The 232201-nt window shown below is 34.2% G+C and overlaps 13 protein-coding genes and 1 long non-coding RNA gene across 26 annotated transcripts; 6 read left to right on the top strand and 8 right to left on the bottom strand.

Moving 5' to 3' along the window:
• Positions 1-13532: 13532 nt before the first annotated feature.
• Positions 13533-17848, bottom strand: LOC128158330 (uncharacterized). The gene is made up of 3 exons (XM_052821110.1): positions 17723-17848; positions 14373-16341; positions 13533-14240 (listed from the first exon to the last, which is right to left on the bottom strand). The coding sequence occupies exons 1-3, from the start codon at positions 17813-17815 to the stop codon at positions 14065-14067; spliced, it is 2238 nt and encodes a 745-aa protein (XP_052677070.1). The 5' UTR covers positions 17816-17848; the 3' UTR covers positions 13533-14064.
• Positions 17849-28595: 10747 nt separating this feature from the next.
• On the bottom strand, positions 28596-62527 carry LOC128161319 (S-adenosylmethionine sensor upstream of mTORC1-like). 3 transcript variants are annotated; one of them, XM_052824574.1, is made up of 6 exons: positions 62440-62527; positions 59839-59950; positions 53979-54186; positions 48895-48969; positions 35269-35383; positions 28596-30567 (listed from the first exon to the last, which is right to left on the bottom strand). In XM_052824574.1, exons 1-6 carry the CDS (start codon positions 62440-62442, stop codon positions 30025-30027), a joined length of 1056 nt encoding a protein of 351 aa, XP_052680534.1. In that variant the 5' UTR covers positions 62443-62527; the 3' UTR covers positions 28596-30024. The 3 variants fall into 3 exon arrangements, with proteins under 3 accessions (XP_052680534.1, XP_052680535.1, XP_052680537.1); XM_052824575.1 differs by lacking the exon at positions 62440-62527 and adding an exon at positions 61997-62404; XM_052824577.1 differs by lacking the exon at positions 62440-62527 and adding an exon at positions 61842-61971.
• Positions 62528-62692: 165 nt separating this feature from the next.
• On the top strand, positions 62693-112471 carry LOC128161317 (forkhead box protein P1-like). Of its 5 annotated transcripts, none has more exons than XM_052824570.1 (17): positions 62693-62827; positions 71169-71264; positions 77664-77739; positions 87092-87190; positions 87407-87700; positions 91598-91832; positions 97480-97650; positions 97900-98038; positions 98968-99055; positions 102021-102110; positions 102223-102565; positions 103024-103100; positions 103589-103690; positions 105156-105277; positions 105486-105570; positions 105752-105891; positions 109519-112471. In XM_052824570.1, the coding sequence occupies exons 4-17, from the start codon at positions 87104-87106 to the stop codon at positions 109865-109867; spliced, it is 2322 nt and encodes a 773-aa protein (XP_052680530.1). In that variant the 5' UTR covers positions 62693-62827; positions 71169-71264; positions 77664-77739; positions 87092-87103; the 3' UTR covers positions 109868-112471. The 5 variants fall into 5 exon arrangements, with proteins under 5 accessions (XP_052680530.1, XP_052680532.1, XP_052680531.1 ...); XM_052824571.1 differs by lacking the exon at positions 62693-62827 and adding an exon at positions 62963-63066; XM_052824572.1 differs by lacking the exon at positions 77664-77739.
• Positions 112472-113745: 1274 nt separating this feature from the next.
• Positions 113746-116964, bottom strand: LOC128157917 (uncharacterized). Its single transcript, XM_052820576.1, has 4 exons — positions 116841-116964; positions 116160-116648; positions 115916-116028; positions 113746-115653 (listed from the first exon to the last, which is right to left on the bottom strand). Exons 2-4 carry the CDS (start codon positions 116625-116627, stop codon positions 113937-113939), a joined length of 2298 nt encoding a protein of 765 aa, XP_052676536.1. The 5' UTR covers positions 116628-116648; positions 116841-116964; the 3' UTR covers positions 113746-113936.
• A 3326-nt stretch (positions 116965-120290) lies between these two features.
• Positions 120291-127140, top strand: LOC128157921 (transmembrane reductase CYB561D2-like). Its single transcript, XM_052820582.1, has 3 exons — positions 120291-120427; positions 121791-121828; positions 125562-127140. Exons 1-3 carry the CDS (start codon positions 120361-120363, stop codon positions 126123-126125), a joined length of 669 nt encoding a protein of 222 aa, XP_052676542.1. The 5' UTR covers positions 120291-120360; the 3' UTR covers positions 126126-127140.
• A 1071-nt stretch (positions 127141-128211) lies between these two features.
• On the bottom strand, positions 128212-137790 carry LOC128157920 (perlucin-like protein). 3 transcript variants are annotated; one of them, XM_052820581.1, is made up of 7 exons: positions 137681-137790; positions 133192-133349; positions 131526-131603; positions 130891-131003; positions 130583-130679; positions 129732-129942; positions 128212-128348 (listed from the first exon to the last, which is right to left on the bottom strand). In XM_052820581.1, the coding sequence occupies exons 2-7, from the start codon at positions 133328-133330 to the stop codon at positions 128339-128341; spliced, it is 648 nt and encodes a 215-aa protein (XP_052676541.1). In that variant the 5' UTR covers positions 133331-133349; positions 137681-137790; the 3' UTR covers positions 128212-128338. The 3 variants fall into 3 exon arrangements, with proteins under 3 accessions (XP_052676541.1, XP_052676539.1, XP_052676540.1); XM_052820579.1 differs by lacking the exon at positions 137681-137790 and having other exon boundaries at positions 133192-133408; XM_052820580.1 differs by lacking the exons at positions 128212-128348; positions 137681-137790 and having other exon boundaries at positions 129728-129942; positions 133192-133408.
• Positions 137791-142485: 4695 nt separating this feature from the next.
• Positions 142486-147305, bottom strand: LOC128157918 (kelch-like protein 24). The gene is made up of 2 exons (XM_052820577.1): positions 147101-147305; positions 142486-144596 (listed from the first exon to the last, which is right to left on the bottom strand). The coding sequence occupies exons 1-2, from the start codon at positions 147263-147265 to the stop codon at positions 143067-143069; spliced, it is 1695 nt and encodes a 564-aa protein (XP_052676537.1). The 5' UTR covers positions 147266-147305; the 3' UTR covers positions 142486-143066.
• A 32-nt stretch (positions 147306-147337) lies between these two features.
• LOC128157916 (ATR-interacting protein-like) lies at positions 147338-168263 on the top strand. Its single transcript, XM_052820574.1, has 16 exons — positions 147338-147570; positions 154179-154348; positions 154817-154943; positions 155215-155542; positions 155875-156044; positions 156994-157447; positions 159429-159509; positions 159788-159974; positions 160211-160745; positions 161590-161757; positions 161942-162024; positions 163166-163308; positions 163539-163630; positions 165287-165367; positions 166882-167107; positions 167801-168263. Exons 2-16 carry the CDS (start codon positions 154251-154253, stop codon positions 167884-167886), a joined length of 2859 nt encoding a protein of 952 aa, XP_052676534.1. The 5' UTR covers positions 147338-147570; positions 154179-154250; the 3' UTR covers positions 167887-168263.
• On the bottom strand, positions 148507-150213 carry LOC128160925 (uncharacterized). The gene has a single exon (XM_052824214.1). It carries the CDS (start codon positions 150211-150213, stop codon positions 148507-148509), a length of 1707 nt encoding a protein of 568 aa, XP_052680174.1.
• A 3437-nt stretch (positions 168264-171700) lies between the features above and the next one.
• On the top strand, positions 171701-173379 carry LOC128157919 (melanocortin receptor 3-like). The gene has a single exon (XM_052820578.1). The coding sequence runs from the start codon at positions 172290-172292 to the stop codon at positions 173298-173300; it is 1011 nt and encodes a 336-aa protein (XP_052676538.1). The 5' UTR covers positions 171701-172289; the 3' UTR covers positions 173301-173379.
• A 9218-nt stretch (positions 173380-182597) lies between these two features.
• LOC128158577 (UDP-galactose translocator-like) lies at positions 182598-206762 on the bottom strand. 4 transcript variants are annotated; one of them, XM_052821475.1, is made up of 3 exons: positions 206427-206762; positions 188317-188693; positions 182598-186634 (listed from the first exon to the last, which is right to left on the bottom strand). In XM_052821475.1, exons 1-3 carry the CDS (start codon positions 206434-206436, stop codon positions 185966-185968), a joined length of 1056 nt encoding a protein of 351 aa, XP_052677435.1. In that variant the 5' UTR covers positions 206437-206762; the 3' UTR covers positions 182598-185965. The 4 variants fall into 4 exon arrangements, with proteins under 4 accessions (XP_052677435.1, XP_052677432.1, XP_052677433.1 ...); XM_052821472.1 differs by lacking the exon at positions 206427-206762 and adding an exon at positions 199656-199835; XM_052821473.1 differs by lacking the exon at positions 206427-206762 and adding an exon at positions 196039-197321.
• On the top strand, positions 200093-208000 carry LOC128158578 (UDP-galactose translocator-like). The gene is made up of 3 exons (XM_052821477.1): positions 200093-200337; positions 203043-203377; positions 206846-208000. The coding sequence occupies exons 1-3, from the start codon at positions 200283-200285 to the stop codon at positions 207491-207493; spliced, it is 1038 nt and encodes a 345-aa protein (XP_052677437.1). The 5' UTR covers positions 200093-200282; the 3' UTR covers positions 207494-208000.
• Positions 208001-211761: 3761 nt separating this feature from the next.
• On the bottom strand, positions 211762-222307 carry LOC128160668 (G2 and S phase-expressed protein 1-like). 2 transcript variants are annotated; one of them, XM_052824034.1, is made up of 12 exons: positions 222202-222307; positions 221868-222023; positions 221341-221472; positions 219558-219621; positions 218773-219274; positions 218205-218336; positions 217419-217845; positions 216855-216975; positions 216103-216204; positions 215480-215579; positions 214666-214693; positions 211762-213253 (listed from the first exon to the last, which is right to left on the bottom strand). In XM_052824034.1, the coding sequence occupies exons 1-12, from the start codon at positions 222206-222208 to the stop codon at positions 213123-213125; spliced, it is 1902 nt and encodes a 633-aa protein (XP_052679994.1). In that variant the 5' UTR covers positions 222209-222307; the 3' UTR covers positions 211762-213122. The 2 variants fall into 2 exon arrangements, with proteins under 2 accessions (XP_052679994.1, XP_052679996.1); XM_052824036.1 differs by lacking the exon at positions 214666-214693.
• A 3704-nt stretch (positions 222308-226011) lies between these two features.
• LOC128159671 (uncharacterized) lies at positions 226012-230309 on the top strand. The gene is made up of 3 exons (XR_008240170.1): positions 226012-226170; positions 229389-229491; positions 229677-230309. It is a non-coding gene; the product is annotated as an uncharacterized LOC128159671 (long non-coding RNA).
• The last annotated feature ends 1892 nt before the right edge of the window (positions 230310-232201 follow it).

Genomic DNA, 232201 nt, shown 5'->3' with positions numbered 1-232201 from the left:
CATTACCATTACTTGAGTAAAGTAATGCATTACCATTACCATTACTTTGTGAAAAGTCAAAAATAAGTTTTCAAACATTTTTTAGAAAATGTTTCAAATATAAAACACAGTTTAACATACGTCATGTATCTACAGGTTTATGGTCACTATCAGGGTCAAATTAACCGATTTATACCAGATTAATTGCAATTTCTGGTCATCAAAGTTTCGCCAAGGTTTCATCTTTTAAATGCATCCTGTCGTGTATGAAAATCTTCCCAGCTATAATAAATAAACTGCTACAGGAGCAGTGAAATTTGTAATCAGGAGATACTGTTCGACAATCTTTGTCTTAAGATTTATTACGTGTTTAGGCAATAAGAGAACAAAATACACGAATCTTGTCAATTCTATCAGTCCAAACTAATGTACTTATTGTAAAACAGAGAGAGAGAGAGAGAGAGAGAGAGAAATTATTTTCAAATGGGTTACAATAATGGAAGTGATTTTTAAGCTTCCAGAAATCATGGTTGGACAGCAAATTTATTTTAGCTTTTAAAGGTGCATATCTTGAGTCACAACCAAGAGAAGGGGATTGAGGTGTTTAGCACTTTTTAAAAACAACAGATTGTTTTGATTTTAAGATTATCCTGAGGGCATTAAAATGAGTGCTGTTGACACATTCTTTATAGTAAATAATGAATTGAATGCACAATAAATTGGGGTAAATTTTTCAAATTATTTTAAACTCTCTATAACAACATTTTTAAAAAACGTTATTAAATTGTGCTGTTATAGCTAATAATATTGACAATTTCAAAATGGGTTGTTTTATATATTTTTTTAATAATAGAACATAAATATTTTTATCTCAAGAATTAGTTTTTTTATTCAAATAGTTTTTGATCAGAAGGAATTTCAGTTGTTCAATTCATCACAATTTTAAAAATATTCTCAAAATAGACTAAAATGCAACAAAAGTTAAAATGTTGAACTTCTTCAATGTAAACGAAAACATCTTATTTGAAACCTTTTCTGACGAAAGTCCTGTTTGGACATTGACTAACTTCGTAGTTGTTACATGTATGAATACCGGGGGTATTTCTTATATTTGTTTTATCTGTTTTCATTTGTTTTAAAATGATTTATTGAGGATGGAAGCTGTTTCGTTAAATAGTTAATGATTTCATCCATGTATTTCAATGCACTCAGATTTTCTGAACAAGCGCTAGTATATGTACCTATTTACTGGCTATGAGGTCAATAGCAATATTGCAGTTGCTGTCGAGGGGGGGCAATAAACTTGCTATTGTGCGAATAGTCACTAATTAGGCGTTTTATTATTTATTATTATTTTTAATCAGTAGGGTGTGAAAATATTAGATATTTCATAAAGAACAAGTCTTGACGGAATGATGAATCTATGTTACCGGTATGTTATACATAGTTTTAAATTCTCTGAATGTTTAAACTTTAATGTCTGCACAAATGGATATTTACGTATTGTTAATGCAGATAATGTGACTCCTTGCTTAATGTCAAAAAACCATCTTTTTCTGCCCATTAAGAAATTGTTTTCAAGAGATTGCTCAAACAGTTGCACTATCATATAGCAACGGATGCTAAAACAGCAATTTAGGAAAACAACATAGTTCTAATTAACGTACAATTATAATAGACAGTAAGTCAAAATTACATACAATGTAAATTAGATAAAGATATTTCATCAATTTGAACTCAGAAAGAAAATATTGAACCCCTGTTTTTGCCGGTGTCGTATAATTTAAGGTCCGCTCTGTAAAATGGTCCGGGCGGACCATAAATGTTTACATTTAAGGTCCGCCTTTGCACTAAAAGGGTCCGGCCCGTATAAGAAAAGGTCCGCCTAACATAAAAGGTCCGGGTATATTTTTAATTTGTATTTTTTTTCTCAATTTCGAGTATTTTGTTATAAAATAAGTGGCATCATTTTGTAACTCTTTAAAAGGAGCACTTACCCGAGGTGAGTTGGTAAACATCCATCACACAGTGTAAATGAAAATACATTATTTTACATGTACATGTAGTTAGGACACACATAAACAGTTTAAAACTGTTGGGTTTTTTTTTATTTCAACATTAATTTTGCCAGTCGATCTTATAAAAACAGGAAATGAAACTGATTGGTGTCATTAATAAAACAATGGCTTCAGTTAGGTGTTATACACACACACACACACACACACACACACACACACACACACACACACACCACCCTGCAGGTGTGAAAGGGTTCACACCTTCGAATTCAGGTATTTGACTTTTTGAAATGATCATGTATTTTAACAATGGATATTTTATACGTCCTATTTTTGCACATCTTTCCACGCTTAAAAACGTGACCCATTACAAAATTTTAAGATATTAAACACAGTCCTGTAAGATTAGTAAAGAGCCACATTCCTTCGGATGTCTTAGCAGTTTGTATCTTAAAAGAATTTAAGGGGATTCTGTTCCTTAAAAAGAAAATAGTTGTGTGTAAAGGGCAAATGTTGACACTCCGTCCGGTAAAATTTTATTTTAAATTCCTGCCTGCTACACGCACATATAGTATTAGGGTTTTTTTCTCATAAGTATCGTATGAACATTATGAAGTGCATTTCTTGGCCCCTCGCCCAAAAAAGAATAAGAAGGCCATTAGATGAAAATCAATACCGTCAGACAAATAGGACAAACCGACCGTAATATTTTAAGATTATTTCAACGAGACACATTGGATTTCAGGCCTTTGTCACATTTTTAAAAAGTCGTCGGATAAACTCAATTATAAATTTGTTTTACTACAGCAACTTCTCTTTCTTAACATTACATTAAGTTTTCGGTCTTTTTAGTGACACAATACATGTATATATACATGTACCGGGTCTCATTCCTTTAATTGGAATATCTTACGATGAAAATCAATTATTTAAATACTATTATAAATAATGTGTAACTTTAATCTGAATAATTTAAAAAAAAAACCTATGCTTAAAAGTGACTTTTATGTCCACTCCAACATTAAGAAGATCAAGTGAAAAATATCACTACAAGAATCAATATTAAAAAGTAGAGAGTGGGGGGTGGCCTTTCCCTGATGCTATGTGCCTAATGGTTAGGTCTAACTTTGCAAAAAATGTGGAGCCCCCCCCCCCGGTTCCTATGTCTATGCCATGCATGTATGACTATGCAGTTCTTTTAACGAGGCGGACCTATTCTTGAACTATAATATTGGGTCCTACCTCTGAAATAAAAGATCATCGGGTCAACATACTGTGAATTTTTTTGCATATAGCATTTCAATGGGGCGGACTTTTTCTTGTACTATGATATTGTGTCCTACCCTCTGAATAAAAAGTAGTTATCGATAAACATCCATACATTATTTACCTACTAGTACTTAATTCCTTGTTTAACTACATGTACTGACCTGTTGATTTTTTTTCAACGAGCGGACCTTTTCTTTAGCGATATTTTATAAGATCATCGGGGTATATCAAACCAAGTATTAATATTAGTATCAAGTATCTGCATCCAGCATTTCAACAGGCAGACCTTTTCTTGAGGCATAATATTGGGTCCTACCCATGTATTGAAAGAACATCGGGGTCATTCAAAGCAAGTATCAAATTGAATAAGAATTTTAATTTTCTGCATTCGGTATTTCAACAGGCGGGCCTTTTCTTGAACCACAGTATAAGGTGCTATCCCTAATATAAAAGATCATCAGGATAAATCAATACAAGCATCAATATGAATATTAATTATCTGCATTCAGTATTTCAACGGGGCGGACCTTTTCTCGAACTATACTATTGGGTTCAACCCACTGAAAAAAAGATCATCATTAAATGAAAGTTAATGCAAGGGTTAACTTGATTAACTACATGCATTTCTTATTTAACAATGATACATGTACCATTGCTGCATCGAGACTGATCTTATCTTGGGATATGAAATTAGGCACTTTTCCAACATGGAAGTCAGAGAGAGAGAGAGAGAGAGAGAGAGAGATTAATCTATACCAATGTAAGACTGCTTCTCTTAGACACTATCCCTTTTGATAAGGACATCAATATTTTACTCCACGGAGATACATATTTTTCTTTAAACCGCAAGGATATTGTTTTTTTAAGGCAGTTTCAAATATATTTCTGCATTAAAGCGCTTTGTAACATAGCAATTTTATCACAAATTATACACTTTGCACCTACATGTTGTTATTTTCTTCCTCAACGCAATTTTTGAAAGTATCAGTTTGTCTTTAATTTTTAATAGATGTGCTTTCAGAGAAATCATAACTTGGACATATCAACAATTTGAATTTTGTAAACGTTATCGATGGAAACGGATTTACTTATTAAGTGTTTACTTGTAACCAAATCCTTGCTTAATTACATGTATATTATATACTATATATTTCATACATATAAAAGAATTGTACGTTTGATTAAAGGATGTGGGAATAAGTCTTTGAGAATAATGAGGTGATCAAATACTGTGGGGAATAAACACTTATACTCTTTTTTAGCAATATTGCATGCACATTCTGAAGAGAGAGAGAGAGAGAGAGAGAGAGAGAGAGAGAGAGAGAGAGAGAGAGAGAGAGAGAGAATATTACTACAACATTATCACTTTCATTACTTTTTTAAACACTTTACCGGTAGTCAGTTAAAACATGCTTTTTAATTATAGGTACAAGTATTATCTAATTAATTTCATTTGTCTTTTCACGTCCTTACAGCTACCACAGTTACGTATGTACGCTATATTGTCAACGTATACCCTCTGTTACGGAAATCCACATATGCGACCTTTTATTATTTATCTTAAACTAGTGATAAATTTACCTAGATATCTATGAATTATTAATATATTATAATAACTTTCTGGTCTACTGAAAATAAAAAGACAATCTTAGTTGCGAAGAACACTATACAGCGGAGACATTTTTTTTTCTTTCTCAGCTCAGTGGTGTATTCTGATTGGCACAGGTGTGAATGCCTGCAGGGCTTCTTTTACCCGTGTTCACCTGTTGTGAAACCCTCTGCTAATACATTATACACACCGGAAGAGATTTAAAAACAAAGGGACTACATGGTGTGTGCAAATTATCGACAAAATACTCCTGGTTTTCTTTTTTCAGATTCTTAAACAATTGGTCAAAATCTAACCCGCTATCAATGTTTGATATTCCACAAAGTAAATCATTAAAATGATACGGTCATACATAAACCATACGCAAATGGCCGACTGGATTATGTAAACAAAGACATCTTTAAGACACAAGTACATTAGCAAAAGAGAATAATTAATTCATTTAACTTTAATAAATGACTACGGGTAGGACCTTTTCTTATAGGGGAAAGCCGGACCTTAAATGTTAACAGTAAGGGTCCGGCCGGACCATTTTACGGGGCGGACCTTAAATTATACGACACCGGAAATATTTAACCCCTCTCTGATTTTCATTTGCTACAAGACATTAACGACCGCGACAGATCTAGATATAATAGGCGCGAAATAATACCCCCTCCCTTTTAATTCCTTTTTTAATTATTGGGGTTCAAAATATTTTTGCCGCGAAAATTGACACCCACCTCTCCCGTCTGATTTCCATCTCTTTTAGAGAGGAGATTCCAGATATTAAGGCCGCGAAATAGTGACCCCCCTCGACCATTTCATTGGAAATATGACTCAACATATTTTGAACCCCCCTCCCACCACTCTGATTTTCATTGTTATTGTAGACGGGCCGGGGTTTAAAATAACACCGGCATTTACCGCAATCCCCATGACACATCACGGCTTTCGAACATTACATACTTAGAATGCACAAACAACTGTATATAGACAAATGTTGTTAAATAACAAAAAAGATATGAATGGCTATATTTACATTCGCTTTCTTTTCCCCTATCAAATTGCATTGATCGATCTTAGTGTTAACGCACAACATAGAAGACGCAGTCACTAAATCTGATGCGTATGAATACAATCTTCCTTCAGTTTTTCTCGAAGACTTTAAACCGGATCACAGTCTGATATAATTATACTTACGCTGATTAACATTTAATTGATGTTAATATTTTTAGACAGTTAAATAAATTTAATTAATTGATTTATTTATTATTATACCAAAGGTTATACTTGTATTCATCGAATAACAGGATGAGGAAAAAAGTTGTGTTATTAGAATTTATAGCGTTGTGCACTATTTTTATCGGCATAATTTGGCTGTTCCAGTGGCTCTTCCGTTTATCGCGCATTACTTGTAGAATAAGGCAGATATTTTGAAGAATGAATTATAATTATAGAAAGTGAATAAATGTTAAAAAATCGTAAATATAAGCATTGAATCATTTTTAATAGGTGTGGTCTCATAGCTTCAAAGCTGTTCACAAACATATTTTTATAATGCGCTAGCGCGCATTACTCAATTTGTATGCACACACCAATGCAGTTATGAGACCAAATAACGATTCAATGCTCCAAGGTGTACGGATAAAACACATTGCTACATAATCTTTGAATGCAAAAAGAGCAAAAAAGAATTTAAGATATGAAAAAAAGCTAGTACAAAAAGTTATGAGTATATGAATTGGAAAACAAACATCTAAATTTATAGTACTTACTTTGTACATCTATGAATTCCAACGCATGTCAGGACCTTAAACCCTTAGTAAAGTAATTGGTTGAACAGTTTATATTAAAAAGTGCTGGGTTACTTTTTTAAAGATATTTGCACATCTAATGAAACTGGTTTAAAAATGCATAATGGTTAAATTGCTTCTTAAGGGTTTTACCTAGTTCACTCTATTGCTCAAACACATTTAAAATAATTACGTAATCCTCGTAATACTGATGCCATGTCCCCATGCATAAATATTTGTTTGACAACTTCCTTTTTAAAAACCTTTCGCTCCAGGATTGTATTGTAAAGAATATTTGCCCCGAACAAGGATTTTGCACACCGATCTATCATCGCTCTTCATTATTACAACACATGTAAAGCAGTTAATGTGGTTTTTATGTAATTATCTTTAAAGTATTACAAAGTAGTAACACATTTGTATTAATTTATACTAGTACTACCCTTTTTTAAAATCTTAGACAGATGCTTGTTTTACATTTCTTTCACTGTTGAAATTGTCAATATAAGTCACAAATATAGGAATTTACAGTAATAAATGTTTTTTTTCATAAAGTTTCCTTTACCTGCGCTCATATCGCACTTGAAGTACACATACATGTATTTACTAGATTTTGAAAATCGGTCTTTTAAACAAGACCACCTCCGAATCTTGATTTCTCGATATCATCAGTGAAATTTTAGACATATGTTTACCGAGTGTGTTACATAATAAGTCAAGATCGTGCAAATATTGCGTCAAAAGTTATCATTAGAGGGGGTTTAAATTTATAATTATCTCTGGGTGAATGCATATATATTTACTCCTATCTTACTTTTCTGTCTTAGGCAATAGCAAGAATCAATATGGAGAGCTCTTTGTATGAAAACAGATCTTAAAAAAGAATGTTGAATTTTCAAACCTGCGATCCTTGAGCCCTACTTTGTCCCAGGCATCAAGGTTTGACAATCTAAACTTTACATGTCACTACATCATATTAGAATGCTTAATCAAAAATCAAAATGTAGCATTGTAGTTTTTGTTGTTTTCTTTTAGATGTTTTCTTATATATTTCAATGTTAAAAAGGCTCGATTGAAATGGTCATATTTAGACTGTTTTGATCTCCTTTAGAAGGAGAGTTCGTAAAAATATAGAAAAATATCCAAATTTAAAATATAGGTAAAATGAATGGACGTTTTTCTTAGTAAATAATAGTTTTGAACCAAACAAATCATATCTTTAAATCTTAGGTAGAACTAATTGATATTTTGTTGACCATCCATCCTCCCTGTACTTTAAATCCCTTTTGGAGCGCTTTGGTATTGGTCAGAGGTTCACTCACTCTTTAAACATTGCAAAATCACTCTACATGCGAAGGCTTATATACTGATATCACAATTTATAGTATCTAGTACTTGAGAAAAAAAATGTAAATACGTTTTCCATTAACATTTCTTTTGATTAACCCCATCTTAAAAAGAAAGAATATCCTTTACATGAGGATGCTTCGTAGCATGTGTTCTTTTTGGCACTGTGGTTCTAGAAAAGAAGCCCAAGTTGTGAACTGTTTATACAGACGGACTGACAGACGTCGGCAAATAGGTGATGAGGAAAGGTTGTAAAATCTAAATTATTAACACTATCTTTAAACAAATACAACGAATTGATTAACACAAGGAATGAATTCTCCAAAATGCAATTACAATGAATTACAATTCATTTGCTAAGATTCGTCAAACCGAGAAAAAAGAGATGCAATCCATCGTCCCAAATGTCATGAATGTTGAGGACACCATCTTTTTCGTAATATGTGTTAAAGGAGAGCGTTCACAGAACAACAGCAGAATTCCCTCTACATCAATACTACTAAAACAAAAAAAAACTTATGGTTCTCATTTGAAAAGTAACAGGAGATTACTTGTCTTATTATCGATGGTGAAGAAATTGAGCCAGTGAATACCAAATTACTGGAGATAAACATTAGCCAGAACCTATAAATGGATGCACATGTAAAACATTTTACCATCGTCAATAAAACCATGCAGGTTTATGTGAAAAAGAACTGGTCCAAGTTCATTGGTGAGACTAGTCTATGAGTACATGTATGCATGCCTGATGTGGTCAAAGCACACGCTGATATAATTATTTAATTGACTGATTTAATTTTGATTTTAACATATTTTTACTGTGCAAAAATACAATTGGGATTGGGCACAAGTTCCATAACTTAGACCACCCTCTCCCAATACAAGGATATAATAAATAAGATGTGTACACAACTTTAATAAAGGTCAGTAAATAAAATGGCAGTTTTCATATATGCATATGACATGTATATAATTAACACAAAAGTAAAATAGTCCAATCGCGGCTCGGTATTGTCACCCACCTTTTAATAAACGTTATCGAAACAAAGAGAGAGCACTGCGATTGAAAAGACAGGATGTACCTAACGACCATGACCTTTGTTGCGTAACATCAAGACAAAATTTGAAGGTAAAAAACAGTAAGCAAATACTTGGAGTGTGTGCAAACAAATAAAGAATGCAAAGTGAAAAACAAGAATGGAACAAATGAACAAAAACAAGAAAATGTAAAAAAAAAAAAAATAAAAAAAAGTATTGGCCTTAAGTACAATATAGGTAAAGAAACCAAATTGATAGCCATTGGGGACAAAAATGGGAAAGTATGAATAGGTTACAAAAGCTATTATACTACTATAAAGCAAACAAAATTGTAGCTATGTAATTTAACCACAACTATTATATGTACATGCAACTTGGTTGTACATAAAAATATAAATTGTTACCAAATAATTTTGCATGTAGGAAAATGAGCTTGCATGTTGGAGATGGTAGGTTTAATAAATTTTTGAAGTCGACGCAAAGACATCGAAGCAATACTATTTTCACCACAATGCACTACGATTACGCCTGGTTGACCAAACTTGCTGACCATGTTATGCAGAAAGGGTTCAAGGTCCTCCCAGATCATGCCTCCTTTGCCGAATCATCCAACAGCAATATTGTGAGGCTTAAGGTTGATGTTACTATAGTTCCCAGTACTATGTTCTGATGCATTACGTATTATGGAACTTCCCACTATCCACACCGACGTATGACCTACAATCTTGGAAACTATTAGTAACGAAACAAAATGAATATCTGAAGAACTTATCATTAGATTTAATCTGCAAATGAGTAAGTAAGTACTAGCGAATGAGCAACCGATGCAGAATGATTGGGTTTAAATGTGGAGGTTCTTGACCCAAGAATTTAATTGCTTTGTGTAAAAACTGACGTAAATTGCGATGATGTGAGGGGTTTTGAATTGAGATGGCAAAAGAGGGTCGAATTTAATTTTAAAATATTGCAAAATTGACATTGACTGAGATAAATTTGTCTAATCAGGGACATAACCCTGTCAAACTTACTTGACTTGGAATTGACAAATTGAATGTGGACTAAGGCCATGTTGTCGGTATTTATTGATAATTATTTGTATTTGGCTGCCAATTGTTCTGACCATAACCATATAGCTACAAGGATAGGTACATGTATGAGTTTTAGGTACATATAGGAAATGTCTCGGCGCAACTCTAGGTCCCATGTACTAGGCCATACTAAAACAGTCCAATGATTGTTTAAAAATGCGCCTCCAGCGCAAGAGCCACAACTGTCAGTGAAAAATTGTAAAGTATCGTTGTTGGACCAAATTAATTCTGGAAATGGAGTTTTTACCATTTAAATTTTCCAGGAAATCTAATCATACACAAACATTCTGTTTCATTGGATGTGTGATTTTTATAAAGCGGTGAGGCTTTATACCTATTGTAGCATTGTAGAATCTGTTGTTGAATGCTCTACTGCCGGGAAGTGCTTTACTAAAAAAAAATTGAGAGAACTTACAAGAGACTGCATTTATCTCCTTTTCAGCATTTAGTACGTAAGTAAGTTCAATAGATTTGTCGAGTATAAATATCGTATAGTAAATTGTGTCGATACCTAGGCCAAGGAACGTCAACTTTGTACAGGGACCTTGAGTTTGGTTGTGGTTTATAGGTACTCCTACTGTGGAATCATTAGAATTCGTGGTGGCTCAATTTTCGTGGTATTCGTTGGTAGCCCCCCCCCCCTCCCCAAATTTAAATCCTCAACGAAAACAATTTTATAAAGAGTTATCTTTGTTACTGAAAAAGTAACCGACGCACCCACGAAATTACATCCCCATGAATAAGCAAAAGAGTCATAATGCATGAAAATTTAAATGATTCCACAATATTTGTTGACCTGTTTGTTTAAAAACTTGTACGGTATTATAACTAGCTTGTGATTTTTTGTTCACATATGAACTAGAAATCGTCAAGAAAATGAATAATGATATTATTGCCCGCTCTTTTAGAAACCAGCCAATGGAGAAAAGTAGAAAACTGTTCAAACGTTGAGCAAGCGATTGCGCAACCAAATGGCATACATTTATCAAAATAGTATTTTTCATCAATAAACATGTCTAACAAACAGAAGTCTGATGGATGGATTGTTATAAGTCGGAAGGAACTGGACAAATTCATTTTGCAAAGTTCAGAGCCCTTTCCCTGAGACATTATTATTTCTATTACTTGATCGACAGAAGAATACGAAACGGAACATGCTAGTAATTCATGCTCAATACTGCTGTTGACATTGTTACCAAAGGGTGCAGATAGATTTATAAGCCTCAAACCACCGTCTTTTTGGTAACACACCTACTGGGTTACACCTTAAATTAGCTACAGGCGGATTTAAAATGGACCAGACAATCGCTGCAGTTGAACAACTTCTCTCTGAATGATGCTTAAAGGGGCATGGTCACGATTTCGGTCAAATTTCATTTCTCGGTTTTTACTATTTACAATGCTTGATGAATGCATTTCAAATGATCAAATGAAATTTGGGTGCCCGTCAATGAGTTTTAAGCAAGATACAGGGATCGTAATTCTTCGTCATGTAAACAAGGCTCGTGCCCTGTTTTTGTTTACATAGGTTCAATATACCAGTAAAAAATCTTTTTCAAGATGATTTGTCTATATTCTTATTCTTTTTACACAAAAATAAACAGTTCCTAACGATCAACACATTCATTTAGGTCTAAAACTGCAATTTTTACTTCAACATTCAAAATGTAAATAAAAGCTTTGTTTACATAGCGAGGAATTGTAAGCTCTGTAACTCGCTTATAACTCAACAAATGACATTCAAATTTTGGTGGCTTATTAAAAATGCCTTACTGAAGCATTTAAAACATTAAAATCGAAAAAATAAGTTTTGACCAAAATCGTGACCAAGCCCCTTTAAGAGAAACTGCTGATTTATTTTTTTGTTAGGATTTTGGAGTCCTTAAACCCGTTAAATGCAGGTAAAAATCCTTTTTGAAACCCATTAAGCAAAGAGGTTGTTATATTTTACAGGTATAATCCACCAGGCATTTTTAAGGTTGTGAATATTAATTGAGGAATAGCCTAGGCCCCATATATCTCTGTCTAGGGAGTTGTGGATGAAATCTAGTCTGACGGGACTTTGATAGGGATTACGTTGATGAACTGAGTTTTGTTGTGTATTATTGGCCTGAGGAGGTCATTCCAGCCTGCAATAGTACGAGTGTGAGTTTTGTGGCAGTACATGCATGAATGTTGGTATAAACATGGGTACTTTGCGCAAGAGCCCCTGAACTTATAATCGTAACATTTCAAAGTGGTAGGAGGCTGAGTGGTCATTGGTACTTGTGATGACATAGCGGTATATACATGTAACAGCCAGAGTTCAGCATCGACTGAGCCCCAGTGGGTGGACGTATACTTAAACATTTTTAATCTGAATTGCCTGTCATACAACTTTCTGAAGGGGGACTGCGATTGGCCCCTAAACCTATAGTTTGCTGGCGAATATTAAGAATGCATCGGTCCATGATTGAATTGAAGTGATTTTGTTTCGATTGGGCTTCGGTTGACGAACCAACTGACCTTGATCTATGGCAATTTTTTGTTGTTCCCCCGGATCAATATCTGTAGTAGGACTTTAATCACGTCGATATACTGTTTTTCACATATTTTGTCCTTGGTTGTTTGCGGAACATGAAGGCCAAGGTTATCGGATACGCTTACAAGGGGGAGTAGGATTACTGGTATTGAAGCCTAAAGGGACCACTGGGACGGATGTGGGAATGCCTAAAGACAAGTGGGGATAGATAGCATTAAACTAATTTGGAAAGCTATTGGCAAGCGTTAGCATGCCTGACGTGCATGGAAATGCTTCGCTTTGATTCCGGGTGGGTAGGATATAGATGACCCAGAAGCAGAACTTGATGGGATAACAAAGGTAGGAACATATGCGGATCCTGAAGCAACACTAGAGGGCGAGCATTGCGGCATTGAAACACTATTTCATTTTTTTAAAAACTGTCCATATTCTTCGGTGACATTTTCTGATTTTGAGCCAAATTTATTCAAACAGATTTTTTCATTTGTCGTAATAAATAAATCTAGAGTACTGCAATTTTTCAGTAACATCGAAAAATATTAAATATCAACAGTATAGGTAAAGGAACAGCAGCTTTTTTACATATTTTATGTAAAATTTGATTTATTAACTGTTTGAAAAAAGTAATATACATGTACCTTGTGATAGAACTTGCGCTTTAAGTCAGTCCTCGAAACTTTCTCCGGCAGCATTTTTTCTTGCGTTTCATTCGACACTTTAATATTTTTTCGGATGAAGTGATGGGTATTCAAAGAGGAGTATATAATGTACAGAACGTGACCGGGTTGAAATTAAAAACAAATGGAAAGTCCTTTTTTTCCAGAGATTTGTAAAGAAGTCGATCGGTCATTGTGAATTATTTCGTAAACTTATGAATATTTTATTTGGCTTGAAAATAAACACTACATGTGGAAATAAAAAATTGTTTTATTAACGTATAAAAGTAAATACAAGTATTACATAAAAAATAAATTAATATATATATGATGACGTTTTGATGAGATTAACTTGGACAAAATACAAGGAGCAAATGTTAAAGCTTGATGTTTGAATGAAATCAAAGTAACTGAAAACACAAACAACTGTGAGTTAAAACATATTTTAAATTTGACCTGATGAAAATTCAGGGCCAAATTCTTTATTGTATTTTGTTAGTTAGTTAGTTTGCATACTTAACCCTTTTCGAGTCATACGATTTACATGTTCTCTGCTTATACTCGGTTGTCGAGATTCAAGTTATGAAGTAATTAATTTTCTAAATGAGGGACAATTACACTTTGCAGTACATATCACAAAAAAATATTGGTTCTTGCTTGTGGGATGGACATATATATTTATCAACTGTATAAAACGACCCTCCTCGCATGTCTAGGTTTTGTCTGCTTTAATTCCTCCATTAAAAAACAATTCTTGAATTCTTTTATGGTTTAAATGCTTGATTTGTTTCTCCATTGGAGGAATGAGTATTATCTATCTTGAATAATGACGACTTCCGGTGTGAATTACGCAAGCTGATGATGATGATCAGAAGCTGAATTAAGATAACAGCTACCATAACCCCGACAGTTATATAAAATTGTTGCATCGGCATGGTATCTAAACAGAAAAAAAGGTGAAGAGAACATTACAGATATATCTATTATCTTTCTAATTTGTATAAATCTCAAATTTTATCAACTAAGATAAATTACATGTCTTGTTTATCCCTAAACCATCAGGAATACTTACCATGAATTTTTACATCAGCAATGACAGAAAGTTTTTCTTCGTCTTCGATTTTAAAGTCTCCACAAGTTGGAAAATGTTTAGGGGTCTTTGGAAGATAAGAAAAGGATTCGTTAAGAAGCATGGCCATTCCATCTGAGGCATGAAGCTCAATGTGGCAGTGCATAATCCACAGGCCAGGATTATCTGCCCTGATTCTTATCACAGCATAACCACCGCTAGGAATTATAAGTGTATCTTTTCGCGGCGGGTTTTGTAGTTCCAAACCAGGCACATTTCCATTCAGCCAGGTCTGGTTTGACCATGATGCATTGTTACAAAAAGATTTCTGAATAGGGACCCCGCCCCTACAATCAATGTCTGAATTTTGAGCTATAAATTTACCGGTGGTTTCGTTGTATTCTGCATATCCCATTTTAAGAACATAGAATGAATGACCATGCATATGTACCGGATGAGCCCATCCACGCCCAACGCCCATATTCAGCAACACCATTTGAACTGTGTCGCCGTGATCAAGAGAAAGGGCGTTCGTACATTTACAGTGCTTCTGATCTTCGCAGTGAACGTGTTTGCAACCTGTCGTTATTTGTTGTGGCTGGGATACTCCAGAAACTGGGGGAAATTCCATTGCTATACCATTGACTGAGCTTGGAAAGCTAGTTACTCCTGGAAATGCGTAATTAAGGAAATATTCTTTAAATTTTCCATCGACCACTGGTGGCGCAGGATCGTTGGATGCTGACGAACGAAGTTGATCAAATCGGATACACTCTGTGAACTCATTCTTTGGGAAATAAGTAAATGGACAATTAATGACAACACATTTATCTTGTTCAGTGCACACTTTTCGAGCAGTTGTTGGTTCCACATCAGGTGCACCCTCGTATCGTAAGATTGCCTCTGCTATCGTATTTCTGGGAGTCACCTCTAATGTTTTCCCGCGAATCCAGTAGTTTCCAATAGATTGATTTGCATTTATAACAAAATCGAACCTCTCTCCTGGATTTATGACGAATGATTCAACAAGAGTTGGTCGAATGGGGTATCCATCCGATTCTATAACACTTAACATGTGATTGTCTACTGAAACTCTAAATGGAAAAAGAGCACCTACATTGATGACACGGAATCGGTAAGAGGTATTTTGTTTTACGTTAAAAACTTCTAAAGGAGCTTCGTTGTGAGTTCCGCTCTCAAGATCGGAGTAAAAGCGGCCCCTCCCGTTAATGAGTCCGGATTGAGCTTTAAAAAGACTGAAGAAGCTACCGTCTAAAGATTGAGAAGGGGTGTATTTTGTTCTATTTTCGATTATTTTGTTGACCATTAGTTGGTATCCCATATCCCCTCCCCAGTCGTGATTCCAGTCTTGGATTTGCATGATGTGTTCTGGAAGAGGATCGGGTTCGTTTTTACGTACGACAAAAGCTCCTAGTAGTCCGTCAACTCGTTGGGAGCCTACGTGGGAATGATACCAAAATGTACCAGGAGGGTACGCCTTAAATTTGTATGTAAACGTTTGTCCCGATTCGATGGGACACTGAGATACAAAGGGGACTCCGTCCATGAAGGGAGTTCCCGACTGGTGAAGACCATGCCAGTGGACCGTCACTGTGTCAGAATGTAAGTGATTTTTCACGTGAATGATCACTGTCTGTCCCTCGTAAACGATGATGTCTGGTCCGGGAAGACTTTGATTGGCGACAACCAGAAGTTTTCTAACCTCCCAACCATCCCCTGAAATAATGTCCTCCTTGGGCACAGGATCTGCATTTGATGTGTTGGTCACGTCGTACTTGTAGAGCTTGCCTTTTTTGGGGTACACTGCAAGTGTGTCGCGGTTAAACATCGTTAAGTAGTGCCCAATACTGAGAGAGGTTTCGCAAATTTTGGCTGTTTTCTCGCAGGTATAGCCGATCACGGGAGACACTAACAGAAAAAGCAGGAAGGTCGACGACAACATAGCGATATTCTGTAAAAAATAAAACACCTTAATCTAACAAAAGTTTCCATCATATGTAAACATTTCTAAAATAAATATGTTACAAATATCTGGGGTTTTCTTTTAAAACAAAGTGCGCTAATTCACTCAAAAGTTCAAGTCGTTTTTCAAACACTAGACAGTAAGTTCTCGGTTGCTTTCTGATCAAGGCATCCATATTGCACAGACTTCAAACACACGTATTACTTGGAACTAGATTACTATTCTACTCCTTTAAACCAAAAATAAAGCAATGAAAATGTGCGTTCTATTTTGTTCTGTTTCTTGTTGTGTTATATTTACTTCAGTGCAGTCCTTTTGAACATTTTTTTTGGCTGTCGGTGTCGCCACTTTAATTCTGTCATTCAAAACACGGATAAGAAATTGGTTATTTTTTTATCAGTATAAAACATGATCTAAATCTGCTGTTTCGCTTTTATCAAACTCATCTTCATACACGACTATCAAAGACTGAATGCAAGCAATCCTTTTATAACATTCCGTATTTGTAATTAAACGTATAGAAAAAGTGGATGATGACACAACATTCCATCTATTTATTACATAGCGCTCTTGCCCTCTCGGCTCTTCTGTGGATTTAAATTGTAACAGTAATTTTTGTACGATAACACCAATGTTTAATCCAGACGTAAAACTTAAATTGTAAACATATATAAATTTCGTAAGTGTACCATAAGCAACAAAGAAATAGAAATAAAGCAATTACCTAGATATTACGTTAAGAAAGTACGATTTTATTTTGATTTGACGTAAAATAAAGAGATGCTTTATAGACTTAACTGATATTGTTAATGCGATGAGCCTGTCATAACTTTGGTTTTTTTTTAAAGGAAACCATGTTCAATTAATTAATGTCCGATATTTTAAACATAATCAAACCATTTCTTCTTGAGAAAAGTCGAAAACATCATTGTTACGCATAAAAATAGTAATTATTTATTTACCGTATTTGTTTTTGAAACTCCAATCGATAAAAATAACGTTTTAGAACATTATTGAAAATTTAAAAATCATAATATAGATAGCTTACTTTATTTAAATATATCAACTTGGATATAATGTTGATAAGTGTTGTTATCACAAGCAAATTATTAGACCGATGAAAACGATTTGTTTTTGCTGAAAAATAACAAAAATACAACGAGTTCTCGTTTAGAATAAGTTTAACTCTTTCCCTTGCCCTTTTCTTCAGTAATCTTCAATGTGAGTTCCTCCTAGATTTCAAGCATCAGAATCTTATCTTCTTTTTAATGTTTTGTTAGTTTTTTCCTTTACACATTTTATTTTACATTTTCATTCGATATACATGTATACTTGATATTTAGAAAATTATTTTCTACAACCTGCTTACCTTTGCTTGTGCCATGTACGAGAATGGTACATTGCAGCAATTACCATCTAATATAAAGGTAGACACCTTCTTAGTAATAGAACTCTTCCTCATTGCAAGACTGTTAGTTTGAGCTATATTTAACTCTTCCTGGTAGACCGGTTGCAGCTTACGTGATGGTATCAAGTGCAGATTACTAATAGTTCGATATCTTGATAAAGTGTGGTTAATGATTTTTATCAAAGTTTGAAAAGTTTCGATCGATTAAACACATGCATTTATTTCAAAAAGTTCAACAAAGATGAAATATGTCTTCAGTACTCCAACTTGCTTATTGTACAATATTTTTGCACAATTCTACATTTCATCGTTCCAGTAATGATGAGGCGATGTGGGATGAGAGATACGATCGTTTACCTCCCTCAAAAGGATACGTCAGGAAAAAAAATGGTTCTGCAAAATTGACAAATCTTTTGGACAAATTGGATGGACATGGACTATACCTGTTGCACACCTTTGTGTTTGATAGATATAGAAACCTTCTATTCAAAACAATTGTAATTACTTAAGTTTTAATGAAATGGATGGAATATTTTGCTTTGTATGTTTTTCTGAAATAGAACTATTCTTACATGTTATGTACTAAGTGGGAGAAATAAACAAAACACTTCTCGGCATAACTTTGTAGAGTTACCTCTGGTTTGGTTACCATAAACATTCTAGAAACTTATATATCAATTTTCTTCTGTTCATTGTAGGGCTAATTTGTCATTCTACTTTTAAAAGATTCATGACAACCATCAAAATTTAATCTCGGAAATATGATACATGAAAAAGTAAAATGGCTCCTGATCTGGTTTTCTTTCCCCTTTGAACTCCACTGAAGTCATTATATATTACATATATGAATCTTCTTTTCATTACATGGGTTACCTCGAAAAATCGCGTTTAGTGACATTTTATACATTGTTCTGGGTGTTTGTCAGTTTAAAAATGGGGATTGTATGGTTTTGGTTTTTCCCCCAAAACAAGGTATTCAACGGAAAAGAAAATCGTTAATTTTAAACTCAGTAACTGGACAGTTTTGATGGAAGGTGGAATGGAGCTTTTTTCAATGTTTAAACATTGAATCTGTTTTTATTTATATTTACAATGCACGTTTTTAAATAGAAAAAATAAATTGATTTATAGTTTTAACGTTTGTTATTTTAAACCTTGAATTCTGCCGTGAATGGATACGCAATAAAGATATCTTATAGAACATGTTAGGATGGGGCAGGTTGACAATTTATCTATTTATAACAAGAGAGAGAGTAACCATAATCTCCTTTTTTTAAGGTTTAATCTCTCCAAGTCCAATTTGGGGGGGGGGGGGGGGGGGGGGTCCTATAAGAAATAAATACCAGTTTGAATCTTTGTTGACACTGTGACTTGAATTTTTATACTTATAATTTTGTACGATAACAACAATTTCTAAATCAATAGGAACTTTTTTTTAACAATATTCCACGGATTGAAATAAGCTTACGTGCAATCACATTTCTTTTATCTTTTGATTTAGATAAAGAAATCAATTAAATTAATATGACTATGGATGTCTGAATATTAAAAATTCAGGCCTCCATTGCATGACTTATTTAAACTTTAACTTGGTTAATTTAACACATCTTATTATTTAATTTTTTGTCTGCTGAATAGAAGGACTTTATGCAAGCTTTTGTTCAGGTAAATAGTAAGCAATACATGTTATTGCCCTTTTGTTCTCTACATTAAAGTGAAATACTTCCTGTTTGAAAGAATTATATTCTCGTGCACAAGCATAAAATATCGGGTATAATTTTAATACTTGATATCTGGCCCCGGGGCCATAAAACTTAGACGAGCTCACTTTTGATCTCAGTCTCATTTTTCCACTATATGTTCCTTTTGTAAAAGTGAGACTTAGATCAAAAGTGAGCTCGTCTAAGTTTTATGGCCCCGGGGCCTGGTGCCCAGTTATTCATCTCGTGAACGTTAAACAATATCTGATTGCAAGAACAATGAGGAACCTCGCACTAAGCCCAGGCATGATATATGTATATGCATATCAACAATTTGATGTTACGTTTCTCAGCAGCGTTATTTCAAAAATAAAGTTGAAGTAATAGAGAATAAAACATGGCAAAATCTGTATCACATCCCATATCAACCCGAGACTCCAATATTAGCCTGAGGGCCGAAAGCCAGAATGCCTATATTGGGCAAGGGTTGATATCATATTTACACATGTAACGTATTCATTGTTTAAATTAGAGATTTTGTTTTTACTTCTCAGTTCCTTAACCAATGTTAAGTAAGAATTCAGTCCTTCTACTTTATTTATTAACCATTAATACAAAATTTTACACATGCCAAGTTAAACCACAGGTAGATAAAACTGAATGCTACCAATACAAATAGATTGGTAGTCCGAATGAAGATTAATACATTCATTATGTAGACCTTTAATTTCCGTCATTTATGATGTAATATTACATGTATATCCTTATAAACTATTTCTCTATTTTACAGAAGCATATGATGAAATATTATAAGGTATAAGGACTATTGTATTTTCTGAATAAAAAAAAAATTGTTGAAAGTTTTTAAAGTATCATAAACTACAGACATAAAACTGCTGTAGTATATACTAGTATCGATGACGTCATTATGTACAGTCTTTAAACTTATAAATATCCAGATTCTGATCGATGTAGTACCGATTTGTAATTTTCATTTAAAAAGATTCAGGAGAAATACTCATATTGCACAAGGTAAGCCATGATTTGAGTAAAATAACTCTTGCTGGTGACCATCATATTTATGATTCATAACAAAAGGTCAAAGACAAACACGACACATTTCTCTAACTTTTCCCAATGGAATATATATTTGAGTATAAAAAGAACAAATTCATCCCTTCGTGTGCCAATTGTTTCTTGTTCTGTTCGAGATTTTGTTCAGAAATACATCTTATCAGAATTCTACTTGTTTAAAGTAGATTGAAAATATTTTGTCTTTGAATTATAAACAGATTTAGTTTGGCTACTTGATGCTCTTTTTGCCTTCATAATCATAAGGATAGCGATAAACCTACCTTTGCATGCAATAAGATTTTGAGACAGGGTTCATGATGTACTTTATTAACTACCTCTATTGTCTGTATATACAAGTATTTGCTTATAAAGACATCATTGAGATAATCATGCTTTTCGTAAAGTTACAAGTCTCTTTAAAATTCATCCGTTACTTTTCCCCATAAGATATTATGCTTTGATATTTAATGTGTTCTTGTGTTATTCGCTAAATCTTTTGTACATGTACATTCTAATTCATAAGTTAAATAAAGAAAAAAATATATTCTTAAATTTTGAGACCATGTGAATTCTGTTTAAGCTTATATTTAAAATCATAGAATCTTGGTCCATTTCAAAAACAACTCAAGAGTAGTAAAAGAGATGATTCACGCTTTTTGCTAGAGAAAACTTTGAGAAGAAAAGACCTGTAAATATTAGGAAGCAAAAAATGGTATCATTAATCAAAATATAATTAAAAAGAAACTTAAACGATGTATGAGGTGTGAGTTGAAGATTTGGCAATAACGAATTGTAATTCATATTTCCTAAGGTGCTTGATAAAATCATTAATATACCTTAAAAACCGTTTAAAAATTATTTTGGATATTGCGTATATAAATTTTAGCAAGATAATAATATGTTTGCAGCCAGAAGAATTTCTCTCGTTTATCTAAAAAAAAATAAAAGAAATAGAAAAAAATCACAAAAATAATTGAAAGGCGAGATAGACCTCTTGTTCATGAATTATATTTCAAAACAGATTCGTTATTGATCTATCAAAAAATATATTTAATGTTTCGAGCCAATGCTAATATCAGCCTGATCAGATACAAAACCTTTCACTTCCCTAAAAGTTAAGAACATAAATGCCCTCGCTTATCTAGAAAGGTATAATATTGTACATTGTCTTCTTATGCTAAGCTATAGATACATGGAAGGACGATATGTATCCATGTAAGAATTGAAGATATGTATCTATGTAAGAATTAAAACCAAAGCTAAGATAAAATCAACGATGAATTAAAAGAAATAATTGGAAATTTTACAAAATTTCAACGTTTTCGAACTCAATCACATGTTTAAGTTACTCATAACATTCATAGGTACTATTATAAAAGTTTGGACGAGGTGTGTTTTGCTAGCTTGTATCATGACCTCAAATGGAGAGTCTCGTACTTTCAGTTTCAGTTCCTGGTTGTCAAAATGCACATAGCGATCAATCGTCAATCGTTCGATGATAAAAGTAAACAAACCAATTGAAGCTTTCAAATTTTCTATCACAATATCAATATTAGTTACTTGATAGCTGGTAACATTTCACATTTTTCAAAGTTGATCACCTGTTTACTTGTTCAAAAGAATGCTACCGACAATTATAATATAAAATGATTCTTGAAAATCTTAGAATTCTTAAACAATCAAAAACGAAAAATGTAAACTGTAAAACATTCCAAAATAAATGTGGGTTGATTAAACGTGTTTGAGATCTAAAATTTGTCAATTTCCACATAACAAAGTCAATATCTTTAAATTCTTGAATATTATAACCTATATCATGGCAATTCTTTCTTGAAATATATGTTGATATGATTTTAAACATGCAGTTTAGCTTAGAACCTTTCACTTAATGTGTTATTGTTATATCATTGCATTATTTGATACAAATATATAAAATTGTAGTCTACCTATAAAGTAAACAAATCGTATTTTGTATTACCATACCATAGTATAGCATTTGATATTGTATTCTACTTACCGATATGAATGAAATGCTACAAAATTCAGTCCTTCAATGCAATGTTATATCACGTTATATCACTTCATATGGGCTGCATCCTAAATTACTATATTAATTCATATATTACTATATTATTAATATGAACTATTTATATAAAGTATGACAATTAATGTGCCATGTTACATTTTCAATATCATATAACATGGAACAATACAATATCGTATATAAAAAAGCACCATATTTATATCATAGTATATGATTTAACTTAATCGATATGATATTTTTTATGTTTATAACAGAAATCAAATTGAATATCAGATTATATGATACGAACAATATTGTATCATTTGTAATTGTATTATGTTACATATGATAAAAGAAGATGGGGGAATAAGAGGGCAAAAATGTCCATTCGATTTAGTAGTGAAATACAATTTTAAATTTATTTTCCCCCAATTAAATCTATTCAAATATATTAAAACTATATAATACAACTTTGCAAAGCAAAATTTCTAACTATAGTCAGTTTTAATATATTTAATAATAAATAAGAAAAAAAATATATTGTCGGAATTTTTGGTGGTATCTAACCCGTAACATAAAAACCCTATATATATAAGGTTAGCTTGTGCCAGGTACTCTAACCACTGAGCCATTTCAGACACAACAAAGTGGGCTTTTTAAATAGTATGTGTGACTAAGGTCAGGAACTACCGGTCCTGTATTATTTTTTCAAAACGTTCAGTTGTTGGGATACAAAATGATATTTTTTTAGTATAGTGGGTCATCTCTCCCCGTTTTTGTTGATTGAAATCGGCCTTAATTCGACTATGACAAAAATATGGAACACAGACCCACTCTATAAAAGAAAATGTCTTGAAGTTATAAAAAAAAATGACAGTATTTGCAGGTTTTGATACGTATACGCCTGTTTGAGTCAACATATTCCAAGTATTGAACATACCTAGAGGTTAAAAATCAATGATTCGTTAAATATATATTGTCTTAAATGATTTTTAAAAAACCCATCAGATTTATTGACACTTTAATTTTTCAGTAGCCTGTCCGACCGCGTATGGGCATTTTACACGCGTTATCCACCCATCTTCTTTGTTATACATCACTTTATTTTAACACATACTATGATGCAATATCATACCATTCTGTATCATATCATATTTCATATATCCACAATCACATCAACCAAGCCAGAATGAGAGAGGAAGTAGTTTATTGACTTGAAAAATAGCATCTGGAAAATCAAGATCACGTTTTGCTTTTAAAGCTAGTGGAATGCCATATATTAAAAGGACAATCAAACAGTTGAGGTCGAGGTTTGGTTTGAATAAATTTTAAAATTTTTAAAAATTTTCTTTTTTATTGACATTTAATATTTCAGAATAAACACGTAGGTATAAGTTGTTACATATTCATTTACCGTATTGATTTGATTCATTCATTAATTTTTGAAATTCAATATGCAAATCACTCCTTAGAAAGCTTAACTGATGGTATGTAGGAAAGTGTTTTATGACATGAAAAAAGAAAAAAAGCGCAGGACGGCACATTCAGGAAGAACAATGGTGATGATCGTGATGAATATTTCAAACATGACAAAAATGGATTTATAAAAGTTGACATTTTTCACAAGCAAAATGTTTTTTAAACATTCCTTTTGTTGTCTCTTTTTAGAAAAAAAAAATTAACATCTTTGGTAATTTACAGCAAGCTTCGTATCTCAATTATGTTTATTATCACAGTTACATGACTCATACAAGTAATAATGGATATAGGACAAGTATTTACTAGATATGTAATAAGTTCCAACACTCAAACCTTCTTTGAACTGTTCCAAAAAATCTTAATTAAGCTATCTGTATCAGAAGCAAGCTACTAAATGTATAGCATAGCATTTGCATAGTTACATTAACCAAGCAAATTAATTTACATGGGTTATGACCAAACGTTTCTTTGATATGAGACCTGCTACAAAAGTTAAAATGTAAATTAATTTGCATAGTCAAATCAGTTGCATAATTCATTCCAGTTTGGTGAAGATAAAACAAATATTTAACAACCTAAATGTGGCCATCAAATGGCACCTGCTCCAAAACTTTAAACATTATCCAAGCACCTTGACTTCCTCCAGTAACTTGAAACCTGTGGCTCAGATTCAGCATCAATACCTGTCACGTGCATCATCATTAAAAGATAAATCATTCATCCAAGTTTGTTAAAGATATGACAAAAAACAATTTCGATACGGCCATCAAAGGAAACAAGCTCCGAAACCTTTAACCAGCACCAAAAAACTTAAATTCCTTACAGCATTTAAATCTTACGGCTAAGATTCAGCATCAGAGTTTGTTAGTTCTTTGTTGTATTCAAGATTCACCATATAAGCAAGTTTGAAGAAGCTAAGATCAGTTATATCTTAAATATGTAACTTGCTCAAAAAATGTAATTGGACGCCAAGGGTATAGCGTTAAAACCGCGCACGTCTTCTATGTGAGCTAAAAAAAACTTCACTTATTTAAAACAATCTGTCGATAAGCTAAGATTTTGGAATATTTTTAAATATTTAATGTAAAATAGAAGCACCATGCCTCCACGTGCACCTCCACTTTATTTTAAACTGTCCAAATGACGTGTTACTTTTGTTATATTTAAACCAGCCTTAAGAGAATTTTCAAAGAAGTAACTAAATTCTTCTAAACATGATAAAACGATGTCAAGTGTGTTGGTTATATCAGATTTATCATTACACACCAGTTAGTAGAGAGCTGCTTATTTTTTGACTGGTTGTGAATGTATGCTTCCCGTGGTTGCAGTGGCGTTATCATTTTGTGTTGAGGGCTTTCAGTTTCAGTATTGTTTTAAGGTCACGTGTTCGATTATACCACGTTAATAAGAATGTCATCACACGCAAATGGAGTGATAAGACCTGTGTTTGAAGACTGTGGCATCTCCATAGTAGTGAAAGATTTTCCAGATAAAGATAACCTGCAAGGAGCTTTACTTTTATGCCTTATCATAAAATGATTTTTTTAAAAAGGTTTAGAAAAAAAGTTTTTGAAATGACTAACTTCCGGTATTATTTTGAAGGTCTAAAATGTATAATTTTAAAAATGATATCTATAATATCTCCCAAAATTTTATGATACGAGGTGAGACGACCTTGCTAGAATTATGAACATGTCATGTTTTATTAACTGAGGTAACATACATGTATATAGAGAGGGTCAATCGTAAAATTACCAAAGAAATCAGGACTACATACTGTTATCATCCGATATAAGCATATATACATGTACAAAATCAACAAATATTTGCTGCATGAAAGGAAAAACTAATCAATATATCAATATATATCATATTAGTTATTATAACGCAAAGTAGTTTTTAAAAACTCTAAATTAAGAAAAAAAAACTCTACAATTTACCAACTCAAAGCTCCATCACTTTCCACAGCGGTATGAGTTATGGCCGCTTTTGAACTTTTTTCATCTTTAAACTGTTTTCTATAATACGATATATGTAGTTTATATGCGTTTATTTACAACTAGGGGCATTTTAGCAACTATCGAAAGTCTCGCATGACGCGATTTCAAAGGTCATTTTATGCATCAAATTTTTAATATCCTTTAAAAAATAATTAGTATGTTATTCTACTTCATTCCCGTGTATGATCATAATTACGATTATAAAAATTCTTGTTCCTTATATCTATTTCGGTTTGAACATGATAATTCAAAATGTATGAAGAAATTTTAAAGCTAGGAATAGCTGAAGAAACAATTTGAGAAACTTGTGTTTCAGTTAAACAAAACAAAGTTGCAAGCAAGAACAGAATTAGACTACATTGTATGTAATTTTGTAAGAAAAAGACCAGTAGCCTTTCGAGTAGAGAGAAATATAGATTGGGGAAAGACGTAATACGGCTAACCAAATCTTCAAACTGATCATACGAAAGGTTGTAAAAAATCTTCGTTGCATAGTTTCATAGTCTTTCTAAAATCAAGCTTCTTAGAGAAACCTAACCTTAGAGAAACCTTGCAATATCATTTCCCACATATATCACTAAGTACTAAGTAAATCAGTCATTTTATTTTGATTGACTTCTGAGGAAACCGTTCTAGGTTTAGTCGTGTCAGTGTTATGCCCAACTCGCAGGTGGTTGTCGCTCAAATGAGAGACACAAGACTTGACCCCCATCTGGAACCAGCACACCTTGCTGTATGAAAATGCTTGCAATAGCTGATCGTGGAATGCTACGCAAACCCTTTGACTCTTTGCGACAAATAATGCACGTCGTTTTAGTTTTTCCAACAGAAATAACAGGAAAAGTGATGATTGTAGATTTTTACGAGGCATTTGAACACTGTCATCATCCACTGTACAATCAACTGCACTATTTTCCGTATTAACAGCTGCATCCTTTGTACAAGGGGACGTACCTCGTGTCGGGATGACAAGAGGACGGAAAACTCTAAATGACCATCCATTTTTTCTAATCTATCTATACTGCATTTTTTGCATAAAATGTCACCAATGCACACTTTCTTAGCAAAGAACAAACTGCATCTACTTTGCAGTACTTCTCCCACAATTCCTATTAATAGATGTTCTGGAAAATCAAACGCAACAGTTTTTGCTCAGATTGATTTTTTTACGTGGCATCTGTCTCGAGTAACACAAAGTGAATGATTCTTGCCCTCAAACATAGTGTACTTACATTAAAGTATTATTACGGTCGATTGCTTTCAGTTCAGTAATACTTTTCATATATGCCTTTAATTTGAAAACCAAACGTGTATTAAGAGGGATGTGCAGCCATCTTGTACATTGAGGATAAGAATGTAATAATTTCTTGAAGTGGCTTGTTTCTGCCCGAAACTGGCCAAAAATGTTGCCAAAAGATATGAGGCCCATGGGCCATATTGCTCACAGTTCTTTGTAAATTCTATTTCATAGCATATGCTATTTCTATTTTAAACTTTCAACTCCTTTCTGGGGCCCCAATATTGGTCAAGGGGTTGGCTTAAACAATTTAGAATTTACACTTTTTGAGAATGTTTGCGTAGTAATCCCACAAATGGTAGCAATGAAGTTCTTAAGAGAAGATTTTAAAACATTTTTCCAATATACTTCATTATACAACTCCCAATATTAAACTTTGAACCTCTTCTGGGGCCCCAGTGTTGGTCCGAGGTCACGGCTTTTACAATTTAGTATTTTCACCATTTGAGGATCCTTGCATAGTAATCTCACAAACTGTACCATTTTAGTTCTCAAGAAGAAGATCTTTAATAATGTTTCCTATATATTTCTTTGGTAAACTTTGAACCACTCTCGGTGCCCATGTATAAAATCAGGGGTGACAGTGTTAACAATTTGGAACCAACAATAGATAAGGATGTATTCAAAGTAATTTAACTGTTGCATTGTAGTTCTCAAGAAGATATTTAAACATTTTTCTATACATGTTAAATATGGTCCGGGGTCATAATTTTCGCAATTTAGAATCTTCACTATATATACAAGCGTTTGTGTAAATACTAGTATTGGCATTTCTGGTGCAGTGGTTCTTCATTTCTATGTTAAACTTTGAACCCCGTCTGGGGCCCCAGTTTTGGTCCGGGGGTCACAATTTTTATAATTTACAATCTTCACTATATATACAAGCTTTTGTGTAAATATTGGCATTTCTGGTACGGTGGTTCTTGAGAAAAAGATTATTAAAGACACACAACATATACTCACTGTTTCGCAATGATCTCCCTTTTAAAAGGGTAACACCCTTTATTTTTAAAAAATTTAGAATCCCCTTTCCATAAGGATGCTTTGTATCAAATTTGGTGAAAATTGATCCAGTGGTTTTTGAAATGAAGTCAAAAATGTGAAAAGTTTACAAACGGACGGACAGACAGGCGGACAGACGGCGCGGACGGACAACGGATATCAGGTGATCAGAAAGGCTCACTTGAACCTTCGGTTCAGGTGAGCTAATAAAAGCAATAAATATGAATTCCTTCATGTCATTTTGTTTGAAAAGTACGCGTACTAGAACAGGACAATGCCTTTTTAATCACAGAACAACTGTCAGACTGCACAACTACAAACATTTTTTTTCAAGATTTAAAAATCTGAAAAAAATGAAGGATGTTCATTGGTGTCCTCTCCTCAAATATGAATATTATAAAATAGATAATATAAAATAAGACAAACTATATACATGAAAATTAACTTTGTTAAAAGTTAAATGCAATTGAAGTATTCCCGATAATGATTTATTTTTTAAATTCTTAGAGCAAGAGTGAGTTGCCTCGCTTGGACTTGCTCGACAAGGTATGACTTAACGTCTTCTGGAAAAAAAAATGTTCGTTTATGAAGTGATACAGCAACAGAAAACTGAAAACGTTGTCCATTTTATTTCAGAATTGATAACACTTTTAATCTTTTATTTTGTTAAAAATCATACGTTTAGTAGTTTTATATGAAATGCAATCATTGACAAATCTTGCTTGGTGCTAAAATGGTGAAAACGCCTCTTCCTAAAAAAAATAAATAAACAAATCACCTTCCCTTTGTCATTTCCATTAACATTTCTTTGACTTTTGTAAAGCATATATGGTTACAACTGTTTGAAAGTCGCGGACACCCTTAACTCATAGAACAGGACTTAAAAATAGCCGACTCGAATTATAATTATACAGTATACAGACTATACAGAGAGACAAAAAGGAACAAAGGGGAGCAATGTCAGTTCAGGACAAGAAAGTCAACTACTCCGGCCACTTCCCTCTGTGCACCGGCCCAAGCGTGTGTTTGTGGACCAGGAACTGTTTGTTCGAGCGCTCATTGAGGCGGCTGTGCCTAACACGAGTCCAACCAACAAGCATTCTCTTATCAGCTAAAAAAAACCCCAAACAACAAAACCCAATAAATACCGAGAAAAAGAGCTAGACCATCTATTGAGTTGAGGTACAGTGTAATCCGTTATACAAACTCTCAGATATGCATTTTAAAAACACGAGGAAAAAATGAAATATTAATGCCATCAAGAGAAATTTGGGCTTTTTGTTTGATTCGCTGAGTGGGAAATGTTAGGTAAACACGGCGGATATTTAGAGTGTTGTTGACATACAATGTATCCAAGAGAAACACTGTGTAAAATGTTTATATACGGCCATCTGCTATCAAGTTTGAATTCGTTTAAATAAATAGTCTGCTAGCGGCACAAAATTCATAAACAAATGTTGATCAAGTCAAAGGGTCATCTAGGGACTAGGTAAACAAAGCCACTGAAAGTAGTCCCGGCTTTTTCAAAGAGCAGACGAACACAAGATGTTGCAATTTGCTTGCAATTGTTCCCAACATATTTCTATCACTGTGTAGATAATTACATACATTGAAATCAATATCAACAGATTTATTAGAAATATATCCAGCCATTTTATTTCTTTAGAATTCAAACATTCCTCGTGACCTTAGTCTTCCGAATCTGAGACAAACCCAGGCAACTCTAACATTGTCTGTCTTATTTGTTCGTCGTTTCGTTCTATAAAAAGCCCATCTTCTGTCGAAGCGTCCTCTTGTGAACTCTCCTCAAGGGCATCCTGGTGAATAAACATCAGGTCGGCCATGTCATCGTTCACACTACATTCATCTTGAATTTTCCGGAACACGATGCAATGTATGTGCTCCAGCTTTTCGTATTTCCATTTTGAGAACCCCAGCGAGGTAATCGCAGAGATCCAGCTGCGGATCATGGCGGAGTTCCGGTGCTGTTTGTGGGAGTCCGGAGTGATGACCAGCAGGAGGCCATTTGGCGCCAAAAGTTTGTGAGCTTGTACACAGCACCGCCATCTTTGATGACAGCTAGGAAAGTACTCCAGGAGTAGGCAAAATATGATGACGTTGAACACACATGACGGCAGACGAGTTATTGGTGACCGTAAATTAGCGAGTGGACACGATGTCTGCACGGGATCTTCTACTTTCAACGACAAAAAGTCGCACTGATACACATCCTGCAAAAAGGAAATTGTGTCGTACATTTTAGAAATATTTCTTTAATCATTTTGTATTTGTACAAAAAAATGCCTCGACCTTTCTCTTTCATAAAGTCATCAATTTGTTAGTAGTAAGATATAAATAAAAAAAGGAAAGTGTTACACTTTAGATTCCACTGCAAATCAACATATAGAACCATAATGCACAATTTAAACTGGTTCAGCTTATATATACATGACTGTTTATTGTATCTTTATGTATGCTAAATTTAAAAAACACTATCACCCTATTTGTCAACATAAGATATTGTTTGACAGACGCTTGACATTGAATTTTGACATGCAGAAACAAAACGTTGGTGAATACCATGAAATCATATCATACGCGTACGCTCTACTTGATTTGTTGAGATGTTTGTACAGTGTATGCCTATAAAAAATAATTTTGCCTACGTCACAATGATTTGCGTCTAAAAAAAAGTATTTGTCCGAATGATGATCCGTTTGAGTTTTGTACAATCTCTCTACATTCCCATGATAAAAAAACACTTTACGAGCATCTTAAATAATATAAGACGGGATCATCCCAGATTCGTCGATGAACAGAAAATCGAATCATGGGCCCCTGGGCCTTATTGGTCGCCTGGATTAGAAGCTTTACCAAACGGCGTAAAGCTATAGAACATAAAGGTACTTAATGACGATTCGAATTAAAAGACATTCAGTAAAAAACAGACATGCTTCAATTAGATTTTACATCACTAAATAAATATAAAAAAACAAGAGCTGATTTCTATTTCTCTTTGCAAAACGCCTTTTAGGATTTTGATGGATGTGTATTAACAGCTTTTGAAGGTTTAACAGAAGTAAACAAATAAGAGAGGAGGGAAAGGGAGTAGTATAAAAGAGTCTAGTTGGTGCTTAATTGTGGATTTTTACCAAAATAGAAGAATTGATTTATATTCATACTAAAAACATATTGAAGCTTGTGTCTCTAACCTTTATAATGGCCACATGTTTCATTTGACATAGGATGTTCGGTTCGTCTCAATTATTAACAGAATGAATTTATATATTTAAAAGATAATCTGTCCACAGACAATATGCCTTACGTTATGGCTCAGATTTAAGACTTGTATAGCCCTGACCACTGGCTAGAAACATTATTTACAGGCATTATTGCTTAGAGTGCATGTGTCTTTGCAAGGACGATCCATATTTGGTCAGATCAAAACCTTTAGCGCCATTAACCCGAAAGTCGTTAAACTTGATAAACGAGTGGATATCCATTGTTTCCTGGCCAAATGCTCACTAATTTTAAAGGGTCACTAATTCTAAAACAATATTCAAGTCAATACTGGGAAAGGTAACACATCTACTTAATGATATAGCGACTGAAATTGTTCGGTCTATTTGTATTAAGTTAAACGCTGTTAATTGAGGGTTACAAAATCATACCCATCAAATACAGTGAGTAGAGTTTAAGTACAACTTGTCACACTCCGAAGTTTAAACACTTTATCTTTTATGTAGCTATGGATAACTTGTGATCCGCATCAAAACAATTCATCGATGAACACAGTTCAGTGAAATTAAATTGAATTGCAAATGAAAATGATTCATTTACTGTATAATGTTAAAAAGTAGAAGCAAACGAACTATTCGCCTCATGACTGCATATCTATAACTAACAGAGATTAAAAAATACATTTCTTATCATGTACCATTCTTTGAAATCTCAAGAAGAAAAACTGAAAAATTTTAGTTTCATTTTTAGCAAAAAGTTCTAAAGTTCTAAATTCTGCACTCAACCGCATTGTGCAATCAATTCCCAGTAAAATTGTAACAGTACTAGTCATTTCTTCTGAAATTAATCAGTCAATTTTATTTCATGTATGTGTACATGTATTCTAAAAAGGTGGGAGTAAATGGTAAATAATTATCATGAATGATAAAATGACAAAAAAAGAAAAACAATTTTTCTTTGATAAACCAGTTCTGTTGAATTATTTAAATCGCCTACACACACTGTAAATGAACGGAGGACGATCTGTTGATTCATCGTGATATGGACGAAAAATTATTTATCATGTGCATACGGAAAAAAAGGCCATAGATCACCCCCCCCCCCAAACCAGTCCTGGCTAAAAGGCTTTAATCTGTTTTAAATTATCAAAATTCGAGAAAGCGATACAATTAACCCATTTCAAATATTTGACACGAATTATCTGAGTAAACATATGATATGGCTTACTACACGGAACATTTAGACGATGGTCTGTGATAAAATGCTAGAGACCAATCACCAAATGAGACGTACCGACACTACATATTGTAGAAGAGAATTGTAGAGGCAAAATGATGGATGGGTTAATTAAATCGAATGAAATATCATTCGGACAGAAAGCATAACCTCACTAAATAAATAACCCATATTTCAAATCAAAATCTTAATTTTCATCTTGCGAAATTCTGAGATGATTAAGTGTACAATCTAATCTTAAATCAACGCCGATATCGAATTGCTGCTTTAATTCTTAAGCGCAACCGCATTGCAAGGTTAGTAAAAACTTGAATCTTATCTTTGAATAAAAAAGAGTAAAAAATTCCAATTACATCAAAAGAAAACCGAACCAAAAAATAGCGAATTTAATTTAGTGCCGTCTCATCAAACGGAAAAGATTCATTGTCATTAGGAATAAAAAAGGGGGTTGTTACATGTCTATTTGGCAATATAAATAATCCCGGCATTGATCGCGGCCACGATATACCAAAGACTCCTGTGTAACCAAATACAAACAATGTTGAGTATGGGAGCACAAACAGTTCTAAAACATAAATCTTTATCAAAAAATAAATAATTGAAGCCTCCAAATAAACAAGAGAGCCACCTCCCCGAAGCTGAACGAGGGTGAATTGAGTCCTTGCAGAATTTGGCCCAGTAGCGGGGGCTATTCTTCTGCCACTTGATATTTATAATAGTAATACTTTTAATTGACAGGCTTCTTTTCTCTCAGTGATATTGTATAATCGTTTGTGTTCCCCTCACGTCACGATGTTCGCCGAAAATAATCGCTCTTCAAGGGGAAAAAAATAAATTGCAATTATTTATTTAGACTGCCGATCAGATAACAGGACCGTCTATCGGCCTTGTAAATACCCGGTTTTTGTTTGCTCGAGAGCTGCATATACTTCTGGCACGAAAACGAGAGGGTGGTTTGTTTCGTTTGTGTTGACAAAGATTTTAGTCCGTCACACAAATAAATAAAGTTCCCCCCTTGCTTTGTTGACACAACTGTCTCAAATTTCGTGCCAATATAAAAGAAGTATTTCAAATATTGATATTTATTGATTACAAGCTAGCTCGAATTTATATTACTCTTAATATCTTTTTTTTTCAATTGTTTGTGGATGTGTTGACATTTCAGAGCAAACAAACGTAGGCTTTTATTTAGATCTCCTATTTTCTATACAGATTAATCCGGTATTATATGAGCGCGAAGCCGTTGCTAACAAAAAAACTAATGACAAAGATATGCTGTCATCCATTTTTAAAGAAAATAATGAAATTGTTGAGGTTTTAAGAGGAAGGGCGAATATAATCAACATACAGCAGAGATCCTTTCAAGGACTTCAAAGACCGCGGTCTGTTAATGACCTCTCGTCTTTGGAACATTTTGCAATCGTTTACTGCAATTCAACAATCTCACTTCAAAGACATACAAATTTTTAATCATCGACCAAAAAATACATAAAAACTGGCGTACACAAACCAACAATGAAAGATAACATTGGAAAAACCTTGGATAAAAATGCTTCGTTCAAATTCCTATTAAACTTAATGGCTGGAGTTTGAAACTGCAAGCTCGTTAAAGTGAATTGAAATTTGATACAAGAAGGCGCACGTTAAAAAAGAAGATCAGTAAATACATTAATGTATATACAGTAAATTATATTACTTGTCCTTATAAGTAAGTTTTTGGATAAAATGTTCTAGAATTTCGATAAGAATATGCGATAAAATGTGTGTCAGCATTAAGGAAACATTAACAGGTACATGGGTATACACAAAAAATACTCGAGTCAAAGTAGGAATGGATAACATAAAATTCATGACCAATTTTCAGTTATAATGTAAGCATCTTTCGAATCGGTAATTTCCTAGATTTGAAACTAATTGTTCATCAATATAAATATACATTATTTATTAATGTACAATATTATATGAACAACATTTTAAACTGAAAACATAATTCATATTAGTGAAAAGGATAGATGCTTGCACTCGGTATTAAGTAATTATAAAATACTGCATAAAATACATATTATTTAATTATGATGCTAAAAATTAAATGTTTGTTTGACTTGTAGAAAATAAACCATCTTTCTTCTCCTTTACAATGTAAATTTATGAGAAAAACTTGGATGCTTTCAAAGCGCGTGGAGAGAAGAAAAGGCCAACTTCATGCAAACAAATCAATTGACTTGCACCGTCAAATTTATTGATAAGATCATTTCTTGATCAAAAGATAAAAACATTATTACGTAATTGAACATTTTGTTTGGAAATTGGATCGAAAAATATTCAAATTCACAAGCAACTTTCAAAAGAACGACCCCTTGCTGCTTTGAATTGGGTAGAAATAAGAAAATGCTGGTTAGTATTGAGAATGACAGAGTTTTGCTGAAGTAGACGTTTTCTGAGTATAACAGACAGACCTCTGTGGCAGGGTGAAGGTCAATACCAATGACCTTGAACTCCTCCATATGCTTGAAGGGATTGTAACAACTTCCAACGTCAAGAACAAGTGGTTTCTCATGTAGAGAGGTGCTTCTGAAAAAAATATTTATATAAATAATTAATATAGTTTAAAAAAAAAACCCAAAACCCAAAAACCTTTTATATATTTGTTTTCGTATGGGGGGAGTGGTGGGGTCGATTAGGGTTTACGTATAGATAGGTCTGTTTCCGGGTTGTTTAAGGTGGATTGACACACCAACATATATGATATGATGGATCCATACAGTATTCTTTCTGAAAATTTGAATACCACAAGAAGTAGACTTTAAGCTCTTAATAATTTTATGCGATTTTTTTATAGGGGAGGGGGGGGGGTGCTGCTGAAAAAGGTGAAATAAAATGCTAGGCAGCAAACAAGATAATCTAGAGTGTCATTTCAGGCATGATGTAATTATCTGGTAATATTATTATGCAAATAAATGTCAGGTAAACTTTTTATTTTTATTTCTTTAAATAAAAGAATATCTATATAAAAAGACAATCGCTTATTGACATCTTTCATCAATAAAATAATATATCGGCGATTCGAGCCACCTTATGAACACAAAGCTTCAGATTTCAAACTACTTCTATTCATTTTTTTAAATTTCATGTTATATAAATTAATAAGACATCAACATATTCAGATGGAAGTGTAAATACAAACAGTAAAATGCATAATAGACATCAAATTCTAGGCATCATTGGATGTTTTTATTTTTATTAAACTCTTCCCCTAAATGCGCTCAACACTTTTAAAAAATAAATTTTTCATGCAATGTTTTAAAACGTTAAAGGACTGCATATATAAGACGACGACACATTAATCAAATTGGTTTGATTACGATTTGTTCTTTTTCGAATAAACTTTTATTATGCAATACAGATATACATGTTAGAACTATATACAACTGATGGACGCTGAACAAGGGAACAGCAGTTTGTACCTGTTTTAATATTCTATGACGTCGGTCTATTGAGGCCGGGCATCGAACTCACACAGGAACGACGCTGTAACCGCATGGGTACTGCGACAGGTAATGTAGGGTACTGCGAAAGGGTATTGACTTCAACCAAGCTACATTCTTACAAATCATAATGCGTCTACATTTACATTTAACCTAACTTACTTTATGTGTACTACATTTTGCGGAGATTTTAACTGCAGCATATCAAACGCACCCTCTCTAGTAGGAGTTTATTGGCTGGGCCCTGATTCCAAGGGTTTTGTTTGGTAGAGATAAACCTTTAATAGCGATAAACAATTACAACGATATAAATTGAAAATGCAATAAACGATTACAATTTAATCCTTATAGCTTTTCAGGGGGTAAAAACTCTTAGTCACTGATATTTTATATACAATATGAGTGTAGGGTACATAATCATATCGTAACTAAAAGACATTCACTAAAACTCAACATCATGGGTGTGGGTTTCCATCGTTAGTTATTCGTTTTCTATAGCATAGCTGATATTCTCTTTTCGTCGTATAATAGAGCTATTCGTATCATATAGCTAATATATTCTTTTATTCGTATCAAATAGCTGATATTTCCTTGCATTTGTATTATATAAGTGTTGTTTTCTTTTATTCGTATCATATATCTAGTAGTAATATATAGCTGATATTCTTTTTTTCATATCATATAGCTGATGTATAATTTTTCGTATAAATGTATAATTGTATAGATGTATGTATAATTTTATTCGTATAAAAAAAACCCTGATACTCTCTTTTATGTGTGTAATACCGCTGATATTCTGTTCATTTTTATTACTAGTATATAGCTGATATTCTCATTGTTCGTATCATATAAATATAGCTGATATTCGCTTTTATTCGTGTTGTTTGGCTTGTATATCTACGACAGAAATCAATGCGATAAAACATGTTTATAACGAAGTGCCAGGGAAGGAATGATTTGGGCTTCACTATAAGCGTAATTCGTTATATCCGTCAAGTTTACAACATGTTACTAAGTCTTAGGGAATAAAAACCATTTCGCTGTAAGCGTCAATTCAATATAAGCGTGTTCGCTATAAATGTGTTTTACTGTATTATGCTACGTTTTACGATGTAAATACAAAAATATGAAACATTTTATTTTAAAAAAAGGTTTTAGCGTTTATTTGGGGTTTTCTCTCTCATATGATCATATCATATCAAATATTTTTAATTTTCGCAAAATGAAATTTTATAATCCACTTTTTTATTATCCAGTTACAACAAACTCGCCTATTCGTGATCATCACATATAGGGTAAAAAAGATATAAAATTTTGTCACGGACAGCGTTTTCTAATTTCAGTAAATTTTCCCTGGATCTGGATGCATCACTACAAATTTCGTTGTTTTATTGACAGAACGCATGCTTGAAAAAGAAGATAAGAGCTAATCAATACAGCCAAGATTTGCTGCCTATACATACAAATACCCAGAGTAAACAGCGACTAAAAACAAACACACAAAAAATCAATACAACACCGCGCGCTCCACAGATGAATGTTTGTTTTCTGCAAATTACGAATTAAGTTTCAAATCCATTTTCCTTCGTCCTTCTTGTCTACAGATAAGTCGCTAGGCAACCGAGAAGAACAACAAACAAATTCTCGTTGACAAGAGTTGTAAAAAAAAAATAACATTCTTCCGGGAAAAATATTCAAAATAAAAATGTTCCTGACAGGAGATTACAGAAAAGCGTGAAAAAGATTAACATTACTTTGCTATGATCAATTACAAGCCGTTAACTAAAGCCTAAAAACGAATTTTCAAAACATTTAGAGGTTTTTTTTTAATAACCCATTGACCTTGGGTGCAGTGTACTACTATTTTAAGTGTCATCATCGTATCCAACTTCTTATACAATATCAGAATACTTTTACCGCAAAATTATTAAATTCTAAAGCCTACAAATGCTTATTATTTTCGGTACAAATCATGGCTGTTTCATTAGAAGTAAATTACTTCAATCATAATCATCAAATGCTCAAATTGTTCCAAATACACCGTTGGTTATAGAAATTTCTGCTGTTCCTTCTCGTAATCTCGTTTTAGCGAGAATTCACCCAACCCATCAACGCCACTCGCTCGGTGAACAGGTTGGGAGGGGTGTGACAAATAAACAGTACTTCCTACTCTAAAGTTCTCGGTGAGACTTTGAACCAAAGGGCACGCGTCACATACATCTTTCAGGATAACGTCTCCACGGTCATTGGGATGGATGATGATAAACAGTCATTGGGATGGATAATAAACAGTTATTGGGATGGATGATAAACAGTCATTGGGATGGATGATAAACAATAAGTTCGTTTCGTCATCTTATTACATGTTCAACACGCCCTGTAGTCAAATTACACATCTTGGCCCCAGTAAATATCAATGGCAATGTATTTAGTTATTGATCATGTTTAAAATGAACAAAGTTTTAACCCTACCTTGTAGAAAGTTAAAAAATACAATAAAAAGGCCAAAGCAATTGTCTCTTTAACACCATAAAGTGAAGCGAAGAGGTGCAAAAACTCATGAAATCAGTTTCGAATGTTTCTAATGTAACCATCTTGTGATGCAGCTCAATCAACTATTTAGTTCTTTGAAAATTTAAATGGTATCAGTATACAATTAAAGTATACCATTGAGGGAGTCGGCAAGTTTCTAGTTCCCCGAAAGCAAGTTTCAAATAAATTTCCGAACCATAACGAAACAAAAGCATGGACAATCAGAACGCTGACAGACAGACGGAAAGGCAGCAATAAAAACAATAGTCCTACCCCCTCCCGCTTTCACCGTTCGGTGACTTATAAATGTGGTTAACAATGACAAATTTTGTTCCATTCCATATATATTTTTGAGAGTTTTATTATCATTTCATGATCGATGGATCGAAGCTACATTGAAGCACAGACTTCACGGACTGACAAAGCAAAGACTGCACGGACTGACGAAGCAAAGACTGCTTGGACTGACGAAGCACAGAACGCACGGACTAACGAAGCACAGAATGCACGGACTGACGTCACACTTACATATAGTTGAAGTATATGATGGATATGTATCGAAAAATTATATGCTTCTTCTATACAAAGTCTATACAACTACACAACGACTGACAATTAAGTCATAAGGAATCCTTCTTTGAGCATTATTAGGTGATAATTTCGATCGGATGCGATAAAATCCAATAAATCCCGAATGGCTTTATGATATATTTCACGCCTCGACGATAATCATCACCTCGTAATATTAAAATTCAAAGAATGATTCCTTATTCCTTATATTTATAAACGTTTTTTAGCAAATGCTTACTTATATTCATAAAATTTTTAATATTTCAAATGAAATGCACGATAAAATATTTGACATTAATACGTTATTTTTATTTCGTATAACTATGAAAATCGCTTCTTGCTACCCACATTACGTTATGTTTTACGTAATGAAATGTATTAAACTATACGTTGCAAATGTGTTTTATAGTTTATCACAGACATAAATACTGGAAAAAAGCAAATGTTTATGAATATTCATGTACTTTTTCTCAAGCTATTTAGAAAACTAAAAAGAGATTCAGAGATGTAAAACAATTGATCTCACTTTCATTTTGGTATTTCATACAGGCTAATATGACTGTGAAACTTGAGGAAAAAAATCAAATTTGCTCTCTCTTGTGCAGGTTTTCTGCAGTTCTCGCTACATTCATACCAATATAAACCACCAAAGACTACAATAACTTTATTTCTTGTTTTGTTTTACATTCCGACCTTTCAATAATCTATATATTTAATCATAATTCCTGTCGTCCGGCGACACACCAACAACTTGTACGTGTATGTCAGACCGTAGCCTGCCCTGTTCTATAACATCAGCCGTCTGTTACATGTAGCTTGACTTAAAATTTGAATTATATAACTGTCATCATAAACATATTATTTAATTTTATTTTCCTTGTGACCTCTATTCCACGATAAAAAAAACTGAGATGTTTGTCTCTGTTATCTGAAATTAAGCGAATGCCCTCGTTAAAAAAGATGATTATCTCGCAAGCGCTGCAGTCATAAAGAATCAATGTTACATGATCGATATAAATACGATGTTTTCATAAATAGGTATTAATTCTTTGTTGTGTTCGTTAAAAACTTTCAACAAAAAGGTTTCAGATTGTATAACCAATCCTAAACGAAACCATTTTAAGGAAGAGCATACGATGAATTAACAAACACATGTACAAAAGATCTTGTACTTTTTTTATTATTGTTATATGTCTTAATTTATCATAAATCTTGTCAAGAACCAATAAAATGCTGTCTTAAACTAAAATATTCATGCACAATTCTGATGAACTCTGTTTTTACTCGGAAAGGGTTAAGTTCAAACTATGACATCGTTGACTGTTCTGGCGGTATGGCAAGCTAGGCCTTTTGGGGTTCGAAACTGCAACAAATCTAAAACTGCATCTGTTTTTTTTTTATACTTCATTCAATTAGCATGACCCAATCCCTCTTCCTTTGATATCAATTGGATTTATCGACCGCCAGGTACGTCACAACAGGAAACAGGGGTTGGGAAGGTATTGTTTAAAAAGAAGATGGGTGTATAAGGCCAGCCAGATCCCCCCGTTCAGAATGTCAGAGCAACAAATATCTTTGAGTGTTCACCGAACATAAAATCCTTATCATTGTTAGCAACAACGATACATTTTGGCTCATGTTTCGCCTTTTTTAAAAGCGCTAAGCATAGCTCAGTGCTCTTCTACTTCCGATGCATCGAATAATGAGCACAAGTATACATCATTTAAACTGGTATTGGAACCAGTTTCAGGGATTTATGCACATAATTGCACGGGCTATTGTGAATCTAATGTACAGGGCTTACATACATCATTGCAGGGACTGCAATGCAGTGATGAGGAAATACAGTGCTTATACAGAAGCTGAACTGGTATATACATATATCTGTTATATGCATAGAGAATCTGGGTTAGCGCTTTTCAGTACTTTCAGTACTTTGATTATCTTAAAGTGGTTTCAACACACCACATTATGCATTAATAATATTGATGATTAAGATTTAAAAACAGAATATTGTGTTGCTTTAGGTAAATCATACAGTATATATTTTATGATTACAAAACAAAGTGACAATATTAATTCAATTTGTCATCATAAAAATATAGAATAAAACCCCAATATATATACGCTCCCGTTAATGTAGCTCCATTTCTATCCAATGAATATAAGTTTGAACCCCTTCGTGCCTCTAACTCCAAGGAACCTAATAACAAACATCTCAATACCGGCTAATAGTCTGAGTCCAAAATAACAAACATCTCAATACCAGCTAATAGTCTGAGTCCAAAATAACAAATATCTCAATGCCGGCTAATAGTCCGAGTCCAAAATAGCAAAAACATCTAAATACCAGCTTATTGTCTGAGTCCAAGATAACAAAAACATCTCAATACCGGCTAATAGTCTGAGTCCAAAATAACAAAAACATCTAAATACCGGCTAATAGTCCGAGTCCAAAATAACAAACACATCTAAATACCGACTAATAGTCTGAGTCCAAAATATACTAGTTGCCTTGAGTTGTAGTATATGTGATCCCCAGCAGTGGATTTACCCCTTTCGACCCAAAATCTTGAATATGCTTCGAACAAATAAAAATTGATTATCATTTATAATACTTGCCTTTCTGTACAATCTTTTTTTTTCATATTTTTCCTCCCTGGGCTCGGGGTAGGGGGTGCGTTTGGTCATTCACTTAAATACTTATCTAGTAATTGTTTGTTTGGCAATTGTGACGTCACAAGATAAGTGATAAATCATTGTAGGAGCAGAAAACAAAAACATCAAGGAAAAAAATAAAACCAAGAAACAATCGCTCCATGCATTTGAAAAAGTACATGTATACATGTGTAACTTTTCACATAGAGGTGTCATTAAAAATTGTCAAACAATAGACACTGAAGGCCTACGAAGAAAATTGTATGATATCCCTGCTATTCTAAACAAAGAGAACAGGGTAGGGAGGTCGTTATAATTACTATAACATTTTACTGTTGTTTTCGAACTATGTCCCTTCGTAAAACACCACTTCTATATTTCTACTAAACACCATGCAGATTCATTGCTTCTTTCTTTTTCCCCTTCCTGGTTTTAAATGTACCGATCACGATATCAAACAACGTGTTTGGTCAACACGATGCCATTATCCCAAGGAAATGTGTGGCAAAGGAACCGAGGAAATAAAAAAATATATATATATATACCGAATATAACAACTTTTAACAACGTGTGTCTAATTTAACAAAAAAATCAGAATACAGATTGGCTTATGAAGTCGGGGTTAATCGGTAAAACAAAAAGTACTATCTATTCATGGAGTTTTAAATACACTCAAAATAATCTATTCTGAGAGCCCCCCCCCCCCCCCAAAAAAAAAAACAACAACAACAAAAACCAACAAAAACAAACAAACAAAATACAACAAATGAACAACAAAAACTCCAACAACACAGATCATTATGATTGCGAATTGCAATATAGTATGTTTTTGTTCACGACAGCTTCGTACACAAATGGACTATTCATTCCGCTTGTATTTTTGGCTTCTATTACAAAACTCATTATTTTCGTACCATTATATAAGTATGTTGCATAAGTGTTTGGCATTTTTATGAACTAATTTCTACTTTGTTCATTTCCATTTAGGTTGACAACATACTTTCTCTACATGATGTCTATTAACGAACACTAGCTATTGGAGCTCGCGCCCATAGACGACACTTTGGACTAGATATCGAAAAGTCACAACTTATCTTATAATATTACTACATGTAGTTTATAATCACAGTATAAATCAATCTTTTATTAATAACTAATTGAAGCAGGTCACCCCCTCAAAATTTTAGCGCCAGGGGATTTCACGCCTCCAGTAAATTTGGTCTTGAAATGTAGACCGGTGTATTGGAAGTTGAATGTTTATCAGTCATATTTGTTAATAACTATTTTATATGTTGTTCCCGTTGATTTTGTGACTGATGCAGCAGCAGATAACGGCGTCTGTGTGTCTGTTAGGACTCTTTATGACATTGCGGACGACCATAGCGTCGCCATCACAGGGGGCGCTAGTCTGCTATGTACACCTCTTCTAAAATGCTATCGTCAGAGTTATGATTTCGATGATATAAAATTAGAATTTGCTCGTTTTTGGGAATCGTTTACTTTGGGGTCTGCATTCTGTTTTGTCTGGTATTCACTACATGGGTTCACGCGAAACGGTCGGGGATACGGCAAAATTAGGTACTGCCACGACTAACCAAAACGGATATTACAAAAGCTTTGTTACAATATATTACTGATCAAGGATAGATTCTTAGGGTATTAATGTTTTCATTTAAGATATAAATAAATCTAATAGGGGCCTGTCTATTATTTGTTTTTGTATCATCGACCAAGACAAAGATAATATACTAATACTGTGCTCATATTTAGCTTGTCACAAAAGAACATAGCATTGAGCAGGTAAAAATTAAACGTCACTTATTCAAAATGGTATTAAATAGCTACTAATATATTTGACACTCCGTTTCAGAACAAGCATTTATTTTTTCATCCCACAAACATATTTCTTTTGTTTTTGAAATTAACATTTTTCCATGTAAAACAAAACTGCACAATAACGAACAGACACTCATGAAGATAAAATTTTTAAGTTATCCGTACAAGAAATATTTCTTAAACTAAAATATCAATCCCACCCCAGGTGACTAGAGGGAGGGACTCTGTCCCAACTCTATGTTTGGGAGTCCTTCCCTGCTGAGTCTGACAGACCGACATATGTCTTTCCGTCGTCCGTAGTGGCCTTGCTGACCCAGATAACACAACTGTTCATCTCGTTAACCGAGTAGTCAGGACTAAAAACTTAAAAATTTACATAGCTTGATCGACATTTGTCCAATTTAATACGTTTTGTGGCAGTTGGGTTACTGTCTTAGAGGCGAGTGGTCGGGGCATATTCTCAAGTTGCATCAAGACTTCCTCTTCCAGCGACGTAATTATAAGCGTGTGTATATTTCATAACGACAGCAAAATACAACAAAATTCAAGAGCAAGCACCGAAGCAAGAAAACAGAGCCAACGGCAACTTGTTATTACAGAATGAGAGTAGAGAAAAAAATGCTTATTCTATTTTGCAGCAGTTTTAATATAGATGCAGGAACATCTGATACAAATCCATCTGGCCACAGGAAGACGATCCACAGACTTTAATAGTGTCTCAGGTGGGAGCGACAGGTGAAAAGGATGTCTTTTCGTAAAGACACCCATTTCCGACTGCTGAAAATCCCAAGATTACCACGAAGCCAGTCTGTGGTGGACTCGGCTGGCGAGTAATCCCCACTCAGAGAGGAGAGCACTGTACCCGCTGGTCCAAACATACTTTTTTTTCTCTCAAATATCCTTGGTCTCCATAGTGATCACCACGCACTAGTTTCTTTGCCGGTTCCGTACATAAACATCTTGAATGGGTCTGTTTATTCAGCAAACACAGCAAACCCCCGCGTCCCTGTTTCTCGGTGCGTTTCAGATAGTTAAGGTTCTAAGGCAGATTGCGCACTCTAGCAATTCACTAGAAACTAGACACTAAAAAAAACATTGTAATGAATTGTTTGTACCAATTGTTACAAGTAATCATTTATTCAAGACTAAACAACTGACCTTCGGTTTCATTTGATTCTTTCTGAGAGAAAAAATTTCGTTAACTTTTGCCATTTCTTAAAAAAAATGTTGCCTCATTTTTTAATTTTGGTCTTAATAGCACTTACAATCTAATACATTTCGCCTCATTGGAATTTTGGTCTTAATATTTGTGTTATGTACATGTACAATAAAATGTCAATGTTCTCGTCGATCGACACAAAACCGCCTACACTGTACATGTGTCGGTCATGTAACCCAATCTACATGCATGTACTTACACGTATGCACTTCTTAAGGTACCTTACTAAATCAAAACATATTTTTTATAGACAATACATAACGACACATGATGGCGTTAAATGTTTTGTTAAATAGTTTGTATCAATTGTTTTGGTTGAATTTCGTCATATATATAGCTCAGTGGTTAACGTATCGGGCTTATAAACCGAAGATAATAAGTTCGAATCCACCCGGGACTCTTGTTCATATTAACTCAACTAATATTTTGAAAATCAAATTTTTCTATAAAGATTGCATATATGTTCGCATTTTCTTTAACCTTTAAGTTAATTCTTCTCATGCATCATGATATCTATCATAATGAAGTAATTTTCTGCTGATTTGCAAAGAAAACATATTTCAATGTGTAGTGAACCATCTTAATACGGTTTTAACTCTAAGTGAGCATCTTAACATTGCATCATATAAGGTATAAGGGTTTATGATATAGAAATCTATTTCTGTTCATTGTTATTTATTCTTGTTAGATCTACCTTATTGTGCGACGCACAAGCAGAGTATTTTGGTGAACGACTACAGATGTAAAGTATTTTTCACTTTTTTCGAGACCTCCAAGAGATCCGCTTATCAATCTATAACGATTTCAGTGAGTAGATTTATGCAATGTATATTACTTTTCTGTCATTACGTATAAGTCTGTTCCTTGCTCACAAGAGACCGAATACTACCATTTTCTATGGGAAAAAAATATATGATATAATATATCAAATCAAAGACAATAACGAATAGTCAGTAGTTCGGAAAGGTACTTTACTGGTTTCTGTCGTATCTCAAGGAATCAGGGTCGAATAATGCTTCATCATTGGGAAGGAAACCCTACTAACTTAGGGAAACTGATAATTTTCAAAAAACAAACAATTCAGATTATTTTTTACTATGATACACAAGCATACAAGAAGGTGCCTTTCGGCAATCAAGCAAACAAACTGACAACGATCGGGAGGCATCCGTTTACATTTTACTGCAGGTCAATGAGAATTGAATTGAAGCATTTAAGTTCAATAACCCATTTTCCCCCAGACAGTGTATATTTACTCGGTCAATTAAGCAAAGAAGATGCAAATAGCTCAACCTTAGACCGATAGAAAACAAACTCTAGAACTCCTACACCATTTTCGTATAAATCGTTTTATATCTGTAGGTTTCTGGTGACAAGGACATGGGTAGCCCTAGTGCATTATTCAAGTATAGTTAAAAAAAAACTTACAACAAACATTGTCACAGTACTTCCATTAAATCATCCTAGTTCGACTGTCCTTCCTACCTATCCTGGAAAGCATTCTCTAACAATGACCGAGAATAAAAACATTTTCAATGATGTGCAAATTGGTCCGACACCTGAATTTCCCAGCTAGAAAAAAATAATGATTCTGTGGGCAACCTGGGCACTCTACCATTTCAAAAATACCGGTAGTTTGTTTTCTTCTTGAACTATAATTTATACATACAAAAAAGCATTGGATCATAAAGTTTAGTCATGATTAGAATAATTTCTTACCAAACTTTCTAATCAGAAAAACCTCTCAAGTTCTCTGCAGTCTTGATTAATGTCAAAGTGAGGAGGTTTCACTTTACATTTACGTTACTTGTAACGGCACGGTAGCATAGAACGTTGCTTATAATCGTTTTACGACATTTTCATCAATAAAGTAAAAATGGAGAGAAAAAAAAAAGTCGAAACCACCGGATTTTTATATCATATATATGATGTAGAATGTAGAGTGTATATCAAATATCAGACGTCTTATCGCCTGTTAATTTACAGGTCTGAGCTGAGATAAACGACAAAAATACTAAGCGGAAGGAAGACCTAAATAACAATGAAAAGAGATGCTTCTTTGAGGTACACTGTACGTGCTTTGTACCACTGACTCAGGATACAAACTCATTAAGCATGCCTATAACATGGTCGCTAAGTCAGTCTGTTGATTAAATAAATAACACATAAAGTAAAAAAAAACAATATTAACATTTCCGCTATTACATAAATCTCACCCAAGCACACGCACGTCCACATGATATCAGACCACTTGGGCCCACCTACGGTATTTCAACAACAAAGACTTCATACACATTCAGGGTTCATCATGACCTGTTTATATATATATATATATATATATATATATATATATATATATATATATATATATATATATATATATATATATATATATATATATATATACGGTTTTTTTAGTAAACGTTAAATAACGGTAAAGTATCACCATTACAGACAGCAGGTGAACCCTGTCATTACCTAATGACACTGGATGATCAACAAATTAACCATCAGACCTAGCTGAGATTTTAAGATACAATTTGTAAATCATTGTTTATTTTTTTTTTTAAATCCATATGTTTTATTTTTTTTTTAATGTGGCCATTTTCCTGTATTTCATATAGAGCTCTTCTTTTTAGGGAGATAAATACAGTCTAAAAATGGCCACGACCATAGAGCCTGTAGATTCTCACCTACGGCTTACCAGGGTATTACACCACTTGGAAAACTTTTTAATTATCCAATGTTGCAATTTTCGATAAAACAACCATCTTCTACAGTTCAAAGGGCGATGGCATTCCGTCCCAAAAGTATGATGCCCTTTTTTAAACACAAGAATCTAGAAGCGTTTCAAACTAGTGTTACATTAAAAGTTTAAAATTCATCAATTTTAACTTAACTATTGTTATTAAATAAACTGTAGTAGTTAAGTTTAAATTGACAAACTGTAATAGATAAGTTTAAATTGATAAAGAACTGGGGTGTACAAGGCGTTCTATATCCCCCCACTCGGAGCAATGTAAGACAAAAAATTCTCAATTAAAGTTAGAATATTAATTTTTGACTTGTATGCATTGCTTTCAGTATAAATTTCACTATGGAAGTCAATATTGTGCTTTCATTCTATAAACACGACAGGTGTATGTTTCCAAATTAAGCTGCACAGCGTTTTATGCCAAAATCTTGGATCATTTACTGTTCTAAATTGCAAAATTTTGGTATGAACGGGTCTTCACTCCATCATTTAAGTAATTGTATTTAAAGAATAAGTTTATATCTATTTTTATTATTGATTTATTACTGATGGATGATAAGAATGGAGTCTAGACCCATAATAGGTCAAATTCGAGGTTTTCACCAAAAACGTTTTACTTAAATTTTTTCAAACAATTAAATTTATTCACCAATACTCTAATGTGTCAACGTAGCTAACTGAGATACATGTAGGTGGAGGCTCGTAGTTCATCCTTCTCGATGGAGAGTGTGTTCGAATCGTATTGACGGCGTTTTACTTTTAATTCATTTGCTTTTGTGTAAAACATTTTTTGGGGTTTTTTTTTATTGGATTATTATAAAAAAAATATCTAATATTATTTATATAATGACAACAATTACGTAATGTTCATGTTCTGTACACACAATGTCGGATGAAAATAGCGCTAGCACAGATATGAGATCGTGTTGTAATGTTTAGGGGGGGGGGCTGGGGGGGGGGGGGCTGGGGGGGGGGGGGCTTGTACGCTCTCGTCCCAATTTTTAATGTAACTTTTCATGCGACTTACATATCTAGATATCTGCCACTGAGGACCTGGTGATGGTGTGTTGTGATGTCTGGTTCCTCGGTCTGTTTACTCAGCCTTCGAAAATATCAGAAAGGAAAACATCTTCAATTTTGGTTTAAAACTCATCTCAAATGAACATTTGTCAATTCTGATTTTGTTTAAATTGTTTGTCTGATTGCCAGTCGGTTTATAATGCAAAAAGCTAGGTCCGTACGTGAAGTGTGTCTTCATAGATATATACCATTATGAATGTATAAGTGTAATATAGATGTACTACTATAGACCATAAAAAGGCTTAAATTAAGAAATTAGATTAAAAATAGAACTGTGTATCATCTGCTGAAGTCCAAGCTTTTGCCGTGCTTTAATTCATGATATACTGAAACAACGAATTTTTGACTTTACTAAATGTTTTGCCTGCATGACCCCCCCCCCCCCCCCCACACACAGTTGTAGCAAATATTGGCTGGACTTAATTTACAAGGTCTTGAATTTTAATATTGGCATTCTCTTTTGTATTGTGTTAAGCATTATTTGTAAGTGTAATAAATAATGATATTTTAATATTCCTCCACACCTTCAGAAAGGTTTTTAAAATGGGGAAAATTTGTATTTTTATTTTATAAAAAATACTATTTTCTAGCATGTGGTACATTTAAAAATGACTGAAAAAGGTACATATATGTAATTCCACGTGCTATGCTGTAAAGGACCCTTAAATGTTTTAACACTAGTAAGGAAAAAAAATCGAGCCTTGTTATCTAATGTAACATTTAAAATAAATGATCATTACCCATGCGCAAAAAGTTCAAGGTTTAAAATTTGATATAGGTGTATTTCTTTTAAATACATCTTCATCATTGATGATGAAAATAAAAAATTGGTAGCTGTGTACCAAGAGAGTCAATTTACAGAACTAATGAAATATGGAATGTGGTTTTAGATTTTGACTCTTTTCCCACACCCACCCTTCCTACAACAGTTGTTAAGGAAGTTTCTCTTCTACACAATAGATATCGCTAAATGAGGACATTGCCACACCTGTTATGTAATCGAACATTGTCTTTAAAGTAGAACTTGAGCGTATCAAATTGTGATCACATTATTGATAAAAATCACTTTGTTTATTACATCGAAACAATTAAAATACCCTGACTATCGACCTTTTAACGCCCAAATATGCACATTTAAAGATATAACCACCCAGGAATAGTTAAACTGTTAACAAACAAAAACCTCAGGAGATCGTAGGTACCTATCCTCAGTCTAAACCTCCCAAGACAAACAGCATTGTTTATGAATCTTTAATGCGATACTAGAATGATTCAGTAAAATTATTTATCAAACATCGTAAATGATGATGACATTAGTTTGCGCGGACCCAGAAAATTTTTCCAAGGAGGGGGTGTCTGTCGGTTATTTGGGTTTGCAGGGGGGCATATTTTTGGTAAATTTATAATGTAGTTACAAGAAGTTTGAATTTTGAAGGAGGGAGGTCCAGACCCCCCCCCCTCCCCCCGAATACCTTCTCCCCTCTAGATCCGCGCATGCATCAGTGGTAGTAATGGCAGTGGGTGCTATAATATCAACCAAGGTCCCCGACATACAACACTGGAGCTCTTCACAGAATTTATCCTCTAGTAGTGAATACTGTTCTCTTGTTTACAGATATATTACCTCATAAAAGAAAACGCCCAATCACTGTGTATAATTAGGGGAGGATGTCGTCGTCATTTTTAGAGTAAGACTACATCTATCTCCAAATTGAGAGAAAAAAAGATCTGCATACATGTAAATTAAAACTTTAAAGCCAAAATATATGATTTTTTTATTTACTGAACAATAGTTTATATCTATTTAAAGCCCTTTTACAATTGGCGACGAGCACTTAAAACACTTTGCGATCGGAATTTTTTGGCTTCACACGAGCTCTCGCATTCGTTGCACGAGCTCTCGCATTCGTTGTATGCGTTTTTGTGGTCGCATCAAGTCTCCTCAAAATAGTGGACATGCACACTATTCAGACGCGATGAATGCGATCTGAATTATTGCAATGCAACGCACGAATATAGTGCGAACGTTTTACAACGTTTTGTGTACTCGCAGAACGATGTACGATTATTAAAGATCGTAAGATAAATCAAAGCTGTTTTGGGGTGTTTTGTGCGATCATGACTCGATGAATGTGATCTGAATTATTGCATTGCAACGCACGAATATAGTGCAAACGTTTTACAACGTTTTGTGTACTCGCAGAACGATGTACGATTTTTAAAGATCGTAAGATAAATCAAAGCTGTTTATGCGTGTTTTGTGCGATCATGACGCGATGCCTGCGATCTGAATTATTGCATTGCAACGCACGAATATAGTGCAAACGTTTTACAACGTTTTGTGTACTCGCAGAACGATGTACGATTATTAAAGATCGTAAGATAAATCAAAGCTGTTTTGGGGTGTTTTGTGCGATCATGACGCGATGAATGCGATCTGAATTATTGCATTGCAACGCACGAATATAGTGCAAACGTTTTACAACGTTTTGTGTACTCGCAGAACGATGTACGATTTTTAAAGATCGTAAGATAAATCAAAGCTGTTTATGCGTGTTTTGTGCGATCATGAGACTGTTGCTCAACGTGTCTCATGTAATCTTGCAACGTTTTACCATTATTTCAAGACTTACCGGTTAAGCCCCTTTCACAATTGGCGCACGACCTTTTTACACCATTTTGCGATCAAAATTGTTTAGATTCGCACCAGCCCTCGCTTATGTTGCGCGAGCTCTCGCATTCGTTGCATACGTTTTACTGGTCGCATCAAGTCTCCTCTGAATAGTGACATGCACAATAATCAGACGCGACCGAACGCGATCCAAATTATCGCAGTGCAACGCACGAACATTAGTACGAACATTTTACAATGTTTTGTGTACTTGCAAGAGTGATACACGATTTATAAAGATCGTAAGATAAATCGCTGGTTTTTATGCGTCTGTTTTGCGACATTGAGACTCACTGCACGACTTATCAGCCTCAATATGCCTTGCTTCTAGTATTTATACCCTATATAAGTATCTCTGTTTCAGAACAAAATTTACAATATACATTTTTTGCATGATGGTGAGGAAAATACATGTATGAAAATTTATTCCCTCAAGAAAAATCATATTTCCCAAGGGCTTCGCCCGAGAGAAATTTGTTTTTTCTGGGGAATAAATCTTCATATACCCTGAACATTAATGCAATAAACGTTTTATTATACCAAGCAACATTTCTTATAATGTTTGACTTTTCAACAGTCGCAACATTAACGTCATGATTGTTTGATTTCCCATGTAACTGTCTCACTTTTCTTTCATAAATCATAGATAGTTAAGTTGGTTCTGAGATATAAAAAGAATCATAATGATTAAATATTTTTTATTTAATCATATTTGTCTACATCGAATGCTCATATCGGCTTTTTCATTCGTATGATATCGCCCTGTCACGTGACTTTCTAGACCAATCAGATATAATAGAATAATCATATTGAGGTATAATAATAAATGCTGCTGCATATCTGTATCTTCTTGGGCGCCATCAACTATGTCGACTGAATATGAGCGGTGTGTATACCCCCTCTGACCCACACGATCATTCGTACCATGGAACGCATAATCGCATGTCCAATCACATTGGCGCACGTTCAATCGTCCGATCACCTAGTCTCTCGTTCCTATCGTATTATCTTTCAACAGTCGCTTTCATTGTACAAGAGTCGCATACAGACGCAAGATATTCGCAAGATTCAATGCGTTTACATCGCACAACGCTCGCTCAGATCGTGCGAAATTCGTACGAATACTTTTTTCATATGCGATTATTTCGGCAACAATTAACGATTCATATCTAATTTTTTCGGTCGCACGAATATTTGGTCGCTTCTGCTCGTGCGCCAATTGTGAAAGGGGCTTTCGGTACCATTATTTCAAGACTTATCGGTTTCAGTTTCCATGCTTTGCCGCTAGATATACCGGATACAGGGTTATTTTCGTCCCGTGATATTTTTGCTTCTTCGTTTTGCCTCGTCTTGAATTCGCCCAAGCAATGTTATGGTAGGAGAGAGATAATGTGAGACATAGGGATTCGCCAAGTCTTAATTTACTTACTGACAATAAGAGCGAAATGAGCGAAAATAAAACGGGGAAATAATTCCCTTATACACTGTATAAGCATATCTGGTTCAGGCCACAATCGACCTTGATTTTGGCTGTTGCTTTTGTCATGTTCTTGGGCGTTATCTTCTCTTTGGCCTTAAATAATACTTCAAAACTTGGCCACATTATGAGAGTATAAACAATGTTTCAGTGCTGAACAAAATAAGGCATCTACAATTCTTTAATACTGGACACCAATGGGTAAGAATAAGCAATTCTTAAATAGTGGACAGCATAAAGTGAGTATTCACAATGCTTCACTATTGGACATATTAGGTGAGCATTAACAATGCTTCACTATTGGACAGATTAGGTGAGCATTAACAATGCTTCACTATTGGACAGATTAGGTGAGCATTAACAATGCTTCACTATTGGACAGATTAGGTGAGCATTAACAATGCTTCACTATTGGACAAATTAAGTATTAACAATGTTTTACTATTGGACAAATTAGGTACTAACAATGCTTAAATACTGGATATTAACATAAGGTGAGTATTAACAATGCTTCAAAATTGGACAAGATGCCTCATTACTGGATGGCATATGATAAGTATCAGGTTTGGAGCTGTGATTGTGTGATACAAATTATAATACTGGGGGAGTATTGAGCAGTTTAAAGTATTTATAATGTTGTTTGTTCGTTTTTACAAATGTAATTGAAAAAATTATTGACATTTTCAATCAATGTCCCCTCTAAAAAAAGGCAAATGACGAACGAACCATTTAAATCAAAACTAAACAATACAGTGCTCTTTTTTCTATGTCTTTCATTCTATTTTGCATTATCAACAACAATGGAGATAACAGATGCTCTCTGTATCCATTTTGTTTCCATGTAATGTCAGATCTTTGAATTTACAAAAACATTGAAGCTTACCTTTGAACTCGTCTTTGGTCTTTCTCAATGCATTTCTTCATCCCTCCCCTGAAGTACTCCAGCAGAGTCTTTCTGCACCAATGGACCCTCTCTTGCTGCTGCTTACCCCAATGAACTGTAGCCAACTTTTTCATGGCCTCTGCATAGTCCTGAAGCTTTCCTGTATTCTGACAGTGCTCCTTCCAAATATCCTTAGCATCTTTCTCCCCTTTAATAAGGATATGTTATATTTTTTTTTATTTTATAAAATCACTTTAAATGAATGTAAGATAAAAATAATGTGATGTTGAAAATCACAGTTTATTGGGATCTTCATCTCCTCAGAACATTCTTTTAAAATTGAGTCTCTGTTTTAATTTACAAAGAATCTTTCTACAGGGAGACGGGGAATTGAATCATTTGATTCATTTTTTACAACATTGATAGGTGAAAGATCTTTTTTAACCACTGGTTTGTAAGGTCATCTATTAGGTAGTTAACAGTTTAATTGTATCACTTTTCAGTTACTGTGAAATGTCTACAATTAATATACACCTTATAAAAGACCATTGTATAGCTGATTGAAGTCTAAGTTGGTACATAAAATAGTGAACTGGTCCATATTATGAAGTCATCTTTTGAAAAGTTAAAAAGAATTAATTAAAATTTTGAATTTTGAATAAATGAATTACAAGAATTACTAATTTTAGTATTGCTAATACATGTAGTTCAAACCAAAATAAACATTCAACCATCAATGCATTTCAGCTTAATCTAAGGTTTATCATTAACTCTTTGTTAGCTCATTACAGATGACATTATCAACAAAATCAGTTTTAACTAGCAGCAAATGCATGCTGCAGTGAAGGTTCATTTAAGTATCTTCAGTACTTTGATTTTTATACTCAGTTGACGTCAGTTCTTAATCTCTTAAATTAAACAATCTTTTTTTAAAGACATACTAACATTCAAATTTTTTTCTTTCCATCAACCCTGATGTTCCCCTATCCCAATCATTAAATATTTCAATGAGCTTTCTATTGCTTTCCTTCAAAAATGTACCTGAATATTTATATGATAATTCATTTTTGCAAGCTATAAAAGGGATTTATATAAAACTATGATGCTTAATGCTCCTAACAGAAGAATGGATATGGGTTCTTAATCAGGACAGCTTATAGCAACACTGGATCTAAGTTATGAACTAATGTTAGAGCTACAAAATAATACATTTATTCCAGATATACCATATTGAAATTTGTTTGCTATACTTTTTCTGAGTATAGATATACCAGCAAAAGGCTAACCCATTTCACATTCTATAAAAATTAAGTCTAGGATGTCAGAAACCTTTCCAATTGTGCCATAGGTAAGAGTCAGGCAAAAGTGGTTGTATGAGTTAGTAGGGTTTTATGCCAATAAATGATAGGTCTGGTCAAATGTGAAGTCGACGGACTGCACAGTCTATGAAAATACAAACACTTTGTCAAACAGTATCTTATCTCTGGTGAAATATTTTACAAATAAGATATAGAAATACAAATATAAAAGAAGCATGAACACTTCTCCTGTTAATATCAAACCACATGACACAATGGCTTTTTCTTCAACATGGAACAATTGGTAGGATTCAGCTAATGAACTTACAGGGTCCACTCCCAATGTCTCACTCACTGTTACTTTTTCCCTGTGTTTTTTTCGCCCCTCTACTAGACGGGCGAAAAAACACAGGCTCTACACTTAAGCAGGATTCGCACCATCTTGAAATTGCTAAAACAAAGACGCTCATTTAAATAATCAAAGTTATTTGAAAATTATTTTGAATTCCCTCATTCTTGAATTCGCCCAAAGACAATGAGGGCGAAAGGGGCAAAAATAAAAATAAAACAAGGGCGAAAATTTTCCTGTATACAGCACTGATATTGATTAAGAAAGTCCTATATGTGCCACTTAATGAGCTCAACCATTTAAAGCTTAGCTTTAAATGATAAATATATATTCTAGCAATACATATACATAAATAAATATAAATGTTTACAAGCTAGTTTTTTTGTCACCACTTCTCAGACATGTGTACCCCCTTGCGAAAATTATTGGCAAAGACGATATTTGCCAGACATATGTTTATCCTAAAAATGATACAGAACCAATTTTGGGGAAATAAGATCTGGATATACAAAATAGAGTATAAACATTTATTTAAACCATAACACATCAATATTTTTGCCCAAATTGTTGTAAGTTTGTGACGCTTTATGCGCCTAATGTATCAAAATAGAATACAAAAAATCCAATGCTTGTATCATGTTTCGTCATTTTCACAATTCTATGGACTCAAACCTAAATTCATGGTGTTAATTCTATAGAATGACATGTCAAAAAGACCTTAAAGAAAAATTCCGTAAAAATCACATTTTGGTGTAGTTTTCGGCTTCGGTCAATCGGTCTGTCAACTATGTACGATATCATTTAAACATTAATTAAATACGAAATAGCTTCTGCCTCAAAATTTAAACCGGTTTTAGTAAACAAAAAAAGAAAAATTCAGGGTGGGGGGTCAACCAATCAAAACAGAAGATATAAGCATACCTGAGATCCTGGTAACTGTAAACAAGGAAATATTGGCACTCGTTTTATTTTCGCTCCTTTCGCCATTTTTGTCAGTGATCGAATTTAAGACTGGGTGAATTCCAATGCTCCACGTTATCTCATAAGTGTGTCTGGGCAAATTTAAGATGGGGTGACTCAGAAATTGTTTGAAGGTGTAGAGGGGTGAAAATAACACGGGCAAAAATAACCCTGTATTCAGTATTCAGATGTATTAATTGTTTTTCATTTAACTAAACAAGTTTCTCAACATAAACCATTTCTATCTCTTACACAATACATACATAACCGTTCTGATTTCTTATTACATGTATTGCCATCGAGAGATGTAGAGCAAAATCAATGCCTTATATCTAAAACACACTGTAAAAGTCAAACCAATATTGTAAAATCCATATTATTGCATGGGCGATACTCGAACTACTTTAAGGAAACCATTTCTATCTCTTATACAATACATACATAACCGTTCTAATTTCTTATTACATGTATTGCCATCGAGAGATGTAGAGCAAAATCAATGCCTGATATCTAAAACACACTAAAATCCATATTATTGCATGGGCGATACTAGAACTACTTTAAGGACATTGGATCTGACATGTAAAACAAATGTTAATTTGTCTGATCCAACATTTTTCAACCACATCCTAACCTATTTATTATGTGTATATTAACAAGACATTTACCAAATCTTCTTGGGGATGCTTAAACATCATTCTATTTCGCATTTATCTTCTCTTTCTTATACCCCATGTATTTAGCAAAAATTGCATTCGTTTCCCGAGGCCAAATAAATTCATCTGTGGTTTGGCACAAATGCCTCTCCAGCTGAGAAAAGTTCTAAAAAAACAAAGTTTTTACAGGTCATCAAAACAACTGAGTTACATGGACAAATCAAAGGTTAGCTCCAATATTCCAATAAAACAACAATTGCTAGAGACCCCAGATATTTTCTTATATTTACAGAGGACAGACTGCTCCAAGTTCTGATGAGATTTGATGAATTTAAGAAGAGATAAAAAAAAATTGACAAAAAGCTCAAACTGAATTAAAAGCCAGGAAGAACTATTTCAAAAAGTGTAAATATTGAGAAAAATTTATACCTCCAAACACATCCATTTTAACAATAAAATGCTTTCTTTGCATGGTGATTACAATGCAAAATTTTGTGAGAAAATGACTATTTTTTTCATCAACTACCAGAAATCAGAATTCAAATATGCACATCTCTGATATATGTACAATCAAATTGCAAAACAGCAACTTCCTATCTTGAAAACTGTAGGAGGAGTTATCCGTACAATGAGGGTACCCTATATGCAATATTTTGCCAAAAATGACTAAGTTTAAAAGCGGGTATTTTTTAAATAAATTATTGGAAATCAAAATCCTATCAATATGCCCACCTCTGATATATGTACAATTGATCTGCAAAAGAACAACTTCCTATCTTGAAAACTGTAGGAGGCATTATCAGTACAATAGGGGTACCCTTTATGCAAAATTCTGCAAGTAAATTACTAAGTTTAACAGCTGGTATTTTTTTCATTAATTACCCCAAATCTGAATCCAAATAATGCTTAAATTTCTGATATATGTACAATTGATCTGCAAAACAACATCCTCCTATCTTGAAAACTGTAGGAGGAGTTATCCGTACAATAGAGGTCCCTTTTGGCAGCCGCACGCCTGCCCGACTACTATTTTCACCATTTCAAAAACTGGATTTTTCCGTTGGAAAACCTGGCTAAAAAAAACCTGTATCCATAGCCAAGTGCCGCTGGACCTCATAACTTACATACAACGTTAAATATCTTAAATATTTTTATACCTTCAATAAAAATATTTAAATTTTTGTTTTCACTCGTTTGAAAATGGTGGCTAGAAGTGATCAACCCATAAAAACCTGCAATTCTTAATTACCACTGAAAATATTCTCTACTGGTCATTTTCTGACCAATACAATGTATATAGCTTATCGGTATATTCTAGCTATTGCTGTCAAAATGCGGGAAAAGATAATGTATATGCACCCGGTTAAAACAGCGTAGATGCAACATTTCTTCCCTAAATATGCAAAACTACATTTTGTGGATACACATATCAATCATGTACACCAGAAATTCACAAGTTCTACTTCCCAAAAATGTGTATGAACTGTATACAGGGTAACTCACAATGTCTATCTCTGCACCTCTTCTCATTACAAGTCAGAGATTACTCATACACTGGTCCATTAGCCCATTTCAATATCAGGGCAGCCATTGAGTAGATGGCTAGAAAGTCATTTTATAAGATAAAATCTCATTATATGTGACTGGTCAGCAGAGGATGCTCATGCACTCCTCCATGGCACCTGATCCTACCTCTTATTTTTTTTAGAGGTCCGTGTTCTGCTCCTGTTTTGTATTTTTCCTTTGAACTCTTGATTTTGAACACTGTTCGTTATCATCACATGTTATAGTACGTATATTAGTGAGAGAGGAGAAAGAAGTCAAATCTCCAGCTTCTACTCATTTAACAAGATTGAAGCACAGGAGACACATTGCTCACTTGAGCAACAATAACAATATATCTGAATCAAAAAACTTTAGAAGTATTAAATACAAAATATTTAGACATGCAACTAAGAAGAATATGGCCTGTTTAAAAAGATTTTCACAAATTTCTCCTCACATTTCTATGTTAAACATTGAACCCATTTGTTGTTTCAGTTTATGAGAAGATTTTTTTTTTTCTATTTACTGTTATGTAAAAATTCGCCCCCCCCTCCAATTATTGCCCCATCCTACCCCTAGAGATCATGATTTTCACAAACATGGATCTACCCTCTCTGAGAATGAGTCTAGACAAGTTTCAGCCTTTCTTGCCGAAAGGTTTTCAAGAATAAGATTTTTCAAACTACTGATGATGTTACAATAATTCTAATCTATCTCCCCTAAAAAGGGCATGGCTCTAAAATTCATTTGAATAAAATTGAACTCCTTTTACCAAAGAATGCTTTGTGCCAAGGTTGGTTAAAATTGTTCCAAATATGGTTCTACAGAAGAAGATGGTTTACAACAACAATGAAGACAACAATGACAACAACAGACAAATTAATTATTAACTTATCAAAATAGCTAACTTCAGCCTTAATTTGTGAGCTTAAAAGTTATATACACACATAAATTTTTGTTTAAAGATACATGTATACACCTTGTGTACATGTGTACAGTCTTATTTGCATGAATTTACTAAGTGTTTGAAGTTTATTCAGATTTTGATTTACCGTTTTTGAATTTCTTCCTGAGATCCTTATGAACAGATTTGACAAAAGTTGCAAGTTTTTTCTTTTCTTCTATGTCCTCACTCATGGTCTGGTTATCGTTGGACTTCTTCACCTGTAACACAAGATCAAACAACACATTAACACTATAATAAAATAAATGTTTTTTAAAAACTGAACTTTATTTATTTCACAACAATTGATAAACAAGTTTTTGAACTTATATTAATATCTTTAATAAGCATAGATATTAGTGCAAGGAGGTCATTGATGAGTACCCAGAGAAATCCAAAGTGTCAAAGCTGGCAACCACCATACTCTGTCACATATACAACCACGGTCGATCACGGGGATCAAACTCGGGTCGCAGCATTATTGTAATGTGTCTGCCTGAATACGGTATTATATATAACAGGTCCCCTCAGATGAGATGTTTGATTATGATAATTGTTTAAGATATATATTAATTTTCCTTGTCACTTTCCTAGCATTTATAGATTCAAAACTCAATTAAATATAAATACATAAATGTATGGGCCCTAGCCGAACTCTGTGCATCGCTCCAAAGCACTCCGTCGCTTCTATGAGTCACTTCAAGCGACCCATCACTTCTATTGGTTGCTTCAAACAACCAGTCATTTCCATCGGTCACTTTAAAGTGACCCCACAAAGCGCCCTTGTGACTGAAAACAAATGCCTACCAGCTGAATCTAACAAGCAACGCTCACGAAGACAAGTTGCTTCTATATACCAGTATTATTGTTCTGCAAATCTCTGAGCAATAGTGACTTACAAACAATAACCTTACCTCAAAGTATTCTCTTTAGCGTCTACACTGCAACTAACTGCAGTCTCTAAATATCTGCGCATTTATACCCTTTGATAACCTGATATGAGATACTCAGAACAATCAGAGATTCCGGTGTTTGTGACTTCATAGTGTCTCTCGGTACTCACCACCCATTTTCATTTATGTTACGCTATGTGACATTATGCACCTACATGTAGATTTGCTATGAAACAAACATTTTTTTCAAGGCTTGTTTGTTTTAAACATGAAACATTGCGATTCATTTGCTCCAGAAATTTTATTCTCCTCCAAAAAGTTAAATTTACTCAGGCTTTTAAAATCATTGCTCAGATTAACCATCCAAATTTTTTAAGTCCCACCCCTGACCCAGGTGCACAATCAGGGCAAGTTTGGTGCAGTTAGGACCTGTTTTCACTTAGCCTGTTTCCCTGGCCTACCCATAATGCTCCGCAACAGTAGTACTGTTGCAGAGCATTATGGGTAGGCCAGGGAAACAGGCTATGTTTTCATTCAGATATAAGACCTTATACAAAACATTTAATTAGACTGATACCAATGCCCAGGTTATAGCATAGACAGTTAGACTACCCCAAACTGTGTCTGGGTAAGCTAAAAAATGCTCATTGAACATAATGTAGCTAACTTTAGTATGAACATTTTATGTATTAAATTCTGGGCAAGAATTGATTTATATAAGACCAGTATGTACAGTACCAAATCCAAGTAATGAACATTACTGTACATTAACGTTTTCTACTATATATTTGCAATTACTTTGTAAATGTATGTCCATGAATTTAATTATTATAAAGTCAATAACTATAAGTAACATGTAATATTACATGTACTATGACAATTGTATATATTGTATGTATTATCATTAGGAGAGGAACTTGTAAGTTGTAAGAACTTGTTTCCGATCCTTTTGTGTTACTTACACAATAAAATATGTTCAAATCAAATCAAGTAATGAAAAATGCAATGACATTAAATTGCTTATACATACACTGTTCCGTATAGATATAAGATCTTTTTATATCATATATATAACTCATTAATATATTATCAAAATGAATGGATTAATTATTTGATAACTTTTAGCATACGTTATTATCACAAAAAGAGCTTTCATGACAGTTGTCATAAATCTGCGAGTTAACGGTATTTCAATAAAAATTATATATAGGCTCCTTACGTTTCAAATATAAGAAATGTTTGACAGAAAGAAGATAATGGCCAAATGGGAAATACAATCTAATCCATGTCAACTTAAACGCAAATAATTTACCCGATGACTTATCAAGAACTAGTTTATAAGTTCCCTTATTATGTGCATTATACGTTACATACCCCAGCTTCATTTTAAAACATGAAACATGTATGATATCAATGTGTCTACTTTCATTTCTTCGATTGAACAAAGTGAAAATGAAAGTGAACTAAGTTAAAAAAGGTCGACGGATTTTAAATATCCGGGTCCTTTTTAAATAACCATGCATGCATATTTATTGCATGCATATTTATCCAACATCAATGTAGCAATTGTAATTTTTCTGAATTTAATAATAATTGCAAGTTATCAAACGTGTTGCGTTCCCTTTGTTTTGTTTCATTTATTTTTAAATGTTTTGCTCATAATTTGTAAAGTAACGTAAACTTGTTTGGATATGACCGTCCAGATTTGGGATTTAAATTTCCCAAACTCAAAGTTTCAAGCCGTTCATATTTTTTTAAGACATAAACCGTCTGCATGGAGAACTTAAACTAAAAAAAGGCAGTATAAAACACCAAACCATCCGTCTGCCATTGTTTGTTTTTTTCACTGTTTACCCAGCAGGTGCTGTGACGTCACTTAGATCGAACCGAGTTGCTACTTTAAATAACAAAGTGACTTTGCGCGAGAAGATGGATTCAGAATTCAATTAAAACGTGAATAATGAGTCGTTTGGTTTCTAAATAACGAGTGAAGAAAGCTAACATAATGTCCAAGGCAACACACATGTAAATTTATCGTTTAGTCAGACAGTAGATAACTAGCTTCCGTCCGACAGATGTTCGGGCGTATGAATATGTTTTTATTTACGATAGTGATTCGCCCCGGCAAAAAAGTCTTCTGTTGCACGCTTGCTAAATTCAACCGCATTATCAGATGTGAAAAAGAACATCACAGAATATCGGAAGGTAAGGGAATGTTTTACTGCATCTGTTTAAGATGTACAACTTTTTATTTCGAGTTGTTAATTCTTTTTTAAGTATGTCATTCATGAAACGAGTCGTGACCCCGTAGCACCAATATGTTGGTCAGTAAATGTAAACATAGCGCACATGTGTTCCCCGCGTTCACATGCAACATACAGAACTGGCAGGTGCGCTTCCGGGGAAGAATACGCCATCGTCTTCAAGAAATATTTTACTGACAAGTAAATTTTGAATTATTTTTCGGACAGCTGATTCAGAAAAAAAAAATATGATGATGTAGCTCTTTGTGAAGTTCATATCTAAAGATAAATCGATAAGCGTTATGAATATTTTATGTGTTTATGACAGAGGCTCAAACAAACAAACAATATCCCATTATTCAATTATACATGGAAACTTGGCAACTAAACGATTATATTATTCCACCAAATCATTGAATACATTTGTTACTGCGTGGTTTTTCTAATATAACAGTCACCAGTCACTGTTACATGAAAGAATCTTTTCATGCTTATAAATAGATTTGTGTATTCTAAAATCTGTATCTTGTCTGAAACTAACTATTATGAATAATCACTCTCTTTTCTTAATAAGGTGTGACAGTGCTAAAATATAACCAAAATTCAGACAGTTTGAATTTACAAATAACCTGAATTTCAAAAAACTGTTGCAATAACTTAATTCAATAATAGTAAGAAATTCATCAAACATCATATAATTATATGTAACCATTTATAAATATGATGTAATAACTTAACTAATGCTTTTTTTTTTTAATAGAAAATGATTTTTTAAAATTTACATTTTATTTCACTCGATCCTTATTCTCCTATGAAAAAATTTATAAAGATCAAAGTTATCACTATGGCTTGTGTGCATTCAATTTCCAAAGTAATTTCCTCCTCCTCACCTCCCCCCCCCCCAAAAAAAAAAGGGGCCATATTTTCAGAAGGTACATGCATTTAAGTTACCTACAAAATTGAAGCTTATGACTGTATACTTCAAGTACTCTTTTACATCTTTTTTTTGTGTTAAATGCAAGAAATAGTGTGATAACAAAATTATATTAATTATCAATGAATAATGGTTTTTCCAATATTTACCAATCTGCACAATTCTGATATCCTAGCTTGTAAGTGAGCAGCCAGTATTGTCTCTAAGACACGGAGGCGGGGAATGGCTAGTATTGCATTTCACACATTATCTAATTATAAGCTAAACCTCCAGATCCCCTTTTTTTATTTCTTTCTTTTACTTCAATTTTTAGAGACAACCCTGGCTGTACTTAAAGTTGTACAAGATCACAGATCATAAAGAAAAGATTATGATTGCAGAAGTAATTTTGATATTAATGGTTTAATTAAACTGACTCTTGAACTTTTAGAAATTGTAATCAACAACACCATAGGGCAATGGGGAGATAGTTTATTCAGAACACTTCCAGAGTTTCATATAATACACGAAAGGTGAATAAATACAAATTTTAAAACTATCAAATTTTCAATCTATAATTTTTTCAAGCGAATCTGAATTCTACTTCTACACTTGAATTCAAAAGTGTAGATTCTTTTAAAAATGTGCATGGTTGTCCATGGAACCTCTGTCATTTGCCCTGTCCTCTAAATGTTAGGTCCACAACTAAATGATCAAGGGGAGTCTTGTATTCAAGCACTGTTGTAAACAAGAAGCTCAAAAGCAAATACTTGGTAAAAATATTGATTACAAGATGTGAAGGCAATCACTGCATTACAGCACATATATTTTCTATGTTTCATTATGTACATAAGTAACTTGAAAAAGCTACTAGTACTGGATAAAAATAAACAGGTCTTCCTTAGTATAATCATGACATACTTACTATATATATATATTTTTTTACTCTCAATTGTACAACCATATCACTTGTTGCAAACTTGCAATTAAAAGAAAAACTTTAAAAGATTTAACTTGGTAATAAATTAATTGAAAATTTTAACCTCGCTGACAGTGTATTCTTTTCATGAATATGAATCTATTGTTTCATCAAATTCGTGACAGATAAAGATAAATCTGAAACATTAGAAAAATTGTTAGTTTGAACCAATTATTTGTTATCACTTCACCATGCCTGTACCAATGATTTTCATCTATTATATTGTAGTTTGTGCATACTTATATTAATAAGTATTTACTCTACACTGTACTTTCAGTTATGAGAATAAAGTTCATTTTCATTGTCATTGAGAATATAAAACTATAATATGGGACCCATAGTTAAAGTCAGAATGTTTAACTTGCTAATAAGGACTAAATGATTAATATTAAATAGTGTACATATAGTGAAAGTTAATTAGAAGCACTGTATGAAATGAGAAATGAATTGCTATAAGTGAAGTATGATTGATTGTTGTGAATGGATTTTAGTACTTTAACGGGCTTGTCTTACAATTTAATGGACTTTTCATTGTGTAAGATCAAAAGTTGTCAAACTTGAATTTTATTTTCTGACAGATTAGGCCTTTTTCATTCATATGGCAGAGATCACTGCCGGATTATGCATTCATCTTATTACAATAAACACCTGATTTACCTACATTTGACAGATGTTAACTTTTAAAGTTATAATATATTTGTAGTTTCATACATAAGGGTCAGTAGGTGTAAGTTTTATTGATTAAAGAATTAATCAATTGGCTATTTATAATTATATACTCCCCCACCTACCATAAAACATATGGCATGTTCTCTCTCTCTCTCTCTCTCTCTCTCTCTCTCTCTCTCTCTCTCTCTCTCTCTCTCTCTCTCTCTCTCTGTGATTCTCTCTGATTCATTCTCTCTCTCTCTCTCTCTCTCTCTCTCTCTCTCTCTCTCTCTCTCTCTCTCTCTCTCTCTCATTAAAACAGTTAACTACAAAGAGAATAGGTTTAAACAAGAGAATATTTGAAATATATTTCAAGGTATCGATCATCAAAATAATATATGGTAATTTTATTAACATGGAAAATAAAACCTTACACATTTTTTATAGCTTACATTTAAAGATTTTCGACCAATTTGTGCAAAAAGCTGACAAAATGAAAGAGAATCAAAAGTAACTATATATCTGAATAGAAGAACTGAAAGGTCACTACAGTGTTGTGAATATCTTTTGAGTTACTGTTTTGGTATCAATATCAAAAGAATTCATTGTGTTCATCTAACTATGTTGTTAAATGTTCCATTTATATTGAGAGGAATATCTTGGTGTACATGTATTCAAAAATACTGTCGTGGTCTATAATTCCTGTCAATGTGGAAGTTTTTAATTATGAGGTTTTTTTTCCGATCTACTGTTATAACAGTGAGGATTTAAATAGAGCCAAGTTTGCCTTGTTTGTGGGCTCTCTTCGTACCACTGAACAGTAAATAAAGCCTTAAATACACCAGTAAATTAATCTTTGTAACCAATGGCTGAAACAAAAATCAAAGTACTGAAAGTACTGAAAGACGGAGGCATCATTGCGGAGGAGATTAATCTAATAATTCCAAGTATTGAAGTACCGACGGGAGTTGATTTCATCGATTGATATTTATCTTAAAATCAACGATATGTAATTTCGCATACCAAGTAGTTTCTTATCCGTAATTGAATAACGCATATTTTCATAATATGAAGTTTTGGGCTTTTCCGACAATTTTTAGAATTCCAAGAAAAAAATCATATGAATCATGTTGTGTAATATTTTCAGATAGAATGAAATTCATCAAACTATGTTTCAGTAATATAAATATTTCTGGAAAATTATATGGATCCAAGCAATATTTAACTATAATAATATTTAATGCTTCAGAATGCATTGCATTGAATCTATCGATTATTTTCGAGAACAAGGTCTTGTCAGCGGCGATGATCTGTGGTTAGGTCCAAACACATTTAAAAATAATTTTACTTCCGGTTTGCCAGAGTAAATGCATAGGAGAGTTGATAAAAATCAACTACCAAAAATAATAATGGTTTTTTCTTCTTCAAATTTTAAGGTATAGAAGGTTTAGAGTATCAATTAAGAGTTTGCAATATTAAATACTACAGTACAGAAACTACTTTGCTAATATATTCATGCTCTTTTATGGAATATGCAAAAACAAATTACAAACAAAAAATATTTTGTTAGTTAGTACTATACCTAATGATTCACAATATATACTAAAATTTATGTTATATAATCAATAAAAACTTCTGAATCGTTCATGCTTAAAAACCCCTAATGTTACATGTAGGTAATACATGCATGATCTCAATCTCGCATAGTTGTTCTTTTTCTTTTGCAGAATGTACGATTCGATTGTAGAGTGATATATTTCTAAGCGTTTCAAAAAGTTATATATAAGACGCTACAGCTCATTTTGCTCAAAATTACCGTTGATTTCATCATTTCAGGCAGTCAAAAAGTAAATATTGTTAGCTCAGCCTTTTGATCAACAGCTAAGCGCATCAACTGTAAACATTTCATCGTGACTTTCTGCAAGGGATGAAAATATTACGAATTTATACAGATTTTACTTGTGGTGTAAATAAAATTTTAGAGATATAAATTCAGAATTTCGGAAAATATTTAACACGCAATTGCGAGCTTTTTTTTGCTGTAAAAAGATTCAATCTTTCAGTATATGCACGACTTCTATTCTTTTATCTAACTATGTTTAAAAAGGGAAATATCCAAGATGAAGAGAATTCGCTGTAATATCTCTTTAAAGCTAAATTTAAAATAATATACCGCGGTAGGTCTTGTAATACCCCGTATTTCACTTTTAAAAGAAAATATGTACATTCTGTAAAATGTTTTTACACTTTTTTCACGCGAAATTCTCTTATCAGCTTGCAAAAACACACTGACTTCCAAACTTCCTTTGAAATCGACAGGGCTGGCCAGACTATGCAGGATTAATCAAGCTTCACAGCACGTGGCCTGGGTACTCTATCTATGCACACACTGAAAGTGTGTGTGTGTGAGGGGGGGGGGTTGCATTAAAGGGTGTAATCTGGATAATTTATGTTTAATTTATTTGTTTCACTATCCTTATAGTAGGTTTAGTATGCATGCCAAGTAAAGCTAAACTAAAATGTGCCATGCTACGATCACGGTTGACTGTACTTAATTGGGGGAATACTCAAGTTCACATAGCAGTGGTTCAACTTGTTGAATATTCATTTTATTGGATCGATGCCGGGGGCGGGAGTGTAGCTATACATAGAAAGATATATCTCCGCAGGAGATTAATTAATAATGCGCAAGTAATATACGATACACACTAAGAACCACGCGGTGTTTATCCATTGAATCTTATAATTATTCAATATTTCAAGATGGTTCTTGAGGAATCCTCATTATTTGACGTCACGGGCAGGAAGCTGTATAAAAAGTATAAATAGCCACTAAACGATTACACACCATTGCTATTCTTAAACTCATGCATATTCATACTTACTTGGAATTTGACATATAAACTAACATTTTCGAGAGAAATTATGTTTATTGATCGCAATATGTATAGTTCTATTTATTGTAATTTCAAATAAGATATTTATTTCAATAATAATACTGAAATATGAATCCCAAACGAATATTGCAATTTTTGCCGCTAGGTGGTGTCCGTCAAATCCACTATCGACGTCACATGTGAGCTGACCGGTAGCAATAGAGGAGGCTCATAGAGCCTCCGTCTAATAACAACAAACTGCCACACTTTGTGACATTCCTGTTGTGAACCTGTTTTTGATTTTTATTGACCTCTACTAAGACTAATATAGTTTGGGGACGTATAGTTTGTTCGTGTCTGACATTGAACCCGATACTTTTCGTGAGGCGTCTCTGAAAAATGTGTTTCCCGCAATTGTATATATAAACTTGGTGCGGTTGAACACAATGACAAAAAAAAACTACTTTAAATTACATGATTGTGCTCAGTTTTTAGCTTCCACAATAGGGAAGTGAATTGTCATTGTCAAATTTGATTATACATGTAATATAATAAAATGATGATATGATAGAAGTTAATTAATTAAGAGCTTTATATCTTCACAAGATTTATGGCTTTCATGAATTGTTCATATGATGCTGATTTACGTATATTATTAGTGAGAAATTCAACATGTACTGTACATGTACATGTTCCATAAACTAAATCGGAGCATATAGCATTGTTTGACAGACCAGAACTACACCTTCAACAGTTGGGCATGCATATGTACACTAAAGTGCTGATATATATACGAGAGTTTGTCATTTTGATTTGACAGATGAATTGATTTGAATTAATTAGATTAAAAATAACCCATAAACATGAGAAATATCAGCTTTATACAGGGAAATGTGAGAACAAAATGCAGATTTAGCAAAGAACACACCTTCGCCTGTGATTTGGAAAATCATATGTAAGATTTTTGAATTATCATTTGTGGAGGCAGTAAATGAATATTCTGAATAAAAGAAGTAATAGATCACTCCTTTTAATCCTCAATGTTCAAAGTTAGTGTCGGAGTAAAGTTTGCAAATTTTGCCCCACCCCCTCTCTCTCTCTCCTTACCCAGGCCAAATATACTGGCACACCTGGCTGACCTACAGGTAATCTAAAAAAAATAATTATCTCTCGTCAATTATCATTGCTTATGAATTAAGGATTATTGTTTATCAAGTGGCTTGCTCATTTCTGGAGCCAACAGGATCAATTTTATAGCTGCTACTGTTAAAGCAATATGAGCTGTATTTATTAGAATTTTATTTTAATTGCTGCAAAAACCTGCTGGAATAATAAGTTTGCATGTAACTTAAACTTCTGTGATAAACAGGATTTAAACAAATCAAAAATTTTTGTTATAAGAAAGATTTCTCTTCTAAGGAATATATAACAGATCAATTTTTTTGCAGGACGACAATAATTCATTTTGCTTCAATTAAGGATAATTTACGACTTTTCCTCACAAAATATGGCTAACAAAAATTTAAAAACATGATATTTTTTGTCATTTAAATAGAAAATAACATTTTTCTAAAAATAAATTTTAACATGAAATTTACAGCTCATATTACTTTAATGCATGTACGTGTGCATGAAATTACATGTATTCTGAGAATCCACGGTAATGTTAGAAATGCAGGTTAAAGAAAACAAAGGCAGCTATATTATGTAATACAATGAGTTGAAATAAGAATTGACCAATTCAAATTGTATCTGTATACTTGTTCATGTAATATCATTTCCTGTCTAATGAAATTTATTAAGCTTAATTTACAATAACTGGTTTTCCCAAATTGGCAAAAATGTTGATAATTTGTCCTAATTCAGAGCTTCGAGATTGATGCAAAAACATGTCATTTCATGATAATCAAATGGAAAAAGTTTTGACTACCAGTAGTGGGTGGGAAGGGGGTGTATGAATTATTAACATAACACAAATAGCATAGTGATTATTTATATAATATTAATCCTTTCTTTAGTGGTTCAGGAAATGGGATAACTAATCAACATTGCATGTTTCTGCTTGATATATTGATACATTGGCTGTTGAGAATTTTATTGCAATAAAAAGATTTGAAACAAGTGTGACTAACCCCTATCTAATTTTCGGCATACTTATGCAACAGTTTTGTTGTCCTTACTATTTGTCATCAATCATTAATTTTGTAAGTGCAGTTTGAATGATATTTACCTTTTTGTGATTGTCGTTTTTGTTCTTTATTGCTTTTGAAAAAAAAAATTCTTGTGAAATTGTTTATCATCTTAGCTAGTACATGTAGTTCAGATTTTAATTATTGTATAGCTACTTGTATTTTCAGAGAGTAGGGGAAATTTTTTTTTGGTAATTTTGTGTTTAAATCTTATGAAATGTGTGCGTCAGTTTACGTTGTAAAACAAAAGTGTCACATAATTTAGTGGGTAAAAATTCATCAAAGATGCCAGTGTCTTAATTTCAGAGTTTTTGCGCAGCCAGATTTTGTTATGTTAAATACATGTATTCCAGGAACATGTCCTGCAATATGTAACAGATCACTAAATGTGTGTCACTAGTTCAAATAAGGAGACTGACCTCGTATGTCTGGTATATAGGTATATATTATGAATTATGGAAACAAAATGACTGATAATGTTGATACATTGTCCGCTAAAGTTTTGTTATTTCCATAAGTAAGAACATGATTTTGAAGACCAACTTTGAAGATAATTATGTATCTCCTAGTTTTCATAAATTCGGAGGGAAAAATTTGTATCACAAATGACCATGACAGAGGACATTTGTGTTACAAGCTTTTTCAAATTTTGAAAAACTGCGATGAAAATTTATAAAGATTTATTATTTTTTTTTTAGATTGAGCAAACAGAATGCATGCAGAAGGAGGTACAAGTTGAATCACATCGTAGAACACCAGTCTGTGTCAAGAGAGGGCTTGTGCCTGTTTGAAAGGTATTTGTTTACTTTTTAGGGAGAAAAAACCCACCCTGAAAAGTTTGTTTTGTGCCAAACTACTAACTCGGCCGAATAAATCCAAACAAGAGATGATAAGCCTCAGACTAAATGTTTTCTCTGAGGTTATTTTTAAGTTAAAGTGTGCTTTAAGGGTTCAGCAAGCATATCAGTTGTTCAAATGATTTGCATTTTTTTTGTGGGTGAAATAATTTTTGTTTTGGTCATGCGCATGCTGCTTAGCTATTTAATCCATCTATAATGCCCCATTGCATATAAAATTTGATGCATCTCAAATGTTTATAGAGATTCTGAAGTAACTTCCTCTTCAAAGTATTTGGCAACAGTTGGCTTACTAAGACCAGCTGTTTTTGTAAAAAAAAAAAAAAAAAAAAAAAAAAAAAAACCAAAAAGAAAAACCAGCAGAACCTTGTACTTGTCATTGAAGGCAAGGAAGTATATATATATTGCTGCAAATCATAGGGACATATTGCAGAAAAAATACATAACCTGTATTAACATCTATGAGACTGCATGATCAACCTGATGTATTAATTTCCATATTTGGTCAGTAACAAACTTAATAAGTAATAATATACCACAGGAATATCAGTCAAGATAAAAAAACTATATTGAAACATCTCTGAGAGAATTTATTGTCCTTGATGACAGTTGTATTTGAATCGAGAAATAAAAAGACCGATTAAAACTTATTTATCCCTAATATATACACTAGTGTAATGACCACAATTAACAGATGTGAAATTTTTTTTCCCAAAATTCAAATTTACTGAAACTTTGATAATTTGCAGTTGTTTTCAATCAAAAATCAATTTTGTCTTGGGTGTAACAGAGATATGAAAGAAATTCACCCACATATCTTTTGCAGGCATATTGGTTAGAAATATAGCATATAAATTTGACTTTGGAATTCAATGTTTGTGCATTAATTGTTTAAAAGTCATCTTGTAGGATATTGCAATTGTTTTTGACATTGTTTATAAAAGTAGCCTTTTTGTCATAAAATATTGATACCCATATGTTTAAAAGAATGTTGTACTGTTAGTTTCATGGTTATATTAAAAAAGAAAACATATCTGCAGTATTGCAAATTGATGTCATTTACATGTCACATTAAAATCTATTAAATGAAAGTATATATAGTGTTTGATTTAAATCACCCCCCCCCCCCCAAAAAAAAAATCAACAATCATTGGTTTTTAATTAATAAAGATTCAAATATGTCAAAATGAGGAAAATTTCCTAAGAATATATTAATGCTTCATATATTGATGCAGAGTCAGAGTTTTAAGCTGTCAGTGTGAGCAGTGATGTAGACTGTTTTCCAGATATTTTATTTATGTCGATCATAAACTCTATCTTGATGATGAGAGTTATTTCCCTTTACCTGTTCGACAAATGTACTTCAATAACTCAGGTATGTGTAATATGCTTTTAATATTCACTATATTTTGGTAAAAATCTGTAGTATGTACATTATTTTCATGTTTATAAGCCCCAGTGCTTTGTTGGCTTTAAAGATTGTTAGATTATACCCTGTAACTGTCATATTTAGATTGTTTAATGGTCTGTATAGAATAAACTCTCTTGTTGATTTTTCAAATTTCAAACTATTACCTATTGTGAAAAAAATAAGATATGCAGATACATATATTTAGCATATATGATAAAATGAAAAAAAATAACTTTAAATTTACTAATATAAATTTGAAAGTAACCATGTCGACTTCAGATTCATTAATATCAGGCAGATACAAAAACAGATAATAGTAATTGTTTTATACTATATATGTAACTTTAAAAAACAAAAGATGTACCATTCATAAGTGGCAAGGGCATTTTATTTTATGAAAAATATAAATAAGGCATCTTCCCACATGCGGATGAGAAATGACAAGTAAACGGGAGAGGTATTGCTGATTTGCAGGAAGTTCTGTTGTTCGAGATTAACATGGCTGTCTCCTTGAGAATATTGCCCCACAACAAATAGTCCTTGCACATTTCATGTTTACCTAGTTTTCTTTGTAAATGACATACAAGTACAATGTTGACTGTTTCAAAGCACTGCGTTGGGTTTTATCTAAATATCACTTATTGATTTTTAACCAGATCGAGATATCATCCCACGGCTGAAAACACAAACATTCAGAGTTTTAACTAATTCTCACCAGGCATAATTTCCCAGTGTTTATCAGGTTAATATTTCAGCAAATTTGGAGGTCTGTCTTGATTTATTTTTAAACTTATTTAGTCAAGAAAAGTAGAATAAATAGGCTGTTTGGTAAAAGAAGAAAATTATTCAGCACTTTGTTCAAATTCAAAATTAATATGTTTGTCAAGTAGTAGATCAACTGAAGATTTTCATTTCCATTTGTCTTCTTATTCTTTTTTTTTTTTAAAAGATATCACATGATCCTAAATAAAGTGAAATAAGAATTGGAACCTCATAGTGACATATTGTATGGCCCTATATATGTACGTGAAATAAATATATCATGGGAAACTCTATGTGACATATAAACTCTATATCACATATTATATGGCCCTATATACAAAGGGAAATAAATATATAATAGGGACCTCAGTGTGACCTCTGTAGCTCTATGGAAAACGTTGAGTTCACTGGTGACAGCACTACAGTTCCTCGATTCTCAAATGCAAAATTACAATTATTAGCCACAAAAATTTATGCACGTTTACATATGTTATAAGTTCAATACATGTATTTGCTTCACTTGCAGATCAAGAGTTACCAATAAACAGACCTCAATCATTACTTCCCCTTACTCATGCAGGGCTTATAATGTGGTTTTCAAAGATTTTCAGTGGCAAGTAAAGTAACAACATTACGGTAGTAGTGAAATGTCTAAAGAAATGTCAAATCAATGGTTTCAGACTTTCTGATAAGAGATTAATAAATCCATATTCATAATTTTTTGCCAATTTATACATGTGTTTTGCTTGTGAGGAACTGTAGATCCACAACCATTGAACCTGAATTTTCCCAAGGAGCTACGGTGCAGTTCTGCAGCTTAAGAACCTTGTTCATCATTATACAATTAATACCCCTTCTGGCTGGGTAAAATCAATCAATGGGTTTGTCATCAAAGTCCTAAAGTCCTGAAACTCTCACAGCAGTACACCACTATATTTTGGAATGGAAACAATTTAGTAAATCCCTAAAAATAAATAGGCAGTTATATAATATTATATTTAAGGTCTTCCATTTCCAAGGGAAGACCTTATTGTTATTGCTTTAATTGTTTCTTTTCCTCTATTTAATGTATTATGATTTATTTTTTGTCACATTTTCTCAAAAATGCCTCAGCCAATTTTGATGAGACTTTCAGATCAAATTTGTAAAAAAAAAAAAATTATTATTCATTTTTTTGTCGTCGTCACTTTCGGTCCTTAGAAATTGAAGATTAAATGTTTTTGCTTGTTCACGATTTTTCTCAAAAAGTATCAAGGTAGACCTTTCAGTGGTAGATAGCCTTTAGGGGGAGTGTCCTTTGCATATACAATTTCAGAAGTCGCTTCCGGTCATCACTGGAAAGAAACAAAAAACATTAAATAAATTTTTCAATGTTTTTACTTTTAAATATTTTTCTATTATTTTTTAAAAGATATGCTTTTATGAATACAGAATAATATTTTGACCTCAGAGTCTTCAATTGAGAGTTCCTGTGTTTTATTAGTTAGAGTGGTGGACTTGTGCCCAGGTGACCCGGGTTCAACCCCAGAGTGATGAACGTTTTTTCTTAATTAATTTTGACGATTTTTTCTTTGAAATCTAATTTCTGTTTTATTTTAATATCAAATATCACAATAATAGCACTTTTTTTCAGTATAAATATATGTCTATTGAAATCCTTAGACAGTGTTTAATTTGAAGAACAACTATCCCAGTAGCTTATTTTAAGGTGCATTCAAACGAAAGACTTCTCGTTGCTCGCAACAATTAAGATTGTGTCTAGTTTTAAACTTTTTTTTTATAGGTATACAATATCAATCAAACCAATATATCACATTCTAAATTTTTCTAAATCTTTGATATAGGATAGCCACATCTTACTAAATGTATTTCACTTAATACCTACCTTAAAATAATTAACAACCAGTTTACATTAAGTGGGTTGATTAGTTTGATAACTCTGCATTGATACCCACATGGATGGTTTTGGTCTTACTAAATGTATTTCACTTAATACCTACCTTAAAATAATTAACAGCCAGTTTACATTAAGTGGGTTGATTAGTTTGATAACTCTGCATTGGTATCCATCTAAGTAATGAGATTCAAAGGTGATATTTGTTCAGCCAATTGAATTGTAAGTTTTGATGAATCTTGTTTACAGGTATTCATTGACATACATTCTAAAGAGATTGGAAATAACTTGCAACATCTTAAATACCTCTGATCATCAGTACTTTTCATAATATATATTAACTACTGTATTTGGGCATGAACTCATTTGACATATTTATAGGATATTGATATTGTATTGTTCAGCTCCATTAAAAAAAGGAGAGGGAAAACAGGCCCTCCTTGATTCATACCTATGATCCTGATCGTTCACTAATGAATTGTTACCAGTCTACAAATAGGTTATGTAATAAATATGATACACATGTCAGCACAAAGGGAGAGAACAACACCTGTTTTGATGATTGTTGTTTGGGCTATAGGTGTACAACGACAAGCCCAGAGGTGACACTCGGACCAAATAAAACACAAGACATACACATGTTTCTGTCTCCATAAACAATGCCAGGCCTATGATGGAACTGTGGGAATTCCCCCCACCATGCAGAGGGACGGGTGTGAAGATTGCAAATTGACTGCACTGCCAGGACATTAAAGTGACAGGGCTGTTGTCTGGCTGAGTATCCCAATGTCTGTGGTCATTGAGCATCATGTGTTACATGACTCAATGTGTTGGCTGCACACTGTTGGGTGATAAGGATAATGTGGTGGTCAATATTTACATGGTTCTTGCATAATAGTTATCACCTCTCTCTCTCTCTCTCTCTCTCTCTCTGCAAAATATGCACTGGTGTTCATATTATATCATTGGTAGATAAAGTATCAAAATCATATTATATTTAATAAAATATCAATGATGTATGTTGAGTAGCATATGTATACTTAAAGGCTGCAGTGAATTTCTAAAGAGAAAAAAATCAGGTTTAACAGTACAAAAATCTATATAAGGTACTTTTTCGTACTTGAATGAGGGCAAACATTGTAAGATTTGGAAGTTCAATCACAGACTGTTTTATTTAGCAATGTGTTTTTAGTTCAAATTGGCAACTTGCACTTTTGTGCAAAATGGAATCAAGTACCTAAAACTAATTGCATCAAGTTAATAAAAAAGAGGGGGGGATTATGGATTGAAGTATAAAGACATCAACGTAAATCTTATGATATATCAGATACTGTACTGCATTTACCTCTCTAATGTTACCAAAATCATTTTAACACACTGACAATATAAAGTTGAAAAGCCATGCAAGTAAATTGCCCTTAATGGCGATATGAATGATCAATTATTACGTGTTACGTTTATTATCATACCGTCATGAACCATGAAGTTTGCGTACTTCAATATTTTAAGATAATTTATAATCTGCTATTCATGTCATGTATAGATACTTAAATTGCACTGTATTTCTGTAAATAATTTGCATAAGTAATGCCCAATTTATAATTGGATGGTAAAATGGGGGTCATGTCTTCTGCAGATGTAATTCCTAGTACTGTCCTGACGTTTTCATATATGCGTAATGTGCGTTATGAATGTTATCATATCATTACATTTTTCACCATTGTTGGAAAGAATTTTTGTTTTTGTAATTAAACCTATTTTTATGTAAGAATTTCTTTTAGCTTTTGCTGTTAATTTGTGGTGTCTTGTACTTTACAAAGTGATGAGTGATTGTTTTATGAATATAGTTTGTAAGTTTAATAGAGGTAAAACAGAAATAAACCTGTAATGTCTCACAAACCAAGAATTCAAAAAAAAAAGGGACACATATGAAATGTCTTGATAGGAAAATGAAGGAACAAAAAAATTCTCAACCACAAAATAATAATATTCAGCAGGTCATCAAATTCAAATTGATAGAAGGATGCACAAATTTTAATGGGAGCTATTTTTACAATTAAGCGGTTAGTAATCATTAAGTAAAAAGACAAATTATGAATATCGATAAATTGTGACATTTAAACTTTGTGGGCTGTGTATCATAATTAATTTTAATTTGATGTAAATTTTGTCAGGAGGGAAGCTTTGAAGAGTCACTGCTACTGTCTTGTGTGTGGAGATAGACTTGACGGCTTTTGTTACACTCTCTGATGGATTGTTGTTTTTTCAGCCCCCGGAAGTTCCCTGGATCCTCTCCCCTATAGTTCCTCACATCTGACCATTCATGAAGACTCTCCTCGGAAAAGGTAATTGATTATCCATAAGTCACCTCTCCTGAAAAAGTTTATTCTAATTGTTTTGGGGCACTTGAAAACACTTCCTTCCTTAAAGAGTAATTTTGAGTTGATTCCCAACACTCAAGCGGCCTTAATTCTGGCACATTTACCCCGACCGAATCCTTATAAGATGTCAGTAGATTTGTAAACCAGTTGTAATTTTGATTTTGCACTCTCCACATAAGTATTTCAAACCTAAACGAACCTTGGATTTGGATTAAATATGATCACAGTCACCTCTTTTAATGACTGCCGGCCCACTGAGATGTAACAATTATATTTAACATAATACATTTACTGGATTCTAAATCAGAGAAGAATTTGGAGCATTGCTTGTTGCTATACAAGTTATCTCCCTTCAAGTATGCTAGCCTAGATCAGGTAAATTAGCAAGAGGAAAGTGAGATGGGGTAGTTAATAGCTATATGTGGATTTGAGAAAGTGTGTCTCCGTGGTTTTAATTATAAAGTTGACCATTTGTTCAGAGAGAAATCTAATTTGTGATGGATGTCAATTTAACTTATTGAAGTTCCTATCATATTTTTATCACATTTTGCTTTTTACTTTGATGTGGGGAATAAAATAGAATTAAGATATATCAAAATCAGAGTTTAATGTTTCTCAAATTGTATGTAGCATTTTGAAGGAAAAAAATATTGAGATTCTAGCTTTGTCAAATACAGCATGATATAATTAAGTTAAGAGATGATGCACGAACTAGTGTATCTTCCAAACATGTGTTTCAACAATTTCCTGAAAAATAAGCTAGTCAGATTAAAATGTTGAAATAATCAAGATTATATTTTTTGTGTGCTTTGGAGATTAAAAAATCCTGGGGGGGTTTTCATTCTATAATATTTGTGGCTTTGGGGATTTTTTTTTTCTTTTTTTTTAATTAAAGATACCAAATGACACACTTTTACAATTTTTGTAGAAGAAATATGATACATATTAAGGTTTTTGTTACTGATTTATGGTACATGTATTTTTGTTTATAACTTGTTGTTATTTTAACTGAGGTCTTTATAAACCGACGTCTTTAAATGCCCCCTGTAAAGAAAGCATTTTTTTAAAAAATCCTTTCATTTCTATTGGTGTGTAGAAATGTGCAACTCAGTGTTGAGAAAATTTATAACTCTGAAAAAAAAAAGAGTAAAAAGAAATAAAGGTGTACAGTTTCAAACGTCTTTCAAATGCACTCTCTGAAGGAAATGTCTGCTGTGGCCTCCGACCTTTGATCTGCGACCTCTGACGGTTGACTAACTTCCAATAACATTGTATGTCAGCCTAACATGGTTTAGTTGTCTGTTGTTACGAGCTGGAGGTGATTGACGGCTGTACTTAGCAAGTCATTTACCGACTGTCAGTCACATGGAGGACTGCTAGTCTTTCGTTCTCAGAATCATCTTCTACACCTGTGAGGAAACATGCAGACCGACTGATTTCTGCTGTCGCTTGTTTCTTACACTTGAGACTTTCTAGAAGGATTTTCTTTTTTTTTTTTTGGATATAGAATTTATTTAGGAGTAATTTATTTTATTTATTAATTTTTTTTTTTTTTGGACTTTAATTGATGTTCTTATAAACTTGGATGTTGCCAATACTTAGTGGAATTCCAAATTGAAAGTGTTGCCGTGCAAACACTATTGATTTCTGAAACAGTTTTATTTTTGCATTGTTTGAAGCAACAACAAAAATTTCGAGTGGGAAAAAAATTGCTCTACTAGCACAGTGCGCTCTGAACTCCGCGGAGAGGAAGATATACTTGATGCCTTAGCGAAGAAGCTTAACTCGGTGGACAAATTGTCAACTCGTGTTCTTGGGTTTTTTACCAGTCATATTGTGTTTTCATCAACATTTCCTGCAATTAGTTACTGGTGGATAATTTTGGAAGAAAAAAAGTGGAAGTCCATATCATTATCTTCCTGCTCCAATTGAGAGAGATAAAAAACACTACTGTCAACAGAACTACCAAGGAAAAAATATTTGTGGACCAACAGAGAGGGAGAGTCAAAGAGGAGTTTGTTTTATAGTATCATGTTACTAGGAGATTCACAGACTGATTTTTCCAAGATGTCCAGTTTGAAATATGACAGTTCCCACTCCCCTGTAGAAACTTCACCATTCTATGCCTCCTTCCCCCCTCATCCTTCCTTCATGCACCCAGCCTTTTCACAGATTTATGGAAGAGGGGTTTCTTTTTTGGAGGAGAAATTCAAGAGGGAGGACCCTCATCTATATTCCCCATCAGACAGGACAAAGTCGGACCTTCCACTACCCCCTCCCCTCTGCCTGCCTAGCTCTGAGCATGCCAAGATGCTGGAATTGGATTTGACCCACGGTCAGTACCGAGTGAGTGAACGACACTCGCCCCTCAGCCCGTCCGAGTACTACCGCCGGCGAGACATTCTGAGTACGGGCAGTAGTTCTCACTCCAGTCCCACATCCTCGCATTCTGGAGAACTCAATCTGTCGCGTCATCATCGGGGACAGAAATCTGTGTCAGAGGGTGGATCGTGTGAGGTAAGAATCTTAATGTCAGGAAAATGCTGCCGATCGAGTACAACGCCTCTTCATTCGCCAGTTTTATACACTGTATCACAAATTCAGGTCACAGGAAAATGTTTATTTGTTATCTTTTGAGAAATGATAATGATTTTAGAGGGTCAGTAACTTTCATAACATTATTGTTTTTAGCTCACCTGAGCTGAAAGCTCAAGTGAGCTATTCTGATCACATTTTGTCCGTCGTCCGTCTGTCCGTCTGTCCGTCTGTCCGTCTGTCCGTCCGTCCGTCTGTCCGTCTGTCCGTCTGTCCGTCTGTAAACTTTTTACATTTTGAACTTCTTCTCTAAAACCGCTTATCCAATTTCAACCAAATTTGGCACAAAGCATCCTTGTGGGAGGGCGAATATAAATTGCAGAAATAAAAGTCCGATCTGTATTCAAAGCGGAGAAAACCTTGAAACTGTAGAAAAAGGGGGGTGCATTTTTAAAAATCTTCTTCTCAAGAACTACCGAGGCAAATTCAACGTAGTTTAGCATAAATTATCCTTATGGGAAGGAAAATATAAATTGCAAAAATTAAGTGGTAATTTTGTTTCAAATCGAAGTTATTACGAAAATAATAATAAAGGAAAGGCGTATTTCAATCGGGCTCGGCATCCGGTAAAATGGGTAGGCAAGACTTGGCCTGGGCAAAACAAAAGATTGGCAGTTATTAATCTGTCAATCTCATTAAAATTTCAGGATATTTGATGGACTAGTATATTTGTATTCGCTGTAGATATTGCTGCAAAATAATGCGTATTTGGAATTGACAATTGCCGATCTGCCCTGGCATTTATTTTGCCACGGCCCGGGTTTGCATACCCATTTTACCAAGACTCGTATTCCATACTTCTAAAACGAGGTTCTTTGTTTAAAGCAGCCATGACATTATACGAAAAAGGGTCGATCTGACTATGATGAATTTGCTTGTTGTGCAACAGTTCGCGTATGAAGGGAAGTTTTGAAACATGAAAAATATATTGGTGCCGATTTTGTGAAGTAAATTGAGGCTAAATATTTCAATGCGTTGACAGTTTTCACACATGACGTTGGTGTTAGCTTGTTCTGATTTTCGTTTCGTTTTCATTATTTATGCGTTGTAACCTGGAAACTATCGTCTGTATTTCGTGATTTTTCGTATCAAATCAATCAGAGACTTCGGTAAATCAAACAGTTACGTTAACTGTTTACCTGCGCATATTAAGCAAAGTCTGATGTAGGGGTACTGAAATACAATTCATTCTATCGGTAATTCGGCATTATCTTTTGCGTAATGGTAGATTAATGCTATAGGTTTTGTTGAGATGCTCGGCATTTTCTCTAGTTTATTCAGTTTAAATAGAGTTTAATATCGCTTACGGAAATATGTAGGTATATCCATGTATATATATATGATTCATTTCGAAAAAATAAATTGTTTTCTTTATTTGTTATACATGTAGTGCATGTTGTTTACAATTTCTATTTACTAACCATATTTGAGTGTTAAGCTTCGAATTATAAGCAAGATACAGAGATTTGCTCACAATTCTATGTTTGTACACAGATCTTAAAAGCTAAAGATTAAAAAAGTATAAAAAAAATTGTCAATATTTATTACGAAAGTTTTAAAATCTGTTCTTCCAGAAATCCACTTATTGAATTGTAAACTTAACCTTTTTAGCTCACCTGAGGATGGGACCACAATGGGGGGTCGAAGTTTAACATGAATATATAGAGTAACTCTTAAGAAATCTTCTTCTCAGAAACTAATCGGCCAGGAAAGCTGAAACTTGTGTGGAAGCATCTTCAGGTAGTGTAGATTCAAAGATGTGAAAATCATGACCCCTGGGGGTAGGGTGGGGCCACAATGGAGGGTCGAAGTTTAACATATGAATATAAAAAGTAAATCTTTAAAAATCTTCTTCTCAGAAACTAATCGGCCAGGAAAGCTGACACTTGTGTGGATGCATCCTTAGGTAGTGAAGATTCAAATTTGTGAAAATCATGACCCCCGAGGGTAGGGAGGGGCCACAATAGGGGATCGACGTTTTACATAGGAATATATACAGTAAATCTTTAAAAATCTTCTTCTCAGAAAATAATCAGACAGGAAAGCTGACACTTGTGTGGATGCATCCTCAGGTAGTGTAAATTTTAAAGTTGTGAAAATCATGACCCCCGGGGGTAGGGTGGGGCCACAATGGGGGATCGAAGTTTAACATAGGAATATATACAGTAAATCTTTAAAAATCTTCTTCTCAGAAACTAATTCGCCGGCAAAGCTGGAACTTGTGTGGAAGCATCCTCAGGTAATGTAGATTCAAAGTTGTGAAAGTCATGACCCCTGGGGGTAGGTTGGGGCCACAATGGGGGATCGAAGTTTAACATATGATTATATACAGTAAATCTTCTTCTCAGAAACTAATTAGCCAGGAAAGCTAAAACTTGTGTGGAAGCATACTCAGGTAATGTAGATTCAAATTTGTGAAAATCATGACCCCTGGGGGTAGGTTTGGGCCACAATGGGAGGTCGATGTTTTACATAGGAATAAACAGAGTTATTCTTTAAAAATCTTCTTCTCAGAAACTAATCAGCCAGGAAAGCTGAAACTTGTGTGAAAGCATCCTCAGGTAATGTAGATTCAAAGTTGTGAAAATAATGATCCCCAGGGGTAGGGTGGGGCCACAATGGGGGGGGGGGTCAAAGTTTAACAAAGGAATATATAGGGTAAATCTTTAAAAATCTTCTCAAAAACTAATCAGCCAGATGATTCTTTATAATTGTTAAGACTTTGGCCCCAGGACAATTCTTTGGCCTCACGAGAAGGTTCAGAGTTTGATGTACGTTTATATCCCATATATAAACTATTGTTAGGGATCTTTTTTAGATCTGCAATACTCAACATATGATATGACTATAAAATCATCCTGTTAGAAAAGGGACTAATGATTATAAACATAAGAATATCCAGGGGAAAATGGATTTTATTTATACAGGATTTACATGAATTATTGTACATTGTCCAGATAGTTTGTATTATGACTCCTTTGAGCTGATTTTATCATACCTCTTGTTCCTCAGGTGAGCGATGTGGCCCATGGGCCTCTTGTTAACTAAAAAGTATTCTTTTGAAATTCAGGTCACAGGAAAATGTTTATTTGTTATCTTTTGAGAAATGATAATGATTTTAGAGGGTCAGTAACTTTCATAACATTATTGTTTTTTAACTAAAAAGTGTTCTTTTGCATTAATTTCAGTCGATTAGATTTTTCATTAGTCATTTTGATGTGGCGTAATTTACTTAAATAGAGAATTTAATTAAAATAACATTTCCTATTATTAGAAAACAGTATTGTGTGATTTTTTTTGAATTGACAATTACGCATATATACTACAAATGATTATCTGTTTATATTTATTGATGTATTCAACAAAGTAAATTCTAAATTCTGATAAAAACAACTGACCTTCTGTTCCTATTCAAGGGACAAGGAGACATTTTGGATATGCACACGCACCATAAAAAATATCATTCATGTTAATTTTTCTATGAATGATTGTTTATTTCTCTCTCTGGGCATTTTATTACAGTAGGAAGGCAGTTTTTGTGAAGTAATAGAGCTTATCCTTTGTGTTTCGATGAGTGTGTGATTTTTTTATGATTGCCTATTACACATCAGTCAGTGTTGAACCGATGATGATGAAGGCCCACACAAAAACTTATTCTGTAAAGGGTATTGATGAATTGAAGATTTGTATGACAATGTATATTACACCAAACTAATGTAGGCTGCACAGTAGTTATGAAAATATGAAAATAAAAAAAGGATTCCGAACCTTTTCTTTTCAAAAGTATAATTTTCACATAGATATATGTAGGAAAGTGGCACAATCTATCACTGCGTCGAATATAACGGATTAACATTGTAATCCTGTGCAGCTCTCGAATTTCCCCCTCTACTGTTTTTCTGAATGTGGCGCGTTTCAATGCGTGTATTTTATGAAGCACTCCGATTGATAAGAATTACAAACATTTGTTTATTGGTGCCTTATCAAGAAAGTTTATAGTATGTACAAATTGCTGTACACTTTGGGCAGCCAGGATGGTGTTTTTCCCACACAACAAAATGTCGTAGGTAAATACAATTATGTATCTCGATCTTTTTGTAAGTATTTTTCTGATCTAGTGTGCTGGAGAATTTTCGAAACGAATGTTTAATTTCTGTGTACACATATCAGGCGAGGCAATTTGATGTGAGGATTGTGTATTGGCCTGAAAGTCAAACGGCTGATCTTTTTTTATACCTGTCTTGAGGGCACACTGTTATAGAACAGGGGGGCTGTCCAGGATTTGCCAAAGTTAAGAACACAAAATCATGAAACAGCATTGTTGTGTTTGAGTTTTTAAATTGATATTTCTGCAAACTCACATTTCTTTGATATAAGATTAATATCTTTTGATTATGTTGTGGGATTTTAATTTGATAAACAGCTTTTTTAAATATGATCGGCTCAAATGGGATCAGATTGCAGGCAAACACACAACAGAACTGTGTTTATGGTTAAGCGGTTATTTTGTTTCTCGGGGTGTTGAGGGTCACGATAAATAAAAACAATCGCTTAATAAAAAGGCCTCCTACGGGCTGGATTATTGTGTCGACTTTTATTCCATAATTAATAATGCCCCAATTAAAACCTATACCCACCTGTAGGCCAATTTCCCAATTAAAATCCTTGTCTGATTTTGGATCATTGTCATGTTGAAATATTTAACCTTTTTTATTGCAGTTTTGTAAAGGAAAAAAAAATAGGTTGTATAAGAATATATGTACTTTTATAATCTGAATTGGCAGAAGTTTAATATTAATCATTATGTTTAACTTAATTAGATTGTTATTGACAGCAAATTGTTGATAGCACGATATTTAAAGAGATAGAGAGAAAATTCCTTGATATATCCTTCTGTACTATACAAGAAAACTTTAATTTTCATGTCAAGAAAAAAAATTTAACATACCTTTGCTTTCAAAATTTGTGTCCTTGCATGCCTTAAAGATTAAAATTTAGATGATTTTGCTTTTTTATTGTTACTTTAATTATTATAGAATAATATGATTAATTGTGGTACATGCATTGTAAATTGTACGTAGTATACATTTAGAATAAAATTAGCAGAGGATTCATGTACCTGGGTATATAACTAGCACTGATTAAAACTGAGGTTATGATATGACTGTTAACAGGAGAATTTAAGTCTTCATTGTAGTCATTCAATTATCTTAAGGTCAAGAAGGAAAAAAATTATTATATAACAGAGGAATAGAAGTCATGATACTCTGTAAGAACGTGTCCATAATTCCTTAAGTTATTTATATTTCAATCTTATTAAGTCAGGATATCGTCACTTAGGCTTTGAGAAAAGACCTGTTATAGTGGTACAAGACATGGGAGGTAGCATGTTGACCTAGTGACACACATTAGAAAGGAGCTATATTTAGAACAGTCAGTGAAGAGTTGGTCATCAATGGGTTATGAATTAGTCATATATTGTTTTAATTAATGGGATCGGGATACGAGTGATGCAACAGCCATCAGTAAAAGAAGGGGGTAATGTACTTGAACATTCTCTTACGAGTAAGTTTGAAGGAAATGAAAAGAATCCTGATGATCGAGATATGTAGGTGGCTGAGTTTGATTGATGAGCACTGTTCATTGGAATATACGGTACTCGAGCTGTGTGTATGTCACAGAATTAGTGACGGGACTGCATGGAGCATTTGTTTTCTGTTTCCATTAATAAAGATTGACCCATTTCTGCACGAAAGTGATAATTGTCTCTTAGGTGAGAGTCTTGAAGATATAATTATCTATATAGTTTAAATGGTTCTATCTCTCTATTTGTCTGCTTAATTTTGAAGTGTTAATTTAAGAGAAACAGTCTTAACCAATCAGATGAATTTCTGGAATTAAAAAGGATTGCACATGTATATCGAAACTTTAACTTTTGCATACCTAGTTATTGATAATGATTAGTAGTTAATTGGAATTTTCTTTTGTGATATAACTTTTTATTTGGAAAAGTCCGTTATTAAAATGATGAAAATGGCAGGCGAGGCGGCGGATGGGCGGAAGGCTGCCAAAAGGGTACCCTCATTGTACGGATAACTCCTCCTACAGTTTTTAATATAGGAAGTTGTTCTTTTGCAGATCAATTGTACTCATATAAGTGGTGTGCATATTGCTAGGATTTTGTTTTCTGATAATTTATGGAAAAAATACCAGCTTTTGAACTTATTCACTTTTTGGCAAAATATTGCATATAGGGTACTCCATTTCACTGGATACTGTATAGGTAGTGTTTATCAATTCAGGGTTGACATAGATTATGGATACAGTTTGCTGTCACATTGACAGCTTTTCACTGGGTTTTTTTATCACATTGCTATTTGGAAAAATGAACAAAAGAAACACATGCTTCATGTTAACAATTTCTTGATCTGCTTTGTACTTCGGTAATATGCCTGTTTGTAGACTATTAAGTGTAGTACAATATATGTGATCATTTTCCTTTTACTAAATACAACAACACAGATGTCTCAAATACTGAGAATGCATAGCTCTGTTTGGTATTTGTTTTTTTTTGTCCTTGACTGGTTTAGATGCATATAGTTAATTGGCAATATATGGATGTCTTGCCACAGTTTTCACTCCACCGCTTTGTTATTCTAACACTTGTTGTCATACATACTGACAAGGGATGTCTCTAAAACTTAGCATTATCTCTTTCTAGGAGAATGGCATAATGGAGAGATGTGATGAAGGCGCTGTAAATCTATCCTCAGGACGGGAGACAACAGAGCGCAGTAGTATGAAGGACGAGGAAGTTAAGGTACCCCCACAGTTCCCTCCCACTTCACCTACCCCCAACACAATATCATTTCAGTCTACACACAAATCACTTGATTTTTTTCTTATCTCCTTCTTTGAACGGAGTGTAACATGCTTTGAATTTTAACTATATGAGCCGTTTTGCTTTCATAAAGCTACATACATTAGGCCAACATGTGTTCAGAATATTCTTTTAACAGTTTTTCATCTTTTACAGGGACACTCCCCCCTTTGTCAAGAGGCTGAGGACAAAAGCCCGGCTCACCGAGTCCTCAGTTCCCTTTCCCCCACCCCCAACTCCCCCACCTCTAGCCAAAGTGCAGCTAAACGCAAGGTCAAGTCCAACAGTGCCATCGAGCTCAATTCCGGCAGCCAGCAGCCTCTGATGATGATGGCTGCTCAACACGGGTTGCTCCCTCAGCATATGCAGCAGTTGCTGCAGCAACAAAATCAGGGTCTATCCGCTCAGCAACAGATGATGCAGCATCAGACAGCAATGTTGCAACACCAGGTATGATAACCCCCCAAAAAGCATACGGCAGTATTCAAATAAAATAGGCTCTACAAATCAAGCATGTTTCATAAAACAAAAATCAAAGAGGTACCGTATTATAAAACAAAGAGGGCTGAATTATAAATTTTTATACCCATCTTTATTTCATGTATCTTTAAGCAAATATAAAACAATAAAGTAAATACTGATTTAGTTTTTATGATGCCCATAAATTTTTTTATGAAAAAAAAAGGCGTATTTAAAAACATTCTTTGTTTTATTTGTATACATATTACATAATGCTAACAAGAAGATTTGAGACATGATGAATGATTATCTGGGGCCTAAAAACATTTCTCATGTCTGGTCTGTTCATCTTGTTACAAATGCACCTTGTCTTTTGTTTCAAATCATTTGCATGTTTTGCTCTTAAATTAGATGTTTTGTAGACAAAGAAAAATTACCTTTTTTATGTGACTATGACCATTCTTTGTGGAAATTAACCTATAAAAATAACACTACATCAAATGATGTTCTCCCACTAGCAGGCCAGCCAAACGTAGAGTTTGACGAGTTGTCTGTGTCCCCAGGCTTTCTAGTTCATTAGGTTAGAATATGGCCAGGCCTTGGACAGGTAGAGCGTATACTTCACACTTTGAATGGTCATCTAGGTGTCTGCTACCTGTCAACTGACTCTAATCAATTCAAGCTTATAATACCTGAAGGAAGAGAAAAAAAAATATGTACTTATTTATAAAAGCATATCTTCTCTTTTTTTTGAATCAAGCATGAAATATTTCAGATATTTTTAGAAATCAGTGACAGAGATAATTAAAGTAGGAAAAAACATGAAGCCAGAATTGCTGTGTTTCCTGTTTGTCATAAAATTAAACAATTTAGGTACTCTAAACTTGAAACCAACAACACAAACACTGGCATTATTTTTTATGAATTCTATTTTGATAGGTTGTATATGTGTCATACAGTTGCCAGTACAGTTATAAACATGCTGATTTTTAACTCTTACAAAGTGCTTGAAATTTTCTGTTGAAGAATATCTAACAGTGTTCATATAATTAACTGGCTGCTTGTTCTAAGGTACGGTCAAGTTAAGATGTCAAGATGACCACCGTTCAACTGAAGCCCCTTTTTTTAATGTCCCATCTCTGAAAGACAGACAAAAAAATGACTTGAAATATACATTTTGTATAAATTTAAATTTCGATATTTTTCAAACAAACAAAAGATAATTACAGAAATTTATGAAAGGAATGTCTGCTGATATGTACGTTCAGAAATAAGCAATTACATATTTTGAAATATGTCGTTGACAGTGCTAAGAATGATGTATATATGTGACCTGTAGCACGAACACAGGGATCAACTGATGTTATCTGTACAGTTTAAACTGGTGCACTTCTCAATGGCACTAAACAAAAGTGTTTCTGAAAGCAGTGCTGTACTAAGAGTGTCCAACGAATTTGTCATTTCCTCTGAAACATATCTACTATAACCTCCGAATCCCTGCAGACTGGCAGTGTATGAGGAAGTCCTCAGCGGAGACACGGCTAATTCATTTCATAACGCCATGAACAGATTAAAGTTATAGTTTTTGTTGTTGCAATCTGTTATGCTTAAAGGGTACCTGCAGTGCCGGTCAATTTTTGATATAATGGAGATCTATGTGTAAAAACATCATCCTGAAAATTTTACAGCGATCGCATAAGTAGTTTTCGAGATATTTGGGGAAAACCCGATTTCACACCTGAACGAGTTTTGAATCAAGCCGATTTGGCGCGAGATGAACTGTGACGTCACGGGGTCAACGCCGCTGTATGAGAAACAGGAATATCGTATGAAAACTGTTCGTTTTCTGGCATTGTTTTATCGATATATGAACATTTTTTTCTGTTGTTTTATTTCCTTATCAACCCTGGAAGACTTATTATACTGTTGTTTGAGTTTAACCCGTATTTTATCGAACAAAAATGCCGAATTCGGACAAGTGTTTGCTTCATGAATTTCGTCAAATGTGTAACACATTTTACATATAAATGCACACCACATGTAGCAAAATGACAATTAATCAAAGCATTATTGTTATAAGAAACATATTCTGTTAATATTGTCATTCTTTCGAATGATTTCTCAGTGACATTATTAACTGATTAATAATATTGATAATACATAATGATATTTCGTAAAAGGTAACTCGGGGTCTATTCCTCGTATAAGGCATAAAATTACAAATGATGTCGCCCGATTATTCAATAATATTGATATCGGACCAATTACAATCATAACAGTATGCATTCTTTAACAAACATACACGGGATTATAAACGGATCAAGGCGAAAGTCCAAGATGGCTGCATGATTAAGTATGTCTCGTATTCTTTTAAAAATACGATAATGGAATTTAATTTTACATTTATTTACATCCTTTGTCAAAATGTTCCAGTTTATTCAGATTTCATAATGATTCGTTGTCAGTATTACAATTTAAGCTATACGGAGTTATAAAGCGTTTTTAAAATTGCTGACCATAGCGCTCGAAAGAACGTTGCACTTTATTAAATAAGAAATTATAAAGAACAACGTAATTACTTCCCAAATAATTACTTGATCACATAAAAAAGGTTTCAATTGCTGAATTATAAATTTAGTCATTATGAAGTGATTAGATAAGTAACAATAAAGGCATTTACTTCGAACATTAGATTTACTATTTAATAGTATCATGCATGATTCTTTGATCACTGATTGACGGACTATACACATGTTTTAGCTGACGAATGCTTGATTTTACACGGTCTAATTTATTTCTCTGTTTTATCTTTTAACAATTGAGTAGCTAATTATACACAAATCAATTTACCCGCCTAGAGGTGTGAAACCCTCTCTTCGTTCACCAGACTCGTGTACCTTGTGTATACATGCCCCAGATACACGTGTGTCTGGAGCAGTGGCTTCGTTAGTTTACCTGTTTACCTATGTCATTGTCTCGGATCACTCGTGTGTGAAAGGATATTATGTAATCAAAAAATGAATAATGAACATGAATTTGCCTATGTAAGCGTTTTAAGATATCGTATTCATCGGTAAAAAGGCGACGAGAATAACAAATTTTAAAATCCTTTTAAAAGAAATCCCATTGTAATAAAATAATAACGGATACAAATTTCTAGATCTACAATACTTAAAATAACAAGATAAGTCAAAACATCAGACCTATATCAATCATTTTGGCTGAAAAATCGAATTTAATTTGTATAGCTTTGAAAGGAAATTTCCCTCCTGTTGACCTCGTGACGTCACTTCCGCTGAAGCCTCGTTATCGCCTAATTCTGTTTTCTCTTGATTAGATTTCCCAAAGCAGGTAAAAATAGCCACTTTGAAGAGGCGTAACTCCGTTATTTTTGCACCGATTTCGATGCGGTTTTTTGCATTATATTTTGGTAAATAAACTCGTTAACATATGTTTCACATCGGCTGGGCTGCAGGTACCCTTTAAGTGAGGATGTCTATTTGTCTGTAATTTATAAGCAGCCCGGGAAACCGCGGCCATTTGTTTCGGGGCCTTAATTGAGACCTTGTTTGTATGTTCATGGGGTGTCATTTGCATAATTACACAAATATGCCTATCTGTGGTCCAAATTTAGAGAGTTGTAAATAATAGCCACTTATTTCCAATTTGTCAGCGTTCTACTGAAAGTCTATATTTCCGCTTCGTTTATGGTATATTTGTAACGGCTGTTTTCCATTGCTATTTTCATCTTTGTTTGTTTTCTTTTAATACCAGGAATAATATATAAACAGGTTTTTATTTATCTTTTTGTATATACTCATAACAAGTCTTTAAAAGTCGAGCAAGACTTTAATAAAAATGTTCATGTTATATTTTATTCATTAATAGCAGCAGAAATTACAAGAACACATCCTCCAAGAACTGAATGAGCAGCTTCAACTGAATGTCATTCAGCAATCCCAGCTGATGCAGGGCACCTCGGACAAGAATAAGAACAGTAAGCAACAACTTCAGCAGCTGGCTGTGCAACAACAGCAGCTCGTGCAACAAATTCAGCAAATACAGCTCCAGCAACGACAGTTCCTTCTAGCATGTCTTGTACAACCATTTGGAGTCCCACAAGGTAAAAGACTTTTTTAGTTGTTATGTTTTTTTTAGCGCATGTTATTTTATGGAATGACTGTTTAGAGAGGGAGTGAACAAGTTCTACAATGCAGAAAAAGTTTATAAATTCAGATAATTAAGAATTTCCTGAGAAGTTGCATTGTAAACCCAAAATAGATGTTGATCAGCTGTGTTTTTTCTTTTATAAACATGAATTTTTATGTTGTTGAACACTTATATTGACATAAAAAAAAGTTACAAATTCAATTTGTGAGGTTTTTGTAGGGTTGTGTTGTAACAAAGTCTGTCCATAAGCGCAGACAACAAATTCAATAGATCATTAAAGTAAATAGTTGAATTGAATCTGCTCGCCAATATGACATAGCTTGTGGAAGGTTTGAGCCTGGTGTTATAATTAAATAGGGGCAGAGCAAATCAAAAACCAGAGGCTTATCTGCGTGTTTTGTTGCATTGTCTTTCATGATGTTAATATTTACATCTGATATGAATCACGTCAAAGCCCTGATGTCGAAATTCTGACGTTTCCTCAAGCCTGATCACCATCTGCTAACAAATAAAATTAGAAAAAAATAAACGATAATGATGTTTTATAATGTTTGGAGGAAGTTGGAATGGACGCACAACATGGTATGATGCATTCGCTTGTTGCCCACGACATGATGCAATATGCTGACTAGTCTTGTTTCAATCAGCAGCGCTTACTTGTTTTATATGGCCCAACTACAAGACACCAGTTTCCATGGCTTTTTTGTGTTGTTTTTTTTTTTTAGTTTTTTTAGCTCAATCTATTTAATTTGTGGGTCGCTGTTTGTCTAACTGTTGATTAAAAGAAATGTCAAACTGGTTTGCATCACTGAAAAGTGCAGATATTTATTTTACAGAATTGATTTTATTTTAGTTTGGTTTTGTATCTAATTCCTCTTTTCGTTTTATTAGTTTATTCACTTTTAGTCGCTATATATGTACTGTACTTGTGAAAACTGTGCCAATAACCAACAATTTGGAGAATAATGGCAACAGATTGAGTCTTTAAGCCTTATCAAGGCCACCTCAGTGTGTTACTTTCCACCATTTCTGTCTGTAAATTTGTAAAAATGTTTTTTATTGCATATTCGATAGATTGGTGCATGTAAGATTTTTTTTAATGTTTCCCAAAAGGCAGCAGCGAAACGCCGAGATTTATTAAATCGGCAATCAAGCTATCATTGCCTTTATTTTTCCAGACATTAATGGACTAATAAATCACAGAGGTGTTTTATTATAGGTATCAGGCTAAAAGTGTTTCTTGATTCCTTCTCTGTAAATACAGCTAGTTTATTGAATATGTATTTATTAGAAATCTGATTTTAGGTTAAACAAGCCTTAGAGGTCGATGAACCTAGAACCAGTGTGACCTTCATATTGATTGAGGCAAAACTATATTGAAAAAGATTTACTCATTCAACAACAGTTTTTCAAGGAAATCAGAACATCTCCCAAGATGCTCGCTTTGATGAATATGCATGTAATTTGAAGTTAAAAAAATATATACCTTAATTATCATTGTAGCTGAGATTTGTATAAGCTAAACTGTAATGGAGAACTTGGTACATGTATGCGATTTTTTTGCAAGATTAGGATAGATAGCATTTCTATACGAATACAGGAAATTTATTTTAATATATAGTGATAGAATCTACCTATCAAGATTTGTTCAGGGATTTTTGGTAGAAATCACTTTCAATTTTATCACGATGGATTAATGGATTATGTACTGAATAGTATTTACACATAATTTTTAGACATAAAGAATAAAATTGTGAAAAATTATTAATCAACCGGCCATTAAACTAGTATATTTGAAAAAAAAAATCAAATGTTATTTAATTCTTTTTCTCTTGCGGAGATTGGATAAAAGTATTAATATTCCTCAGCGAGATGTCATGACAACATGCTTATAGTGAAATATATAACTTCCTCTATTAATCCGAATGCATGCATGCATCTGGGGATTACACTGGTAATTGACTAGAACATTCAGACATGTCAAAGAGAGCCACTTTTTAGGTACATTAAAACTGTACAGGACTGTAGCAGTGTCAATTTCACTGATCCAGCTGTCAATATAACTGACAGCTCTTTCACGTGTGAAGGAGAGGAATTGCTTTACAGCATAAAAATAATTAGGATATAAAGAATAAAAAAGTGTGGAGACAATGCAATTATAAATAAACATTTTGATCATGATTTCAAGGGACTGTGTACTTTTATTTTAGTATACCATTAAAAAAAAAATTACTCGATCTGGTTAGGTGAAATATTTTTTTAACTTGGATTTAAGGAGATCAAAGAAAAAATAACTAAGAGTGCCTGACAATTGAAACAGCTAAAAAAAACATCCATATACAAGGTTTCTCTAAATTAATGCTTTGGTCACTGCGCAAGTTAATGGACGACCTAGCAAGAGAAAATTTGTGTAATCAACAAGCTTCAGACATAAAGATTGCACTTTCTAAAAATACAGACTCCCTTTGTAATTATTTTTTCTCTCTTAGTTCCACAAAGTCATTCCCCAAATTACAGAGCAAAATGGTTAGAATTAGTCATGACTGACTGTGTATGATGATCAAGTGATGTTGGATAATTTTGTGTAGTGCAGGGTTTTTTTTTTTAAAACTTTTTCATTAAACAGTCTGGAAAGTTTTTATTTATTATCTGTGCATGTACTTCTTGTTTTGTTGATCATGCAAGACTAAGCGTGTCTGAATTTCATGCAGAGATGGAGAAAAAAAATTCATCATGTAATGTATATCTACCCTAAATTTTTATACATGTATATATATTTATTATTTTGAAGTTGGTTTTTTTTTTAGGAGAAAAAATAATTGACACTGTATAAAAATTATGTTTCATAATTGTGTTGTGAAGGTGAAATTTTTCACATAAAATAATTGTTAAGTGCATATATTCTAAATATCATTCCCCCATTATTTATTTCCTTAAACTTAAAGTTTTTTTTTCTATAAAAGAACTGTTTTTTCTTTGTCACTTGGTAAAAATGCATGCTCAGCACACTTATAGCCCTGGATTAACATGGTCAGCAATATACATTCATCAGAGGGGGGCGACAAGAGCCCAAAAAATAAAATGTGTGTCAGTAGGAAGACAGTTAGGTGTCAGGGAGTGAATGGCCGGACACATGCCAGTAAATGTGATGTTTAGACCACTCGATAAACATAAAGGACACAAGGTGTCAACTAATTACTCCAGCCCGACACCTGAGTTTTTGGGGGCCCCCTGTCTGTGGCCATGCAGGTAAACAAACAGGTAAACACCAACAAGTCCCACCTGTCACATGACCCACTGAACTCCAGATGTACCTGCGCAATGGTAAGATGGGCTGCCCTAACTAAGCTGGCCCGGTCTTTCAAGATAGATATCAGAGGCATTATCAATTTTATTTTTTCAATGTACCTGCACGTATTTCTTCCCTCATCAAATATTCTGTATTAAGAATTTAAAGATTATGGGGATAAAGATCTTTTATGGTCGTTTATATAAATGGAGATTAGTCTTTGTGCAACATTGTTCACTAGCACTACCAGATGAAATCTGTGTGAAATCTTAAATGTAAGGGGGACTTAATATGTTAGGAAGTTGTATCAATATTTTTTATCTGTATATGTGGAAATAATGTGTTGATTGATTGATTAATTATTAAAGTTAGAGATTTACATGTGCCTGTACCTCATGCTCAGCAGATGGTGTTCAGGCCGGATGCGATAAAGAAATTGACAGAGCAAATGGAAACAAAAAGAGTTGTTGATTTATGTATTAGGGTCAAAAAAATAATTCAATCTTAAACATTTAAGTTTGTTTAAACTCTTAGGAAAAAAATTTCATATAATTTTGTACACTTTATTTTGATTACGAGCAATAGTTAATATTATTATTTTTTAATTGCTTGAGTGCACGTACATAAATTGAAAGTTTAAAAAGAAAAAAACCTAATCCCGAGTTTGAAAGAATTTCTGGTCTGAAACTTGAGATCGCAGAATCGATCTATGTACCTGAGAAACGTGAGGAGAGTGGAGTTAGCTGTTTTGATTTGCTTATTTTTCTGGTGGAGACTGATAAAAAATGTTGCTATTTATACCGTGCATTGTTTACACTGGGGCAAGGGTGGTCCCCATGTTTGTTTACTCAGGTTTGCCTGGAACTAATGCTTTTGTTTACTGTGTTTGTGTTTGCTGCCAGGCCTTATCTTGATAGCTGGGATTCTCACCTGCTGCAGACTAGGGCCCTGGCGCAGGAAACGCTGCATCTGTGGGGCTCTAATACCGGGCTCTGGGATCCATGTAGGCACAGTGTTGAACATAAGATACAAACTATTTACTTTTGGAAACTTGGCTTTTGTAAATAATGTTACGTGTGTTATGTCTTTCAAATTGAGTGTCAATTAAGTCCCAGGAGATTAACTTGAGAATCATGACCGATTTGATTGAATTTATTGCTCTTAGATACTTCATTTTTTACATATTTTTTCATCTCCCCCCTTCTTTCAATGTTATTTCATATCTCCCTTTTTATCTTATCAGCCCCTTTGAGCTGCTACAGAGGCAGTTCAATAATTCAGAGCTTTAAAACCCCTAAGCAGATGCCTGATGAACAATTCAGCTTAAAAAAAATCTGCCTAGAAAATAAAACAAACAAGTACACTGTAGTTCATTGATCTCGGCTGTGCAGAGTGTAAACAAAAATAGCAGCAGCGGAAATTAACGACCCACTTCGTGTTATCAATTAACCTGAAATCCGCTGCTCTGTTCAGCAGTTCTTTTAGATATTGTTTGTCAGTCCCAATCTAGCTGCCATTATCATGTTAAAATTACATATCTTTTTGATATGCTCCACATTTTTTTATCCTTTTATTCAATAAATTCTGTGTTGCACCCCCTAGACCCGTGGGCTTTGCAATTGAGGTAGAGATAATTTTGTTAACTTCTGCAGTAGTTCTTTCAGCTGATGGTTGTTCATAAATAATGGTAGATGACTTTTGAGAAGACCTGTATAGTAGAGTTATTGTTGTACAAACATCAATTCGGGATTCAAGTTAATTTGTTTACAGGGTAAATTGTGTTGTTTGTGACCTTGATGTAGGCCGAACAGACAAGCCAGATATTCATTGTTTATTTTTCAGGCAGTCAGAAATAAAAATTGGCAAAGGCAGCAGTTTTTCGTCTGTTGAAACAGTCTCTCAGTGTGACCATGCAAACAGTGCACGTTCTAGGTCTTGAAATGGAAATGGCCATATCATGTGAAATGTTATTATTTTTGTAAGGGATTTGATTAGTCAGTGTGCAAAATTTTGTGGCAAACGTGAAGCTCAAAGATCAATACTGAAATGTATTGTTTACACTGTTGGTGCTGCCAATGTTTGGCTGTTATTGTTGTGGGCTAAAGACAACACAGGCTTTGTTTATCATACTAGGAAAACAAGAACATTGATTAAATTTTCTGCCTGACACAACCCTGCCAGAGTTCAGAGCACTAACAGCTAGTAGTTTGGGGTCAGAGAAACAGTGGGAGCAAGTACTGTGAGTGGTGGGGGAACCACCAAGAAATGACAGTCATGTTTTTCCTAACCAGACCATTTTTGTATCCCCCAGGAATGATGTCCCCAACAGAAATTCAGCAGCTGTGGAAGGAAGTGGCCGCCCAATCGGGGCTTGAGGGAGGAGACCCGAAGTCGCCATTCAACGGACTGACCACCCCAAACCCCCCAACCCAGGGGCACTGGCCCAACGGGCTGTCACCCGACGGATTCTTACCTGGAACAGGTAAAGTCTGAAAGCTGATAGGTAGAATGTAAAACGGAATGAATGTAATGAAATGGAAAAACATGTCAAAAGTTAAAGGCTGTAGTGAATTATGTATGATATTTTTTTTTTTCATTTTTGTTTAAACAAAGAGATTTAAAATAGATAATGGTAACATTAATGGATTTACTTCAGTGTGATGATCGGTTATGAAATAAATGACAGTAGATGGTGTTTAGATAATTGATATCATTCGTCCATCTTCTTCAGGTCTCATGAATCAGCATCCTATTTCCATTGACACAGAAGAAAAATCAGGGTCATCTAAAACAGGTTGTCTGTTTCGGCATGGACGCTGTAAGTGGCCAAACTGTGACACCCCATGCGAAGATCAGGGAGAATTCCAAAGGTAAATCCAGAAACTGTTTGAGTGTGATTTTTTTTTTTTCAATTTCAGGGGGATAAATTGGGACTGAATCACAATAAATAAATCTATACAACCCACTCATCCAGTATTATAAACTTTCTGAGTCAGCTATTGTAAACAAACACGATTGTTTGGTCACTACAACCACAAGCAAAAACTGTCATGGTTTTTTAGGGGTGGTTTGATATTTTTGTTTGGTTATGTATATAGAGTGTGACATTGGAGAGTTTGTTTCACCTCAGTAAAGAGCAGTTTAGTGTGGTGCCGGAGTGAAATGTCTAAGTCACCCTGAGCAAAGGCGTTCAGTGACACCAGAGCCCTGGTTATGAATACTGCTGTGTGTAATATCACTATTGTATTCTGGGGTTCCGTGTAATACAAGAAGGAAGAGACAAGATTACTATCAGATAAATATTTGTCAAGTTCATCAAAGAGGTTTTCTAGTTTATTTCTGTGCTGTTTTTTGGGGAGGTTCTTTTCATTTACACATTTTGTAGCAAATATTTGTTCTAAATTTAGATCTGATGACTGGGAAAATATTTTAAAGGATAAATTCTCTCTCTCTCAAGGTTGTAATGTTATCAGTTATATTTAAAAACAAAATGACATGATCTTTTAAAACACACAGGTAGCGCACATTAAGCAGCCAAAACGTGCCATATTTTTTACTAGTCTTGAATTTCAATGTCTACAGAATCTGAATTTTTCGTGAAATCAAAAGAGATATGCACTTCATTGTCCTAGATAACAGTCTTCCTCAAGTGCATAATGGTGATACTTACAAAAATGTGTGAATTGTGAAATGATTGTTGCAGTTTGGATTAATAACAAAATAAATTGCTCTCTCTCTGTATACAAAAGATCTACTATATATAGTGGTGATTTACACTTTTTTGTTCTATTTTCTACAGACATTTAGCCACAGAGCATCAGTTGGATGACCGGAGTACCGCCCAGGCCCGTGTCCAGATGCAGGTGGTCAGCCAGCTGGAAATCCAGGTAAAATCCTAGCACTGCAGGGCCTAAACAGATCCAAAATTAATAACTACCCCCCCCCCCCCCCATTTTTCAACTTTTTTTTTCAAGAAGAGTTGGGTGGTTGAAGAGAGATGATGGGGATAAATTTCTAGCCACAGCTAGAACTAGGTTATTTAGGATTCTGAGAATGCCCATGATGTATATAATTATTTTTTTACTATTGATTTTCTTTACCATTGATCCTGCTTTGTAACAGTTTATACGTGAACAAATAAATACATAGATAAATAAAATACTGGCTCAGCAGCAGAGATAAAAGACACAGATTATTAAAGGAATGTTGCCTGTAGAAATAATTAAGACTCCTGCTACGCAGAATCTTCAGCTTTTCATTTGTCATTGGGCACCATCCCTCATGGACTCTTAATTCAACCCAGTGACCGAGTTAAACGACTGATTGCAACGCATGTTATTGACGCTAATTTTAGTAATCAGTGGGTTTATTAAGTAAACCCGGGCAGAGTGAATCAACACTTTTGTCTTTGATGATTGCAAAACAGCTTCATATTATTTTTTTATTTACGGATTGCACCTTAGGATACGGGAAAGATGGAAATTCTGATAAGCACCCACAGCCTCTGTCAACAAGTGGATTAATTTTGCTGCAGTAGATATTTTTTTTTTCATTTCTCAGGCATTTGACACACTTATGAATGAGAAAAGGAAGCTGCAACATTGGGTAATTAGTAGCAGCTGGGAGAGTTTCTTTTGTTTCTCACCCATTAATCAGAATGACTTGTGACCAAAAAAAACATGAGAGGGGAAGTTTGTGATTGAATTTAAAACTAGGTGTCAAAGACATGAAAGGTTGAGACACTGAAGCTCCTCAGATTCTCAGTGTGTCAGTGGGTCAAATGTACAAGTGGGGGTGGCCCCAGGGTCAGCCATTTTGGCATATTCAACTTGCATTGTAAAGGTACTGCTTTCCTGATTTAATCATTAGACAAAAGCAGCATGAAAAAGCTACTTCCGTTTATCAGATTATTTTTTGAAAGCGCATGATTTTTTGGGGGGCATGATTTTAGTGCAAAGATGACTATAAATTTGATACATGCCCAGAACATTAACTTTTTTTTCTTTTTTTTTTTTTTATTCCCCTATGATTAGAACTTGTTGAATGGGAAGCGAATGTGATGTAATTTTCTAAAAATGATCTGCCTGAAATTCCCTGAGTAACTTTATCATGAAATTGTAATGCGCTCAGTTCAACAAATAAATACCTAAAATTCTAATTAACTAAATTGAATTCAGCCAGGGGGGAAAAGGAATGTTTAGAATAATTTTACAGAATGCCATAAGAACATTTACAGATAACCCAGTTGACCTTGAAAATGCACATAAATTTGAATTTATTTCTATTAAATCATTTATTTTTTATTTAAACTTCAATGTTATAATAAGTGTCTTTTTTAATTAAAACATTTTTAATTTAAAATAAACAAAAGCCAAACTTTTCTTATATATTTTAATCTTTAAAAATTAGGCTGCATGTACCAAAATCAGCTAGAACCTCATTGTGAGGAAATTGAATGAAAACAACTAGCTGTCATATCCAGACAACAAAGTCTGACTTCTCAGCTTACAAGGGTATTCAAATTACATGACAGATCCAGTTAATTGATTTAAAACCATGTATGTATTCGTATTCATCATCATGATACACTGCCGGTAGCGATAAACCGTTAGCTATCACTTAGGCTTGTGTAAATGATACTTTGATGTAATTTGCTCGGGGTCCTTTCCCTCCGAAACATTTTTTTTTATTCTGATGCTTAATTCGATAACATTATTCAATATTTGTTTGTTTGTAATATGATCCGATTGCTTCTGCTGTGTTTTCTCAGATGGGGGCCATCAATTTCCCGGAGATAGTATCATTTAGTCTGAAAATGTCACGATCTCTGCAGATTTTATATTTTCAAAAAAATTGTTCTTCAAATTAATTAAAGAAAACGGCATCTTAAATATATGTTTGTTTAATCTCCGTGGGACTTTAATTTTGTTGAAAAGCATTTAATTGTTTTTGGTAATGTGATCATTTTTTTTAAGGAGGATATAAAAAATATAATATAATCTTATCAATGTATACTGAAAGAATTGAAGCACTCAAACTCTATGTATATAATTATTAAATATGATATTAATTGGAGCGTCAAAAAAAGGGGGGGGCATGTAAAATGTTTTTTGCATGCCAAAGATTTTGTTCCACGTTGCCTATAAATCCTGGCAATATTAATGCTAAGAGGGATGTAGAGAGTCTGTCTGTTCCCCTGTCAGTGGATTGTCAAACAGTATCAAAACCAGTCCTAATTAAATTAAGTGCTAAACAACATTGACAAAACCTTGTGATGATTTTGACGGTTATGAGATGTATTCTCACCAATCGTGCCCATCTATCTTTTCCAATTGACAGCTTGATTTTGATGGAATGTCTTTGTATGAATTTACCTGAGTCATCTGTTTCCTCAAACTCTCTATTTAAAATATTTATTGATGGAATTTTAAAAACACAGTTTTTGATTTCACACACCACCTTCCCCCGGAAAATTAATATAATGAATAGCTAAGTTGTTTCCTTAAACTTCATGATTTATTTTGGTTATATTGCATAATTTTTCCCCTATAAGTATTAGTTTTTTACTTCTTCATAGCTGGCTATCATACGATTTTTTTTTCTTTAGGATATTCAATCATTAAGCAATAACAATTGATTTGTTATTTACTAGAATATTTTGTTGTTGGAAACACCAGTTAACTTCTCCATCTTGTTTTAAATGAAATATCAGAAATATGATGGATGGGAAGTTGAGATGGGGGTTATTACAATAACCAAGGATGTTAAATTGATACCAGAAGGGATGCAGGAGGTTATTCGGACAATAAAATTATGAAGCATTAACAAAGGTGTTCTTTTCCTTTTCAACAGTTGGTAAGAGAGAAAGAACTGCTTCAGGGTATGATGCAGCATCTCCACATGAAACAGCCTAAGGCTAAACCAGACCCTCCATCCCCACAGGTAAACAGCCTAACCTCATCCTAATTTGATTTATTAATAAAATTTGAATTTATTTATCATTACTTTAGATTAAAAGGTTCAGTTACTTTACATTTCTGCTTTTTTTTTTCAGAAAGCTTTTCATCCCAAAGTTTCTACGCCTGTTCCCATTTCCATGGCAACAGTGACCTCCCCTGTGGTGGCCGCCCCCAGCCCGCCCAAGCCAGTGGCAGCCTTGTCTTCCCCACTGAAGCAGGCCCCCGTCTCATCTGTCTCAGCCCCACCCACCCCTGTACCCATGGTGACGCACCCTATGTCCCTTTCCCTGGGGATCCCCCCTTCCATGGTGACATCACTCTCCAAGCCCCCCACACCTCAGTCCCACTCACAACCATCAACGCCCACCGGCGGTGGACCAATGAGACGTCGCGTCTCAGACAAGTGTAACCTCCCGATCTCAGCCGGCACCTCAGAGGGTACGACTTAAATAGCCATAATTTCTTCTGATAATCTTTCTAACTCTATTGTATGATGTAGGGTAAGAATGAACTTGTATGTTAAATAAGGACAATCTGACATATAGTTTTGTTGGAGGAAGATTGAAGAATGATAATTTTTGTGTAGTGTATATGATTGAGCTTACTGAAATGCTTCTCTAAAAATGAGGCCTAAAGTTATATTCGTAATTGCCTATCTTTACTGATTATGCTCTATTTGAGGAAAATTGAAAAAATAACATCGCAGAAAAGAATACCAGTAGATTTATTTTCTCCACAATTAATAGTGCATGATATAAATCTTAAATATATCTTTTTGAATTTAAGGTTACAGTAATCAGATGATATTTTAATACATGTCAAATATCTGTCTGTGATGGGAAAATTGCTGACAACATTAATGAATAACATTATGACTCTGTTTTTTCTGTTTATAGAAATCCAAAGAAACCGTGATTTCTACAAGAGCACTGATGTACGACCTCCTTTTACGTACGCTTCATTAATTCGCCAGGTAAGCAGGCCATATTTATTTTTTACATTTTGAAGAATCGGTAATCCATTCATGGAACAAAGTGTATTGTGTTTGCTCTGACTGTTCATAAAGAGGAACAGGTACTAAGTTATCAATCAATTTGTAATAGTGTTGCTAAGTCATGTACACCTTGCAATTTTTTTTTTCATCTTATATTGTTCAAATGTAATTATACAGGTAAATGTAAATAAAGGTAAAAAAAAAAAAATAGAGACACATCTTAGTTAGGATTTAAATTTTTTGATTGATATGAAGTATGATTTTGAAATGGGCAATTTCACATTTTTGGGGGTCTATTGAACTCTTGTCAGGTGCAACTGATTACAATAAAAAGGGAAATATCTTGAGAAACAGAAGATTGTTGATGAGAACCTTGTAACACATTGATATGTTAGATCTGATTAACTAATAAATGTTAAATCACTGATAAATGATTTGATTATCCAATGATACACGTTTGTTGACAGGCTATCATTGAATCGCCTCACAAACAGCTGACACTAAACGAGATCTACCAGTGGTTCCAGAATACCTTTGCTTACTTCCGACGCAATGAGGCGACTTGGAAGGTACAGTCCTATCATCTTATTCTCTGACGTGCCTCGATTATTGAAATTTTTGCAGTCCTAAGTTCAAAGGGGCACAACTAGCTCAAGCAAAATATGACTGAATGTTTAGTACATGTATCAAATGCTACTAGACTTCTGTAGATCAAAAAACAAAAAATGAAAATATGAGAATCAGTAAAATAAATATGAGATTTGCTATCTATTAAAAAAAGAAATTTTAAAAACACCTTTGTAATAAATGCTATTTTAGATCAAAGATTCCCATCTGTATGGTTTTATTTCGATGAATAACTTGCAAATTTTTTCCACAAGGCGTAAAGCGTGATTTAAAAGTACAGCATCAGATGTCAATGTCATTCGACCGTCGTTGTTACATCAGTCAAAATAGAGCATGAATTAAAAGACAGGGTGTATAATTAAAAACAACAAATTGTGTAAATATGTTAGCAGCGTTTCCTGTTCACCTGATACATAATGAATTACCTCAGCGTGATTTACTGATAGAATTAAACCACTGCCAAATTGGAAATGATTAGGCATTTTCACACAGTACATAAAAATATTTGACAACATTTTATCATATTTCATGTATGCTTAGATTAAAAATGTGCTCTAAATAGTTCTTGACATTTAAATAAAAATATTTTGGGGTCTGTATAATAGATGAGTCCTCTTTCAGGTTATGCAATATTTATTTTGCCTCTTCTGCATGCATATTTGTTGTTTCCTTGTTCTATTTTTTAAATTTTTTTGTTTTAAATAATCTTCATGCTTTCAATGCATTAAATGTATTAAACTCTCAGAATAATATCAAATATGTTGTTTTTGATAATATCAATTTGTTCATATAATAATTTTAATTTAATAGAAGAGTGTTTTTTTTTTCCTGTGGACAAAAATTTGAATTTTGATGAAATTTTTGTTTGTTGTTAAAATAACAAGTATAATTAAATTTTCTAAAGATTGATTTATGGCATCTAAATTTACCTGTCAGATGGACTCGTAATTTTTAATTACCTTTTTTTATGATGGGCTGAAAAAATGCATTTCCTGATACAGTGATCAAGTGTACTGTCATCAGGTTTAATTTATTGAAGCACTGGGCAGTAAATTCTACACTAGGACAGCGTCGTTATTGGAGCACGCACAGATAAATCAAACGTTAATATTAAAATTTCAAATAAATCTTATTTTACTTTTTTTTATTGCTCTCAATTTTGATTTAGTCTGTAGATCATTAGAATTGAAAATCAGAAGATCCTCATTTCATGCAATAAATAAAAAAATTGATGAAATTTGCAAATAATTTTTTCAAAAAATTTTTTCACCTGAGATGAATAAAAAAAGTGACAAAATTCGCAACTAATTTTTTTTTTTTCAATTCTTCTTACCTTTAAATGATTCATTTGAAATTTTGGATTTAGATAATTTATTTTCAATTTCCCTTAATATTTGTGGTTTACAGAATGCGGTGCGACACAACCTTAGTCTTCACAAGTGCTTCATGAGAGTTGAGAATGTGAAAGGAGCCGTGTGGACCGTGGATGAGGTGGAGTTCTACAAACGACGACCTCAGAAACTCGGAGGGTACGGCAATACATCCGCATTCATCATCTCCAAAATCTAACTAAGCAAACTCTATTTTCAATGTGATATTCAGGTCACTATTGGAAAGACAAAGAGAAATGCATGTATTATGTTTTGCCCATCTTTGGCCTTGAATAAATTTGGACCTAATTATAAGCAAGTTTTGTTAAGATCATGCACTTATGATAAATAATTTATTGAATTTCAGAAATATGCCTGTCAAAGATGTAAAGAGTCCCTCAATGAATGCTGAACCTGTTATTTTCGGAGAGACTTTCAATGCCACCTTAAGGGTAAATTTTGAGAATAAACAAAAATTTATCAGCACATTTGATTTCTGAATTTAAATGATGTGACACTGTTGCCAACTCCAGTTAAATAGAATTAAAGTCTGAGTGTTTTCCAAGAAGATCTTATTTGTAGTTTTAATTTCTCTAAAAAATCAAATTTGTAGAATTGATGTAATCTTTGCAGGCTGCCATTGAACAGGCCTCCATGTTAAATCACCAGTACAGCAATGGCTCCATGTCTATGGATGGAGTAGAGGATCTGTCGATGAAGTCCAACAGGAACAGTAGCTCAGACAACCTGAGCAAGTACGAGTCCCCCTCACGGTGAGTCAACCAATATCTGTTACTCCATATTACTCCTATTATCTCTGTATTTTAGTTCTTGTAGTAAGGAACATCAGTAAATTTTCAAACAATTTTAATATTTGCTTTGTTAGTTTTTCAACAAGAGTAAAACGTGTCAAAGAAGTATCAATATAAATCAAATAGGCTTTTAGGCACTTTTAATGAAGGACCTGTAGGAACATCATGTTGTTGGGTGGGAAAACCCTGATATGCTGAAGTTCTTCTTAATCTCATTTGGAAATGACATGAACAATTTTCTCAACTTCAATTCTGTGTTACCCAGAACAATTAACTAATGCATTTTGGTTTGTCTTGGTTAAATTACAAAACTTGGATTGGCATAGTTTATTTCATTCTGTTTATTATGGATGGTGTTATAAAACCAGAAAAATGGTAAAATGTTATTATACATGTATAAACAAGCAGCATGTGCATTAATTATTATTGGTAGGTTTTTTGGGGGAAAAAATTTTAAAGGTTGCACTGAAGTTAGTTCTATAATCTGTTATACAAATTGTGACACAATTTGCTATCAGAAAGTAAAATAATAAAATAGAATGTTACATAGGAAAGTAATGCTAATTTTATTTCAATTAATTTTGGATGCATTACTAAATCTTCAAAGTCAATTAGCAGGGGTCTTGATTTTTAGAAATTGAATTATTGCTATTGATGTGAGGAAATACTTTACTTATGAATCCTTGACAAATGATCATTTGTTTTACTTAAGGAAATTCTCTAATGAAATGAAAGGGATAATGGCTATTTTATTATTTATTTTTCAAAGATAGTGGGCAATAGTTTTGCCCAAATAGGTTTTTTAATCAATTTTTATATTGCTGCCAACTCCATATCAAGTTGATGGTCGTGCTATTTCCGTCAGTATACTCTGATATATTGCATAAGAAATTTTCATGAAATATTTAAAAAGGACAGTGTTGCGCTGATCAAAATGTTAATATTTTGTGTGAATTAAGGGCTGAAACCAATAATGATATTCCTTTGTTCTCAATCTATCTCAGTAATTCAACGTATAAAAGATTGTGCTAATAAGTTTTAATATTCATGCTTTTATGTTGACAATTTTTGGAAACAAAGTGACATATATTTGACAAGTTTTCATGATCCATGAACACCTGTTAATAGCTTCACAAACAAAAAATGCTTTGTCTGGGTCACATATACTCTTGTATTAAACATACAATTCGCTTCCTACATAGACATTATGTTTCTTATTGGTTCACCAGAGACAGATGTTTTATATTTCATAAATCATAATATAATAAAACAAGAGTCAAAATAGTCTAGAGATAATTAGCTAATTTGATTCTGTTTACATGAAGTGCGTGAAAGCCTCGCCCTTTGCTGAACCGATTATGACAAGCAATCTATCAGATGTCATTAAAGTCAATTGAAAAACTCTAATTTCAAACGAGAAAACAACCACGCTTTACTCTGCCAAAAATATAAAGCGTGGATAATTTGACGCAACTGACAAGCCTAGGTCACTGGGGCAAACTTAGACAGCTATCGGTGTCGCGAGTGGCGTTTACAGCCCTCGACAGTGCACCGCGGCTCATGTGTGACGAGTTGTTTCCTGAAGTCTGCTCACTTGTTTTCATTGTGTGACAATCCATCTATCGTGATGTTGTTGTATGCATTAAACATGACCAGATTTTGGGGCTTCTGTCGTGCCTCTGTTGCTCTTTTTGTTTGTTAGCGGAGAGGACGAGCGAACTTTTACGGCAGATACAACTTGTTTTACATACATCGTACCAGGCCGCCGAAACCTGAATGAATCACGGGCACTGACCCAGTGCCTTCTGTGCTTTTCAAATGCACTTCAACATGTTTGCTCGAATCTCTTCCTCTTGTTCCCCTTGTTTAAAAGTAATCATTACGTTAGAATAGGTGCTAAAAGCTGTGGATGCTTTGATATTGATAAAACTACATTATGCTAACCATACAATTGCATACAGAAATAAAAGTTCCAAAGAAAAATGCAGGTTGGATACTGATGAAATCCTAATAAATTTCAAAATGATAGAATCAATCTTTTTTGTGCAAGTCATTATATTTTTTGGTGTACCTTTTATAAATATCTTTAAAAATGACATAACAAAAGAAAATATTCATATCTATGATATATTAGCTGTTTTATAACCACATGAACGATTTAGATACATACATCAAATATAGGCGTAAATATGATAAAATCTGTGTCAGTTAAATAGCCCCGGTATGTAAATCATACACCTTTTTTTATTGGTGTACTGCAAATGTGTCTATAAGGAGCGTTGTTTAAAGCCAGGATGATATATCAACTTAGAAGTCATTTTTGTATCATCTTTAATTAATAAGAAAAAAGTAATCAAAATGAAACCTGTTGCTATTTAGTGCATGTCCCAAGGAAATTTATTTGCCTCTCAATACAATTGACATATTAAACCGGGAAATTCATTCATTATGCATACTTGTTGAGAAGCCTCGGTGATGAATTGGGAAAAGGCTATGAACATGCTAATAATGACATTTTAATGGTTGATGTTGTTTGTTTACAACGCTCAGAAATAGCGTGGCTTTTGACGAGATGACAGTCGTGGTTTTGAAGTGATGAATAAGCGATTCAGAGTTCGCCCAAACATGAAGCGCGGAGCTTGTTTGTGGTGACAGAGATCAACTTCCTGTGGTTGTCAGCCCTTCCTGTCCCTGGCAACCCCCACCGCTTAAATCACCACAATCCAGACACTGACAAAAAGAGGATGTTACGATAATCCTTATTTCTCCTACTTCTAAGTAATGCACTAAACAGAAATGTTACTGTGCATTGCCCAAAAATCTAAATACTTCTCCACTCTGAACCACAATTAAACATTTGTCCAGTTTTAAAATATTGGCTTGAAAAAAAAATTAAATATAGCAGTCTCTATATTTCTCCCATGTCTTTTTTTTAAATTTAAATTTAAATCAGTGTTTGATTTCATCTCTTAAATGATGAAAACTGTTAGTATTTACATTATTCTGTTGATTTCAAATACATGTGTATGTTTAGATTGGAAAAAAGTGGTCATTTTGGCTTTTTTTGAATTTGAAGCAAAAATAATGAGAGAATTTACTCATTCTTTAATACCTGTGTATTGCATTAAATTTTTATGAAAATGAATTCATTTTAGATCTGAGTATACAAAATTTTTTGGGACATACCTTTAATATTATTCAATTGCTTTTTTACGTAACATATTTTATTTATGTTTATTAATATTAATGACAGTTGAAGTAGGCAAATAAAAGTGCACACAACACCTTTAGAATTTGTATATTTATGGTTTTCATGATTTTAAGACTGACATCTTTGAGATATATGATGCAAAATTTGCTATAGAAAAAAATTAATGTAGAATTAATTTATTGAAATTAGCATTAATAGACTATTTATTTATACAAAAATTTAAAAGTAAAATTTTCAATGTAATATCCTTACTAACATATTTTTGTTGCATTATGAACATTTGGTTTAAAGTTTTTGGGGGGGTTAGTATTTCTGTGCAGCATTAATGCAATTCAACATGTGAAATAATCTTAGCATTTCTTTACTTGTCATTTCAGAGACAGTTTCATTGATGTCAAAGAAGAAAGCTCAGAACGAGATGACACATTCCTTGAAAATGGTCACTCAACCGTGAACAGTCCCCTCTCTGTGGCAGTCAAGGGTGACGACTCCTCCAAACAAGCCCTGGATCTGTCCCCTAGGAACCAGTTTGACAGCGAGGTATCCCTGGACAGCCGGGGGGACAAGGAAGATGCAGGTTGTGAACAGGGTCTAGATCTGTCCCCCCTCTCGAGGTCACCAAAGTCCAGTTCACCCATTGGACAACATTCATCCAATCAGGACACTCTCTCAGTGCCGACATCACAGGATGTGATGATGACCAATATGTCCGAGCTGGGATCCTGACTGTGACAAGCGGTCAGAATAGCTTCTCTGTGGACAGTGTGTTGGAAACTTTTTTAACGACTTTCATTCTGTATTACAGTTCAGTCAAACTGAACCTGTTCCAATAATTATTTATGATTTCATGTATAATTTTTTTTTTTAGACCTGTCGGAGATCTTTGTCGCCGAGTCATTATTATCTCTGTGGCCAATCAAAAGTTGTCTTGTTTTTAAACATTGTTAGTTTTATTTTATTTTTTTTTCTTTGAGTAGAATATATATTCAAGTGCTACTGTTGCCTGTTATTCTTCCTTGTTTTAGTGTTATAGAATTTGGTTTTTGTTGTGTTTTGCTTCAAGTTACATAATTATTATAGTGTATTGAATTGCATGACAAGTTTTGGATTTTATTTTTCTGTTTGAAATGAACCAGTTTTCTCTCTCTATATTCCTACTTTTCATACAACCTGATTAAGAGAATAAGGCTATTTTTTTTGTACAAAATAAATAATTTTTCAGTATATTTTTTAATGTTCAGAATACAATTTCAATTATTTGATGGTTGGGATTTATTTTTAAACTTTTGCTTTGCTGTATATATTGTGTTTTTTAAAATATTTGTTTTTGTGTGCAATAGGAGAACTTATTCTCTTCTGCAATAGCATATGAAATTTTCTCGAGACAAAAGCAGAGACCTGATATCATTGTTAAGTGAATTTTACTTTAAATAAATTCACTCTCATGTTTTCTTAATTAGGTTATTTTTAAAATATTTTACATATTCAGATAATTTTTTATCATGATTTCACAATATCACATGATAAAAAGTTTTGTTTTTAAAAATTTAAATGCCAAAATATATTAATAGGGGGTATTTTTCACCTCTTTCAAAATATTAGTTATTTTGGAACCATTATCTGGGGGAAAAAAAGAAAATTTAAATTATTCAGACATATGATATGGACATTACTGACTATTTTTGTCCAGTATTATTGAGATATTGCTTTAGTTTTAGACCTTTGATGAAAAATACAATATACAGTGATAAAGGGCATAATATTCATGGTACACAACTAATGTTCAAAACATGATGTATTATTTTTGATCATGTAAGACCTATGGTGACGTATATCATATTTAATGTTTGTATATATGTTGACATACCTGGTATAACATATGAATAGAAATGGCATTGATGATGTTGACAAATCAGCACAGGTCTGTCTTGTCAATATGGAACCAGTATTTGAATCAGATGTACATATAACATGGAACGTGTGTTCACTCTTATCAAAAGGTCAACTGTAGGCTACAGAAATATCATCCAGCTTATTACCCAGTTCTGTATTCATTTTTTTTTCTTTATCTTCCATAGATATTTTTCTGGGTCTTTCTCAAATTATGGCATCCAAGAATTTTTTTATGATTTTAATGATTTTTAAATGGAGCTATCAACTGATAAATTTTTATAACTACCCTTTGATTTCCTTTAAGAAATCTCGCAGGCTTTTCCCCCCTTTTTTTCTGATATCCTGCAATGTACATAGACTCTCTTAGATAAGTATTGTATAGGTGTTGTGTATTTGCTTGCAAGGTCTAATTCTCCATGTTATCAGGGGCCAGAACCCAGACTCATAGTGTAAATGCACACGTAATTGCTCCAGTTTTAATTTGTTTGGTTTTTTCTCCTTAGTTTTTTTGTTTTTCTCAAAATATCACCATTTTCTTACCAGACCAAAAGAATGTATGTTATTCAGGGAGCTGTAAGAACAGCTATATGCCTGTAGAAAATGCATATTACATAATCATCTGCCTTATCTAGACATCATGCAGATAAACTTATTTAAGAATAAGAATGCTGTAAGTGATTTTTCCAGAGGGAAGTTCTCACCACCCTCTGTTCCTGACGCTATATTCTGGCTGTACGACATTGTGTTTGAGAGTTTGCTGCCGAATACGTGATGCTCAGAAAGACTGTATGTCACGGAGGTGAAGGGGAAATAACTCCTCTTGTCATTTTTATAACATCCCTGATTCAGCTTATGCAGGCGTTGTTCAATATTCATCCAAAAATGGCTTCTGTCTTCTTTATCAGACGTTGCTCATATAGAAAACAAAAAGTGTAAAGCACTACGTGCATAGCGCTTACAAATCAGGGTTGTAAAAAAACTGTCCTTTCCCCCATTCCATTGTGTGAATGGCCTTTAGATTTTTATCAGTGCATACTTGGTCATTTTTCCTTAACGAAACATTTTAAAAGTTACAACCATATGGAGGCCGGAGTTTTTTCGAATGTTTAATATTACCTCATTCTTTCACCCTTTTTCATTATGTCTAGTCATTTTCTCTTTGTTATTTATTACAGCTTGTATTTTCCTTCTTTTAGCACACTGTTTAAGACTTTCGCTTTTACGATCATCGTGTTTTTCATCTCAGGAAATGAAATTTTTAAAAGAAATAATCATGGTCAATCAGTTTTCATGATGACGTCACATTGTGACTGGACCAATCACATTGGTTGTTAATAGTAGGTTTCCAAAGACCGGTGCATTTCATCATCACAAAATTGTTGTATATGTTCTGCATCCCCCATGTCAGTCAGAATAAAATTGATAGTATGCTGGAAATCTTCTTTTTGTTTCTTTTTTTATGGGGGAGGGGGTAACGAGATTTGTTGAGTTCTATGTTCCATACGAAAAACGTGACCAATCATGATTATCAAAAGTTACATGTACATTTATAAATTATATAACGACAAACCTGGCATATTCTGAGTTATTCTACTGAAAGCAGTAATAGAATGAAATACTATACTACATGTATGATAAGTATTTGTTATTATACGATTATTTCATAATATTACTCTAAAAGAACGTAGTACTAAACTGATTTTAAAGAATATTGATAATCTATAATATAACACATGTTAATGACTACAATATAGTGACGTTTGTGTCCAGATATTAGGACTATAGTAAGGCACGCCAGTTTTGGGTCCCTCAATTATGCACAACAGATTTAATTTCATAGAGAATTGATTTCTCTATCAAAATATAGCGTATTTAATTCAAATACATTTCTTATTGGTGATGAAAACTTACATTGTTATTTGATCTCATGTTTTAGCTCACATGAGCTGAAAACTCGAGTGATCTTTTCTGATCGCGTTTTGTTCGGTGTCCGTCCGTCTTTAAACTTTTCAAATTTTTCACTGCCGAGTCACAGTGCCCACTGGGCCACTAGTTAACCAAACTTGGCACATGTCACCCTTAAGTAAAAATTATACTAGTTCGTTGCTATGTTTTCTTTCATAGGGATATAATTTAGAATTATTGAAAGGTTTGCATCCATTAAAAGTTTTCTCCAAATCTAATTCGCCAGAAAAGCTAAATCTTGAGTTGAAGCATCTTTACGTAATGTTGATTCAAGCTTGTTCAAATCATGATGCCCGAGGTCAGGCTCGGGCCACGGTAGGGAGTTGAAATTAACATAGGATAAACAGAAAAAAATCTTTGAAATTTTGAAAAAAGAGGTTCGATGTTTAACATAAGAAAATTTATTGGGAAGATTTGAAAAAAAAAAATAAAACAACATAATTATACTTCACTTAAATGTGCATCTTTTTAGCTTAACGCAAATTGATAAAAGGCATGGCTATTGTTAGTCAGGTGAGCGATGTGGATCTGTTTCTTATACGGTTTAATACTAAAATCATTTATTTTTAAAGAATACTAGTATTTTCGTAGTGTTTTTTAAAAGATGTGTTTGGTTCTCTAACTGTCCAAACCCTATATCAAATATTGTACATGTCCTATAGCAAACATAGTCAAATTGAAAGAAACACACACATACCTTCATGTAATCCACGTCAACAGTATTTAAATATTTTGAGAGGATTAAATATTGTTTCTTTTCGCAAGTTTATTTTTCAATTTGTACATGTAAAATAATTTTGGCAAGAGTTCGAAAACAGACAATACAGAATATTCATGGATATCTCTAAATAAAGACAATAAAAATTTGACCACAGTTTATGTATTTCATCAAATGGCACATAGTGACATCTTATTATTCAAGATTTATAATCTGCTATCATGCGTCCCATGGCCACACCTCGCTCTGGTCACAATAGAAGACAAGGAATATTTTCTTACTGGACAGAGTTGGAGGAAGGGTTGAGAAATCGTACGTGTTGAGATGGGCGTCGCCGATGTTGGAACTGTACATCAGAGGCCCCGTTGAGGTGACCCCAATCGTCCCTGAGCACGGTCTGTAACGAGGTGGATTGGAGCCCGCGACCAGACACCGAGCTTTACAACTTCTGCCACATGGATCGTGGGCAGAAATATAGACTTTTGATGGAGTTTTACCAACCGGCTTCTTCACCCCGACTTCGGTCAACCCAAAGGACAGGGGCTGCCTTTCATCGACTAGAGCATAGTCCGTGTAGAACCCATTGTAGTTCATCCCTGTTGCCTTCACATATACCTTGGTGGCCCCGGAACCAATATGGTAACAGTTGGCATTCTTTGCAGGATTGCCCACTTTGTGCGTGATGTATTTGGCATCGTGATACTGGTTGAAGACGTCCTTATTCATGATAGGATGACCATGGCTTATAGGATGAGCATCATAATGGACTTCGTTTGGTCGTCTGTAATAAACTATAATTGGGATATACACCCAGTTGTCAATATCTTCCACGCCGTCGATGGTAAACGTGTTCTGAAGAGAATGGTAGATCGGGGAAGTCTTCTCATCAGAGTACTTGTACTTGATTCCAACCTCTCCTATCTTTTCCCTCCTCTGCTGCCTCGACTTGTTCCTGTAGCGTCTGGTCAGGTAGTAAAGATGGCGCCTTATATAATGATAGGGATAGGGATATCGTGTGTGAACATAACTAACGCTTCTCTTCTTTCTCCACATAAACCAGTTATCCCAGCCAGGAAGGTCGTCTACACCCCGCGTGGGGGCTGGAGTTGTGGTAAAAAAAGCTGCAGTGGTAGGAGCTTTGCCGATGGGTGCCTTATATACAGACGATGAATGTCGTCTCTTAGGTGGTGCTGGTGGCGGCGGTGGTGGCGGTGGTGGCGCTGCCTTTGAGGCCTCGTATTCATGAGCTGTCATCGTCATACACTGCTCCTCTCGACACACCATCACATCTGATTGACAATCGCTATTTCTCTTGCAATCTCTTTTTGGATATACGTATCGTACTAACTGGGACCATTTTAAGGCATACCCATCTTTGTTCTTCAAGTATATTTTCTTACCATTTTTCACTTCTAGATAAAAAGGCTTCATCGGTTTGTTCGCTGCATGTCCTTCGGTGACGTCGGGATAAGATGTTGGATCCATCCCACGTTTGACCTGGTTATCTCTGAACTGCTCCCAGATTGCATCAACAAAGCAATGGTGCATGTAAAAGATCGGATCCGCCGGCGAATAGTCCAAATTATCCATAGCGCCGCCTATCCAAGCATGGACCTGGCCATGCTTTGCCTCAAGGTTAACATCAAACTCGGCATCAGGGTTTGAAATATCCGACATAAACATCTTCATCATGATTTTATCTATTGTCTCTCGCTGGAAGAGCTGCCCACTGTTGGCAGTGTTTCTAATAAGGACACCAACCTTATCGTGCTTCCAGTTTTTGAAGGGTCCGTCCGTGACTGTCCCCGTACCCCCGCCCAGAAAATCTTCTGTGAACAAGACACTGGATGTAGGAGTGCCCAGTAAACTTTCGTACGTGGAGTCCCAAAATGGCAAAAACGTGTCTGGTTCGTATGTCCTCAGCTGTTGCTCAAATCTGAAAAAGTTATATAAATATAATCTAAAGAATAATTACAGCCGTTTACACGTGTTATTTTAAAAGGACAAAATTGTACAGCTTATAACATGTATTTTCTAAATTGTATAGGAAAAAAGAGTTTGAACAATACTTTTATTGTCATTTCAAATTTCTTAAAGTGATACCATTTCGGTATGCACTTTCTTGAACCAAAATCGTTAAGTCGAATACGCAAGCTATTGATCAAGTTATAATTCAAAAGCTTGGTAATAGCACTTGCAGATAGAGGTAAATTCGGTGGAATCCAAAGAACGCCGGCCCATAGTGCGCATTGGGAGCCACCTTGTTGGGGTGCAAGTTACAGAACCAGTCGTATACGTTTGGCTGTCTTTGCTAAAAGAAACAGTTTGAAATATAGTGTTTACTGGAGAAACGATGATAACTTGATAGTATTTCGGAGAGAGAGAGAGAGAGAGAGAGAGAGAGAGAGAGAGAGAGAGAGAGAATTTTAAGTTAGATTATACGGGATCGCTAGTGTCCGCTTTCATTGCCACCAGAGCCTTAAGGAACTTCTGTCTTTCTTCCTCTGACAGCATTCGGATTTCTTTACGGATTATTGGCGTTGCTCGTCTGACCCTGACAAAATGTCTCTTGATACTGGAGTATCTGTAACGTATTTTATGACTCCTGGTTTCTCCAATGTCAAGTTCTTTGAACAAAGATGCAAATTTTCTAAGAGTCTTAGTGTTTATGACTTTATCTAGATCTGGGTGCCATCTTTCCTCGGGGGTTTTGAACAGATATTCCTTCGTACACATGTAGTCGATGGATTCGGCTGTGTCCCGCGTCACGTTGCCCTTTTTATGACTTGTCCGTTCCAAACAATTGCGGAGTAAATGTGGCATCTTCTCTTCATATACGAGGGCGTGACACGGCGCTGTGATGTACAAGTATACCAATAAAGATTGGATCCATCCCCCTCCAGTTCCCATCCTGGTTGATATTTTCTCAACCTTTTTAACAAAAACAAAAAAAAACGAAAAAGAAAAAGATGGTAAGCATGGATATAATGATGGCACCAAAAACTTATTTCCCGCTAAAACCTGGATAAAAAAAGTTACAACACGTTGTCAGATACTTTATGTTTGGAGATTCAGTTCTCTCAAAGAATTCTGTAAAAAAAAAAATACTAGTGTACAACTTGCCCTTAAATTCTGTATTCAGTCCCCAGCGCCTGGTCATAGACTGCAGGATGGAGAGCACATCAACAACTGTTAGCGGGGCTATAACAAAACGCGTATTGGAGCCTGCTTTATTTTTCCAAATGAAAGCCGATGGTGTTTGCCTGATTTCACCAAACATGTTCCTGTGTGATAAATGTACATTGAAACGATATAGTCGTACAACAACATATGGTGCTTGTACTCTGTTCTGCAGTTCGTGGATTACTGGGTGATTCTAGTGTAAATGGTCTTTTACTTTAACTCGTTCTTACAACAAAAGAACAGTTCTTTGTTTTCATAGCAAAAACGCTAGTGTCCTTTACAAAAATTTAGGTAATTGGGAATCAAAACTTGTTCATGACAATTAAATGAGCTGAAAAAAATATAAATGTTGACTTGTCAGGTTAGTGTTTTAAGTTATTATCCCCAGAAATGACTGCAGACCCCTGACGGTCTTCGTTAGTATACATCCTCACTATGTAGTTGTCTTTGGTAAAGGAAACAAACCCTATCATCTTGAAATTTCAATTGTTTACTTAAACTTTATGCATTGCCATATGTAATTACTGGTACATGAGAAAATAGTCAGATGATTTAAGATGACAATTACCCTTCATCCATTTTTTGAATTTTTTTTTTTTTCGTATTATGATCAATGTTACAATGTCTTTGGATAACGACATATTACGATAACGATATATTTCTAACGACATATCTTTGAGGTATTTTGTAAATAGTGTCATTTGAATTTTCAAAACTCCAGAGAGATAACCAGTTGTAACGTGTGCCCTATTGGCGACTGATTGAAAGTTTTGTGTGAAATACCTGTGAATCTTTCTCCAGAATTTGTGGTTCTGGGTTTTTTGTTATTGTTTTGTTTTATTGTTTTCTTTTTGTGGGTTTAAAGTACATGTACATGTATATTGTTACTGCTTTTTTAGGGGGTGGGGTGGGGTGGACAGGTGTCCGTTATTCTGAGCTGTATTGGTTTTTTTCTTTTTGCATTATTTCTTCTTCTTCTTCTTCTTCTTCGGTATATAGCTTTCCGAAAATAATATTTTAACAAAACGTTCACGGACTACAAAGGAAACGTTGTGATATTAAGAAAACAAATTCATGGATTCCAATCGCCGTTTAACTTCAAGATCATTTCGTCATTGAACTATATTCTCGACCATCTGTGTCTATACCATATATATATATATATCGCCGGTATTATAGAAATTTGCATTATATATTGATATGTAAAATCTATAAATAATGACTATTTTACATTAACATATTTTGTCAGGATATAGAATCAGTTAAATTAAGCATTTCTTTTTATCCCTGCAAGATCAATCGTTTCATTCAAACACCAAACGGAGCTACATGCGGTAAAACACACCTTTTCATGATAGAAAGTGTAACGTTAAACGCCCGGAAAATCTCGGACTTAACAATATACAAAATACTAAGTAACTATTTGTTGTCATGATTCCGGAGATCCTATAATATATACTATAGTAAGTCACTGTAGAGAATAAAATGAAAAGCAATCAAAATGAGTTGACTTGGTTCGAATCCCGAAAAAGTTGGAATTTTTTTAAATTTTATTTCTTTTAATCGCATGGAAAGGCAATGTATTGAGATAATTTAAGAATGTCAGAATAAAGTTATTTAAACTCTTGTTTATGTAATATTTTGCATGCCTGCTTATTTTTTTCAACATTACCGTGTGAAGTCCCCGTTATAAACTTGAAAAACATTTTCTTCTGAACAAGACATTTTAAAACAATGTACTCAGTATCCATCAATGTAGAAAGTTGATTTTTCACCCTTTTTATGAAATAAACGGGTACGCTGATTTCAAAGATACATGTACAGGTTGTTAAAAGCAAACAAAATCATTTTAGAAAGTTTGAATCGGTGATGAAGCAATAGGTTACTGAAAATATGTACGGAAAAATTTGTACTTTTTTACTAGATTTAGCGTTTATTTAAATACTATAGAAACATAGAATGATTATAATTACAACTCTGACAGTTTTGAAGAGCCAGAATCAGATTTATTCATGTATCTCAAGAATAATATTTTAAACACGCTGGACAGTAGATATCAAATTGAGATATGTTAACATTCGAATACAGAAAACATGTATATGGTTATCTTTCTAACTGTATTTGGTGGCTGCCGTGTTCGATAGAAATGCGCGTAAAATGTTTGTTTATTTTGCCTCCGTACGGAACATACCCGCTATGTAAATAGTCGTCTACGTAATGTGTCTATATTTAGATATGGCTCTCAAGCGATACGGATATTTAAAGGTCCTTTCCACGTTAGGGAATAGACCCACTGTTTTGCAACACCTTCTTTATTGAACATACATCTATATTAACGGGAGTACCTTTTTGAAGATTTCGTTTAACAGGCACGTAGCATCGGGGGGGGGGGGGGGGCAGGGGGGCCTGCCCCCCCCCCCTTTTTTTTTTCTCGCAGCAACAATTTTTTTTTAAATTTACATATAAAAAATTGAATTAGCATGGAGTTGGCCCCCCAACTTCTTTGGGAGTATGTAAAAAAACGATATGAAAATAAGGAAATGAGGAGTGAAATTGAAGTTATATCCTACGCCAGCCGCCCCCCCCCCCCCTTCCCACGGATTAGGATTTTGAAGATTTTGGGAAACTTTAAATTTTCTTCTTTTTTTTTTGGCTTGTCAAGATTTTTTGGATGAGTCTGCCCCCCCCCCCCCCCCACTTTTTCAAAAACGATGCTACGTGCCTGTTTCAATACTCTTTCTTAAAAAAACTCAAAAGCTTCTGAAGGCTTTACTTCTGGACCCCCTGAACATATCTCGGCCCCCAAATCTCCCTGCCAATGTTCATGACACCAAACTGCTCCTCATTCCCTCCCGTTTTCAGCCACCGTAACCATAGGAACTGGGTTCAAAATGCAGCAATAGGTTTTGCCAATATATGTCATGTTCTCATTTAAAAATAGTGGAGGTGCACAAAGTATTGATTGACACCAAATATCATTTTTTTTTTTTTTGCAGTCAGATTGATGATAGGTTTCGTTTAGATTTAATTTTTTTTTTGAGGGGGTGGGGGTAGGTCATGCGTGAATCAGAGACGTAAATAACAAACATGTATTCATGTCTCTGCGTGGATACAGAAAATTTCTCCAGGGGCTTTGAGACTGCCAGGTGGTCTGAGGCATATTTTCTGGTAATTCTATAATGTAATTTAAAGAAATTTGAATGTTGTCCTTGACCTCCCCCCTTCTTGATCCGCGCATGGGGTGGTATTTCCAGCCACTCGCGCACTACCAAGTCATCAATCCGGAATCACACTGCATTGTGACTTATATATTAGATATTTTTGAATTTGGGTCATTAAAACGCTTATTTAAACATTTTGCTTTTAACTAAGTATAAAGAAATTAATTGAATGCGAGTTGTGATGTTGCTTGTGTCAGAATTTGTTCAGCTTGTTTTGTGCTTATACTCCTTTGCCTAACATGGTTGCTCATTTTGCAGCTCTTGCATTCACGGGTTGCATTATTTATATTGCTTGGCCGGGAAGCAGTAAGTAGTGTTTCCAAGTATTTACACAGCCTGAGCGAGAAGCACGGGTTTGTCACAGTCTACCTTTGACAACGCCTACAAACCGTGTGCGGCCCTTGTTTTAAAAATGTCTTAAAGGTTACAATCAATTTAACCAACTGTTAGCATTCAATTTCCATTGGGTCGCTAATATGTTTTACCGTTTAGGCGAGTGCAGCATTAATATGATTAAATGCACGCAGGAACATGTACATGGTTTACCAATAGATGCATCAACTTGAGAAAAAAAAAGAACACTATAGTCTGTCCCAAGATATCTAAGCAGCGCATTTGGACGATTTTTAATAAAAATACACATACATGTGAAAGAGGAACAATTGAAATGGTTGAAAGGGAAAATTTCCAAGATAATTTCATTAACACATCATATTTCGCTTGGAAAAATTCACAAGAATGAAAACAGATTCCTTATGGAGATTTATAATGGGGAATCTTTTCTCCATTCTGAATACACTCGGAATACATCGCGCTATTTTCAACGTTATTAACCGGGCTTGCTGCAATACAAAATCCCCGTAGACATCACATTTTTTAGCATTGTAAAATTATAAGCGAACAGGGGCGTTTCGACTGAGAAATCTTGGAAATTTTTCATACTTTTGAATAAACATTGTTTGAACCCTGAGGTATTTATAAATATCAAGCAATTAGGCAAAATGTGAATCAAGAATTCTTAGGACAGAGTATAATAAAAATATTTTAGCAGTATACATGTATAAACATTTATATTTTATGATGTGGGCGACTGATGGGCGAAGCCAATAACACAAGCACAATTTCACTGTCAGGTTATTAGAAACTTGTACACTTGGATCAGAAAATTTAGTATGTTAAAGGGAGCAATAGTTTGAGTTTTATCTTTGCCAATGCAGGGACTGTCAAGTGTCAACAGAACTTGCAGTGCAGCACTTCCCACCAGCAAGCTGTGCTCGCTTTTATGTGGTCTAATTTCAGGTTACCCCCTTTTAAACTGAGGCTGTCCAGGAAGTTTTTGGGAGGGCTACAATTCTTTTTATTTTTTAAAAACATCAAAAAAGAGTACAAAATTAATGTATTAGGTTATACAGGTTTATGTCTTTTGCATTTAATTATATTGTTCTAAATAATGTGATTAAAAAATTCTATTTTTTGTTTTTTAATTTTTATTGGCTGTAGAAAAAGAAAATTCTAGTATAATTCTAGATATTTTTACCTCGAGGAACCTTGTACAGTTACAGGTACTATATGGAATGGAAAATGTAAGAAAAAATGAGTTAGTATTCGGGAAAGGGAATAAAACAGGTAATTATTTTAATATTGATTCTATTTTTTCACACTTTTCCAGGTCTATTTTCATGGCATCCAACTTTGATGGCTATAGCAGTAAGTACTACTATTCATACCTCTCGATCAATCAAATATAAAAATACTAGTACATGTACCAATATATATTTATAGACATACCTAGTTCATTATGTAATTAATTGTCATAAAATTACAATGGACAAACTCTGTCACATATATGTACAGAAGTTATCTTCCTTTGTCAGAGAGCACAATTATATTATTTTTTTTAATTTCATGAACTACAGAACAAATATGTTAATTTGTAAAGTTGCTTAGCATTAGAAAAAATAAGCAAAATTACTGAAAAAATAATGCCGGGTATATTTTTTGTAATTGTCAATGAAATTACCATGGCGCCATGATTATACATTGACATGTGCTGCACATGATTAAAATGAAATCCCTTGCATGAAATGAATGAAAAAATGAAAACCCTTACATGTTTGCTTTGACTTTTTGCATTGTGCTATAACATTTTGATTTCTAAAGAAAATGTTTGTGGTACATGCATATTGAATCAGCACTTCATTTTAAGAGACATAATGACTCAGCTTGTGAAAGTAACAAATGTATGGAAAATAGAAGGTTACCAGGAGCTTTATACATTTATCATCGATTGAGAGCCATTAAAATTTCAATATGAGTCACCAAAAAAAGTGCAAAATGGGTTCTTTCAAACAAGAGGCCCAGGGGCCACATCGCTCACCTGAGCAACAATTGCCTTAATTCTGATCAAATTAGCATTACAGTATCAAAATATATTGACAACTGAGTACAGTAGATCTTGCTAAAAAAAATTGAAAATCTGCCAATTTTTATCAACCTCTTATTTTTTGGTAAATACCAAGCCCCTTTTGTTGTACCTGTAAGAAGATTTTTCTCTATTCCTATATACCCCCCCCCCCCCCCCCATTTCATGGCCCCATTTTTCTCTAGGGAATCATGGTTTCATCAGACTTAAATCTGCATAACCTTTGCTTTCACACTAAGTACTGAGTTTTGAACTGAACACTTTCCCAGAATAGTTTTAAAGATTTTCTCTTTATATTCCTATGTAAAAATTCAAACCGCCATCACGGTCCCGCCCTACCACTAATGACTGTGATTTTGCAAACTTGAATTTACACTACCCAAGAATGCCTCTACACATGTTTAAACCCTTTCTGGCCAAAAATTCTTTAAAAAGAAGATTTTTAAAGATTTTCTCTATATATTCCTAAGTAAAAATTCATCCCCCATTATGGCCTCACCCTACCCCTGGACTATTATTTAAACAAACTTGAATCTATATGATCTGGGGATGCTTCCACTCAAATATGGCCTTTCCAGGCCTAATAGTTTTGAGGAGAAGACTTTTAAAGATTTTCTCTATCCATAAAAATTCATCCCCCATTGTGACCCGCCCTACCCCCAGGGACCATGATTTGAACAAACTTGAATCTACACTTCCTAAGGATGGTTACATGCCAATTTGAGATTTCTTGGCCAAATATTTTTGAGAAGAAGATTTTTAACAGATTTCCTCTATATATTCCTATGTAATACTTGATCCCCCAATTGTGGCCCCACCCTACCCCCGGGGACCATGATTTGAACAACCTTGAATCTATACTATCTGAGGATGCTTCCACTCAAATTTGAGCTTTTCTGGCCTAATAGTTTTTGAGAAGAAGATTTTTAAAGATTTTCTCAATATATTCCTATGTAAAACTTGATCCCCCAATTGTGGCCCCACCCTACCCATGGGAACTATGATTTGACAAACTTGAATCTACACTACCTGAGGATGCTTCCATTTTAATTTGAGCTTTCCTGGCCTAATAGTTTTTGAGAAGAAGATTTTTAAAGATTTTCTCTATATATTCCTATGTAGAACTTGATCTCCCAATTGTGGCCCCACCCTACCCCCGGGGATCATGATTTGAACAAACTTGAATCTACACTCCCTGAGGATGCTTCCATTTCAATTTGAGCTTTTCTGGCCTAATAGTTTTTGAGAAGATTTTTAAAGATTTTCTCTCTCTATATTCTTATGTAAAACATGATCCCCCTTTTGTGGCCCCACCCTACCCCCGGTGACCATGATTTGAACAAACTTGAATCTACACTTTCTGAGGATGCTTCCACTCAAATTTGAGCTTTCCTGGCCTAATAGTTTTTGAGAAGAAGGCTGGCTCAGGTGAGCTAAAAAAGGTTAAGTTTACAATACAATTCTGGAAGAAGAGACTTTGAAAATTTTCTTAATAAATATTGACAATTTTTTTACTTTTTTAATCTTTAGTTTTTAAGATCTGTGTACAAACATAGAATTGTGAGCAAATCTCTGTATCTTGCTTATAATTCGAAGCTTAACACTCAAATATGGTTAGTAAATAGAAATTGTACACAATTAAAACACAAGAAACATGCACTATAACAAATAAAGAACACAATTTATTTTTTCGAAATGAATCATATATATACATGTACATGTATATACCTACATATTTCCGACAGCGATATCAAACTCTATTTAAACTGAATAAACTCGAGAAAATGCCGAGCATCTCAACAAAACCTATTGCATTAATCTACCATTACGCAAAATATAATGCCGAATTACCGATAGAATGAATTGTATTTCAGTACTTTTTTGATACATCAGATTTTGCTTAATTTGCGCAGGTAAACAGTTAACTGTTTGATTTACCGAAGTCTCTGTTTGATTTGATACGTAAAAATCACGAAATACAGACGATAGTTCCCAGGTTACAAAGCATAAATAATGAAAACGAAACGAAAATCAGAACAAGCTAACACCAACGTCATGTGTGAAAACTTTCAACGCGTTGAAATATTTAGCCTCAATTTACTACACAAAATCGGCACCAATATATTTTGCATGTTTCAAAAATTTCCCATCATTCGCGAACTGTTGCACAACAAGCAAATTCATCATAGTCAGATCGACCCTTTTTCGTATAATGTCATGGCTGCTTTAAACAAAGAACCTCGTTTTAGATGTATGGAATACGAGACTTGGTAAAATGGGTACGCAAACCCGGGCCGTGGCAAAATAAAAGCCGGGGCAGATCGGCAATCGTCAATTTCAAATACGCATTATTTTGCAGCAATATTTACAGCAAATACAAATATACTGGTCCATCATATATCCTGAAATTTTAATGAGATTGGCAGATTAATAACTGCCAATCTTTTGTTTTGCCCAGGCCAAGTCTTGTCTACCCATTTTACCGGATGCCGAATCCGAAGCTATTAAACTGATTGAAACACGCCTTTCCTTTATTATTATTTTCGTAATAACTCAGATTTGAAACAGAATTAGACCTTAATTTTTGCAATTTATATTTTCCTTCCCATAAGGATAATTTATGCTAAACTACGTGGAATTGGAATCAGTAGTTCTTGAGAAGAAGATTTTTTAAAATGCACCCCCCTTTTTCTACAGTTTCAAGGTTTTCTCAGCTTTGAATACAGATCGGACTTTTATTTCTGCAATTTATATTCGCCCTCCCATAAGGATGCTTTGTGCCAAATTTGGTTGAAATTGGATAAGCGGTTTTAGAGAAGAAGTTCAAAATGTAAAAAGTTTACAGACGGACAGACAGACGGACAGACGGACGGACAGACGGACGGACGGACGGACGGACGACGGACAAAAATTGATCAGAATAGCTCACTTGAGCTTTCAGCTCAGGTGAGCTAAAAAAAGTATTCCTGTTATAGATATATATGTATATGCATACATGTGCATTTTGTATGATTGCAGATGGGACTGCTGATGTTTGAAGCAATCACTGTCTTTTCACCAAGCAGTTCTCTGATACCATCATGGCAAAGATCAACCAAAGCCAATATACACGGATACATGATGGTGGCATCCCTATTTTCTGCCATTGCAGGATTCATGATAATATATTACAATAAGGAAATCAACAACAAAGAGCATTTCACCACCTGGCACGGCACAATGGGGCTAGTGACCGTTCTCTGGGTCTGTGTGCAGTGTTTTGGTGGAGTATTACTGAAGTATAATAGCCTGGTAAGTTCCTGGAAAATTCGACTGGCAGACATGAAACTCTATCACGCCACTTCAGGACTGTGTGCCTTTACGTTAGTCTCAGTGACACTTGTGATGGCCCTGTTCTCTGATTGGTTCAGCAATGCTGCCGCGGGAACCACGTGGTGGGGAGTGTTCGCCACACTTGCGTGTCTGTCGTTGATGGTCATGCAGCAAATCACCACCGCGTACTTACCTCAGTCTCGCATCGTTAAACCTAAGCCCACCACCTCTAAACAGGGTAAACGGAAAGAGAAGAAGAAAGAAAAGTAACTCTTGAAATCTTGCTCAGGCTCTCCGCTCCAATATGTGGCTTTACTCATTCAGAATACAAAATGAACATTTTAACATCTTTTCACAAGCTTTATTTTAGTCCCGATATTTGGCTTTATACCTGTTCATGTTATTTTAATAATAACTTATTTTTTAATCCAAAGACTTTTACATGACTTTTTTTGTACTCCTTTGAATGAGTAATATTTGTTTCATGATTATTCAGTAAATTATTTTAGAGGATGAGAAGGTTTTGACTAGGAAATCATTTGTTTGATTTTTGTTTTGTTATTCTATGTTATTTATGCATAAAACACAGAGCTATTGTTTGTTCCAACACTACACATTTTCTGTAAACAATTTACAATCGTATCTACAGAGTCTGGTTGTCAATTGTTTCTTTACAAAGAGATATATCGTATGTTGGACCTGTCATGTTCATCAAAAAAGAAGGTATGAAGTCCTTTTAAAAATTCCCTATACTTTTGGTACATGTATTTGAAATTTCTTTCTTTCATATTAATTTTGCCATGTTGGTGAAAAATATTGTAAAGGTTTTTATGGAGGATTTCTTGAACCTTGAGCTCTGCTTGCAAATATTTATTGTCTCAAACCGTACAAAAGAACTATAGGTACAGTTTCAGTCATAATTTGCCATTTTAAAGTGATTTTTTAAAAATGTCACAAATTATGAAAATTTAAAATTTTGATATTTACACAAAAATAGCAAAAAATTAATAATCTATTGATAATTACCTGATTAGACTGTTGTTACATTTGTGTTATAATTTTTCAGCTACAGTAGCTTTATTATGAAATCAAAAAAAAATCCAGTTGGGGACTTCAGGTGTCATTGTTCAGTGAAATGTATTGTGTGTGCAGTATTGTATGACGTATTTAATGTCTGATGTTAAATTTTCATGACAGTGTAACCCTCAGTTTCAAATACCAGTACTTACTTGTTATTGAAGATTGGTTTGTATGAAAACATTAAATGTTAAGATTAAGAATATTAGCATCCTGTGTCTTGTTGATTTATCATTTTAAAGGACTATCTGAATCAATGTGTGTGATGTTGAACTGAAATTTGGATCAAGGGTAGGGAAAGTAAACTGAAGAAAAGATTGTTTCAATTTCTGGAATAACTGGGGAAACTTTAAATTATTATTTCATGTGCGTAAGTTGCTAGAAAAATTAATTTATTATTCCTTTAATGAGTATTTTCTGATTTGAAGTTTTTATAAACTTATTCCGGGATTGAATATTTGGAATAACTTAAAGCAATATGAGCTGTATTTTTTAGAATTTAATTTTGCTGCAAAAACCTGCTAGTATGATTAGTGTGCATGTAAATTAAACTCTTATGATAAAAAGGTTTAAAATACTCATTAATTTTCATCAGAAGAAAGATTTCTCTTCCAAGGAATATATAGCAGATCAATTTTTGTACAGGACGACAATAATTCAATTTTGGTTCATTGAAGGCTTCTTTACGGCTTTTCCAATAAAAATATGGCTAACAGAACATTATCAACCATGATTTTTTGTCATTTTATTCGAAAATAATATTTTTCGTAAAAAAAAATTTCAGCATGAAAATTGCAGCTCATATTGCTTTAAAGGATAATCTGATCTGATAAATAAATCCCAATACACTGATATAATAACCAATCAAATATTGATAAAAGGTCATATTCATTTCTTTTAATCTTTCACTTTCAACATACAATGCGATTTAAACTTGAAAAGATCATGTAGCTATGAACAAACAAACGAAACTCTATGATCGAAATTTAAAATATACACGTAGTACCCCCCTTCTTTGTATGAAGTTGTAGTTTCTAGTGATTCATTATACATCTTTGGAGAAAAAGGCCTAAATAGCTTGATCCACCTTAGACGACTTTGGAGAGATATTTATGACAGTAATAAAAAAAAAGAACGTTTTCAGCAATCTGTTGCAACTAGCGACCGCAAAATTTGAAGAAAAAAAATGCGCTGCTACTAGACGAGCCATTTTAACTACCTATACAGTTCTCTATATATTTGTGAAGAAAAAAACCCCCACCAATATTTGAATATTTTTATTTTGTATCAGTATGAAAGTCACAAACTTGAAAAAGAACTAATGTAACAACAGAAATTTGCTAAAATAGTTGATTTTCTTTAAATTCCATGCTTTCCACCAAAGGTAACACGGATACTAAAACCTTTCACGTCGCACTGGAATAAGAAAAATATAATGTTCTTATTTAAAAGTAAAACATTTGGGCAGTATTAAAGGACGTGCTCACGTGTGCTAAAATTCATGATAACTCCACAGGGAAAATGTCCTTCATCTCCAATTTATTAATACCAGCTTCAAATATATGATTTTTATTTATTTTTTTTGGGGGGGGGGGGCTGCATTTTTAAAATTAGTATACACGCGTGTGTATATATATATATATATATATATATATATATATATATATATATATATATATATATATATATATATATATATATATATATATCAATTACAAGTAAATGAATTGTGGGTAATTATCATTCTGAAATTCAGAAATAAAACAGAATAAAGATGGCTGCACTTAACGCTTTTTCGATCACTCTTGTCACTACCGAACTGTCACAGGTAAAAATTTAAGGTAAAATGACATCACAGCAGTGTTCTTACTGTACATGTTAAAACGCTGCTGTGATGTCATTCCATTTTTCCAGCAGTGTAAAACTTTACCTGTGACAGTCAGATATTAGTGAGCTTCTTTATATCAGACCGTTACCAGTGGTTACAGAACTGATATCCTTCAAAATCAGAATGACTCATGTAAATCAACAATGAAATTCAATGGCAGTGTTTTACGTACGATATATGCCTAAAACAGTTCTGTATGGGAAAAAATATACCTGGCAGTTTCTCGGCACTATAACGGGCCTCGAAACTCTCTAATATTTTTTCATACAGAACCGTTTTCGACATATATCCATTATACATATCGGCCAGTAGATGCCCATAAACCAGTAGCTAATGTCTACAATTGACGTGTTCGAAAAGAATTTACAAGTAGATTATTAATAATCAGAAACGCATGAAACCGATAATCTCTGAAAGATATATCAGAGATATGAAGAAACCATCATTCGAAGTTACATGTACCTGGGGTTAGAAATCACGTGATAAATCATAATATTTCACAGGTCAAAGTATACTTTTACAACAGAGAACGCGAACGCAAGAAGAAAGTTTTTTGTCGGTTTAAGCGGTTTATTGATCTCATTTTAACATAAGCTTTATACACACACACACACACACACACACACACACACCATAAGATGGCGTCCTCATTATCCTACGGAGATTCAAGAAAATACAATGACCCCTACTAATGAAAACGACTTTTGTCTTTTGTAAATATGGAGTTTATATTAATGTAATTTCATAGATTAAAGTTGCAGTTAAGATATTCAATTTGGCAATTCTTACAATTAAAAGAAACATGCCAATTTAAAACATTTATTGTGTCGAAATTTTTTAACCTTCTTTTGTGCAGTCATCTTTTACAGGTTCAAATATTTTTAAGAGTTACGGCACATTGTACAACTTACGGTTTTTCGCAGATGTAGAGTGAGTTTGTCGAACATGGCAAATCGTTCCATGTGTAGCCAGTATTAGATAAGAGAAGCATACAGTCCTCGTTTCCCCCCGTGTCATTGGGCTCTCCCGGCCCCCAGTCCGTGAATGTGAAGGGGTTTCCTGACGTCACCCAGCGCCATTGACCCTCAACATCAATGTCGTTCCCACCGGTCCAAAACTGTCCTAAAAGTAAATTTTTTTATGAAAATATCAATTTTTCTAGAAATTACAATAACAAAATCCATGTCATACTTCATTACTATTAAACATGGGATACAAGAAGCATCACTGTATTGAAATGGTGAAAAAACGAGGTAGCGGGTATTTTCTTGGTGTTCACCAGTTTACTCCGCTTTTTGCAGTCCAATGGAAGAGCAAGGGGCAATGTACTTTATTTTATTTATGAAACACACAACACATGACAGAATCATGTATTCGAGTTTTCATGAGTAAATGCGGTGTACTAATTGCAATAACATACACTGGCGTTGAACGCAAATTCAAAGTGGGGAGGGGGGGGGGGGGTGGGGGGGGGGTGGGGGTAGACTAATCCTCAGAAATATTGAGGAAAAAACTAATTTCCAAAATCAAATTCACTTCATTTCTATATAAGAGCAGTAAAATTTTCTTTAAAATTAAAACTTTCAGTATAATAAAATAAATAGTGCCTGTTTGGGAGGGTAACTGTTGTAACTGACACCACTCGAAAACCATTGTCAACCTCCGCTTCGCGTCGGTTGGCAATAGTTTTCTCGGGGTGTCATTTTCAACAGTTACCCTCCCAAACAGGCACTATTTATATGATATAAACCTATCGTCTCACCATTTAAGAAGGTTTTTGCGGCAACATCCTTTAGAAAGTTATTTTCCGCTTCTGTTTCAATTTCGACTAAACCAGAATTTTCCGCGACGCATTTTGCCTAAAAATAATGGTGAATGTATACATAAACATGTACATCTCATAGTCATACTACATAGTCAAAGAACATCGCACTGTGCACTTCATGTATTTGATTTTAACCATTGACTCAAAAATTGTTTTAAACACAAATGGCTCCGAATTGGAATGTTAACACAATTGCAAAAAAGGTGAACGCTTCCACTCTGTAAAACGTAATTAAACTTAAATACCTGTGCTCCAGACCAGGTTTCGAGTTCGTAGGTAACCACCAGGTAACAAGAGGTTTGGTACCGTGTCCACCCATTGGGACATGTAGTGGCGGGGCAGGAGGAGGCTGTAGTCACTAAAACCACAAATATATGTATACAGTCAGGTATCGGTCAAACGGAAAAATACTTTTAAATGCAGGCACGTAGCATCGTTTTTGAAAGTGGGGGGGCCAGACCCATCCAAAAAATCTTGAAAAGCAAAAAAAAAAAAAAAAGGAAATTTAAAGTTTCCAAAAATCTTCAAAATCCTAATCCGTGTGGGGGGGGGGGGGGGGGTATATTCAATTTGACTACTCATTTCCTTATCAATTTTTTAATAACTTCCAAAAAAAGTGGGGGGGGGGGGGGCCAACTCCATTATAACTCATTCTTTTATATGTAAATTTTAAAAAATTTGTTGCTGCAAGAAAAAGTGGGCCCCCCTGATGCTACGTGCCTGAAATGTATATATTTATGGTCTTAGGGGCAAACGATATACTGCTTACCTATATTATATGTCTTGAATGAAGAACACTATAGAAATACATTTCGAACATATTGCCAGAGTTTGCTCTATTTGATAACAGAAAAAGTGTCAAAATAGTATTAACAGTTACCTGGTCTTTGCAGGCTGGCATACAGGGCACAGGTCGCTAGAGCGGCCCTGGAAAGGTCTGGATCCACCTCATTATCGACTGCAAACGACATCAAACAGAGTGTTTAGAACAGTGGGGGTTTTCTGACGACATTTCACAATCAGTACAATGGATCTGTCATAACGTATTTGTAAGAGATGGTTTGTTTAAACAATAAAATGATATTTCTGCTGTTTATGCGGGTACGAAGATAGCAAACAATGCAATGGTCGTAATAATAAAGAATCTTTAACATTTTGTCTTGAAATGAAATGTTCTAAAACATAAATTTTCAAAGTATGTCAATATTTTACAGCATATAGAAAATTGTTAGATTAATCTCAAATAGAGCTCTTTTATATAAATTGTATTTTTGCTAACTGTCTTATTGTATTCGAAAACCGTACTACATGTATCATTGTCAAACTTGTATGAGGCGCTGTTTTATTATTTATTGTCGTTAAGGAAGCTCACCTTTTCGAATAGGTGATACTACTTTTTAAAAAAGGTGGTATCACATTTTCAAATAGGCGACATCACCTTTTCAAATAGGTGATATCACGAATTCAATCAAAAAGGTGGTATCAATTTATTAAAATAAGTGATATCACCTATTTGAAAGGGTGATACCACCTCTTAAATAGGTTATATCACCTATTTGAATTGAATAGATGATATCACTTTTTCCTTATTTGATAGTGATATCATCTATTCGAAAAGGTGATTTCACCTTTATGGTTTGAATTTAATCTGCAATACCGGTATCACCTGTTCATATAAGTGATATCACCTATTTGCATTTATTACTACATTAATAAATAATGAATAATCCCTGAATTTAGACATTCGATTGAAAATAAATATGGCGACCGCCAAGGCAAAGGATGCCATTTAAAATAACATTCAAAGAACAATTCAGTAATCCCTGGTGTTCTTAAATAGTGACGATGATTGTTAAAAAGTTTGCAACATGGATTTGGATCGTTCAATTTGACTGAAGACTCTCCTGACACGGTGAACTGTAGTGCTACGTACATTGCAATTTGAGCACAAGTAGATAAAGTGTGACCTTGCCGCCATCTTTTACTTTGCGCTTCTGACTCGCATAACAGATAAAATGATAAAAACTTAGATAATTTAGTGTGTTCGTGTGCTATTTGTTTTAAACATATTAACCAAACATAATTACTCTCTTTAAAAAATAAAATAACTTAGAGAAAACAATACAGATATACAGTTTTAGTGTTTAAATGATAACGAATAATGGGCAACAACTCATCATTATAGGGGGCATTAATTATTTCAGACTTACTTTAAATACTAGGTGATACTAGTATCATATATTCGAATACGTGATATCACCAATTCAAATTGAATGCTAATGGGTGATGTCACCTATTTGAATAGGAGCTATCACTGAATTTAAACGCTGAATAGGTGATATCACATATTTGAATAAGTGGTATCACTAAATGACAATCAATACTACAACGGCACCTCATTGTAATGAGTTACATACAATTATATGTTTGTGTTCTACCAATATGCAAAACCAAAAACAAACTACCATACCATATACATAAAAAATAACTGTTTTGATTTGACAACAGGAAAGGCTAAGATGAAATTTATATATAAATATATATACAAAGAGACGTGATCAGGGGTACTAGGGACGCTGCCGTAACTAAGGACGCCACAGCGGAAGTGTCGGTCTCCACCAAAAACTGGGTCACCACTAACTGGCACACAACAAGCATCACCAGGACCCTTGGTCGATGGCCCATTTCCTGTTGCTCTGTCTTTCTGTGAACATGAAAAATTCCAGAGATGACGGTCTTGGTAAACAGGTAAAACAAGTTCATTATTTCTGTATTATATATTTTTGATATTACTCAAATCTTCTATTATGATAAAATGTATTCAAATCCTAGTATTCAGTTAGCATTACATACAAAATTTATATTTGCAGCATAATGCATGCCAAATTACGTAATGTATATTTAATTCCAAATCATGAAACGAATGGTGAACTTGGCCGTGAAAGCGTCTGTTGTCAGATGGGTTGATTTTTGCCAATGTAAACGAAAGTTGCTCGTTAATCTGCGAATATTTACATTCCACTTTTTTTTGCATGTAAAGTATGTGGAAAGCTACTGCAGATATAGCTCCATAACACAACACAGACAGGGTACTCATAGGTTAAAATGGCGAGTTTTATTATGACGTCACAAACGTTGAACGCTGTAAAATGCAACGTCACAAGCGAAAATCAAAGTTCACGCCCGAGGCTGTTACAGTGGCTCTTTCATTAATTTGAAATTAACGTTACCCTTTAGATAAAACAGGAAATTTTTCGTAACGTACCGTCATGTGTTTCCGATAGTCATGTGTTTCTAATAGTCTATTTGGTCGCTTGAGTTTTCTCCAAAATGCCGTCATTTTTCTATACTCTGTCCCGAGTTTTTTGCTTCCACCACTTTCTGCTTGATATTTCGATAATCTTGAATACCTTTGTGCTCAAACTACGTTCATCCACTACCTGGTAATATGAAAAATGTCCAGATTATCTATTCTGAAACGTCCCCTCTACCGCTTCAGGTTTCAATACACATCCAAAAATAAAATTTCTACGGGGATTTTGCATTGCATCAGCCATGAAGCCTGGATGATAACGTTGAAAAATTGCACGAGGTATCCCGAGTACTTCCGAATGGGGAAAAGATGTAAACATTTTCCATTATAAATCTCCGTAAGAAATTTGTTTTCGTTCCTGTGAACTTTTATGAGTGAAAAATGATGTTTGTTCAATGAAGATAACTTGGATATATTCCCTTTTATCTATTTCAACTGTATTTCTTTCACAGGTATGTGTATTTTTATTAAAAATCGTCAAAAAGTGATGGAAGCGATAACTTGGGACAAACTTTTAAAATTACTAAGGACATGGAACTCTTTCCGTCATTATACATAATTATTATATACTACATGTGGTTGTGGTTCAAGTTCAAGGTCAAGTTCAGTTTAATCGCTCTAACAAAATAATTGTCAGAGGTACTACAAACAGGCACATTTTCATACCGAAAAAAAAATAGAAATAAAAAAAGGACAGACTATAGAATAACTACTTATTACTATGTAAGACTTTGGTATAAAGGATCAAAATAGGGAAACAACTAAGAGGAGCAGACAGCATCGAAAATATTTGAAATAAATACACACAATTTTTTAAGCGATTTACAACTGCAATATTGGTCTTGAGTTCAGAGAACTTCAAACAGTTTGGTCTTTTCCAATTTTTTGTGTTTAGGTTTTTTTTTCCTTATTTCTTCAAGGACCAAACATTCTAAAGTATAATGAATTCCATCACCAATGAGACCTTTATTACACAAAAGACATAGCCTCTCATTCAAAGGAATGTTATGCCATCTGCCTGTCTCTACAAGTAGACGATGGTTTGATGTACGAAATTTAATTAATTTTTTTCTTTGTTTTACAGGTAAAATATCGAGATACTTCTCAAAGCCAAAATTTGGTTTTAAAATTTTATACACAAGACCTCTGGAACAACAAATTATATCATTGGACCATATTTGCACAAATTGATCTCTTAATCTTTGATTTACAGTAGCAGTACCATTTTATATTGACAAAATTATGGTTCTCCCAGACATATTGTACTCCGCACATGTTTAAAACTCTTTTAATACAATCTACCCATGGGCTTTTACAATCGCTATTAAAATGCTGTGAAAATAAATATATGTACATAATATATATAATTTTGTTCTCATGGCTAAATAGCATTTCTCCAATATGTAATTATTCTTTTTAAACATTAATATACAAAGGGTAGCATCCTGTTTCTCCATATATCATAAAATTTGGTGTCGTATTTCTTATATTAAGTACTGTTTTTAAATTTTAAATGTACATGTTCAATAACATCTAGATTTTCGAAACCCCAAATTTCACAGCGGTACAGTAAAACTGGTAAAACAACCTTATCAAATTAACAATTTACTTGTAAATTAAAATTTCTAATTTTTCTTATAATACAATACATGGTTTTTTGAGCCTGTTCTCACAAATGCTTTTTTGCTTTAGTAAATGAACCAGTCTCAAAGTAATGCTGTGTCAAATGGTAAAAATCACACAATTTCTCAAGGGACTCGTAAGAAACTAATTAATACTATTACTTTAATTAAAGTCAATAAAATTGCTCAAAATCCCAACTATAATATCACAGTATCTAAAATTACTCATTGTCCCGTAAAATAGTCCTCTGATGATGTATTTACATGCTAAATTTATCATATGACTTTGTAAACTTTTCCTTAGTTTGCATTTATATAGGAGCGCTATAAATTGGACGTCTTCTGAAATAAAAACGTTATTAATAATCGTACGGTACTGTAATAATCATCAGTGATAAAATGAAGTTATGTGGGGAATTAAATATTTGTACGATTAACGTTAAAATAAAAGGCTGAGAAAACAATTGAAAATAATAAAGAATATATTCAAAAGGTTATATCTCATTTATGTCAAGTATTATTGAAAAAAAATGTTGATGAATTATACTTTCGGAAACATATGACGCTCATTTTCATTGGCCAAATGCGCCATCCAGTTTATCTAAAGCTACGAATTGCATAAAATGACCACTAACTTTGATTTTTTATCGGCGATGTTCAATGCTATGTCTGAGGTTAAAAATGATATAGTTTCAAAAGACAGTCATTAGAGGCAGCGTTTAGTGTTAAACTATAAGAAACCCATAGCACCAGGATATAAATCACATTTGCAGACAAGAAGTTAAAAAATGTAAATATAAGCATTGAATCATTATTTTTTGAAAGATATAGTCTCGTAACTGCAGCGGTGTGTGCATACAAATTGAGCAACGCGCGTTATTTTAAGAATCAAGAATGGTAAATATGGGTAATTTTAATGATTCGTCAAAGTTTGAAAGTCAAATATTGAGTTACAGAGTTAACAGAGATACAAAGGTACATAGTTTGGAATTCTTTGTTACGTAAACAAAGCTCTTATTATTGTTTACATATGTGTGGTATTGGTATGAGTTTCAATCAATGTTGCTTTTTTGTTGATAATATGATTTATGAACACATAGAATCAGTCAAACATATTTGGCACGGGTCATTCTGTCGAAGAAAGGGTAATTTCTGTACTTAGCATTATTTGTAAACAAATAATAGACTCGACCTTTGTTTATTTAAACAATAAAATGCTTTCTTTGGTGATTCACTCGGGATTTGAAGGTAGCGACATTGCAAAATACACAACCCGCGTTAGCGGGTTATGTAAATTTTTTCTGCAATGATCGCTACCTTCATTACCCGAATGAATCATCAAAGAAAGCATTTTATTGTTTATATTAACATCTTTCTTTTAGCCAGTTGATAAATTGACTATGAAAAGTAAGTAAAATTCACTAAATTACTGTTAATGTACGTACTAAGTACGTTACGTTAACTAAAAGAAACAGCCAAATCGTCTCTTGTATAAGACTTTGAGTCTGACGTCGTCATGATTATTTCGTGCAGTTCGTGATTTTTCCTAGGTAGTTGTAGGTCTCGAGCAATCGATAAACTGGGCGTGTCAAGTTTGGTCCTGTCACTTTCTTGTCAGTGCAGCCGCTGTAGATTTCGACCAATCAATAAACGGGGCGTGTAGATTTCAATTTGGCTGATTCTTTAGGGCTATGAATTAACTATATGTTTCTGTAAGAAATAGAGGGTATAATACTTGGTAGATGTAAATATATAATAATGATTTTCCCGCCTCTGTATCTCGCTTCTAACATTCGAATTGTCAATCATTCAAAATGCACACGTAAACAATAGTAAACGTAAAAGATAAAAAAAATTGATCTCAAATCGTGTCTAGGTTCCTTTAAGCCAACTTGTATCTAGTTGAGACTGTTGGTTTACGATGTGAAGCATCAGCCCACTGCTATTCTCAAAAATCGGGGTTGTCTGTGACATAAACAGACTGAAAGTTGGCTGAGAGCATAACTGCTGCTTGTATAATAACACAATTGATAACGCTGCTTACGATGAAACCAAACTCGGAGTGATTTTTTTCCCCGAATTAAATGAAAACGTACTTACATATTTGAAGGCTCACATCCGTAGTCCGACGTCCACTGTATAGCTATATAACTAAGGTTGAGATTACGATATTATAACATGGTCCTTGGACGATGTATTACTACCGGTATTTTTCATGGTAACACCACTCTCGGACAGATGGCGCCTAGAGGTGACATATCGACGAATACGTTACCCAACCACACTAATGTTTGACCACCATACAGGTCAATATCTTAGGATTGGTTTCAAAATTGCCAAGCATTTTAGAACGTCATACATGTCAAAACTGATTTGAAAAGCACCAAAAATCCTGTTACTTGGTTAATTCTTTTTATATCAAACCTTGATTTACAATATGGTATTGTTTCCTATATTTTTTACAGGGACGTACCGGTACATGTATATACTAACTGTTACATATATCTCTGATTTTTAATGTCAAAAATATTTCTGTTCTTGTTTAGACTAAAAAAACAATTATTAAAGGCATGTTAATCTTTATCTATTGAGTTGATTGTCGGTCTTCGTTATATATGCGTAATTCGTTATATCCGTCAAGTTTACAACATGTAATATAGTCACGGGGAAGGAAAAGCACTTAGCTGTAAGTGTTAATAATTTATTTTATTATACTTTCATGTTAAATACTGAAATCTGATTGGTTTAGACGCAGTTGATAATCCGTTCTATTTCCATCAGCGTTAGCAACATACTTAGCAACGGGTAAAACAACGAATTGTTACATGCGCGAAAATTATGCGCGTACGGTTCGCCGTAGAATTCCCGTCATCTCTATATAAAAGCAATATAAAAATTCTCTAAAATTTAAACATTCAGTATAATAAAATAAATAGTGCCTGTTTGGGAGGATAACAGTTGAAATTGACACCCCTCGAAAACCATTGTCAACCTCCGCTTCGCGTCGGTTGACAATGGTTTCCTCCGGGTGTCAATTTCAACTGTTACCCTCCCAAACAGGCACTATTTATATAATAAGCGTGTTCGATATACATGTAACTGAGTTTTTGAACAGTAGTCGGTGCTACAAGTTCGTCAGGTCTGATTGCTGTTCCGACACAAAACCTTAATGGCCTAACAATTTTGTGAATCAAAATATGTTGCACATTTATGCAAAGATAACGCAAAAAAGACGTCAAAATAACATTGTTTGACATATAAAACGACCCCCGTCAGTTTTACTAAATTTTACCGAAAATCCTCTTTAAAGACTTAATGCTAATGATATTGGCACATATTGGCACATATTCTATAAATATTTACAAAAATTGGTTTCAATATATTCCATTATACAGGAATCGTTATTATGATAAAAATTGACCATGGATTTGTTTTCATCTTATTAAAGTTTAAGCTACACACAGAATTATTATAATACCATGTTTAGCAGCAAAATTAAGTTTTTCAAAACGGAACTCCCATTGCTTTAAGGTATTCGATGTATAACGACCACATTTTGTACCTAATAAATGAATGGTCTGATATTATTAATCATGATATCATTTTGAAGGTGTTATCAAAAAATACTCCACCAAAGGAATTTGCAAAATTTTGAAATATCTTACGGTCCAACAAATAACACCTTGAATTTGGCATTGAAGTCTATGGGCAACGTATGTTTTATCATGATATTGTTAAAAGTAACTTGAAATTCGTAAAACTCTCTTGGTTAATACATGCATAAATTTTCTCTTTATTAAAATATGAAATAAAGTGAATCATTTACCGCAGATAGTTTGACGAAATGAAAATTTTATTTTTTCAGCAAGGGGAGTACAGGTCTCTATTCTTATAGAAAAGATTGAAGTGAGTATATCGAGAAATTACCGTGAACCCCCCCCCCCCCCCCAACCCCACCAAAGTACTTACTCTCGGAGTGATCCCAGGAATGCCATCAACAAAAGCAACCGGAGCAAGTATAAAGTATAATTAAAATACAGTATTAATAATATTAATATTAATTTTCAAATATTTGAAGCATTTAAACTTTTATTGCAGCAACAAAACTCTGTGTCTAATTACAGGTATATTTAACACTGTGACATGTCATCAAGTCCGGGCACGACACAGTCCGGAATTTCAGCCACCCTTTCGGTTAGACATAACTTACTTTTGTTTATATATTTTGGTGGGATTTTTTTTATTTTGATCCTATCATGCCAACCTGAATGTACTCGTTACCCTAGTTTTTTTTTTCTAGAATCCCATGGAAGAATGGTGGATTTTTCACCCCAACAAAAATTTCATCAAAAATTCTATGGGAGAAAAAGTACTGCGGGATAAATTGTCCTATGTTGGAAAAAAATGATTTATGATAAAAAAAAATATTTTGTAATCTTCCATTATCTTTTAAACCCGGTTTCAGAATTTTAAATTTTGTTTTCATTTGTATCCTTTCTATAACCCGAGTTGTATAGGAATTTTATATATTCGACTTTGGTGTAGGTCTTTGCCTGTTGCCTAATCTTATTCAATGTTATTGAATGAAATTTTTTTTGAAATAAAATAACAAAAGCAAAGACCTTCCCTGTCTATGCGAAAATAGCCAGAAGAATCAATCATTACAATCAACCTGTAATTGCATGCGGTCATTCAACTTATCTTTAATAAAGCGCACAATATCTTCAGTTTGCCAAAATACAAAGATTGCATTGCCACACCAGAAAAATAAGTTTCATATTCATAGAAAATGAATTAAATACTTTAAAACAATCCTCTGATAAACAACAGTCAGGAGTACATCCCATGGTGCAATGGTACATTGTACATCTAAATCTAGAAATAAAATGATATTTTTATCTCCTACTTTGCATATTCTGTTTCCCGTTCACAACGTAGTCTATTTCACCGTTCTGATTTACAACACAAGTGTTTTAATTCTGAGCGGAATTTAACGTCAAAATAACCGTAAATAAAAGGATTGATCACGTGATTCAACAGTAAAAAACGCGCGAAAAAAATCCAGACGTTCATCAAACTTCCGGGTAATTGAAGGTAGTAAAAATTATTGAGGGTGTAGGTCAGAATGAGTATCACAATAGAGGGTGTATACGAAAGGATATAAAGCAAAATTATAGTCAGGAACATCACATTCATCTTGGTCCGGACATTATATCCATGTCCGGATTTCTCACTGTCCATCGAATTGCCTCCCACACTTTTCTTTCGACTTTTTTCGTCTTGATCTGCACATTCTTTGTAAATAGTATAAATGCCATCCTTCGTTGTGTTGTAATTTTTATCATTTTTCATGCTTTTGAGAATTTTTTCTCTCGACTGTCTTTCGGAGTACAGAGTTTTATAAATTGTTCGCATTATGAGCGCATATAAGGTAGATGTAGTTACAATGTTTGCTAAAGTCAAAAGCAGAAAGGATCCGAAGTAAACGAGAGTAAGTGCATTAGGATTCACGTCAAATACACATATATTGGTAGAGAACGACTGGTTTTGAAAAGTCTTCTGTGACGTTTTAATTCCACTAATTACTAACAGAGGTGCTCCGTATATGACGCAAACAAACGTTATCCCAATCACCAGCAAGCGCCTTCGGAACAACGTCAGCTGTTTTCCATACGGATGACACAATAAGAGGTATCGTTGAAACGCTATTGCGCCAAGAACATGACCGGAAAATCCCGAGGCGAAAGTGAGACTAAATAACAACACTCGACACAAGATTTCACTGGGAAAGCTGAAGATGTAGAAGTTGTCGATGACGTAAAAAACGCCGTTTGAGACGCTCCCCAGACAGTCCACTAGTGCGAGAATTGGTATGAAGTAGCGGTCCCCTCTCTTGTCGTTGATACGAACCACGTATAGCACTATCACAGTGATATTTCCTATGACACCCACCATTATTCCTACAGACATAAGTACTGTGTTTGGTAAAACAGTAGAGGAATATATCGCATTTAACCTAGAAACATTGTCATCCATTGCCGATTTCGCGCGTTCTACATTGGACGGAAAAATACGTGCTGTCATCTTACAACTGATTGGAAACAATCGTCCGTATCTTCCTGGTATATTAATCCGTCTATCACAACGTGTCAATATTAACAGTCCCTTGTTGTTTGATATTGCACTTTACTAATTAAAACTTCTTGCCTGAAACTGGAAAATATGTTTATGTGTTCTGTGCATCGAAGCAAGTCAACCCGTGAGCCATTGTTTTGAATTGCTGATGTGACTGTTTTGTTATTCCAAATCTGGATATAGAAATGGCAATTACAAAATTACTTAAGGTGTTAATTTGTGGGGTTGCGGTAGAACGATTACAACATTTAAAATTGTTAACCGACTTTTTTTTATAAAGAGAAAACGAGATTGGTGACCTTTTCTAGACTTCTTTTTGTTACCTTCGCTTCACAAGTTCGTGTCTTAGTATAACGCTTTTCGTGAATCTTTTGGTGATATGAATTCATATCAGTCCTTCGGCGCAATGGTAAACTATAGTACATACTAATACCTACACTTAGCAAATATGCATTAGTCTACATGATCAGTAACAAGAATCGAGCTCGCGTGTGGTTATATCTCTCTACTTTTTGTAATGCTAGCTTTGACTTTTGCAACGTCTAAATCATCACAAATTTCTTTCAATTTTTCGTCGTTTATTAATAATTATGAATTGGGCAGAACTTTAAGCATTTTAAAATCATTCCTAAATTTCATGTTATACATGTGTCATTATATATATATATCATATCGATTTCAATCCTGTCCAGATCAATAACCTAACGATCTTTTATCCTGTACAATTTGTGAAAATACCATAGAAGCTAGAATCTCGCTCTGACAAGGCAAAATGATACACATGCATAAATGTACATTTATACGAATGTACTGAACAAAAATGCCTAAGTACATACAAACAATAAATAGTACACGTCTGTCATTGCTTCAAAGGTTAATACAGTTCAGTGACTTAAATTCCGTGAACCTTATCAAAACGAAATAAATTTTCATTTCAATTCAGATTTAGGCTTTTCGAAAGCACTGTGTTCTAAACTGATAATAAGTATTCTTGTGACATTTACTGGACAGTTTTGTAAATTGTAAAGAAAAAAAGAACACGCTAAACAATAGACAATTTGCAAGCAAATAATATTTCTGACATTTCTATAACCACACGATTTCGTGGAACTTCCTTGATTCTTGAACACAAGTTCTTTGTTTTTATTTAAGCACTAATGTTTGATTGAAAGTCTACATATATTTATCAAGTATAACAGGTAAATGCAGATTGTTTTACAGTATGTTTGTACTGATGCGTGGAATATTGACGTAGAACCAAGTTATAAATAGTTTAATGGTTTAAAGCCACACACTTTGAGCATCATCACTTTGCAATGTCTTGACTACGGACTACCTTTCTGACATTTATCTACACGATCTGTACTTGATCTTTACATTCGTAACTTAGATGAGCTCTTTTGACGTACATGTGTCCTACAAAGAAATTACTGGAAGAGAACGGCATCTTTTCCTCCATTTCAAACGTGAAGCCGTCGTCCAACTTGTGTTGTAGCATATCCTTGGTTTTGGCGTAGTTCACCTCGCCCCCAACTATCAGAATCTTCCCGTCAAATGGACATACTCCAAAGCCTTTCCTCGGGAAATATCGCATGCCTTCCTTTTTATCAAAGAAGTAAAAACCTCTGTCGTTTTTTAATTGAAAGAGTTCTCCTTTCTGGGATATAACAATTATCGTACGATCCACTGCAACGGCACGAGCTTGGCTTTGGATTGCTTCCGGAATGGTACACCACTGGTCCTGGACAGAGTATCCTTTCTCGATATCAAAATATTGCAGCTTTTCTACCTTTTTTCCACCCGCACGGAGGCCCCCAAAGAGAAATACCTTGCTTTCCAAAACACAGTACGCGCTAGACCTAACGGCTTGTTGTAAAGTTGTCCTACTTTCACACCAAACATTTGTTGCTGTATCATAAACAACGATTTCGTTGACGAAGTTTGAAGTGTTTCCGGGGTCTGTGCCTCCAAGGAGAACTACTTTCCCATTGGAACATGCCATGCAATGATTCTGCCTTGGAGACAAAAGGTTTGGTAGAGCTCTCCACGCATTCCTTTCTCCGTCGTACTCGTAGAAACCCTGTCCATTACCAAATCCCCCGGACACGTATAATTTACATCTGCTTGTGCAAATTGAAAAATTAACTTTGGGGTCATGAGGGATAGGAGGTAGCGTAAACCACTTTTTGTGACGGAATCCAAAACAGATGAGACTCTGGTTGCTTCCTCTGTCATTCCCTCCCATGACGACAACACATTCCTCCAGATCTAGTCCTGGTGACGTCACATTACCTCTTTCTCTGTATCTCTGCAAAGCGTCCTTGAATTCCGGGCTATTGTGTAAGTTTGGAAAGTTTGCCTCAGATGCCAAGTTTATCAGCAAAGAACGTCTAGTCTGTAGAGCTTCCAGTATATCATAGCAGTAGTCCTTTCTTCCTTCAAAGTCTTCCTCGATCCATCTCAGTCCAGCCTTCGCTATGGTTTCTTCCTGGGCATTTAGATCGTTCTTTTTCAGCAGTTCTACAACAAAATCAAGTGTGTTTATCTCGAGAAACTCATCAGTTGAAGAAACCAGGGCGAATTCTTTAGAAATGATGGTGCTTGTTTTTTCCTCCAGTTCTTTTAATTCCAAAAATTTGGCTGCTTCCCACATGCGCACGCAGTATTCGCTGCTGATATGTTGGTACAGGTACTGCAGGCTCTGCTCCCGTAGAGACCGGATTTGGTACTGCTGTGACAAGTGCAGCATGTCAATAGCATCATCCACGTCTGCCCACTCACTTTTACCAGTGTACATAAAATCCAAGAGAGTCGCGCACTGTACCGGGTCTAACGCCATTCTCTTTCTGCATTCTCCATTCACTTCTGACTCATCTTCTTCCTGTGAAATTTTAAGTTTTTTTTAAATAATCGAAATAAAATTGAATGAAATTAATGATTTCCTAATGTCAAATAAAGAACTCAATTACCGGTATATAAAACTGTTATACGGTATTATCAGAAAAGTTGAAGTTTTTCTCAGTCTAGATATTTGAACATGAACATACAGTACGAACATGTATTGAAATATGGCGCCAGAACTGAGCTTACTTAGTACACTACACGTAACTATTCCTATTTAATAAATACTATTGTTATACTTTCATGTTAAATACTGAAATCTGATTGGTTAAGACGCAGTTAATAATATTTACTATTACCCTCAGCGTTAGCAACGCACTTGGCAACGGGTAACATTAAAAAATGTTACATGCGCGAAAATTATGCGCGTACGGTTCGCTGTAGAATTCACGTTATTCCTATATAAAAGCAGTAAAATTTTCTTAAAAATTTTAAAAAAGACATTCAGTATAACAAAATAAATAGTGCCTGTTTGGGAGGATAACAGTTGAAATTGACACCCCTCGAAAACCATTGTCAACCTCCGCTTCGCGTCGGTTGACAATGGTTTTCTCGGGGTGTCAATTTCAACTGTTACCCTCCCAAACAGGCACTATTTATATGATATTGAGTGCACATTGATACATTACCACAATTGTGATAGTACAGAAGAAAATATCATCACATCAATACATTTTCACTCTGTAGCCATATTAGCCCCGCCCTAGGGCCTGAACCCCTGTCCTACTTATGGTCACGATTTTCACAATTTAGGCAAAGGGCTTCATGATGAACATCATAACTATGCATTAATATTCAGTTTATCTTCCAGACTTGTGGAAGTGGAAAAGACGATTTTCTAAGATTTATGCATTTTCACTACATGGACATCATAGCCTTGCCCTTGTAAACAGATGACTATACGGTGACCTTCATAAGTACTATGAAATGAACATGTAAGTTGTATATGCAAACTGCGCAATTATTAATCTGTCAATAACTATGTTGGAAAGTCCTTGGGAAATTATATTTTGGAAATTAATTGCGCAGCAGCATGATCTCACACGTCCAGGTGTGGAACAGTAATGCTATAGTTGTCATATTTACGGACTTCATGGAGTTCTGATATTGCAGGCTTGTCACAAAGTACATGTTTTCTGTTAACCTTTTAACCTATACTCATGTTTTGTATCGATACGGGAGATTGTAAGCCCGCATCCCCTGACGCTGTGATGGACAGTTTGACAGTTTTGATACTGTATTTAGTGTTAAAATATTGTTTAGGAATTTGATCACTAAATCTACACTCATGACCAGCGCAGGTGGTCATGAGTAACCGAAACTGTCTGTCCCAGCCGAAAGGGTATATATATGCATGTCGATTGTTAGTAAATCAGATTTGATTTGAGAACGGAATTAGACGAGATTTATACCACTATACGATCCAATAAACTTGTGAAGCTTTTTACCGGACTTTTGACTTTGTCAATAACAAGTACAGACTGTTTTGCGGTAAAACGTCTTACACCCTTGGGTCTGAAACCCTGACAATACTTCATAGAGTGATTAGTTAAGGACGACGGACCCAATTCGATTTGCGCAGATATATCGCGCACCTAAAAGGGATGATTGTTACGAACATAGAATTCTCAATATTACCTCAGAAATCAATCACTAAAACTCAATGAAAAATCGCTTACGACGCAATGTATTACTGTTATACGTCATCAATACACACTTTATGTGGCTGATCTTTCTATATTACCTCAAGTTATTTATAACCACCTAACGCTACAAAGGTTAGTTGACAGAGCTTGAGCCAGTGAACAAATCATTTACATTTCGATTTGCTTCAATACTCGCATTGAAAATAGAGTAAAACCGCCCCTGTGCTTTAGTTTTGAAACATTTTATCATACACAAATGTTAAGCACACTCTATAAAATAACAATAATTGTTTTGCCGTTTCATAAATCAACCTCGAAATAATGTACATTAATTTTTTCTTGGAGTTTGCGCAGTACTTCTCATGAAAAATCGAAGAAAAATAACGACACACCACACATTAGCATGTGCCCCTGTACAGTCGATGACATGGCCATTTTTTAATAATATTAATTCAAAATCATCATAAAAGTGTAATATTTCAATTTGGATAGAAAATCTATTGCAGAATTTTTTTTCAAAATTATTTTTTCTGTATCTGTAGTTACTCGAACACATATAAAATGTTCATGAAAATCACTATTGTAGAAGTGAATTGGGTTCGTCGTCCTTGTAGAATGTTCATAAATAATAAAGATTACACGGTGTGGCCAGATGAGCTAAAAACATTAAACATGAAATGGATTTTATGAACATTACTTTTTACACTAAGCAAAGGCGGAGATAACCCGATATATGCAACTTTAATGAGTACATATGAGTATGAATAATGTACCTGCCTTATAGTTATACGTGTATGCATCTATATTAAATATTATATCTATAACAGTGTAAACAAACCTTGAATGGACTGTCAAACATTGTTTCGAAGAACTCGGACAAGGCAGATAGAACAACTTTGTGACAATAAAACTCCGTTTTCTCTGCTATTAACACCACGTCACAAAATTTTTGACTGCCTCTTAGCTTTTGAAGACCATCTGCCAAATCTTCGCTGTATGACATTTTGACTAATTAAAACGAAAGTAAATATATAGATAGAGGTCCACCGTTTTACTGTAACGTTACGCATTCGCGTTCGTTGCCCCTTGGAGTCCAATAAATGAAGTCCAATTAATGAAAATAACATGCTCATATTTATTGTGCTTGGACATTTTTTTATTATTTCAGGATGCTTTTCACAAGATGAATACGGTATTCTAAGCAGATTTATCTCGACATGTTTTGTTCTCCGAGTTAAAAATGAACGACTTAGTGAAAATTAAATGGCGGCAATATCCGAACAACAGAAGTTACACACTTGTGAAACTGTAAGCGATTTATATTGATTTACATGGAGACTAATGATTATTTTATTATTTTATTACCCCCTCTCACAACATAATGAATTAAAGATTATGGTATTTAGGTTATGAGAATGTCATTATTGCCATTTGTCTGTTTGTATCATATAAAGGTACATATAATTTTATTTGTGACAAAAGTTTTACACTATCGAAAACTGGTAACGCCAGGATATTATATATGAATTTGCCCAGTAAGTACACCGCAGCTGCACTACCCTCTTAATTCTTTCTGATGAAGTTGATTCTCAAGTTCACTGTTGATAATTGGTAGAATATAACCATTTCAGTTTCTGAAAGTTAAAGAAATTAGGAAAACAATTTCTGAATACATCAGCTAACGTTTGTCCAAGACCCCAAGTATTTTCACTGTTTATTGCAAATTGCAAATTTTATGCAGATACGGAATTGTAAAGCATCAGTAACAGTTTGAGGGTGGTGTTGATGGAAGGGGGTTGTAAAAATAAGGGATTTGAACCCCTTACCGTACCCCCATATTTACATCTGGATTACTGTCTACTGTGTCTAGGCCTAAAAAAAAAAGTTGTGTGTTTAGGGTAACCCGACCTAACCTACAAAAATGCCCCTATCCTACCATTTTTATAAATGAGAGTCAACATCTTCCTAGGTTTATATCTTTAATAATAAGGATGACTGATACCTGAAATATATATATACATAGTACATTAGTAAATGATTAGTTATCTCCTCCCCCGGGGACAAGTTTTTTTGTATACGAAAAAAAAAACTTAAACAAATAAAGTCAAGTCTATTAGAAAATAAATCTTCAGGAATGTTCTGTTAAAGTCTTCCGGACGCGAACAAGATTAAACGTATGATGTCCTTTCACAATTTTAAACGCAAAGTCTCTAGATTCACTTATCAATGTCTATGCATAATTCATTAATCAGTTCCTGATTCATCAATGTTATGTTCTGTTGTGTTGCGGCGGGGCGGTCTTCGTGGTGTCAATAGTTCCTTTTCTCCAGCTTTATTGTGTGGCTGAAGACGGGATAGAGCACGTGGTATCCTAGACTTAGAAGGTACATCTGGTTCAGGGGTGTTGTGGAATGACTGGTCCAAATCTATTTGTGTAGGCTGTTGAATTGTCTGAGTCTGAGTCGCCTGTTTTTGAGTGGGGACTATAATAGGTGTCTCATTCAATGCAGCTGGTTGACTTAAGATTCTTGTTGGTGATAAAGACACTGGAATCTTGGGCACTTGTGGCTGTGTCGTCTTGGATGTAGTTGGAGAGCTCAAGATCACTTCTTGATGTTGAACTGCAGTTGGTGCCATCAAAGTACCTTGTGTTTGGTTGGTTTGAAAAGGAGTGAACTTTCGTAAGTGTTGGCGGTTGCGGATAGTTACTCGGCCTGTGCCATCTACACGTATAACATACTGGTGGTATTGGCGTACTTCAACAACTGTTCCTGTACGTTCCCATCTCCTGGGATGGTTGCCTACCAAGTTTTGAATGTATACATGATCTCCAACCTGTAGTGTTGGCAGGTGATGAGTGTGTTCATTCCACCGTTCATGTTCCCTTGAATGACGTTTGGCAAGAGCCATCTCTCGATGAGACATTAACTCAGTCCATGTTTCATGTGGAGAATATCTACCCATCAGTATGGGAATGGCATCACGAATGGGTCGTCCAAACAGAATCAATGCTGGTGATGCTTTTGTCTCTGGGTCAATCGAATTTCTGTACATCAGTAAAGCTCTCTGGAATTTGTCAACATCCAGAGATCCAACAGCAGAAATGTTGTCCACCAGCATGCGTTTTACTGTCTTTACCGCAATCTCAGCCCTGCAGTTAGCGTGTGGGTTTGCAACTGATGAAAGTCTATGACGAACTCCCCAGGCTTTTAAAAACTCTTGAGTCTTCCCTGCTGTGAACTGTGGACCTCCATCAGACGTCAACTCCTCTGGGATGCCAAATGTCACGAAAGTCTCACGAAGTCTCTTGACAAGTCCTTCTGCACCTGATTCAGACTTGTATACCATTGGCCAGTTTGAATACCTGTCAACAATAACTACATAGTCATTACTGTTATATGTGAAGTAGTCACTGCAAATCATCTGGAATGGATAATCTGGAGGTGTTATGTCAGATGGTGGCTGCATAGGGTTTGACTTGGCCATCTGATGGCAGTGAACACACTGGTCTCTCACCCTGGCAATATCTACTGTGATCTCAGGCCAATATACAGAGTCCATAGCCCTTGCACGCATAGCGCTGACTCCTTGGTGGGCTGCGTGTAAAGCATCGAGTACTGGTTTGCGAAGAGCTGGAGGTATAACAATTCGTTGGCCCATAAGAACTACACCATCAACGGTGCATAAACTGGATGCAAAGCGGTGGTAAGGACGCAAGTCTGTTGGTAGCTCCTTGTAGTCTTCTGGGAACCCTGCTTCCATCTGCCTGATGAGATTTACAAATGTAGGGTCTGATGCAGTGGCCTCACGAACCATGCTCCAAGTAACAACTGTGATAACAGCATTCAAGGCACAAGTGGCAGCAGCAACTGTGGAGGTGTCATTAGCTGTATCATTATCCTCTGTATGTAGACATAGACTGGTAAGTGTATCATGATAATGAGCAGTCATGTTAACTAAGGAATCAAGTTCAGGTGCTTCACCAGGTAAGTTCAGACGATCTGGTGGTCCAACAGGATACCGTGACGCTGCATCTGGCCCAAGGTTCTTTCTGCCTGGTACATGAATAATCGTGAACCTGTACCCTAAAGTTTTCTCTTTGAGGTTGAGGAGTCGTCTGTTGTCGATGTCCGTGAGCGATCAATCGTTCAGAATCTGGAGTAGTGGCTTGTGGTCAGTTGCAACAAGAAGGTCTTTGCAACCAAGAACATAGTAGCGTGTTTGGTGAAGTGCATACACAACAGCCAAGGCCTCACCTTCAATAGGAGCATATCTGCTTTCTGCTGGATGGGTGAATCTGCTGCCAACTAGACATAGTTTCCAACCGTCATTACAGCAGGTAGGGGTTTTACTTGAGCACTGACAGTACTTCTGCATCAAAAAGAATCCAATTCCATCAACAGACCAGTCGGTAGCTAGGCATGTCATACGAGCAGGGTCAAAAAGACGAACACCGTCCTTCATCTCCTGAATAATGATCTCTTTAGATTTGTGAAATACTTCATCTAATTCATTTGTCCAGCAGAATGTTGTGGATGGTTTCAAAAGAGCACGAAAAGGTTTCATTTGTCTTGCCATGGCAAATGCATATGCTCCTTGGTTTATAAGCCCAAACCAAGCTCTTGCACCAGTAATGTCAGTTGGTGTTGGGAAGTTGCTAATTGCATCTAGGAACTTAGTACTTGGTCGTATGTTTGTTAGAGTGATTGTAAGTCCTGCAAAATTGACAGTGTCTTGAGCAAATTGAAACTTCTTTGGGTTTAATGTAATGCCATTACGAGCACACAGGTCGAGCCATTCACATGCCTGAAAAAATGCTGCTTCAATGGAGTTCGCCCACATACATGTGTCATCCACACATTTAACCTTGTCGTTGAAATTTGATATAATAGCATCAAATCGTTGATTGTAAGCGTCACCGCTGGCCATGAATCCCTGTGGAGCAACTTTGTACCTGTAGCGCCCCCATGGTGTGATGAATGTTGTAAAGTGGCGATCTTCTTCACGAATAGGCACTGAGTGGTACCCATTCCAAGCGTCTGTCACTGTTTTTTTCATACCTTGAGGGACACGGTCAGCCAGATGAAAAGGACTTGGGACATGATGTGTTTGCCGAACAGAATGTCGATTTTGTGGTTGTAGGTCTACTGTCCGCCTTGGAGTGCCATCAGCCTTGCTGGTTACCACCATTCTTGAGCACCAAGTTGTAGGTGTGTTTTGACTTACTTGTTCCAGTACACCAATGCGAACATCCCTCTCAAGATCAGCATAAACTTTATCCTGCCAATGGATAGGAACAAGTGCTGGTTTGTGGACTGCTACCGGTGTGGCATTAGGATCAACATGGAGTTGGAGAGGCTCACAATTCATAAGTGGTAGAGGTTGATGTTCACATACATTAAATGTTGTAGCACCATAGTAATCAAGAAGCCACTCTTTTAGTGACTCTACATGTTCCTCTGTGGCCTTCAGACCGGGTGGTAAAGATGTGGGAACAGGTGGTGGTGAAGGTCGACGTCTAGGACAAGAGCAGGTTGCATCTTCAGAGTTTTCCATAGATGCAGCAATGTTTGGAGATGTGACTGTTGATACATTAGGAAAGTTAGTGTGAATAATTCCCAGAGATATGAGTGCTTCTCTGCAAATGAAAGCTTTTTCCATGGTATCAGAGACATAACACAATAAACGTGTTGACATGGCACTGCTAGTAGCGTCTTTTGTTGTGATGCTTACTGCGACTGCTCCAATTACACCAAGGTCTTCCTTTATAGCTCCACGCATTACAAGTTTGACTGGAAGGAGATCCTTTTCTGTTATTCCAAGATTGTTTGCAGATTGTAAAGGTATGATTGAACTCTGGCATCCTGTATCAGCCACCATGGACATAGTGATTGTCTTTAGCTGAGAGGTGTCTTGAATGGGATGTCCAAACGATGCATGGTCCTTAGGTAGGGGTGTCATGTTCACCAGGAGCATTGGGTGTGGTTTTGAAGGTCTAGCCACCCAGTGTCCATCAAATATGTGATGTTCAAGACGTGATACTTGGTTTGTCTGTTCAGATGTAGTGCACAGCTGCTCATAGATATAACCAACTTGTTCTTGTTCTGGATCTTTGGTTGATTTCCCTTGATTGGGCGGGTTCCTGTGGCCCTTGCCTTGAGCGCAGATTCTAGAAGATGCATCACGGTGGCCCCATACTCCACAGATAGTGCACTTGCTGCATGATTTGGTGTAATGACCTTTGACTGTACATTTAGCACATGTGAATGTCCAAGCTTCACAGTATCTAGACCTGGCCTTGCGATCATTCCTCTGTCCGTGAGCAGGACCACCACAAGCCCAACATTTGGCTCCAGCTGCTTGCGGTCTTTTTTGAGTATTACATGTGGCACTCATGGCACTAGCTGAATCTCCTACTGCACTCCTTGTGACTTTACCCTGCTCTTTCTGAGCAATAAATGATACAGTCTCTTCTAGTGTTCTATCTGTCTTGGAGTCACCTAGCAGGTCAGACATAATTTCTGGGTCTGCAATACCTCTTACTAAATTGTTCTTGATTATCTCATCACTGTAGTCAAATATATGGTTGCAACCTAATTCTTTACACGTTGCTTTATACTGGCACAATGATGCTTGGCCTCTGAGACTGGCCAAAAAAGTTCTGATATTTGAACCAGGTGATTGAGTCATTCTGTTCAATTTTATGCGTTGGACCAGTGTGCTTTCTTCTTTGACGGCCAGCCTTTTGATTGCCTTTAAAAGATCTGTCTCTAGCATACTGGCAACATCACCTTGAAGGTCACGCATAATATCTGTACGCAGATAAGGGTCACAGCAGTAGAAAAGGGCTGTAGGCAAGACATTGTCTGTGATCGCCATCCCTGTTTTGTACATCTTCCACTGTCTGGTGAATGCAGACCATTGATCTGGATCACATCCTGTGGCTATAGAAGGTGGGTCTAATTTTAACTTGTGCGTTGACGGTTGAGCCAGAGGTGGGTGGACGGTTCTGTCATGAATCTGTAGAGCAGTGGTTAGAGCAGCGGCAAATGCTTCATCCAGGTCCTGAGATTTCCAATTACAGCCGTCTATAGGGCACTGTAGAACTGGCATTGTAAATTAACTGTGGTTAAGCTGTTAGTTGAGTATCAGTCATAAATGAGAGTCAACATCTTCCTAGGTTTATATCTTTAATAATAAGGATGACTGATACCTGAAATATATATATACATAGTACATTAGTAAATGATTAGTTATTTTAGATGTCTGTTTTTATCCGATTGTGAATTTTATATTATTTTTATAAAAAAATCCGTTTTTAAATATGACACAAACAAACATTCTTAGGATTCATGCAGAAAATCCCTACCTACCTAACCTAATTTTTTCATCAGTGTTACCCTAAACACACAAATGTTTTTTATAGGCCCTACTATAGTCTGTCCCAAGATATTTTGCCATACATTTTTAAAAATGTTCTATATATATGAATACCTCTGGGTCCATACAATAGTATGAAAAATTCCCAAGATTTATCCTTTGAAACGCCCCCCTCTAGCTTGTCAGGTTTCATTACACATCTAGAAAAGATTTTCCATAATAATCTCCATAAGAAATAGGTTTTTGTTCTTGTGAATTTTTCCAAATGAAAAATGATGTTTCAATGAAGATACATGCATCTTGGATATTTCTCTTTCATCAATTTTAATTGCACTTCTCTCACAGGTATTTGTATTTTTATTAATAATCGTCTAAATGTGCTGCATAAATGATAAAATATATGGGGACAGACTTTTGAAAATGCCTTTCCTCAGAGGCTTTTACATTTTATACTGTTGTTTTAATTGCCTGCAAAGACTGAAAAAAGTTCTGCTAATTCTGTCTAACTAAAGATGAATTAATTTTTGTTGTGACAGAATCCATTTGATCCTGATATCTTCCATCAGACTGAATGATGTGTCCAGGAGGTGCCTCTGTGAAGATATGTGATGGCCAATAACCCACTGTTTTCCTGCATCAAACCAGGCAAGCGCTTTACTTATAACTTGGAAGCAAGTAAAGAAAGTCCTCCGCCTGGCAAATATAGGTAACGCCCACCTCTCTTAACATCTTTTACTTCCACTCCTCTAATTTATGTACATAGCAAAAGTGAGCAACATATTCCTAAATGATTTCATTATTCTTCTTATGAATATTTTTTTCTTCTCTTTTGCATCCTTTATATTTTCCTTTCAAAAAATATTCCTATATGTTTATTTCATTTTGATACTTGTATTGTAGCTAATATGCCAAATAGAAAACGATATAAATGCATAATGCCATATAAATACAAATGTCAATTTAAAATTAGTCATCACGAACCAGTTCATCTTAGCTGAATCACGAAAAAAAAGGTGTCACAAATAATAGTTGGTTTTCAGTAGATAATAACGATTTCACATCAAGACCATTATTTTTTTATTGGTAATAAATTTTGTTTTTATTGTCAAAAAATTCTAAACAGAAAAAGACTTGTTCATAACTTTTGATAATTTTGTGTTTTAAAACATTGCAGACCTCTACAGTCTAGAAATGTAAGCATGCAGGAGGCAAACATCAAGTCTCCAAAAGCAAAGAGGAGAAGAACGGAAGAGGAAGAAGAGCAATGGGATGATGATGATGATGATTTTATGTTGACACAGGTCTGTTTTTGTGGAATCTTTGTAACACAGTTAGAAGTATCTTTTTTTGGTAACTTTTAGTACACATAGCTGCCAACTAGTTGATATCCAGACTTGTACATCAACATGAATATACAGTGTAGAACACAAAAATTTTCTTTTATGCTTATATGTTTTAGTAAGTTTGAAGTTGACGAAGTGAAGAAGAAACTGTAATTTGTATTTTTTAAAACTTTAAATGAATAAAAAATTAAAATTGAATTATATCTTTTAAATTTCACTTTTCTAACAGGAAAATATTGCAGAGTTGGATGAAATGACACAGGCTGCCATCAGAGGACAGAAGAGCCTGGGTGTGTCTGATCCTGGTCCCTCGACCACCCCGCTGTCACGGAGCGAGGGTGTGAAAGCTCAGTCGGCTCCTGCCTACAACACTTCCACCCCCACCAGCAGGGTCACATTTAAGCACCCTGTGGGTCCCGGTGTGTCAGATATCTCTCTGTCTAGACCCTCTGACTCAAGTTCTTCCAAAAACTCCAGCAACACAACCTACCCTAGTTCCTTGTCCATTGGTAGAAGGTCCACCAGTTTATCTTCACATGACAACTCCTCAAAATCAGGTAGATCATGTTAAAACAGAACTAGAGAGAAAATTTTAGACCATTAGATATGTTCTTCCTGCATTTCACATCATACTGTAATCTTCTTATTTTACTTATTCTGTGATCCTCTCATTTTGTATCAAAGCACAAGTAATTAGAATCAACTGCTGAACTTCAGTTACAATTCTTTAACATATTCAATTATAAAGTAAAGATAAAAGCAAGATAATAGAATCCACAAGAGAATATTCTCACAGTTTTTCTTGGATATTTTAAGATACCTTGCATTTACAGTCCAAAAGTTGCTTAAACGTGTGTTATTTCACCCTAATTTTTTTGTATTTGTACAGCTGGGTCTGAGGAGATTCCTTTTCAGCCAATTAAAAGGAAACCCTCCCTGTCCTCAACTAACAGCTCCTCCATGTCCTCAGAGAGTCTTGGGATAAAGAGTCCTATTTCTGAGGGCATGCGGGAGGAGCTAGAGACGTACAGGAAACAGTGCCAGTCACAGAAGGAGGAGGTACAATATCCTTCTTCAGAAATACATTGTATACTTCTGGTCTTGTGTTTTTTTCAATGAAAAATCCAATGAAATGTTTATGTGAATATCACTGAAAGTAAAAAAATATATTCCTTATTTAAGTCATTTTAAATGCAAGGATCAGAGCTATATGAAAATTTATTTTTCTTGAAAACTTAATCAAATAATGTACATGTATATCTAAAAATTTATAGCATTAATTTAAATGCATCAAAGTACTTGTATAAATATTTCTCTATGAAACCAGTTTTCTGAATAAATTTTATTATGATTTATCCCCTCAATACATTTTATTTTGTACTAATAAAATTCTTATGCATATAATTCATCTTTTAAGAATTTTTCTCCCTTTTATACATGGTTTTCCATTCGAAAAAAAAAACGGTTATTGAGATGGTGAAAATTGCCGGGGGGGGGGGGGGGGGGGGGGGGGGGGGGCGCTGCCAAGAGGCCCTATTGTAGGGATAATCCTCCTACTGTTTTAAAGATAGAAAGTTTCTTGTTTTGCAGATTTATTGTACATATATTAGTAGAGATATGCATATTAGCATATTACTTGTATTTGATATGTTAATTTTTATGAAAAATACCAGTTGTTAAACTTTGTGATTTCTCTGCATGATATTGCATATAGGGTACCCCTGTTGTAGGGATATCTCCTCCTACAGTTTTCAAGATGGAATTTTAGAGATGTGCATATTACTTGCATTTTGAATTTTGATGATTTACGCAAAAATTACCAGCTGTTGAATGTAGTACAGTAATTTTTTTTGTAAAATAATGTATATATAGAGTACCCCATTTTCTGGATAGGTAATGTCAGCAATACATGTAATAACTTTAGGATTGACAAATGTATTATGGATACAGTTCACACAAAAGAAAATCCAGTTTGCTGTCACATTGATGGCCTTTCTTTTTTTTTCAGATGGAATCAATAAAACAAGAGCTGTATGTAAAACAAGGCGAGAATAAAATTCTCAGGGAAAAGCTAACAGAGAAGGACTCGGAACTCGGTGCTATCAAGCAGCAGAAAATGAAGCTCACAGAGCAGCAGATGAAGGAGCAGTCACAGAAAGAGAAGCAGCTAAAACAGAGGATTCAGAGTCTAAACGCACAGCTGCAGTTCCAAGAGAGAGACCTTGCTAAGATGCGGGACAAATGTCGAGATTTAGAATTGGCCATGACTGCGGCGGGGGATTCCCAGGTGGCGGGGACATCCTCCTCTCACCAAAGTCCCCGTGTGGTGAAGAAGATTGTGGTGTCACCTAAAGGCAGGCGTGGGGGATTCCCCAGCACCAAGACCTTCTTGGCCGAGGAAGGCTCCCAGCTCGTACCCGCCCAGCAGGGTGAAAAGGGGGAGGTCCAGATGGTAGATGCTGGTAATTAGTTCAGTCTAATATCTCAAACTTACCAAAACTAATTTAATTTCTTTCTTTACTGATGATTTGTGAAATATGATTTATTAGGTCACCTGAGTCACTCAGGTGACCTATTGCAATTGGTCTTCGTCCGTCGTCGTGCGTTGTGCGTCGTGCGTCGTGCGTTGTGCGTCGTGCGTCGTGCGTTAACAATTTTACATTTTTAACTTCTTCTTGAAAACTACCAGGCCAATCGTTACCATTTTTGGTGTGAAGCATCTCTATGGTAAGAAGAATCTAAATTGTGAAATTTATGCCTCTACCACCCCTGGGGTGCCACGGGCGGGGCCAAATATGCAAAAAAAGCCAAATTTTCAAAAATCTTCTTCTCTACTTCCACACAAGTGAGGAAAAAACTGAATGCATGGTTATGATGTCCATGAGGCCCTCTACCAAAATTGTGAAATTTATGGCCCCTGAGTCAGGGGTTCTGGCTCTAGGGTGGGGCCAATATGGCCATATAGTAAAAATGTATTAAATCTTAGAAAATCTTCTTCTCTACTCCCATATATATTTGTTAAAAACTAAATGTATGGTTATGATGTCCATGAAGCCCTCTACCTTAATTGTGAAATTCATGACCCCTGGGTCAGGTGTTCAGGCTCTAGGGTGGGGCCAATATGGCCAAATAGTAAAAATGTATTAAATCTTAGAAAATCTTCTTCTCTACTATCATATATATTTGTTAAAAAGTAAATGCATGATAATGATGTCCATGAAGCCCTCAACCTAAATTGTGAAATTCATGACCCGTCGGTCAGGGGTTCAGGCTTTAGGGTGGGGCCAATATGGCCATGTAGTAAAAATGTATTAAATCTTAGAAAAATTTCTTCTCTACTCTCATATATATTTGTTAAATACTGAATGCATGATTATGATGTCCATTAAGCCCTCTACCTAAATTGTGAAATTCATGACCCCTGGGTCAGGGGTTCAGGCTCTAGGGTGGGGCCAATATGGCCAAATTGTAAAAATGTATTAAATCTTAGAAAATCTTCTTCTCTACTCCCATATATATTTGTTAAAAACTAAATGCATGGTTATGATGTCCATGAAGCCCTCTACTTTAATTGTGAAATTCATGACCCCTCGGTCAGGGGTTCAGGCTCTAGGGTGGGGCCGATATGGCCAAATAGTAAAAATGTATTAAATCTTAGAAAATCTTCTTCTCTACTCCCATATATATTTGTTAAAAACTAAATGCATGATTATGATGTCCATGAGGCTCTCTACTAAAATTGTGAAATTCATGACCCCTTTGTTAGGTGTTCATGCTCTAGGGTGGGGCCAATATGGCCATATAGTAAAAATGATTTAAATCTTAAAAAATCTTCTTCTCTACTCCCACACATGTGGGCAAAAAACTGAATACATGGTTATGATATCCACAATCTCCTTTACCTAAATTGTGAAATTCATGGCCCCTGGGTCAGGGGTTCAGGACATGAGGGGGGGGGGGGGGGGCAATATGGCAATTAAGTGGTAATGCATATAATGTTTAAAAATCTTCTTCTCTATTCTCACACATTTGTATAAAAAAAACCGACTAATAATTATGTTTACCAGGAAGTCCTCTACTGAACTTTTAATTTTCATTTCCCCTGGGGTATGGGTTTTGACTCTAGGGCAGGGCCAAAATGGATGTATAGATGCTAATGCATATAACGTTAAAAAATTATCTTCTTTACTCCCACACACCTGAAAGGAAAACTAAATTCATTATTTTGTAGACCAGATCTTTTAGTTTTTCACCAAAATTATAGGTTTCACAGTTCTTTTTGAATTATATGTGGTTGTCATTACAAATTTATAATTTTTCTACTCCAGTATGAAACCTAATTAATTAGATGCATATATGAGACTCCATGACAAGTTTGTGTATTGGATATATGCTACTCAGGTGACCGTTAAGGCCAATTGGCCTCTTGTTATTTCATTTCAGCAACAAGTGCTAATATCACAGAGGAAGCTAAGAAAATATATAAAAGTAGGAATTTTCGACTGAAAGTTGAGCCTTCTAAAGGTAAGTACCGTAAGCAGAAAATGAACACATTAAATAAAATGGCTTCTTTTTAAAAAAATTAAATACATGTATAGAGTTGTCTATAATTATTTCAAATAGTCTGAAAATAGACTGATTCTGTTGGCGTAGTTTGATAAATGTCGACAATTTTGTGGTAGAATTGGTTTCTAGGAAACGTAATTGACACTTTAATAGCCGAGAAATCTGATAAAACAGATATAAGTGTAATTCTTGTATACTCTTTGTTTACAAGATACAAATGTGACTTTATAATCTAGGCATGATTTGTGGTAACCATTTACTGTCCAAGCTATCGGAGACCAGCGTACACGGATGTGGACCGGGCAGCGGCCCAGACAAGGGGGTGATGGGATTGCTACAGAGTAACCCTGTGTCCATGGACCTCCACACCTTTCTGTTTGACAGGGATAGCTCCAAGATGCTCTCACCCATTCCAACCAAAAGGTTTGTGTCAGAAAAACAATTTTTTAGGGACATTACTAGAAATACATATGTATATCCAATTTTTTTTTCTGAGTTTTGTGCAATGTTATTTTCCTATACACAAAGCATTGACGTCTCTTTCATTCGTATTTTGAAATAAAGACTCTTTAGAGATGGATGTAATGAATGTTGACAGTGAATGGTTAGGTAATTAGTTAATTTTCTCTCCATCTTGAGTATTTTGTCTATGATTGCAGAATGTCAGACAAAAAATTAACAGCAGACAGACCAAGGCCCAGACCCATAGTGTCGACTAGCAGCTACGCCCGAGCCATGGAGGGACTTCACAGTATTCTGAAGGATACTTTAGTGAAAGTATCCCACACCTGCACCTTTAGTGACCAATCAACAAGCTTGTTACAAACTACTCATGAGACCTCGGTGAGCCATAATGGCCTGTTTTTTTTACCCTTAGTAAATGACTACCTATCTCATTACATTGAGATGATGAACAGTTATGTAGAAAGAGGACAGACACTCCTCAGTCCTCAGAGCTCCTCATCCTCCTCATTTGGACCGTCTAGCTCTGGGGATAGTTCCATGGATTCTTTGACCAGTTCCCTGAATGTTCTGTTACGGGATGGAGCAGCATACGCCAACAATCTAGAGTCGTTAGCCCTGTGTGCTCTCCATGTTTTATATAAACTGGTTCTCTTCTGCGAGGCTGTGCAGGACATTCTGCTCGCCTCCGATGACGTGCTCTCAGACTCCAGCGTCTCCAGCTTTGAGAAGGTAATAATGTTACAATATTAACAAAGACCAGTAGAGGGATGTAATATAAATTTGTAAATGCATAGACATTTAGTACCGGTATATTCAATTTCAACATTCAAAGAATACATTTTGTTTTGTCAGTTTACTCTGGGTTACCATTTTTATAGGCCTTATCAGTCCTCATGTTTAAGAGATTCAAATGCATGCATAGATATCATTTTGAGTCATAATTTGTTGGGCAACTTGAACAGGTATAATAGAATTGATCCATAGGGATAAATCAGACATGATGTATGAGATGAGATGGATGTTTGTTGATTTGTTGTTTTCTGTAGATAGATGAGATGGATGTTTTAGAGTTTTTTCTGTAGGTACATGTAGATGAGATAGATGTTTTAAAGGGTTTTTTTCTGTAGGTGGATGAGATGAATGTTTTAGAGTTGTTTTTTCTGTAGGTGGATGAGATGGATGTTTGTCAAGGTGTTGTTTTCTATAAGTGGATGAGATGGATGTTTGTCAAGGTGTTGTTTCCTGTAGGTGGATGAGATGGATGATTGTCAAGTTGTTGTTTTCTATAAGTGGATGAGATGAATGTTTGTCAAGGTGTTTTTTTCTGTATGTGGATGAGATTGATGTTTTTTGAGTTGTCGTTTTCTATAGGTGGATGAGATGGATGTTTTAAAGTTGTTTTTTTCTGTAGGTGGATGAGATGGATGTTTTAGAGTTGTTGTTTTCTGTAGGTGGATTAAATGTATGTTTTTGATTTGTTGTTTTCTATAGGTGTATGAGATGGATATTTTTTGAATTGGTGTTTTCTTTAGATGGATGAGATTGATGTTTTTTGAGTTGTTGTTTTCTGTAGGTGGATGAGATGGATACGGATCATCCCTCGTCCTCCTTGAACTCCACAACCAGTAGCCATGGCAGCATGGACAGTGTGCGACAGAGTCTGATGGACTGTCACCTGCTCAGCAAAATCCTCCGACTGGCCAACCCTGGCAGAGCAAGCAGTGATGGGGAGGGACCAAAAGTTTGTAACCAGTTGTTACAGTTAATGTACTACCTGCAAAAACTTATCATGTGAAATCATATGACAAATAGAAGTGGAAGAGATGATAAAAAGTCATGTCATGATCAGTTATCTATTATACACTTCTATTATACATCTTTTATACATCGTACACATGTAGGTATTTCTGTCATTTTAATTTTAGAAATTCAATGAATGGGTTGTTCACAGAGCATTGAGCATCATCAAAGTACTTGCAGAGAATTGTAAAGAGACTCAGATTACTCAGTAAGGCTTTTTTTCCCTGAAGAATTTCAACAACTCAAATCTTAAAATCTTATCATTTGTTTATCTGATAAATTATCTAGGAGATATAAATATCTGTTTCAAAGTTCTATAATAAATGGAGTTAAATGTTAAAATAGAATCTTTATGCTCCATCTCCCTCATTAAATTTATTATACCCTGCAGTACTAGTAGATAAAGTATTGGTTTTAATTATGTAATTTGATTTTTGACATTTATTGAAAGAGAGTAATGGCTCTTGGACTTCATCATCCTTGCCTTTCTGTGCTAGCTGACATTAAATTGGTTTTTGTTTGTATTTGTGATATTTTGGTAGTAGTCGTTACCGTAGAACACTTAAAGTTTTGCTGACCCTGTTTTTGGCCTTGAAATTTTGTAAAACAAAGAATCAAATGATATTTGATGTCTTATATTTTTAACATGTACAAGAAAAATATGTGAGATCTAATTTTCTTTTTATTGAATACATGTACAGTTGAACTTCGATATCTCGAACACGGATATCTCGAATACAATGGATATGTCGAAGTGATTTGTATTTTTTAAGTATTTTACCCTTGATATCTCTAATACACTAATATCTCGAAGTTTTTAAACAGTCCCATCTAGTTCAAGATAGCGAAGTTTGACTGTATTTGTGTTTAAACGGCAAAACTGATTGGTTTATATTTAAATTAATGTAAAGTACATTTATATATACAAGTACATTTATAAAAAAAAAAAAAAAAGTACATATATATATATATATATATATATATATATATATATATATATATATATATATATATATATATATATATATATATATATATATATATATATATATATATATATATATAAATTGTGTAAATGGTCAAAAGTTTACAACATTATCACCTATAAACAGCAAAAGTAAATTAAAGAATCCATATTTTGTTTGGACAAAGAGTGTGAAAACCATTCTCAAAGAAAATTTAGAAACTCTTTTGTAATAAGAAGCCTTGGTTTTTTGTCACATTGAAAATTTACTGTACTTGATGTAGTGAGGAATGTGTGATGAACCAAGGAAGTTTGTATAAGTAAGATTTCTATTGCCTGTCATGTCATTATTAATGTCTGCCAAATGAGATGTGTGTGGTTTCAGACTCCTCCCGGTCCTGAGTAAGGGGGTGTTGTCCAGCTGTCTGCGGTGTACCTCAACCCCCCGGCTCGTCTTGACCGCTGTACAGGTCATGAGTTCACTGACCAAGCACCACAGAGCTGTGTCCTCAGCCTGTTGCTGCCCAGGTAATCCTCGTCAACCAAACAAATGTCTATATGAAAATAATTAATAAAGCTCATTTTCTATAAAATGAAAAGTTCAATTTTTCAAACCCCTATATATACAAATTTTACAAACCTTACCATACACCACAACTTGAACTGCTGTAAATTTTCATACTTTAAAATAAATATATGTTTGTGATTAAATGACAGTGGGAAACAAGCATGAAACTTGAGTTCTGGTTCTATTACAGATCACTGTGTGTTTCTGTCCCTTTACCAGCTGTGTTCAACATCTTCCACATCTGTGTTTCCAGAGGAGGTCTTTGTAGACTTTGCTGCAAATGTAAATAATACACTCCATTATTCAATACACTTTCTTTATTGACAGTCTGATGAGTAGGTACCTAGTTTTGATAATTTGATTTTTTTTAAAGATTTAACAACCTTGATCTTTAAAAATCTTCTTCTCATGGTTTTACATTCTACAACCTGAGTTAATGCTTCGCAGGCATCTTGATACGGTACACACATTTATGTTTTTATTATAATGGTGGTTTCATTGATATTTAGGCTCATCAAATATTTTTATGGATTTAGGAGGGGGCCTGTTTTTAAAAAAAAAATATGAGTTAGCATTTGTCACAATCATTTTAGGTCTAAACCTGGAACTTTCTTTCACCATTTAAAGTGTAAGCAAAAAAATGACCTGAGATTTGTTTACATAACAAAGAATTTTATGCTCTGTATCTCGTTTATAACGCAAAGACTGATGCTCTAATTTTAGTTGAGGATTAGAATCGCATAGGCGCATACTGATGCAATGTACACATTAAAAATGGAAAAAGAAATTTTGATGAATATCTTGACCATTCCCCTTTAAAACAACAACTGTTAAAAAGAATGAAGAATTATTGGATTTTACATATGAGAGCATAGCGGTACACATCTTTTTTTAGTCCGAAATATCTGACGTTTTTCTGGCTTTTTTAACGATTTTGATATTTACTTGCCAGGAAAACGTCAGAACCGGCGCCATTACGAAAACTGGAAATTTCGCCGCCTCCAACTGGAGGCGGCGTTCTCGGCCCGATTTTAAATACTTGCGAATCGTATCAAATATTTAACTCACAACTTAACAATAAAAAAATGACTTTACTACTCACTCATATCGCTTTAATGGGTTTGTTTACTCTACAAACCGTCTGTTCAACACATTTTTATCGAACTGTCCGGCGAGATTTGAGTCACGTGACTCGTTATCTCAAAAGACAGCAAAAATACGGTTGACTGTAATTGTGTGCTATTATTATCAAAATACGGAGTCATATTTAATTTTGAGCGATATGAGTGAGTAGTACAGTCATTTTTTATTGTTAAGTTGTGAGTTAATTATTTGATACAATTCGCAAGTATTTAAAATCGGGCCAAGAACGCCGCCTCCAGTTGGAGGCGGCGAAATTTCCAGTTTTCGTAATGGCGCCGGTTCTGACGTTTTCCTGGCAAGAAAATATCAAAATCGTTAAAAAAGCCAGAAAAACGTCAGATATTTCGGACTAATCTTTTTTTCACATTAAGATATTTTTTCCTATAAATTCATTGCACATCATCTTTTTCTTTAAAAATAAAATGGTTGATAAATCCCCCTTGAATACACTGTATCTCATCATAAAACCAGCACCATTTCCATTTATTTCTGTGACCCTAGACTATAGCCAGTATTCCAATTAGAAATGGTGTTTTATTTATAGAAATGTATTATTTTATAGAGCAGTCAATTTGTAAACCTTTGTTCTCTATGGGTCATGTAAACCTCAGGGGTGACCATCAAGGCTGATGGGCAAGCACAATTAACATTTTATTTTTTACAAACCAATTTTAATTGATTATAATTATACTTACACCTTGAATGAGTTGTCATGTTGGGTAAAACAGTCAGTGAAAGATTGTGCTAGGAAGATATTGGGAGATGTTTTCCTAATGCTACTGCTTTCCATTGTAGGCTCTGACATGTTTATCCAATGTACCAAGCAATAGTAAACTGGGATCTTCTGTTCTGCTGGACACAGAATGTAACACACAGGTGAGATATCACTGTAACGGAGTGTAATACACAGGTTAGATATCACTGTAACAGACTCTAACACACAGGTGAGATATCACAATAACGGAGTGAAATACACATGTTAGATATCACTGTAAGTGTATTACAAAGGTTAGATATTACTGTATCAAACAGAATCTAACAAAAAAGGGGAAATATTACTGTAACAGTGTAATACAAAGGTTATATATCACTGTAACAATGTTACACACAGGTGAAATATCACTGTAACAGAGTGTAACACACGTGAGATTTCACGAACAGATTGTAAAACTTACGGTAGATATCACTGTAACAGAATGAAACATCCAGATGAGATATCACTAACAGTGTAATACACCAGATAGATATCACTGTAACATAATGTAACACCCATGTTAGATATGGATAGATATATATTACTGTAACAGAATGTAACACGCAGGTAAGATGTGACTGAAACGGAGTGTAATACACAAGTTAGATATCACTAACTGAAAGTAACACAAATGTTACATATCACTGTAACCGAATGTAACATAATGGTTAGATATCAATGTAACAAAATGTGACACATCAAACAGAGTATAACACACAGGTTAAATATTACTTTAAAGAGCATGACATTGGTAGATATACCTTAAAAATATAACACACAATATCAATATCACTGTGACACTGATAAAAAATCAATGTAGCAGAATTTAACGCACAATACAGGTTTTAAACCACTTTTAACATTTTGGCAGGATAGATATGTTTATATAATTCTATAATGTTTAAAAATAATTGTTTAGCATCTACTGTTTTGTAAACCTTTGTCACATGGTTTGATGTTACTGTAACATTGTTAGATATTACTTAGCTGCAGGTCTGTAGCTCCCGGTCTGAAAAAATTCGGACCTGGGAGCTACAGGGCCACCAATTGAAAAAATTGTATATTTATTGCGCAGAAAAACGTGCGCTAGTTTTCGACTAATTTACCTTATTTATATGCAAATTCTGTGAAAACAATTAGTACAATTTATTCAATGGGTGGCCCTGTAGCTCCCAGGTCCTCCATCCGAATTTTTTCAGACCGGGAGCTACAGACCTGCAGCTAGATATTACTGTAACTTAGGAGACAGGTTCTATATCATTGTTACACTGGTAATAAATTAGATACCATGTAACATTTTCAAAAGTTATATGTTATTGTAAAATTGTGGGATGTTAATAACTGTAATGGTAGCATTGTTGACAGGTGAGATATCACTAACATTATCAACAGGTGAGATATCACTGCAACACTTTTGACAGGTGAAAAATCACTGTAACATTGTCAGCAGGTGAGAAATCACTGTAACATTGTCAACAGGTGAAACATCACTGTAACATTGTCAACAGGTGAAAAATCACTGTAACATTTTCAACAGGTGAAAAGTCACTGTAACATTGTCAACAGGTGAAAAATCACTGTAACATTGTCAACAGGTTAGATATTACTGGCACTGAATTTTCTCTTTTCATTTCAGCTGCAGAAATCAGTTGTGCTTCTTCTCCACAAAATATTGTTGTTCTACCAAACAAATCAATCTGCAGAGGCACGAAGGGTTCTCCAGAGAGGGGCCTTGTTTCTTCACAACCTGAGTCAGGTAGACGGTCAGTTTGAGGAGCGGCAGTATATGGTACAGCACCAGTACACAGAGCTCATCTTTGGACTCAATGCACTCTTTAAGCCAGCAGCATACGAAAACGAAAGCAAGTGCCCAGTTCTGTCACCTTTTAATGAATTGTTAAATAAAATGTCTGATGATTTTGATGTAGATTTATTAGTTTGCTTTTTATACCCCCCGCAAACAAAGTTGGGGGGGGGGTATATAGGAATCACCTTGTCCGTCCATCCGTCCGTCTGTCTGTCCGTCTGTCTGTGCAATCGTGTCCGGTCCATATCTTTCTTACGGAGAAACATTGGAAGTTCTTACTTCACACAAAGATTGCTTATGACCTAAGGGTGTGTCATGACCTTGACACAAGGTTATTTGGGCAAGGTAAAGGTCACTGGCAGAAAAAATGCAAAATTCGTGTCCGGTCCATATCTGTCTTATGGGGAAACATTGGAAGTTCTTACTTAACACAAAGATTGCTTATGATTAAAGGGTGTGTCATGACCTTGACCCAAGGTCAATTGAGAAAGTTCAAGGTCATTGTTTCAAAAAAGCTAAATTCTGTCTGTGTCATGTCTTGTATTAATGGAAATATTAGAAGCTAAAAATTAACAGTTTTCAAAAATAAAGCAGTTGTTATTTATAGAAAATGGACAGTGAAATAGATTCATCCAATATTTTCTATAATAGCAAAAATACACGCGTTATGATTTTTTTCTTAGCGGGGGGTATCAATTGTGAGTTTGCTCACAGTACCTCTAGTTTCAATTGGTCTGTTATATTTTAGGAAATGCTGTTACAGAGTTGTGGTACTTGGGAAGAGAAGACTCGGACTCCTCACAAGAAGACGAGGAGGAGATGGAGATCAGCTGATAGTGGCCAGTGTTAGTGTACGCCATCAGTAATTAAAAAGCAGTTGAACAATTAAATTATTGATTACACATTACAGATTCTTGTTAATACTCTATTCTAGTGGGAGATGGACCCATGGACAAAATATACTATTCTGACTAAAAACTACAACACTAATGTTAAATTTTCTCTGAACATTAATTTAATTTCCTCAGAACTTTGATCAAATCAGTCTTCTCTTTATATATGTAGCTGGTGTTTTAATCAAACTTATGTATCTATATCCTGTTTTGTAAAAAAAAAATGAATTGTGTCAGTTATGAATGACAAAGTAGGATTATTTTGTTTTGTTGAAGTATATGAAACTGTTTGTTGAAATAAATACCTGGAATAAGGAGGTTCTAGACTTTGATCAGTTCTCGGCTTGATTGACCTTTATTATAGGTCTTTGTAATAAAGGGTTGTCAGTCATTATTCATTAACAACTTTTTAACATTTTTAATTTTAACATTTTAACATTTTTAATAAAATATATACCTTGGCAATTTTTATTTAGATATGAACACAATTTTTAAAAAAAATTATATGTGAAAAGATACTAAATGTACAATTCTTATTTGGAATATAATCCATAAAAATGAATTTTATTTTAAGTACACCAATTTACATTGATTTTTTTACCAGGTTTGTTTAAATATAATAGAGAGGTTGAGATTTAAAACGTGTACGCGTACGTGTGTTAAAACTACATGTACACGTTTTTGTAATTTATTAGTTGAGATTTCTTAGCTTGTAGGATATAAATGTGTACGTAAATCAACGCAGCTTTGTGACATGAATTTATTTAGTTAATTCCAATTAAATGGGGAATTTCTTATCAATTTTCATGCAAATAAAGTTTAAAAATCTATATAATGTATCACAAGAATACATTAACTCATCAATAAAATTTTATTTGTTGTAAAAAGCTACATGTTTGTACTTACGTGTAGATGACACTCTACAAGTTTAGAGAACGTGTAGAAACCATGTCGTCACAAAAACTGATGACGTAATACGCGAAGAATTTAGGTGATTCCCCTAGTTCACGTTCACGTACCCGTACACGTTTGAAATTTCAACCTCTCTTATGCTGTATTTCAGACTTATTATATGCTGCTGTTTTAGAAAAAGTAGAACACCTGTGGTTAAAATCATATAACTGTTGCTCTTACATAAAAAAATTAGTCTTCTCATTCACATTCCAAAAATCTGTGATAAAAAGAATGAAGGCTCACTTGTACCAAAAAAAATGTTCCTGACTCGAGGATGTGGCTTGATTTTGAAGCGAGGAAGTTTGGCACACATTTGTAATATGAGTGCATCAAATTTTACATTGTGGCAGAAAGTAGAGGGACTACGGTAGTTCTTGTATAAGTTGCCTCTTCTATATATATTGAAATGGGGGAAAAGTGTGATTGGCCAAATAAAACGGATGGGGTGGAGGCTTCGTACCTGTGAAAAAAACGTCCCTTCAGGGGTAGAACGAATAAGAAAGATGGTGATCTTTTAAAAAGTGCACATGCGACATGCTCATTTGTGTTATTCACAGTCGTATTCTTTGGACACGGCGTCTCATGCTTGAAAAGTGTACAAAGACGGGTCGTATCTTATATTTGTTTTATCTTTATCTTCATATTTTATGCTAGAAGTGGTGTGGGTTTTTTTTTTCTATAAGAATACTGAGAAGGTTGCGATTGTGTCTTATTTTTAGCTTACGTAGACGAAGTATACCCCCAGTGTTGGCGTCGGCACCTGGTTAAAGTTTTTGTTGCAGGTCCTGGATCTAAGTTACTACTTGTTCTATCCTCACCAAACTTGCATGAATGATGCACCTGGGCCTATTTATGGACTTAAAAGACTTGGATGCTGAATCTGGGCCGTGAATTTCAGATGCTGGAGGAGGGAAAGGTTTTTGTAGCAGGTTAAAGTTTTTGGTGCGGGTGCCCTTTGATAGCAATTCCTAAGTTACTACTGGTCCTAACTTCACCAAATGTACATGGATAGTGCGTCTTATAATACTGATGTACCTGACAAGAATGAATGCTGAATCTGAGCCATAGGTTTCGGATGCTGGAGGAGGTTAAGGTTTTTGGAGCAGGTTAAAGTTTTTGTTGCAGGTGCCCATTGATAGCAATTCCTAAGTTACTACTGGTCCTAACTTCACCAAATGTACATGGATAGTGCATCTTATAATACTGATGTACCTGACAAGAATGAATGCTGAATCTGAGCCATAGGTTTCGGATGCTGGAGGAGGTTAAGGTTTTTAGAGCTGGTTAAAGTTTTTGGAGCAGAACTTTACCAAACTTGCATGGATGATGTGTCTTATGATACTGATTCACCTGACAGGCTTGAATGCTGAATCTGAGCCATAGGTTATGGATGCTGGATGAGGTTTTGTGTTTTGGAACAGGTCACATGTTTTATAGACAATAGCTTGCATAATTGATTTAACTATAATATAAATGAATTTGAGGTAGCTTCAGATGCAGAGCCTGATTTCCATTTTCAAGGATGCTAAAAAAATCTCTTACCTCACTCAAACCTGCTCCATGGATGTGTTTGTTCTTAAATGATATAACATGATTCCTATGATATAGTTTTCTATGATATGATACACCTTTGTTTTCTATGATACAATATAATATCATACATTATATTGTAAAAAGTTACATGATATGATATTGTATCAATTTATGTGTACATTATGATATGATATTGTATTATGATATTGTTATAGATAGTATTGTATATTGTTATACAACATTGTACAATATGATATTGTATTATTATAATATATTTTTTTATCAAATGATATTGTTTCATATTATATTGAAATATAAGATATTGTAAATTTATTTATTATATGAATGATTTATTCCTAGCTCTCTGATTGGCTCATATCCAACTATCTCGAAAAAAACAGAACATTATATTCACCTGCACGTGACCTAGGAGGTCAATATAACAGTTAATTTTTTATACAAGGGACTTAAAATAGATCGACCAATGAAACGTCACAATTCTCAGTTTGTTCGGCTATGGCTTCAAGCTAAAAGGTTGCTGATAACACTCAATTAAATATGTGTCTGTATTAATACGTCGCTGAATCATATGATAAATTAATTATTGATGTTTTTTCTATCAATACGATGATTTAGCTACCCTCGAAGTACAATATTCACCTCGCCGTCGGCTTTGTGAATATTGTTATTGTACTTCCTGGGTAGCTAAATCGTTGTTTTGACCTCAAAAACAGCAATAATTGAATGATATTGTATGATTTGATATTGGTTATATAATATGTTATTATTTCAAATGAATTTGTGTTTTATGATATTGTAATATATATTATTATATCATATGATATTGTATTATATATTGTATAATATAATATTGTATTATTTAATGTATTACTATATCAAATGATGTATCATATTATATGATCCAATGTTTTATTGAATTATTGTATCATTTGATACAATATCATATTATGTATCGTATATGATATTTTTTACAATACAATATCATGCTATATTATACACTATAATATCATATGTTACAATAGTGTGATGTATAATATGATATTATATAGTATCATATATAATACTATATTAAATTTATATTAGATATTATGATATTGAATTACAGTATGTGATTAATTAAAATTATGTATAACACAATTAATGTCATATTATATGTTACAATATCGTATTGCATCATTATTTTTTTTTAATTATAGTATTATATTGTATTATTAAGATATATATTGTAAATATGATGGGATGCAATATTGGATTTTTTATTATTGCATTGATAAATATTGTATCTTATAATACTGTATGAAATGAAGAAATGATTAACACATGATATACAATATTGTGTCAAAACAGTATTCATGAATATCCAAGATTATTAGCTATGATTGTCATATTAAATGATAAAGGTGATCTCATAAGGGTGATGCCTCATAAAGGTGATGCCTCGTGTCGGTGAGCTTTGTAATCTGTGATTAAATATGTTTAATCTTGAAAATGGACCAGATGTACCCTTTGTTATTCTCAATGCGATTGGATTTTTAAAATATTTTTGAAGACATTAATCATTAGTGTGGTATGCTGAAAACAAAACAGCATCTGACGAATGAAAACCCTTTTCTAGACTTTTTCCATTGAACAACAAGAGTTCTGTTTTTCACGAGAGATGATTTACACTTTTAATACTTCAGAACATCTAGGTTATTCTAAACATACTGTTATGTGTCATACTTGGTTAACTTAATTATGGTTATATTAATTATCGCTTTTCTCATGCATACATATATATAAAGCCTCGATTTGTGTAGATCACATATCATACGATCACGGAGCAGAAGAAGGAACATGGCACAGAACTCCACGGATCAGCGCCTATTCGTTCTTCAGCAGAACATGTTGCCTTTTTTGCTAGGGACGGTCATCATTCTATTTAATCTGCTGGCTTTACGTATTCTGGCGCAAAGCATAAAAATGAACTTTCAGATCAAAGTGATGACGATGAACCTGGCGTTGACGGACCTGCTGACTGGGGTAGCGATCCTCCTGGACTCCTTCCTGAGCCCGGTGCTCCCCGAGTACCTGTGTCGGCCCCTGATGTACCTGTACTGTATCGGGGTCGTCGTTTCCTTCACGACCATCACGGGCCTGCTGGTGGATCGCTTCGTCGCCATCTTCTACCCCTTTCGTTACCAGACTATCGTTTTACAGGAGAAAAAGTTTTCTTTCGCCGCCGTTCTACTCCTGTGGGTAGCGGGGGTGTTTCTGTCGGCCGTCAACTTTATTGATGGATTCAAAATCTACGGCTCGGCGCGGACGGCGGTGTGTGCGTCCTACATCATGACGGGTAGGGCGGGGCTAGCCGCTGTGACCATGGTCTTCTGTTTCCTGCTTGTTTCGAATGTGTTCCTCTACATGCTGATGTTTATGAAAATCTCCAAACTCTCTAAAGCTGTTCACCCCAGTGATAACCTGAGGAGCTGCTACCTTTACAGAACCCAGACCCGGATCCTGTTCAAGCTATCAGCCATCACCGTCAGCTTCATGCTTCTCTATATCCCATTAATTGTTTTGAATACGATCGTTGTCTTTAACAATAATCTGGCCAGGACGCTACTCACTTGGCAAAGCCTCGCTGGGTGTTTGATTCTCCTGAATTCTTTCCTCAATCCTTTCCTCTTCGTGTTACGGTTCACTGAATGCAGATACACCTTCCTCTCCATCGTCTGCTTCGCCTGTAAATCTCAGAGAGAAAAATATCAGAATCTGAAGAAACGTTTTGTTGTCTCTTTTCTGGAGGACCCCGTAATGAGTAATAACACAGACGTACAGGTGCTCTATGACACCAGACCTTTATGATAGAATGAGCATCATTACTGTTCCATTGTTATGTTAAAGAATATGTCTGAAATAAAGTTACCATGTTGCTTACAATTTTCTTGTTCTTATATGCATTGGATAATATTGAAGAACAGGTTCATTAGAATCGTCGCAAGACGCGTATTTGCTTATATTTAAGAATAAAAAAAAATTCATAGAAGCTTTGTGACATTTGCCTCAAGTTTAATTAAGAGAGTTTTTCCAAACGGTAAAATGCAGAAAGAAATGTCTCTGGACAATCGATTATGACCATAAATTTAGATAATGACGTATTGGGAAAGAGCCGAAGTCTGGGCAATTTCAAGACGGGGTTTTACTCCTATCCTCAGTCTCAAAGTGTATTTTTTTTTCAACATTAGAATACGTTATTTATACTTCAAACTTTTTTTTAATGAAATGCAATAAAATGATATTTACTGATGGTATCCATGCATTTTACGAAGTGATTACAACTTTGTCCACGCTTAATATAACGAAATAAAAATACAAGTTGAGATCCAATTGAGAAAAAAAAACCGGGGTTGTACGGATGCATCGGAAGGTCGAACATTCCAGTGTGTAATATTTCTCCGTGAAACCACTAAGCTAAGCAATTCGTTGAAAAACTGCATGTAATATTATAATTAACACTACAAAACTAATTAAAATTGTCTATATAAAGAGCAGATATATTGTACGAATAAAAAATTCCGGATAATTTAGAGTTATTGAACATTGCTGGGGATTGGAGCTCGTTCATAAACGCGATAAACCGTTTCTAAGTGTAGCACGAAAAAAAAGTAACCATGTATATGTATTGTCCTAACGGATGCAGAACGAAAGTTTTTCTTTTTAGCTCACCGAGACGAAGTCAAGGAGAGCTTATGCTATACCCTCGGCGTCGGCGGTGGCGTCGGCGTCCGCACCTGGTTAAAGTTTTTGTTGCAGGTCCTGTATCTAAGCTATTACTTGTCCTTTCTTCACCAAACTTGCATGGATGATGCATCTGGACATACTTATGGACTTGAAAGACTTGGATGTTGAATCTGGGTCCTAAATTTCAGATGCTGGAGGAGGTTAAGGTTGTTGGACCAGGTTAAAGTTTTTGTTGCAGGTGCCCTTTGATAGCAATATCTTAGTTACTGCTGGTCCGAACTTCACAAAACTTGCATGAATGGTGTGTCTTATGATACTGATGCACCAGACAGGCTTGAGTGCTGAATCTGAGCTATAGGTTTCGGATGCTGGAGGAGGTTAAGGTTTTTGGAGCAGGTTAAAGTTTTTGTTGCAGATGGCCATTGATAGCAATATCTAAGTAACTACTGGTCCTAACTTCACCAAACTTGTATGGATGATGCGTCTTATGATACTGATGCACCTGACAAGCTTGAATGCTGAATCTGAGCAATAGATTTCGGATGCTGGAAGAGGTTAAGGTTTTTAGAGCTAGTTAAAGTTTTTGTTGCAGGTGCCCTCTGATGATTATATCTTGGTTACTACTGGTCCTAACTTCACCATACTTGTATGGATGGTGCGTCTTATGATACTGATGCACCTGACAAGCTTGAATGCTGAATCCGAGCAATAGGTTTCGGATGCTGGAGGAGGTTAAGGTTTTAAGAGCTGGTTAAATAAAGTTTTTGAAACAGGTGCCCTCTGATGATGATATCTTAGTTATTACTTGTCCTTACTTCACCAGACTTCCATGGATGCCACTGATGCACCTGACAGGCTTGAATGCTGAGTCTGAGCCATAGGTTGCGGATGCTGGATAAAGTTAAGTTTTTTGGAACAGGTCACATGTTTAATATGATAGTACTATTTTAAACTTGCATAGTTGATTTAACTGTAATATGAATGAATCGCAAAGGTAGCTTCAGATGCAGAGCTTGATCTCCATTATCGAGGATGCTAAAAAATAAATCTTAGTTATTACAGGTCCTAACTTCACCAAACTTGAATGGATGGTGTGTCTTATGATACAGATGCACCTGACAGGCATGGATGCTGAATCTGAGCCATAGGTTGCGGATGCTGGAGGAAGTTACGGTTTTAATTGCTAGTGCCCTCTGATGATGATATCTTAGTTATTACTGGTCCAAACTTCACCAAACTTGCATGGATGATGCATCTTATGATACCAATGCACCTGATGGGCTTGAATGCTGAATCTGAGCCATAGCTTTCGGATGCTGGATGAGGTTTAGTTTTTTGGAACAGGTCACATGTTTTATAGATGATAGCTTGCATAGTTGATTTAACTATAATATAAATGAATTGAGGTAGCTTCAGATGCAGAGCCTGATCTCCATTATCACGGATGCTGGAAGAAATCTCCTACCTCACTCAAACCAGCTCGATAGATAGAGGTGTTTGTTTATAAATGATATAACATGATTCCTATGATATAGTATTGTATGATATGAAACAATATTGTTTGAAATGATACAATATGATATCATATGTTATATTATAAAAAGTTATACGATATGATATGTTATTGTATCAATTTTTTGATATTTTATGATATGAAATTGTATCATGATATTGTTATGTATAGTATTGTATATTATGATACAATATTGTATAATATTATATTGTATTTTTAATTTATTATTTTATCACATGATACAATTACATAAGATATTGCAAAATATTATATTGTATCCTATGATACAATATTGTATATTCTATAATATTGTATCATAGAATATTGTATAATATGATATTGGTTTCAGTAATATAGAATTATATCACATGAAATTGTATTATATGATATTGTAATATTATATCATATTGTATCATACGATATTGTATGATATGATATTGGTTTATATGATATATTATCATATCACATGAAATTGTATTATATGATATTGTTATATATATTATTGTGTCATATGATACAATATGTATAATAGTATAATAATGTATTTTATAATATTTTACTTTATCACATAATATTGTATCATTTGTTAAGATACAATGTTGGAATCAAATTATATTGTATTATATGATATATATATATGTATCAAATATGTTTCAGTGTCATTCAAAACAATATCATACTATATTATACAATATAATATCATGTTTCAATGTTATGATGTATTATGTAATATGATATTGTAATATAATACTATATTGTATTATATTTCATGATATTGTATTATTTGATCAAGTACAATAAGGTATAACACAATACAATGTCATATCATACGTTACAATATCATATTTCTTTATTTTTTATTACGGTATTTCATTGTATTGTATGATATATATTATAAATATGACATGATGCAATATTTAATTTTATATCATTGTATTGATAAACATATGAACATGAATAAGCAATTTTTTATTATCATAAAAATTTTTATCAGATGATATACGATATTATGTCAAAACAGAATCCATGAATATTCAAGATCATAAAGTATGATTTTCATATAAAATGATAAAGGTGGTCTTATGAAGGTGATGTCTTATAAGGGTGATGCTCCGCCTCGGTGAGCTTAGTAATCTCTGATTACCTATGTTTTTAATTAAAAATTATATTTCTTTTCTTGTTGCAATCTAAAATGTCTATGATGGAGTCATTCATATTCTATGTCTCGTCTTATTCTACATGTTTGAATTTTATTTTGAACTGTTCATAAAACGGATTGTACTGTTTTTAATCTAAAGATATACTTGTATCTTTCAAGTGAGAGACGTCTCATTGAATAAATTTGAGAGATTTTTTTCCCAATTACTGATAAATGTTAGTAAATGCTCTGGTGGCTTTCTATATGTCACGGTGTGACATTCGATCTTTCGGACTATTTCTAATTATTGTGTAAATTAACTTTTTCGGACTTTGTGTTAATTGCTACAAAAACTTTTCATCTATTTCGACAACTGTTTTATAAACGTTATAAATTCCGCGCAGCATTAATCCCACCTGAGGCACAATCAGTGATGGACAGCTAATCTTTTAATTGACTTCTGTCTATGTTTATTGACACTTAAGCTTCTTTCATCTTATTAATCCTTTTATGTACATGCTGCTAAAATGTCCCCAGTTACTCAATAGCTGTTTGATAATTGATTTACTTACATCTGTACTTATTATGTTAATCCTTCATTGTGTTGTTCCATTGTTCATTATATATTATTCTGAATTGTAAAATATGGTCAGTTGGAATCAGACCTTCGGTGCTGATACATACCAAACTCACGTAAAAGTATATTTCATGTAAAGTCTATATTAAAGTCTGAATACTAAAACGCGTGTTGGCTTGTCTGAGGTTTCATGAGGCTGGGTCCAACAACAAGAGAATAAGCTCACGGTTGGCCCAGTGTTAGTCCTGTACGGGAGAAAGCGCCCCGTAATATTTGGTGGATAAAGCTAAGGGTAACGACACCCGGGACTGCTACATATATTTTGTAGTAGTCAGATCCTGGACCTCTACAACAGTTAAGCGAGTTTCCCCAGATTCAGAGTCTACAGATGAAGAAGACGATTTAAACTAGATACAACATGGAATATTCTTTCCGACCGCAGTGGAGACAGAAGAAGTTCAGCTTCCCCTTATGTCAGCATCCAGTGTGCGGAAGGTGCGGAAACGTGCATCCCAACGTTTTATGTTTCGCGTTCAACCAGAAGTGTTACCGATGTCACAGAATTGGACATTATTCCAGAATGTGTTTTACACAGATGAAGAAACCAACAAAATGTGTTGAAAAGGAAGCAGTTTTGGGTCGTAAAGAGACGCAAGACATGAAACGACTGTGCAAATATCTTGAAAACAAACGTACTTTGAGAGAATTGCCGTTTAATTCAATTCGTAACAATCAATTTCATTCTTTGTTTGATACCTCAAGTATTCTACGAACTGAGCTACACAACATTAAGATTCAGCTACGCAAGTCCGATCAACTTACGAAGAGTATGGCTGAAAATCTACAAAGTGCTAAGTCTGAGAATGCAAGACTTCAAAGTGAAAATACGGATTTGAGAACAAAGCTCCAAGAAAACTCGAAACGTTCTGACATTGATATGTATGTGAAGAAAATTCAAAAATTAGAAGCAGAGGCACACGGTGATAAAGTACTCATGGATTTAATGCAGAGGAAACTAAAAGATATCGGGAGTGAACATTCTCAATATGTAATGAAAATTCAAACAGAGGCTGATGATACAATCAAACAGCTGAGGGAACAAAACAACGCCCTGCTGCAGACCATTTGGGTATTGGAATGTGATAACGAACATCTAGAAGCCGTGCTGCATGATAAACAACTTGACCGCCGATTTCAACAACACAGGCAGCAAAGGAGACAACAACGCGGCTACCGTCAATGATAAAAATTCAAAACACGAGGACGTGTTTTACGCGGACGCGAAGCATGTGTCACGGTGTGACATTCGATCTTTCGGACTATTTCTAATTATTGTGTAAATTAACTTTTTCGGACTTTGTGTTAATTGCTACAAAAACTTTTCATCTATTTCGACAACTGTTTTATAAACGTTATAAATTCCGCGCAGCATTAATCCCACCTGAGGCACAATCAGTGATGGACAGCTAATCTTTTAATTGACTTCTGTCTATGTTTATTGACACTTAAGCTTCTTTCATCTTATTAATCCTTTCATGTACATGCTGCTAAAATGTCCCCAGTTACTCAATAGCTGTTTGATAATTGATTTACTTACATCTGTACTTATTATGTTAATCCTTCATTGTGTTGTTCCATTGTTCATTATATATTATTCTGAATTGTAAAATATGGTCAGTTGGAATCAGACCTTCGGTGCTGATACATACCAAACTCACGTAAAAGTATATTTCATGTAAAGTCTATATAAAAGTCTGAATACTAAAACGCGTGTTGGCTTGTCTGAGGTTTCATGAGGCTGGGTCCAACAACAAGAGAATAAGCTCACGGTTGGCCCAGTGTTAGTCCTGTACGGGAGAAAGCGCCCCGTAATATATATCTGTCTGATGTCGGTCTCTCGGAGAGAAGAAACTAAAGGTCGATCTCCCGCGGTTTGATCTTGGTCAATAACGTGTATAGTCGGCTGTTACGTACATCCAGTTGGTTGTTTTTTACCCCCATACATCTTACTGATATCTCCTGCTGACTGATCACTGTCGATAACTTAGGGATACCAACAGTGATTGGTTTAGAGAACTCATAAACGATGCACATTCATTTCAGGCTAAATTTGTGCAGTGAGCGTGATTCGCCGTTTCTGACCAAAAATAGAAAGATTAAATCATTACTGCTCTCTCTCTCTCTCTCTCTCTCTCTCTCTCTCTCTCTCTCTCTCTCTCTCTCTCTCTCTCAATTACTGTTAATGTACGTAAGTACGTTATCTAAAAGAGACAGCCAAATCGTCTCCTGTGAGACTTTGAGTCTGACAGCATCATGATTATTTCGTGCAGTCCGTGATTTTTCTTCGACCAATCGATAAACAGGGCGTGTCAATTTCACTTGTCAGTTTCAGCCGCAGTAGATTACGACCAATCGATAAACGGGGCGTGTAGATTTCTGTCTGGCTGTTTCTATACAGCTATGAATAAACTATAAGTTTCCGTAAGAAATAGAGGAAATAATACTCCGAGTCGATAGATCTATGTAAATATTATATATTAACTAGTCTCTATGGTGAACAATACACAAAACATACATGGAATGTACTGGACACAAGCATGGCCAGTAATGTAACGAGAGAGAGCACGCTAATTCTACAGCAGGGAGTGGTCACTGTCTACTGGACTCCTGATCAGCGTCATGAACATGCTTGCCATTCCTGTTTCAGTGTAGACGAATGCGCTACCCGATTCGGCTCATGTCCACAAACCACGGGCCTGCTGACGGGGCTGACCGTCCTGCTGAATATTTCAGTTTTTACAAATTTTTAATTATCAAGAGATACAAATTTAAAGACATTTTTTTTTCACTAAAGTCTGTTGGAAATGTTCAATCTAAAATTATGGATTTGAAACTTCGCAACTTTTACAATTAAAACTTCAGCTCTGTATTCTCTGCTACTGATCAAAAACACAATAAATAAAACCCTTAGCTAATTATCAAATACTGGTACAATTAAACTTATTTTGTCGATAACTTCGTGGCAATTATTTTTTGCATTAATTGAGTTTTATATGAATAGTTATGCTCTCGACAAGACTACACTAATTGCATCTGTGTATTCGATTTTCACTATCAAATTCATAATAATATCTACTTATAATTTACATGTTCTAACATGTTTGGCTAGTTAATCAACGCACTTCATTGTGTGGTTTCAGACGTAAGGAGATGATGACGTCGCGCTAACGTAGCGTAACGTCATGATAAAAATATAAGAGTTGGTGTAATCTTTTAAAACTTTTTCATAAAGTTGTTTTGCAAAAAAAAAAAAGAAATAATAATAATAAAAAAAATGACCGAAAAAAACATATTCATGAACTACTTATTATGCATTGATTTTAAATCGTCTCTTCTGTTATTGTGTTGAGTAAAATAAAATTTGTCCGATTCGTTTAGAAAATAGTGGCATAGTTTTGAAATATATTAACGGTCGTATTTGCATGCTACTGTCTTTTACTAATTAACAATTCTTAATTGTCAATGAGTCCATGACTAATTAACAACGCAATTTGAAAAAAATGTGCGTTGCTACAATGCTACTACATGACTGTATATATTTGAGAAATAAAGTACGAGTTTTCGTGAATGTTGCAGAATAACCTCCGAGGTCGAGAAATGTTGTTTATAAATATAAAAGCCGAGGCGTTAGCCGAGGCTTTTATATTTCAAACAACATTTCTCGACCTCGGAGGTTATTCTGCAACATTCACGATAACAAGAACTTTATTTCTATTCTACTAACAGCTCAGTATTTCTACAGATCATTTCTCCTATAGAGAGACGATCTAGGTCATTTTGACAGCTGTTCCGTGTAACCCCAATGGTTTTGTTAGTAATGTTTACATGTGTATCGATCAAAAGAATCACATGCAGACGACATAATTTTTTCTTTGGATGTTTAATACTCTTTACTTATTTATAAAATATCTATGAATCATGTTCCTGATATTTTAAGGGCAATTTGATACGATAATTACTACTACACGTTATATATTTTATGTAAAAACACGCAGTGAAAATGTGCTAGGGAGGTCCTAGGAACAGCCACATTGATCTCTTAAAAATAAACATTTGAGGCAATACACATCGTTTTGACTGGAACTAACACGTGAAATTGACATGGTTTTTAAAAAATTTACGGTTTGAAGTTGTACTTTCATGATCAGTGCGAGACAAATAGGTATTTCTGATCTGATAATTTACTGATGACGTTCGTGGTATATTGGAGAATATTGTCCGCGGCATCTCTTTGATCTCGGCAATAACTGTAGTAGAATTCATTGTAACGGCCTGGCTTTATATGATAAGCAATGCTTTTTTGAATGATAGGTAAGATCATAACAATTCATATGAATATCAAATAAATATAAATTTACAATGCTTTAGAAATGCATTTCTAATGATCAAATAAAATTTGAGAGTCACTCGTAGAGTTATAAGAAAGATACATGGCTCACAATTCTTTGTAATGTAAACAAGGCTCGTGTCCTGTTTTTGTTTACATATGTTCAATATACAAGTAAAAAATCCTTTTTCCAGCTTATTTGTCTATCTTTTAATTTATTTTAAGCATAGATAAACAGTTCTTAACGTTTAATACATTCGTTTTAGGTTGAAAACTGAAAATTTTACTTCAACGTTCAAAATGTAATCAAAAACGCTTTGTTTACATAACGAAGAATTTCAAGCTCTGTAACTCGCTTATAACTCAACGAATGACACTCAAATTTCGGTTGCCTATTAAAAATGCCTTTCTGAAGCATTGTAAATATTAAAATGGGAAAAATAATTTTTGACCAATATCGTGACCATGCCCCTTTAAGCTTGATTTGATTGCTAATAATTACTATTTATCCTCGACGTCTGCAACGGGTTATCGCGGATAAACAAGAAAAGAAGCAGTTGATTTTTGAACTTTTAACATAATTCTAAAGACAAACACACACAAATTTCAGGTTATTTGAATTTATTATATGTTTCAATACAAATATATACGTATGTATATCATGTTAAGTACATGACATGTGTTTTAAATTTTAAAATTACCTACGACAATAAAACCTATACAAGTACAATCAAACCCTTTGAGATTCAATAAATGACTGTTAAATATAATAATGACACAAATTATGGACCCAGTGTAACTTGATGAATATACACCCGATTCATACTCCGATGATTTATCGGAGGAAAGTATTTAAAACTAATTGCTTTTCCCCTTTTGTATTTGAATATTTTTAAATGTAGACAGTTTATACACATTCCAACCTACATTTTACAAACTCTTTACTTTTTTAAAATCTATCTGTGATTTAATTATATTTAGTGAAATAGAATTTTAATTTTTTTTGTTTTTTTTTTTTACCCTTTTATACTGATTCAATATATCTGAACCTCATGAAAAAGTGTCCTCATTTAAAATCTTGTTTATTTAATCTGTTTTATTTCAATGATTTTGTAAAATTTCTAAAAATTTATTTTTTATTCTGTAAGTGTATCATGTTTCTGTGTTTAAAAGAGCTTTATATGCAAACTTGACAGATTTATAAATAGCATTGCAAACATTTGTGTTACCGTCAACATTCTAATGCTCCATAAGGGGGTCTGAAATGCAGGCCAAAAATTTGGAAATTCATTGTGAGTCCATGATTTGTATAATGGTTTTATTTCTTATTAAAAAAAAAGAAAGTGAGCGCACAAGATTGTAAGTTTGCAGGAATCCTCGACACGAATCAATTGGGATTTAAATGTCTATAACCTCGAAAGGCTATGTACAGGTTTCAACAAAAATATGATTATGTTGAGAGCCGAAGTACATGGCTATTCCGGTTATTAAAAAACTCACAAAGCTTTCAAAAAATGGCAATGAGAGGTAAACCGATAACTAGTTGGAAATGTTAATGCAGTTATATTGTGTATATCCTAAAAAACTAGTAATAAGAAAATAATGTTTTTATAGTGTTCATACAGCAGATCTAGAAATCAATAACAACAAATTAAAATATACAGGTATATTATAATTCAACATCATGTTATAATAACAAACATTTAAAACAAAAAAGTTTATTTTTTTTTAAAAGACCACCAGGTGGATTTGAACCCAAAACACTGAATGTCTGTATTCACTAATCCAGGACGAAACCACTAAGCCATGCGAGACTTGTCAATATACATGATATATGCTCTATAAAGTACTGTTTGAAACAACACTGTCATATCAATGGACTTAGTATTTATCCTTCAAAAAATAATTTGAAAAAGTACATAATTAGTCATCTCTGGGTCATCTCTCCATCTTTTTTTAAAAAGCGACATTTTTAATGTTGAAATATGTTATCTTTACACGTTTCAAATTTGTGGAGAGAAGACCCAGAGACAACAAAATCATTTAAAAACAGTTGTAAATAAGTAGGATTTTGAATGAATTGCATCGTGTTGCTATATTTAGACCCATATTATAATAAAACCTTTTGCATTTCAAATATTTTTCCACTCATTCCACATCCAATAGAAACCAAATAACGGTTATAATTCGAAAAATATTCAAAATTAATTGATAAAATTTTCACTCTCCTTCTGCGCCCAGATTCCTGCCGAATCTACATCTTAAGCGCCCACATTCTTTGAAGAATTCAATAAACTTAGAAATTGTGAAAACATTTGGAACAGATATTAATCATGTGGTAATATGTTATCTCAAACTTAAGTTTTGTTTCTTGGGCAGTACACATTGGTAAGCTGGTACTTATCCTCCTGCAACTAATTAGGTCATTTGATAATAACCTTGCAAGTTGTGAACTTTAAACAAAAATGCTTTCTTTGACGATTCTTGCAGGATATGTAGATGTAGATTTCAGCCCTGTCAGTTTCTATAGCGCTGTGAATTACAATCGGTTTGCTTAAGAAATATATCAGAAAATACATAGTGAATTAAATATATGATCTGAGTAATGTATTCTCCTACTGTACAGATTCGATGACCACAACACTATAAACTGTCCCATGTTTTGAACACATGATCATTATGCAGCACATTTTTTGAGAGAATAAAATTTGATGACCAGAATCTTTTTTTTTAACATGAACTTGTTATATATCAACATGTATAAAAGACATAAAAATATGACATGCACAATTCTTTTAAGATTGAAATAATCAATTGGTAAAACATGAGATTAGTACTTCACAGGCATAAAGAGTACTTATAAAAAGCTGTGAATTACATTTGAACAGTCAAAGTACTCTTAAAACAATGCTATGGAGCTGGATAACAAATATAGCATCAAATCTATGCATAAACAATAGTTTTCGTTTTCTCCATGGAATTCTGACATGGCGATCTTACAAAACATACACTATACATAATGTGAAGTACACCTATCGTTAAAGCTAGTGTAGACTGGTATAATGAAAGTGCAACACCACATGGAACCATCTTGCTTTATAGATACAGAATAATGGACCGGTTTGGACCAACAATAAATGAGCAGTGAGGTATGAGAACTTACCTCCCTTCAAATGGAGAAGACAAACTAATAATGGACACTATCGTGCCCATTATTGCAGTGTGTGTCAAATGATTGTGATTTCAATAATGCTACATGCATTTCACAGAAGCCACTGATTTTACAGAATCTACATTTATACAATGGTATAAGTGGAATAATGCCTTGTACAGTTGAACTACATTGGTTTACTAGCGTTTCCCCTACATTTCATCATAAATAATCCCCATGCTTCTAAAAGACAAAGGAAAGAACACAAAACTCTCTCTCACATCTCAGTTAACTCTTTTTACTGCAAGGTACTGTATCCAGGGAAATATTCGCCCTCATTTTATTTTCGCCGCCTCTTTCCCCCTTGTTGTCAGCAGGCAAATTTTAAGACTGGGTGAACTCCTATGTCTCGAACTATCTTTCTTTATATTCACAACGTTGTTTGAGCGAATTCAAGACAGAAAATGTTTGCAAGTGAAAAAGGGCAAAAATACCACAAGGCAAAAATAACTCTGTATACAGTAACATTGCACCAATATCTAATGGCATACTTTTCAAAGATTATCATGTATTAAAACATTGTTTTTATAACTGAAAGTAATTTTGACAAACTGGGAAAACTATTCCCATTGTAAAGCTTCAATACTCTTAGATAGCCAATGCATTGCTATTCCTGCTCTTCTTAACTAGACACTGTGATAAAAAAGATATTATTAAATACTATAATTAAAGAAATACTGACAACAACTTGAGTAATAGAAGGTATCAAGATACACTCTAAAATGAGACAGAGTCGCTTTTTGCTAGAAATTATCCTAAATAAACTAAACCCCTCAAAGTTGTCTCATGCGTGAATCAACTTCTCATCATAAATATCTTTTAACAAAAAAACAATCAAAACAATCATGACAAATAAGTACATGTATCCCAAAGCATAGCATTCTTCAACAATTATTGCATGTGATGGACATCATCAGAAAATAATAAATTAGATGATACCTCGAAACATTCATAAACATAGATTTACATCAATCTTGAAGGTGATTTCTCCTTCCCAACATTTACTTGTGGAAGACTGTTTTCGGGAACAAATTTACTATAAATATAGACTGAGATTATCACTAAAAATGCACCTGTTGTGAAAGGAAAAGAGAGTTTAAAGTCAAATAAGTATATAGAGGCTATACATGAGAGAACAATGGCAGCTGATGTGGCGAATCCTTTCAGTATGTTATCAGCATACTTGACTACGACGGCCACCAGTAAGCCCCCGAGGGACTGGAATACAATCACTATCCACACTACGTAATCATAACCAAAGAAGAAGCCCCGCTCCTGAATCTTTGGTCCATCTTTGATTTCCATGGTGATTAGTCCTATTATAACACTCATACTACCCAACTGAACGTTCCTCAGCCAGAGCGACTGTTTAGTTCCCTTCAGTATTTTCTCAAAGTAAACACCGGCAAACCCCGACATGAAACATGAGAGAATGACAGCGAATAACCCCACGGAGGGTCTCTGGTCGGTGGTTGCAGTCTTGGAGGATTTGGAATCCTCTGGTCTGAACTGGACCAGAGCCACTCCAACAAACAATATCACTAGAGCACTCCATTGCTGGGGACTCAGCTTCTTCTTGAGCATTAGCACAGAGAACAGGGCAGTGGTGAGGATCTTTAGTTGATATGAAACCTATTAAATGAGAAACAGAGAAATTAAAAAACAAACATTTCACAAAAAGTTTCTTCATAGGATAAGTGTACTGTGGAATCATTTATATTCGTAGGGGGTCAATGTTCATGGGCAGCCAAAGTTTTCCTGGTTCGTGGGGACGTGTTTTTATTGGTAGCAAGTTCGGGATAATTTTTAATAAGTACTGGTATTAAACAAATGCTTGTATATACATTTGTGGGGATGTAAATTTGTGGGCAAGAGTTATCCACAAAAGTCACAGACATTGGTTCCCCACGAACAAAGATGATTCCACAGTATGTATGCTACTTATATCCTCAAATTTGCAAGCAGCCCGTGCTTGCAGACATTTATCATTATATACCATCATTAACTTCTCTATGAAATAAATAAAACAACTACTTTCATGAATAAATTAATTAAAATGGACCAGTTCTCAATCTGCAGTTTGTGAATTAAAAATGATGCATTTTACTGCTTTCCTTCTCGTGTTATTCTGTCCTCGTTTATTGATGGTGAGATGCTGAGAATCTTAAATAGTTTTCAAAGGATATCTTAAAGAAGTAAAAGAGCTGGAAATACCAATATGTCATACTATCTTTAAAATAAACATGTACATTTTATCTAATACATACGAAACCCTAATAGGGCCACATAAAAAAATATTTTTATCTCGTAATTACGAGAAAAGATCTCGTTATTATGAGTTAATTATCTCATTATTACGAGAAAAGATCTCGTAATTACGAGAAAAGATTTCGTTATTACGAGAAAAGATCTATATAAAATGGTGGGTTTCTGAAAAGAATTCGACTGGATCACACTTTAAGTCTATCTTTTTCATTCCAGAAACGTTGATTCAATTTTGATCAATATTTAAAAATAACAACGATCATTATTCATTAATTTCTACATATCAAAATGATTGGATTTGACATTTTATCTGATATCAATAAAAGGAAAGAACTTTATGTAATTTTTCTATTCAACTTATATATAATCCCACTCCGAAGTAAATACCAGGTAGTCCTATAGTCGTAAAAACACAATTTTATTAGTTACAGAGAACTTTAATGACTATATAGTTTCAGTCATGGATATGGATATACAGGATTTACCCGAATTTGTGTTTTATATGTCCATACACAACCTACATGTATATTGAAAATAATTGATTTTGTATATTAACATTTTGGAGTCTGAAGACAAATTACACGCATCCTTCTTAATTATTGACACATAGTTCAATGAATTTATTAATCAATTTGCTTTGCTAATTCTTCTGAAATTTCTTTAAAACTGCTTGGTCTGATTTTATATCAAATTATGCGTTTTAAACGATGATCATGCTAAGTAAGTGTATATTAATAGACATTGCAGTAGTTCATACACTTTATATAAAAAGAATAGAATAATGAAACGCGCCATTTCAACAATAATTCTTTTCTCGTAATTACGTGATAATTAACTCGTAATAACGAGATCTTTTCTCGTAATAACGAGATCTTTTCTCGTAATAACGAGATAATAAACTCGTAATAACGAGATCTTTTCTCATAATAACGAGACAATTAACTCGTAATAACGAAATCTTTTCTCGTAATTACAAGATAAAAATATTTTTTTAAGTGGCCCTATTCGTCTTTCGTAAATACTTCACTGGAACCTGTACAAAAACATACCTGAAATGTTGCTGCATCTAAATTGGAGAGTGCTATGTACAACAAGTTATTCTGTAGCGTGTAGATGAAGGCTGGTACAGACACTTTGAGACAGTCCAGGGGCTGCCGCCATATATTGTCCCGCAGATAACACATCAGTTTGATAAACGTCCCCTCCTGAGCGGCCAGGATCATCAGGGAGGTCAACACCTTCAGCCCCTCCGAGAGAACCACTGCGGTGGTGGCAAAATACATGTCGCCCTTCCTGGTGCGTGTGTAGCGCATGACCAGAATGAGGAGGGCATTCTGTAAGGTCAGAAGGACAAGGCTCAGTTGTTTCAACATAGTCCTCGTCATACACTGCCCCGTGTCATCAGCAGTCTCCTCAGAAGTAGAATCTGTCAACAAACAGGTATTTTGGTCAAACACAATACACAAACACATTGAAATTTTAGTATTATAAAATATTAACTACCGAATTACCGGTAATTTCAGAGTAAAATTGTGAGAAGTAGCCCACGCCGATTTTAAAAATATCGCTCTTACATATTTTTCAGACAGTTTATAGATTTATATTTACATCTACCAAGTATTATTCCCTCTATTTCTTACTAAAACTTATAGTTACTGGTAATTCATAGCTCTATAGAAACAGCCAGACTGAAATCTACATGCCCCCTTTATCGATTGGTCGAAATCTACAGCGTCCGAAACTGAGAAAAAATTGACATGTCTGAAATTGGCATGCCCTGTATATCGATTGGTCTAAACCTACAGCGACCTACGAAATATCACGGACTGCAGGAAATAACCATGAGGATGTCAGACTCAAAGTCTCACAGGAGACGATTTGGCTGTTTCTTTTAGCTAACGTACTTATGTACATAACAGTAATTTAGTGAATTTTAATTACTTTTCATATTCAATCAATTAATTAGTTGAAAGAGAGATGTAAATATAAACAATAGAATGCTTTCTTTGATGATTCATGCAGGTTATAAAGGTAGCGATCATTGCAGAAAAAATTTACATAACCCGCGTTTTCTGCAATGTCGCTACCTTCATATCCTGAATGAATCACCTATTGTTTAAATGAAATCATAACAAAAAAAAATTGTGCTCGCGATTTTATATTCTCGCCATTTGATGCAAAACAGCGTGGAATTAAGAACTCGCATAAAATAAGGAATTTACAGTATACATGTACAAGCAATAAGACGCCATTGTGTCAGTGTCTGCACTTCTATATTTATAGACACAGTTACAAAATGAAAAAAACACCAAGATGATCAGTACAAATAGCTAGACTTTAATATTGCCTCAGTGGAATGCAACCCTGAACATGAATACGTGTAGGTATTGAATAATTATTTTTTGAAAGATGTTGTCTCATAACTGCAACGGTGTGTGCATACAGATTAAATAATGTGCTTTCTCGCATTATGAAAATTTGTTTGCACATGAGAATGTATTCATACGCAATAGATATGGTGATAGGGTCTTCTGTGTTATGTGAAAATGTTACTCAATGACCCCCTCGCGCTAACATCCGTGCCAACGAGAGATATTAATATAAGTTGTAGAACTTGTTTATCAATCGTTGTAAAATAAATAAAGTTCAGTAAAATGTCACTCAAATCAATCCATGCACTTTAATAGGGGGAAAGAAAGTGAATGTTAATACATGAACATGAATACAGGAACATGAATACTGTTCTGAGGTGGGTTTTTTTTAAATTGTTTTCGAAATTGTTTGCCATTTTTGAATAAGGGTATAGGGAATATGGAGACTTCTACATGCACTATCCCCAGTATGTCTACATGCACTATCCCCAATATATCTACATGCACTATCCCCAATATGTCTACATGCACTATCCCCAGTATGTCTACATGCACTATCCCCAGTATGTCTACATGCACTATCCCCAATATGTCTACATGCACTATCCCCAATATGTCTACATGCACTATCCCCAATATGTCTACATGCACTATCCCCAATATGTTAGAGGCCTGATTAATTGCAATTCCCTAGAGTTTTCTGGACAGATTATCTCTAAAGATCGACTGTTATATCAAAAGAAGATATTACAAATTCAATAAAATGCAAATTCATAAATAGATTTTTACAATATGATATGTACAGCTCCCTTAGAAAGAATAAAATCTGACTAATCTCTGCATTTTAATTTGACAATCGTAGTAAATGATATCTTGTATGTCTGTATACACTCAGTTTGCCTCCTTAATGTTTGCACGGTACAAATGACTAGAATGTAGGAAATGATGTTTAATTAATGTTTGTATGTATAGTTTCACTTTCTGTACCAGTACTCTTTATGTACTATTTCATTTACAGTATATATATGTTCAATAGAGCCATCTCCAACAACACACAAAAAATCCCTGATCCAGTGGGCATGAATTTTAAAATTTACAAAAGCACAGGACTGTTAGGAGTCTTGTTGATCAAATCTACATTTAAATTATTTGCTGAATTGCTCATCAGTAGAGAAAATATTTTTTAATAATTACATCAATATATGGACAGTTTTACCGATATTTCTGGCATCCCGAGCAAGGTGGGTGGGAAGTGGGTGGGTGGTTAAAATAAAGTATTATAAATTTGTATTTCCTTTCACCAACAGATGCTAGACATCAAATCTGGTTAGGATTGGCTGGTTAGAATTGGCTTTTTCTATTCACCTCTCCCATTCAGCCATTTTAATTGATAATCAATAGTATGCATGACAAGACTTAAATTGTGAACAAAGTGAAGAATGATAAAATGTATTTCAAAAAGAAGTCATGTGCCAACTGACAACCAGATCCCATGTCACCTATGTGATTCAGGTAATCTAACAATAAATTGCTCATGTACTGGAAATGTCTGTAATATAAACTGCATTCCTCAAAACCTGAGATCCACTCCCCCCAAAAAAACCTGTTCACTCAACATCTGATCTAGTTCTATATCCACATGATCCATAGTTTAATTCTCTAGCTGTCCAGCTGCATATCAAATTGTAGCAATATTACTTATATTAACATCTGATTTCCTTAAGGCCCTGTCACACCAAGCTGTGTTCCCACAGCATGTCCAGGGCGATGTAAAAATCATGGAATCACCATAGGAACGCAAGAAAAATTCAGAGAAAATGACAATTTTATTTGAAAGTTTTACAAGTGAAGATTTCACAACATCCTGACGGCAACCAAGGCTTTCTTACGGAGCTCCCACGGTGTGTACCTGCGTTTCCACAGAGTTCTATGGCATTAATTCTATCTACATCCTTTATAACAGGTCCTGGAATATTCGCAAATGCTACTTTTACATAGTCATCAACATCAAATTTGGTAATACATGTACTACATTGTTTGCTATTGGACAGCAGCAATTGTTTGGGTTTTCATGGTCTGGCTGACTAGAAAAGCCGTGGGAGCGCAGTACGCTAGTAAACACAGAAGAAATGTCAAGAGAGCACAATGAATGCAGTAACCACTCTTTGGGTTGCTGTGTGAATGCAGCCAAATGAAAAAACAACTCGTTCAAACCTTGGATGCGCAATGAAAGCACAATAGAGATGCAGTGAGATCCCAAAGGACTCCGAGAGGTCCCTGTGCAAGTGCAATTAACTTATCACTGCGTCTACACTGCGATTAATTTCGTTCCTTGAGCATGCCAACGGACCTCTTGATGCACTGATGGAGACCTTACAGCGCTGTCAGGGTGACCTCACTCTGTTTCTACGACGTGTTTATCAGGATGCAGAGCCATGGTGCATACTTTGTGCATGATCAAAGTGCACGCCGTCGCATGGCATTCTATAATGTTCAAGGCAATCCCACTGCGACAAATAAAGATGCCGTTGCATTGTTACGGCGCTGTAGGAGACTTTACTGCATTTACCTTGGTGTTTTACATTATTTAAGGACACAGCGGGATCGCCATTAGGACGCAGCTCCATTGTGACAGGGGTTTAAATCCTCATCATATACTACTGGATTTCATCCCAATACTATATATTATATAAAATATAAAATATTTGTTACATGAAGATGACATCTTTATGTTTAGGTGAATTAGTGAGTCACGCAGATTTATTCAAAGACAATATAAACAAATTAATTATCGATTATTAAATCAGTTTGTCCTCACCTAGAATGGGTGAAATGACTAGATTTTATAAATGCCCGATTCTTTCCACATAGCCGCCGGTCACCCAATTATTATTTTGATTCTAAACTAGTAGCTTCAGTTGTACAATGGGAATTATTACTGTTAAGCTTAGCAGGCATATAAAAATAGACCCAAAATCTCAATAGAAGAAAAAATAACAACACAAAGCCGCAATGATATCGTTAAGGAGCAGAAATATGCATGACAAGTGTAAGAAAACATTTGTCATCTGTCAAGCTCTGATATGTACACCGAATCCCTGATCAGATGCATGCTGTTTTTTGAAGGCATTTAATTTTAATTCAATCAATATCTTACCTTCTTTCATTCCAGCATTCTCCAATTTAATCATATTTGTGGTAATTTAAGGTAGCTTTGATCTCTAATGACATTAAGAGTTATATTTTTCTCAAATGACAGAACCTTAATGTTCAGAGCTCTGCTTCATAACAAAACCAAAACAACACCTTTACACCACGTTCAAGTTAGAGGCAGCTCATTTTGTATGCATGATCAACAATTTCTACAGGAGTGAACAAGCCACCGTTCTGCAACTTTAACAAGAAGAAAAAGGACGCTTCAGAGCTAACTCCCAACTTGCAATTACCTTGACTGCATGCATGCATTGATTATTCTAATGTTTATAGAATTAATAGATGGTAAAGATGTAGATACAGTATGGGAGATCATAAGAAACCATGCAGCTGTCACATTGATATATAAAATTCTTTGTATATAAGATTCTTGTATCTTCTGCATCATGAACTGATCCAAATAATTTATTCAATCTCAATTGTGGAAAATTTAAAATACAGGTAACATATATCCACATCATCACAAAGACAGCTTCCTTATAAACAAGAAACAAAAATTACATACCGGTAATCAGATAAAAACTCTTTCTCATATTTCGTTATGTGCTTATTTATAATTTAAATAGCCAAGTTAGTACATACATGTACATTTACGTTACATGTATTCACAAGTAGGTTCATCAATTTACATACATGTGCATGAAGTACTATGCTATTTCAGATTACTGTATATATGCACTCATATAATGTAAGTTTAGTTATTTAGCTCTATTTGAAAGCAATATGCTCATTAATTTTTTTAATATTTATAATAATTATAACAAACAAAAATCAAATTGATTAATCAGATGCATAATTAGGCCCTGTTATTGTAGGCTTACATTAATTAATGGATACAAAACTGTATTGTACTTCATTAACCATTTTTAAATAATTAATGCAATAGTCACCTAAATTATGCTAATTATATCAACTAACAGTACATATTTATGTCTAAAAGCATCACATGCATTGTGATCAGCAAAGTCAGTGTGGGTTTTAAAATCGGACGTTAATAAAAATGCTATTTGTACTAACAATGGGGTGAGTGCAAAACTCTAAAAAATTTATTCCAAACATCTCAAATACTTGATGTTTTTACAATTCATTTGGGTTTTTTTAAATGTTATTTGTTGAGGAAATTGTTAGCCACTTTCCCATTGACAAGTTGCCATTGAATGATCACTTGCTCATTCTGGCTGGTCCATTTTTTCAATTGGCATTCTCTGAGTGTAGGTAAACCAACTGACAAACATGTAATCCATTCATATAACAGGGTTGTCTCTAAAAATTGAAGTAGAAGGTGGAAATGAAAAAGTAGCAGGGGGTCTGGGGGTCTTGCTTATAGTTACATTGTGTTTGAAATGCAAAAATAGCCGGATAATTAAGGCATTATAGGTGGGGGAATTCCCCGCCTCTCGGATTTTAGAGACAACCCTGATATAAGCATGCAATGATAAGTATAAGTGTAATAATATAAGTACCGGTATGTCAATTCACATACATGTAGATCCATCAAATTACATAACTGTACCAGTAATAATTTTTGAGAAAATAAACTTAACTAGTGTGGTGGGTGGCGATCGAGTTGTACAAAGTTTCCTGAGGGTATCTCAGTTGACAATCATCCACATCTAACTGACTTAAATTGTGTGTAGATGCATGCTGACTATCAATTGATTTGGTAGCTTTAGGTCTACAACTCCTAGCTTTACCCTACACCTTTGATCAATAAAGCAACTGTAAAGCTGCCCACGGCAAAGAGTTCTCATCATTCACAGCTGTTTGAAATTGTTATCTGAATTTTCATAATCAAACATCTTTATATGAGGTAACAAAAGGCAAAGTCTTAAAAAAAAATGGCTGATCTACTGCTGCCATTCTCCATTACCTTCAGTTCTGTTTCAGATATATTTACAAAATCTTACAAAGAAAGTTCACTGCATTTTGAAACTGGGAAAAGAATATTAGAAATACTGGTAGTTGTGTATGATTAAAATCAAAATAATAAATGTGGTTAACATCTCTGAATTATTTACTTTCACCCTTCATTGAAAGAAATGCAGGTGCAATTGTTAGGCCATAAAAGTAAGATGAGCTCACTTTTGATCTCAGTCTCACTTTTCCACTATATATATTCCTTCAGTAAAAGTGATGCTGAGACCAAAAGCTCATCTAACTTTTATGGCCTTGGGTCTGATCATCAATGTTTTTAAGGTACCTCACTACACCCAGACTTATGCTTTTTAAGACACTACGTCACAAGATGGCAATTTAAATGTTTTGTTAAACTGTTTATATCGTTCGATTCGGTTGTATATCATCGTAGCTCAATGGTTAAAGTACTGGGCTTCTGAACCGCAGTTCATGAGTTTGAACCCGCCTGGAGCTTTTGTTCATGTTTACCGAATTAAATTTGTGAAAATGTAATTTTTCATCCAAAATTGCACATTTTTTGCCTATTTGACTTAAATGCTTCTTATCCATTATGATATCTATCATAATCAAGTAATTTTCTGCTGATTTGAGAAAATATTTCAAGACGTAGTGAGCCACCTTAAATTGTACTGAATTATATCTAATGTCACATTGTGTACTTTCAATACTTTGATTTCACCTCAAAAACAACAGCTGCTAAATCCTATCGACAACGTTTCCTATTTCCATCAATATAGACCAGACAACCTTTTGATAGAATATGTTGATCTTTATCAAATAATTGAAACGTCTGATCCGGCAATCCTCCAGCTTGGCCATCCTTGGATCTATGGACAACTTTTCTGATTGAATTTTATCCTGATTTTTGTACATTTGTATCTGTTTTCGGTTTAATTTTTAATAAAGTCTTATCACAAATCATGGGAGATCCAGTACATGTTACATCAACCAATGACCAGTGTGTAAAGTGAACTGACATAAAACCACAGTTAAACAAAAACATTACAGGATTCATATGCAGACTAGTACCAGAAGATGCTGTATGGCTAATAAACCTCATCTTTAAAAAGAGATGGTGAAGAGTTGTTAATATGAATATAATATTAATAAGTGCCTCATATACATGAAATCATTAAATTGTCATGAAAAACAAAGCCATCAAAATTTCTCAAAGATGAAAAACAAAATTAATCCCACTTTTCTAAAACCAGATGTCAATAATTTTTAAAAGATACAAATCTTACTCTAGAGAATTATGACTTCACATACTTTCCTTGTATACTGAATGTAGACGACGTTTCACCAGAGACTCCATTGTTAAAACACTATTTGAACAATTAATCCTTGTACTATATAAAACTACTGCACAACAGTTTCCTGTAAAAATTCAAGTATAGGAAACGGAGAAACAAGATTTGTAATGGCTGCCTACAAGGACTGAATCTTTAGACATGCTTTACTGGTATCCACGACTGTGCAGATATGTGTTCTAGATATCAATCATCTGTACGCACTGTAGAACATTTTTGCAAATCACATAAATAAGAGTTGTTTTATATGATGTTTATTGCTGATTAAATTTCAACTACGAATGTAAAATGCATCATTCACAAAAATGAGAGAATTACTAGTAGTGAGCAAGCTCACATGTACATGTATACCATATGCTTCCACATTACTTGACATTGCTAAACATCCTGAATGGTTGACATGGCACTCCGACTAGCTCTAGCTAATGAGTTAACCCCTTAGCTTGATTGTTCCATGCTGGATTTGTATGATAGAGGACCTGGGTTCAAACCCAAGGCAAGCTGAGGCAAGATGTCTCTGTTAATTCTGGGTTCGATGTTGGGACCTGAGGTTTTCTCTTGCAGGTGAGACAGATTGTCTCTTAAATATTCCCTCACTGGTGTTGGCACTCTCAGAGAGTCGCAATCTAATTAAAGTTAGACTTGTAATACCGCTCCTCTACGATACGCTATAAAAGCTCTAACAACATCCCGTACCGCGTCATCTCAGGGCAACCTTTCAAATAGCAAATGAAGTTGCTGCTGTCGAAATCTTGGCTGGTAGTTCGGATACCTATATGTATTTCTTTATCACTGATGAACCTAAGTCCATGAAGTGCCTTGTGTGGTCAACTAAGTCATAGCAAAGTGCATGTATCGCTTTTGTAAATGGTGTTTGCATATAGGATGGAAGTCATATGGCAAAGTGCATGTGTCGCTTTTGTAAATGGTGTTTGCATATAAGATTGGATGAACATTATACACAATTTTTGGAAAGCATAAACTTAGCACAAACACTAAAGTTATACAAGATTAAAATTTTGAACAGGAGAACTTTTTTTTGTAAGGTTACATTTTCCTTACTGCAAGTATTTACCATTCAATAAAATTGATTTCATATATTGGTATTTCATGATTGAGTATGCACTTGTGCATTTAATTTGGTATGAAAAAAATATGTAGTGCATTTAACCAAATGAAAAATAGAGATATGCGTTTGAAGTTTTAATCATGCTAATTCCTACAGGAATAATATGTTTTACGGTGCGACCGCTGGGGCGAGCGCAGTATGTGATCAAACAATGAATTATGATAAATCAATAAAAATAAAATTAAAACCGTAAATAAATTTGATTGCAAAATAAAAGAAAACATACCTATTTTTTCAGTAAATTTACATTATTCATAGTTTATAAGATTTGTTATAAGTAGAACAATAGTTCAATCTCAGATACAATGTTGTTGAATAATAAAGATTTTAAAGTAAAAGTTCATTGCACTGTATCTCCTCTTTTAAAGTGATTGTAACGTACGTCAGTTCATCCCCTTTTTGCAGTAGACATTTTTTCTTAAACTTACATACAAAAATTGACTTAACATAGACCCCCCCCCCCTCCATGTTAAAAATTTTTTTTTCAATTTGCACATAGAAAATCGACTTATCATGTAGTTGCCCCCTCCACTTTAAAAAAAAAAATAATTTTTACTTTTTCTTTTTTAATTTATGCTTAAAAAGTTTGCTTATCATATTAAAAAAAGAAAATGGAATTGCCACCCCCCCCCCCCCCCCCACCTTGGGATTGGGAGCATGTAATAAATGGAAGTGAAATTAAAGAAACCATTGAACTGACAAAGAGCTGAAGTATTAGAATTTTCTTTCATGATTTTGAGAATTATCATTTTTTTCTGTTTGCTTATAAAGATTTTTTTGGAGGAGGCTGCCAACCACCCACCCAACCCCTTTTAAAAATCGATGCTATGTGTATGTTCTTGGAAATTAACGTTACCGTAATTATAGTGAATAAAATAAATGCTAGCATTCATCCAAATGAGTGCAAGTTACAACTGTTGCCTATATCTGAAGAAATGTACTCATTCTTTAGCTTTGCAAGATTTTGCGAGGATTTTCAGCAGATTTACAATAATTTCAGTTAGAGTAATTTCCCCTTATTGTGACGTCAAAGTTCACCTTGGTTAAGTTTCGTCTGACTCTTAAAATTAAAACTCCCCTGAGAAATAAAAGTACGCGAAGTATACTGTTTTATTTACTTTTAAAAAAGCATGATGTTCTTAAAATTACACATCTGATATGTACTTTGATTCTCGCAAGAACGTGAGGTTGAAAACCATTGGTACTATAAATTGTGGGTAAAAATTTACTGACGCCGAAAAAATCTATCGGATCAATGTGTAAACCTTTGTGACGTCACTCGATTATTTTTGATTGAGAGTGTACTGAGGTGAACTTTAGAGGTATTATTGACTGTATCTGTCGTATACATCGTTATTGTTTTTATTGTCTTGCTGATTCTCGTGAGAGGGTGAGGTGGTGAAAATTGCCATGATTACAGGGAACTACTGGGACGATTAAAACAATGCATTACTGGTCCAATTTACTGACGCCAAAAAATCCGTTGAATGAATGTGCAACTAGTCCGAATTTTCTATTCACAAACGCCTTGCCGGTAGAGCTCGCTGCGCTCACTATTAAAGAATAAACTGCAGCATCCGACATATAACTGTAGAGATATAAAATTCAATACATTAGAACAAAATGAACAAATTATTTCTAACCCTATATGAAACTTCTTAATGTCTTAATGTTACACCATGTAACTATTCTAGAGAGTTAATCACACATGTGATGATATGATACACGTATCGTGGGCCCTCACAATCAATATGATTGATATATTGCCGCACCACTGATAGGTTTATCTACACTTGTGTCTTTATGAAATAAAGTTTCATGAAATTTCATTTTAAACCCCCTTCTTAAAAAATCTGTTTTCCTCCTTGTGAATTTCCCTTTTTGAAAAGAATGAAGAATTCATCTTGAATATTTTACCTTATGTTGATTTTAACAGTACTTCACTGATAGGTATGTGTTCTTTATTTTAAATTGTCAAAGTCAAAAGGCAATGAAAAGAGAACCTACATGTATCTAGGACTGACTTGCACTGATAGTGATTAATATTGGTCTTAACCACTCTGAATATTAGGACAAAACGACTTCTGAATATTAGGACAAAACTACAAGGTTCAAGGATTCTCTGATAATGTCCTGACACAATATGTAGCCTCTGCATGGAATTAGGTGCAAAGGTATGTTCTACAAATATGGTATGCACTAAACACAGATAAGCATTACAAAGACATGTTTTAAAACTGCAGGAACCATACATCAACTGATCAATATTAAAACCATACCATTTCTGAAAATTGATGCTCAATAAGTACTAAATGTTAACAACGAAAACACAAAGTATATATACTTTCCCACAAATAAGCTGCATGACTTAAATACACAAACAGTGCGCGAATTAACCGTAAAAACACACACACACCACGGCAGAGAAAATCCGGGAAAATCCTTACCCGTGGCAGAGTCTGGAGTTTCTAAGAGGTTCCTCTCTTCGTGGCTGTTCTGCTCCAATGACCCAGATTCTCTATTTATCATGCTTCAACCCTCTTATCTGGTTGTTTATATCGCGTCAAACATACTCAGATAAGAAACACGGTTTTCGGCACCGGATATAAGAAAACGTGCGTTTAGTGTAACGCATAGATTGCCATAAGACAATATTATTATGTAATTGACTTATTAAACCCATCCGTGATATTAATTCAGATATCGTAATATAGTATAGTATAGTATAAGGATTAAATACACTGAAAGTCATGATAAAGAGATTGACACATATCTGTATAAAGAAATAGAGAAATATTCAAGCCAAAGTGTTTAAAGGTCCAATATCATTTCATTTGTTATATATTCACTGAGATGAACATAATTCAAGTTTACCAGTATAATTTCCTTCAGCTTTTTGTAGCTGTATCATCATACAACAGGTCGTTATGTAAACACGACTTGTCGATTCAAGGAAAACTGACTACAGAGAGTCGAACGCATCGCTGATTGCGTTTACATGAGTTGACAGGGTGGCGACTCGGTGTCATATTCATAGGAGTTTAGTTTCGTGGCTCTGATGAAACTTATTCAACATGTCGGGACAGACAGAACGAAAAACAAACGGACATGTCGATACCCAAAGTACAGGTATTGTAAGAAATATCTATACTGTATAATTTTCGATTATGTCCACTATTGTATTTCATGTTGATTTCCGAATTTCCTTCCCCGAAACTGCATAAATGTGTTGTAGTAGGAAAGTAAGGATGAGCTATTCCCGAGAATCCAGACCCCTGCATCTCTGGTCAAGAGCTCTTCCACTCGGCTACACAGGCCAATATCCACGGGCATTATAGCTCCAATTAGTAAAATACCATTGTATTTGTATTAAAAATTGATGTAGGCCTATTTGTTTATGAAATTGAATATAATTGATAAGTAGGCTCGAACCTAAGACCTTTTAATTTGAAAAACAAATGCTCTACCGAGCAATACACGGCCTATGATACATATAAACACTATCTCACTCTTCTGACTTTTTAAAAAATATATCTCTCCCTTGAAAATCTTACACAAGACTCTCCATTTGACTCCAAGTAGTAGTGGTGGGAAATCGGAAAATTTTCATAATCGATTATTGGAAATAATCGAAAGTGTATAATCGATTAAATAATCAAAAATTTTCAAATAATGTTTAATGGAATGAAACTCTGAACAAAAACTTGCGTCTTGCGTTATATATACAGTAATATATACTTGTTTCAGTTGTTTGAAATTATTAAATAGTTTCTCAAATAAATCAAATATGTTACTAAAATTTATATTTTATTACATGTATGCGCATACAATCTTATTTACTGCACCTGGTTAGAATGAAAGAAAATAGGAATTGTACCATTTATAGTGACTAGGAAGTTAGGAACAAGTTCAAACTTCAAACAATAAACATAAACAATTTAAAATATCACAAATCAATTTGAAATTCAGAGTTCAAATCCTACTATTTCAAAAACATTAAACCAAAACAATTTTACATTTATTAAACATTGTGACTAACAAGTTTACTACTGGCCGAGTCACATGACATACCACTTCAATGTTTCACCAGTACATTTCAAGGTTTTTATTCAAGAAAATGAGCAAGTCAACAATCCAAAATACTTCCACACCGTGGATTTAAAGTTTGTATTTGGATATGGAAATATTTCCTGAGTCATGTTATTGTTTGGATCTTGATTAGTGGCATTTGCCTCGTACTTGTGGCTTGCACATCGCGCCGCCATTTTGTTTAAACCTATTTTCTTTTGTTGTTTGAAAAAAGTCAAGTGGTACGAAGAATTTTTGTAAATTACGTTTTTATTAATTTTTTTAAAAATAATCCATTATGAAAATCTTAATCGATCATCGACATCGGGAGACATTTAGAGACCGACTTTCGATTGTCGGCGATAATCGGCCCATCACTACCAAGTAGGTCAATATTTTGTTGTTGAATGTCCACTACTAGGCTCAAACTTTATTTTAAAAAACCAATGCTCTACCAGAAAGGTTTAAATACTACATTGAGTGAGCCAAATGTTTGACCCATTGCTCTGTCTTGTGCTAGTTGGAGCGTAGCAGTAGTCATTTTGGGGTATTCCATATCACTTTTTACAACTTGGTTGAAAAATATTTGAAATGCATATTTACAGTTCGTTGTTTGTTATCATCAGAAAAGAGATTATATCAGAAAACAGGTCTTTGTCACAAACTATTTCTGTCTTTGAAGTTTTGACTTCGACAGGGGTTCTTATGACATCACCGCTTTAGTGTATAATGCGGGTCACTTTCGATAAGCTAAACTGGCACAAAACAGTCCAAAAAATTATAATTTTAATGAATTAATTTATCTTACTTGAAAGTTACTTCCTCAGAGTCTAAAAATTGTAAAGAAATCATTATATTAACCCATGCTTTTGACTACTTTAAATTGAATTGCATCCTATGCATTGCTATCTGAAGAAACAGAGGAAACATGTAGATCGAGACTAGATTTAATCCATCAACATAGACAAAGTTTGTCTTTTATAGCCCTAGCATTAGAATTATAATGCTGGGGTATAGATGCTGGGTTTTGTTTTCTTCTGAGTTGAAGAACTTTTAACTAAAAAGGGATGAATGAAAAAGTTGTGACAGTATGGACCATTAATGATTGCCTTGAATAGCTCAGTACTAGAGGTCCAAACTACAATATAGGAATACAGGAATTCTGGTCCAGCCACTGATTTTTTTCTCTCCTGTTACAGATTGAAGTAATATCTGTTGGTTTTGTTCAAAGATTTGCACGGCTGTTACGGATTGATTTAAGACTTATGTCCTTAGCTGGATAAACAGTATCTTCAGTTGCTCCTCATAGATTTTGTCACTCTATGTTGATTTATTTTTCTTTATAACTTCTTTCTTCAATGAAAAAACCATCAAACAGACCAAATGTTCAAGAATGCATGTTTTTATATACTGTGGAAATTGGCTCTTGTATTGTTGACCTAAACATTTTAAAATGATAAATTTTTTTATCATCCATTTTCCTGCTGTCAGGTAAAAGTTATTAAAAAAAAGTCACATACTCTACATGCATGTTTCATTAATTTTCAAGGATGCCACTTTTCATAGATTTTGAGCAAACATTGATTCATGAGAAATCACTAAATCAGATTAATTGTTATCATGTTTTATACTTTGAGAAAGATTTCATTTCCAATCCTGGTCTGCTCATCTATGAGATCCACAAGAATTGGAGTTATATGAAGGATGAGAATACCACAGTATGACATTTTTACAAATGATACTCAGATTGAATTGTTCTCTTTCAGAAACGGCTACACATCTAAAGTACTTCAGTCTGGTAACTTTGATGCTACAGAACGCAGTCTTTATCCTGATGATGCGTTATGTCCGCACTCGTCCCGGCGACATGTTCATGTCCACCACCGCCGTCATCATGTCCGAAGTCCTCAAGTTCCTAGCCTGCTTCATCATCATCTTCTACAAGGAGGGGAGTGTTAGAGCGTTTCTGTCACATCTCAACGAGAACATCATACAGCAGCCTATGGACTGCCTGAAGATCTCTGTTCCGTCCATCATATACACCGTGCAAAATAACCTTCTCTTTGTCGCTGTCTCAAATCTGGACGCAGCAGTTTTTCAGGTATCAGTTGATTAGAATACTGCATACTACCTTGTTTCATAGGATATGTCTTTTCAATTCTGAGTTAAGAAGTATTCTTTTGAAGTCGAGTGTGCTAATTGCAGCTGTGGTCATTATATGATCATATTGTTAAATTTGGGAATAATGAATTCATTTTACAAGTGACAGATTAAAAAATCTATCCTGTTTTGAATTTGATATTCAAAATATAATGATTGTTACAGTAGTTGAAAACATAAAAAACAGGAAATGAAAATGTAGGCAGCAAGCACAAGTAATTTGTCATTCATGGAATTCTGATCTGTACAATGCTCCCAATTGTCAAAAATTATATCGTAAGTAAAATCGTTTGCTAGTAGTATTCAGACACAGGCGGTGCCTCTACAAAATGGAGATCTGTACTTTAGTTTAAGCGGACTCTGTAATTTATAATTCAATGTGCACTTTTTTGACATAAAAAAAACCCACACAGCAGGAAATTAAGGCCGGATAATTAAATACAAAAAATTTTCATTAAGATATTTATCTTAATGAGAACTTAACTTTTACTATAACTCGTGTCACTCTTATAAATGATGGCAATGAAATATAGTTCGAAGTTTGCAATGGTTATCATGTATCAACATAATTATGTTCATTTTCAGCTTCAATCATCTCAACTAAAAAAAAGAAATTATACTCCTGGGCAGTTACCGGTAGCAGATATAAACATGTGCTACACCGAATAGTTATAAGGTCCCTTGGGATATGTTCAAATAGTAAAGACTGTGCTCTATTGATCATGTTGTTAGCATACACTAAACTAAGATTAGAGTGTTGTAAAGTTTATAGGTATGTGTGTCCATGGGTTTGAAGCCTACCACACTACCATACCCCTTTCTTTTTAAAAGTAACACCAAACTAATATCCAAGAAACCTCTATTGCTTTGATTTCTACATCTAAGCCTTGCAATTATGTATCATGCCATGTTAGGTAATGAATGCACTGAACAATCTGGCTCACCCCCCCCCCCCCCCCCCCCCATAAGATACATATATGTTATCTAGAGAAAACTTTAAGATTACCAGTCATTCCTTTTGAATTCTGATAACCTACACTACATGTAATACATAATATATGAAACAAAAGGCAAAGGGGTCTTAATGGTTACCTAAGTATAAAGGTATCTGGGAACTAAGCAATGCTCTGTAGTCAGAAAGCAAAAAAAGTCAGCAGTTGATTTAGACAGCCAGCAGGCAGGGTTGACATCTGTTTGTGAGGATAGAAGTATTAAGGGTGAACAGGGTTTATGTAATCTACATTGTGATCCTGCCTCTTGTAACCAGGATGTATGCTAAATACCAAGGAGAATAGGATATGTCCCTGAATTTACATGTACTATCTAGCAGAAAAAATATGATAAGATCTATCCCAGATTTGAAATATTAAAACCCATTATCTGGATAAAATCTCCATCAAATTTACCGGTAATTGACTAATTGTCATTTCAAGTTGAATTTTTAAAAAAATCTTTTGATTAACATGATGCTCTACCATTTTGAAGGTACATATGTACCTGCAACCCCATATTACTGGTAAGTTATTAACAAAAAGATTGTGTTTAAGGCCTTCATGACCCAAGGATTTCTCATCTCGCTTGTTAGGTCAACAGCTATCAAGACCCATCTAGTCTGTGCGCAAAAAATTTGAATAATTTTTATTGTTGATCAGTATGTTACATAGGAAGACCAGTGAATTCTTCAGCATATGAAAGGTTTCTGAATCTATTCTGAAGTCTAACATCAGTCCATGCTCTCAATTTAGCTACAAAAAAGTTTCATTGAATCACAAAATTATAGGTACATGTACCAAGAAAAAAAAATCAATGAAAACATTTTAACATTTTCACTTAAAGCTGTATATATATACATTGCATGCCATTTTAAACGCTGTTTTTTGCTATCTGAGAAACCTGACCCAGACTTGGTCAGTGTGACGAATACCATGTTATTCATTGGCAATAATTGAATACTATGGCCATTTTATGTAAAGAGAAATGCATATTTTCATATGCATAGTTATAAACAATTCACATGAGTGTATATCTTTATATCTTGTCTACGAATGCGATAGTCTGCTACCAGCATATGGACCACGCTTTTGCGTTAACTTCTTGTTTTAATACTGAACAGGTTTGCAACATCACATGATCACTTATTCATAATATTTCAAACTGAGGCATTTACAAAATGGGTCTGTATGTAAAAAAAATTAATTGGAAATTATATTCAATACTTTTAAATGTGTTTGAACACATTGAATCAGTTTACCTTGTTTGTCACGAGTCATTTTGTAAAAGAAATGGTAATTCCATACTTTACATTATTTGTAAACAAATATAAGACTCAAGCTTTATTTACATAACAATGATTTCTTACCTCTGTATCTCTCTTATAACTTGACAATCAAATTTTGGCCAATCACTCAAAATGAGCAAATAAACCATTTTATACATTAAAAAAAGAATAAGAAAATGTTGATTTAAAATCGTGTCCAAGTCCCTTTAAACTGCAGCAAACTTTGCAGAAAGCTTCTAACTTATGTAGCTTGATGAAAAATCACAAAAATTTCTTTCTATAGAAACATTCATTAAACATGCTTTTAAAGCTATAATAATTGGAACACTGTTTAATAATACTTTTTAAAGCAGTATACCTGGTAGAAAAATTGGTGTAGACTGGAAATAGAAATAGGGGAAGTACTTTAAAGTGGCTGTAAATATCTTTTATATCAGTATATATAACGAATACATTTATATGTGCATAATATAATCTTATTCTTTGTGACCCATCAATAAATCTCTGAAGTTTTATTTTATTCCTCAAGTGACACATTAGGTCAGAGAGTTTATTTTGACTTGTTAAAGAACTGATAAATGAGATCCTCAGCTTGATAGTCCTGATCAATTTTTAAGTACATAGAAATACTAATATATTTGTAACGAGGATAGTTTAGATTTCTAAAAGTTTGACCTTTCATGCCGTATGATATATAAAGAATAATACGTACCCTTTTTCATATTACACCCTGTATCGCCTGAGACACCAAGATCAGTCAGAGGGCCGAATGCTGAAGCCCCGCAGATCAATATCAGCCCTGGAGGCTGATATGCACATTATTAAGTTAGTTGTATCGCATAAAAATACCCTGTATTTAGTGCTAAGTAAAACTATGTAATAAATTGTTGCATCATGAATAGTAATGACTGACTGGGATAAAAGGATTTATTTCCCTAAGAGCATTTAATTTTGTCATTTAAGCTGTATGAACACAATCAAATTTCGTATGAAATAGGGGAGAAAATAATCAATGAATGTCTAAAGTTTTATTCTAGTCTTCTTGTTACCTATCAGATCAAGTAGAATGATTTTCTATTTTTTTTGTCAGGTGACATATCAGATTTAGTTAAACAATTTTTCTTTTTATAGGTGACATACCAGTTGAAGATCCTGACGACGGCGCTGTTCTCGGTGCTAATGCTGGGTAAGCCCCTGAGTCGCCTCCAGTGGCTGGCCCTCTTCATCCTGTTCTGTGGGGTGGCCCTGGTCCAGGTCCAGCCCTCCAACTCCTCCCAAAGCAAGGTCGCCGTGGAGCAGCGCCCCCTGCTGGGACTGGTAGCTGTCCTGGTCCAGTGCTGCCTCTCTGGATTCGCTGGAGTCTACTTTGAGAAAATCCTGAAAGGAACCAATCAGAGTATCTGGCTGCGAAACGTCCAGCTGGGAATCATAGGATCTGTGATCGGCTTAATCACCATGGAAATCAACGACGGGCCGAAAGTCACGGAGAAAGGCTTCTTTTTCGGCTATGACTACGTAGTGTGGACCGTCATCTGTCTGCAGTCGTTTGGGGGTCTGGTCGTGGCTGTGGTGGTCAAGTATGCAGACAATATCCTCAAGGGTTTTGCTACATCTGGTGCAATTATCATATCTTGTATAGCAGCTATTTACTTTTTTGACTTTCACTTGTCCCTACAGTTCTTCGTTGGTGCAACATTGGTCATTATATCCGTTTTCATGTACAGCAAATATGTCCCTATGAAACCCATTGCTACTTTAACTGTAAACCAAAAGGTTTGATGTTGTCCAGTTTTTAACATTTAGATCTGCTTATGATACAGAGTTTGTTCACACATGTGTTTCTTATTGTTATTTGAAAACCAAGTTTGTGTCCTATTTTTTGTATGATGTTATGAAAACCAATTTTATCTTGTTCTTGTATATAACTATATAATTTGTTATTTTAACGAAATGTTATGCAATCTTACGAACACAATGCAAAATTGTGTTTCTTTATAGCCAACAACAGGCGAATTGACAATGACAATTAGCACAAAAAGAAAATTAGCACAAAAAGAAGTTGTTAGTGATTACTAGCATGATCGTTCTTATAAATTATATACACATATCAACAAACTTGATTCCTTTTCCCTGCAATAAGCATTCCATTGTATTTTATCTGATTTACATTATTTTTTAAATTGTTTCATAAGTTGTTGCTTTTTTTTCCCAGGAAGGCAAATATTAGTTTCTTTAATTCATTAAACCCAGTATTTATTCTAGGATTTTTTTTTGGGGGGGGGGGGGGGGGGGGAAAGCATAAGTATTGAAATTTGATCCAACTTTCAGTGTACATCCTATTGAGGACTTATAGAATTATGACAGTAAATTCATTTGACATGCATCCTGTGTTGTAACTTGGGCATTAAATTTGACTATGTTACAGACCACCATACAGAGTGACTTACAGGGCTCTATGTGAACTGTGTGAGTGATTGCTAATCCGAAGTATTCACACTTGAGCAATCTTTGGTTATATAAAGTAATACACAATGTATTGTTAATAAGCATCTTTAAGGCTTTGAAGAAAAGTAATGCTATGAATACCTTTTTGATAAAAAGAATGATTGTTTGCCTTCTTCCATCAAAGTGTTGAAATATGGTCCGACTCAAAATATATGTAATAAATTCACCATGGTGCATTGTACTACCGGTATTTTAACTTTAAACATTCATCGGCCAAACCAGATTATCAAAGATTTTCACAAATTATATAATAAAAGTGTATTCTCGATCTACATATTGACTTATTACAAGTTCAAACACTGAAAGGGGGAGGGCAAGCAAACAATATTTATAGGTGACTCATTGTAGTTTTTTGGTAATCTACTTAGAACATGGTTTTTATTCTTATTAATGCTAATTAAGATATGTTTTATTATCCTGTGGGATTTTTTTTCATTATGGTGTTATTTTTTCCTTGAGGTATAGTAAGCACTATCCATACAGTATGTTTTTGTCTTATTGATGTTATCGATGGCATGTTGTAAATAAGAGGGATCAAGATAATGGGACTGTGATGATCATTAGCAGATAATTGTACAAAGTACTGTTTCTTGTAAACTGGTTTTTTTTTTTTTTTTCGTGATAACGTTAGTTGCAAAACTGCATTTTTGTGGATGAGATCTGCCTGTGGGACACAACTGTGATTTCTAATACATGTAGATAGTTCAAATTGCTTTAAGTTTAGGTCTCATACTTATATTTTATGAAGTTCATCCCTCAGCAAAGTCTTACACTCTTTGTACTTTTTATACTCTATATATAATGACTTCTCTGGTCTTTAATTTACTTAAAATATTGAGCTATATATTTATTAAAATTCATACTTTGAAATCTGAGGGATGGACAGGTTATTTTATTTTTTATTTATATTTTGACAGCAGTATTATATCGTCGTATTATGTCACCAGTTGTTTCATATCGCTCCAGCTTTATCGCCCCATCATATAGACTGTTTATGCAGACGTACAATCAATGAGAGACAGAATGTACACTAGTCCAGTTAATCACGTTTTGTATGATGATGTGCCTGTTTCATTGGTTTTTCTAATATTTTTAGAGGAAATTTTACAGAACATTATATGTATTGATAGACAACTTCTGTGTAATCAATAGTTTAAACATATATATACATAATAGGTTTACAGATATTGTCCCTTTGAATAGCAAAAATTGACATATTAATGCTTATCTACTTTGTGTTCAAGAGTTTGAAATTTGTATTAAGTGTATTTGCATCATGCTAGTAAAACTAGGTGAATTTGGGAGTATGAAGAATTAACTTATTTGGTCAACATCAGATGTAGTTCATATACTTGTACGGTATAACCGAGTCTCTTTATGTGATTCAAAGAGTATTTGAAGTTAATGTGTACAGTAGGGTATAACTATATACCCAGTAGATGAAAAACTGTGTTCTGAGGGTAGATGTAGAACTGTGTTTGTGACAGATTGACAGGTGCAGAGATGAACATGTGCACTACAAATTGTTACCACTGCTGTAGTCACATTTAGATCTAATGGTTTAGAGTGCTCAAGAGGTTCAATATTTGTATATATAGATAGATTTGAATTATATTTTGAACAGAAAAACTAAATATTTTAAAAATAATGTTTGAACACAACTAGATTAAAATTTTTTCAATTAAATCAAATAGTGTATTGAATCTGCCTTTTGGCCTGATAACTCCGCATGTGGACATTTAAATAAGAGCTGGTGTATTACATGTAGCTAGCCATGAGTTGTTTTTTTTTTTTTTTTAAAAGGTTTTCATTTTTTTATTATCAAAAACTTTCCAATTTTTACCAAAAATATCTTTAACATGTGTTATGTCAAACATTTTAAAAAGAAAAAAATCCAATTAAGTTCAAATTTTGATGATTTAGTTCTCAGATAATGCGAAAACTTCCTAAATTAGAAATTATGTAAAAAAGTACCATCAAACTGGTAAACGTAGGTATAGCAGTCCACTGCACGTGCTGTAGAATTGAAACAACGAAATGTCTGACAAATGAAAATCTGAAGTAAAATTCATGTGGGGAACTGGCTGCACTTGTTAACAAAACTTTGAGATGTGGTGGAATAATTTATGTAAATCACTACTTCAATCACATCAAAGCTCTTTTGATTAATGTTCGATTGGCGTAAATTGACATTTTTACTTTAACACACAACTACTGCATATTGACAGTAAAGTTGATTTAACTATCCTGTACAAGTACTACTGTAGATTCCTCATTTTACGCGAGTACTTAATTCTGCAGTTCAACAGTTTTTTTTTTAAGTTGCAGGAATATGAAATGGTCAATGCCAAATTTTTATCATAGTTTCACTTAGTTTATATCTGTCTGAAAAATAAAAGCGAGATTTTAAAATAAGCAAGATGTGCTTCTCATAATTTTAAGCGGATATTAATTCCACAGGTTTATTTAGAAATCTACGGTACAGTATACTATGACTATGACCACCAGAAGAAAATGTTCAGTCAGGTGGCAGCAAATCTTTACATCTCAACCTTAAATCATCCTTCTTTGAATAATCTTGGGGTCTAGGTAGGAACCAGATTGTTTGGTTACAAAATTGTCTGAATATTTACATACATTATCATATTATCTCTAGTTATATATTGTATTTATGAAAATGTATTTTTAACATACACTTTTGTCTTTTCATGCAGTCTATTGGGAAATCCATTTTGTTTATTGTTGTATTTCATAGTGTAGTCAGTTAAATAAATTAATTTTACTATTTTAATTGAGGTGCATCTGAAAATCTTACTGATCAGGGTTATATAATATGAGAGCTTAAACATACACTCAATTATGAATTGCTGAGGCATACTATGAAGCAATGTATAAGATTCATGTATACAGAGACAATGCACTCATCTGGATTAGTTGAAAGGTGATAATTGACTAGTGATGTAATTCCATAGGAAGAATTGTATTAACTATGTGATAATATCAATGATGTCCATTAATTGGGTCTGTTGAGGAATAAAAATGTGGGTTTGTATAGAGAATTATGAAATAAATTATTAACACTTGGAAAATGACTCTTCTTTCTATTAATAATATAATTATTTAACAATTTACATCAGGGATGTGATTGGCAGAAATAAAAGAGATCAAATCTGTCTGAGCTCTGCACAAGAATGAACATGTGACTTTCAAAGAATTCTGGAAAATCCACATTTCTGATGAAAAATCACACCCCTAGCTGATTCATTTATACATGATTAACAAGACGCCTTAAATTTTGCTTTGTATTAACAAGAAAGAAAACCCAATAGTTGCCTCTTAAATTTTGCAATAAATTGAAATTAATATTTGGAGACATTTGAGCAAGGAAAATAAAGGTGGGCATTTATAGAGATTACCTAAGGGGAAACTTTTTCATACCAAAAGTACCGTCATTCTGGGCAAAATTACAATTCTTTTCTTAATCTGGCATCAAATATAGTTGTATCATTAAAATTAAAACTTGATACTTCAAACTCCAACAGTCGTATTCTATAAAATTTATTAGAAGTGTTGATCACAATGAGATATCACAATACATGTATCAGAGAATAACAGGACAGGTCTCTGTCATAAAATGTCTGCTTCCCACCTCAAATGCATAAAACTGCCTTTTCATCTTGTTTAATTAAACCACTGAAGCAGATGGGAGAAACCTGTCTAGTGTTCATAATGTTAGATTAACACCACACTGACCAACCCTAACAAACAAAGCTGGGTCAGACTTCCTGGATGAAGTTTTTCTTTTATCCGTTACAAACTTAATCAAACTCCAGAGCATACAGATAGTGAGCTCAGGCTATAGATATACAATATACCGGTAGTTCTATACATTTGAATATCACTATGCCAACAACCAGTACCTTTTTCATGAAGATTAACACTAAATCTATGCATGATAATACAACATACTAGGTAAATAAGTTCTTAAGGCCACTTTCTTTCTTATTAGTTGTTTTTCGAGTATTTTTAGACCAAATATTTGTCAGTAGGTTGTAAAAAATTAAAAATTAAGGGACATTTCCCCCCCCCCCCAATTTTTTTTTTAGGTAATGTGGTATTTACATCCACTGATTCTCCACCAAAATAGAAATGCAATTTTCTTTTCTATTTTAAAGCTAATGTTTAAATCTCATTTTATCTTCATGCTGATTTTATAGTTGGGTTAACATCCTTCAGTTAACTTTTCATCCATTTTATATTTCTGTAGTTCAAATTTTTAAAGGAAAAAAAAGAGCAAAATCAAAAATATTATTTTATTTCAAATTCTTAAAAAAATTATTATATATCAAATTTTTTAAATCTTATTTTATTTCATAATCTTGAAAATATTATTTTATTTCAAATTCTTGAAAATTTTGGAAAGTTGGACTTGAAAAAACAACTAGTAGAAGTAAAATGGCCTATTGAGTTATGTTTATGATCATAACTGACAGAATTAAGACGTGTATGCAGCTCCCTTCATATAGGCAAGGTTACGATGGTCTACGACACTTGGATTGACACAATCCATTGTTTCATTTGCTCATCAATGAGTGATCAAACAATGAATAGTTATTATCATGTGTACAAAAAAAATATAACTTACAATTAACTAAAATGAATAGGGCTTTGTACAATTATAATTACGGTACACAATTTAAATGGAAAACACATGATAATTAAAAATGAAGTCAGTTGAAATTTTCTTATAAACATTAAAAATTCATCCAACATTAATTCATGTAAAACATTGATATTTCCATCTCTGTTCAAAGAATGTCTTCCCTTTTCTCATTGTACATGTACAACTGATAACTGGTTGACTAGTCCCCCTCTGTAATCTGGTTACTTTGTCGCCATCTTGTTACTTTGCGGTAGTCTTGTACACTGCCAAACTTCTGCGACCCTGATAAATGCCCCGAACCGCTGATTTCTTGGGAATGGATTTTATAGGACTGGTTTTTCCCGCGATGGAGTGCCTAGTTTTTGGAATTTCTGCATGTATAAAAGAAAAAAACAATCAAAACCACTACATTTTCATGCAGAATGCAGAATAAGATGATGCTTATCCCAGGGTTGTCTCTAACACCCGGGAGGCGGGGAATTCCCCCACCTATAATGCCTTAATTACCCGGCTATCTTTGCATTTCAAACACAATGTAGCTATAAGATAGACCCCCAGACCTCCTTCTACTTTTTCACTTCCTCCACTTTTTCAACTCAACTTTTAGAGACAACCCTGTATTATCCAGTAATTGCAGATTTTTGATATCTTATATTGGTACCCAGCTTATATTCACATTTGCTACTTTACTCACCAAACTTGGAATTAAAGTGTTTTAAAGTAAATTCAATATCCATTCAAGTTTGATAATTTAAAGATTTCATGAGAATTTGGCCACTGTGGTTAGTCATTGAAATTAAATGTGGATATTGGATAATGATGAATTATAATAGTCTAGAGTTATTTTCCTATCATCCTCCCAAATCATGAACTTAAAAATATACAAACACTGTTTATGTTCAGAAAATCATTCAGTATACATGTAAAACATCTGAAAGTAAAAACATTAGAGTATATTCTGAAGTACATGTTCTTACTCATTCATTTAATAGTATAAATGAATTTTTATAGCCTATCATTACAGGATGTAAAATTCCAACCTTACAGACTTTAATTTAAATAAATTAAAGTTTATTTAGAAGTTTAAAGTGATTATTACTGGTAAATCTATGTAATAAAAAAATTGATAAATCTAGGTATTAAAGTAATTGTGTATAAAGCAGTAATACAAGCACATGCATAAATCTGCACACCAAGCCTTAACCATAAAATATATCTGATTACACAGTTAACTACCATCCTTTGCTTGTAATTATTTGACTTTAAAGCACTGCTAAGCGTTATGCAATAAACAAGTTGTTTTCTATAAAACTTGTTAATTCTGGCATCAAATGTCACTCATTGTGGCAGCCCACTCCATTGTATATTTGTATGAAGGTGGAATAACACACCTGGAAAAAGTCACTCAAATTAACAGTAAATTATTTGATTATAAAAAGATATAATGATAAATAAATTTATGTACATGTACATATGTCAAATACCTAAGTGAAAAATTTGCAGTTTTGGAAAAAAAAATGAATATCTAAAAAAATGCAGTTCAGTAAGTACATGTATAGCAACAAAAGCCCCTGCGGGACTCAAACTCGGGATGTACTGATCACAAGTCGGACACTTTATCCACTCGGCTATGGAGTAGGTTACCTGTTGCTGTTGATGAAATCCTTTTAATAAAATGAAATGTTGTTCGATCAAAGGTAGCCATTTTTTGATGATATGTTATTCCACCTTAAGTTGTTTATTACAATTTTAGATATACTTAGTCACCGTATATTTAACAAACCTCTCTTTCCTGTAGAAATGGTGTTCGTCTAAGAAATTTGCAAAAAATTATTGTACAACTATTCAGCTTCATATTATTCAATTTCTCAGAAATCAAATCCTTTTCAGAGTAGGGTATGAATAAATCTTGTTTATAGATATGAAGAATTTAATCACAGGTACATGTATAACATGCCATCTAAAGGTTCATTTTCGTGCCATGAATTTTTTAATCTGCAGATCACAGCTTTATTTCAAAGATCTATTCTATTTTATATTGGCAATATAAAGTTTACATGTATGTACCGGTATTTTAATAAATATGAACAATAAAAAATGTTCCTATAGATAAATAGGTTGCCATCTTTCTGAACATGAATACTTCTCCATTTTTAGATGTAAACACAAATCACACTACTTCACTTTACAGGGATGGTGAGTGTATTTAAAAGTACAGAGGCAAGTGAAGTGATGGCATCCATCATAAAATGTTTGAAGAATGTTTTAAATTGAATATTTGTACAAAATATCTAGAGAAATAAATTAATAAGATCAACACTAGTACAATTCTTTGTGTGCTGTAAAGTGCAATTTTTTTGCAGCTCTATGGCATGTCGACCTGAATTTTCCCATAAATCTTCAGATCTGCAGTTAACATTTTATGCAATCTGGTTATTTCAGATACAAAATCAACAGAATTCTTTCCAAACAGATGAAATTTTTCTGATTTACATTTACTAGTATTTGTCCAATGAAATTAGGTACTACATCTAACAATTAAGACAGAAAATACATGAAGGAATTCGTACAAGATTTGTCATGAAGGCGGTGCTTACCAGACTGCGATTGACGAATGGGGACTCTGACACACTGTGCCTGTGGGTGGAGCTACTGCTGGGTCTGTGGGTGGAGTTACCGCTGGGCTTGACCACTGGGCTGGAAAAGTGAAAGTTGAATGCCTTACTTATGAGTAATTAAAAGCTGAATGACTGACTTCACTTTGTTATGTAGAATTTATTTGAATTATAACCTAATATGGAAGGTTTTAGTTGCTTTGAACAGCTGAGTGTATAGTTGTGGGAGTAGTTTCCTTCTGATATTTAGTACCAGGTACATCACACTGACGGAGTTCATTGGTCATATATGTTACACAATCAGAATAAAATCAGATTCTCTGATCTGCTCATTAAATAAAAACACAAGCTACTTGAGCAGATTTAAAAGGATCTGTATTTATTCCCATCGATTTGTCTTGGGAGTGACAAACACTTTTTGACAATTTGACAAATGATTGTAGTCCAACACAGTGTACCAAGTACATGGACATGAACCAGTACAAAGACAGCTATAAATGCAATATTTATATGTCTGAAATGCAAGAAGTATCATTTATAAATAACGTCATGGAAATACAAGAACCATCGTGTATAAATAAAGTGACAGAGATACAAGATCAGACCTGGGCTGTGGTATAGAGCTGGTGGAGCCGCAACGCGTTTTCTGAGGAGTCGGCAGACAGGATTTTCTGCGAGCAGATGCAGGGGTACAGGAACTAACAGAACTGAAACCCCAGAAATAAACAACAAACTGTAACAACAAACTGTAACAACAACAACAAAAGATAAAAAAAACATGAGTATTAAAGTGTCAATCATTCAAAATCAGAACAAGAAACAACAATCTTAAACAAGAGGCTCACAGGCCTTAACAGTCACCTGAGTACCATAGCTCATACACAGGGAATCTCATTTACATGTACAGGTATATATATCTTCATTCCTGAGTCTCAACCTTATTTCAAGAGGCCAAAAAAGCTTGTTACAGCAAATACTGTTTTTGTCTGCTTCATCTGTTTCATCACTGTTTTTCAGGATTTAATGTGTTTCAAAGTCACCAATTTTACTGGTAGACTTAAATGAAAATCTATGAGAAGTCATTCCTTTACTGGCCTTTACTAAGACCAGACTGGTTTAGAATGAAGTTGCTCTTACTTACATCAGGCACGCAGGTGTAGAATAAGTTGTTCTTACTTAGATCAGACTTGTCTGGTTTAAGCTGCTTTTACTTAGATCAAACTTTTTTAGAATATTTATTTGTTCTTACTTAGATCTGACAGGTTAAATACGCAATTGTTCTTTCATAGATCAGCCTGGTTTAGTAAGAAGTTGTTCTTTCTTAGATTTGATTGGTTTAGTATAAAGTTGTTCTTACTTAGATCTGACTGGCGTTGTGAAGTTGGTGGACAAAAGTTTGGGTTGGACTTTTTTGTCCGCTTTCACTGGGGTACAGACTTCAGGATTCAGCAACATCTGTTTGGTCAGGCCAGGCTTTACTGTGGATTCAAGAAAATCAGTCAGTGTATATTGAACTTAAAGTCTACATACTAATGAAGTGAAAAAAGAAGTAGAAAATCAAAACATTCTCATTTGTTTTTCTCATAACACATTTTTTAAATTGATAGGTTGAGAGAAATTTGTTAAAGCAAATACAGTTAAACTTCGATATCTCGAATACAATGGATATGTCGAAGTGATTTGTAAGTACCAACCACTTACTTTTTAAGTATTTTACCCTCAATATCTCAAATACTTGGATATCTCGTAGTTTTTAAACAGTCCCATCCAGTTCGAGATAACGAAGTTTAACTGTAACTGATGTAGATTGATAACTCTATACACATTATCATATGTGTATTCACAATTCACAAAATTTGAAATTTCTCTGATGAACTAAGGAAGCTGAATGGCATACATGTACATTGGATATCTCCCTCACCTGTTCCAGCTTTCTCTGGGATGTTTGAGGTGATGGGAAGAGCCTTCAACGGACCTGTTCTACCTTTACTCTCGGTCGTCTGCTGCTGTGCTTTGATGACTGGTTTCTGAATGGTGCCAGGCTTCACCAGACTTAGCCTGGTTGTGGGACCCTTTCTGTTCAGATTTTCTGTCTCCTTGGTGGTAATATTGCCAGCTGGTTTACAACTGTTTGGTATCCCTGATGTGTTTAGCCCTAAAGACTTTCTGCTGCTAGTATTCAAGCTTCTGCGTGACTTGGCAGGAGGAACTATCTTTGAGCTAACTGAGGTACTGCTTGTTGTTTTTGAGGCTGAATTGATACTGGTCGACAGATTTTCATTAGATTTGTTGGCACCAGGAGGTTTTAGCATGGAAGGTCTCTTCAGTCCAGTTTTTCCAGTCAAAACCTAAAAGATACATACATGTAATGAGAAATACAAGTACAAGTAGTAATTCAATGATCTATTCAATTTTTTTACTTAAGGCATGTTTGGGTTGTAGTAGTATCTATATCTTTCAAATCAAATGTGACTAATGTTTGTCATATCAAAAATACAAAGATGCAATTCAAAATTTAAAAAAAAATCAATGTCTATCAGCAAGCCATATTGGATATCAAGGTCCAAAAAACATCAAGCTTTGACCAAGATATACCTGGTAGTTCCTATACAAATTCAGTTTTTGAAGTTATTTTGGAGCGTGCAGCACAATGACCTGAAAACATGAAGTGATGAACTGAAAATGCTTGATAAAGATTACAACACACCTTGGACTTGGCTACTCCGGGTCTGTTCACAGGGAGGCGGGAGAGGGAACTCTCGCTGGTGTCTGAGGTCACACTGCAGCAGTCATCAGTGTCGCTGGCTGCAGCATCATTCATACAGTGGCCACTTCGACTCTGTCCAAGCAAAAGTTAAATTTTGTATGTAATCTACACTAGAATTTTCTTTTCTTCCAGAAAACTTATAAAAATGTTATATCTCTGGATTTTTTGTAAGATAAAAACAGTTCCATTGTGTACTCTCGTACATGTAGCTACATAACTTCTATGTTGGCCTCCCCCCATTCCACCTACCAGGCAAAACAAATTCAAAATATAATACGATATGAATGTATTCATAATCATATTTTTGATTTCATGATTCCCAATGAGTTTTTTTTTTTAATTTTCATATCTTCATACATGTATTCCCCCTTTCACTAGGCAATAGGGTTAACCAAGTTGAATGTTAAAGCGTATGACCTGATGCAGCAGGGCCCAAAAACCAAAACATTTATTATTTTACGGTCTTAGCTATCTTTGATGATTGATTTTTGTAACACATAAGACCGACCTGTCCCTTGCCAGATTGTGTTGTTCCTGTCAGGGTTCTGCTCTTGGGAGCAGCCAGCCTACTGGTGACCGCGTTGTGGGAATTTTCCTTGTTCTCCTCCACTTTTGTCTCGAAAGGATCATTGATTTCAATGTCTATCACGGGCATGGCTTTGACAACGCTCTCTGGAAGTCGAATAAATGCGTCTGGGCTCTCTGTGAAAGTTCCCTTTCTCTGGTGCTTGACCGGGGTCTGGGCTCTTCCCCTCCTGCCTAAGGATTCTCGTTTAGCCCCCTTTCCTTCTTCGTCCTTCTCCTCATTGTTTATCCTATACACCACCAGCTGGGCCTCCTTGAAGATCTCGGCTATCTGGTGAGGCTTCAGGGGGCTGAGAGGTTTGATGGGCTCCTGAAGGGGAGCAATTTCTGACACCACTGTGGCCACACACTTCTCAGTGAATCCTATCGGTCCAATAAAAACTTCTTCATCGTCTTCATCCACAGCTGTGGGGGAACTGAGGACTCTACAGGTCATTAATCAGAACAGGGAGGCAAATCAGTAGTTTACACAGGCATTCGACAGACATTACTCTTACCACACTGTATGATCAAACCAATTACCAATACAATAGTGATCCTCTTGAAATCAAATAATAAGAATATGCGATACCAATTCAAAATATCATGAGGATCATATTTGACTTGAAATGACAATAAAAATCATGATATTGCTTTCAGAAATTTCTTTTCTTTGTGTCAATACTATTATTCTGAAAACTTTAAACAGGTACAATAATATCTACACACCTAACAGCAGGGGAAAGGGGAAGGTCAAAGTCAAATTCTTCATCTTCCAAAAGTTGAATGCCTCCTGTTAAATAAAATATTTCTTATCAACAGCTCATCCAAAAGGCATTCACCTATTATGTCATTTTATATACTATGAATCATTAGGTTTTTCCGCCTTTCTGGTGAATTCCTTGTGGTATTTTCTTAATTCTTTGTAAAGGAAATGCTTTTTATCCCTAGGCTACTAAAAAATAGAAACTTGGAGCTTTTACCAAATGGCATTGTCTTAAGGATGACGGACCAAATTCATTTTTACAATAGTGAAAATTTTACATGAGTTTGAGGTACTAAAGATATGTCAAAATCAATAAAAAAATAACATAAAAATCGAATAAGATTTTTAGAAGGGACCATTTCAAAAATTTTTGGAATCACTTTTCTTTTCCAATTGAACATAATGGAGAAAAGCGTTCTTGTAAGAGAAAAAAAATTCTGCAATAGATTTTGCATCCAAATTAAAATATGATACTTAAATGATGATTTTGAATTATTATCATTTAAAAAAATGACCATGTCATCCACTTCGTTTTTAGGAGGGCACATGCCAAAGTTTTTCTTCATTTTTTCATGAAAAGTACCCCCCAAACTCTAAGAAAAATGTTATGTACATCATTTCAAGGTTGATTTATGTTCAATAAAAACAACTATTAGAGTGTGCTAAACATTTTTCAATAATAAAATACTTCAAAATCTTAGCACAAGGGACGTTTTTACTCTACTTATCTATGTAGATGGTTATTAAAAACTTGACCAAATAAAGGACTTGCTACATGTACAGAACTTTGACATCCCTAAAGAAAGTTTTGCATCTTAGACAACGTTGAAAAGTGTATTTTAGCTTGTTAAATTAGTTAGGTCAGCCACAACTTGGACTAAATAAATTGTGTTTTGATGATGTAGAACAGCTATATATTGCGTCAGAAGCAATTTTTTCATTGAATTTCAGTGATTGTGATGAAATGTTGAGAATTCCATGTTCATAACAATCACTTCTATTAGGATCTGATGTCTCCTTTAAGCAGTTATTGCCCCTGAAAGTTCCTAAATTTTGTTAAAACACTTTAAAACTTTAGAACCATACATCGTAGAGACATTAGGCCACTTGAAAATGATAAGTTGACCTTGGCCAATCAAAATACAATAAAGGTCAAAAGTCAAGGTAAAAAAAAATCAAATCATATTAAATCTTCTGACAATATTTTTTCATTTATGCAAGGAAAGCATTTCATCAATTCTATTAAAACGTAAGTAAATGTTTTAAAGTTTTAAAAAACAAAAACAAAACAAAGTGAATAGACCTCGAATTGCTTGAGAACAATAAGTCTAGTTTAATAGTCTACTAGTGTTATTGTGATGCTGATAATTTATGGATGGTAAGCAGCTTTTGAGGTGTGTTGTTACATGATATCAAGATTATATGTAGTGCCTTGAAATATACATGTACCGGTAACTTGGGCAATCCCTGCACTCCCACTTTTTCCACAACAGACTCTTTTCCTAACTTACATATAGAACATTGAACTCTAAAGGAGCTGCCTCCCCGGCCCTCCCTTTTTGGAAGCATGTAAAAAATTCTCAGGTAATTTAACAGAATCACATTGAAAAAGCAGTTCTACCGGTACCTAGAATGCCAAAGAGTAAACAGTCCAATTCAGTTTATACTAATATAAATTCTGTAGCTAATGAGGTGATTCCTACAGTTATGCTGTACATCAGACAGATGTAGGTAATGATGTAGTACCTGCCGGGGGGATATGTCTGGTCTGGTCACTGTCACTCTCTGCAGTGATCTCACTTAGATCCTGTAGAAGCTGAGACCTATCAATGGTGTAGCTTCCTCTTCTGTCACAACTTCTCTCTATTTCTATGGAATCTAAAGAAGAGGTTTGGAATCTTATTAACACATTAGAAAATCAGACATTTAGAATGAGAGAAGCTGACCCTCAAGGGTTATCCCAACCTGTGACAGGACATTGTCAAAATGACCTGCTAGTGAGATAGCTGACCTTCTAGTGAGATATATGAATATTTCATAAAGTCACCTAGCAAGATAACTGACCTCAACCCATATATATCTCTTCTTTTCATAAAATAACATACTTATGCATAGTGAGATAAATGATCATGACTGGTAAAATTGATTATTTCCTTTGGTGAGTTACCCAGAGTTCCCTCTGCTAACCATCCATGGATGATTTAGTGATATAAAAGGTTATCAATGAGCCGTGGACCTTTCGATTGACTGCAGGCTTTACTGAGATAACTGACCAGCTAGTGAGTCCTGGCTGTCTTCAGATTTCCTCTGGATGTCTGTAGCATCAGGGCTTTTCCTTGATCCCTCACTGAGAGGTGGGCTTTTACTGTGGGCTGGCTTTAATGGGCTGTTTTCAATGGGCTCGCTTAGATCAATTAAAATTCCACAAGCTAAAAAAAAAGAGATTTACTGAATATCAAATAAGATCTATTCAAAGTGTTCATAGTTTATTCATTTTTTGTTTTACTATATTCACTAATAAGTTATTAATATTAATAGTCATAGATTGTATTCATTCAAGGTGTGTAATCTTTTATTCAACAAGTGTTAATTAATAACTAACTCTACCTTCCATCACTTGTTGAAAAAAGTGAAATATTTCCAGTCAAACTCATCAAACTGCAAATAGTTCACTGTGAAATATTTTTTTCTTCTTTTTTTACCGTGACCTAAAAAGGAGATAAAATGCAATCTGATCACAATATCAGCAGTGACTTTCTTTGCAAATCTCTTGATATTACCAGTGTGTCTACCACATGTTCTTCTACTAACTTCTTAGTTTTTCATTTTTTGTTCATTAAAAGATATGTCATTTTTGTCAAAAAGACCATCCCTTGTACAATAGCAGTGTGATAATGTTCATAATTTGAAGAGAAAAATTCATTCGAATTACCAGACTGTTAATGCCAATGCAAATCACGTTGATTCAAATGTGTATTGCAGCTTACATAAGCAAAAAATTAAGTAAAAATGTCAATTTATTCAAACATATTTCAATTGGCAATTCCTAATTGGTTATACAAGCATGTATTTATTTCAACATTCTATTCCAAGTCTCTGACTCATGTCAAATTATCTCATCAGTACAAACAAAGGAATCTAGGTAATTACTGCATATCATTATATTGCCACATATGAACTTTTCAACTCTATGTCATTATGATACAGCTTTTAAATATGTACATTTCTTATTATCAGGTTCATTCTTATGTTTTTTACATTCTAATAATCTACACATTTAATCAAAAACCAATAACTTTAAAGGAATTGTTTGAGAGTTACTTTTTGGGATCAATTTTGTAAAACCTAAATTTACAAATACTTAATTTCTTATGCTTCTTTGATTCAGTATACTATCATCCTAATACTGTGGAATCAATTAAATTCATGGGGGCCAATTTTCGTGGATTGTTTAAATTTTACAGGTTCGTGGCGACGTAATTTCATGGGTTTTTTTCGTACACCCAAAATGAAAAATATGACCTAATAATCATAATTTAGTAATTCGTGGAAAATGTAAATTCGTGGATGAAAGATACTTACGAATTCCACGAAAATTGAGCCACCGCGAAATCTAATGATTCCACAGTATTTTCCAACCCTCCTTTTCTGAGCTGTGGTGTAAACCAGGTTCAGCACAATCTCTCGATTTTAGCTATACTGTATAGTTTGACAGCAGGCTCAAGTTATATTTATTATATACCCATCAATTTTCCTTTCTTGATACTGAGTGAGTATTTTGGTTTTACAGAGTGCAATCTGATTTTCTGGATCACCAAGTACACTGTAAATGGTTTTCTGAATCCATATCACCCTTCTCTAAAACTGATGATTTACTAGTAAACATAAAATAATATTTGCTTTTTAGCTTGTTTTAAAATAGTACTTTCATTACCAGTATATTGTTGCATCTCAGGTACAGTTCATTTCCATGCAGAGTTCTTACCCATTTTTAAAAAGTGATTGTGACGTCAGAACTCACGTTGGCAGTTCAGGTTATAATATTGTCACTATTGTGAATTAGGTATCAAGAATTACCTACATGATCTAAGAGCAACAGAATGTTTAACATACCTTTTTTATACACAATGTTCTTTAAAAACATTTTTACTTGTTTTCACAAACATGAAATTGATAGCAATATGCAATACAGTTAAAACATTTTTACTTGTTTTCAAAAACGTGAAATAGATAGCAATATGCAATACAGAATTAAAGGTACAATATTGATGACAGAAAATTCTGTATGTCAAAGGGAGCAGTTTTTCAAATTTTCATTTCGCCCTGACAATGTTAGTGCTCATAGTGCATGCTGGTGTAAAGTGCTAGCGAGCTGCTGCTCATGTAAATGTAAGAGCAGGATTGTAGCTCCCTATCTGAAAAAATTCAGATGGCCACCCTGGGAGCTCGTTACATGGTATTTCCTTAACAAAGAATTTTTGTAAAAATATGGTTAATCAGTCCAACTACAGCACAAGTTTTTGTATGCCATAAATTGGAACTTTTAACATGTGAGGGGACTAGCTCCCAGGTCGTCCATCCAAATTTTTTCAGACCAGGAGGTACACCAGACATGTTGCTATAGCTATTGATCGTATTAAACAGTTACTTGATCCAAAGAGCCAGATCACATCTTGTTGTCATGCACAGATCATCAGATCAAATGAAACACAAAGCATCTCGTTTGATCTGAAGAACTCTGCCTGAAACCTTGATGCTTTGACCCTTTGGATAAAGTTAACATGATAATTCATAATGTTATACAGTGACTGTCATGTATAACTTAATTTAATTATGTTTTTTTTTATAGTTTTGGAATTCAGCTGTAATTTATAATAGACAGCTTCCCTTAGTGAATTGTGAACTTTGACCTTAGATATACAATCTGTGTATTGGACAGTAAGGGGGGTTGGCTAGTTGGGGAAGATGAGGACACCTAGTGTGTTATTAGCCTTTTGATTACAGCACCAGTGTTTATAAACCATTACAGAAACAATTAGATTTGCAGTTCTTGTAAGATCCTGGCGTGAATTGGTAAATTTTATTATTGGTTAATTTGGATTGTGAATCGGTAAATTTTATAATTGGTTAATTTGAACAGGTGATTTTATAGTTAATAATTGGATTAGTTTTATTGGTAAATTTGGATGAAATCATGATTATCTAGACTACTGTGCTCCTATGGAATTCTTGAAACTTACTTTTATTAATTAGGAATAAGTTTAATACTACTGGTTATGTTTTTACACCAAGTTACAGGTGTTTACAATCTTACAGATATAGAAAGCTATTGGTGGCGTTGATTCACCATAGTTTTAGGACAACGGGAGTGCTGGTGATAAAGAATTGTTGGTGGCATGATTCACCACAATCTGTTCTCCAAGTTAATCATATAAATCTTCACCAGTAGTTTCCTATAAATAATTGGAGGTAATAAATAGTTTAACAAATGTTTGAATTTCTTCAATTTGTTTCATTGTTTAGTCAATAGTCCCACATTAGTTTTAAATAAACTTTATATCGCTTTTGTATACTGGACTTATTTCTTTTGAATATACAACACTGAAAAGGTTGCACGACAAATTACGCTATTGGCTCGTAAAAATCCGAACCCAAGCTTTGTTGACGTTTCGAGCCGCGTCACAATTTTGCTGATTAAGCTATTCAGAATTAAACTATGAAATTTTCACCATGCCAACATTACGGCAGTAACCTTTAATTTATATTGGAACACTAAATACTCATTTTAATGTTGTGTTTGAGATGCCAAACTTTACAAAGGAGCAGCCAGTAAATTGTTTCAATACATAGGCCTAACGTTACAGTATTTCTATCATGTTTATGTCATAAACAGATACAGTTTGTTTAATGAAACACCCGTACAGAGTGAGGAAAATCTGACTTAGGTCCCCTGTACTTTTGGTTATTATCTACGTGAGCAGGTCTAAGCAACCTCCGTTTTTGGAGGATAGATTTTATGAGCGTCAGATGAGGAATTTTGATTCCTACTTTATGAATTATCGGCTTCATGGCATGGGTTTGATGGGTAGCGCGTGGCATAAATCAGGCAAGTGATTTTAGCAAAAAGAGTTATAAAGTGCAAAAAATAAATGACAGAAAGTCAAAAATATGTTACATACCCAACTATTTCTGTTTTATATTAATCAACGTGGTTCGAATTTCCCACTTGATCTTTTTTTAAAATACGGCAGATATGTAACGAGCGATTCGATTGGTTGTTTCGTAGAAGTTTTACGACAATTAAATCGTTATTTACTCATTAATCAGTTAACTGTCACGACTATAAAAATGCAGCACAAAACATTTCTAAGATTATTTTAAATTGATAAACCTCAAGCATTGATTTATTTAATGAGGTTTTGCCGAAAACAGAATTGCAAAACAAACATGGCGATCGAGATTGAGGAACCCACTTTGTTTGAAAACATTTTACATTATGGTTTATTTGTTGGGGCTATTTTTCAAATAATTTGTATCTTAGCCGTGATTTTTATACCAAAGAGTGAGTCTGAACAGGTAAATGGTTTGAACATTCAAACGTCAAATATTTACAACCCTATTTAATTTTGGTTACGATTTTTAGCTCACCTGAGCTGAAAGCTTAAGTGAGCTATTCTGATCATCTTTTGTCCGTCTGTACACTTTTTACATTTTGAACTTCTTCTCTAAAACCGCTTGGCCAATTTCAACCAAATTTGGCTCAAAGCATCCTTATGAGAAGGAAAATATAAATTGCAGAAATGAAAGACCGATCTTTATTCAAAGCGGAGAAAACCTCGAAACTGTAGAAAAAGGGTGTGCATTTTTTAAAATCTTCTTCTCAAGAACTACTGAGTCAAATTCAACATTATTTAGCATAAATAATTCTTATGGGAAGGAAAATATAAATTGCAAAAATTAAGGGCTAATTCTGTCTCAAATTTGAGTAATTTATGAAAATAATAATAAGACAGAGAGAATGGGAGTTAATCAGTTTAACTTCAGGCTCGATATTTCATATATCAAAAACCAGTTTAGAGGACCAGTCTATTTAAGAAGCAGCCATCTTGAATGGAGATGAATTTGCTTGTTGTGCAACAGTTTACGTGCGAAAGGAATATTTGAAACATCCAAAATATGTATGTGCCGTTTATGTGAAGTAAATTAAGGTTAAATATTTCATTGTGTTGACATTTTCATTTGTGACGGTGGTTTTAGCTTGTTTTGATTTTCGTTTAGCATGTTTAACATTAGTTTCTTTTTATTTTAACTTGAGAGGAACCATTGTATTTATTTTAGAATTTTAAATTTTTACGTTTAGACCGGTAAATCAGACAGCTGATTGTTTACATGTACCTTCGCAAAATCTGATGCACTAACAACATATTATAATAAAATAATATTCATTATGTTGGTACATGTAATTCAGTACGATCTCTACGTAATGGTTGATTAATGCAACATGTTTTATAAAGATGCTCAGCAATTTCAATCTAAAAGGAGATTATTCTCGCTGCTAGAAATATATAAGTATATATATATATATATATAATTATATATATATATGGTGAAAAATAAATTGTGTTTTTTTCTTTGTTTCAGTGCATTTTTCTCTTGTTTTAATTGTTTACAAATTTCTACTTACTAATCTGAGAGTCAAGCTTCAAGTTATAAGCAAGATACAGTGCTTTGCGCACAATACTACTGTATGTTTGTACACAAAGCTGAGGTCATGCTTCAGTTTGTTTACATTTTAAATGCTGCTATGCTGAATAGGAAATACCAACAGGGATAGACATTATCTTTAAAATTCACTTGCCCTTTGGCATATCACATAGCAAGTGGATCTTGATAATCAGATTGTCATTCATGATATATCATAATTTTCATTGTTTTCTAATTCTGTGACCATACCTGTGTCAGTATCAGATAAACCTACAAATTCAGATTTCCAAGAATCAACAAATCCCCGTTTTCTTTTAAGTTCGTATTTTTTTTTACTTTCAGTAGAATCTTTTGATGTACTTTCATTTTGTTTCCCCCAAAATAATTTAAAAAGAGAAGACTGCGATGCCATGACGTTTAATAAAACCGAACTATCTCCGTTTCCATCAACATACGTGTTTGTGAAATAATTAAGTCGTACGACAAATGCATTCAGAATATCGTGACATGCACATGGTTTGGCTCTTTATCGTGACAGCATATACCATAATACGAAAAAGAACTGTCAGTGAGCACATGGATATATATTCGCGCGATCTGTAAATCAATGTAACAAGAATGTCATATGGAACGACTTACCTAAAGTTGAACGCTAAGGCAGAAGACTGAAGAGTTCGAATTCGGAAAGGATGTTGATTTTATGATAAAATTTATTTGTAACCAAAACAAAAGACGTACTTCTAATCAGAAATTTTACTTGCCCGATCGGACAAGTCTACCCATAGTTTCACTTGCCCGAATAGAGATTTCACTTGCCCCGGGCAATCGGGCAACCGTTAATGTCGATCCCTGACCAAGTTTGAAAATCCGAAGTTGAATGTAATAAACTCATGTGAACAAAAACATGACTCAAACCAAGCTATGTATCTTTCTTATAATTCTACGATTGACACTGAAATTTTGGTTGATCAATAGAAATGTCTTGCTAAAAGGATGATATGCCGTAACTACTTTCTGGTGCCCCTTCTTAAACGATGAATTGCATAAAATCTACACAAATTTTTGATAGTTTTTTAAACACAAGTAAATAAAAACAACGTCTTTTAAACAGTTTCCATAGTCCTGACACATTATTATTATTATGACGATAAAAGCATTCTCGTTGTTCTTAAAAAATTATTGCAATGGAAAATCATCTTTGTTTGAAGACATTTGTTGTTTTTTAATAAAGATGAAAATAATGGGTGGGCCTTGGTACAATATAGCAACATGCCTGCCAATACATTGATTTGAATTATAATAGCTCTTTACCATATGCAACAACATTTTTCAGTTAAGTTTATTCATCAGTCAAGTGAGTAAGGATATGAAATGTCATACGAAATGAATTCATGCCTGGTAAACGACAATCATTTATTATAATAATGGAGAAGGCCAATTGAATTTTTCAATGTTTTTAATTTGAGGAATTGAGCACATTCATTCTGGTGCATTGAGATACACTTTTCTTCTTTCACATATAAGATTTTTTTAAAGAAAATACAATAACTAGTAGGTAGTGAAGGGAAAAAATGTACCTTTATGCTCTCATGTATTTTAATCATTTTATAAAGTATTGGGGGGGGGGGGCTAAAATAAAGGGAACTGGAAGTTAACCGTGAACACCAACTGAAAATTTAGTTATTTATATTGCATATGATCTTATTTTTGGTAAAAATGGTATTCCATAAAGGAAAACATGTATATGCAAAAATAAGTGTAAAATTTGGATATTCATTTTTGGTTAATCTACCGAGGGGCCATATGGCACAATATCCTTTGAATGCCGATATAAAGTCAGTGTTGCTCATGTGAGCAATGTGGCCCATTGGGCCTCTTGTTTTAATTTACAATTCTAGAATTTTTTTTTATTTGTATGTGTTCCAAACCTTTATTATTCAAATCAATTATTTGTCCCATTTGAAATTAGCCTTGCAGGGGGTGTGAGTCCCATTAGGACAGTTCTAGTTTCCTTTTGAGAAGAAACTGTACAGTAAAGTGAACTTTTTAAGAATCTTATCAATATGTATGACAACATTTCTATGCTACAGGATAGTGAAGAGGAATTGAAGCAGGGCTCTCATTCATCAAGTTCAAACCAGAGTACCCGACCAAAATCCAAAAAAGAGAAGAAAAAGAATCGATAAAGACTCAGTAGGTTTGATATATTGATTGTTAGTTTATAACTTTCCAATGGCATGTACTGTAGTCTGTATGAGATAAAAATACTGTTAAGTAAAGTTAAATCTTTTTCTTTTTAAACAGTAAATAAGTTAACATAAAGTTAGTATATAAGGGAGCCAGGGACAGATGACTGACTGTCTAGTGTTTGATTGCAGAGTTTTACCAGTAATGGGACAGACTGATAAAGTAGAAGATTGGAGTTTGATTCATCCATCAGACAGCTTCTCAGCTCTAGGCCTTGTAGTGTGATATCGAAACATTCCATGCATAATATCTGTGCTTATTTTATATACGGTAGCTTTCTTGAATAGTTTCCTCTCTCTGTTATTTGAAACAGAAAACAGTTAAAACATTGACTGCAATAATTATAATGCTTTATGTATGTGTCTATGTTTGAATTTGTTTTTGACATATCTGTTACAAATATAATAAGAATTTTTCAGTTTATCAAATTGCTTTGATTAGTGCTTCCATACAGAATACCATCTATGACATCATTAAACATTTTGTTATCATTGTGTGTTCCTTGGAGAAAGCATCTATTTCTAACAAACCATGTTGTGATCCATACATATCAGTGCTTGCAGAATCCCAGAGGGTTATCTACGTAATGCAGCTCCTCTGTTGATTCAGTGTTTTCCTGTAGGTGCTTGTTTTCTAAGACTTTTATATCTTAGTTTTAATCACAAGGTTGTAGATTATTATCAAGCAATATATAGACACTTTACATTAGTTACTATATAACTTTGTTAGAAGATATTTAAATAAAGTGGGTTTTTTCAATAAAAGACTGAAATTGTTGTTTTTGAGCTGCCATGTACAGAAAAGATTTGGTTAGAATATAGAACATTATCATTATGGTACTTTAATCATAGTATTACTCATCCTATGGTCTGATTATTTGAAAATGATACCGTTGCTAAAGATAGATTTACCATTGATATCTGATATGAAAGGGTGATCATTTAATATTTCAGTACTTAAAATGAAATGAAAAAGAAATGAGATAAATTATATTCCTTCTTGACAACATTTAGTAGAGCACCATACTATGGTGCTCTACTATTAGTTGTCAAACAAGATGTATAATGGTCCATATATTGATGTCTCTTGTTGTAATGATTGGAAATTTATTTAATACACATGCAAATGATGTTCTACATTAGATCTGAGGAAGAATGCAGTCAAGACAGTTTGTAGCTGCTGAGACAAGCACATCCTTGGGCACCATTCCTCTGTAGATTGTAATATAACAAAATAGACTGAAAATATTCCATACAGAGTTTGAAATGCATTCTTGGGTGTAGGGGAGTTAACTCTTATTCAACATCTTTACAAATGCTATATTTTGATTTCCTCTGCCCTTGTTACGGTACAAATCAAGCATAGTACTGTAATTGAAATGGTAAGAGCACAGGCATTATGTAGGTATTTTCCTTGTAATGAAACAATATATATAGATTTATTCCTACACGATAATTTGGTAAGAGTTTTTAATTACAAGAAAAAATAATGTCAGGGGTCTGTGGGCTTATGATTAGCCCTCCTCTGATAGTATGAGGTGCACATTGGTTTTGCATAACTGATATCAGCCAATCAGAATTGACCATTTAACACAGAGGTCAATGTTCACACCAATGTTAAGGTTCCGCTGATGGTTAACTACAACACAGGCTGTGTGCACAGAGAAATAAGCTCATCCTAATCATCAACGATATCATATGCTACACTAGAGAAGTGTTTAAGAACCAACCACAGGGGCATCTCATCCGCTCTGCTCTCTATGACATATATATTATTTACATATTTGTCAGAGACCAGGGTGGATGATGCCCCTGTGGACCAACTACACAAATAAAACTTTTTTAAATTTTGAGAATAATAGAATCATTTATTATTACGAGCGTCGGATGGTGTAATTCTGCATGTTTTTGTACATGTAATGAATTATTACATTTCTCGCATTATTTTACATGAAACAAGTGAAAAGCTGTCAATGTGACACCAAACCGGGTTTCCTTTTATGCAAGTTCAAAAGCTGGTATTTTTTTCATAAATTATCGGAAATCAAAATCCTAGCAATATGCACACCTCTAATATATGTACAATTGATCTGCAAAAGAACCACTTCCTATCTTGAAAACTGTAGGAGGAGTTATCCGTACAATGAGGGTTAAAAATGATTCTTTTATAATGTTCAAAAGATTACTTTCATTTTATCCCTCTGCGTGCCAGTCAAAATGAGAGCATACGACAGATTTTTCCAATAAATATGATAAATTGTTAGAGTAATTGATTGATCAAAACAATGGGTTATCTCAATCCATCCTTTTGCATTTCTCTATAGCCGGTTGTTTGTGTTTTAAAGAGGAATAGCATAATTTATTATACACAGTGCAAGACAGAAAAATCTCACACTGCTGTCTCACATTGTACAAAACGATCTCATACTGGCGATAATGCGAGAAAACTACATGTAAATCATGAAACACGTACATGTTGAGTTTTAACTATAACACGTAAAGATGTATACGTTGAGTTTGAACTTTAACACATAAATATGTATATGTTTGAGTTTTAACTATTATATGTCGAGTTTCAACTACTGGTATAACATGTAAAGGTGCATGTATATGTTAATTTTAACCATTATGTGTTGAGTTTCAACTACTGATATAAC

The sequence above is a fragment of the Crassostrea angulata genome, chromosome 8 (genome assembly GCF_025612915.1).
Source record: "Crassostrea angulata isolate pt1a10 chromosome 8, ASM2561291v2, whole genome shotgun sequence".
Lineage (NCBI taxonomy): Eukaryota > Metazoa > Mollusca > Bivalvia > Ostreida > Ostreidae > Magallana > Magallana angulata.
The sequence above is the reverse complement of the archived record's forward strand: the minus strand, read 5'-3'. Positions and strand labels throughout refer to the sequence as shown.

Excerpts from the sequence above, each read along its gene's own strand:
- LOC128157918 (XM_052820577.1), bottom strand. The coding sequence starts at position 147,265 with ATGTCATACAGCGAAGATTTGGCAGATGGTCTTCAAAAGCTAAGAGGC. Across the intron at positions 144,597-147,100 it reads TGTTTGACAGTCCATTCAAG|GAAGAAGATGAGTCAGAAGT; the intron begins GTTTGTTTACAC and ends AAAATTTCACAG.
- LOC128157916 (XM_052820574.1), top strand. The coding sequence starts at position 154,251 with ATGGCCAATAACCCACTGTTTTCCTGCATCAAACCAGGCAAGCGCTTT. Across the intron at positions 159,510-159,787 it reads GAAAGTTGAGCCTTCTAAAG|GCATGATTTGTGGTAACCAT; the intron begins GTAAGTACCGTA and ends TTTATAATCTAG. Across the intron at positions 161,758-161,941 it reads GTGATGGGGAGGGACCAAAA|AAATTCAATGAATGGGTTGT; the intron begins GTTTGTAACCAG and ends TTTTAATTTTAG.
- LOC128161319 (XM_052824574.1), bottom strand. Across the intron at positions 54,187-59,838 it reads CAGGAAGAAATTCAAAAACG|GGGAGAAAGATGCTAAGGAT; the intron begins GTAAATCAAAAT and ends TCCTTATTAAAG. Across the intron at positions 35,384-48,894 it reads AGTGGCAGATATCTAGATAT|AAGCACCTCTCTACATGAGA; the intron begins GTAAGTCGCATG and ends TATTTTTTTCAG.
- LOC128160925 (XM_052824214.1), bottom strand. The coding sequence starts at position 150,213 with ATGACTGCTCATTATCATGATACACTTACCAGTCTATGTCTACATACA.
- LOC128158330 (XM_052821110.1), bottom strand. The coding sequence starts at position 17,815 with ATGAGGAAGAGTTCTATTACTAAGAAGGTGTCTACCTTTATATTAGAT. Across the intron at positions 16,342-17,722 it reads CGTACATGGCACAAGCAAAG|AATATCGCTATGTTGTCGTC; the intron begins GTAAGCAGGTTG and ends TATTTTTTACAG. Across the intron at positions 14,241-14,372 it reads TGCTGATGTAAAAATTCATG|ATACCATGCCGATGCAACAA; the intron begins GTAAGTATTCCT and ends TTTTCTGTTTAG.
- LOC128157921 (XM_052820582.1), top strand. The coding sequence starts at position 120,361 with ATGGTTGCTCATTTTGCAGCTCTTGCATTCACGGGTTGCATTATTTAT. Across the intron at positions 120,428-121,790 it reads TATTGCTTGGCCGGGAAGCA|GTCTATTTTCATGGCATCCA; the intron begins GTAAGTAGTGTT and ends ACACTTTTCCAG. Across the intron at positions 121,829-125,561 it reads CAACTTTGATGGCTATAGCA|ATGGGACTGCTGATGTTTGA; the intron begins GTAAGTACTACT and ends GTATGATTGCAG.
- LOC128157919 (XM_052820578.1), top strand. The coding sequence starts at position 172,290 with ATGGCACAGAACTCCACGGATCAGCGCCTATTCGTTCTTCAGCAGAAC.
- LOC128157917 (XM_052820576.1), bottom strand. The coding sequence starts at position 116,627 with ATGGGAACTGGAGGGGGATGGATCCAATCTTTATTGGTATACTTGTAC. Across the intron at positions 116,029-116,159 it reads AAGCGGACACTAGCGATCCC|CAAAGACAGCCAAACGTATA; the intron begins GTATAATCTAAC and ends TGTTTCTTTTAG. Across the intron at positions 115,654-115,915 it reads CACCGAATTTACCTCTATCT|ATTTGAGCAACAGCTGAGGA; the intron begins GCAAGTGCTATT and ends TAACTTTTTCAG.
- LOC128158578 (XM_052821477.1), top strand. The coding sequence starts at position 200,283 with ATGTCGGGACAGACAGAACGAAAAACAAACGGACATGTCGATACCCAA. Across the intron at positions 200,338-203,042 it reads TGTCGATACCCAAAGTACAG|AAACGGCTACACATCTAAAG; the intron begins GTATTGTAAGAA and ends GTTCTCTTTCAG. Across the intron at positions 203,378-206,845 it reads TGGACGCAGCAGTTTTTCAG|GTGACATACCAGTTGAAGAT; the intron begins GTATCAGTTGAT and ends TTCTTTTTATAG.
- LOC128157920 (XM_052820579.1), bottom strand. The coding sequence starts at position 133,408 with ATGAACTTGTTTTACCTGTTTACCAAGACCGTCATCTCTGGAATTTTT. Across the intron at positions 131,004-131,525 it reads TGCCAGCCTGCAAAGACCAG|TGACTACAGCCTCCTCCTGC; the intron begins GTAACTGTTAAT and ends TTGTGGTTTTAG. Across the intron at positions 129,943-130,582 it reads CGCAAAAACCTTCTTAAATG|GACAGTTTTGGACCGGTGGG; the intron begins GTGAGACGATAG and ends ATTTACTTTTAG.
- LOC128158577 (XM_052821472.1), bottom strand. The coding sequence starts at position 199,737 with ATGATAAATAGAGAATCTGGGTCATTGGAGCAGAACAGCCACGAAGAG. Across the intron at positions 188,694-199,655 it reads AACTCCAGACTCTGCCACGG|ATTCTACTTCTGAGGAGACT; the intron begins GTAAGGATTTTC and ends GTTTGTTGACAG. Across the intron at positions 186,635-188,316 it reads TAGATGCAGCAACATTTCAG|GTTTCATATCAACTAAAGAT; the intron begins GTATGTTTTTGT and ends CTCATTTAATAG.
- LOC128160668 (XM_052824034.1), bottom strand. Across the intron at positions 218,337-218,772 it reads CACAATCTGGCAAGGGACAG|AGTCGAAGTGGCCACTGTAT; the intron begins GTCGGTCTTATG and ends TTGCTTGGACAG. Across the intron at positions 217,846-218,204 it reads CCGGAGTAGCCAAGTCCAAG|GTTTTGACTGGAAAAACTGG; the intron begins GTGTGTTGTAAT and ends TGTATCTTTTAG.
- LOC128161317 (XM_052824569.1), top strand. The coding sequence starts at position 79,807 with ATGTTACTAGGAGATTCACAGACTGATTTTTCCAAGATGTCCAGTTTG. Across the intron at positions 98,039-98,967 it reads GATCAGGGAGAATTCCAAAG|ACATTTAGCCACAGAGCATC; the intron begins GTAAATCCAGAA and ends TATTTTCTACAG. Across the intron at positions 103,691-105,155 it reads GCAATGAGGCGACTTGGAAG|AATGCGGTGCGACACAACCT; the intron begins GTACAGTCCTAT and ends TGTGGTTTACAG.